The sequence below is a fragment of the Dendronephthya gigantea genome, unplaced genomic scaffold, assembly GCF_004324835.1.
Source record: "Dendronephthya gigantea isolate DGI-Jeju-01 unplaced genomic scaffold, DenGig_1.0 000002F, whole genome shotgun sequence".
Taxonomy (NCBI): domain Eukaryota; kingdom Metazoa; phylum Cnidaria; class Anthozoa; order Malacalcyonacea; family Nephtheidae; genus Dendronephthya; species Dendronephthya gigantea.
In genome coordinates, this window is record NW_021163012.1 from 2,907,708 (window position 1) to 3,181,213 (window position 273,506).

The 273,506-nt window shown below is 38.1% G+C and overlaps 34 protein-coding genes and 1 pseudogene across 43 annotated transcripts; 21 read left to right on the forward strand and 14 right to left on the reverse strand.

Annotated features, from left to right (window-relative positions):
- Window positions 1–3,097: 3,097 nt before the first annotated feature.
- On the forward strand, window positions 3,098–8,459 carry LOC114536558 (myophilin-like). Its single transcript, XM_028557906.1, has 5 exons — window positions 3,098–3,238; window positions 5,939–6,126; window positions 6,815–6,884; window positions 7,360–7,464; window positions 8,118–8,459. Exons 1-5 carry the CDS (start codon window positions 3,188–3,190, stop codon window positions 8,274–8,276), a joined length of 573 nt encoding a protein of 190 aa, XP_028413707.1. The 5' UTR covers window positions 3,098–3,187; the 3' UTR covers window positions 8,277–8,459.
- Window positions 8,460–13,903: 5,444 nt separating this feature from the next.
- LOC114536542 (myophilin-like) lies at window positions 13,904–22,396 on the forward strand. 2 transcript variants are annotated; one of them, XM_028557888.1, is made up of 6 exons: window positions 13,904–14,051; window positions 19,810–20,000; window positions 20,210–20,285; window positions 20,953–21,060; window positions 21,159–21,191; window positions 21,643–22,396. In XM_028557888.1, the coding sequence occupies exons 1-6, from the start codon at window positions 13,989–13,991 to the stop codon at window positions 21,823–21,825; spliced, it is 654 nt and encodes a 217-aa protein (XP_028413689.1). In that variant the 5' UTR covers window positions 13,904–13,988; the 3' UTR covers window positions 21,826–22,396. The 2 variants fall into 2 exon arrangements, with proteins under 2 accessions (XP_028413689.1, XP_028413696.1); XM_028557895.1 differs by lacking the exon at window positions 13,904–14,051 and adding an exon at window positions 18,774–18,945.
- On the reverse strand, window positions 22,397–27,428 carry LOC114533339 (metabotropic glutamate receptor 3-like). Its single transcript, XM_028554853.1, has 7 exons — window positions 26,928–27,428; window positions 26,679–26,771; window positions 26,332–26,524; window positions 25,275–25,542; window positions 23,898–24,655; window positions 23,346–23,526; window positions 22,397–23,099 (listed from the first exon to the last, which is right to left on the reverse strand). The coding sequence occupies exons 1-7, from the start codon at window positions 27,426–27,428 to the stop codon at window positions 22,463–22,465; spliced, it is 2,631 nt and encodes an 876-aa protein (XP_028410654.1). The 3' UTR covers window positions 22,397–22,462.
- A 6-nt stretch (window positions 27,429–27,434) lies between these two features.
- Window positions 27,435–41,157, reverse strand: LOC114536501 (arginyl-tRNA--protein transferase 1-like). 4 transcript variants are annotated; one of them, XM_028557854.1, is made up of 18 exons: window positions 40,962–41,157; window positions 40,285–40,351; window positions 40,128–40,190; window positions 38,641–38,726; window positions 38,356–38,466; window positions 38,135–38,238; window positions 37,871–37,972; window positions 37,521–37,649; window positions 37,054–37,182; window positions 36,315–36,347; window positions 35,815–35,996; window positions 35,403–35,502; window positions 34,826–34,943; window positions 34,426–34,502; window positions 32,079–33,693; window positions 30,585–30,644; window positions 28,056–28,111; window positions 27,435–27,929 (listed from the first exon to the last, which is right to left on the reverse strand). In XM_028557854.1, exons 1-15 carry the CDS (start codon window positions 41,059–41,061, stop codon window positions 33,583–33,585), a joined length of 1,512 nt encoding a protein of 503 aa, XP_028413655.1. In that variant the 5' UTR covers window positions 41,062–41,157; the 3' UTR covers window positions 27,435–27,929; window positions 28,056–28,111; window positions 30,585–30,644; window positions 32,079–33,582. The 4 variants fall into 4 exon arrangements, with proteins under 4 accessions (XP_028413655.1, XP_028413651.1, XP_028413662.1 ...); XM_028557850.1 differs by having other exon boundaries at window positions 30,585–33,693; XM_028557861.1 differs by lacking the exon at window positions 37,521–37,649 and having other exon boundaries at window positions 30,585–33,693.
- A 448-nt stretch (window positions 41,158–41,605) lies between these two features.
- Window positions 41,606–54,107, forward strand: LOC114535631 (armadillo repeat-containing protein 2-like). Its single transcript, XM_028556918.1, has 17 exons — window positions 41,606–41,982; window positions 42,614–42,752; window positions 44,100–44,711; window positions 45,112–45,214; window positions 45,454–45,626; window positions 45,817–45,867; window positions 46,256–46,401; window positions 46,600–46,699; window positions 46,950–47,090; window positions 47,546–47,617; window positions 50,903–50,999; window positions 51,100–51,222; window positions 51,369–51,482; window positions 51,788–51,920; window positions 52,005–52,085; window positions 52,466–52,545; window positions 53,069–54,107. The coding sequence occupies exons 1-17, from the start codon at window positions 41,765–41,767 to the stop codon at window positions 53,233–53,235; spliced, it is 2,550 nt and encodes an 849-aa protein (XP_028412719.1). The 5' UTR covers window positions 41,606–41,764; the 3' UTR covers window positions 53,236–54,107.
- LOC114535640 (kelch-like protein 7) lies at window positions 48,067–50,402 on the forward strand. The gene is made up of 2 exons (XM_028556930.1): window positions 48,067–48,573; window positions 49,154–50,402. The coding sequence occupies exons 1-2, from the start codon at window positions 48,130–48,132 to the stop codon at window positions 50,117–50,119; spliced, it is 1,410 nt and encodes a 469-aa protein (XP_028412731.1). The 5' UTR covers window positions 48,067–48,129; the 3' UTR covers window positions 50,120–50,402.
- A 3,918-nt stretch (window positions 54,108–58,025) lies between the features above and the next one.
- LOC114535913 lies at window positions 58,026–60,605 on the reverse strand. Its single transcript, XM_028557252.1, has 2 exons — window positions 60,501–60,605; window positions 58,026–59,150 (listed from the first exon to the last, which is right to left on the reverse strand). The coding sequence occupies exon 2, from the start codon at window positions 59,143–59,145 to the stop codon at window positions 58,144–58,146; it is 1,002 nt and encodes a 333-aa protein (XP_028413053.1). The 5' UTR covers window positions 59,146–59,150; window positions 60,501–60,605; the 3' UTR covers window positions 58,026–58,143.
- Window positions 60,606–63,180: 2,575 nt separating this feature from the next.
- LOC114533349 (armadillo repeat-containing protein 2-like) lies at window positions 63,181–64,487 on the forward strand. Its single transcript, XM_028554862.1, has 5 exons — window positions 63,181–63,291; window positions 63,373–63,495; window positions 63,643–63,756; window positions 64,186–64,318; window positions 64,403–64,487. The coding sequence occupies exons 1-5, from the start codon at window positions 63,195–63,197 to the stop codon at window positions 64,485–64,487; spliced, it is 552 nt and encodes a 183-aa protein (XP_028410663.1). The 5' UTR covers window positions 63,181–63,194.
- A 3,825-nt stretch (window positions 64,488–68,312) lies between these two features.
- Window positions 68,313–69,675, reverse strand: LOC114533386 (XK-related protein 6-like). The gene has a single exon (XM_028554903.1). The coding sequence runs from the start codon at window positions 69,673–69,675 to the stop codon at window positions 68,713–68,715; it is 963 nt and encodes a 320-aa protein (XP_028410704.1). The 3' UTR covers window positions 68,313–68,712.
- A 4,313-nt stretch (window positions 69,676–73,988) lies between these two features.
- On the reverse strand, window positions 73,989–75,436 carry LOC114536752 (XK-related protein 8-like). The gene has a single exon (XM_028558108.1). The coding sequence runs from the start codon at window positions 75,381–75,383 to the stop codon at window positions 74,244–74,246; it is 1,140 nt and encodes a 379-aa protein (XP_028413909.1). The 5' UTR covers window positions 75,384–75,436; the 3' UTR covers window positions 73,989–74,243.
- A 6,852-nt stretch (window positions 75,437–82,288) lies between these two features.
- Window positions 82,289–86,340, forward strand: LOC114533398. Its single transcript, XM_028554914.1, has 7 exons — window positions 82,289–82,450; window positions 83,387–83,537; window positions 84,027–84,081; window positions 84,467–84,606; window positions 84,735–85,169; window positions 85,258–85,479; window positions 85,998–86,340. Exons 1-7 carry the CDS (start codon window positions 82,289–82,291, stop codon window positions 86,147–86,149), a joined length of 1,317 nt encoding a protein of 438 aa, XP_028410715.1. The 3' UTR covers window positions 86,150–86,340.
- Window positions 86,341–86,773: 433 nt separating this feature from the next.
- On the reverse strand, window positions 86,774–89,634 carry LOC114536589 (putative inhibitor of apoptosis). Its single transcript, XM_028557941.1, has 2 exons — window positions 89,305–89,634; window positions 86,774–88,489 (listed from the first exon to the last, which is right to left on the reverse strand). The coding sequence occupies exons 1-2, from the start codon at window positions 89,511–89,513 to the stop codon at window positions 86,968–86,970; spliced, it is 1,731 nt and encodes a 576-aa protein (XP_028413742.1). The 5' UTR covers window positions 89,514–89,634; the 3' UTR covers window positions 86,774–86,967.
- Window positions 89,635–89,638: 4 nt separating this feature from the next.
- On the forward strand, window positions 89,639–92,325 carry LOC114536596 (prefoldin subunit 3-like). Its single transcript, XM_028557954.1, has 6 exons — window positions 89,639–90,060; window positions 90,699–90,823; window positions 90,953–91,019; window positions 91,100–91,198; window positions 91,432–91,570; window positions 91,887–92,325. The coding sequence occupies exons 1-6, from the start codon at window positions 89,869–89,871 to the stop codon at window positions 91,949–91,951; spliced, it is 687 nt and encodes a 228-aa protein (XP_028413755.1). The 5' UTR covers window positions 89,639–89,868; the 3' UTR covers window positions 91,952–92,325.
- A 280-nt stretch (window positions 92,326–92,605) lies between these two features.
- LOC114533379 (synapse-associated protein 1-like) lies at window positions 92,606–97,524 on the forward strand. The gene is made up of 11 exons (XM_028554895.1): window positions 92,606–92,917; window positions 93,637–93,719; window positions 94,005–94,071; window positions 94,197–94,270; window positions 94,866–95,005; window positions 95,230–95,321; window positions 95,404–95,469; window positions 95,544–95,599; window positions 95,699–95,780; window positions 96,147–96,331; window positions 96,835–97,524. Exons 1-11 carry the CDS (start codon window positions 92,746–92,748, stop codon window positions 96,928–96,930), a joined length of 1,113 nt encoding a protein of 370 aa, XP_028410696.1. The 5' UTR covers window positions 92,606–92,745; the 3' UTR covers window positions 96,931–97,524.
- A 15-nt stretch (window positions 97,525–97,539) lies between these two features.
- Window positions 97,540–99,399, reverse strand: LOC114533369 (headcase protein-like). Its single transcript, XM_028554882.1, has one exon. It carries the CDS (start codon window positions 99,178–99,180, stop codon window positions 97,816–97,818), a length of 1,365 nt encoding a protein of 454 aa, XP_028410683.1. The 5' UTR covers window positions 99,181–99,399; the 3' UTR covers window positions 97,540–97,815.
- A 368-nt stretch (window positions 99,400–99,767) lies between these two features.
- On the forward strand, window positions 99,768–109,763 carry LOC114533359 (T-complex protein 1 subunit theta-like). Its single transcript, XM_028554872.1, has 18 exons — window positions 99,768–99,875; window positions 100,599–100,689; window positions 100,802–100,881; window positions 101,009–101,065; window positions 101,257–101,331; window positions 101,443–101,512; window positions 101,729–101,811; window positions 101,927–101,972; window positions 102,476–102,537; window positions 102,939–103,076; window positions 105,944–106,015; window positions 106,136–106,242; window positions 106,330–106,396; window positions 106,991–107,078; window positions 107,844–108,031; window positions 108,583–108,747; window positions 108,931–109,050; window positions 109,518–109,763. The coding sequence occupies exons 1-18, from the start codon at window positions 99,819–99,821 to the stop codon at window positions 109,581–109,583; spliced, it is 1,632 nt and encodes a 543-aa protein (XP_028410673.1). The 5' UTR covers window positions 99,768–99,818; the 3' UTR covers window positions 109,584–109,763.
- An 892-nt stretch (window positions 109,764–110,655) lies between these two features.
- On the forward strand, window positions 110,656–118,594 carry LOC114537130 (PC3-like endoprotease variant B). Its single transcript, XM_028558268.1, has 14 exons — window positions 110,656–111,001; window positions 111,678–111,782; window positions 111,974–112,063; window positions 112,551–112,659; window positions 113,222–113,259; window positions 113,363–113,436; window positions 113,780–113,868; window positions 114,031–114,203; window positions 114,519–114,740; window positions 115,218–115,318; window positions 115,468–115,689; window positions 116,276–116,523; window positions 116,874–117,073; window positions 117,312–118,594. Exons 1-14 carry the CDS (start codon window positions 110,702–110,704, stop codon window positions 117,690–117,692), a joined length of 2,352 nt encoding a protein of 783 aa, XP_028414069.1. The 5' UTR covers window positions 110,656–110,701; the 3' UTR covers window positions 117,693–118,594.
- A 434-nt stretch (window positions 118,595–119,028) lies between these two features.
- On the forward strand, window positions 119,029–128,173 carry LOC114537855 (phosphatidylinositol-binding clathrin assembly protein-like). Its single transcript, XM_028558968.1, has 14 exons — window positions 119,029–119,265; window positions 121,013–121,155; window positions 121,384–121,459; window positions 121,717–121,819; window positions 122,111–122,147; window positions 122,350–122,406; window positions 122,527–122,586; window positions 122,777–122,828; window positions 123,177–123,283; window positions 123,613–123,654; window positions 123,738–123,820; window positions 124,420–124,705; window positions 125,113–125,357; window positions 126,633–128,173. Exons 1-14 carry the CDS (start codon window positions 119,145–119,147, stop codon window positions 126,634–126,636), a joined length of 1,416 nt encoding a protein of 471 aa, XP_028414769.1. The 5' UTR covers window positions 119,029–119,144; the 3' UTR covers window positions 126,637–128,173.
- Window positions 128,174–129,045: 872 nt separating this feature from the next.
- Window positions 129,046–140,862, forward strand: LOC114534669 (phosphatidylinositol-binding clathrin assembly protein LAP-like). Its single transcript, XM_028556146.1, has 16 exons — window positions 129,046–129,260; window positions 129,420–129,562; window positions 131,024–131,099; window positions 131,200–131,302; window positions 131,564–131,600; window positions 132,124–132,180; window positions 132,267–132,326; window positions 132,617–132,668; window positions 133,064–133,170; window positions 135,876–135,917; window positions 136,164–136,243; window positions 136,368–136,497; window positions 136,891–137,073; window positions 137,164–137,296; window positions 137,775–137,936; window positions 138,098–140,862. The coding sequence occupies exons 1-16, from the start codon at window positions 129,134–129,136 to the stop codon at window positions 138,430–138,432; spliced, it is 1,827 nt and encodes a 608-aa protein (XP_028411947.1). The 5' UTR covers window positions 129,046–129,133; the 3' UTR covers window positions 138,433–140,862.
- Window positions 140,863–141,584: 722 nt separating this feature from the next.
- On the forward strand, window positions 141,585–151,277 carry LOC114536419 (exportin-4-like). 2 transcript variants are annotated; one of them, XM_028557779.1, is made up of 21 exons: window positions 141,585–141,702; window positions 142,295–142,397; window positions 142,736–142,877; window positions 143,045–143,192; window positions 143,650–143,766; window positions 143,950–144,106; window positions 144,387–144,502; window positions 144,825–144,988; window positions 145,059–145,233; window positions 145,451–145,817; window positions 146,194–146,406; window positions 146,779–147,136; window positions 147,384–147,558; window positions 147,900–148,193; window positions 148,338–148,404; window positions 149,047–149,157; window positions 149,384–149,484; window positions 149,702–149,832; window positions 150,066–150,192; window positions 150,489–150,584; window positions 150,811–151,277. In XM_028557779.1, the coding sequence occupies exons 1-21, from the start codon at window positions 141,652–141,654 to the stop codon at window positions 151,006–151,008; spliced, it is 3,411 nt and encodes a 1,136-aa protein (XP_028413580.1). In that variant the 5' UTR covers window positions 141,585–141,651; the 3' UTR covers window positions 151,009–151,277. The 2 variants fall into 2 exon arrangements, with proteins under 2 accessions (XP_028413580.1, XP_028413585.1); XM_028557784.1 differs by having other exon boundaries at window positions 145,062–145,233.
- A 148-nt stretch (window positions 151,278–151,425) lies between these two features.
- On the reverse strand, window positions 151,426–154,202 carry LOC114536433 (dehydrodolichyl diphosphate synthase complex subunit DHDDS-like). Its single transcript, XM_028557797.1, has 7 exons — window positions 153,931–154,202; window positions 153,119–153,261; window positions 152,791–152,907; window positions 152,538–152,639; window positions 152,197–152,311; window positions 152,009–152,116; window positions 151,426–151,866 (listed from the first exon to the last, which is right to left on the reverse strand). The coding sequence occupies exons 1-7, from the start codon at window positions 154,114–154,116 to the stop codon at window positions 151,639–151,641; spliced, it is 999 nt and encodes a 332-aa protein (XP_028413598.1). The 5' UTR covers window positions 154,117–154,202; the 3' UTR covers window positions 151,426–151,638.
- A 529-nt stretch (window positions 154,203–154,731) lies between these two features.
- On the forward strand, window positions 154,732–172,045 carry LOC114535022 (bromodomain and WD repeat-containing protein 3-like). The gene is made up of 39 exons (XM_028556401.1): window positions 154,732–154,905; window positions 154,986–155,044; window positions 155,111–155,140; window positions 155,332–155,391; window positions 156,637–156,787; window positions 157,350–157,445; window positions 157,559–157,644; window positions 157,721–157,795; window positions 157,919–158,059; window positions 158,342–158,422; window positions 158,622–158,650; window positions 158,825–158,896; window positions 158,998–159,169; window positions 159,271–159,311; window positions 160,196–160,294; window positions 160,426–160,483; window positions 160,949–161,050; window positions 161,380–161,514; window positions 161,859–161,987; window positions 162,110–162,187; window positions 162,354–162,576; window positions 163,221–163,431; window positions 163,735–163,828; window positions 164,214–164,455; window positions 165,010–165,205; window positions 165,522–165,641; window positions 166,142–166,322; window positions 166,770–166,821; window positions 167,224–167,306; window positions 167,540–167,651; window positions 167,848–167,909; window positions 168,192–168,492; window positions 168,559–168,684; window positions 168,835–168,907; window positions 169,453–169,491; window positions 169,576–169,668; window positions 169,757–169,861; window positions 170,154–170,306; window positions 170,438–172,045. The coding sequence occupies exons 1-39, from the start codon at window positions 154,857–154,859 to the stop codon at window positions 171,362–171,364; spliced, it is 5,136 nt and encodes a 1,711-aa protein (XP_028412202.1). The 5' UTR covers window positions 154,732–154,856; the 3' UTR covers window positions 171,365–172,045.
- Window positions 172,046–172,280: 235 nt separating this feature from the next.
- On the forward strand, window positions 172,281–174,753 carry LOC114536245 (BUD13 homolog). The gene is made up of 4 exons (XM_028557574.1): window positions 172,281–173,430; window positions 173,584–173,821; window positions 174,005–174,195; window positions 174,395–174,753. Exons 1-4 carry the CDS (start codon window positions 172,281–172,283, stop codon window positions 174,568–174,570), a joined length of 1,755 nt encoding a protein of 584 aa, XP_028413375.1. The 3' UTR covers window positions 174,571–174,753.
- A 42-nt stretch (window positions 174,754–174,795) lies between these two features.
- LOC114536256 (sorbitol dehydrogenase-like) lies at window positions 174,796–178,673 on the forward strand. Its single transcript, XM_028557585.1, has 9 exons — window positions 174,796–174,923; window positions 174,994–175,027; window positions 175,450–175,614; window positions 175,748–175,907; window positions 176,140–176,258; window positions 176,339–176,404; window positions 176,757–176,935; window positions 177,268–177,389; window positions 178,081–178,673. The coding sequence occupies exons 1-9, from the start codon at window positions 174,870–174,872 to the stop codon at window positions 178,232–178,234; spliced, it is 1,053 nt and encodes a 350-aa protein (XP_028413386.1). The 5' UTR covers window positions 174,796–174,869; the 3' UTR covers window positions 178,235–178,673.
- A 209-nt stretch (window positions 178,674–178,882) lies between these two features.
- LOC114534441 (sorbitol dehydrogenase-like) lies at window positions 178,883–183,508 on the forward strand. Of its 2 annotated transcripts, XM_028555883.1 has the most exons (9): window positions 178,883–178,966; window positions 179,042–179,075; window positions 179,454–179,618; window positions 179,738–179,897; window positions 180,685–180,803; window positions 180,884–180,949; window positions 181,443–181,621; window positions 182,138–182,259; window positions 182,684–183,508. In XM_028555883.1, the coding sequence occupies exons 1-9, from the start codon at window positions 178,913–178,915 to the stop codon at window positions 182,835–182,837; spliced, it is 1,053 nt and encodes a 350-aa protein (XP_028411684.1). In that variant the 5' UTR covers window positions 178,883–178,912; the 3' UTR covers window positions 182,838–183,508. The 2 variants fall into 2 exon arrangements, with proteins under 2 accessions (XP_028411684.1, XP_028411693.1); XM_028555892.1 differs by lacking the exons at window positions 178,883–178,966; window positions 179,042–179,075 and adding an exon at window positions 179,079–179,133 and having other exon boundaries at window positions 182,684–183,507.
- Window positions 183,509–195,499: 11,991 nt separating this feature from the next.
- Window positions 195,500–200,951, forward strand: LOC114536155 (DELTA-stichotoxin-She4a-like). Its single transcript, XM_028557508.1, has 11 exons — window positions 195,500–195,555; window positions 195,831–195,932; window positions 196,174–196,230; window positions 196,858–196,902; window positions 197,135–197,164; window positions 197,317–197,358; window positions 197,688–197,711; window positions 198,259–198,291; window positions 199,451–199,555; window positions 199,919–200,065; window positions 200,411–200,951. Exons 2-11 carry the CDS (start codon window positions 195,866–195,868, stop codon window positions 200,812–200,814), a joined length of 954 nt encoding a protein of 317 aa, XP_028413309.1. The 5' UTR covers window positions 195,500–195,555; window positions 195,831–195,865; the 3' UTR covers window positions 200,815–200,951.
- Window positions 200,952–203,749: 2,798 nt separating this feature from the next.
- Window positions 203,750–215,180, forward strand: LOC114534094 (keratin, type II cytoskeletal 1-like). 4 transcript variants are annotated; one of them, XM_028555662.1, is made up of 15 exons: window positions 203,750–203,815; window positions 204,239–204,339; window positions 204,635–204,685; window positions 205,539–205,589; window positions 205,930–206,013; window positions 206,855–206,887; window positions 208,572–208,616; window positions 209,593–209,643; window positions 209,979–210,029; window positions 210,611–210,658; window positions 211,737–211,781; window positions 212,557–212,604; window positions 213,016–213,141; window positions 214,105–214,251; window positions 214,650–215,180. In XM_028555662.1, the coding sequence occupies exons 2-15, from the start codon at window positions 204,273–204,275 to the stop codon at window positions 215,054–215,056; spliced, it is 1,254 nt and encodes a 417-aa protein (XP_028411463.1). In that variant the 5' UTR covers window positions 203,750–203,815; window positions 204,239–204,272; the 3' UTR covers window positions 215,057–215,180. The 4 variants fall into 4 exon arrangements, with proteins under 4 accessions (XP_028411463.1, XP_028411464.1, XP_028411466.1 ...); XM_028555663.1 differs by lacking the exon at window positions 209,979–210,029; XM_028555665.1 differs by lacking the exons at window positions 211,737–211,781; window positions 212,557–212,604.
- Window positions 215,181–225,045: 9,865 nt separating this feature from the next.
- On the forward strand, window positions 225,046–232,166 carry LOC114534133. Its single transcript, XM_028555683.1, has 12 exons — window positions 225,046–225,120; window positions 225,549–225,648; window positions 226,018–226,068; window positions 226,552–226,620; window positions 227,117–227,146; window positions 227,523–227,567; window positions 227,973–228,017; window positions 229,047–229,097; window positions 229,353–229,400; window positions 229,774–229,899; window positions 230,960–231,106; window positions 231,707–232,166. The coding sequence occupies exons 2-12, from the start codon at window positions 225,582–225,584 to the stop codon at window positions 232,111–232,113; spliced, it is 1,086 nt and encodes a 361-aa protein (XP_028411484.1). The 5' UTR covers window positions 225,046–225,120; window positions 225,549–225,581; the 3' UTR covers window positions 232,114–232,166.
- A 716-nt stretch (window positions 232,167–232,882) lies between these two features.
- On the reverse strand, window positions 232,883–237,546 carry LOC114534149 (peroxiredoxin-like 2A). Its single transcript, XM_028555705.1, has 5 exons — window positions 237,443–237,546; window positions 236,082–236,331; window positions 234,937–235,071; window positions 233,932–233,977; window positions 232,883–233,439 (listed from the first exon to the last, which is right to left on the reverse strand). The coding sequence occupies exons 2-5, from the start codon at window positions 236,319–236,321 to the stop codon at window positions 233,228–233,230; spliced, it is 633 nt and encodes a 210-aa protein (XP_028411506.1). The 5' UTR covers window positions 236,322–236,331; window positions 237,443–237,546; the 3' UTR covers window positions 232,883–233,227.
- Window positions 237,547–238,247: 701 nt separating this feature from the next.
- On the reverse strand, window positions 238,248–239,573 carry LOC114534140. Its single transcript, XM_028555694.1, has one exon. The coding sequence runs from the start codon at window positions 239,467–239,469 to the stop codon at window positions 238,471–238,473; it is 999 nt and encodes a 332-aa protein (XP_028411495.1). The 5' UTR covers window positions 239,470–239,573; the 3' UTR covers window positions 238,248–238,470.
- Window positions 239,574–240,680: 1,107 nt separating this feature from the next.
- Window positions 240,681–242,927, forward strand: LOC114538222 (annotated as a pseudogene).
- A 1,801-nt stretch (window positions 242,928–244,728) lies between these two features.
- On the reverse strand, window positions 244,729–245,718 carry LOC114533409. The gene has a single exon (XM_028554925.1). It carries the CDS (start codon window positions 245,716–245,718, stop codon window positions 244,729–244,731), a length of 990 nt encoding a protein of 329 aa, XP_028410726.1.
- A 4,694-nt stretch (window positions 245,719–250,412) lies between these two features.
- On the reverse strand, window positions 250,413–252,155 carry LOC114532464. The gene has a single exon (XM_028553975.1). The coding sequence runs from the start codon at window positions 251,657–251,659 to the stop codon at window positions 250,670–250,672; it is 990 nt and encodes a 329-aa protein (XP_028409776.1). The 5' UTR covers window positions 251,660–252,155; the 3' UTR covers window positions 250,413–250,669.
- A 385-nt stretch (window positions 252,156–252,540) lies between these two features.
- On the reverse strand, window positions 252,541–253,895 carry LOC114532454. Its single transcript, XM_028553963.1, has one exon. It carries the CDS (start codon window positions 253,791–253,793, stop codon window positions 252,795–252,797), a length of 999 nt encoding a protein of 332 aa, XP_028409764.1. The 5' UTR covers window positions 253,794–253,895; the 3' UTR covers window positions 252,541–252,794.
- Window positions 253,896–254,470: 575 nt separating this feature from the next.
- LOC114532445 (trafficking protein particle complex subunit 10-like) lies at window positions 254,471–269,744 on the reverse strand. Its single transcript, XM_028553953.1, has 24 exons — window positions 269,488–269,744; window positions 268,454–268,535; window positions 267,647–267,788; window positions 266,205–266,410; window positions 265,643–265,844; window positions 264,877–264,988; window positions 264,328–264,575; window positions 263,494–263,634; window positions 262,879–262,987; window positions 262,693–262,772; window positions 262,508–262,599; window positions 262,167–262,307; window positions 261,760–261,869; window positions 261,486–261,616; window positions 260,840–260,960; window positions 260,152–260,282; window positions 259,249–259,402; window positions 258,096–258,336; window positions 257,752–257,863; window positions 257,354–257,460; window positions 256,768–256,900; window positions 256,324–256,372; window positions 255,688–255,743; window positions 254,471–255,251 (listed from the first exon to the last, which is right to left on the reverse strand). Exons 1-24 carry the CDS (start codon window positions 269,510–269,512, stop codon window positions 255,210–255,212), a joined length of 2,967 nt encoding a protein of 988 aa, XP_028409754.1. The 5' UTR covers window positions 269,513–269,744; the 3' UTR covers window positions 254,471–255,209.
- Window positions 269,745–273,506: the final 3,762 nt, after the last annotated feature.

The window sequence follows — 273,506 nt, forward strand, 5'->3', positions numbered from 1 at the left end:
TGTCGAGATTAAACGAAACTTAAAATGATTTTGAGGTATTGAAATAACATGCAAGTTCCTGCAAGTGATGTACTCATTCCAACTCATTCGAATTTGGCGCAGCAGGAAGCGACGGCAGGTCTAGTTTTGGGCTCCCTAATAAAAGGGCGGAATTCAGAATTCGGCTTCAAATATTTAACCGTATAAGGCTTTAAGCTATCCTTAACTGTTATTGTCAACTACAAATGTTTCCGCGTGTGAGCTGTGAGTAAAGTGCCACTTCTTACTAATCTAGGCTTTATCCGCTATATTAAAGCTGCTTTTGATTCTTTGTGAAAGCAAACAGCTTTTGTAAGCTCTGATAAGGGGCACTACTTACTGATCCATGCTTTATACGCTACAAGGCTATCTTTATTCCTCATATCAACTAAAGCTTCTATAAGCTGTGATATACGGAACCTTTCACGGGCCACCCCTTGCTGATCTAGTATTCCAGTTGACCAGGATATTGATTTGCGGTCTCTGTTGGTCCTCAGCTGGTTACCATACTGTATACTACCTAAGATTACTGAACTGACGATGCGTGAACTGACTTTGAGGTATTGAAATAAGTCATTTGTATCATCCTGTCAGTCTCCCAGTCACCTCGACAAAAGGCATGTGTTTGTTTGGCTTTATCAGGGCCGTATAGCCTGGACCGCTTAATTTGTGTGTGTATATATTCATAAAACCCATCTTTACATATCATAGGAACAATAGCGAACAAAAGAAATCAGTCAGGCATAAGAGGAGTATATGAACATATACACACCCCCAATTAAGCTTCTAGCTACCTACAATCCTGGGCTGCACACAAAATCATATTACGTTATGTATTTACCAGTAATCAAAACGGGAATGCGAGATCATATAAATAGCCTCTTGTTTCGAGGAGAGAACTTCGAATTTCATTCAAGTATTCGCGTAGATCCTCGCTGACTGAGACAGGAATGAAGGTATGCAAGGTATGCAGCGCCTGGGGCATGCGATTTTTGTAATGTTGATATACAATAATTATCACTGGTAATATCGTATGACGTGTGTCATTCGTCGTTATTTGCCCCTGGTTAAAGAACAGAGCCGTTATTAAACAAATGTTTGACTATAAAAAACCGCAACCAGACCAAAAACCCTGGGGACAAGTTCGCCACCAGGCCCACAACTTGCCAAAAATTAGTTTTTTAAATTTTAAAGTTAAAACGTTTTATAATAATCAAAATCGAGCAGTTGTCATATTTACGTTCCAAATTCCAATATAACCAAGGATCAGCTTATATAGCAGTGTCTTCTTGTCAAATATGGTATAACAATTGGCTGTTAAAACGGAGAAAAAAACCCGTACGCCATTACAAAATGAAATTACACGGGAAATTACTTTCAAAAAAGACATAACAAGGTATAGAGTTTATTCGCTAATTGCTCTGAAGATGTTGCGATGATAGCCACACATAATAGCCAATACAGTTTACAGCTTGTTATGTCTTTATATTTAACTATACAGAATTATGAATATTATAAGAACATTATTGTTAGGTCTTGTTTAAAAACATTTTCTAACTGCTTTACGCCCAGTGTATCGGGTAATTTCTACTGTCATAAAACGATATTATTGACCAGTCACCAGATAGTATTATTTGTATATATATTTATATATATTTTTGTACATTTGTACATTTGTATCAAAAAAGATTGTTTGCGTGCATGGCTTGTTTTCAGTTTTCGTGTGAATATGTAGTGTTTTTATTATACATGGGCTTTTCAATTGTTACCAAGCGAGCGAGCAAAAGAGTAACCAAGTCAATGATTCAGCTCTTTATAAATTCAACACGACATTGAAAAGAATGAATTGGCTAAAAACGTGACGAAGGGAAATCCATTGCTAAGTTTTCTATTTTGAATAACTATAACCTTTGTCACTTCCTTGTAATGTTTTTCTTTAGTAAATGGCCTATGTCACGCCTCTTATAGAAAACAGCAGTTAAATATCATGGTTGTTGCTAAGGGCAGCATCGTGTTTAAGTCTGAATGACGCTTTGCGAATTGCGACGTATGATGGATGGTTGCAATAGCGAAAATGCCAATTACTTTAAAACTGGTCGTGCCAGTGAATACAGTCAGATCGTTTTTAAACTTAGTTTTGTCGTTTGTAGCTACGATCAAATAAACTGCCTGAAAAATTGAAAAGACAAAGTAAGGCCCCTTTTGTGAAAGGTGGAATTCTTTTAAACCATATATATCTAGCCACACAGGACTTTAATACATGTTACTGATAAACATTTACAGCAGATCAAGTGTGCTTAATTTATGAAAACCAATCAAGGTTCTTGACGTGTTTAAATTAATTCCTACGTGAAAAATTGTGAATATAAAAAGTTGCCAGCAATGTCTACGACCACAACAAAAACCGTATACTGTAGCTCACAATGTAAACTCCAATCCTTTAGCCATAAATAATTACAGCATGAGTGATATTTCAGGCAATATGTTGGCAATGACATTAGACCAGCCATCAGTAATGGGATCAGCACGTATATCCAATTTCAAATATGCGACATGCACATCACTGCAATATCTGGGGCTCTTAACCGCTTCGGAAAGCACTAAACGTTCGCCTTGCTCGGTTCGAATCACTCTAACAGACAATTCTGGCCGTTTGCGCGACAAATCAACGGGGTAACCTTCACTGGGCAAATCAAATTTGGAACAGTTTTGCGACCTCAATTCCAAATATGGCGGAAACTCGACTGGTATGCATCTATCGTTAGATATGAAAAAATCACGCATTTCTCCAGGGCTGTGGTGGGCGAACTTCAAAAGGGCGCGGTCGAATTGGGTACGGGAAATTGGCGGCGTTTCAAGGCCTCTGAGAAGACAAAATTTCTGTCCGAGATGCTATTTTTTCTACAGGGCGTTGAATTTTAGATGGAGATGAAGAATCAGTTTGACGCAAGGCGGGGAATAAAGCGGTTGATTTTCGCTACCATAATCGGTGTTTTCAATGGAAGGGTCACGCGAGCGACCTTTGGCGCAGCATGGGGCCTGCATATTGAAAACAGCCCGATAATAAATAATCGGTGAATCATTTGCAACGCCACATTTTCTGTCGTCCCGTTTGCTGCATCAGAAGTGTCGCACTGTCCTGTTGTACGGATCAACTCTCGCAAATATCATGTCCCACAGAGCCCAACCAGCCGGTATCGCTGCGGAGGCCAGACGCAAGGTAAGTCCTTAGAACCGTTATTCATGCACTCTGCCGTTGTCAGATGCAAACCGTTTGTAGTTTGTAGTATATTCGACTCTCGTACGAGTAAATCGCCATCTGCTGTGCTATTTCATAACATTTCGGGCCACTGGCTGCATCTGAAGTCGTCCCAAGCACAGTTGTTGACGCTGCACACGCTATCCAGCAACCATTTGTAGGAAATGTCAATAATTCATGCCGGGATTCGCCAACGGGTGCCTTCTGGCAACACTATTCGTGGTTACAAACGAAGGAGGAAAATATTTATAAAAACTCCAGCGAAAAATAAACGTACGTTAGCCTAAAAGGCTTGCTAAAGTGCTTAGTAAATTTGCTAACTTTGCTTAGTAGCTTTGTTCATAAGGCGTTTTCCTCAAGCAAGAAACCTTTTTCACGCTGCTGTTCTTAGTTGAGTTCACCTGTGTTAACAGAGGGCGTAGCTAGCCAAAAGAACGCGCATATTACAAACAACCCTATACAAACGAAATACGCTCGAATGAGAGACTTTGCAATCTCATTCAAACTACCCCATGTCGGTATTCATTCATACCACCTTCGCCAAAAGCTCTTGTTCAACCTCAGGTTCATTTCATTACTTTGTTGTCAATACAAATAGGTTATTTGGGATAGGTGGACATCTAGGATGAAATTTTACGAAATCTACACAACAGTTTGGTGTATAATGTTTGTTTTATCTGAATTATCGGTCTATCTTTCACGATCAGAGATGCGAAATATCGACAAGACGTGCAGTTTAACAATGTCAAAGCAGGATTCCCTAAACGAGATTTCTGCCACACTGTTTACAATGTTTCTAACCGGACTGTGTCTACCCTATACCACAATGCACTAGGAAAATATGTTTTGCCGAATGCAAGCACATCGCAAAGGTGTAAAATACACTGGAACCTACATTCCTGCTGATATGATGTCATGGTGTCCAAAACCTCTAAATATCGAAACCGCAGACTGTACAGATTAAACGGCTAACTCCGATATATAACATAACCACAAAATGATTCAAACCTATCGTTTAAAATAAACTCAGCAGTTTTACATTAGATAAATAATCAAAATAAAGCCTTAAATAACTGTTCAAACAGGGGAAGTACTTGCGACATTAGAAATAGCACGTCACATCAACACTCGATATCCATAAAACCAAAACCCTATTCAGCGGTCATTTCGGACTGTTTTTCCTTTCGCAAAGTCTTGTAAATGTCCCTACGTACTCCGTTTGCAATAAAATCGACGAAATATTCCGTGTTTTTGCCGTACGTCTATTAAATTGTACGAAACGAGAATGGCCACTTCAAATCCGGATGTATCGTCTTGACCATATTTGGCCACGTCCCGTGAATAAGGTGTTTTCACATTCCTGAGAAATCTTTGCCAGAATCTATAGCCGTGGCTTGAGGGTGATTAGGTTATCAAATATCTCTATGCAATTCTCTAGGATTCCTCAAAACCTAGTGGATATTGGTACCATAGCATGAACATGGTACCACAGCCAATCTCAACCTCTTCAAAAAGTACGAATCAAAATCATTTAAACTATGTGTTTAGGTCAGATACTCCAAGATGGACATCTGATATTCAAAGATTATCATCACTAAATCTTTGCCATACCCATACCATCTTCTCTTCAACAGATTCGTCTCTGGTGGTTTGCCAAGACCTTTCCAACCACATCCAAAAACCTTCTTTTCTACTCTTTCTTAATTTTTGCAACACGCCCTGCTAACCTGAACAGTTATCACTCGCATTTCAATAACAATGGTGTCTGGTATGCAAGCTCCAACGTCTGTTTGTTATCTTGCTCATTTCTAAACAACTAATGACTTTCCCATTTGTCGCAATGAATCCAAATATACACTCGAGAGCTGTTCGACAGGAAATGGACGAATGTACATTGCTGTACTTTAAATATGTGTTAAATTTGCAAGCGAAGTTAATATGTTAATAAGAATAATCAGTTTAAAGTGTTTTGTCTGGTCCTGCTGTGAGACATTGTTTTCAAACAACGATATACAACAATATTGACAATTCATGGGCTGGTTTGGTTTATTTTAGATTCACTGTAGAGATTTGAAATAGAAAGCATTGTCGCGAGGCTATCTATACTTTGCAGTAAAGCATACCGGAGGCCCCAAGTATTTTATCTCTAGGTGTCGAAAAGAAGGGCGTATTCCCCTTTCTTCATAAAGAGTTTTAAAAACGCTGCACATACAATCCAAAAACGATAGCTCTATCAGGTCCAGAGTCAGTAAGGTCTAGATCCAGTAAGGATCATCTCTTATTGATCCAGTGTTACTACAGTAGGAAACCTAAACTAAACTAACTATATTTATATACTGGATAGCTCTATCAGTTCTAAACTGTTCTTCCTAGAGGTCCAGTAAGGATCGTCACTTATTGATCCAGTATTACTACAGGAGGAAACCTAAACTTAACTAGCTTTATTTATACTGGATAGCTCTATCAGTTCTAAACTGTTCTTCCTAGAGGTCCAGTAAGGATCATATCCTATTGGTCCAGTGAGTGTCACTACAGGAAACCTAAACTAAACTAAACTAACAAGCTGAAACTTCCCTGGAAAAAAGCTATAGAAAAGCGTGTTACTATGTAGTAGAACTGTAGTAAAACACTTTACTGAGTCGTAATTATCATTCACTATAGCTTGATGCTAAATACGACCCAAACGCTGAGCAAAATGCTCGACTTTGGATGGAAGATGTTACAGGCATCCTCTTAATGAATCCAGGCGATGACGTTCAGACAATAGAGCAACTAAACGAATGGCGAATGAATCCTCTTGGACAGAAAGAGTTCCACAAAGCATTGAAAGACGGCGTCCTCATTTGCAAGTAAGTCTATGGATGGTCTAGAGTATGATCCTGTTCTTATGAAAGAAACGATTTAGGTCTAATTGATCTTGGCTGTGAGGGCAGGGCCGGCAGGCTACCCTCTTTACCCCCTCCCACCTACTCGACTTAATTTACCTTTCTCAGAACGGAAACTGCGTATTGTGAGATTTTTTTTGCCCGGCTAGGCGCTTCTGCTGAAATGTAACATGAAGTATTATGTGTATGACAGGCAGATATTAGGGTGGCACATAATTTCAAAGTATATGCCATATTTAATTGCGTCTTCACTTACTACATTAGTACATTTATAAGAACTGGCAGTGAACTTGTGTTCCTCTTGTATTTGAGACTAAATTTAGGCAGGTTAGAAGGTTAACACAGAACTCTGCTAGGTAGTAAAGTGATTCTCATCTGACGAGAAAAATCGTTTGTAAAAAGAGAAAAATGGTAAAGTAAGCATATCTTAAGCCGTTGCATCAAGAGATTGCAATAACTACATTGCAATACTTTTCAACAAACTTTCAACAAACATCTAAGATTGATCTGTTGTTTACACGAAACAAGAAATTATCCAGGTGCAAAGCCCTTTCAGGGACATTTTTAGACAGTTTTGTTGGCTCATTTCTGAGTAGTACAGTAAAGGATCGTCATTTTTCAGGCGATTACAATGTATAAACGTTATTCACAGGTTAATGAACGCTCTTAAAGAAGGAAGCGTTCCAAAAATCAACGAAGGCGCAGGTAACAGCTACAAACAGGTAATGACCACAAATAACATATCGTAAAAGTTCTCAACGAAGCTTCAGCCTAAAGATTTAAAGGCACAGTTTAGCCTTTTGAAAGATGTGTTTCAAGGTGGAACCCAGCATGAAAAACTAAGTGGGAAAATAAACTACTGTGATTCAATTTCAGTAATTTATAATTCTCAACATCTTGAATAATTAAATATTGACTTCTGCATGCATAAATTATGCTCAATTTTCCATGTCAATTTTTATCAGCGTTAATTAGAATTGTAATGTACTTCAAAACCATCGTTCAAAAGGTTGAACCGTGCCTAGAAATCTCTGCTGCAATGATAATAAAGGAGAGTAAGTATGAGTCGTCGAGAATTGTTTTGTCTATTTTAGGCAGTTGTTATACCACATTTGATGCTAAGTTATTTGAAGACGCTGCCACGCTGCTCCCTGGTTATATTGGAACTTATCTACAATAATAATATTTTGTTTTTAGATGGAAAACATCTCAAACTTCCTCAAAGCTGCCTTAGCATACGGATGTGAAAAAGGTGATCTGTTCCAAACAGTTGAACTCCACGAAGGCAGAGACATGGGTCAGGTGAGCTATCAAAGATAGTTGAACTTTCGAGTTGAACTTTTGAGTTGAGCTATCAAAGATATTTCAACTTTTGAGTTGAGTAAGATTCAATATATCATCGCTTCAGTAATGCACTGGGTATATAAAAGTGTCAAATATTTTCGATCTGTTCCCCGTTTGAACGATGTACGGCCTACGAATTTGAAGAATTAGTGAGTTAAACAAGTATGAAACTTCGCTGTTGGTTATAAAATGTCGATCTGTTCGTTTGAGCGATAAACGGTCAAAGAATTTGAAGAATTACTGTAAACAAGTGTTGGTTGTAAAGTAAAAAAAAGCAGTAGTTTTTTTTACATGTTCCCCCGCTTGAGCGATAAACGGTCTAAGAATTTGAAGAATTACTGTAAACAAGTGTTGGTTGTAAAGTAAAAAAAAGCAGTAGTTTTCTTTACATGTTCCTCGCTTGAGCGATAAACGGTCTAAGAATTTGAAGAATTACTGTAAACAAGTTCATTGTTGGTTGTAGTGAAGTGAAAAAAAACCAGAGGCAGAGGCTTTATCCGGACTAAATCTCTGACTGAGTTCACACAGAGCTCGCCACATTTCAAACCAATGGTAACGGTTGGAGTTAGCCAAGATATTAAAAACCGAGGTTAACACATTCTATTACCTAGGTTTTGAACGGTATCTACGCCGTGGGAAGACAGGCACAAGACAAAATCACGGATGAAGCGTTCCCGAAGCTTGGCCCGCGACAAGCCAAGTACAATCCACGTAACTTCACGAAGGAGCAACTGGAGAAGGGAAAGCACGTGTGCGCGCTACGTTTCTAAACGTGCAGCACGTGTTGAAAGCGTGCGGCACGCTTCTCGCAGTTGGGAGCAAGGAACAATAACGCTAATGTGTTGTATTAGAAATATTGAATGTCTTAATCAAGCAATCTTAGCTATGTAAATGGTCTAATTTTTTTTAGAAATTAAAATTTGCATATATTTTTTGTCGTTTTCACCATATTACGCCTGTGTTTGTCTGTATATTAGTATTATTATTATTTATGGTGTTTTTATAATATAATTTACACATCGAATGTTGTCCAACAACTGCCTAAAATAGACAAAAATACAGTTATCGACTTTTCGACCTAAGACCTTCATCAAGAGAGTTAGTTAGAAGAAGTCCCTCCTGACGAAAGAACGTCATGCAAAAAGTGTCTATTTTAAGTTCAGTTCGATTTTGCTGGATCCAATTCACTTCTGATGTATGTTTTATAGTCTGTTGTCTTATGATGTTTATGAGCAGCAAATGCACTGAAGCCAATGCAGTCCTGCTTTATCAATAACAGACTATATCCCATACGTCAGAAGTGAATTGGATCGGACAAGTGAACAGATCTTGGATCGTGTGAACAGAGCTTTAGGCAGCTGTTTTGCCACATTTGATCCGAAGTAGTTTGAAGACGCTGCCACGCTGCTCCCTTGGTTGTATTGAAATATATGATGCATGGCTCAGATATGGTATATGACGGACATATCAACTAGTGAACTTCGATTTAGTGATTTTAGTTATAATTGTTGTGAGGTTGATGTATTGAGAATGTTGCTATATATGTGTCCAGTCAACAATGGGCAATCAATTGAATTCCAGGTCCAGAATTCACGAGAGAATGCTTGAACTAATCCTTTAGGATTACCATTGAACTAATCTATAATCCTTTAGGATTACGATTGGATTAACAATTAGGTAGGGGTTTAGGTAATTACTACCCAACAAGGCCACGTTTTTTCAATACAGAAAATTAAAAAATAACAAATTCTTCCCGCCAGCAAAAAAAAGTGGACCACGTGTTCCTACTTACCTCGTTGCAACTGAACAAGGTAATTCTGCCACAAGGGGAGAGGACTAGGAACGAGATATTTTCAGTCTATTCTGAATGGAACAAACAGCGCATCTAGTATTCCTGCTGTTCGCTGCAGTGGCCGAATAGACTTAAATCGGTCCTCAAGACATTTCACAACCCGAATGCAAAACTAAGCACTCATAAACAGACTCAATGACTTGAAGAACAGAAACCGTAGACAAACCGGGGTGACATAGTCTATAACTTTTTTTAAACAGAACAAATTTAAACCGCACGACTCTTATACCCATCGGGTATCGTTCTTATACCCAGAGATCTTTATCTTTTGGCCAGTGTGCCTTTCTCAATGCCTATATCTAAACTACACGACGAGTTGTATGCAATCATCATTCTGATGAATTGAAAAGAGGGTCTATGCCCCAATCTTCTCCCTTTCCTTTCAGGGAAGAATTCGAAATGTCACGTTTGCATATGTGTTCACACGTTCACATACGCCAGAGTGAGAATCGTATACGACAAATCGCATAGTGTGAATGGGCCTTTATTGTATAAGCACCATTACGGTTGTTAAAATGAGATGCCTTGCGTCGCAATTTTCACCAGATACTGGGAAAATTTTCTTCACCGCTCTGAGAGTTAACACCAGGGCAATTGACAGCGAACACAATTAACAGTCGAATTGATTGATAACTTGTCAGAAGGCAATAAGTGAATGATTAAAAATGATTTAGCAAATCATTTTTAATCGTTGCTTTGCAAGTTGCTGCAAAACTTGCCGAGTGTATGACATTACCTTTCCATAAACTTTGCATCATTGCTTCCTCATGGAAGGAACAAGACACTTCCAAAGCGAGCAGTCTGCAAGGTCGCTTTCCAAAAGCGCTGGATCATTACGCATATCAGCAGGACATTACTCGTCACTCCTAAAAACAAGGAAAATCTACAGCTATTTTTGACAATGCTATGATTGCTATTATCAGACAATGCGAACTATTTTTGTAAAAAGCCACCTGTGAAGAATGGTATTTTTGGAACGCATTGCGTTCTATATTTGTCAGTAAAAGTCTCTAAGTTGAACGTCATGTGTAGAAATGCTTGAAATTATATTCCAATAGTGATGCATGATGCATCCTTTAGACACGAGCTCTTGAAAAGCAATCTTAGCAAAATGAAACATTGCATGCTTTGAGCAACACGTTTACATTTTACAATCTCAAAACACGAGATTACAGAGAGGTTACAGTCAACTTGCTGGGAATCCTATCCATTGCTTGAGGAGGGACGATAAAGATTGCAATTTCTATGTCACAGTCAACCAAAAGGTTACGAAATACAAAAGATATGAAATGAAACATAATTCATTGTTCAGATGATAAAACTCGATAGATTTTGAGCTTAGAGCAACGACAGAATGCATCTGTTAGTCTGACGATGCTTTTATAAACAGTGAACGCTTTCAAGGTCTGTTCATACGATTCAATTTTGTCGGATCTAATTCACTTCTGATGGATGTTTTATAGTCCGTTGACTTGCAATGTATATGGGCAGCAAATCAACAAAAGTCAATGCAGTACTTCTTTATCAATAACAGACTACATTATACACGTCACAAGGGAATTGGATCCCACAAAATTTGGTCGTATGAATAGACCTGTAGTCTTGTAATAGTTTGCAAAATAATCGAGGCATAAAAAGCCAGTAGTCTGGTCTGGACGTTTTGAAAACACCGAGCTAGCTTTACAGTTTCCCCTGCATGACTTTTAAACTGATGAGAAACAGACAATATTGAAGCCGGTATAAACTTTGGCACAGTCAAGCAATTGTATGTTTTGTTCAAATAAGGCCAGAAATCGTCAACTATTGAAGATTTGGCTCGAGCCAACACTGAATGCCTGAACATGCTTATACCGTCATAAACGTCACGATCCAAAGGAGCGAAGAATTAAGGATTACAAATATCGTAATCTAATCAATTAATGAGATTATAAATTTACAGAATTATTGAGTTAAATAAGGTTAATTCCAACTGCAAGCAAAGGCCGCCCATTCGAGATTAAAGTTCAAATTTAAAATGCGTAAACGCTTTATCAGATGACTCTCATATTAGGAGAATTGGATGCTTCATTTAAGTGAAATCGCATAGTTGTCGACGAAAATTCAAGAGCAACAAGTACAACCTCGCACCCAGGGTCTTTTTACAGCGAAATTACCCCGGTTACGAGGTTGGAGCGAGTACAGGACTATTGCAATCTTGTATTTTTTATAAGTTGTGGCCCATATCAGGTACAGAATAGCCGCGGGTAGTGAAATTCTCCCTTGCTAAATAAATGTTTTTGCCATAGATTCATCTCCTATAAAACACTTGCGTGATTAAAAAATCGTTATTAAACTATCTTTCGTTTTTGTTGTCTGATTTTCTATGACCGTTTCCTGACAGTCCCGTGTAAATCATTGTATCCTCAAGGCGTGAAAGAAAGGAAATCGGCAAAAAAACGCCGCGGAAATAGTTCCCGTCTATTCTTACAAGAAAAGAGAACTTAAGATTAATACGATATGCAAAAACACAATCTCACTGAAGTGGAACGACAACAGAAGAGACATAGTTTTACTTCTTAGACTTCCGTTTCTGTGGCCTGATTTTGCGACCTGGATAGCGTAATGGCTTGTTCCATGCAAGCCAGGCAATATATGGCAGGTTAATGCGTAACATCGGACCACTTAAGGTTCCTCACGCCATGTTTGGAAATGTATCCAACGCACAGGAGTTCCTGTTTTCCCATTGCCTGCCGCGGTAATTCCCAGGGGAAAAAAGCCCGAATTGACGTCGTGGATTCAATAGAAGCTTCAGCGGTGACTACGAGTACGAGATTGGTCATTTTACGGGTCATTCTCTCGTGTGTTGTTTTTTTACGACATCCTGCGAAACTCGTGTAGTCGTCGGGCTTCGGAAGGCGAGTTTGTTGACGTGTTTCGTAGACGATGATCCCAACAACTACGAGATTCTTCATTTTCGTGTGTTGTTTGCTTACGCCATCGTGCAGAACTCGTGCAAACATTTTTTGTACGTTTATACTCAAAAGCCCGACAACTACGAGACTCGTCATATGGCGTAAGCAAACAGCACCTCGGTTTGTCGTCAAGATGACGAACTTCGTAGTCTCCCTATTTGGCCACAAAAAACCGAGAAACCCAGAGCACGTGTGCATGCTTGACAATTTCCATGGCTTCCCACCTGTCAGTTTTAATTTAAACTGTACGAAATCAAACAGTCAAGCTCTCTCCATGATATATAGTAAAATGATGGATAATGGCTGGAACGATGGGCTGTCAGAGGCTTTGTCAGAGGGGGTCTTTTCCGATTAGCCTCGTCTGATTAGGCAAATCAGGACTGTCTAAAAAATATATAAGCTCAAGAAGCCGATCCCTCTCTTTAACTTTTTTATGTAATCAGTCTAATCACATCAAGAATGAGCTTTACTGGACGTTTAGCGTTTCTGACTGCTAGGGCAATCCGACAGCAGGCTAGCAGTAATTTTGACTAATAACAGATGATCTTAGTTTAGGTTTCCTCCTGTAGTAACACTGAATCAATAAGAGATGATCCTTACAAGACCTCTAGGAAGAACAGTTTAGAACTGATAGAGCTATCAAGTATAAATAAAGTTAGTTTAGTTTAGGTTTCCTTCTGTAGTAACACTGGATCAGTAAGAGATGATCCTTACTGGACCTTTAGGAAGAACAGTTTAGAACTGATAGAACTATTCAGTATAAATAAAGTTAGTTTAGTTTAGGTTTCCTCCTGTAGTAACACTGGATCAATAAGAGATGATCCTTACTGGACCTCTAGGAAGAACAGTTTATAACTGATAGAGCTATCCAGTATAAATAAAGTTAGTTTAGTTTAGGTTTCCTCCTGTAGTAACACTGGATCAATAAGAGATGATCCTTACTGGACCTCTAGGAAGAACAGTTTATAACTGATAGAGCTATCCAGTATAAATAAAGTTAGTTTAGTTTAGGTTTCCTCCTGTAGTATAAACACTGGATGAGTAGATGATCCTTACTGGACCGCCTTTAGGAAGAATAGTTTAGAACTGATCTTAGTCGCCGATTTGTTCAGGAAAACTGGAACAAATTTGGATGGGAAAGCAAAGCTTCATGAATCCAGTTCGAGTAGAATTTGATACCAGGTTTTATACAATGATATTCTTGATGTTATTCTATTCCAAATATGGGGCGTCTCTGACCCCTGGGTCGCTGAGAGTCTAAACAAATCGAATGTTTGTTTAAACTTCAAACATCAAATCATCAGGAAATACTTTCCTAAAACTCCGTTTACCATTGAAAACGGTCACATAGTTTACCCGACGATACGTTTGGCACATGGTGGGTGCCTTTTGTACGGTTAAATACGATTTACCCATGTTATTATATCACTTCCCCAGCGCTTTTCAGTTGTAACTAGAGTTAAGTAAATACCTTGGTGTCTGGCAAAACAAAGGTCAAATCGCGAGCTAATCAGAGCGCAGCGTTTCATCGCGCGGGTCAATACTGTGGTACCCGCCTTTGCAATAGTTAAGTATATAATCTTACATCAACCCATCCCTCACAATCTGGCCCTGGCGTTGACGTTGAGATTTGTGGCATCGAATTTTTGCTAACAAGAGTTTCGGGATCGACTCTGAAAATGGCAACGGAGAGAATAAATCGACCAACTGGTTATGGAATGACAGCTGAAGTGAAGAAGAAGGTAAGTTTCGCTCGGATTCTATAATTTCTATCGAATTTGGGCTGGCGGAGACCGCGGAGTCCCGTGTTGGACTAAAAAGGCCGCATATGAGCTGCCTGAAATAAGTTTGAGAATTACTCCGATGGAGCATACCCTTGTTCAAAGTGCACCTAAGGTCTCAGGAATGCCTTGACGCAAACTCCGAAATCTATCACTTGAAATACTATTAATATTCATTAGAATGTCTAGCAAATCTAGCGTTCCTAATCGCGATTAATAGCGCAAATTTTATCGATTTAGTATTTAGCCTTGATACCAGAACGTCGCTAATGCGTGAAGCGTCAAGCTCGAACCATTGCTGGGCGTATTTCCACTGAGGATAGGGAACAGATATTCGCGCGTGAGAACTCGATCAGCGCTGGAGTGCGTTGTGCGCATAAAAAATGCTGTAATTTATGTAGTTGTTTGAAGTGTCTGCCGAAATGTCCGCCCGAAATAACTGTTTCGAGTTGGACGTGTGATTAACAGTAGTGACAGAACATATGGATCCCATGCTTCGGCGCCCGGGATATTACATGAAATCACGTATTCGCACAGCTGAGGTTTTTCTGTCTAAACTATAACTACCACAAAAGGATGAGAACGCTTAGATATTTCGAAAAAAAGTGATCCAAGTCTTTAGACCTTTGAGACGGATGGATTTGTCGTTTCGTTGTCATCTCTCGCAAGCCGTTGACCACAAACTGCTGTGGTTTGTGTTCTAGAATAGACTGGAATAGCGCGTTTCTCTGCATTACGGACCCCTGCCTTTGCAGTCCTATGCGATTTGTAACCGATTGTCATAATTCATTCTTAAGATTCAATAGTTCATTGATCAAAACCTAGCATTCGAAGCTGAATATGGTGGAAATTTTAAGATTTAATGCTTCAATCTTGTGACTCTATTCATAGGATCCATAAATTTCATCGTTCAGCCTTGTAGGATTCGGTTTATACCAAATCATCTTCATTGCATTCGAGGGTAAAATTAATTGAATGACTCAATCAATAAATCTTATGATTTAGCACGTAAAACGGAATTCAAATTGGATTAAAAGGCCTGCCTGACATTACCAAAGAGTCGAGGTTAATCCCCCTGGACACAGATTCCAAACATTTGAGTAAAATATTTGACCAGCAAATGTTTAAACAAGTGAGGTATTCAAACTAACCAGGCCACTACTCAAAACAAGTTCACAATTAAACTAACATTTAAACAATGGATGGAATAATATCGCTTGGTATTGCTATTCTGAAGGTTTTGTAGTTCAATTCTATCGGGAACTAAAATACGTCAGCAAAAATCGGTAAACTTTGGCAAAAATTATAGAAGAAAGCATTTAGGTACTGCTAGCAGTCCAGAATATTATCGCCACCAGAGGAAAGATGCTTAATGACCTTGATTTTACTACAAAAGCTGGACCGCCGTGAATAATAACTTCGATGACAGCCCCGTATTTCACACTAATCTTCCATGTGTATCGCTCCAGTGTTCTCACAACATGCAGCGCCATTTATGGAAAGTTTCTGAAAAATCTTTAAAAAAATGTGTCCGCGAGCTTTATTTAGCTCTATCAGTTCACAACCGTTCACCGCAATCCTTCTCACGAGCACAGTAAGGAACGTTCATATCTGTTATTAAAGCCTCATGCAGAACATCACCTCAAGTTACCGATGAGGTGAAAAGTTCAAAGCTCTGATTGCCACAAAAGATTATCCTCGAAATGAAGCTAAAATACTAAGCGAGATAGCTTTGCACTTTGAATGCTAAAATACCAGCCTCTTCGAGTTCCACTTTGGTTATCTCTGCTTGTATTTGAATGCAAAAGCTTTGCTAACGAGGAAATAATTAGCATTTCTTATGGTCTGCTTGAGAATCGTTATCAGTCACGTCAACCAATAAACCAGCTGATAATGGCTTACTTTATTTGACATTGATGGCAGACTAACTCATGTCTCGTTAATTTGGCCTCTTTTACCACCCATATATCACTCTTTGCTAGGCGTGTTATTATTCCACGATATTATTTCCTCGCGAAAAGGTCAAAGAAACTTTCTCAAACAAGATTTTTGCGATAGACTTACTTAGCGGGAGTTTAATAAATGGAGCATCACCTCAGGAAATTATACATTGCAGCGAATGTCTCTGAAAAGAAATTCTTTATTCTTCGCTAATTCGCTTAACAAATATTTTGCGTTTTTATCTCTAAACCGATCGAGCATGCAAAATACAAGCTTTTGTGGTCGATTAAAAGACAGATGCTTTAGGTTACTTCAGGATTATCAAAATCTCGAACGGTCATTATTTTCAGACATAATTTTCAGTGCTAATTGAAATATCTTGTCTGGGTTGGAAAAAAGGTTTCGACCCAGTTTTTTTCTACAAAAATCAACCGAAAATATAAAGCTCAGAATCGATGCAAAATGTTGTCAACTCAAAATAATTCAGCACAAAATTTGTGGAAAACAACATTGCACGATTTCACTGAATACCAGAATAAACGTAACGATGGTTTAGATTAAAGTTCAAAGTCGAGGGGAAAATCGTCTCAAAGTAAACGTTAATTTACACAGTCCAAACACAGGTAATTTAAAACAGCTGTGGACAATTTTTAGGAACAGCATGCATGCAGGCGTTCTTATTTCCGATTATGCTGTAATCGTTAAAATATTCACTGCATGGGCACGCCTGTTTCTAGAATGCAAACATTCTCGATAAAAAAGGAGAAATTGATAACGAAATTTGCTGTAAAAATATTGCAAGATTTTTTGGTATATCAGGCGAGGAATCGAACATGTTTACTTTGGCATGCACAGTCTTCAGCCAGGCATGTGCTATGGCTTGCCTAATCTAAGAAAGATTAATTTCTTCCCCCAGATTACGTGCCTTTCAAAATATTTCCCAGATTATTATGAAACCATAGAGATCGTATATCGTATTTCGTATAGCCGGATGAGTGAAGACGAGATGTATATGTATTATTTTGCGATAAGATAGCCATCGCATCCTTTGTGTAAAGCATGCCAGCGTGAGAATCGCCTATTGATAATCTACTTGGGACTCTGAAGTTTCGCAATTAGCAAAAACATCGTCTTGTCATGATGACCGATACTTTAACAGTCTGATAACTTTCGCTTGGTATTTAACCGCAGATAAAGCACAGGTTTGTCCTAGAGAGACCGCGCCCTCAACGTATTGTAAAGGTAATGAATAGTCTCCCCGAGGTGGGGTGAGTCGGGGGTGGTTGCCCTTCCTGTACTTGTTCGAAAAAATGCCCTCTTGAGAGGGGGATGGTCGGTGATTATTACTTTTGTCATTGTTGCTGCAGACTCTCCCTATAGAAAGGTCAAGTGCGGTCATCGCATGGCGCGTAAAATTACTGGAGTGATAGAAAACGAGTCTAGGATAATGCTGTGCAAAACAATAGATTGCCAGGATGCGTTTACACTGTTTATTAAACGGACGTTAAGAGCCTAAAGTAGTTCTCTGTAGCTAATGGTGATCAGAGTGCTTCACGGAAATCGAGATGCTTCTTTGCAGTGTTTCCGGTGTGGTTTCAAAGTCATAACAATGTGATGTCGCTTGTAGGATGTGGTTGCTAGGATATAAGCTATATTTTGAACCGTTTTTCTGTGCGGAACTACAAGAAGTCTTAATAAAATATATGTTTATACCTGATAGATCGATCAGGAGCCGGTTGTTCGAAAGGCGTTTAACGTAAACGGTGGATAAGCCAAAATTTAAAATTACTCTCATATTGAATACATCTGGCGAGTGATTGAACCTGCATCTTATGCCTTAATTACTGCTTATTGTAAATTAAACTATTTGCATCGAAATATTTCAGCTTAGTTGTTCAATAAATAGACAATTTTGTTTTCCATTTTGAAAAAGATCCTCAATGGCAATGTCTCGGCAATGTCTCGAGTGATTCGAGCCAGTAAACCAAACCAATATACACTCACGTAACTCACGTATCAAACTTTATCAACCTTTTGACACCAGGTGAGGGGCAGTGTCTTTTTCCTGGGAGCGAGATCGCGCCCAGGAAAAGGATTAAGGATAGCCTTTCCTGCCATTCCTGGTCTGATGACAATAAGTTGAATAAAACCCCATAGATTTTTGATGCGTTTTGATTTTAATAGCGAAAAAAGTATTAGTGATAGACCAGAAGTCTGCACGTTATATTTAATCATGGGTTCTGCCAAAATTCATTAAGATAATCTAGTCATCTGCGACCATATCGGAAGTAGGTAGTCATTTTCAAACGATCTCTAAGTGGACACTAGAATTCATTAAAGTATTCCTTGATGCAAACGCGTTCCAACATAGCCTTAAACCATGCAGAAATAACGAATTGTCGGGATTTTGAAAACTGCCCGGATACACAGCAGATATAAAGTATATAATATCAATATTTACACTAGAAAGAACACCTTTACTATTGATTGTAATTTGAATGGAATTCCTGATATTGAGCTCAATATAAAAGGAAGGCAGTATTAATTTCACTGAACTTACATGTAAATATTGTCCAATATGTACAACGAGAGAACAGGAATCCGTAAACAATACCCTCCGGCAGCAATAGTAATTTTATCTCCAACCGTACATTGTATATCTTGGCATCCGGGGGGAGAAAGAGTGGGATGTGATGTGGTTTTTTGCGTGGTAATGCTGGGCGGAGAAACCTCTGACTGAGCTATATATAGCGTAGTGGTAAAGCCAGACATAAAGAAGTCAAATGAAGTTAGTTGTGCACTATTGCCTTTGAGTCTTTGAGGACGGATCGTGTCATATTTACTGTTTAAAATGATGTCTAAAGAATACAACCGACCGATGGGTTATGGATTTAGTCGGGAAATCAAGATGAAGGTATTCATAGGGCGTTTTAGCTGTCAAAATATTCGAGCCATTAGCGATCACAAGTGCATGACATCATTTAATGTCGCCTGAGAATTCGATGCAAAGTTATATGGATGAAAAATTCATTAACACCAACATAATTTTAATAGCGTTTTTAAACGACAGCTAATGATTCAAACGGCGCTCTTCATTTGTGACAGAACAGTACAAAGCGATGTTTAATGAACACTTTACAAATCCTTTGTAAACATGAACATGAATTAAGTGTCGTCTTATAAACTTGCTCGCTCTCATTCTTAAATCACTGAAGAAGGATACTACCTGCTGAGAAACTAGAGCCGTTGTGTATATTGTTTATAATGAAACGATCTATAGTAATCGTTCCAAAGCAAGTGGATTATGTCCTAGGGCACCGAGATCGTTCTGGCCATAAATTGCATCACACCAGTATAATATGTATAGTGTATACTTATTCCTTTGGGTATAAATTCTAGAGGTAGGGTTTCTGTTCCCTGGAAAATCTGTGCATCATCTAGCACGTTTTAGCATTTTCTGCAAAAGTTAGAAGTTAAAAAATTCGTCTTGAAATTTTGACATTTACATGCCATTCTCAACATATAAATTCCCATCAGTTTTGGGAAAAAGTATATCGATTGTCAATTGATCACTGTTGTCACAGACATTTATAACAACAATGCTATAATATCAAACCAGCTCTTGCAGTCATCACAACTGATACTCTTATTCTTTCAAATGAGACAGCCTATTTTTAACGCCAGCCTTGAACAACCCTCAGATATCCTATATATATATTTAGCCAAGTTTATCAATGCAACATAATTGTTTATATAATTTTATTTTGAATTTTAACAGATGGACTCGAAATACGATGACCAATCCGAGCAAAACGCCCGTCTTTGGATGGAAGATGTGACTGGCACATTGCTGTGTAATCCTCCTGACGATATACAGACGGCTGAACAACTCAACGAGTGGAGATACAATAATCCGCTGGGGAAAGATGGAATGTGCTGTGCTCTGGCTGATGGTCGATACCTATGCATGTGAGTTGTCTAGCATTAGGGATAGCAGTTAATATCTTTGGATAATGTAGGTTATGTAGTGAAAATGAGGGACAAAGAGTTGTATCTATGATTCTGCATTGCAAAAAATCACCTTTCCCACCATAATCAACCCATGGATATATCAGATTTCCACCTTCAAGGGGAAAATGAATAGAGAATGCTATAAACTGAGCCATTTTTTATTTCAGGTTAATGAACACCATCTCTGAAGGAGCAATCCCAAAGTTCAATGAAGTCTTAAAAGAGAAGGATTCATTTCGAAAGGTAGTTGTACAAAAATTTTAATATTACACACAAAAATATTACACGCAGCACATCCTCCCATGGGTTCATCCCCCTAATATAAAAGCTCTCCAATGGGGACAATTCCATATGTCATATGACAGAAAGTGTATACTCCTTTGTCTAATATGGCCAACTCTCTCATATGGACACATGTCTTGATAGACTCCCCTCTCTAATATAGAAGACACCTACCTCTAGTTAGAACACCTCTCTCTAATATGGAAACCTGTCTAATTTTGACATCTCTCTCTAATTTTTACACCTCTCTCTAATTTTGACACCTCGCTGTAATTTTGATACCTCTCTCTAATATGGACACCTCTCTCTAATTTTGACACATCTCTCTAACATTGACACCTCTCTCTAATATGGACACCTCCCTCTAATTTTGACACCTCTCTCTAATATGAACACCTCTCCCTAATTTTGACACCTCTTTCTAATATGGACACCTCTCTCTAATTTTAACAGCTCTCTCTAATTTTGACACCTCTCTCTAATTTTAAAAGCTCTCTCTCTAATTTTGACACCTCTCTCTAATTTTGACACCTCTCTCTAATTTGGACAGCTCTCTCTAATATGGACACCTCTTTATATGCATAGAGACCTAAAGACTCCTCTATACATCTTACCTCTTTCTTTCTAGAGAGAAAATATTGAAAGATTCATTGATGCTGGAATTAAAGTACTGAACTGCAAGAAACTAGATCTTTTCCAGGTTGTCGACCTTTTTGAGAAAACCAACCCTGGCCAGGTACAACTCATGTCCATGTCTAGTCTATGAAAGAAATGATGAAAATAACAATTCAGTTATGAAATAAAGTTAAACTAAGATTTTGCTTGACTTTGTAGGTGGTTAATGGCATTTATGCTGTAGCAAGAAAGGTAAGCAATGATTTTGTGTTTAGGCTAGGGTCCTACTATAGTCAGGTTAGTTTAGTTTAGGTTTCCTCCTGTAGTAACACTGGATCAATAAGAGATGATCCTTACTGGACCTCTAGGAAGAACAGTTTAGAACTGATAGAGCTATCCAGTATAAATAAAGTTAGTTTAGTTTAGGTTTCCTCCTGTAGTAACACTGGATCAATAAGAGATGATCCTTACTTGACCTCTAGGAAGAACAGTTTAGAACTGATAGAACTATCCAGTATAAATAAAGTTAGTTTAGTTTAGATTTCCTCCTGTAGTAACACTGGATCAATAAGAGATGATCCTTACTGGACCTCTAGGAAGAATAGTTTAGAACTGATAGAGCTATCCAGTGTAAAGTGGCGTAGTAAGTTGGCGTGGTATATTGGTACCTTTTGTTTGAAGCGAACTCTTTAAACTCTTGTAGGCTGCAGAACTTCATCCAGATTGGCCAGCCCTTGGCCCGAAAGAAGCCAAGTACAGTCCGCGAGAATTCTCGACCGACCAGCTGAAGGAAGGCTTGAACGTGATTGGTTTACAGATGGGCACAAACAAGGGCGCATCGCAAGCTGGGATGACCTTTGGCAAACAGCGATTCATCATCGACTAAACACTGAGAACTTTCATCAAATTTCACGCCTTTAATGAAATGCTAATGTGAGGCAAAATAACTAGCACGCTAAATTTTTTCACGCAGAATTCGTTTAAATTAAAGTTATCTCGAGGAGTAATCAGGAGTAGCAAGTAATTTTAAGCGGCGCCTTTCGCCAAATTAGTCGCAGATTTGTCGCTTGGTCTTGGTGCCGAATACACCGAAACTTAGTGAACTTTAACAGTTTCCTAATTAAAGTTCCTTGCTTTTTTCTGAAGAAAACTCCCATCTTTAGGATTCATTGGCCTTTGCATTTACCGTTTAATTTTTTTTTTCAAAATACCGTATATTTGTTTATCAATATCTGTGGATATTTCCTTTGATGCTGCGTATATACAATATGCATAGTTATGGTGTGTATTGACCGAGGAAAATGATAGTATCTTATGTGTTTTCACGTTATGCTTTGAATCTCCTTCCTTGTGAATAGTTCACCGCGAAGAAAGTGTCTGTAATTTCTAGCTAATGCCCACCTCTGTGGTAGAAATCAGTTGCAAAGTTTGGGGAATATTAAAATTGAAACTTTTTACATCCAATTGTTCGTCATGTGGTGAAGAAATATTGATTACAAAAGCTTGCTATATTTACATACGAACTAACATGACGTCATAGAATCGGCCAGGCCGTTGACTATTACGACATCCGCTGACCTAGGGAAATCCTGCTCGCTGGCGCGCGATTCGTTGAGGTCACTTGAAATTTCGACCTTGTCCACAGTCTCCTCTACGATCTTCGCACCCACCTTTCGATACGACCTCCCCCGGGCTGAGGCAGATGAAGTCCCTGTCCCCCCTGACGACCCTTCCGAAGAATCGCCAGCCCGCGTGGAAGACCCGCTGCTGGGAATTTCGTTCGGTTCTAACTTAACCATCGAATTTTCCTCGACAAATGTTCCCAACTTCGACTTGACCGGATTATGCGGGACATTTTTTTCGGGCTGAAAGAGTATGATGTAAATTTTGGGCAAAAAAATGCAGGCTAAAGCGACGCTCGATTTCAGGCTCTGAAAAATGCAGTAAACTAGTACCAGGTTCTTGCCCTCCATACTGGAAGTCGTGATGACGTATACAACAATGTTCATCGACATCGTTACCATGGTAAAGGTGATGTAACGTGCCTCGTTATAGTTCTCGGGTACTTTGCGTACGAGGTAGGCCTGATAGGTGCATATAAAGATCATACCACATTCGTAGCTCCATATTAGAACATGGAAAATGTCATTTTGGAAAGTCCTGAAAGAATAATAAAACATTTGGCTTCGTGTATAGAATTTTCCTTGATAGTCACACTGTATCAATAAGAGATGATCCTTACTGGACCTCTAGGAAGAACAGTTTAGAACTGATAGAGCTATCCAGTATTAATAAAGTTAGTTTAGTTCAGGTTTCCTCCTGTAGTAACACTGGATCAATAAGAGATGATCCTTACTGGACCTCTAGGAAGAACAGTTTAAGACTAAAAAAAAGTGTTTTACTTACTTTCCAAAGAAATTGCAAAGCAGAAATGCTTTTTTCATGTCGCCTTCCATGACGTAGGTCGTTCGGACATCACCATTGTCAGGCTTAAACACAAGAATTGTTGCGGCCAACATCATCTCGATCGTAACTAAGATCGTAATGATAGTGAGTTGACAAGCATTTCCCAACCATCGTGGACGCCCTAAATACAAAGAAATATCGCGTTAGTAAGCATGTTATAGACAGACTCTGATATTGTTTAGTGTAGTTAGTTCAGTTAGTTTTCTCCTGTAGTAACACTGGATCAATAAGAGATGATCCTTACTGGACCTCTAGGAAGAACAGTTTAGAACTAATAGAGCTATCCAATATAAATAAAGTTAGTTTAGTTTAGGTTTCCTCCTGTAGTAACACTGGATCAATAAGAGATTATCGTTACTGGATCTGTATACTGAAGAAAAGTTTAGTTTAAACGATATATCAATACGTAGGTAATGTATATACATCGAATGGTCACAGTTTTTTTCAGAGCCTGAAATTTGACTGTGTACTTAGTACACTCGTCTCTCTCACCTGTCATGGCACTTTTCCTAAATATTCGATGTATTCTGTTCGTCTTGAGAAACAGCGTTCCAGTAATGAGACAGCTCGCGCCGTGCGAGAGCACGAATATAGCAGTACACTGGGTGGCATCGGGTTCCCTCAGCAACGCGATGAGTAGCGTGAAATCCAAAGAGATCCCTAAGAGCAGAAGCAACGACAGCTGTCGGCTGGACGCCTTCACGATATGCGACGTGCTGTACTTGAGAAAAATGCCTCCGATCAGCAAAACTAAAGCGAGCCCAAGACAATTCCACGCTAGAATCAAAACACCCGAGGCGCTTAAGATGTCAAGATAATCGTGCTCCATCTCGGCGCACGACGTGCGGTTCTCGTTGGGCCATCGGTCTACGGGACATTCCGAGCAACTGAACTGATCCGAGGCCTTCATGTACTTGTTTCCAGTACATTTCTTGCACGTCCAACAACAATCCGGATACTCGTCCTGGGCCGATTTATACCAGCCATTATTGCATTTTGGACCGCAGCTGGACCCGAACGAGGCTGGGTTCACGATATCGATTATATTCGGCGACAATTCGCCGTTGCAAGTGACGTTCCGTAGGCAAGTCCAACGACCAATGGTCTTGTTCTTGTGATTGCAATTCCCTACTTCAATTTGCTCCACGGTGTAATGCGTTGACAGTGGATTACCGTTGCCGTCGAAGGATATGGTGTGGTTGGTGAAATCACTGAAGAAGCTCAGGTTCTTGAGCGAATCGAGAAGTGAACTGCAAAAGAGAACGAATTGAGCTCTTGCAAGTGACATCACAGTCCGTACTTTCTGCCTTCCGCCATTTTGTGTGGGACTTAAAAGTTAATTTATAATTCCTGGTTTCCATTTAGTCGTAAGTGTTGTGAACATGTCAAGGTGGCTGATGTGATAGAATATTTCTATGTCTGTGCACTCGGGAAATTTGAATACAGAAATAAAGACAAATTTACATCCATTTCTCATCGGTAAAAAAGAATTGTTCAAGACAGTTGTAACCAAAGGAAACCAGGCAGAGAACACAAATATAATGCAACTGAGATTCTAGTACTGCAGCTAACCGTTTAAACCTCTGAATCTTTCAAAGCACTTAGATTTGTCCTATACGATTTGTACCCTGGCGTATGTGAACATATGAACAAAGTACAAACGTGACACTTGAATGAAGATTGTGGCATAGACACTCTTTTGCATTCGTCAGAATGATACATGCATACAACTTATTGTGTAGTCTAAATAAGACTTAAGAAGACTTTCAAAGTTTTAAGGCTTAGGATTTATAGCATTCGGCCGAAATATAAAGCTAAAAGCTCAGCTATTAAATAGCTGGCAAACTATTTTATAGCTTTCAACCATACCTGTGCGAGAGGGTCTTCAACTTTTCTCTACATGACTTCCCAGCTTCACAGCCGAGCATATTATGCAGGCTCATAGCGATAGCGTAGACCGCGTCCAAAACGTGCGGGATATATTTCGAGCATTCGATAGAGCAATTGGGCTCCAAGAGGGCGAGACGGCCGTACATTAATTCACACTCGTACTTCATGTTACGATGGACATTGGAACAGGTCGTGTTCACATCAGTACGGCGCTGAAGGTAGCGTTCGAAGCAGGTTCGTGGATAGCCTTGAAAGAGTTAAAGAAATGAGGTTTCACAAGCGACAAGAATAACGATTACAAAGTTGTTTCTGCTTTCACTTCTGACGTATGCGATCTAACAGAATAAGAAAACAAACGCACCATCCCCCAGATGTCAGCCAATAGCCTCACTCGTTTCGTGAAACCGATTAAATCACATACTTCAGTAGGGAAAAAGTTTTTGAGACGTTCATAGAGTCTCACCTTGTTCGGGAATGATGGTCAGTATATTTTTGACATTGGTTGAAAGTTGGATGAGATCTGACCTTAGCCATAACTCCGATGATATCCATATATATCTATTGGTATCAAATGATGTCCCCATGCTAACACGCTCATGAATGAACACGAAATCCTCAGTTGTCCCAAAGAAAACGATTACACGCGATTTATTCGCTTTCTTGATACCTAAACGGTAGAAATATACTTTCAGATGAGACGGATCGAGTTGTGCGTGCAAGCCAAACTACACTGGGCATTGATCTTAATATACACTGGACTACACCTTCCAGTGTAGTCGTCGAGCTTTTGAGTACGAATTTGTTGATTCATTTCGTATTAAAAAGCCCAACGACAACGAGTTTCATCAGATGGCGTAGGCAGACAGCACTGAGCTTGGCACGAAAACCAAGAATCTTGTACTCGTAGTCATACTCGTAGTCCGACTGCTAAAACTTCCTAAAGTTCGTTTGACAACGAGCATTTGATGCTCCAGAACGAACCGAGGCTGAAGGCGTTTCATTTCTTCACACAGTGAAACTAGAAAAATATTTTCACCTTCGAGGACCCTCGCGATATCGCTCTGTGAATCCTTTGAGAACTTGTCATCGAAAGCGATGCATATCTTGAAGTCCCCCATACGCCTGATAGCCGTGCGAAAGCCGTCCGCAGCGTAATGCCCGAACTCGTTGTCAACATAAACGACCAGGACAATGTTCCACCGTAGCTTGCGTATCAGGTCGACCATCACCTAGAACAGAAATGCATCACGGACGGGCGATAATAAACTCTGATAAGCATTCGAAGTAGAAGAGAGTTGTGGGGGGGAGGTGTTTGAGTGAGAATTTCTGCTGGGTTGAGGAGAATAAAACATGAAATTTCACATGAAAGTACTTTGTTTATACCTGTGTTGTGACGGTGTCCGGGGGTATGGTGCGTAGGAAATAGTCCATTTTGTTCAATGAAGGACTTGTGGAACTGTATCCAATAACAGGCACCTAGAATTGAAAAATAGAAGTTTTAGTTATATTAATGTCTTATATCATACTACATTTGTACTAAGGACCAGAGTAAGGATAATCTCTTATTGATCCAGTATTACTACAGGAGGAAACCTAAACTAAACTAACTTTATTTATACTGGAGAGCATTACCTTAAACAGACCAACCAAATTAACAATTGCCTTCACGATGTGACTGTATGCACCTGCGATTATTCCAACCAGCGGAGTGGACTCGTTGCGATGAATACAACATTTCGAGTCCGTCTCCTGAGCAGAGCACTGGTAGGACTTATTAATGAATTTAGTCTTGATAAATTGATAATCTAATGTGTTATTCACGGCGTAATCCAGGTCATTGCATGTGTCTTTCATATTTGTGCCGAGCCTAATCCCCGGGAGTATATCTCCGCTATCATTTATCTCCGATACGGCGAATTCCATCGCCAATCTGTCCGTAGTAGCACGCTTATTTAGCTCACCGCACGGGTCATTGTTCCTGTCCTTTCCACCATTGTTTTCACGGGTGAAATGCTCAGAGAAAATCCCCCCGAGTATAACGTCATCTTCCTGTTTTCCCGCCAGAATCGGGATAAATTCGAGCAGAAGGAAAATCGTCCACAATGCACCTCGCGACGGGTTTCGCAACGACATTGCTAAATCGTATACACCAGGAGTAGAATTTGCTCTTTAACAATAGGAAGGAATGCTTCAATGAAATTTACCAAATGTTTGTTCAAAATATGCCAGGAATAGAAGTTGCTTCGTAATGGATACTACGACGCATACACCAGGAGCAGAAATGCGTCGTTTTGCGATGACTTCCGAGATAACTTAGAGTCTCAAGGCTCTTTCTGTCCGTATTTGTGAAAGCAACGGATACGCCAGGAATAGGACTGGTTTATTCAGTAACGCCAACGAAGCCTAGGGTGACTCCAGTGGCGGATTCCTATTATGATCACAAAAAAGGAAGGATTCTACGCGCATTCACGAATTCCACGCACCTAAATACGAACCGTACAGGACCGTCAATTCATCGACCCTCTGATATTCCTGTTTCCATCGTTTCCCATGTTCGCCTGATGCAAATTCGTGCCTCCACAGCTGTTTCGTAACTTTTCTCGAACAATAGCAACATCAGACGCTTCCCGTATGCTGTAAAAAAAATTGCGTAAACAATTTTCAAGTGGGTCTCATCGATCGCATATTTGGCTTGAACTGAGGCCGTAAAAAAACTCGCTCGACGCATGTAAGGAAATTAGTATATATGCAAAAGTTTACCTTTTATATATACAGGTGTATGTGAACAGCTGGTTGTGGCGGTACCTTTGTCGTTCCTAAGCAAATATAGGTAGCAAAGAATATAGGTTGACATGGAATAGATTGCCTTCAAAATTTGACAGGAAAGATAATCCAGTCAAATGAAGCGATTGTATCTCGGGTGTCGATTTCAGAATTCCAAATAAACACAAAAATATTATTCTATGGCGGAGGTGCCATTTTGCATAAACGTTTTCTTTTTCCCCCGTTAAACGTAATTAAACATCGTTGTCCTTGATAATTGCTAAGAAAAGCGTATAGAGAAACGGAAAATTGAAATTTATTAAACTTAATCGAAATGACACGCGTTGCAGGTCAGGAAAATTGGTTGTTTTGAAATTCGAAAACGAGCACTTAAGATGGCGACAGGCTATGGCGTCAGCACTCATTGTAAGCACTCAATTTCAATTTCAGCTGATAGATATGGCAAAATAAGAGCATTTTTAAGTGGAAGTGATATTTTGTCGAATATACTGCGAATATCTGACTTTTATCTCCACTGATATTAGGATGATTGAATATATTGATGTCGCGGTACTGAGCAAAAAAATTTTAAACCTTAATTAACTAAACTATAATCTCTTTATACTTGATAGCTCTATCAGTTAGTTGTGAGATGTTCTTCCTGGAGCCTCCAGTTAAATCAATAAATCTAATAAATGTCTTATTGATCCAGTGTTACTACAGAGAAAAACCTAAACTAAACTAACTTTATTTATACTGGATAGCTCATTAGCTCTATCAGTTCTACACTGTTTTTCCTAGTGGTCCAGTAAAGATCATCTCTTATTGATCCAGTGTTACTACAGGAGGAAACCTAAACTAAACTAACTTTATTTATACTGGATAGCTCTATCAGTTCTAAACTGTTCTTCCTAGAGGTCCAGTAAAGATCATCTCTTATTGATCCAGTGTTACTACAGGAGGAAACCTAAACTAAACTAACTTTATTTATACTGGATAGCTCTATCAGTTCTAAACTGCTCTTCCTAGAGATCTAGTAAGGACGATCTCTTATTATGAAGCCAAAATTAATCTAACTTTATTTATACTGGATAACTCTATCCCTCGTAAGTGACGTGAACATGTCAAGGTTATTGTTGCAATAGAATATTGCCACTTGCGGTCACTGCACAGCCAACTGGGGTCGGGCAGTTACCGATATACTGTGAATACAAAAATAAAAAGAAATTTACATCCAGACTATTTCACATCATTGAGAGCGACTTGTTCGCGACAATTACGACGCCATGAGTTAATCGTTTGAAAAAATGGCAAAACAACGACATTTATCAATACGACAAGTCGTTTTTAATAGAGAGAGCGTATGCAAACAGGAACGAGTTTCGCGCGAAAACCGTGACGAATCTCATACTCGAAGTCATTGCTAAAACTCTCCTGTTCACTTCTGTTGCAACAAAGACGCTTTGTTTTAAAAACTTTTCTTTTGAAAGTCGACACTTTGAGACGTTAATTGCCTGTTATTTTAGGCGGTTGTAAAACTACCACATACAGTGTGTTGAGAGATTTTACAAAAACGCTGCCACGCTGCTCATTGGGCATTGTTAATGAACTAGCTTTATTTTTGCTGAACGGACTCTCCATAGAGCACACATCTGCATATCAGCAAAACAGGCGATAACTTCAACACGTATAAAAATGATAAAATATTGTGCGACGGTGTTTTTATTGCGTTAAGATCTAACCCGTTTCGAATTTTCTAGTTATCGCCTGAAGTAAAATCGCTATTTGAATACAGATAAAGCTATCTAGTATAAATAAAGTTAGGCCCGTTTCAAACGTCAAACTCTTCATGTGTGCCGAAGGTAATCAGTTATTAATAAGCTAAAGTTTTTTTGTTTATGCATTTGTTTTCATTTATGTGCATTCGACTCGACACATGAAATGATGAAAACTCCGACGTCGGAAAACGGCCTTAGTTTAGGTGTCTTCCTGTAGTGACACTGGATGAATAAAAAAGGACTTTCTCTGCACCTCAAAAACGAACGAACTGAAAGAACTGTCTAGTATGTAATAAAGTTTAGTTTACGCTTCTTCCTGTACTAACACTGGATCAATAAGAGATGATCCTTACTGGACCTCTAGGAAGAACAGTTTAGAACTGATAGAGCTATCCAGTATAAATAAAGTTAGTTTAGTTTAAGTTTCCTCCAGTAGTAACACTGAATCAATAAGAAATTATCCTTACTGGACCTCTTGACATAACAGTTTAGAACTGATAGAGCTATCCAGTATATAAATCAAGTTAGTTTAGTTTAGCTTTCCTCCTGTAGTAACACTGGATCAATAAGAGATGATCCTTACTGGACCTCTAGGAAGAACAATTTAGAACTGATAGAGCTATCCAGCATAAAAAAGTTTGTTTAGTTTAGGCTTTCTCCAGTATTTACAGTGGATGAAAAAAAGATGATCCTTACTTGACCTCTAGTAGACTAGTACGGTTAAAAAATGTCTCTGTGCACAACTTACCTCACTCAATTGCACGCGTCGAACTTCAAACAGTGAAATTTTCCGTGATACATGCACCCCCTTCAACAAATAATAAACTATGTTAATTAAAAGACTGCTGCATGAAATATATCGTGCTCGACCGCATGCAAATGGTATGTTCTTGCCAAGCATCAGAAATGTAATCAACTTTTTCATCGCCTCAAAATAGCAAACTGTCATTGTTTTTTTGCCAAAGCCGATTATACGATGATGTGCCGCCGAAAGTGGATGAGGTTTTAAGCGGATGAAGCAAGCCTAGTTTGTTTACCGCCTAAAATCCAAATTACCCCGCAAAAAATAGGCGAATCCACGACAGCACGTGCTTGCAGCAAAAATTCCGTTTGAATGCTCATCAACTTGTACGCCTTGCGCGCCTGTTTTTACGATTGCAATTTTCAAAACATGCCAGTCATTAATTAAGCGCAATCGTACGAAGCAAGACATTATTTATTAGTGGATAAATGCCGCCAATTATTTCCAACAGCCGTATTTATTTAAATGACTGAGCAATTATTGTTCACTATACCGTATACAAAATGTACTCGTTACCCCGTCTCAACACGATAATAACTATGGCATGCATGTATATTTATTTCATCATACGAACGATGAACTGGTTTTGTCTCGATACTTCCAAAGTGTAAGCGATATATTTGCGTATTTTGTAGGCATATGCCAACATATGAAAGGTGACCGCAAGGGATAGTTCGGGTAACCGCGGGACCTATAGAAACCTATCCTATAACGCGCTAATTCTACTCAATTTCTTGAGCGTTTCAGATAGCGGGATTTTAATCTTAAAAATACTACAAATAATCAAGATATGTTTCTAAAGTCGGGCAGACATATTTTACGACAGGTCACGACAGAAAACCACTTACATTTAGCTATACCATGCGTTTAATTTGAGATGTCTTTCCCTGGTTCAAACACAAACCACGACTTATTGTAGAATACTGACCTACACTAGAACTGCTATGTTTGAGATTTCTTTCTCGCTTATAACAGTTTATTGTAGATTACTACATGCACAGAACCACCGCATTCGAAATATTTCTTTGGTAGTTCAGACACAAACCACAAGTATTGCATGCAGAAGTACTACCAGATCATCACGTTTGTTCAGACACAAACCACGACAAGGTATTGTGAAATTACCACCTACACTGAACCACTACATTTGAAATCTTTCTCAGGTAGTTCAGACACAAACCGCAACAACCTATTCTAGAATACTGCCTGCACTGGAGTGGACCACCCACGTTCGAGACATCCCTCTCATGCATTTCAGAAACAAACCACAACAGCTTGTCGTAAACTACAATGCCCAGTGCACCGAGTCACCGCCTTTCAGAAATAGTTTCCGAAAAATAATGATACCAGCCATACTAGCCCTCAAGATATGATGTATTACTCTAAAAAGCTCAGGCACATAAATGTATATATAATAAATGCAAAATATACTAAACATACGTCCTTGAAATATATCCTACACTTTAGCACAGAGCAACTTCGTGTCTTGAATGGACGAGATTTATGATAGATTCTTTAATCCAATGTTGAGGTGAGCCAATGCATTTAAATGGAAAATATGACGCAAGAGCTTTCTCGAACCAACAAGACTATCTTTTGATGATGGGCAAAACGTATTAATGGCAAAAAGAATAATTAATTTAGGACAGCAAATGTGTCAAACATATCGCTGTATTGTGTACACAGTCAGAGATAAAGCATTAGCAATGCAATTCTTGCCTCGTCTGCTGCCCAATGATAAGGCAAATTCGTACAAATTAATAAGAGAAAAATCATTAATAGAAACTTGCATGTGACTCGCTGGAAACTCGTTTCAAACCGGAGTGAGAAAGTGAGAGAAATTTCGACTCGGTTTTATCAGTTTCCCTGCATGTAACCGAACTTGCATCGCTTTTCAAAATCCAAGCCAACATGTCTTGAAATTTTTATTTGCCTTGTATGGACAGACAAAGCTCGAATGTCAATCCTTGAACAGGTGACGGAAAACAATAAACAGTAGTGTCTGATATTACGAATGAAAATATTAATCATCTTAAATTTTTATGTTTACTAAATAGACAGTCAAGACAAAAGAGTTGAATTTTCAGTTTTACTTATCGCTTGCGTTTAGTAACTTTAGTTAAGGGTCCCTCCTGTAAAGTAACACAGACTCGCGCTGGATTTATCTCTGGTCCATTAGGAGACGGTTACCGCTGATACTTGCTGAAGTACAATTTTGAACTGATAAAGCTATCCAGTATGAATAAAGTCAGTTTAGTTTAGGTTTCCTCCTGTAGTAACACTGAATCAATAAGAGATTATCCTTACTGGACCTCTAGGAAGAACAGTTTAGAACTGACAGAGTTATCCAGCATGAAAAAGATTAGTTAAGGTTTTTAGAAATGATATGATATATAGCGCCATTCAGTAAAAAATAATGTCATTGAATAGCCTAATGTAAGATCAGTTTAGAGAAATTGAAGCTATTATGCAGAATGTGTCGTGATATAGCAGCACTGACAAAGCTGACCATTCAGAATTCATTCATTTATTCACTGATATAGAAAATAAACATGAATCCCAATTCTTACACTAAACGTGATTACAGCAATGCTTTGCATTAAGACTGCAATAATTGCATAAAATTACACAGCAGGTGAAGTCAAGTGTCCGTAAGTCATCACCATGTACGTGAAAACTAGGCTCGACCCAGGTTACTGGTTTTAACAGCAGAATTTCCATGTCCAGAAGCATATAATCCTAACTTTAATCCGACCCTAATCCTTAATCCTAAACCTGACCCTAATCCTTAGCCGACTACCATTAGATCAAGGATTATCTTTCTCGATTTTGGGATCATAACCGGTGCAACCTTATCTCGTATTATCTCAAATTGTCATACTTGTATTTTCCAAAAAATATTTCCTGTGATATTCCTGGTTACTAAAGTTCACCGGAATGATACTTAACTTCTGTAAAGAGCCATTCTGGGCGCCACTAGCGGTCCAATAAGCTGCGCGTACTCTTTCACTTCCTTTTCGTCGTTTTTCGAACTAAATCGAGACTCAGTGTACATCTACAGGGGGGAATGCGATGTGTTTTATCATTCTCGAACAATCTGGTTACCTAAACTAACGTTACTTACAACTGAACTCGTGATATTTATACTGGATAGCTCTATCAGTTTTAAGCTGTTCTTCCTAGAGGTCCAGTAAGGATCATCTCTTATTGATCCAGTGCTACTACAGGAAGAAACCTAAACTAAACTAACTTTATTTATGCTGGATAGCTCTATCAGTTCTAAACTGTTCTTCCTAGAGGTCCAGTAAGGATCATCTCTTATTGATCCAGTGTTACTACAGGAGGAAACCTAAACTAAACTAACTTTATTTATACTGGATAGCTCTATCAGTTCTAAACTGTTTTTCCTAGAGGTCCAGTAAGGATCATCTCTTATTGATCCAGTGTTACTACAGGAGGAAACCTAAACTAAATTAACTTTATTTATACTGGATAGTTCTATCAGTTCTAAACTGTTCTTCCTAAAGGTCCAGTAAGGATCATCTCTTATTGATCTAGTGTTACTACAAGTGGAAACCTAAACTAAATTAACTTTATTTATACTGGATAGTTCTATCAGTTCTAAACTGTTCTTCCTAAAGGTCCAGTAAGGATCATCTCTTATTGATCCAGTGTTACTACAAGTGGAAACCTAAACTAAACTAACTTGATTTATACTAGATAGCTCTATCAGTTCTAAACTGTTCTTCCAGTGTTACCACAGGAGGACACCTAAAACATGTTGTACCTTGTAAGTCATGACCTCTCCGCGCCCTTCGCGGAGAGCAAGAACCCGAACAGTGTTGATATCAACAACAGCGTCTTCTAAATATAGCAAATAAAATCATCCTTAGCCGTTTGCTCTTTTACAAAACTACTAAAATTGACTTATGTTCACTAGGGCATGCTTTCCCTCGCTAGAAACAGTAGAAACCTATCACGTAATAATCATGTCAAGCTGGCTGATGTGATAGAATATTTCTATGTGTGCGCAGTCAAGAATGACCGATTTAAATACAGAAATAAAGACATCCGGACTATTTCTCATCGGTGAAAATGACATGTTCACGACAATTACGACGAGATGGTAATCAGGCTTGAAGGAAAATTACAGCCGTACAGCACAGCAAAGGGTCAACTCGACAAACCTTTGTCTGTTTCATCGAGCCTAGAGTATTTCTCGATATCAAGTTTAGGAGTACATCTCTCCACTGGTATCCAAGAGTATGTTTCGGGACAAACCAGATAAGAAGGTGTGTACTGGGCCTGTGTCAAAAATTCATCAAGAGGATTACGATTTAACATAATTCAGTTGAAAGCAGCAATGTGGGGACAAACTTTAGATCAAAACGCAGGAAAGTAAATGTAGATTTGTGTATGAGTTTATACATTTACCCAGAATTTATACATTTACCCAAAATTTTTCTAAAAAAACCTACTCCAATTGCCCCCCCGGAAATTTTGCCCTTTCTTCTATGAACACCGCCCCCCCCCCCGAAAATCGTATGAAAAAGACCTTTTTCATAATGACGTCAAACGCGAAAAGTATGATGTTACACAAGGTTTGATTGGCTCGATAGTTTCGTGGAGCCAATCAAATTTCATGTAACATCATACTTCCCGCGTTTGACGTCATTATAAGAAAGGTCTCTTGAGTGACATCAGCAACTCTAACTACAGATACACATGGAGCCAACGGGAAGCGTATCGTAATCTCTTCAATACCTTGTACTTCATCTTTGGACACGAATGAACGTAAAATCCCATGTAGTAATACTTCAAGTTAGAACAGGTTTTGTTGAGCTCCCTCGCCAAATGCAGTTCCCTACAAGACGAGACAAACCAAGTTTGTATCCCAAGTTTAAGTTTTGTAAACTCTTGGCTGAGAAGAAAGACAGTGCATAGGATGGTCCAATATAACCAGGGAGCAGCGTGGCAACGTCTTCAAATAACTTAGCATCAAATGTGGTATAACAACTGCCTAAAACAGACAAAACACTTCTCGACGTTTCGACCTGATGGCCTTCGTGACGTTTCGACCTGAGGGCCTTCCTGTTTTATAGTCTATTTTAGGCAGTTGTTATACCACATTTGATGTTAAGGTATATAGGATGGTCTATCAAACATTTCCACAAACCTCAGAGCGGAGTAAATACCGGGAGAAAGAAATGAGTAATCTGTGTCGTAGTATAAATACACGGAGGAGACACAGCTGGGCAGGATGTCCAACACGCCGACTGCTATTAATTTGCCGTCCAAGAAAAACTGTTCGTGAAACGAGCCCCAGCCTGTCGTCGGAGTTGATGAATGCTTTTCAAACTGGAAGGAAGAGCATTTAGAGAAAATATAATAATCTTAGAGCTAATAATACCATTACTACTTGTAGTGGTCTATCAATTTTAAACTGTTTTTCCTAGAGGTCCAATAAGAATCATCTCTTATTGATCCAGTGTTAGTACAGGAGGAAACCTAAACTAAACTAACTTTATTTATACTGAATAGCTCTATCAGTTCTAAACTGTTCTTCCTAGAAGTCCAGTAAGAATCATCTCTTATTGATCCAGTGCATGTTACTTCAGGAGGAAACCTAAACTAAACTAACTTGATAATAGAAAGGTTGCTATTATTTATTCTTACCAAGAGAGGAGAGTCCACGAGAAAACGCCTGAACTGCAAAATCAGAGAGAAAACACATTTAAAAAAAATTGCATGTTATAAATCAAACGTTTAACACAAGAACAAAAAGAATTAAACAACACAAGAACGAGTACAGAGAAGAAAGTAACGAACAATAAAACACATGCCACGAGCGAATGAACGAAGAATTACATATGAAAACACATGAAAACACAGCTTAATAAACCATTCTATTTAAAACAAGCAAAGTTTGATCAAAACCAGTCCAACACAGCGTTGTGAAAAACACACTACTACTGTACAACCAGGGAAGGCCTAAATTTGTGCAATTTTCAAGGATTCTAGAAAGTAATGTTTTTCAAAAGTCGAAGAAACTGTAGCCAATAAAAGTCATCGTGGTATACTGGAATTGTTCATCGAGATATTGAGAAAATTTGAAGCATTTCAAAACATTTTCTCATAAAGGTCTTATACTTTTTTGAATTGAAAACCATTCGAAAACAGTCAAGTTTTGAACAAATCTTGTGAAAGAATGTTTGAAAAACTCCGTTTGTAGATTTTCGTGCAAAAAGTGCAAGTTATTAACGAGAAATGAAATGAAGAAAGCTCTAAGTTGAGAAAGAAGACAATTTAATGTATTCGAAGAAAATGCACTCCCGTGTCTCAAGACGTTTCTGAAGTTTCCCAATACGTAATCCGTAGACGAAGGACTGTATACATGCTGGATGGATGTTCCTACCTGTTCAAAATCGCACTCGTTGGGATTGTCACCGTGGACGTTCACTTGGTACTTGGCAAAAACGCCGTGAGATTCGAGGAGGGTTTTCTTAAAATCGTCATTGTTCATGTCAACTCTTACGAGCTTCACCTAAATTGTCGACAAGACGAAACATCTTGTAGTACGGCTGTTAGAAATATGCTTTTCAGAAATCTACCGCGAGTATGCTGTCTCTAAATTAAGACCGGTTACCATGGAAGATTTTCTTCTTTTGACCGATGCAAACGAGTGAACAGTTACGAATTGCCTGTGCATAAGTGCCCTCTAATTTGAACATCCGTAACTTATCCACTCGAAAACATCCATCAAAAAAAGAAAATCACACTATAAAAATTCGCTCTGGAGATTTTAGGTTGTAAATTTGGTGTTGGACTGATTTTGATCAGAAAAACGGAAATGAAAATCGTTGATATGAAATATCTGTTTACCCTTGGTTCGTTTAGTTTTTCTGGTTTATCTTTGTGAATCTCTTTTTGATATTTACAAAATAGTTCAAACGACTGCTGATAGGTTTTCTTGAATTCTGGTAGGTTTGGATCGCATTTGACTAAAACTCGCTAAACAAAATACCCCGTGTTATCGTATGAATATTGTATTGTGCACCTATGTTGTCTCTTCTTGATCCAGCGTTACTACAGGAGGAAACTTTATTCATACTGGATAGCTTTATCAGTTCTAAACTGTTCTTCCTAGAGGTCCAGTAAGAATCATCTCTTATTGATCCAGTGTGACTACATGCAGGAGGAAACCTAAACTAAACTTCAACATGTTATCTTACCTCAAGTCTGTGTGTTGACTGGTCAGAAGGTGAATGAGCTGCAATACGTTCCTCTAATGTTTTTGCATCTGGTGCTTCATGCTGTTTTGGTTGCTCTGGCATCTAGCATCAAAAACAGAACAAAAAATCACTTGAATTTCACGCCGAGGGAGGCGGTTTGACCATCACTTGCAAAATAATTCCATAAACAAATTTTTACCAAAGACCATTCACTACTGTATTCCTATGAAACAACATGATGTCCACATGAGAAAATCCTTGTACCTCGATGCCCTTAGCTGCCAGTTTTTGTCGCTTTCTCTCGATTCTCATTGCTTTGGCCTTTTGACACTTTGGCTTGCTAGGATCCGCTCCAACAGACTTGGATTCTACCACAAGAAAGAAATTAAATTTTGAAAAAAAACATTTTTTCCGGTTGCTGCTCCATTATCAATATCATATGCACAAGTTTGCAAGTCACTTTGAAAAACACAAAATGTATTTACCAGTTCGTTGTCTTAGATCCTTTCCCTTCACTTTTTCTTCAACCTGCAAACTTTCAGGCAAAGCTTTACCCTCCTCATTTTTGTCAGGTGCATTTGCTTCTCCTGCTGTTTCTAGGAAAATGCATTGAATCATGATAACAAATCTAATCATTCAAAACTGTAGAAAAAACTTGAAAAAACATAGGATGATGGGCATAGTTTCATTAGTTTAAAATAAAAGAAAAATCTGAAATGTTCCAAAGAATATAGCTTTTCCTTGTTTAAACAATTCACAGTCCACGTTACCTGTAGGGTTATCGTTTAGGTATTTTTCCACTTTCTTCAGTAATTTCTTGTGTGATTTAGAAGGTTTAAACTCCATAGCGTTACATCTTTAAGAAAACATAAAATTTTAGACAATAATGAAAACTCTTAGTGGTCAATATTATTGAGACGTTGGTCAGTTTCATTGGGTTACTTTCATGCTGTGACAACCAATTCAGTCTAAACTACAGTTTACAAGTTATTTCAATCTAACCAAAACCAAGGGGGGGATCCACACTGATGCGACTCATGCGATTGCATTAGTCAAAATTTCTAAAATGAAATACGAAATTGGCGTAAATTAAGACTAGTCTAAATTAGGACACGATAAAAAATAGGGATTGTCTAATATACCTGATCGGGTAACCATGTTCGAGTGTACCATATTCCGGTATATTCGACCATGTTCGAGTGTAGCATATTTCGGTATATTCGACCATGTTCGAGTGTACCATATTTCGGTATATTCGACCATGTTCGAGTGTACCATATTTCGGTATATTCGACCATGTTCGAGTGTAGCATATTCCGGTATATTCGACCATGTTCGAGTGTACCATATTCCGGTATATTCGACCATGTTCGAGTGTACCTTATTCCGGTATATTCGACCATGTTCGAGTGTACTATATTCCAGTATATTCGACCATGGTCGAGTGTACCATATTCCAGTATATTCGACCATGGTCGAGTGTACCATATTCCAGTATATTCGACCATGGTCGAGTGTACTATATTCCAGTATATTCGACCATGGTCGAGTGTACCATATTCCAGTATATTCGACCATGGTCGAGTGTACCATACTCCAGTATATTCGACTATGATCGAGTATACCATATTCCGGTATATTCAACCATGGTAGAGTGTACCATATTCTGGTATATTCGACCATAGTCGAGTGTACCATATTCCAGTATATTCGACCACGGTCAAGTGTACCATATTCCGGTATATTCGACCATGGTCGAGTGTACAATATTCCGGTATATTCAACCATAGTCGAGTGTACCATATTCTGGTATATTCGATCACGGTCGAGTGTACCATATTCCAGTATATTCGACCATGGTCGAGTGTACCATACTCCAGTATATTCGACTATGATCGAGTATACCATATTCAGGTATATTCAACCATGGTCGAGTATACCATATTCCGGTATATTCAACCATAGTCGAGTGTACCATATTCCAGTATATTCGACCATGGTCGAGTGTACCATACTCCAGTATATTCGACCATGGTCGAGTGTACAATATTCCGGTATATTCAACCATAGTCAAGTGTACCATATTCCGGTATATTCGACCATGGTCGAGTGTACCATATTCCAGTATATTCGACCATGGTCGAGTGTACCATATTCTGGTATATTCGGCCATGGTCAAGTATACAATATTACAGTGTATTCGACCATGGTCAAGTATACAATATTATGATATAACCAAAAACAGTTGTTGAATCACCTTATTGTGTACAAAGGACAACAAGTCTTTTTCATATCTGATTTGTACAAATATTTGCCACTTCTAAATGAAACAAATCAGGATTTGAATATTGTGCAATTACAGCATGACTTTTCATTTCTGACCATTCAAAAAGGGGAATAATTGATAAACTCACCTACGCCAACCTCTGTCAATCAAGTCCTGATAATCCTGACATGTAACCTGGTGTCCCCACATACCCCCTAAGTAAACACATTTTTTGTATTAGCAAGCTTGTTTGAAAGTTTGAAAGGTTGCAAGCATAATTAAACACATAAAACTCTCAGCCTTATAAAAACTTGAACTTTATTATTGAAAGGAAATGTTGAAACCTGAAAAGTTCAGTTACAATGTGAATATAAATTCATCTCTGCTACTGGTTAATGCCAATTGCTATAGACCTCTGTAAAAAGGCTACACAGAGCATTGTTACCAAATGCCAGAAAAAAATTGACAAATCAGAAGCACATATATGCATCACTACGAACAATAGTTTTGAAAAATAATCTGAACCGATGCAAAATATTATCTATTTCACGCCTAAAATTTCTCATATTAACTCGTGGAAGAACATAAAAAGGGATGCCAGAATCTTTATTTATTATTTACTCTGTAAACGTTTCTGCAATTTGCACTTTCAATGCCATGCATCATTGCATAAAAGTACTATAAATTCGAAAGCAAGTGAAATTATCTGGCATTTCATGGACGGAAATACATTTTGTTATCTCAAGCCACAGTTCAATATCATGAAATAAAACCGCATTCAGTCCATTAATAACAACAGTATTAAAGTTGATACTTGACACTCACCTAGTGAAAAATTTGTATCACTGCCTTTGCAGTAACCGCATCTACTACCATCCTTGTCTTCATGAAAAAAGTACTCTACAATGCTTACGTTCTTGTCCATTATTCAAGCGCTAAATCAGAGTCGGTAATATCAAAAAAAACAAAAATGAAAGTGACTTGTTCTTGGAAACTTTACTTGCTTTATTGTTTGTTATTGTTTTTTAATAGACCGGTTTTTTACCGATAACTGAGGACACAGAGGATATATAAGAATACTTATTGATACAACAGTAGAGTACTGAGGGATAGCATAGGAATTTTTGTTGGCTTCAAAGAGGTTGCTTTGGGATCAATAAGGATAAGAATACCTAGATATGTATATATAGATATACAAGTACAAATATATATTTATAAAGGATCATAAGCTATATGCATTGATGCAGTTCACTCACTTCACTGCTATTAATGTTAGGTGATGGCATTTACGACCCTACTGCACTTACTGTGATGTTTAGAGATATGTAAAGAGACTTCTGATGATCAATTGTGATTGAAGAGAATAATTTTTAATATTAACGAGTATCATTTGATTTTGTAATCTCGTTGGGGATTTCATGTGATATCTATGGATATCAAATGTCCGCATCCAGGACAACTGCCGGCGCGTCCTTAGCGTTTCGTGTTGTAGTCTTGTAGAAAAGAGATTGAACTTGTAAAATTTTTCAAAACAATGAGATAAATGCTTTGAAAATCGCCCTGAAAAACACTCTACTTGCTTGGTAGTGGTGGACAAGTGTACAAGGGCCTGTAAATGTTGAAGTTTCATGGCTAACACGGAGATTAAACCGAGAAAAAATCGTTCGGAGGCAAAGCCATTTTACTTGCCAAGTGGACCGACCAGTGCCGAGATTGTCGCTGAAGCAAGAACATCTGTCCGATGTGTGGATACAAAAAGGCCTTGTACTCCGGTGGAATCGCAGAGGACTTTGTTTGGAGGTTCTCGTAGACCAGAAAGTCACAGTCGACCTCCGTCAGCCTTTAGGTTAGGATTTCTGGTTCAAGATTATATTAGTTGTTTAGATGTTGTGGTAAAAGGTTTTGAAACATGTCAATACATTGTATTCTGCTATATATAGGTAATAGGGAGGGAACCCAGAGAATTCCCTCTGTGATTATAGTCATGTAAAAACTTTGGCCATTCGTTGGCAATGTGCCCAGAGCATCCATATTGACAATAGTTCATCCCAAATATAAATTATTCTGTTCACAAAAGATATGTCAAATTCGGCTATAAAATATATTGCAATCTCACAAAACCATGATTCTAAGAAAGGACCATCAATGGTTAGACCTCATAACATCAAGGGTGAATTTTTGAGCATACCAGGCTCAGTTCTGTGAAGACTAATCCTAACATATTTGGTACAATGCTGGTTGCCATGTCCACGTACCAATGCAATTGTTGATATCCCCTTAATATCTCTTCTAACATATGCTGGAATTTAATTCCTGTATGAAATGCCTGATGTGATGCCAAGGTTCCTTAGGGAAAACACCTATATATACATTTAATGAGTCCATACATAATTTTCTGTTGATTGAACTTCAGTGTAATAAATGGACCCTGGATTTTATATAAAGATTAAATTTTTTTGTTGTGATATTACTTACAGTATTGGTCCTCGTCATTTTGTCGAACCTGATCTCCCCTCCCCCACTACGCTCACAAACCGTCTGCAGCCTTTGGCCAATGCACCAGATGCTCCTGATGGCCCATTATACAAGCCTGATGAAGATCATGTTGTGGTTCAGGTTAGCTGACAGCTTATAATTAAACCAATTTATAATTGATAGATCATTTTAGTATCAAGTGAGTTTAGTTTAGTTTACGTTTCTCCTGTAGTAACACTGGATCAATAAGAGATGATCCTTACTGGACCTCTTGGAAGAACAGTTTAGAACTGATAGAGCTATCCAGTATAAATAAAGTTAGTTTAGTTTAGGTTTCCTTCTGTAGTAACACTGGACCAATAGGAGATGATCCTTACTGGACCTCTAGGAAGAACAGTTTAGAACTGATAGAGCTATCCAGTATAAATAAAGTTAGTTTAGTTTAGGTTTCCTTCTGTAGTAAGACTGGATCAATAAGAGATGATCCTTACTGGATCTCCAGGAAGAACAGTTTAGAACTGATAGAGCTATCCAGTATAAATAAAGTTAGTTTAGTTTAGGTTTCCTCCTGTAGTAACACTGGATCAATAAGAGATGATCCTCACTGGACCTCTAGGAAAAACAGTTTAGAATTAATAGAACTATCCAGTATAAATAAAGTTAGTTTAGTTTAGGTTTCCTTCTGTAGTAACACTGGATCAATTAGAAATAATCCTTACTGGATCTCTAGGAAGAACAGTTTAGAACTGATAGAGCTGCCCAGTGTAAATAAAGTCAGTTTAGTTGAGGTTTTACTGCTGTGGTAACATTGGATCAATAAGAGATGATCTTTACTGGACGTCTAGGAAGAACAGTTTAGAACTGATAGAGCTATCCAGTATAAATAAAGTTAGTTTAGTTTAGGTTTTCTCCTGTAGTAACACTGGATCAATAAGAGATGATCCTCACTGGACCTCTAGGAAGAACAGTTTAGAATTGATAGAACTATCCAGTATAAATAAAGTTAGTTTAGTTTAGGTTTCCCCCTGTAGTAACACTGGATCAATAAGAGATGATCCTTACTGGACCTCTAGGAAAAACAGTTTAGAATTAATAGAACTATCCAGTATAAATAAAGTTAGTTTAGTTTAGGTTTCCTTGTGTAGTAACACTGGATCAATAAGAGATAATCCTTACTGGACCTCTAGGAAGAACAGTTTAGAACTGATAGAGCTGCCCAGTGTAAATAAAGTCAGTTTAGTTTAGGTTTCCTTCTGTAGTAACACTGGATCAATAAGAGATAATCCTTACTGGACCTTTAGGAAGAACAGTTTAGAACTGATAGAGCTGCCCAGTGCAAATAAAGTCAGTTTAGTTGAGGTAACACTGGATCAATAAGAGATGATCCTTACTGGATCTCTAGGAAGAACAGTTTAGAACTGATAGAACTATCCAGTATAAATAAAGTTAGTTCAGTTCATGAAAGAATATCATAATTTCTTTTGTTAGATTGAACGCAAAGTAAAACAAAGTGTGAGGTTGTCAAAGAGTGTTGATCCGTTACAACCACTCGACTTTCACTCTTCCGACAATGGCGGCCTTCTGCCATCGCCTCCTAAACCTGTCCGACCTCACGATGTCGCCTCGAGACGAGGCTCAACTGGAAATATCGCAAAACAAAAACTAGGTGATAATATTCACGACACGCGACGAGCACACAGCGGGCCTATTAAACGGACCTCCCCTCGGGATGTATCGGACAATAATCGTGCAAAAAGCAGTCCGACCACGGGCCGACTTTCCAACGAAACTCTGAACAAAAAAGGCGCGAATGAAAAAGATGCTTTAGCTTTGGAAACGAAAAAACTCTCCCGTTTATACAAAGAACTTGTTCGACCTGTTTTGAAAGAAATGGACGATAATCTTCAACAAGAAGACGCAAATTTGTTGTGTGAAAATTGTCAAAGACTGTTAAACAAACTGAAGAAAGTAGGCATTTTGCCCGAGACGAAAGTGGTTGAGGGGTCCAGCTTTAAAGTACAGATATTGAAGTGTTTGTTTAGTTATTTGGCTATAAAAGATTCACATTTGCATCTGAGATTAGCGAAGATTGTTTTGATGGTATGTTAAGACAGTGTGTTTTCTCACCGAGTACTAGCTGACCTGAATATTAAATAACACTGTTACACCCCTCTTGAATAAGTCAACTTGAATATTGTGCACTGAATATGTAGTTGTAAACAGTATCTTTGTATTGAGGTTGAAAACATTTAGTTTGCTTCTTAAATAAAACGATACACTTGCTTTCTATTTTGAACTTAACCACCGTTTAAGCTAAACGGGCTTGATACAACCGGCCCCTGGGGACAGTTGTATTACGAAGCCTGGATAGCGCTGTCTACCGGATAGTGATTCTTTAAACCGTTTCAAACATGCAAAACCACTGTCCGATAGTGTTATCCAGCTTTCTAACAACCGGCCTTTGGTGATTGTTTATAAAATGACGGCCTCTTTTTTTTAGTTTAATTTGTCAGAAAATAACGAAGAAAATATTTTCAAGTTGATGTTTAAAGTCAGCCGGGATGAAAACAATGATCTGATGTTTCTGGAAGAACAAGTCACAGGTATGGTGTGGTGTAGTGTGGTGTGGTGTGGTGTGGTGTGGTGTGGTGTGGTGTGGTGTGGTGTGGGGGTGTGGTGTGGTGTGGTGTGGTGTGGTGTAGTGTGGTATGGTGTGGTGTGGTGTGGTGTGGTGTGTTGTGGTATGGTATGGTATAGTGTGGTGTGATATGCTATGGTGTGTTGTGGTAAAATTGCAAATCTGATTGTAAAAACTCTAAGCGATTTCTATTGTCACCATAAGATTTGCTGATCGATAAAGTGTCAAAATTTGATGGCAGTGGAAAATACGAAGCTTGGATATACTGCGTTGGGGCGCTAAAACTTCTCTCAGGAAACTCAGCTATTCGCAAGAACATTGTCACAAGTGGTTGTGTGGAAGCCTTGGGTGTTGTCCTTAGTACCATAGTTAAACAGGTAAGATACATTACTCTGCTGTAATACTGTACCAACAGGCAACACCATAAACAATTTGCATGTCAGATCAACCTTGCAAAGCAATGATAGGCATACTAAAATTAGTAAACTGTTAAATTTGAGAACAATGTATGTATTCAGATGAACAAATTGAGTGTTGTTTAATGTATGCTCGAATATATTTCTCTAGAATTCTAGTGAAGTGAAGTTAAAGAAGAACAATACTAACCTTTTATTACCGGTAAGTACGACAGGATGTCGTTAGCCATTGCAAGAAAGGGCTAGTTTTTATTTTACAGTCGTAATTGTCGTTAACATGTCAAGGTGGTTGATGTATTATAGTATTGCTACCAGTATTGTTATCAATAATGACTAATTTGAATAGTACATATTTATATCCCGACTATTTCACATCGGTGAAAATGACTTTTGTGAATAATATTTTACAATATTTGTGAATAAATAAAACCAGCCCCACGTATGCATTTTTGTGGATACAACACGTTGTGATATTTCATCGTCGAGAAATGCTGGTTAAGGTGCATTCCAGGCAGAAAATACAGACCTGTGGTACCGGGACGACTCAGATGTCCTCGGCATACTGTATGTCACTCTACCATACTTCTTAGGTAACAGCCGTTCTGAGAAACTTAGCAGACGTGAATGGCAGCCGTGATGTGTTTTTGAAGAGGAACCTCCTTCCTGAACTCATGGCGATCTTAAAAATATTTAAAACTGACAGCGACGTGGTCATGAACATTTGCCGCATTTTAAGGTTAGTTGCAAGACTGCTTCATATAGCCTCGTGGAGGTACTGCCGGGGGGATTTCCTGCGGCGAACTAAAAGCGAGACAGCTCCTAAATGAAGGGTAAAGGAATCTCTCTAGATGAAAATGCATAAGAGATGTTCAAAGACTTTGTGTCATATCTTCACTTTGTTGCTTAAAAAACGTTTCTGTTTTTTTCTCTCCAGTAAAATGACGTTATACGACGAGTGTTGTATTGCTGTTAGTTCAGTAACCTTCTGCTTTGAAACGTTTCTTCGGGTACTGGGGATTCACTTAAAGTCACAGGTATTCATGCATGCTGTCCGAGAAATCTAATATTTAGTGTTTTTACCACCCAGGAAGGGGGGGGAGGGGCTACCACCCAGAAGGGGGGGAGGGGCTACCACCCAGAAGGGGGGGAGGGGCGGGGAGAGGTTGAGCGCTCGAGCGGTGGAAGAGCGAAGTGGAGACCCATTGCACTTCAACCTGAACTTTTACTTTCACCTTACGCTTTGTTCTAGGTGTAGAGAGTGTAAACATGTTTTCCCGTTTTCAGGAAATTGTTGTCAGAGTGCTATTCATTCTCGGAAATCTGACGACGAAGAGCGACGAAACGCGACATAATTTGTATTTCACCAAAGCTTCCACGAAATATCTTCTCATGGTATTTCAGTCTTTCTTTGAGAGAAATATCCAGGTAAGATATGTCTGTTATACCGTATAGTATATTGTATTGTTATATTGTTATATTACTATTATTCGAAGTAACCTAAATGATAGATCGATAAATATTTTAGAATTTAATCGTTGATTAAAGCAGTTCAATGTTCCCAGCTAGATAAAACCACGGACACTAAAGGTCTGTTTACACCATCCAATTTTGTCGGATCCAATTCACTTCTGATGGATGTTTTATAGTCTGTTGACTTGCAATGTATGTGGACAGCAAATCCACTAAAGCCAATGCAGTAGTGCATTAACAGGCCTTAAGGTTATGTAATACATGGTCTTGGGTCAATTCCTGTACTATGACCGAGTTTGCTCTTGAAAAAAACCCTTGATTTTTTGTTGGCGCTCAGCCACACCACGGAATATGCTCAGTGTTCACGATATTATAATCTGTTTTCTCATTTCGAAACTTTTGATTCACAGGCCTCAAAGACAGGCGAAGATAATAACGAGGCTAGTGCAGAACAAGAAAACACAGAGGATGTCCTAAATAAGGTTTGGTTTTAAGATGTGCACATTTGTTTATGAAAATGTGATTTTTTTGAACTCTCACATTGGATCACCTGTCTGAATATTTTATAATTTAAATTAACTTTCATCGCAATGGACGACTTGCGCTTTAGACTAATTTTTTCAGACTGCGATAAAAACGAAATTTTTTGAAAGAGCAAATTTATTGCTCGCATGAATGCGGCGTTTTTGAAGTAGTTATTTAAAACACTCGCGTTTTAAACACAAGTCGCGTTTTATGACATCTAATATCCTCCTGTGTTTTAAATACTACATATTATATTTTGAAACGATTTCCTGCTAAGATGTTGATTTTCTGAGAATAATTACAATGCATGAATAGCTTTGTCGTGAATGATAATTCCGCCAGTTTAAGTCAACAATACCATATATGGCTTCGAGGTCATATGAGATACGCAGGTGACATTGTATTTTAGCATTGCAGTTTTACAAATTATTTACCGTTGTGAACTACGTGATATAGACGGAATTGCAATATGTCTGATACGGATTTATTGCTTCGCGATTTACTGGAAATGTGTTCGCCCGAATACAATATGCCTGAGTTGAGCGACCGAGTGCTGGTGTTTGATGTTATGCAAGACGGCTGGGAAACGGCCAGCTTCCCTAAAGATGATTCAGCAATCGAGGAAAATGAAACTAAGAGAAGCAAACAGAAAATCAAGAGCCCTTTGCAACATAACGACCAGGAAGCACCCACAGGTCACCGGCAGAATACCGAGACGAAACAAATTTTAGAATCTTCGATTTTAGAACCTCTCCGTCAGCATAAGTTACATGTTCACAGCTTCTGGCTCGCTATCCAGAGTGCATACTTCCGGTCGCTGTTTTGCTCGAGTGGTATGAAAGAAAGTCGAGAGAAAGAGGTTCATATGAAGATCTCAGAGTCCGAAGAAAATGCATATCTCATTCTCCTCGAAGCTTTGTCACAGATTAACACCCAGATGTCTCACTTCTGACTCAAAAGCGTAAGCGATTCGTCACTGCGCATCGCTTTCTGCGCACGCTTAGCAAGTGACTAGAGGCATTCACCCCCCCGAAATAAAATTTCAAAATGGAGACGAACTGAATTGAAGTGAAAAACTGCACGATATGTCAAATGAGTCGGAATATATGTACATTTATTGATTTGTACAGGAAGTTCCATTCAATGTAAAGATATTCAAACACTTTTTAAAAGAAATATGTTTGAAATTATGGAGATTTCTACTGCTTATAATTTTCCGCTCCTACGACAATCGAAAAAAGATAAAACAATCGTACAATATTGAAAACGAGGTACTCTAAACTCACTTTTCCAAAGCGCGTATAGATGATGATGGATTCAGACACAAACGTAACTACACAGTCGCCTTCTCTAGCAAATAAGAGGAGGTTTTTTTTCATGTATAAAATAGTTCGGCTCCATTTTGAATTTTCGGGGGGGGAATGCCTCTAGTCACTTGCTGAGCAAGCGCTTACGCTTTTTTAATCAGAAGTGAGACATCTGGGTAATCTGTGGCTTTGTACCGCAATGACGTGCTTAACGATAAGTCGGTTGACGAATTGCTTGGCGTCATAGAGTTGGCTCACAAGTACAACTTGGAATTTGTCTTCAAGCAATGCAAACATCTGCTTCAGACGAGCGTCACTACCTTTGACGTAAGCACAAAAGTAATGGACGTGATCAAGGTAAAGCACAACATGAACGATGTCGAGGACGTATTATCGACTCTACTTCCGGTCCTTGTTGAAGAATTTAGTCCTCTCGATGAGAACTGGCATTCAAAGAAATTCACCAATCTGTCAGAAGCTTGTCTGAAATATATCCTGAGCAGTGATGACTTGGTTGTGCAATCAGAAAACACCGTATTCCATGCCTTGATGTACTGGATGGAGACAAACGAAGTAGATCCTGCTCGTTTGGAGTCCCCCGAAGACCTCCTGGCTGTGGTGCGATTTAAACTGGTCACAATTGACTACCTTTACAACGTGATCAAAAACCACCCGATTGCAACACAGATGCGCAACTTCAGCGAGTACTACCACGGTGGTTTAACCTACCATGCACTACCTCCGGAGCAAAAGAAACTGTTCGAAAGTAGACCGGTACCCAGGAAGACTACTAAAGGATTAATTGTCCAGTACAAATTCGTTGTTACGGAAGAGGATTATAATACTGCTCTAGCAAATGGCAGCGAGTTAAACTCCGGGACGTTTTGGGCCTGTGGATATGAGATAAGTGTTGGTGTCAACCCTTCGTCCAATGATTATCCTTATTTGATTGTTTACAACTTAATGAAGGAAAGTTATGTCCCACTCAAATTTGCATTTTGTAAAGAGGCGGAAGGGGGCATCTCTTGGAAAGAAAAAACTTTTAGTATGAATTCATGCAGGGAGAACTACCGAAGTAATTTTCAACGATCATTTTTCAGTAATGGGTGTAGCGTATTGTATGTTGCAGTAGGACCCGCTGAAAGGCGTTAAACAGGCGTTGAATGCAAAATGTAATACTAGTGTAAACCATATCACCATATCCAACATTCTACCTCATAAGAACAACTGGAGTCTGCATGGAAAGTTCTGCATGAGAATTTGAGTGAAATTATATATTAATGTATATTAATGTTTATGTAGAATGCGGTAATTGATGTAACTGTTGCGTTTCCTTGCCAGTTGATCGTGTCATTTATCTGTATGTTGAATTGTGTCTGGCAAAGTTATTAGGATAGCTAATGTACAGAACTTGCTTTATGTGTGAAACTAAATAGATTGCATTTGATTTAACTATATACAAGGATCATTATTATGTATACCCCTAGCTATTAGCTTGCGCTCCGTGGACGGCTGATCTGCGCTTGGAACTTACAACTCTCCACCCACCCTGATTCATGCACCTATCTGGTATAAAAACCTTGAAATATCGACCCTTGTGATATATAGAGACCTCTCTAATATAGACACGTTTCTAAAATGAAGAACTACGAATTCCGCAGCAATAAGTTGATTTCTTTTAACAGATTTTTACTAATCTTAATATCCATTTAATATCTTGCAATGCAATCCTACTTTTGAGAGATGTATATTTTGGAACAACGAAACGTTTGTGTTTATTACGCTTCATGCACTTTTCTTCTGCAAGACTCTTCACTAATTCACATCCCTTAGAAGTAGAATTGCATTACAAGTTGCAAGAAAAACTGCACCGTGTAACAGGGCCTTTAGTCTTACCGTCTGGTATTCACTGAAAAACCACATCTTATCATTTAGATGGTACGGGTCATAGCAAATCTTTCAATTCATCCCGAAGTTGGGCCTGATATTGCAAAGAACATGGAAATAATAGAACTTTTAGTGCAAGTCTTAGGTACGGTGACTTATGACGAGGTAGTTCTTTGTAATCCTCTTCAAGCATATCCACCCTGTGACATAATATTATCGTAAGCAGCATCACCTTTTCTATTTAGAAGTCAAAGATTTTACGACAAGCGAGGAGTTGGTTCTTAATACTATCGCTACCATCAACAATCTTTCCTATTACGCTGAAGAAAACACGGCTTTAGCAGTGAAACGTAGCACTGTAACACAATGTATGATATGCTTTTTCAACGTTCAAAATATCCTCGTAATATCGGTGATGTTGACGCACCTACCTTAGGGAGCATTACGTGGATAATGTAGGGTAATGTGGGATAATGTAGAATAATATGGGATGTATTCTTTGACTCTTCCACAGTATTGATGGGAATGTTGGTAGCCGATAATATGGACGCCATTCTTGAGGTCTCGCGTGTTTTTGGAAATTTTTCTCGCTTCAAAGATGTTCGAGACATATTATCCAGCCACAAAGGTATGCTGTAAAAATCTTTTGCCCTACCATCCCCTCTAACTTCGAAAAGCTGCGTGAACCTCCTACCATCTGTTACTACACCTAAACTGAACTAACTTTATTTATACTGGATAGCTCTATCAGTTCTAAACTGTTCTTCCTAGAGGTCCAGTAAGAATCATCTCTTATTAATCCAGTGTTACTACTGGAGGAAACCTAAACTAAACAATATCACTTATTCCATACTGGATTGCCTAAGCAGTCTTGAATCAGTGCTATCACTAGATGTCCAGTAAACTGTCTACAATGATATTATTTTTTTTCAGTTGATGAGATGATGATATCATTGCTGGACTCAGGCAGTCATGAGATCGTGTACACAGCCTGTGGCGTGCTAATCAATTTAATGGTCGACCCTGAGAAACGTTCAGTCCTCAAAGAGGAAGGCGGCATTAAGAAGTATGTATTCAATAATCAATAACTCCAACGGATTTGTCCGGCAATTCCTCTCCTGATGGTTGACTTTCGATATCTCCATTGCAGGCTGATCGATGTTCTTAGAGATTTCGGCAAAATTGACTGGCAGCTCGCGGCAATGGTGTGTCAAACGTTATGGAACTATGGGTAAGAGAACGCCTAATTTGTTGTATGTACATCGAATCACAGATCGAATGTGTATAAAGTGTTTCCAAAGAAGCTGTGGTAGAAATATCTTTTAACTATTCCCTATAAGGAAATACTTCCGCTACCATTTAAAAAACAACTACCAATCAAATGCGTTGAATGTAGGTTATTAACCAATCAGATGCGTCGAATCTAGGGTATTAACCTATCAGATGATTTTGTATTACGGGTGGAAACTACCACATTTGGGTCGACGGTTAGGTAGTTGCAACCCCGTATCCAGATAAAAAATAAGTCTATATACATAATACAGATTTTCTATACAGATCTGCGACGCAATGTTCAATGTTTTCACCAGCAAAGCGTGCGTGTTGTTTTAGTGAAAGCACGTGCAACGTTTACGAAGCATTTGGAGAGGAAGAAACCATTGTGCTGACAGATTTATTGCGGGAATATCTTGGTAAGCTTTCTTTCATGCGAATATGTATATATCTAAACTTTTCGACAGGCCTTGGTAAACAGTGTCTATTGCTGTACTTCCTGTCAAACAGCCAAAGGTCTGCCAAAAGTGGTCTATAACAACCGTCTGAAATATACAAAAACACTTCTCGATGTTTCGACCTAAAGGCCTTTCAGGGCGTCAGGAAGAGCCAAAGCCCGTTTTCCACTAGACATTCGCGCGATGCGAAGCGATATCTGGAATAATGTGATGTGATTAGTTTGCGAAAAAATTCGCCGCGAAAAAGTAGAAACACTTCCTACTTATTATCTGTTCGCGCGAATATATTCACCTGGTGAAAAACGGGCTTAAGACGCCTGACGAAGGCCCTTAGGTCGAAACGTCGAGAAATGTTTTTGTTTATTTCAGGCGGTTGCTATACCACATTTAATGCTAATTAAGTTGTTTGAATGCGCTGCCACGTTGTTCCCTGGTGCTCATGCAGGTTGAAAATGTCCAAGTTAAAATCGTATTTCATTTCCAGACGAGGAGACGGCTTTCGATTATGTAAGTTCGCGAAAGATAGACCCATCTGTTCAAACACTTCTTCGCGAAACGTGGAAGGAAAATTTCGAGTTGGTCGGCGAACACTTATTACAAAAAATTGAATCCAAGGAATCGGACCTAGTCCCCTTGGAGGAGCCATCTTAAGGCGTCTCACACTGTGCTGATGCTGGCGGTGATCTCCATTATAACTGAAACGATAAGTTAAGGGGGGGGGGAGAAATTGAAGACTGATATCTTCGGATTTCTTTTGGAAGTGCAATAGCTCACAATAGAAATCCGTCGGGCAGAACTGAATATATGAATATTCACCCCCAAATTATCGTTCTAGTTACGCCCCTGACTGAAATTTTAGGAGTGTGAAATAGCAGTTGCTTTCAAGTCTTGAAATTTCTGCACCGAATTGCGATTTTCAATAGCTTTAGTTTGATGTACTGGCTGATGTTTAGGGCTGAGTATTTAAGCTCAAAAATCAGAAAAACTATTTTGGCTTCAGGTAAACATATCGTCTTTTTCTCCGATTATCGCCCCAGTTGTATTAGAGTTCAATGAGTGCGGGTAAGCAAATTTTAGGAAATCGAGCACACTCCCCCCGGAAAGTGTTAAACCGCTGATCTGTTGTCAGAAGGTGCGTGTATCCTAGTGTAAGATAAAGACAGAGAATTCATTAACTTATTCAAAGAAAACGTAAGTTTAATATATACATACATATATAGTGACGCTTTTAAATTATTGGTGCGTATCACTTGTGACATGTGCGTGTGAAGATACTTTTTAAAAAACACTCAAAATTTCGCTGTTTATTCTTTAATTGTAGTTTCTCGAGATATCCATCCCGTTAGCGCCATACTTGCTAGGTCTCCACTGATCAGCCTCGTGTCCGGGTGTAATGTCGTTAACATGTTTAGCATACCTTAGAAAAAGCGGAGCATCCCACATTTAGTAAACTCGCAAAATTTTGCCGCAAAATATTGGAAAATGCGGAAAGCCATAGCCCTTTAAATTTTGCATACTTCTGTCATAAAAGCCCGCCAACTCTGCAGGTGAAAATCAGTATTCTCCGTGTTTCTAAAGTCTCGCTATAAAACTTCGAAGTCATTGAAATTGGCGTCAGCAAGCGTAAAGAACGCGTTTAAAGTCAGGATGTGCGTCGAGGGCATAGGTCAATGGTTGAAGCCATTCAGATGCTCTATATATTGTTCACGCCACGCCTTATCAAGCTGCTTTTCGTCATTTGGAAGAAATGTCACCTTTAGAGCCTGGAATGTGGCTTTCTCTGTAATCCAAAAAGCATGCATGACACCACATTGTCTAAAACAGTTTTCAGTTCCCCTACCAGAAAATGTTCATTAGGACTCTGCAATTGGGATAAATTAGCCATAAACATTGACATTGCCCGCAGACAGCAAACCTGTGTACCCTTCACACAAAGATCCAATTCCTTGATATGGTTCAATCTCGTACTCAAAGTATAAAACTCTTTAACTACATGCATAGTTAAATCCACGTTAACTCAGAAATACACGACTTTGATTGGCCAATTCTGTTCTTTTAAAACTACATTCAAAAGTAAACTAGTCTTTTATACAACTGTTCCCTGTCTAGTTGTGATTGTACGCAGTATAGTACCTCAATCAATTGTATAGGCGTTTGATACAGCAATAATAAGTAGCATTAATAAACATGTTGTATATATAATAATAAACAGAAAAGTAGAAATGATATTACTGTTCCTCCTATAAGACACCCATACGCAATTGGTTTCAACACATCCATGTGTTTTGCGTCAGGAATATCAATCGTTAAAGACAACACAACGATGACGATGTTTTCTACGACGACGAAAATGTACGCCACAATCATCTCAGCTTTTGAACCTTTGTTTGGAAGGACGCCTTTCAAAGAGATGGAGTGAAACAAAGGGGGATAGCTTGAAAGGAATGAAAAAAACAAGAATTTTAAAAGACTTAAATCTAGAAGGATTCTCTGAAAGAAAACGTGATATAACACCATTAGAATCCAATGGCCTGCCAGAAAAAAAACCGCGTATCGGAAAACGTAACCGAGAATAACGATTGCAGAAAGTCTGGATATTAGTGTAAACATTTGCCAAATCACGAACACGAATGCTTCGCAACAGCTAAAATAGTCTCCTTCATGAGCAGTTCTTGCCTTTTCCAGTGTCTTGATGCTCCATATTAATGACAGGAATGATAACACACTCGAGACTATAGTATACGATGGAAAAGACCACTGTCGTAGCATGATGTAAACCTGTAGACACCATTGTGGCGCGCTTTCCATAATTGTCTCCAAATAACGCAGCTTTGCGAGCGAGTAAATACGCTCGGAGTCTGGCGACACAAGTACTTCCACGTAATGAACAACAATCGATAGTTGAAGGAGAGCTACTATACACCTCCAAAGGTTTATCACCTGTATGATGGCTGTTATGTTGACGATGATTGACGGAACGCTGATAAAAACCATGGTTAAAGAAAACCACCAAATCTCGCCATTATTCCAATATTGAACTGCAACGTAAATGTCTGAGCCGTAGTCAAACAGAAACAAGACCAGGCCTACCATTAAATTCAACCGTTGTAGCTTGGATTTCATCGTTTAGAACTTCAGGAGCACTGAAACATTAGAATTTTAGATTTTACCCAACGCCTGGTTATTCAGTAGTCAGATTCATGGAAGTAGGGGGGGGCAGTAGGGACAGACATGTAATCTAGTCTATATTTACTCGTATATATTGTTAGAGGGACATGCAGTTACGTTCATTTGAGAGCATTTTAACTTGTTTTGAGCAGTTCTTTTTGACCGCAAGTGTATATGACCAACACTTTGTCTTTGACCAAGATTTTCGTTGACAACCTAGCTGTTTACAACCTGATTTTTGCATGTGACTACACAACGCACAGACGAGTTGTGTGCTTGATTTACACCGAGAACAAGTCGGATATATATAGTAGTAGGTCGATTGCTTGCAACAGTCCTGCGCAGAAAACTATAATGGTTGTCTCAGTGTGAATTTGCCTTGTGACGTGGACATTAGTCATTACACGTGACAGCCGATAGAAAAAAACATTAATATGTCACGCTAACGTTCTGTGACCGGATGTTCAAAAGCCGGTTAGCGCTAACCTATAGCTTTGAACACCTGGCCCCTGAGCCTTTCTGATCGTTAAGACTGAAAATTCGCACGTATCTGTCTGCTCAGTCATTACAACTTGTTATATTCAGTTGGATTTAAAGCACCCAAACGACTGCAAAGTTAACTGCATGCGGAAATACTTGCATCTGACTACGCAATGGTAACTCAACGATACTCGGTAGCCTTCAGCAGTGTTTAAAATACACAGAACTTACCAAACAAACAAAGGTTAAATCGGGAAAAAACCGAGATACAAAGAGTTGAAGTTGCTTCTATAGTATTCGTCAAATAATTCAACAACGAGCCGGCTTTTCACAAGCTCTCTGCTTGTTTATCAAACTTGAATAATGCCGGATGAATTCAGGTTTAGTCAACCAGCAAGGACACCCATCGTGAGGAAGAATAAAGAATTCAGAAATTAAGGTTTATATATAATAACTACAATGAAACACGTAATTTGATTGGTTTGTAGGTGTGCAGTATGAAACAATCCTGTACTGCAAAGTTTACAATGCCGCTTTGCGCGGGAAATTTGACCGTCGTTTCATTGTAGTTATATCAGTTTATAAGAAAAATACGGCGAGTGCTTTTTCACGCTTTCCGAAAGTCTCGCAATTTCCCGCGTGCAGTATCACGCAATCCTGCACGAAAAACCATTTAGTATTCCTTTATTATTGGATGTCGATTGGACGAAAATTTATACAGATATAAATCTAATGCAAACTGCTTGATTTATATGTTTCACATTTAAGGTTTTATATATATATATATATATATATATATATATATATATATATATATATATATATATATATATATATATATATATTCATGTCTCACCGATTTTAAGGTTTAGAATGATCGATCTAATTCAGACGATAGAGGTCGGTGCCTCAGTATATATTATTAGAACATAGAGATTATAAATAACACTAGTGTAATTTATAATCTCTATGAAATAGAAGACTTTTGATAACTTATAAGTTAACATTTCTAAACTTTATTGTAACGAGCGAAGAAAAGATATGATACTACTGTTCCTCCTATAATGCACCCATAAACAATTGGTTTCAACACATCCATGTGAATGTCAGGAATATGTCGGGAATATCAATCGTTAAAGACAACACAACGATGACGATGTTTTCTACAACGATGTTATTTCCGGCGGAAATCTGCGGTATTTCAAAAGGTGAGTTCTATGAAAGGCGAGTTACAACGTATAAATGTCGTATTTTATTACTAACAAAATCGGCTTTTTACAATACGACTTTGTCGGGAATTTTGTAATGTAATATGATACACAAAATGATATGAGCTGACACCACAGAAATCAGAATTAGCCAGAAAAGGTGTAGTAACAATGTTTCACCTTTGGATTTTCGAAATGTTAAATTCTGTTCAAAACATTTTCATGCCCGATGATTTTTTAGTACTCATTTTTGCCCGACAAAACTGCTCACTTTAAACGTTGGCGGGGTGAACCAACCCCCCCCCCCCCAAAGGATTTACGGCACTGTTTGAGATATGGGCTTGAATCGGCTTGCTTAAAACCGAGATCAACGAAGAAAAACGTTATATGACGGAGAAATGTAAGTTGAAATTAATTTTATATCTTCAAATTCCCCATCTTATGTTTCTTTCAAAAAAGTTGTACTGTGGAGCACTTTTTGCTGTCGCAAAAATGTGATTTCATGTGATTTGGCATGTACTGTATACCTAATTCTAGTAACTTGAATATGTAAAGATTTTAAAATATAACAACTCAGACTCTTGATTTTCAAGTTAACTATTTTTATTCTCAATACGTAAAAAGTGTGACAAAGAAAGTACAGTCGGACTGCAATTTCGTTCCGCCTGCGATGAATCTAATTAATTAACACTGAACTGAAATGTCACTGTAGGGCTTTTTTGAAGCCATCCCTGATAAACTCAAATGTGCTTTTTCGTTTCTTCTGGATTTCGTCCAACGTTTTTTCCAACCATTTGTCAACATAGTTTTGGTCGGTTCCTTCAGCTGGAATTGCTTCAAAGTCGGTACGAACTGCAGGAAGTATCGCATAAAATCCCTGACAAAGACTTTGAATTTCTTTAGCTTCTTTACTCATAACTTTGTAATGAAGCCTCTTGGGAGATGCCACGCCCTTCTCTGCTTTCTCGCCAAATAATTCCAATTCATGTTCCATGACTTGAAAGAATCCGGCTGCTTTTGTCAAACCATTGATGAAGTTGGAAAGAGCAGGTATCAAGGTATGGGCGACAACGATTGTTGCAGCTTCATTGACTTTTGATTGCTGTGCGGCTGCAACTGCTTTTGCCAGATCTGAATCTGCCTGAGCTTCCAATATAGGGGTGGCAATTACATTAACGAAAGGAACGAAAGCAAGAAAAGCAGACCATTTCCTCTTAGAATTGGCCGCTGATTCTAATGCTTTTCTTTGCCTTTCAAATTCTACTTGAAGATCTTTGAATTCTGTAATAAGCAGCTTCGCCTCGTCCTCGCGTTTCTTTAAAGGAACCATGATACTTTCGTACATTCCAACAACTGCCTGCGCAACTTCCTTATAAGTTGTTGTCTCTTCGAGAATGTCTGCCAGCATATCGCACCACTCTTCATAAGTGAGAGCTTCATAATACTCGAAATAGGCTTTTATGGACATAACAAACTTTGTGGAAATAGGCAGAATGCATTTTAAAAATACGACAGCATCTTGCCTTGTGTCATCTCGAAGCGCCCTGAATTTCCTGGCAGCATCGGTGGTGGTGCCAACAGCTTTGTCGGAATAAAGCGATCGCATCGCTAAGGAGAAATCGCGCATGTCGATTGGTATTTCTGCCAAACTTTCTTTCAAAGTGGTAACTTCAGAACTGGATGTTTTCATTTTGCTAACTGACATCTTCTCTATAAACAAGAAAATGGAACACATCACATAGTTTATGCGCCCTTGAAATATTTTTTCCATGAAAAAGTGACAGACTAGAACTCATTAAAATGATGGATAGAAAAACCAATGAAAAGGCAATTTGTAATATGTAATTATTTGAAATAACGTCGGTTAATAACTGCTAATAAAGCAAGGTATAAAAGAATTAATTCTTCTTGGGAACAAAAGATAGTTGGGGTAAATCATGCAAGTAATATAACACTCCTAATGTCCAGGATTCAGTTTTCGTAAGCGTTAAAATTTAATCATTAAAATTTAATTATTCAAAATACTGTTAAAAATTAAGTTTTGATTTCAAATTTCAGCTGAATGGACACAAAGATAACTACTAAAGTTACAGGGAAATATATCGGCATTGCGCAGCTAATCAATCCCAATGGCAATGCTGTCAAATTTAAGTGTATATAACAGCATTTCAACAGAATAAACAATCAACAGGCTGAGGAAAAAATTAAATGTCATATTTCATACAAGACTTTTCATTTAAAACCCTATACCTTATAAAAGTGTGTAATTATGTGTTCACTAATTGTAAATGGTTCCTTTTAATTGTGTTATTGTTGCTTGACCGCTTTCATGTTCAAATAGTGTACGACGTGGCAACAGTGTCAACTAGTTCCCCTTTCTTGCCACTTGAAAATAAAATGGTTAATTCGTCTCAATATACACACTTTGCTGGAAATTGTATAAATACCTCAGATAACGCTACTAAGAGAAAATAGCTACCTAATTTGGGGGGAAATACTTCATAATATGTAAACTTGCAATACCTACTTTAAATAAACAAAATTAATTGCGTTTACTATTTAAATTGGAACTAGCTATAATGTAGAAAAAGCCAAATAGGAGCATAACAAACTTTAACGCCTGTATTCAAAAAGCTCACTCACACTCACACTCATTGAGTGTGACATATAAATTTTGTTAATGCTGATCAATGAGAAAGTTTTCTCTGAATAGATGGAAAGATATAAGGTAAATCACTGAAAATCAAACCTCTATTCGACTCGGAATACCGCCATTGAAACGTTATGAGAGGATTAAGATCTCCCACTCAATGAGTTTGAGTGTGAGTGAGCTTTTAGAATACAGGCGTAAGAAATTGAATATAACGCAATGTATTTCTCGCGTTGGATTAATATTTCCACGTCCTGCAATCTTACAAGTGGGATAAGCCTTTTGAACATTGATTGTCGCTAATTCGTCTCAAAATATAACACTTTACGGAATGTTTAAGTTCGTTTATATCGAAATACCCAGTGTATTAATATTTTTGTTTTAAACTATGAAGTGTTTTAAAAACGTACCAATAAACGTTCCACTAAACTTTATCTTCTTGTGTGCCCCACAAAGATCTTCTCAGGCTGTAGCTGTTTTGACCAGTGGTTTTGACATGAAATGACGAATATTAAATTTCGCAAGTTTTTATATGTTTCGTGATAAGATAATACCTGGAATGAGAATCTCCAGAATCTTTGATACTCGGAATGAGAATCTCCGGAATCTTTAATACTCGGAATGAGAATCTCCGGAATCTTTAATACTCGGAATGAGAATCTCTGCATGGAATCCTTCAAAGCTTCCATGAAATATCTCCTCAATATGGACGATATTGAAGACGTGTTATCGACTTTACGTCCGGTACGTCCTTGTCAAAAAATTTAGTCCTTTAGATGAGAACTGGCATTCAGAAAAATTTAGCAATCTGTCAGAAGCTTGTCTGAAATATATCCTGAGCAGCGATGATTTGATTATGCAATCAGAAAACACCGTATTCCATGCCTTGATGTACTGGATGGAGACAAACGAAGTAGATCCTGCTCGTTTGGAGCCCCCCGAAGACCTCCTGGCTGTGGTGCGATTTAAACTGGTCACAATTGACTACCTTTACAACGTGATCAAAAACCATCCGATTGCAACACAGATGCGCAACTTCAGCGAGTACTACCACGGTGGTTTAACCTACCATGCACTACCTCCGGAGCAAAAGAAACTGTTCGAAAGTGGACCGGTATCAAGGAAGACCACTAGGGAATTAATCGTCCAGTACAAATTCGTTGTTACGGAAGAGGATTATAATACTGCTCTAGCAAATGGCAGCGAGTTAAACTCAGGGACGTTTTGGGCCTGTGGATATGAGATAAGTGTTGGTGTCAACCCTTCGTCCAATGATTGTCCTTATTTGATTGTTTACAACTTAATGAAGGAAAGTTATGTCCCACTCAAATTTGCATTTTGTAAAGAGGCGGAAGGGGGTATGACCTCTTGGAAAAAAGCTTTTAGTATGAATTCATGCAGGGAGAACTACCGAGGTAATGGTACAATTATAGAATACCCTGGCATAAGAAACAGCATATAAATATAATTGGCTACGTGGATACGGGGCTACATGTAATTACACACAGTAGTTTCAATAAGTACTAATAAGTAATATAATAATTCTTAATATAATAATAATTCATAGTACTTCAATAAGTAATACCGATATCGTTTAATATGCATATTATTGTTTATCAAATTTGAGACAAGATAGTTATTCCAGCGAAATTGTTTGCATCATTTCATAGGTTGAGTTACATTTATTCGGTAGTTGTAGGATTGTATAGTTTCTTCACGTCTTGGAGAAAGGTTAGGAAGCAGTCGTCATCGTGATGCTTATATTTCCACATAAACTCTGCGAAGTATGAGGCATAATGGTCTTTCTTTCGCCCATGTGTAGGTAGGTTGGATTTTAATTGACGCCAATGCCCTTCTATTTTATTTGTGTGGTCACCTTCAATATTAACGAATTCTTGTGAGTGATTGACTGTTTTGTGTATGTATCCATAATTCTCGAGATTTATATAGCCTTTCCAGCAATCGGATATTATAGTTGTTCCTGGCAATATTAAAGTTTGTGCGAGGCCGACCAATCTTCTACTGGTACGATGAAGGAATTTCTTGATTGTTCCTCTATATATGCCTCCGAAAACCCATTGGCCTTCGACTAAATGGCCTCGATGATACTTTCTCTTGCCGACTTTTGTTTCATCTATTTGAACTCTTTTACCGATACCCCCAATTTTGATGCCAACGTAGCCACGTAGCCAAGGTAGCCCGTGACGTAGCAAAGGTAGCCAAGCCACGTAGCCAAGGTAGCCACGTAGCAAAGGTAGCCACGTAGCAAAGGTAGCCACGTAGCCAAGGTAGCCACGTAGCAAAGGTAGCAACGTAGCAAAGGTAGCAACGTAGCAAAGGTAGCAACGTAGCAAAGGTAGCTAGTTACAGACAAGGTTTAGCCACGTAAGTATAGGGTAGCCAATGTACGACACTATATGTTATAGATAAATAACTTTGCCCATGTGTAGGTTTTGTTTAGGAAGCGACGGGATTGTAGCCACGTCCAAAAAGTATGTAAGCTTTGAGTTGGCAGGGTATTCTATAATTGCTTCGAAGTAATTTTCAACGATCATTTTTCAGTAATGAGTGTAGCGTATTGTATGTTGCAGTAGGACCCGCTGAAAGGCGTTAAACGTTGCGCGTTGAGTGCAAAAGGTAATACTAGTGTAAACCATATCACCATATCAAACATTCTACCTCATAGTGAACTAGAGTCTGGAACGCTCTGCATGAGGATTTGATTGCAAAGGGGTTTTTTATATGAATGCACGTATATTAATGTTTATGTAGAACACGGTAATTGGTGTAACTGTTGCGTTTGCCTTGCCAGTTGATCGTGTTATTTATCTGTATGTTGAATTGTGTCTGGCAAGTTCAGTATTAGGATAGCTAATGTACAGAACTTGCTTTATGTGTGAAACTAAATAAATTTCATTTCATTTAACTATATACAAGGATCATTATTATGTATACCCCTAGCTATTAGCTTGCGCTCCGTGGACGGGCGATCTGCGCTTGGAACTTACAACTCTCCACCCACCTTGATTCATACACCTCTGGTATAAAAACCTTGAAATATCGATCCTTGTAATATATATGAAAAACTACATCTTATTGTCTAGATGGTACGAGTCATAGCAAATCTTTCAATTCATCCCGAAGTTGGGCCTGATATTGCAAAGAACATGGAAATAGTAGAACTTTTAGTGCAAGTCTTAGGTACGGTGACTTATGATAAGGTAGTTCTTTGCAATCCTGTGACATAATCTTATCGTAAGCATCATCACCTTTTCTATTTAGAAGTCAAAGATTTTACTACCAGCGATGAGTTGGTTCTTAATACTATCGCTACCATCAGCAATCTTTCCTATTACGCTGAAGAAAACACGGCTTTAGCAGTGAAACGTAGCACTGTAACACAATGTATGATATGCTTTTTTAACCTTCAAAATATCCTCGTAATATCGGTGATGTTGACGCACCTACCTTAAGGAGCATTATGTGGATAATGTAGGATAATGGGGGATAATGTTGTATCATGCATGGTAACGGTATTTCACTCTTCCGCAGTATTGATGGGAATGTTGGTAGCCGATAATATGGACGCCATTCTCGAGGTCTCGCGTGTTTTTGGAAATTTTTCTCGCTTCAAAGATGTTCGAGACATATTATCCAGCCACAAAGGTATGCCGTAAAAATCTTTTGCAGTGCCATCCCCACTAACTACGAACAGCTGCGTGGACCTCCTACCATCTCTTATTGATTCACACCTAAACTAAACTAAATTTATTTATACTGGATAGCTCTATCATTTCTTAACTGTTCTTCCTAGAGGTCCAGTAAGGATCATCTCTGATTGATCCAGTGTTACTACAGGAGGAAACCTAAACTAAATTAACTTTATTTATATTGGATAACTCTATCAGTTCTAAACTATTCTTCCTAGATTTCCAGAAAAGATCATCTCTTATTAACCCAGTTTTACTACAGGAGGAAACCTAAACTAAACAATCACTTCTTCCATACTAGATTGCCTAAGCAGTCTTGAATCAGTGCCATCACTATTCACTAGAGGTCCAGTGGAATGTCTATACAATGATAATTTTTTTTCAGTTGATGAGATGATGATATCATTGCTGGACTCAGGCAGTCATGAGATCGTGTACACAGCCTGTGGCGTGCTAATCAATTTAATGGTCGACCCTGAGAAACGTTCAGTCCTCAAAGAGGAAGGCGGCATTAAGAAGTATGTAATCTATAATCAATAACTCCAACGGATTTGTCCAGCAATTCCTCTCCTGATGGTTGACTTTCGATATCTCCATTGCAGGCTGATCGATGTTCTCAGAGATTTCGGCAAAATTGATTGGCAGCTCGCGGCAATGGTTTGTCAAACGTTATGGAACTATGGGTAAGAGAACGCCTAATTTGTTGTAGGTACATCGAATCATAGATCGAATGTGTATAAAGTGTTTCCAAAGAAGCTGTGGTAGAAATATCTGCCACATGCGTTGAATTTAGATTATCAACCAATCAGATGCGTTGAATCTAGGGTATTAACCTATCAGATGATTTTGTATTACGGGTGGAAACTACCACATTTGGGTCGACGGTTAGCTAGTTGCAACCCCTTATCCAGATCGAAAATAAGCCTATACACATAATACAGATTTTCAATGCAGATCTGGGGCCGGTTGTATCAAGCCCGTTTAGCTTAAACGGTGGATAAGTTCAAAATAGAAAGCAATTCTGCCGTTTTATTCAACAAGCGAACAAAATATTTTTGACCTTAATACAAAGATAATGTTTGCAACTACATATTCAGTGCACAATATTCAAGTTAACTCATTCAAGAGAGATGTAAGAGTGTTATTAAATTTTGACTAATCCGCCGTTTAAGCTAAACGGGCTTGATACAACCGGCCCCTGCGACGCAATGTTCAATGTTTTCACCAGCAAAGCGTGCGTGTTGTTTTAGTGAAAGGATGTGCAACGTTTACGAAGCATTTGGAGAGGAAGAAACCATTGTGCTGACAGATTTACTGCGGGAATATCTTGGTAAGCTTTCTTTCATGCGTATCTAAACTTTTCGACAGGCCTTGGGAAACAGTGTCTATTGCTGTACTTCCTGCCAAGCAGCCAAAGGTCTGCCAAAAATGGTCTAAAAACCGTCTGAATTATACAAAAACACTTCTCAAAGTTTCGACCTAAAGGCCTTTCAGGGCGTCAGGAAGAGCCAAAGCCCGTTTTCCACTAGACACTCGCGCGATGCGAAGCGATATCTGGAATAATGTAATGTGATTGAAAAAATTCGCCGCGAAAAAGTAGAAACGCTTTCTACTTATTATCTGTTCGCGCGAATATATTCGCCTCGTGAAAAACGGGCTTAAGACGCCTGACGAAGGCCCTTAGGTCGAAACGTCGAGGAATGTTTTTGTATATTTCAGGCTGTTGCTATACCGCATTTAATGCTAATTAAGTTGTTTGAATGCGTTGCCACGCTGTTCCCTGGTGCTCATGCAGGTTGAAAATGTCCAAGTTAAAATCGTATTTCATTTCCAGACGAGGAGACGGCTTTCGATTATGTAAGTTCGCGAAAGATAGACCCATCTGTTCAAACACTTCTTCGCGAAACGTGGAAGGAAAATTTCGAGTTGGTCGGCGAACACTTATTACAAAAAATTGAATCCAAGGAATCGGACCTAGTCCCCTTGGAGGAGCCATTTTAAGGCGTATCACACTGTGCTGATGCGGGCGGTGATCTCTATTATAACTGAAACGATAACTTAATGGGGGGGAGAAATTGAAGACTGATATCTTCGGATTTCTTTTGTAAGTGCAATAGCTCACAATAGAAATCCGTCGGGCAGAAGAAACTTATGAATATTCACCCCCCAATTATCGTTCTAGTTACGCCCCTGACTGAAATTTTAGTTGTGTAAAATAGCAGTTGCTTTCAAGTCTTGAAATTTCTGCACCGAATTGCGACTTTCAATAGCTTTAGTATGATTTACTAGCTGATGTTTACGGCTGAGTATTTAAGCTCAAAAATCAGAAAAACTATTTTGGCTTCAGGTAAACATATCGTCTTTTTCTCCGATTATCGCTCCAGTTGTATAAGAGTTCAATGAGTGCGGGTAAGCAAATTTTAGGAAATCGAGGACACTCCCCCCCCGGATGGAGTTAAACCGCTGATCTGTTGTCAGAAGGCGCGTGTATCCTAGTGTAAGATAAAGACGAAGAATTCATTAACTTATTCAAAGAAAACGTAAGTTTAATATATACATACATATATAATGACGCTTTTAAATTATTGCATGGTGCGTATCACTTGTGACATGTGCGTGTGAAGATACTTTTTGAAAAACACTCAAAATCTCGCTGTTTATTCCTTAATTGTAGTTTCTCGAGATATCAATCTTGTAAGCATCCCACTTGCTAGGTCTCCACTGATCAGCCTCGTATCCAGGTGTAATGTCGTTGTTAACAGGCCAGTTGCATAGTAGAGAAAATGTTTAGCATACCTTAGAAAAAGCGGAACATCCCACATTTAGTAAACTCGCAAAAATTTGTCATTATCAATTGTCATTGTCAATTTGTCCTTATCAAGCTGCTGTTCGTCATTTGGAAGAAATGTCACCTTTAGAGCCTGGAATGTGGCTTTCCCTGTAATCCAAAAAGCATGCATGACACCACATCGTCTAAAACAGTTTTCAGTTCCCCTTCCAAAAAATGTTCATTAGGACTCTGCAATTGGGATAAATTAGCCATAAACATTGACATTGCCCGCAGACAGCAAACCTGTGTACCCTTCGCACAAAGATCCAATTCCTTCATATGGTTCAATCTCGTACTCAAAGTATAAAACTCTAGACTAGTTTACTTTTGAATGTAGTTTTAAAAGAGCAGAATTGGCTAATCAGAGTCGTGTATTTCTGAGTTGACGTGGATTTAACTATGCATGTAGATGCATATATATATATATATATATATATATATATTAATATATATATATATATTTATTTATTTAATCTTAAAACAGTTTAGTTGCTACTTAAAGTTTCATGCATCTTGCAATCATCCAAGATGAATATCGTTCTACGAAAATTGTATTGAACACTCTTACATCTACAACAGTTAAGAAGTGTTTCGTCGGGTCCAAGACGACCGGTTAGCACAATTTTAGAATAAGCTCATGTCCAAGGAAACTCGCAAATCTTATTATAAATTATATTAAACAATTCGATCTAGAATTAGAACAAATTAATACAAAGAATATTAAAAAAAAAACATGCATATGTAGTTCCGATCAAGTTCGCACGTGTGATCTAAATTACCCCTAATAATATTACCTAAACAACAATATAAAATCAATAGCTTACTTCTGTGGCGAGGTCCTCTAAACATATACTTAATAGTTAATGGAACCAGTGAAATGAATATAACTGGAACTGCCTTCTGACAGGAAGTTGAAGCTAAGTCACCCCAAAAACACGCAAAAACAAACACGGCCAAAACAAAATGTTTTTTTGTGATTTCGTAAATTTGATAAAAACTCCCCGAAAAATTTTTTTAGGGAGTTAAATAACTGATTTTGTTAGTGCTTACAGCCGGCTGAGACATTCTTGACGTTAGTAGAATGCATTTTATGGACCTATTTTTGGAAATGCGGAGTAAGACGGTTCTTTGCAAGGAAAAAGCGTAGAGCCTAGCGTAACAATGCAGGAATATTTGTTTTACTTTACAATTAATACAACTTTTTTGCCATCTAGTCACTTGAAATTAAATAAACATAAACTTATAATATTCAACAATGTCTACTAAGTGTATTTTGCGATGAAATTTTAGCTTTTAGGATATCCGTTTCGTACAAATATTGTTGTCAAAATTGCACATCGCTATAAACTTGTTCCATTAAGAGAATTTGTTTCCAATCCGATGATGGCAACTCCAGTTGTAATTCGTAAAGCAATTCACCTGGTTGAATTTAGGATTAATACCATTATAATTCCATAAAAAAAAACATTTAAAACCATGAAACAAACAAAAAATCAAATTTCTTTCAAATTCGCTCTGCATCTGCAGTGATCTCGCGAGTCACCCGCGAGTGAAGCCAAAAATTTGCGAGACTGGCGAGACTTTACCTCCAGACACGCGTGTTTTTTGACTTCACGAAAACAATAAGGAGATATCGTTCCAGTTATTTATTACAGTTCACTGAATGGAACAGGTTAGCCCGTCGTAGTCCTTCACACAGATACTTCTCATACATACTTACCGTAAATAATCGATTAAGCGCCGCGGCGGTTATTGCAAATATCGATTTAAGGCGCTTATTCGACAGCGGCGCTTATTTCAAAGTGAGCAAATAGATTATTTTCTGAAGGCCGATGAATCGAATGAACTTTTGGTAGAGGTTACAGAAAAGAATCGTTTATTTCTACATTTTTTAGCGTTTATTTATATCTTTCTAAATAGGCGCCGCGGCGCTTATTCAACAGCGGCGCTTATTATTTCTTTTTTATTGAGGTGCGGCGCTAGCCTCCTCCGCAGGCATCTCTTATGTATTTATATCAGGCATTTATACTTGGCTTGGGTGAGCTGTGTCGGGGAGTGAGAAAAAAAAATTGCGTGAGATGCCTAGTGCGTAGAGAAGCTGTTGATCCAAGAAGTATTTGTTATATATATAAAACAACAGAAGAAAATAAATGATATTGATGTTCCTCCTATAAGACACCCATACGCAATTGGTTTCAACACATCCATGTGTTTTGCGTCAGGAATATCAATCGTTAAAGACAACACAACGATGACGATGTTTTCCACGACGATGAAAATGTACGCCACAATCATCTCAGCTTTTGGGCTTTTGCACGAAAGGATGTCGTTCAAAGATATGGAGTGAAACAGCGAGGGATAGGTAGCAAGGAGTGAAAGAAACAATAATCCTAAAAAATCTTCGCCCATTCTTTGAAAGAAAACATGATATATCACCATTAGAAGCCAATGGCCTGCCAGAAAAAAAACTGCGTATCGGAAAACATAACTAATAATAACGATTGCAGAAAGTCTTGATACTAGTGTAAACATTTGCCAAATCACTAACACGAATGCTTCGCAAAAGCCGAAATCGTCTTCGAAAGCGCCAACTCTTTCTTTTTCCAGTGTCCTGATGCTCCATATTAATGACAGGAATGATAACACACTCGAGACTATAGTATACGATGGAAAAGACCACTGTCGTAGCATGATGTAAACCTGTAGACACCATTGTGGCGCGCTCTCCGTGATTGTCTCCAAATAACGCAGCCTTGCGAGCGAGTAGGTTCCATCGACGATAGGCGATGAAATTACCTCAAAGTAGCGAATGACAATCGATAGTTGAAGGAGAGCTGCTATACACCTCCAAGCGTTTATCACTTGAATGATGGCTGTTATGTTGACGATGATTGACGGAACACTGATAAAAACGACAGTCAAAGAAAACCACCAAATTTCGCCATTATTCCAATATTGAATTGCAACGTAAATGTCTGAACCGTAGTCGAACAGAAACAAGACCAGGCCCACCATCAAATTCAACCGTTGCAGTTTTTTTTCCATCCTTTGGAATTGCTTCAGGAAGACTATAACAAGAGAAGCGAACTATATAATAGAAAGTGAGACATTTGAATTTTGGAAATTTTATTAGCTTTGCAGCTATTTAACGTGTGATCAATTTCATGGAAATAAGGGAGAGAGCAGGGACACTCGTGCTACTTTCCTTTTCACACGAGGCGGTGGGGGACAAGATGCCCTTTCAATTTAAAGGAGTGCAACCCGTTAGCTTAATCCCCTTTAAAGAACGCTAGAAATGCAGGCAAGCAAGGTTTTAGTATATTGTACAATCATCTAAAGCGGATGAAACGATGAAGCGAAATTCTACTACGTTTTTTAGCAAACGCTATGTCCCATGCATCCACGGAAATCATGCTTTCGCATCGTTCCCAGCGTTCATGAATATGCAAACACTTTTCCTTTTTGGAAAGCCATTTTCCTTTCCGTGCATGGCAACGATTTCACGGGTGGACAAACATAAAACCATTTAACATGAATGTTTATACCCGACACTATAGTTTGCCAGCATGCAAAGTCGTCAATTGCAATAAATGCAATTATGCACTATATGACCCGCATTATAACCAATATAATATATACCTTGAACTATATCGCTGGCAAACTGTTCACAACTTGATTTGAAGCTTAAGTTCAATATCTTATTTCATGAATATTTTCTAGACCGATAGAAGTCATATTTAGTTCTAAAGTTTTAAAACGAACAGTGGTTCATCAGAAGCACATATCACTAAAAAGCTGGATTTGAATTTAACCGAAGCAAGGTTAGCACTAACCTATAGCTTTGAACAACTGGCCCCTGAACCTTTCTGGTCGTTAAGACGTTTAAAATTCACACGTATCTGTCTGCTCAGTCATTACAACTTGTTATATTCAGTTGAATTTAAAGCACCCAAACCACTGCATAGTTAACTGCATGCGGAAATACTTGCATCTGACTACGCAATGGTAACTTAACGATGCTTGGTAGTATTCAGCAGTGTTTAAATTACACAGAACTTACCAAACAAAGGTTAAATCCGAGAAAAAACGGAGATACAAAGAGTTGAAGTTGCTTCTATAGTATTCGTCAAACATTTCAACAACGAGCCGGCTTTTCAAAAGCTCTCTGCTTGTTTATCAAACTTGAATAATGCCGGATGAATTCAGGTTTAGTCAACCAGCAAGGACACCCATCGTGAAGAAGAATAAGGAATTCAGAAATTAACGTTTATTGCGCGTTGATTCAACAATTTATACAAATATAAATCTAATGCAAACTGCATGGTTCGTTTATATATGTTTAACGTTTGAAATTTTATATATACCATAATCATATGAAGTAAACAAAGTTTATTGTATTTTATATCCGGTCTTATTAGCTCTATACTTTGGTAGTCGAGCACTCTACTCATATTCTAAACACACATTTGCTATGAAGAAAATAAATGATATCACTGTTCCTCCTATAAGGCACACGTACGCAAATGGTTTCAACACATCCATGTGTTTTGCGTCAGGAATTTCAATCGTTAAAGACAACACAACGATTACGATGTTTTCCACGACGATGAAAATGTACGCCACAATCATCCCAGCTTTTGAACTTTTGTTTGGAAGGATTCCTTTCAAAGAGACGGAGTGAAACAGAGAGGGATAGCTTGAAAGGAATGAAAAAAACAAGAATTTTAAAAAATTTTCGACTTCGTCCCTTCTTTGAAAGAAAATATGATATATCACCATTAGAATCCAATGGCCTGCTAGAAAAAAGACCGCGTATCGGAAAACGTAACCAATAATAACGATTGCAGAAAGTCTTGATAGTAGTGTAAACATTTGCCAAATCACAAACTCGAGTGCTTCGCAACAGCCGAAATCGTCTCCGTAAGCGCCAGCTCTTTCTTTTTCCAGTGTCCTGATGCTCCATACCAATGACAGGAATGATAACACACTCGAGACTATAGTATACCATGGGAAAGACCACTGTCGTAGCATGATGTAAACCTGTAGACACCATTGTGGCGCGCTTTCCGTGATTGTCTCCAAATAGCGCAGCTTTGCGAGCGAGTAGGTTCCATAGACGATAGGCGACGAAATTACCTCGAAGTAGCGAATGACAATCGATAGTTGAAGGAGAGCTGCTATACACCTCCAAGCGTTTATCACTTGAATGATGGCTGTTGTGTTGACGATGATTGACGGAACGCTGATAAAAACGACAGTCAAAGAAAACCACCAAATTTCGCCATTTTTCCAGTATTGAACTGCAACGTAAATGTCCGAGCCGTAGTCGAATACAAACAAGACCAGCCCTACGATCAAATTCAACCGTTGCAGATTTTTCCCCATCTTTTGGACCTTCAGGAAGACTATAACAAGAGAAGCAAACTATATAATAGAAAGTGAGACATTTGAATTTTGGAAATTTTATCAGCTTTGAAGCTATTTCAGTAGCGTGTGATCAATTTCATGGAAATAAGGGAGGGGGTAGGGACACCCGTGCTTCTTTCCTTTTCATACGAGGCGGTGGAGGACGAAGATGTCCTTTCAATTTAAAGCAATGCAACCCGTTAGCTGGCCCTTTAAAAAACGGTAGAAATACAGCAAGCAAGGTTTTAGTAGTATATTGTACAATCATCTAAAGCGGGTGAAACGATGAGGCGAAATTCTACTATGTTTCGTAGCAAACGCTATGTCCCATGCATCCACGGAAATCATGCTTTCGCATCATTCCCAGCGTTCAAAGCGTTCATGAATATGCAAACACTTTCGTTTTCGTTTTCTTGGCAACGATTTTCGTGACAAGCCATTTTCGTTTCAGTGGCAACGATTTCACGGGTGGACAAACATAAAACCATTTAACACGAATGTTTATACCCGACACTATATATATCCTAGTCTGCCAGCATCCAAAACAAAGTTTACTGGGAAAAAAGACAATGCATTGTTTTACACAGAATGCGGGAGGATAAAATTGCATGTCAAAGTCGTCAATTGCAATAATGCACTATATGACCCGCATTATAACCGATATAATATATATCTTGAACTAAATCGCTGGCAAACTGTTCACGACTTGATTTGTACACGACGAGTACTTACATGCACAGACAATGACGAGCTGTGTCATTGATTTACACTAAAAACAAGTCTACTAGTTTAAGCAGATTGCTTGTGATAGTCCTGGGCAGAGGATTAAAGTTGTATCAGTTGGCCTTGAAGTTATATCAGTTGGCCTTGTGACGTGGACGTTACACATGACAGCCCGACCCAGCCGATATATACACAACGTTAATATAGGACTCACTAAATCCCTTTGGTTGTAGTTTTCTGAGCCGAATTATTGGAAAGACCTTCAGGAAACATGATTGTACTCGCTAAGCCCCGTTTCTAAAGAGCTAGACGACAAAAATGTAACCGGCTGACAATTTCGTCGCTTAAACGTTTAAAATTCAAAGATATATATAACTATCTGTTCAGTAGGTACAACTTGTTATGCATGTGGGATCCAAATGCAAAGCGCCCACAACTGAAAAGTTAGCTACGTTTTCACTTGCATCTGACTACGTGGTGGTAACTCAACTGTAGTATTTAACATTGTTTAAATTACACAGGACTTACCGAAATTAAATCTGGGAAAAGCGGAAATACCAGTAGATCAGTGAAGTTCCTTATATTCTTTGCTGGTATACGTCGAACAATTTTGACTCAGTGAATCAGTTGTTGAAAAGCTTTTTGCTTGTACTATCAAACTGAAAATTGATTGATTCAGGTTTAGTCAACCAGCAAGGCAACCCATCGTGCACGAGAAAAAATAATGATCAGTAAAGAATGCTGCTCAGATCCATCTTCGTTCCCAGGGTTTTTTGTTGACAAACTGTACAACGTCAACGACATAACAGAACATGGAAACTGATATATCTGGAATGTCAAGTTTTCTTCAATTATCTTTCTCCCCCCCTGAAGGGATTAATCAATTGCTCTCCATGCAAGGAATTTTCTTTTCCACCGAAAGAGAAGTTAAAAAAATGCAGAGTGCTCCCCGACTGATGTGCAGCATTGTACACCACTTTTGCTGTTCCGACAAACAGTCAACCAAACTATTCATGTAGTTAATGAACAATCATCATCCCCCCTTTCCTTATTCCCTCTTTCTTCCTCCCCCTTCTTCCTCCCCCTTCTTCCTCCCCCTCTTTCCCCGAACTGGATGGGCAAGAAAACGAAATTATATCATTTTATTATACAACCAATTGTTATCATGTTTATCACCAGTTATCGTCCAGTTGTAGTAGAACTCACTGAGCTCACTGAGTCCGATTATATTTAACCGCTGATCTGTTGTCAGAAGGCGCGTTTTCCTAGTGTATGATTATATATACCTAGTGATGCTTTCAATCTTTAAATTATCGTAATGTCTGTGCATGCCATGTGCGTGTAAAGCTAAAGGTATGATTTATATAGGAAACATCGTTTGTTTCCGCGTCAGCTAATATACAAATGTCTCGAAGCTACCAAGTTTTTGAAGTTACTGAATTTTCCGTGCGTCGAAGCATATATAATTATTGAATACTGCGAAATCAAGTATAATAATTGTCAGGAGGCAACAAAGGTGTATTCTCTTCGTTCCTTTGAATTCCTGAATATTGTTCAGTCCCGTAATCAGAATGCTCAGGGCCTTGGATAGGTGGTTGAAAATGCTGACATTGATCAGGACAGCATGGACATGGTATATTTGGCATTGCTTGCTTGAGCAGGGTCGCGTTGTCCTTCCAACACATCATCAATAGAAAGAAAATGAAAGATATCATTGTTCCTCCAGCGTGGCACCAAATAGCAACTGGTTTCAACACATCCATGTGTTTTGCGTCTGGAAGCTCAATCGTTGAAGATAACGCGACCATCAGAATATTTTCTACATGAATCGAGATATACGCCAAGATCATCTTCGCTTTGGGCTTTTTGATGGGAAGCATGTCGTCCAAATTCGCAGGGTGATAGATAGATGGATAGGTGGCCAGAAATGTTGGAAGCAAGGATTCTAAAAAACCAGTTGCGTTACCTTCGCTACAACGTTGACAGGAACAAATAAATAACAGCGTTAAGAGTAAGCAATGGAAAGGCAGGAAAAGGAGCGCATATGGAAATAGGTAACCGATAATAACGATTGCAGAAACTCTTGATACCAGTGTAAACATTTGCCAAGTCAGAAATATGATTGCTTCGCACAGGCTGAAATCGACTGCTTTAAATTCAGCTCTCTTTTTTTCCAGTGTCCTGATGCTCCATACCAAAGACAGGAACGATAATATACTCGAGGCTATTGTAAATGGTGGAAAAGACCACTGTCGTAGCATGATGTAAACCTGTAGACACCATTGTGGCGCGCTTTCCGTGATTGTCTCCAAATAACGCAGCTTTGCGAGCGAGTAAATACGACGGGGAGTGACATGGTCATAGCGGAAAATTGCCTCTAGGTAACGAGTAACAATCGACAGTTGAAAAAAGCCTGCAATGAACGATATCATGTTCCGCTGTTGAACGATGGCTGTAATGTTGACAATGATTGATGGGAGAACGATGAAGGCAACTGTCAACCAAAACCACCAAGTTTCGCCATTTTTCCAATATTGAACTGCAACGTAAATGTCCGAACCGTGGTCAAATAGAAACAAAAACAACCCGAAAAACAAGCTTAACTTATGCTTTATGTTTTCCATCCTTCGTGTTGTTTCTATCTTCAGGGTAACTATATAACATGATAAATGAACGAATAAATAACCGTAGAACAGTGGAATTTTGAACTGCATTGCAATTCGCTAACAAATCTGGCTTCGTCAACGCTAGGAATGTGTATAGCACGCCATGCATACAGCAATATTGTTGGCTATTATTGGGGACTGTTGGCAAACACACTTGCAGAAGTGCGTAGCTATCACAAAAACCTGCGCCGCCTCAATGCCTCTCCGTTCCTAAATGAGAAAACGTCCTTCCTGGAATTCGACTTTTGCTTATGGATGTTGAACACTCTTTACAAATTAACATTCCTCAAAATTATAATTGCATTGCAAGTTGCAAGGAAGATTGCGTAGTGTAACAGCACCTGAAGCTTTTAAGCATAGACCCCTATTGCCTTATACGAATGCACGCAGTATACACAAATGTTGGTATGACTTGCTAAATATTTGCCCTAATTACCCACTTTTCGAGACGAATAGCTGAAAAGCCGTCGGGAAACATGACTCGTGAAAACGAGGCTTTTACTTTCGTTTCTCTTCGCAATTAAAACCTGTTCGTCTGCCGGTGAAAACGTTTTCTCGTTTCTCAACTCCGAGTTCTGCAAATTACCGGCTCCACATAGCTGGATACAAATGTAACGGCTATTTAAATGCCAGTGTTGGTCGCCGTTTTTTGAAATGCCCATGCATGCACGATATCAATGTAGCTTATGCCCGTTTTCCACAAAGCGAAATTATTCGCGCGACGCGAAGCGATATCTGAAATCCGGTGATGTGATTGGCTTGCGAAAAATTCGCCTCGAAAAAGTAGAATCGCTTCCTACTTTTTATCTGTTCGCGCGAATAAATTCGCATAGTGGAGAACGCCGGGCTTTAGATACGTGTAATGAAAACGAAGTAAGCTGCGGGTTATCAGCCAACTACGTGTTAAAGGGAATATAGATCATAATATAGTACACAATTGGTTACACAGAAGTGACAGAACTTACCAATGTTGTGGAAATGGAAGAAAACTGCGGTAGCTGCCAGGAGATCGGAAAATTCAGTATCACCAAGGTCAGTGTTGCTGAGCAAATTTGACTTGATTGAACTGACTTTGAATTTTCTCAGCATATACTATACATTCAATGGCATTCAAACTTAATTATTACAGCGAATTCCAGTTTAGTCAACCAGCAAGGCAACCCATCGTGAAAATGATAAAGAAAATGAAATAAGTTGTTGTTGAACAAAAATTTACACATGTAGGATGTAATTTAGCCAATAGCCAGCGAGGTTTTCGTGAGTTAAATGCATAAGTACCTTCGCCGTTGAAAAAAATGGTGCTCGCGGTTATCTCAATATACCACAACACAACCCGGAGACAATTTTTTATGGAATGCCATCTTTTGTGTAACTATCCCGCCTCTGAAGAAATTTCTCACCATGCAAAGAAAATAGGTTCTTGTTTTACGAAAAATACAGTTCACAAAACGTAGTCTGCTCTCCGACAGAGCGGTATTGTCCACCACGTCTTTGCATGACTTTCCGACAAACGTCGTTTTTAAAAATATATTGCATATATATTATTACCACAAATACTTTTAATATTATAATTACATTAATGAAATTAAATGTGTTTTACCTTAATACAAAGATACTGTTTACAACTATACATTCAGTGCACAATATTCAATTGACTCATTCCAGAAGATGTACAAGAGTATTATTTATTTTGACTTATCCAACGTTTAAGCTAAACAACGGCTTGATACAGCCGGCCCATCATCTGAAATGACGGGAAAGAAATAGGACTATAATGTTGTCAAATAAAAATCAATTTGAGGTTGAAACAACTTAGTCAATATCAATTGAAATATTCATTATTTTCGTTTCATATTCATCATTATATATGAGTTATATATAGTTCTAGTCATAATATGAGTTATATAGTTCTTATGCATGATAACAAAATTTTGACTAGATCAAGTATGCAATTAAAATCACCGGGGTCGGTTGTTGTGGATAGCGCTATCCAACGGATAGTGATTTTTTCAACCGTTCTAAAATGCTTGAAAAGCAGCAAACTGATTTCAGCTTTGGTACAAAAAATCAAAAATTATTAAAGAGGATCCTCAATTTAGGAATACTAAGATTTAATTTCAAAGGTATACCCAACAACAGGCGATTTTAAAGCAAGTTTAAAAAATCACTTTCCGGCGGATAGCGTTATCCAGTCTTCGTACAACCGGCCCCTTCATTTTCGGTTTACATGTCATAAAGAAGCAGTGGCTTAGCCAGCCTGACGATTTTGTTTCGCTATGAAAATTTCGAGTTAATATAAGTGTTTATGTCATGTGTTTAGAAATTCATTGTTTTAAAGTCAATCAACACCAGAATACTAGCATAGTGGGATAAATCGTCATGCTGGCTACGCTACTGGAAATACGTTTTCTGTAGCTCTTCAAAAATGGTACGGTTTTATCATCCTGGTAATAATCAACAAAAAATCAATCCATATAATAAACCTTTCTCATAATGACGTCAAACGCGGGAAGCCTGATGTTACACGACGTTTTATTGGCTCCAGAAAACTAACGAGCCAATAAAATGTCGTGTAACACCACACATCATAGACAGCTCAATATTCCGTGATAATTTGAACGCGTAAAAGTTTTCGGCAATTTGTCAACATTGTGAAATACATTACTCTATATTATACACAATGTTGACAATAGACCTTAAGAATAATGACGTAACAAGCCGTGACACCTGCAGGAATTCCCCGCCGTGACTATTCATACCAGAATTTCCTGTGGGATTCACGGCTTAATACTTGCCATACCGAAAAATCCGGCAAATACGGGTTTTCTATGGTAACACTAGATTCTCTGCGTTTGAAATACTTATCAAAAAGGTTTGGAAAAAGATCTTTAAATTGCAGTGAACATATTCTGCATTGCCAATTACAACGATAACAACGAATGCAACACAAATGTATAAAGGTAATTAAGGCTGGCAAGCCTGTTCCTCCTGCAATGCACACAAGAGCAACTGGTTCCAGCACATCCATCTGTTTTGCGCCTGGGAAATCGTTCATTAATAACCACGCCACCATACCGCTGTTTTCAACAACAATGAAGATATACGCCACCTTTATCTGGGCGCAGGGATCTTTGACGCGAAAAACATCGTTCAAATGTATAGAGTGAAAGAAGGAGGGATAGGCAGACAGGAATGGTGAAATTGTTACGTGAAATATACCGACACAAACGCTACCATCTCAATCATTACAGACGCATGTTTGAAAGTAAGCGTGATATAACGACATCAGCAGCAAATGCAATAGCAGAAAAAATACAGCATTTCGAGACAGGTAATTGAGTAAAACGATCGCAGATAGTCTGGATATTAGTGTACACGTATGCCAAAATAGTAAACCGAATGTTTCACGCAAGTTAAAAGGGGCTTCTTTATCTTGAGCTCTTTCTTTTTCTAGTGTCCAGACACTCCATACCAAGGAGAGGAATGATAATATACTTGAGACTATGGTATACCATGGGAAAGACGACTGTCGTAGCATGATGTAAACCTGTAGACACCATTGTGGCGCGCTTTCCGTGATTGTCTCCAAATAACGCAGCTTTGCGAGCGAATAGGTACGCTCTGGAATTGGTGATATAATTGCATTCTTGTAACGAGCAACAATCGACAGTTGAAGCACGCCTGATATGCACTTCAAAACGTCCTCAAATTGGATAATGTCTGGCATGTTGACAATAATTGACGGGATGCAGATAAAGGCAACTGACCACCGAAACCACCAAATTTCACCATTTTTCCAATATTGAACTGCCACGTAAATATCTGAGCCAAAGTCAAATAGAAACAACGCGAGGCCGACGATCAAATTCAACCGTTGTAAGTTGCCTTTCACCCTCGGTGAAACTAATATATAAGAAAAACGGAACATTTTTGGCTTTGTGGCTTTTAACAGGGGGGGGGCTGGCATTTTAAGGCGAGGGTGTGCTCTGCGTTCTGGGACCGATTTTTCTAGTGTTTGTATTTGACCATCTAAGGGAAGGACAAGGTTAAGGAGTTAGCTGCCAATTTGAATACACTTGAGACAAAGCTTGACTGCTGGGCCGGGTTGTCAGATAAAAAATTTTAACTACAGTTTGCATAGTTAAATCCCAATTAACTCAGAAATACACAACTCTGAATTCCCCCCCCCGTTTTTCGCGGACACATTCGAGGAAACATTGGAAAACACGAATGCTTTCGCGACAAAATTTCCGATTTAACCTGTACCAAAAACTGGAATTTATACTACTTCAGCTGTACTCTAAAGTGAATTACGCAGCCGAGACAATTAAGACGCTCAGTCAGTAGTGAAGGCGTTGCAATTGTCTCCGTCTCCAACTCTCAGTATAATAGTCCTGCTGCATAATTCTGCCTCTATTTCCGTAGTCAGATGCGGAAATGTGACCGGCTAATCTTTTGTTTGTTTATACACCTCTTAATTCTTAAATGCCCACTTATGTTGTAGTATAACCGAGCCGGAATAATCCTCGGGGTATTTCCTCAACACAGAAATCCACCATGTCTATTTTCTTAAACCAAGGTTTTAGCTCCGTATGAATTTTGAACAGTCTTTTCTACTGGGTGTCTTAGTGTGGTATAATTCTATTCAATATAATTTCCGCGTTGCTCTTTTTGTTCAATAAAAGTGCATGCTTTGCTTTGTGAATGCATGCAATTAAAAGACATTTTAAAGAGCTGTTTACATGCGCCCGGCTCAATACCTTTGATTTTGAGGATTGATTTTTTTCATTTTGTCTATGAAAACCCATGCTATTGACGGGCGAGACTTCACTATTGCGGCCGAGATTATTTCACCGAGATCGTGCAAGCAGCTATTAAGAACTATTTGTTATTTTGTTTTTTGAGATCAAGGTGAATTATACTTGATAGATTCCACGGTCGCGTTTTTTTAAACCCTGTAGGTCGATGGTATAAAAGACAAAAAATTTGGCCAACTATTGCGTGCTATGTTACTTTAACTTGGCCCAATTGCGTCATTTGCATGCGGAAACGGAGATATAGTGTAGAGCCTAGAATGCTGGTAAATTACCTTATTACCATTCACATGACTTACCATTGTACGATCCGGACGAAAACGGGAATACCATGGCTAAAAAATGAAATTCTTTCAATTCTTTGTTGGTATGCGTCTTGGTGTATTTGTGGTGTATTCTAGTCTTGGCTTTTATCTCAAAGTAATCGAGACAGTATTTGTTGACCTTTAGGTCGGTTGCAAATATTTTTATGTAGAATTTCCTTACTCCTGTGTGTCAAAATATCGCAAATACGATTCGGTGAACATTTGAGGCTGTCCAGTCTCTTAAATCATAGAACAGCTTGTAGTCTGATGTTGTCGCTTGAAATGTGACTATAAAGATTACTCCGACTAGAATAAATTCTGATATGTTTTTTCCTTATCACTTGCTGGGCATAAGAATTTTTAACCAAAATTCATTTTCACCTGGGATTTTCTATCGCTGACACCTTCTGTCGCTTAGCATGTTGGGATACGGCGAACACAGGAAGAACGAGATTGCAAAATGCAAATTGCAACAAACTTTGTTTAATTCGAGTCGAACAAAAGATGAAAGACGTGAAGAGAATGGAAGCGAACAGATCCTATTATTCCTATATTTGTGAAATTCGGAATGCATCTTGGAATTTAAATCGACTTCCCATAACTTAGGGTCAAAGGGTGTAAATGATTAATTATTTATTGAATCACAATGTAAGTGGATGTAACGATAGGTGGCTATTAGGTGGTGTGCACGTTTTGTCATCGTCGCCATGTTGGATGATTTTAACAAAGGATTTTCCTCTTTTGCCATTTAAATGTCATCCAACATGGCGAAAATGTCTTTTTCTTATAGGTCCCACGAGAATAGTTGTGCACCACCTATACTTTGTAATTTGTATTCACTAAATTTAGGTAACAAATTGGTGGATCAAATCTACGACGTGACGTGAAAGAAAAATAGCGGCTAATGTTACAATATTGGAACACCGAGCATATTTTTTATAGAACAGCTCTATCAGTTCTAAACTGTTCTTCCTAGAGGTCCAGTAAGGATCATCTCTTACTGATCCAGTGTTTCTACAGAAGGAAACCTAAACTAAACTAACTTTATTTATACTGGATAGCTCTATCAGTTCTAAACTGTTCTTCCTAGAGGTCCAGTAAAGATCATCTCTTATTGAGCCAGTGTTACTACAGGAGGAAACCTAAACTAAACTAACTTTATTTATACTGGATGGCTCTATCAGTCTAAATTGTTCTTCCTAGAGGTCCAGTAAGGTTCTCAAACTTCGCACCCAAGAAGGAAAGAAAATGTTGGGTCTCTCTTCCGCATCCGCCAAAGGCGCTGAAGACGACCGGTGTAAAGGAGCTATGCTCGATTTCAACAATCCGTTTGTTGTAATCTCGCTTCTTTTCCCGTTCGTTGGCTTTAAACGAGCTGCTCAATGTCTGGCGTCGATGTGTTGAGGCGTATGGGTTAAACACCCTTACATCAAAAAATGCCTTTTCATATCTCTGCCAGAAACTTCTCGCAGCAATGTCCACTCTGGCGTCATCGGTTGAATTTGCACAGGATGGAAGAACCTCGCCAGTCAAAGGAGCAAGAGCAGGTTCAATTGAAACATCGTAAGCAACGTCATCGATAGCGGCAGCAAGTAGATCACGGATCTTATCATGGACGAAGCCTCCTTTCACCGTGCTTTTAGGCACGCCAAGGCATGATCCAACGATCTATAAATAAATCAGTCCAGTCACGACTATTGATGTATATCGTTCAGCTCGGGCGCCAAATTTTCAAAATTCCAAGATGGCGACACATTTTGAAGTTTTCGACAAATTACGAGGTTTGGGAAGGTCTTTGGATGAAATCTCAAGCAGTTTACCAGCTGATGGGGATGCAGAAGATACAAACAGAGCTAGAGCATGCCTTCAACTCAAGGCTTTATTAACAGAAGCGAAACATTTTAAGGTATTTGTCTTACACATTTAAATTGCACTGCACTTGTCGACTCACTTGACTGAGCAAGTTCGTTCTCTTTCGAAAGACAGAACGGTTTAAGGTCAATGGAGAGGGTAATTTGATGTGGTTATGATAATAAATACATGTCAATTTGCTTTGAGAAAATAAACAAAGCTAATTTTATAGGGGAACTTGTGTATTTATAAAAATAGATATGTTATTAAACTGTTAATTAAGGTATAAAGGTAATGTTACATTAATTACACAAATTAATGTAAGCACGAATTATTTAATCGTGGAGGAAAGTGCCTTTCTAGAGAATATTTTGGACAGAGAGCTATCGGTGATAGAGAAAGCAGGGTAGAGAGCTTGTGTATTTAATATGTTATTTATGTAATACATAAAGTTGATAAACAGGGGCTATCAGAGTAACCCTGTATCGATCAGAACACACTTTCTAATTGTTATACATGTATTAAAAAGTACTATTACACTAAAGTACTAAAATTAGTACTAAAATTACCAAAGTACCAAAAAGTACTAAAATTACACCATTGTTGTACATGTATTACAAAGTACTAGTTAATTGGTGCATGACAATTAAGGCATTCCTATACATGTATTACAAAAAACTAGTTAATTGATCATTTAGCTGTTTAGCAACAACTAATCAGACATAGCCTTTCGATTAATGATACAAGCTAGCTCGGCTATCAGTTTATCACACAGGTGGGGTCCTATAACCTTATTAACCTGGAGTCCCAGACCTTTATAATTTTACTGGGTGTTGATTAAGGTGGGGTCCATGGGGAGTGAACCGAATGCACATAGAATGTACTTTATGAAGAGGCTTGATTGTTTGACAATGCATGAAATAGTGCTGTGGTTCACTTTATGCAATAAAACTAGCCAGGCAAATATTCAGTTTTAGTTGTAAATGTTTAGGAGGAAGCAAGTAAAAGCATTGCTGATGCCAGGGGCAACTATAGTTTGGACAGCACTCTAGAACTTTGCAAGAAACAAGCTCATAAACTAAGGGAGGACATTGAAAATCTTGAAAATCATCTGGCAAACTATGGATATAAAATACCAACAGGTACAATTGTGGATCATGAATAAGGCAGGGATGGGGGGAGGAGGCTTGCACAACCCTTTGATCTCTCCAAATAAAATTTATCTTTAAACTTGCGTGGTATACAATTTGTCCCTGAAAAGCAAAATAGTGAAGCCTCTTTCAAATGTTATACTTTTTGTGTTTTGAACTCCTTAAACTGGTGATAGACGGTTGAGATGCCTCAACTGCTAGATTTCACTAACAATCTTAGTCTGTAATTGAGTGGAGGTCAGCCTCAAATGTTGATTATGTCCCAATCAAAAGTACTACAGGAAACAATATAAAATTGCTTGCATTTTGTGAATTGAACAATTAATTTGCTGTGTTTATTCCATTTTTATCTCAATATGACCCCTACTCAAGTCTAGAGTTGTTGATGAACTTGACAAATTTTGTCCCTGAGAAGCATGCTTGAAGTAAAGCTACATTAGTGGGTGCATTGCAATAACAGGCATCAATTCAACTGTTTAGAAAAACTTCCAGAATTACAAGGGGACTCATCTGATGAAGGCTGCAGTGAAGCTGGGTATGAAGCCTTATATATGTACTGGAATATCATACAATCACTTGTAGTCAATATGCAACTACTCTTGTGATGATATCATTATCTTGTGATGATATCATTATCATGTGATGATATCATTATCGTGTGATGATATCATTATCGTGTGATGATATCATTATCTTGTGATGATATCATTATCATATGATGATATCATTATCTTATGATGATATCATTATTGTGATATCATTATCTTGTGATTGATATCATTATCATATGATGATATCATTATCTTATGATGATATCATTATCATGTGATGATATCATTATCATATGATGATATCATTATCATATGATGATATCATTATCTTGTGATGATAACTAAAGTACAATGTCACTTGTTTCGCAGTGATCAATATGACAGTGAAAGCCCTCAGAGAAGTTCGAGCGACAAGGAAAATCAATCGCCAAGGTCCGAGACTGAACAGTCAAAACAAAATGCACTCTCTGAGCCTGAAGAAGAGTTGCCAAAGCAAAGCCAACCAGAAGGTATCATATTTGGGGTATCCCAATCATGGAAACCTTTCACCTCAGTGACAATTTTCTTGGTATACACCATGTTAGTCTTATTATCATGCAACTTGAATGACTAATTGAGTACTCAATTAACATTATAGAAGTGGACTTCCTTGCAACTCCAGTACGGCCAACCACAGTCACAAAGTTCATTCAAAACTTTAACCCCCAAAACGGAAACCCTATCAGCCTTCAAGCCGATGAAGACTTCCATCCCCCCATCACTGTCACCCCCCTCTTGAAATCCAACCCTGAAAATTCTGGTTTCAGCACTCCTGAAACTCTGGAATCACCCGCCCAACCCATGACCCAAACTCCTATGATCAAGGCTGCAATAAATTTCGATTCTCCCAACAATGTGTCCAGCGAGGAAGATACTTTTGCTGTCGAGGACTTTCCCACCCCACCTACTTTTGCAACCCCTGGGATAAAGCGATATGGAACAAGGGCTAACAGTGTTGAAACTCCTGTGCATTATGATGCAATCAGCACACCCTCACCTCCACGTTTTACCAATGTGAGCAGGTTGAATCCAGGTAAACTATATCAAAATTGGTAATAATTGAAAATCAAACATGTTGTGTTAAGTACTATAGTTAAATTTCCCCACCCCTGTCTGTTTAGATGACCTGGTATTCTCAGGTCCCACCCAGATTTCCTCTCGAGCTATTAAACACCCACCAGCAGCAGAACCAGAACTGCCCAGAGAAACAACATACCATTTACCAGATATCAACTACGAAATTTACCAGCGGCTTCCTGACAGTATTCAAAGACAGTTCTCATTGGAGCAACTCAATCGACTCATAAGACAAACTGATGCTTATATCAACACAAGAGGCCAAGGTGAGGTGTGAAGTGAAATGAAACAGATTGCATTTACTTTTTATCTTAATGCATGGTAACAAGGATTCCTAGGCTGTGTTCAGAGTGCCAAATGCCAAAACTTTTATAAAACATGCTGAGCACAGTGCCCTTGTTGAGTGCTACCACTGCAGGTAGTGCCCGTTCATTGGCAGCATGCCCAATTTAATTTGGAAGCATCATGTTGAACTTAGGCACAATAAAATGTGGTGGGCACCAGTGCTGGGCACTGAGTCTGAATGCAGCGTTACTGTCGCCACACATTGCTGGCCTAGGAAAACTACATTGAAAGATATAATCAAACTGAAGAAAATACTCTACCATTGAAAAGGAACATATTTCAGCATTGGACTGAATAATAGATAGGAATACTGAATAACCTGAGGTCATTTAGCAAGTGATGGTTGAACCAAAATTATAACACATGACATTGTTCCCCCATTACAACATAAATCAAGCAATTAGTCTACAATAACGATCAAAATTTTCCTTTTTAGTAGACATGAGTGCATTGGTAACGGATGAGGAATTAATGTCTGTTTTACATTTGGGCCCATTCACCCGTGTTTTTGCTCTTGCAATGTTGAAACTCGAATACTTCACAGTAAAGAGGTCTGGCATATATTCTGTGCACAGCAAGATGGTTGTATGATAATCTGAAGTAAATCTAAGTGAACATATATTGGTGACATATACACAATAGCCAGGTATTGAGAATATTTCTGATACATTTCCCAGTAAGAAAACTAACTTTATTGAACTTGATGGCTCCACATATCAGTTCCAAACTGTTTTTCCTAGAGGTCCAGTAAGGATCATCTCTTATTGATCCAGTGTTACTACAGGAGGAAACCTAAACTAAACTAACTTCATTTATACTGGATAGCTCTATCAGTTCTAAACTGTTCTTCCTAGAGGTCCAGTAAGGATCATCTCTTATTGATCAGGGGCCGGTTGTATCAAAGCCGGATAGCGCTATCCACCGGATAGCGATTTTTTCAACCGTTCTAAAAATGCTCGAAAAGCGATAAAATTTCAGCTTGGAAGCAGCAATTAAATTAAAAAGGACCTTCGATTTAGGAATAATAAGATTTAATCAAAGTTGTAGCAAATAACAGGCAATTTTGAAGCGATTGAAAAAAACACTATCCGGTGGATAGCGCTATCCGGCTTTCATACAACCGGCCCCAGGACTGTCTATACTACAGGAGGAAACTCTAACTATAACCATGTTTCAAATATCATGTATATAATATTGCTTACCACATTCATAAAGAATTGAGGAATGCCTTTGCATGGCATATTTTATATTTTGCAAACACATATTATGTAATGTGGATGAATACAAATTTTATAGGTTAGCTAGTGTAACATTATATTGTGAAAGTATACCTAAATCCAATTTAATAACGTGTCAATTTTCCAATCACTAAACCCTGGTAATTTAGAAGAAATATGTAACACACAGTTTTAGGTGATAAAAGTTCTGATAATGCCGGCAATATGACCACGACATATTGGGCACAAACAATCCCTTTTTGACCGGATCTCTTCTGAGCACTTTGGACAACATGCCAAATGTCCACATGGCAAGAAAACAATTCCTGCTTCAGCATCTAGACAAACCTTGCATATGAGAGCATCTTGCAATTTCTTAGCATGCTCGTGCAAACCTCTTGGATCAATGCTGACAGGCATTACTGAGTCACCTTTGGTTGTGGATGGTTGCTTACTTGTAGTAGCTTTTTTGGTTGATACCCCAATGTATGATTCAATTGCATCTACGAGCTCTGCCATGCTATCAATTTTTCCACCTTCAGCTTTCACTCTTTGCTGAACAGCTTCTGTTATAGTCTGGTATTCATACCTCTTTTCTTGAATCAATTTCTGAATTGCCTTTTGAATATAGAATATATCCTCTTCTGTGTTCTGCGCTTGTCCTTTAGAGGTCTCGCCTTGTTCCATTGGCAGTCTGACCACTTTTGGTTCATCTTGTTCCTTCGGCAATCTGACCACTTTTGATGGTTCAATCTCATCCAGTACCTCTGATGGCTCCACCTCTGGGGGATCCACTACATTTGGAGGGGTATTCCATACCTGCTCCTGAGGAAATAGTGGGGGCCTAGGGCCCTGTGAAGGCGAATAGGGGTTGCGTCGACGAAGGTGCTCTCTAACGAGAGGGCAATCCTTGGACCACTTCTCATGCTCTCCCCATGGAGTGTCATGCGGTTCCCATCCTGCTAAAATAATACCACATTTAAAGCACTGAACTCTATCCCCACTTCCTGTGTAGTAAAAACCAGCATCAATAAGCTCTTTTGGTTGAACAGGACAATGTTTCGGCCAACTTATGAAGGTGTGAAGACGTGCATGTTCACTGGCGTACTTTGATGCTGACCCAGACACCTGGTTCACAGGGGTTGCTGCAGGTGGACGGTTTTCATGTGTTGATACTGCTGGCCGGTTTGGTATGGTTGATGCTGTTTGATAGTTTGCTGGCATTGGTTGGGGAATCTGGGTTGTGGGGTTTGAAGCAGCTGTAGGGTAAACCCTACCCACATCTTGGCTTTGACTTCGATAAAATTCCCCACCAGTTTCCTGCATGGCAATACCTGCATGCGTTACAGAAAACTTATTTTTAAATCTGGCTAAAAAACTGCAGTTCGGGTTGAGTTTGAAGTGCTCTGTCAACGGATCGTCCCTGGGCTTCCAACATCTTAAGCTGACATCACATGAATAGCACATAACATGGTCATTTATACCAGTGTAGTAAAAACCAGCTGAAGCAAGTTTATGAGGTTCCACCGCCCCATGCCAGCCATTGTTCCTTTGGAAACTTCGAAGACGTTTGTCCTCGTTTTCCATATCATCATCACATATTGGGTCAAAACTGGCCTGGGGTGGATATCTTATGTCAAAACGTGCTGGAGAGCTCTCCAACACATTTCTGGCAAGTCTGAGTTGCAGATATTCACAGCGGTTCCCTGATATCCTAAGGAGAATTTGAAGATGGGTTGGATACATTTGTACTTCAAAATTATTAGGCTTATATAGGTTTATTTCTATGATTTATGCCTAGCTGATGTGATGACATTAACCACAGATAAATAATGGAAAGATGTCAGTCTCAGGTGTAAGTGCCATATTACTGGCAAGAATTTAATGTGTGAGATTTGTTATAACATTGCTGTTTTTATACCCTCAAGGGTGCAACTAGAACAATAATTGGGGGATGTTTATTCATATATCTAGTTCTGCCTTACAGATTTCTATTGTAAACTAGCTATTGCACTTACAAAAGAAATCTGTCGGGCAGAACTGGATATATGAATAAAAAACCCCCAATTATTGTTCCATGCCATTGTCTGCCCTGTGACACATTTCACCTGTGTCTGGACATTTTGTGAGATGAAAAGATATACACCTTGCTCTAATCCTTTGGGGTTAGAAATTGTGTAAGTTTATGGTCAAGTTTAGAATTAAAGTTAAGATTCTATTTGTAGATCAGGATTACAGTTTAGGATCAAGTTTAGAATTAAAGTTAAGATTGTATTAGTAGATCAGGATTACATGGAATTGCTAGTCTATATATAAATATAAACATCAGCCTTTCCCAAATCCTAACTCTAGTCTTCAAGCTTGATCCTAACCGTCATATCTAAAAATAGGTACTCTCAAGAACACCACATTTCATACGAAATATTAGAATTGGCACAGAGGATATTTCCGGTTCGATTGGAAAAACAAACGCAATACTATCAAAAAGCAGCTTTGTTTCGTTTTAATAAATATATTTTAATACACTACCTCCTATGTCTTTCGTCTGGTATATCACCCACTCGCCAGTCATTCAATGTGCCCCCACAGCTAAAGCAAGAAACAGTATCGTCGCCCCTTCCAAGGTAATAAAAGCCTGCCTCGGCCAAATCTTTGGGCTTTACCGCCGAATTGCCCGACCAAGACTCGAAGCTTTCTAGACGTTGCATCATCTCGCCCATGTATACTCGATTATACATACTGCCTACTATTAAATAAACGTAAGCATTCTTTCTTGATAGTTACTACTTCCTTGATAATTTCGCTTTTTTGTAGAAACATAAGTCACTTAAAATAAAGTGATTCGGTTTGCGAAATTTACCAAAGAAGGGGAAAACATCTTTCCCAAATTTGAGAGCAACTTCCGTTTTGCAAATTCCTCAAAAAGAACTCTATACTCCTTCAAAAAACGTCTTAAGTTTTTCTGCAAAAAAATCTCAGAAAGACGTTTTTCATGTTAAAATCGTAGACACCGTAAAAATAATGTTTTTTGGAAGTCTTACACGAAGCTGTTGAAAAGAAATTAAAACTGTTTGGGCCTTGGGGTTAAATTTGATGATGAAACGAAAAGTATTCCTCTATCTGAGGAAGATCTTCTACAAGAAGAAAGCGCGCCACGCGGTCCCCCGGTCTTTTCCGCTCGAACGGAAAAGAAAAATGGCGTCTGGGAAAGGCATAGAGGAAAATGTAAATCAAGAAATTGTGGTGGAAAAAAAACATCGCGGCATTCCAGAAGCTACGTTTTTGGTAGGTATACATATGATGAACATTTTTGTACAATTTTGGTACTCTGTCAATGTTTTCTTCTGTGTACAATTTCGTACAGCTGCTGAAGTTGCAATGTGCTCTATATAAAGTAATAAACTATAATCTACGCCCTTTTCAGTACATTTGTACGCATTTATATTTGGCCTGTTATAATAGCCTATATATAGCTTGCGTTCCTCATCGAGTTTCCACAATTCCTTTGACAGCAAAACTTTATGTCATTTAAATGGAATAATTAAGTTTCTGTTCATCAATTTTGACAATTCACAGGCTCTATTGTCAATTATTAAAATTGTACTAGCAGGAAAAATAAATTGGCATTCTGAACATGTGCATGTCCTGTATATTGATACTGTATATTGATAGCAGATAGTGTGCTATCCTCAATATTCTGCATGACTGGCAAAATACTATTTTGAAACAAGTGAAGCTCTAAGGCTGTGACTCTTCTGAAATTCTGTCATGCTGGAGTTATGTAATAGAACTATTTTCAGTTTCTTTAAAATTTTTTCAATCATTCTAACATTTTGTTTTGGGTTTTATGGCATCTCAAAATTCTCGAAAGTATGGTGTAAAGATTTCTCTAACAAGATATAAAAATTATCTTGTTTTCGCAGGAAGATGTAGACGCCTTTATGAAGGGTGACGGTAGTGATGGTGCGGAGAGTGTCTTGAGACAGCTTGATGAACAACATCAAAAATATAAGTTCATGGAGTTAAATCTTTTGGCAAAGAAGCGCAAGTAATGTTGTTTATGTGTTTTATCGTTACAACTACAGAGAGGAAAAGCCAATTAATCCTCTAATTGTTTTATTTGTTGAAACATTCACCCAATCTACCAGGTTCCAACATGCCATTTATGTTCTCTTAGGTTGCAAAGCCAAATTCCAGATCTGAAATCAACATATGAAATGGTAATAGTTCTCAAGGAGAAAAAGGTATCATCATGACTAGTAACATATCACTATCCATCATCAATACCTGTTCTTTCATTGAAAACCTCCATGTATGTTTGTAGGAACAAAGTCAGACTCTTAATACACAGTTCCTCTTGTCAGACCAGATATATCTGAATGCAAGTGTCCCTCCAACTGATAAAGTTTGCCTGTGGCTTGGGGTAAGAATAGGAGTTCAAAATTACTGTTGAAATTTCCTATATAATACAGTTTATTTTGCTTAGCTTTAAGATTGAATTCTATTGTTTTTTTTTGCTTATCAGTAAACCTAGTTTACAGAACTGGGTGTGAATACCAAATATCATATGAATGTTTGAACTTTGTAATTATATTACTAATTAGTTTTTCACTTATTAAGGTGGAATGATTGAATGTGAATCTTGATATTTCATAGGCAAATGTGATGTTAGAATACAGTATAGATGAAGCAGAGACTATGCTAAGTAAGAACCTTGAGGCAGCAAACAATACATTAGAAGCAGTTATCAACGATTTAAACTTTCTTAAAGATCAGTATGTTACTACAGAAGTCAGTATCCTTTTCAAAGAAAGCACTCCTAATTCATCAATTTTCAGTTCAGAGTTAGGCTGGTTTTGTACTTCAACAGTATTGGAACAAAACATTACTTTGTTTTATAGTCAATACCTCTAGCTACCAGACAACAATGATATATGCTAGCTTTGCAACAATTGAAATTCAAAATGTCCTGTACTAAAGATCTCCCACCTGACCTAATTTTTCTCATGGTATAACAGAGAAAATGAACTATTGTGCATGATCATTACTGCGTCCAATTAAAATAGTGTGAGGAAATCTGTTTGTTCCAAATTTACCTTAACCAAAACCAGATATGGCTCGTGTATATAATTGGGATGTGAAACGCAGGCAGGCATTGAAGGCTGCATCATCATGATTGGCATGTATCTGTTCTCTGCTGTTGGGATTTGGAAAAGATGATCCTAAAAAAGAAGATACTGCAAATATGAAAACACAACTGAGTGAATCACTTTATCCTTAAACCACTCCAAAGAGTTGTTGTCTTTTTGAACACTTGATTATGATTGCAGTAATCAATTTGTCAAAGCCTGAGACTCTCTTTATTTCAGTTTTTCGAATTTTAAAAGAACTCTATAAAAGAACTTGATAAAACGAATCTATAAACCATCATTGATGAGGGTGAAAAATTACTAACAAAAATCTTGCCTTGAATGTTTTGAATTGATGTAACTTTCACCAAAATACTGTCAGGATGATCTAATCAAATGAAAACCTTTAAAAGGCTCTATTTCTTGGAATCTGTTTGTTTTTTACATTTTGAAATCTGAGAGTTGCTTATATTAGAAAGAGTGAAGTTTAATTAACAAAAGGGAAATGGTTGTTGTGAAGTGAGCTATTCATCGTATCTACAAACGACGGTTTCCAGTCAATTCTGTTCACAACCTGTTCACGGTACGAAGAAAACGACGGTTCACAATGTGTCCACCATGCGAGGCAAATGACGGCTTACTCTTTATAACTCTTTATTGTTCTTACAAGAAGTATCCTCTATTCATCGCGGTCGCAGGAATCCGATAAAAACATAAAAACAAAAATAAATACTTTGCGTAGTTTATTGTGTTCAAAGGAATATTTTCATGTTTTTGTTCCAAAAAGATGTAGTAAAGTCTATAATTGGAAGTCTTTTTAAGGAATTGTACGGGTTTAAAGATGTTTAGCTGGTGGGGCACGAGTGAAAAGGAACAAAATGAGGATAAAGTTGCAGAAAATACTGATGAAAATACAAACCAAGGTGGTTCAGAGAATGAGGTGACGGGTGATAGGAAGGTCGAGCAAAAAGACGCCACCGAGACCGCAAAAGATCTAGCAAAGAATTTTGGAAGTGAGTTGAATGCGTTTTTAACTTTAGAGGGTGAAATATTTGTACTCTCCAGTTGGACATAGGGCAACAGCTTGGGCCAATAACCCAATATTACACAACGGGGAATAAACCTATAACGTTGCAGTAAACTCAGTAGTGGATTTCCAAATAAAGCAGGCAATGTACAGCAATAAATGAGCAGGCAATGTACTATTGTAATGAACAATAACCTAGGATAAAAATGGTAATGTAACTCAGTATAACCAATAGTGTATATTACTCAATATATTTAATAATTAACAATTATTGAATGAAGTTGAACATAATATGAAGAATTATCAAGCCCAAGTTGGTCGTTATCAATTCTTCATATCCTATGAAAACTGAATTCAATATTTGTTTTATTATTATTTAAAAGAATGAACATTACAACTTTCAATTGTTCGCTTGAATTTGTGTCGATTTCGCATTTCAGTTCCTTTGAGACGCTGATGTCTTTGCCATTGTTGTGACGTCATAACATGGGATAAAACTATTCATCACACATTATGACATAGTAGCACTGTAGCATGCATGAAAAAAGTCGTATCACAGGTTATGAAGTCACATATTGGACATGACAATTTCACACATACCTATTAGCCAATCAGAGGCTGTGAATTCTTTTGAATAAATAATGATCAATTAATTTATACAATGTTCAATAATTAAAAATATATAATGTTCTTTTGTGTTCTAAGGTTTTCTGTACAGTGTTGCTAATGTTGCCACAAAAACTGCAGTTAAAGTCAAGGACACTGTGAAAGAAAGTGCTGAAGGAAAGGTACAGGAGCACACCATGAGAAACCTTACAATCAGAAACCATGCAACAGTGCCATTTATACCAGGGAAAAATAAGACACAACTTGAATAAGACACATTACTGCTGCCGTTCATACAAGCCTGCCAAGCCTGTCTAATCTAAGACACAAACAAGCATTTAGTATTGTTTATACGACAAGGTTGCATCTTATTTAAGTTATGTCTTATATAAGTCGCGACTTATTTTCCCTTGTTTAAATGGCCCCAAGGAGAAACCATGCAGTAATGTATCACTTCCCAAACATAGGGCATTCTTGCCGATTTTAATAAAGAACAAGAGAAATTTGTCAGTGAAAAGCACAATAAAAGAAAAGGTATAACTATATATTTCAAGTATACAGTGAAGAATTGGAACAATTTTTCTTACCACATGTTTAGTTTGGTAAAGATATTTTATCCCAAGATCCACACAAAACATCCTTTTAAATTATTTACTTAGAAACTGGAGTACCTCCATGGGTGGGCTATCATGAAGAAGAGACAATGAAATCCCAAATCCTTGCTCTATCCTCTGTAAGTTCACACATGTAAGGAATGTGTCATAGAGAAATCCATAGAAATGTGTTCTTCCTAGGAAGTTGTGTATCTGTATGAAGAGTTGGTTTAGAGAGGTGCATGTCAGCTGCATGTACATATTACAGAGGTGTCTATATGTATATAGAGAGGTGGTTATATTTGAAAGGTATCTATATGAAAGAGGTGTCTATATTAGAGAAGTGCATGTCTATATTAGAAACATTCTAGACACTTCTCATATAGACACCTCTTTAATATGGATACCTTTCTAAGAAATGTAACTATATTAGAGAGGTGTCTATATTAGAGAGGTGTCTATATTAGAGAGGTGTCTGTATTAGAGAGGTGTCTATATTAGAGAGGCGTCTGTATTAGAGAGGCATCTATACGGTATCAGACAGATGTCCATAATAGAGAGGTGTATTCTAGCAAGGTGTCTGCATTAGGTGTCGCTGTTCATATCAGAGAAGTGTTTACTTTAGTCCATATGAGAGAGGTGTTTATTAGAAAAGAATCAACATTTGAGAGGTGTTTATGATAGAGTGTCTCAATCTGTTAAAGGTGTTTGTTTATCCCTATTTATGTCCCACAGGACGAGAGGAACTTCCTGCGTGACCCTCCATCAGGAGTTCAGTTTCATTATGAATATGAGAGCATGTTTCCTGTAGCCCTAGCCACGCTTGAGGAAGACCCGGAACTGAAGAAAATGAGGTTTAACTTAGTACCCAAAAAGTAAGTTAACTATATTAACAAAACCAAACTGTAATCTTAATCTTATATATACCTGAGGCCAGTTGTATAAAAGACTAGTTAACTTTTAACTGCAGAATTGACCAATCAGAGTCGAGTATTTCTGAGTTAACTAGGGTTTAACTATGCAAAATATAGTTAAAGAGTTTAATACAACCGGCCCCTAAATACATAGCTAATTTTTTACCGATAATTTCTCAAACTAGAGTCAAGGAGTCAGCATTCTGGAGAAATTACTTTTACCGTGTTTCGCTAATTAAACAATCATCACAACTCACATCTTTGGCATCAGGAGCTGGTAAGGACTATAAAGATTTGATGAAGATTTTCGTGAATCATACAAATGATCTCATTCTTATCAATTGTAATTGTCAATCCAGATAAAACTAGCAACTCTGCTGAAAACTTGAATACAAGCGAACAATCAAGCACTCAGTCATCAGATAGTAAGCTCTCTTTTTGAATTGTGCCCCATGTTGTAGAACCCTGTGTTTTTTAAAACCTTGATGTTGTTTCTTAGATTCTGATCTGAAAAAACAGCAGGAAAAAGGACATAGATCCAGAACGGAAAACATTGTAAGACTTTTCTTCTAATTTAGAATCAACCAAACCTAAAAAGAGTTATGATTCTATCAGTTTCAAAATCTAAACTCTTGATTTAATTATCCTGTTCAGAGTGAAGACCTGGGGGAAATGACTTTATCCAGCAGCCCTCCACAGGATGAGTTTATAAGTGATGCTTTTGAGGGAGCACATGGTACACAAGTTATTTTATCTGCATATTTGGGTGGTCCTTGTATTTCATTAGTTATAATCAGGCCCGGAGTTAGGGGGGCGTTTAGGGGGGTGTCACACCCCCCAGAAAGTTTATTCTGAGGTTCAGTCGGGAAAATTGCTATTTTAGTCGGCAGACAAAAATATTTTTGACACTATAGACCAATCCAATATAAACTTGACAAAGTTTCATCCAGAGTGTAGTCAGTACAAGTCAGTCAATCAGTCGGTTAAGATGACCTAGCTTACACCCCCCCTGTAAAAATATTCTGAGGACGGCCCTGGTTATAATGCTGCAAAAGCTGAGCTTTAATGTCATTTGCATGTGAATTTTATACCGTCATTCTAGAGCTTAGTAAAGAAGATCTAGAACAAATTGGTGTTGACAGACTCAGTGATAAAAGTGAAAGCAAGAAAACATCAACTACATTGAAGCTTGAAGCAAATTCAAACAGTGAAACCAAACCTAAAACAAATGAAACTACTGAAAGCAATATTCCAGACTGGGAACGGGAATTACAAGAGGAATTACAGGTTAGTATTGGGAGTTTAGACCAGTTAGCTGATGATACTGTGACTCTGTTCAGACTATGCACATTGAAGGTTCAAATTCATAATTCATTCATCTTGAGTAGTGATCCTAAAGGAAGGATGTTCATACAATCTGTTCTAAGTTTGGTCCATTTTGTGAAGTGTATGCTTAATGCTGTAAAGAAACTTATAACCACAGTTGCAGTTGAACTTAGTTTGTTTGCTTAGCTAGCTCTTTACCAACAGAGCTATGTGATCTTTAGTTAGTTTAAAAACAGGATATAACCAGTTTGTAGCAAGTTCATCAGCATAGGTTTGAATAAAAATCAGTATCTGTTAATGCCTTAATTTAAAACAAAACTAATGAAGAATAATATCCTTGTGATGTTGTATTTTAAAGAGAGTATAAATTATCTATATTTTACACAATATTAGTACTGTTGTATACCTACAAACGTATGATTTATAAAGTTTATGGAATAGATGAAAAAACTTCCTTTTGCTAGGAATATGATGTAGTTGTGAATGAAGAAGATGATGATAATGATGATGGTTCTTGGGAAAAAGAAATCGAAGACATGCTTGAAGCTGAGGAAACTTAGCATTTTAGTGTAATTGAATTATTACTCCTAGATGTATTTAGGTTATTTATCGTAGCCTGTTCAGGTTTGGGTGAGACTTAAACTTTAGGCAGTGAAGTGTTAGATTTTGTCATGTGGAAAGGTAAGGCCCCTGAGGAAGTCTCTCTATTTTAACTGGATCTGTTTAATTGCAAAGAGAAAGTAAAATGTGTCTTCAAAATGCATCAATCCACAACACAACATCTGCATGACAGTTATTTGCTATCGCCTAAAAGTATTTACTTGTGTTTAATATTTACTCCATCTAATATAGCAGGCAATTGCACTGATCAAGGAGATACTTAACAGGTAATAATCTGTCAGTAAAATTAGCCAAAGTAGGTCCACTTCGGCAAATCTACAGAATATTTACAGAATTAATACATAGTGGGATGTATTTATTCCTTTGGGGTGAAATCTCATTCAGAATAAAGACTTGGTTGTGGTTGCCAGTTAGTCCAGGGGGGGCTTTTTGGTTAATCCAGGGGGGATAAATGCTGTAATGAGGACTCAGCTCCTATATCATTGCATTCCATTTGTATAAAAGAAAACCATATACAATTTTTCGCTGTTTAATCAATAGTAATAAAAATTTCAAGTCATGATATACTTTTTGACCAATAAATAAATTGAAGTTACATAGGGTGTGGCATAAATAGCAAAGCGTATTACATCTTGTTCTTAGAAATTTGCCATTTGTAACAAATTCTTGTCATGTAACAATATTAGCATGTTCTTTATCAACACAACATTTTGCAGAATTACGCCACAATGTACAAATACCAAGACATTATCCTTGTCTTAGACATAAACTGAATTCGAACCAATTGGGGATTGGCAAAGGGGATTTAGAAGTTCGTACGTAGTTCAGTTAGTGAGTTCATATAAGGTTAGCGGCTTCACGTAATGACAGTCAACATAGGAACAGTGAGGACATTCAAAACGCCGAGAGTAATCCGAGAAGAACTGTTTCGTCTCCGAGTTTGCGACCGGTTTACCACATTTTCGGCATTCGTTGCGCCGATCACAACAGGGTGATGCTGCAAATATATCGTACCAGTAGAGGGTGCCGATTTGATGGTGCGACCCATCCCATTTTGTATTGCAGAACTTGCACTTGACCGCCTGAGGCTTGCCTTGCAGACAGTGCATACATACCGCGGTGAGGTACAGCGTCCGAGACTGCAAGTCCATCTCGATGCAGCCAGATGCTGTGAGCTCTTTGGGTGACAGAAAAAATGTACCATCAAGCAGTGGGTAGTTTGCAAACACTGGTAGATTCCTCTGGCAGATCACACAGTTCACAGCAGTCTGACTGTTTGAGAACAAGGCCTTCAATATGAAAGACCTTGGGTCGTCGCTTTGTGTAAAATCATCGTCCATCTTGATGTGACAAGGGTTGATTTTCTGTCGAGGAAGGATGGTCACCATTGTTGCAAAATCTGTTCGCCATGGGAAGCTCGATGAGATTGCCTGTTCCCCTTTTGGCGACGAAGGAAACTGAAAAATATCTTTGGATTTCGAGTTTGTTCTCCTTCTATTGGGCGACTTTACGCCAGGAGAGAACTCGGGTGGGGATTGACTTGCTTTTCTTTGATGCATTTTGCTGGCATTCGGCATACCACTTGTCGCGTTGCAATTGGGGGAGACTGTCAACAATGGCTTCTGCGCCGCCTTGTTCTTTTTTCGTCTCGATTTAACTTGTTGAAAGCTGTCCTCGTCGCCGCTCGGCTTGTAATCCAAATCCTTTTTCAAATGGCCCTTACCGCACGAACAGGCGCAGCATTTGTATATCAAATCATAGCCCTTTTTTGTCCATATATTTTGCCTTCGTTGCTTGTCAGACCAACTTCGTGCCCGCCCAACGCTTCGAAGGTATGCCAGAATGTCTTCTTCAAACGCATCGGCACATTCACCGTGCATGAAACCGCTTCTATCGCACTGTTCGTTGTTACAAACAAAACGAACGGAATTCCATGGCGTTGAATCGCTCGAAATACAGCCTTTCGGATAACAGCATTCGTGCCCAATCGCTTCTTCTCCTACCACCAAATCATGGCCGTTTTCTACCGGAGATTTCGCATCCTTATTCTGCTCTTCTCCGTTGTAAATCGCCGCCTTGGCCTTCTGCTTTTCTTCGCGTGTAAAAGGCATTGTTAGGTTCTCGTGAGTAATAATCCCCAAAGCGCTTGTAGACCGATTGTGATGTGTTGGAAATGACGTTTCGTCCATCAGCGAAGAACGAAAATAATTTAAATTCTTTTGTCTGGTGACATTTTGCTGAATACGGGCGTGGCTCGTGCCAGCTGCCCAGGAAACTTGGGCAATAAAAACAATTTATGTTGTCCAAATCACGCGATATTTTTAAACGATTCCTGCCAGAACCTGCTGCAGGAACCTATTTCACAAGTTGATGTGTTTTTTGTACTGCATGTTGCCAAGGTTCGGTGCAAAACGTTGACTAAATAAATCGCGACAATGTCAGGAAACGAGATCGAAAATTTGCGACAAAAGATGAGGTGTTCTCCCTAAATAACTCTTACTTCTATTCAGTACAAGCACATCAAAACATCGAGTGACCGGATGCAAAATATGGCTGAGAATCTTTGGATTTTCAAAGGCGTGAAGTATACAACATGAAATGTGTGAAGGGAGTTTCATTTCGCATATTAGGCAGTGCTTTTCCTCCACATTCCGTACAAAACAAACATTAAAACTGCTTTTATAATGATGCAAAAATATGATAAAAATTTCGAATTTGGACTTTATGCAAAGAATGTTAATTAGGTTGTGCCAGAGCGGGACGGGCTGCTGTGCCCGACGTTAGGATCCTGGAGCCCAATGTCATTTCTTCACAAAAATCTTGCAAAATGGCGTTGTCTGTTCCCAAAACTTCCTTCCAACACATGCTCAAAGATGGTGCAAAGGTAGGCTTTAGATGGATAATACTTCATGGAGAGAGTTTTCATACATTGAACTTCTCAAATACGTCGAAACCAGACTCTCAAACTGTTTTATACAACCGAGAATTTGGTTTCCCAAAGTGCACGTGGTTTGGCACACTTTGAGTTGTTTGCTGTCAAAAAATTCGTGATTTTGAGGATATTTTTTTATATGTTTGCCAACACGAGTTGATTATTGAGAGTATTTGTAGTAATTGATAATGTTATAAAAAACGATTTCATTTGGACCGCTACAAATGTACAAAATTATACAAATGTTCAAAACTTTAGTGTTTATATTTCAACTTTGAAGGGTGTGAACTGTACTTGAATAAAATATGGCTTGTTTTATCCCAAGAAGTTGGGTATTCTTCAACTTAAGGCGATGTGAAATTAAAATAATGCCATGCATATATGCTCATTTGGGCCTATATTGATAGCAAAACATTTAGTAGCTGTTGACTGCCGCTAAGGTGTTTATAGCTAACCAGTGCTCCAGCCATTGTTATTTAATAGTGCACAACTGATGTGCAGACCTGACTAGGCAATGCTAAAGAGGAAATATTACAACTTAATTTAAAAAATTTCAATCATTCACAAAAATGTGATCTTGCCCAGAAACATGTGAAATTTCCACAAAATTCTCTTGAACTGCTGGTTGAAATTCCAGACTGATACCCTAGCATGATTTGCTTATCTGAATTTCAGCATATGAAAGGCCTTGAAGAGGCAGTGTTTCGAAATATCGAAGCCTGCAAAGAAATAACGAAAATCACAAGGTCTTCGTATGGTCCAAGTGGTAAGTGGCACAATCATTCACCTTCGTACAAGATTGGTCATCATCTGACACTATCACTTTGGTAGTTACCGAAGTTCATTACAATTGAATTTGGATATGATTTTGTTTCAAGGGTTGAACAAAATGGTGATCAATCAGCTTGAGAAGTTATTTGTGACAAGCGACGCAGCAACTGTTATCAAAGAACTTGAGGTATTTCAGTAGGGATTCTGTTTGCAGGATTGTGTACTTTATTTGGAGTTTTTAATCACCGTAGGGTTTCTCTCCCTCCCAAAAAATATACAATGATGGAAAATACAACATGTTCAAAACATTTCAGGTCCAACATCCAGCTGCAAAAATGTTGATACTTGCATCTCAGATGCAAGAACAAGAGGTAAGCTGTCCTGAGATCTGTGAGGGAAATACTGCTTGGCACTAAGACTATCACATAAACTCTTCACCAGCAGTTGAAGCTAGTTTGCACGAAGTGAGATTGTTTTTTTGTACCATAAGACATGATTTAGCCTTTGACATTTTTCTCATTATTTGAATTGTGCTGAAAATATTCTATATTTGTTAATACAGGTTGGAGATGGTACAAATTTTGTGATGGTTTTTGGTGGAGAACTTCTCACAAAAGCTGAAGAACTCTTGCGTATGGTAAGGTGTTAACATTTTCAGCATCTTTTGTTTGTCTACAGCTATGTTTGATTGTCATCATCTGTTGTTGAATACTCTCTATTGATGTGTGTCAATTGTTTTTTAATACAGGGTCTTTCACCACCTGAAGTGATTGAAGGTTTTGAGAAGGCCTGTCAGAAAGCTTTAGAAATATTGCCAGGTATAAATCACTGATATCTGGACCTTTGAATATAGATACCTTTCAAATACAGAGTGCAATCTGCCAGAAATACCTTTTTGTATTGGCATCTCCCTGATAAATAAATAATAATGCCTTTCCTTAATTAAAACTATCTCTAGAAGAACACCACTTCTCGCTTCTCTTGAAAATGGCCATCATTTATGCTAAACATTCAAAATTTGTATGTTTTCTCAGATTTGACATGCCATACAATAAAAGATATACGAGATTCAAAAGAAGTCGCAAGAGCCATCAAATCCTCTGTTGCAAGCAAGCAGGTACAATATTCTCCACTCCTACACTAAATTTGTGATAATTTCTGTGAGCTGGAAGAAACTTGTAAAACATTTTCCAGCCTAAAATGATTTTGTTTTTACTTTGTTTTACCAACAGTACGGAAATGAAGATTTTCTCTGTGAACTACTAACAAAAGCTTGCGGTAGGTTTGAGTGGAATAATACTGGCTTAACGCCTGTGCACACTTGCATTTTTTGCTGCAAGTTCCTTCTTTTGATAGATGTGAATGAGTACTTAGTAATGAATACTTTGTTGTATAAGAACTTTTATTGGAACATCCAAAACTAATTCACTCGTTTGCATCTATCAAAAGTGGAAAATTGCGGCAAAAATTGAGGCCAAACCCGTCTTCCACTAGGCGAATTTATTCGCGCGAAGAGATAAAAAATAGGAAGCGTTTCTACTTTTTCGCGGCAAATTTTTTTCGCAAACCAATCACATCACCGGATTTCAGATATCGCTCACGCGTCGCGCGAATAAATTCGCCCAGTGGAAAACGGGTTTTAGGTCCTATGCAATAATTTTAAGTGCAGTGAAACATCTCTGACACACAATGAAGAAAAACAGTGTGTGGTTGTCACACAGAATAGGAAATCACTCTGATGCTATGGTATCACCTCCCATCGATTCCAATTTTTTCTCTAGTTCCCATCCTACCAGAGTCTGGTTTATTCAACGTCGATAATGTTCGAGTCGTGAAGATATTGGTGAGCATTCATATTTCAACCTTTTTTCTCCAGAGAAGCAATGTTGACGATAACCTTGATAGGAAATAGCGCTATCCACCGGATAGTGGTTTTTCAATCGTTTTAATCCGTTGTTTGTTATAACTTTGATCAAGTCTTAGTATTCCTAAATCAAGGATCCTCTTTAATAATTCTTGGTTTCAAAGATGAAATTTTATTACTATTCAATAGAATAAAGGTGTCGTCCATTTGAATATTCTATTGATATTGACACACCATGCAAGCACCATTGCCTCTCTCCCCCCATGCACCGGTATTGGCCAGCCCTCCCCCCCCCTAACCTGCGGTCCCAGACTCTATGAGGTTACCCACAAAGCTCACTCCACTATAATTAATGCACGTGCACGACACGTGACTTGCAGGGTTCGGGCGTCCACAGTTCTGACGTCATCCAAGGAATGGTCTTCAAACGCGAAGTGGAAGGAAATATCACGAAAGTTGTAGATGCTAAGATCGTCGTATTCTCGTGTCCGCTTGATTCAATGGGGACTGAGACGAAGGTACACACGTAAAAACGCACAAGTTGTAACAAGTCTGCAGCAGACTTGTAGCAAGCTTGTTCCAACAAGCCGATATCAGGTTGTGTTCGCACTGCTTGTCCCAAGCTTGTTGTGACGGACTTGTAGCAAGTTGTTGTCAGACTTGTAGCAAGTTTGTTGTGACAATGCTGTACCAAGGTTGTTGCCAACAAGCTTGCTACAAGTCTGACAACAACTTGCTACAAGCTTGTTGAACTTGAGCTGTTCCAAGCTTGTTATAACAAGGCCGTTACAAGCTTGTCGCGACAAGCTTGCTGCAAACATGGCCGCGCATTAAATCTCGCTTGAAAACACGCGTGTTTTCCCGGAGATTGTGAAACAAAGAACAAACAACACAAAGTTTGATGTAAAAATCATATTATTTTAAAAACAAATTCAAAGGTTAGCAATTAAATACAAACTTCACACTTGAAGTACCAAGATTACTAAAGGCTCAGTACAAGAGCATATGTATTTTCCTTTCTGCATGAGTATATAGCCTAATAATCAGTTCGTAAGAAAAGTTTCTTTGCATTCATATGGTAAAAATTAACTGGTGGCGGTGCATGAGTATTCTTGTATAATACCAGTATTTCAGTCACTTGTTGAATTGACTTCGTCATCCCAAGAATCAACAGCAAATGGTTTGCAAATACGTTGAGGAAACTCCATCCTGTCTGCTGTGGCGAGGGTCTTGCTTGCCATGAATGCCATCCAAGTCTAATGTCAAATAAGTAATGTACAAATACTTTATTACCATATACGTAAATATATATTATTATTTCTAATCAGAGCATGCTAAAAACATACGCACAGATATTAAAAATAGGAAATTTTGCACTTTACCGTACACCTTATCGTCATTAAAAATATTTGAATTATTGAATACAAAAAACCGGCGAAGTTTCGATTTTGATAAATATCCACAGAAACTAACAGTTCAATGTTTATAAAAAGCAATAAATTCAACAAATATTTTAAAAACTATATAGTTTTAAAATGCTATCTAGTGTACTATAATAAATTGTGTTGCCGGCGTTGTGTACGCCATATCAAATATTTGGATGAATTAAACGCACATACCTTTATTAAAACGTCGAACTGTAGTATTCTTTAAACTTTTTTAAGTTGCCCATCCGTTTTAACTGATATTTCAACGTTTATTAAACTTTTAAAGGCTTAAAAAAACAAAGGTTTTGGCACAAAGATAGCTCAATGACCAGGTGAATCAGTGAACTCTTGAAAAGAGCAGGGAAATTTGCAAATACACTGACGTATATTTCAACCAATAAGATCACTTATACATAGTTTAAACAGAGTCTGAACCAATGAGATTACTCCGTTCAAATCGTCACTTCCTCAACGGTTCAACGGTTGTAGATATCCTTGAAACAAGGAAATGTTCATCTGTAATGTTTTCAAGGAATTCGGATTATTTTCAAATCTTATTATAAAAGAAGTTATGAACTTCGTTGCAGTTGCAGAGTGTTAAAGTGTTTAAAAGCTCGTTGATCTTGCTTTTGCCATTTGATGAATGGCGATGATCAATAAAATCATATTTGGCCCAGTTCAAATTGATTTTGTTGTTATCGGAAAACTTTTGCCGTTAACAATGTCGCTACAACTTGTTGGAACTGTCTTGTTACAGCATTGTCAAGCGCAGCCTTGGTACAAGCTTGTTGTGACAGGCTTGTTACAACTTGATGACTATAACAACTTGTCAACAAGTTGCTCCAACAAGCTTGGTACAGCTTGTTGTCGACAAGCTTGGTACAAGTTGTTCCAACAACTTGCTACAAGTCTGCAAGCCAACAAGTTGTAGCAAGCTTGATGTCAACAAGCTTGCTACAACCTGTTGTCTCAACAAGCTTGTTACAACTTGTCAACAAGCTTGCTACAAGCTTGTTGAGCCAACAAGTTGTCAACAAGATGTGAGATTTTTAGGTGTGTAAAGCCCTGGGCAAACTAGGAAACATTGTTGCGGAAACATTTATGTTTCGCAATGTTTCCTCATATGTTTCCCTGTTTGCCCACCCTGGGAAACATTGTTGCGGAAGCAAAATTTGCTTCCGAGGAAGCAAAAATGTTTCCTATCAAATTCAGAAACATTATATGTTTCCCAAGTGTGATTTTGGTTGCGGAAACATTGTTTCCATGTTTGCCCATATGTTTCCGCACTTTTTACCAATTAGAGCATGCGCATAACAAAGAGTAGATATATATTTACTCTTTGCGCATAACAAACAAGTGAAACAACACAAAAAATGGCTGAAAGCACAATAGCAGTTGTTGTAGACGAACAAAGCAATAATAAAAGGGGTAAAAGCGAACGAGTGTGGAAAGATACTGAAACAGAGAAACTGATAAGTTTGTACGAAGCAAGAAACTGTTTATGGGATGTTGGTAATGCAAATTAGTTTTGGTTTTAAAAAAATAATTGCTTCATAGGACTGATTTCCTCTGAGCGCTATATATTGTTTCTCACTGATGTTTCCCAGTGTTTGCCCACCCTGGGAAACATTGAGAAACATTGGCGGGAAACAATGTTTCCGAAACAATGTTTCCTAGTTTGCCCAAGGCTTAAGCCAGTGAACACTCGATACACTGAACTATAACACTCTAATACAACTGGAACGATAACTGGCGATAGACGTGGCTATATTTTTCTGCAAGCCAAAGTGGTTGCCATGAAAAGTAGTTTTTCTCAGTTAACTGAAAAGATAGCTTCTGAAAGATTTCTCTGCACGAAGGGTTACCAACCTTTCATTTTTTAATCACTTCAATATTGCAAGCTCCCCCCAATGCGACGTTCAATATCACAGCAGTACTGTATTGTGCATTACCTTTAGGGCACGGTTCTCATAAAAAGTGCTGCGGAACTAAAGGCATTCAGCCCAGGTGCTGAAAATCTACTAGAAAATGTAAGTATCCAGCCTCGTTCATCATCAAATAGATAAACGAGGCTAGCCTGAGAATGCTTTACAAAGAGATCCTGGCAGATTCTGAAGAGTTTTCTCAACATTTTCTCTCTATATTTCCAGCAAATCAAGAGTTTAGTTGATGTTGGTTGTAATCTCGTAGTTACCGGTGGAAAAGTAGGCGATATGGCGCTTCATTTTTGTAATAAATATAATCTAATGGTTGTAAGGTGAGTTTAGTTGACTGTTCAAATGATTTACCAAGTTGAAAATCTTCACTTCTTACTGTATTCTAATCACCTTCAAATCTCCTCAAGGTTAACCTCTAAGTGGGAATTACGTCGACTATGCAAAGCTGTTGGCGCGGTTGCACTGCCGAAAATGGTAAATCCTATAAATTTTTATCTCATTTGAAGTGTTATTCGTTCGACAACTTCGTGGTTTTGTGTGTAGAGGTTTGGTTTTAGGCTTGAGTTTTTGGGTTTGGTTTAAGATTTGGGGTTTGACTTTAGGCTTAAGTTTAGGATTTGCTTCAAGCCTATAGTTTGGTTTAAGGCTTAGGCTTTTGGTTTAGTTTTAGGCTTGGGTTTAAGGCTTTGGTCCGGTTATAGGCTTGATTATAGTTTTGATCCAAGGCTTGGGTTTATACTTGGAGCTGGTTGTATCAAGCCCGTTTAGCTTAAACGGTGGATAAGTCAAAATTAAATAACACTCTTACAACTCTCTTGAATGAGTCAACTTGAATATTATGCACTGAATATGTAGTTGTAAACAGTATCTTTGTATTAAGGTCAAAAACATTTTGTTTGCTTCTTGAATAAAACGGCAGGCTTGCTTTCTAATTTGAACTTATCCACTGTTTAAGCTAAACGGGCTTGATACAACCGATCCCTGGGTTTTAGGCTGAGTGTTTGGGTTTAACTTTAGACCATAGTTCAAGGTTATTTGCTCATCATTTCCCGTCTTTTCCTTCAACAGGCAAAACCTACAGCGGAAGAAATAGGTCATTGCAATATGGTACAGGTTGACGAGGTTGGTGATACCTCTGTTATCGTCTTCAAGCAAGGTGAGTTGTTGGACCAGGAACTGGTTCCTAACCGTTGCTAATCTTGTTGTTGTTGTTGTTGTTGTTGTTGTTGTTGTTGTTGTTGTTGTTGTTGTTGTTGTTGTTGTTGTTTTGTAGGGGGCGACGCTCTTTAAAAAAACCCTAAGGCTCTATCATTACTTGTTTGATCGGAATGAAACTTGGCACAATTATTCTAAGCAATATTCCGCATCGATTGACGGAGTTCGAATTTTTACTTTTGACCTTTGAAGCAAGTTACAAGCAATTCTTGACTATATGTGCGGCAAATAATATATACATATCGTTAATATTCAGCCTATATATAAGAATACGCAAACGATTAGCAATACATTGTCTGCTCCATTGTTGTAAATACAATGCAGTTCAGAATTAACTCGGTCACGCAGTTCCTGGTCCACTATAGTACGATCGTACTTGTTTATTAAAAACCTGTTTGCGATTGAAGCTGCGATTTTCGTCTTCTGGGATATGCGAACGAGCGAATAGTTATAAATCCTCAGATGTATAAACGTCCTTATTCGAGCATCTGTAACTTATCCACTCGATCGCATCCATCAAAAAAGGAAAATCATACCTAAAATCGCAGGGAAAATTGCGATAGGTCCTTGAGATAGTTTGATGGGTTCTGGTCGTTGAAAAGAACTCGCACGTTTTTCACAGCCCAAAAACGCGTACACGCGAGTTTTAATACTTGCTCGTCTGTACTGTGCTAAAAGGTGAAGAAACTATGTTCCTTATATATAGAACGAGAGGAAAGCGCAATCTCGACCATCGTCGTGCGTGGCTCGACGGACAGCATAATGGATGATATAGAAAGAGCCGTTGACGATGGTGTAAACACGTATAAACAATTGACGAGGGACGGACGGTGTTTACCGGGTGCTGGAGCCACGGAAATCGAGCTCGCCATGCAGTTGGCTACTTATGCCGAGGTAGGAAGTTAGGTACTTTCTCCGGTAGGCGAATTTGTTCCTTTGGTTTAGTCTGAAAGGTCTTTCACCAAAGGGTACACTCTTCGATTATCGACCCATTGCCTTATTGCGTGAGCGAGGCTTCTTAAGGTGGGGCGAGAGGAACATAGGAGGTCACCTGCCCCTCGCCCTAACCTCAAGTGTAGGCGGGGGGGGGGGGTGGAAGGCAAGTACGATACAGTAGATACGAAGGGGAGTAATTTGTAATCATGGGAATAGACTGTAAGTTAACACTGCCAAAACGAACCCACGACCTTTGGTTTGCTATAGTCCAATGCTCTTCCAACTTAGCTACTAGGTCAAGATCGAATATATGATATTTCGGAACTCAATCTAGTCTTCCATATCTGTGTCTTAAAGTTAAAACGATTCTGTGTATGACTCTGGTGAATTAAAATATTGTGATGGTGCCACTTTGAGTTACCACCTGGGTAAGGTGAACTAGCAAAGCACCATCACAAAAGCTTTATTTCATACACAAAATCTTCACTGCGAAACCATTCATTTTTCAGACGTTCTCCGGTCTGGAGCAGTACGCAATCAAGAAGTTTGCCGAAGCGCTTGAGGTGTTCCCCAAAATTCTCGCGGAAACTTCAGGAGTGAAGGGTAATGAGGTGATTTCAAAACTATACGCATCGCATAACGACGGACAGAAGAATTCTGGCTTCGATATAGAGGTATGATGGATCCCCTGTCTCCCGACCTATTAGATGATATATCTCCCACCCCCTGTCTCCCGACCTATAGATGATATATCTCCCATCACCTGCTTCCCGACCTATAGATGATATATCACCCATCCCTTGTCTTCCGACCTATGGATGATATATCTCTCATCACCAATAATCTTCATGTTTCAGGCTGGAAATGCGAGTCTTAAAGATGTCTCGGAAGCTGGTATATACGACATGTTTCTTGTGAAGCAAAATGCTATCAAGATGGCGTCAAATGCAGCCGTAACTATACTAAGAGTTGATCAGGTAATTCCCCTGGGGCCGGTTGTATCAAGCCCGTTTAGCTTAAATGGTGGATAAGTTCAAAGTAAGAGCAAGTCTATCGTTTTATTTAACAAGCAAACTACATGTTTTTAACCTTAATACAAAGATAGTGTTTACAACTACATATTCAGTACATAATATTCAAGTTCACTCATTCAAAGACTTCTATAAGAGTGTGCTTTAATTTTGACTTATATCCACCGTTTAAGCTAAACGGGCTTGATACAACCGGCCCCTGCACTGTGGACCAAAGTATTGTTGGACCAAAGTATTTAAGTTTGGGTGAAGTCACCTGAATATAGAAACACTGCGTCCGACGATCATGAATTATCCTCAATTTTTCTGGGGTTTCTCGTTGACATTGACAATAACGGTTGAAACTCGTGCCACAAAAACCATCTCCCAAAAGCTTAAACCCTTTTAACTTATGTATTCTTTTACCATTTCAGATCATAATGGCTAAACCTGCTGGAGGTCCTAAACCCAAAGCCGGCGGAAACCGGGATGATGACTAAAGATCCTCGGTCAGACATTCAAGAAACTTTATCCTTTTCCCCTAGTAAACAATATAGCTATCAAATCCACAATATCTCGCCTGGTAGAAAATCCCGACGCCTAATATGCCTGCAAAAACTGACGATCAAAAAAGAATATGTCACCCAAAGGATTGAAATATATTATTTATCCATAGTTGATGCTTTTGTTGTGTTTTTTGATATTATTGCCTCTGAAAAGAATCGCCAGACTTACTCGCTATAGTGGACCTCTTGCTATCATTTTTGAAAGCCGATCGCAAGTTTAAAATAAGCTTTAGTGGTCCCTAAACATGTCTATGTGCATGAAAGGGTATCAAGTAGATATTAAAATGCATGGCTGAAGGGTATACACAAAACAATTGGATTTTTTAGCGGCAAATTTTTTCCTTGGTTTCAACTTGCAAAAAACACCGTAATTTGATTAAAAAAATCGTTCAAAAACTATTGTGTTTGTTTAAAGATTTCAGGTCGCACAGTGTTTGAAATTAAACCTTGTCCACAAAAAGATCTAACGAATTAGACCAACATTTTTATATATATCGCATGTTGAACAACATGGTTTCAAAAACCCTCCCTTTTTTATGCATGCTTGATGCTTAAACAGTGAAACATGGTTTCAAAGAATTGGTTTTTGAAGAATTGTTCGTGTTACGCTGGTTGACATCGTCAAATTTTCTGTGATAACAGTTGGCATTTCAGACGGCAGTTCCTAAGTTTCAAAGTATTTGGTAGAAATATTCGAGGGAACTAAAGTTATTTCGTACATGTAGAACTTGGGATTTACCAGTGTACGTTTTATGAACACTGGAAACTTTAACAGTGCAGTACCTAAACGCCACCTCAGTTCAAATTCGCATTCCTCAATCTTCAAGATAAACGCCGTCTATAGAGTGTATACATATACCCTTGCATGTCCCGTTTATAAACACGCGCGGTCAATCTTCTATAAATAACCAAGGTTGCAGAAAGATCGCGATATTTTTTAGCCACCTGTTGAAGAGCACAAACTACCAGCAAACTCAGTGAACCTTTACGTCTCCTTCGACTTGTCGTATATATTAATGGCCACCTAGTCTAATCGCGTGTATATATATAATATGTATTTAGTTGATAATCGTTGGCGAAACCGCACCGGTTTTAGGATAGATTTTCTTATATTTCTACTGTTAGGATTATCGTGCGTCAATATCGCGCAATCCAAGAAAACAAAATTTAGGTATTCTCATTTTAAATCAAGATTAGAAGATGTATTTCAAAATTTCACCAGGATGCAGGCGAAGGGAAGCGAAAAGGATGGTTATTTTACGAATACTTGGGCGGTGGAGTTCCACGACCCCGCTGAAGAGAAAGACGTCGCGAGAATCGCTAGGAAACACGGTTTTATCGTTTTGGACAAGGTTAGTTCGTGTTTGTAAATAAATGTATGCCTGATGACAGGTATATGCTCTGCATGTTAGTAACTCCAGACGTCTTACAGATTGCTTCGCATATTCGGGAGTCAAGCAAAGTTTAGGAAATCACTTTCTGATTCCGGAAAAAATGCTAATCAATTGGAGAGCAATTACGTTGTTCGTACGGGTTTCCCCACGTGGAAAAAATTATACTGGATAGCTCTATCAGTTCTAAACTAAGTTCTTCCAGAGGTCCAGCAAGGATAATCTTTTATTGATCGAGTGTTACTACAGGAGGAAATCTTAACTAAACTGACTTTATTTATACTGGATAGTTCTATCAGTTCTAAACTGTTCTTCCTAGAGGTTCAGTAAGGATAATCTCTTATTGATCCAGTGTTACTACAGGAGGAAATCTTAACTAAACTAACTTTATTTATACTGGATAGCTCTATCAGTTCTAAACTGTTCTTCCTAGAGGTCCAGTAAGGATCATCTCTTCTTGATCCAGTGTTACTACAGGAGGAAACCTAAACTAAGCTAACTTTATTTATACTGAATAGTTCTATCAGTTCTAAACTGTTCTTCCTAGAGGTCCAGTGGTGTTACTACAGGAGGAAACGTAAACTAAACTAACTTTATTTACAGTCGGAAATCTTTATACGTTTCTGTCCATTTAAAGATCGGCAGTTTGAAGAACCATTTTCACTTAAGACACGACGATGTAAAGGAACTACATCATAAACACGCTCGGGAGAAGACAGATCTCCTGATGCTTGAGAAAGAGGTGCGTAGGGCATATTGAATTACCACAACTTCGGTCCTGAGGGGTCAAACAAACGTGGATCCAAGAAATCCTTTTCAGAACCCCCATTTCTTTTATCGACTTCAGGCTAGTTCACCTCCGTGCCGTTTCAACCATCGGCATCGCTAACTATACGTATGCAAGTGCTTTTAAAATTTTTCATCACTTCGCAGGTGAAGGAAGCCACACAACAGAAATACATTCACAGAATGAAGCGAGATGGTATACCAAGTGACCCAAAATTTGGAGAAATGTGGTATCTGGTAAGCTCAATAACAATCACTATACGAGGGCTGCTTTTTACCTCACTAGAATGAGCCATTCAAACGTTAAAAAAAAACATTGCAACTTACTGCCGGTTGTATAAACTCTTACCTAGTCCTCAACGTCAAACTTTCCATGTCAATCATGCGCCGAATCGAATGCAAATGAATTTAAACAAAGACTTTAGTTCATTAACATTAGGTTCGCCACATGAAAAGTTCAACGTCTAAACCTGGGCTTACCTTTATTTTGAATCGTTGAGCTGGTTTTCCACGAGGCGAAATTTTTCGAACGAACGAAATTTTTCGTCTGATATTCTTTTCAATTGTGAGAATTCGACCGTAGCGGATTCCCTTCACCGGTCACAATTGAAAAGAAAATCGAGCGAAAATTTCGTTCCATTGAAAATTTCGCTTCGTGGAAAACCGACTTTAGATCGTATTAAATCCCGACTGGTTAACAATATCATTTTCTACGCCGGTATAGCTAAATTCTGGTCAGACTGGTGGTCCCGTTGGGGTGGACACAAACGTATTGCCTGTTTGGAAGAGCGGTATCACAGGGCGTGGAGTGGTGATCTCAGTTTTAGATGATGGTATGAAGTCTAAGTTTTAAATGATGGTATTAGCGAAACATTATAGAGACTGATCTCTCGTCTTTTATGGACATTGTCATCTTGAGGACCAGGGGCTTTCACTTCCCCAATCGCTTTACCTATATTCAGGGGCATGTGATTACGTTTCACAGGATATTCTGATTTTCACATCTTTAAAATAATCTTCATTTCAAAATATTTACAAACGCTGTTAGGCATAGCTTATCTAATATATAACTTCCCCATATATACTGTTGTCACAGCATCTTAGCCAAGTGAATTTAGTTTTATCGACAGATTGTCTCAGCAAAAGCAATATCAATATTCAGTATAAGTTCAATGCATCGCTAGTTTTAACGCGGTCTTATTTCATCTGTATATTTCAAAATCGCGTGATTCACCCTCGGCGGTAAATGTTCAAGGATATGTCTTTAACTGTGCTATAACGGTATTGCTTTATGTGCTATTGTTGTTAGAGCATATACTTCGTAAAAGATGGTCAGAAATAGATCGGAGTAATCTTAGTATCCTTGTAGTAAGTTTATCTGTTATCATTTTGAAGGTCTTGATCACACTCATCCGGACCTCTCTCCAAACTATGTAAGTATACAGAATAGGCCTCAGTATTCAACCGAACGGCGATAAAAACGAGACATGTGAAATCGTGTGAATCGATCAAAATATTCTGTCATTTTTGTTTTAGTTGCCGGAAGCGAGTTATGATTTCAATAGTCACGATGCTGACCCCGCACCACGAGATGAGGATCCTGATAACTGGTAGGTGTTGGTTCGATGAGTTGGCTTGCTGCATGGGTTAGTGAATGGTCGGTAGGCTGGTTAAATGGTGATTCGTTCTGGTTGGTTTAAAAAGATGGCGCCCTGTTTTTGTGAATGGTTGGTTGGTTGTTTGATGGTTAGTTGTTTGTTGTTTGTCTAGTTGTTTGTTTAGATGTTTTTTTAGTTAGTTATTGGTCACGTAATTGGTTGGTTTGTGGGTTGGTTTTTGATTCTTTCCCTGTTTGTGTGGTCAACTGGTTTGGTACTTGGTTGGGTTATTGGTTAGGTGGTCGATTGCTGCTTGCTTGGTTGCTCCTTTCCAATATTTTTTTAATCTTTTTAGTCACGGTACCAGATGCGCAGGTGAAATCGTCGCTGTGGCCAACAACAGTAACTGTGGCGTGGGTGTGGCGTACAACGCCAAAATTGGGGGTAATGCCCGATTATTTTCCACTTGTCCTAAGAATCGGCGGTCCCTTTCTTTATATGACCATCATCGCTTCGATTATTCATAGCAGATGCGCTATCCAGTGTTGATAGATATCAGTGTGCTTGATCCACGCTCAGCTTGACTTGCATAATTTATTCTTACAGGCGTGCGCATGTTAGATGGCAAAGCAACGGACGCTCTGGAAGCGAGTGGTCTGAGCTTTGGCAAGGAACTTATCGATGTTTACGTAAACTGTTGGGGTCCGAAAGACGACGGGAAGACTTTCGGCAAACCTGGGCCCCTCGCTGCCAAAGCTTTGAAACAGGGAGCTACTTTGGTGGGTAACTTGAAGACTTGGGTTGAGGGGTGGAGGTATCTCGGGGAGGTAGTGACTTGGACCAGGAGAAGAGGGATTAAGGGGGGAGGGGGGACTGTGGGAAGGGGGTGACGGAGTATAGGGGTGATTAGGGAAAGAGGTAAAGGGGGAGAGTCGAGACTGATTGGGGGTGGGGGACTCAGGGTAAGGGTGCCTCAGACTGAGCAGAGAGGGTGATTAAGGTGGTATGTTTCAAGGTAAAATACTCTGAGATTAACATCCTAAGGATGACAAGTACCTCTTTCCCTTATCACTTATTTGTCGCTGTTTTGTCAGGGTCGTAATGGTAAAGGCAACATCTATGTGTGGGCAACGGGCAATGGTGGTCTCACAGACGATGATTGCAACTGTGATGGTTACACGACCAGTATTTACACCATCTCCATCGGCTGCATCAGCGATCACGGTCTGTCGACCTACTACACAGAGTTGTGTGCTTCCACTTTGGCTGTCACATTCAACGGCGGCGCCCATAGGGAACGTGAGGAAAATAAGATGGTGAGAAGCATATTGTGGACCCAGTTTACACTATAGTATACTAACCTATGACTAAGAACCTGGAAATCAAAACATGCTTGCCTGAGTTCTCGGCTTATACCGAATAAACAAAAAACTATTTAACCTTCATAAATTGAAAATAGTTTTTTTCCTAGGCTGGATTTCCACTTGCGGAGAAACAGTTTGCCAGCGAAATATTTGGATATTTTCTTCTGAAATGACAACAGTCAAACTGAACTAATTTATTTATTCTGTCAAATTTCAAAATAAAATATGCAAATATTTTGCTCGCGCACTCTTTCTCTGCACGTGGAAATCCTAAATCATAAATCATATTAGTACATGTAAGTTCCTAGTTTAAGGGTGATTACTATTCAAAAGGTTTATGTGTTCACAGTAGGACGACTGTTATCAAATGCGTGAATTTTCTATCAGGTGTATAGTGTACTCCTCTCTAAAGCTTCAATCATTTTACAGATCACTACAGATTTGTTCCACAAATGTACGGAAGAATTCAAAGGAACGTCTTCAGCGGCACCCATCGCTGCAGGAATATTCTCTCTCACATTAGAAGCAAAGTAAGATTTTCCGGTTTAAGACATCTCACTGTCGTTTATCAAATTTGTCATGATATGAAATTGGGTGGTGGCCTGCCCCATCCCATCCCCCGCTCCCCTGAGACCTCACCCACTATCATTGAAATCTCCCCCTTCCTCCCTTTTTACAGCCCCAACCTCACGTGGAGAGACATGCAGCATATCATAGTGGAGACAGCGCAGATGACCAGCCCTGTGGACGAGGGATGGATGAAGAATGGCGCTAGTAAACATTTCAACCACAAGTTTGGTTTTGGACGCATGGACGCTGCGAAGATGGTTGAAAGAGCAAAAATCTGGACAAATGTTAGCCCTCAGAAAACGTGCGTTGGTCAGGTCTTTGATAAACAGAGGTAAGAACAGCGAGTATTATATATGAAAAAACACCGATAGTTACTGCACCTCTAGGAAGAACAGTTTGAACTGATAGAGCTATTCAGTATAAATAAAGTTAGTTAGTTTAGGTTTCCTCTTGTAGTAACACTGGATCAATAAGAGACGATCCTTACTGAACCTCTAGGAAGAACAGTTTAAAACTAATAGAGCTATCCAGTATAAATAAAGTTAGTTTAGTTTAGGTTTCCTGTTGTAGTAACACTGGATCAATAAGAAATGATCCTTACTGGACCTTTAGGAAGAACAGTTTAGAACAAATAGAGCTATCCAGTATAAATAAAGTTAGTTTAGTTTAGGTTTTCTGTTGTAGTAACACTGGATCAATAAGAGATGATCCTTACTGGAGCTCTAGGAAGAACAGTTTAGAACTGATAGAGCTATCCAGTATATATAAAGTTAGTTTAGTTTAGGTTTCCTCCTGTAGTAACACTGGATCAGTAAGAGATGATCCTTACTGGACCTCTAGGAAGAACAGTCTAGAACAAATAAAGCTATCCAGTATATATGAATAAAATTTTTATCGTTCCTTGATGTTTTCTTTAGGGACATACCATCAACGGGCAGCATGGAGTTTCAGTTCTCGTCAGACGCCTGTACTGGCGGGGATAATCAGGTGGATAAACTAGAACATGTCGTGTTAAGTGTAAGTTTTATCCATCGACGTCGCGGGGATCTAAGCTTACTCCTTATTTCACCCTCGGGGACAAAAAGCGAGTTGCTGTCAACAAGACGTTACGATGATTCGAAGGAAGGCTTGGACGACTGGAAGTTTATGACTGTTCATTTCTGGGGTTAGTGAACAATATTATCAACAATCTTAATTCATGCGAACTATATTGACTTTCACGTCGTATTGATAAGAAGCCTAAACTGTGCTGAACTAGACCAACTTTATTCAGTGGATAGCTCTATCAGTTCTAAACTGTTCTTCCTAGAGGTCCAGTAAGGATCATCTCTTATTGATCCAGTGTTACTACAGGAGAAAACCTAACTAAACTAACTTTATTCATACTGGATAGCTCTGTCAGTTCTAAACTGTTCTTCCTAGAGGTCCAGTAAGGATCATCTCTTACTGATCCAGTGTTACTACAGGAGGAAACCTAAACTAAACTGACTTTTTTATAACACCGTCCATTTTTAGGTGAAAATCCCAAGGGTATTTGGAAGGTAAAAGTGACAGATAGTCCACTTGATGACAATGGTCAGCGCATGGTGTCAGGATACGGGACACTTCATGCTGATACAAGTAAACAGGAACATGATGTTGAAGATTTGGAGCAACAAGTGATTGATGATCAAACTAAACAACAGCAAAATCTTGTTAATCAAATGAAAATGAAGGTCAGTTTGGGCAGTAAAGATAATTGATCCAGTGTTACTACAGAAGGAAGCCTGAACTAAACTTTATTTATACTGGATAGCTCTATCAGTTCTAAACTGTTCTTCCTAGAGGTCCAGTAAGGATCATCTCTTATTGATTCAGTGTTACTACAGAAGGAAACCTAAACTAAACTAACTTTATTTATACTAAATAGCTCTATCAGTTCTAAACAATATTATTGTCATAACTTTTTCCTAGGAACCACATATCGACTTTCCCTACCCACCTGGCGTCCGTCGCAATAACCTAAACGCGACCTCGGTGGAAACCTTGGACACTCAGCCTCAGTACTCCACGAACTACAATTACGATGGCGTCACCAGTTCTCAGTCCATCAAACGATGGAAGGTGCCCGGTACCTCGACTCTGGAGAATCAGAAAAACGCTCGAAACCAGCAGCTGAAGCACAACATAAGAAAGGTCCAAGTCGCGGAGGAAAAAGCGACCCAAAGAGTTCAAGTGAACGCCGGATACGAAGATCCCGAAATAGTTTGTTTGGGTTCTTCCACTTGCTCTGGAGTATTTCTTCGTTACGGTTTGACTATTTACGGTACTCGTGATGGGGAGACAGTATTTTGAAACGTGGTTATAAAAGTTGGATAACTAGCTAACTCTCGAGACGAGGATCTTCATGAACTACATGGCTAAGTTTCCCGTATTTTTTTATCCTAAATCTTTTTTATAACTAAATCTGGAAGTGCGATATGCGAGGGAGAAACAATTCACTCAGGATTGCAAGTTTCTGGGAAAAACTATTTGAACCACGTAAAAACAACGAGAACATGCACTTCATCGAGAAACTAATTTCGAGACAGCGGCGTTGAAACCGGGGGGGAGGCTCTGAAGGTACATTCCTTCCCGCTTTTCGCCCAAGGATGCCTAAATGAGCTTCCTTGTACCCCCCCCGTTTGGAACTGCAGATAAGGCTTGTTTTTCTCTTTAACCGTATCTTAGTCAATTGTAGGGTATTCCTTTGTTTCAAAGTCATTAATTCTAGCGAAGTACCCTTGAAACAATGATGTACGATACGCCCTCCTAATACGATACGGTTAAAATGGAAACAGCCCTAAGTTTTTAAACCAATCGAATTTCGCAGGTCTATCCAGTGACTGTGAAAGATCAGTCAATACTTGATGCGATTAGCCGATTACTGATATCACTTGATATCACTTGATATCACTTGATATCGTTTGATATCACTACTAATCAGGATAAAACTATCAATATCCTCTTTTTAAGGCCCTTGGGGTAAGTCTAATTATAGAAGTCTTACGTAAGGACTATCATTTCTCTTTCCCACATTTATGATTTTGGGTGAACTAACATTACAATTATCCTCGATGGTAGATAGAGTTCTCGAAAACTTTGTCGAGTGGTAGGCAACGTATTGTGCCTTCAGCCACCATTACGTCATGTAGCTACAAATATTGCAATTATCAATGTGGCAGGACCAAAATGAATAAATTAGTTTTTGTGTTAAATCGGAATGCATTGGGTTTTTGAGGCCGTTTCACTTGCAATTTTTGCTGCGATTAGAGCATCTAAATTAGAGCATCAATTATCTATCACTCGTTCACATCATTCAAAAGAGAGTAAAAAGGCACAAATACATCGAAGCATTCGTAATTATTCGCTCGTTTGCATCTATCAAAAGACGAAAGTCGCACCGAAAATTGCGGCAATCAGATCCGTTTATCACCATGCCATGTAAAAATCGATCGTTTTCCCACCCAAAACTAAAAAGAGAGAATTTAAGGCCTATTTAATAAATAGTGATATTAAACCAATCACAATATTAGACAATAATTAGCATACCAATGAGAGCTCAAGTCATTCAAAACTTGATTGGTTGTCATTTACTAAAATTAAACCAATGTGGATTAGATATAACTATGAAATCCTACACTTGTTCCGTAACCTAAACCTGCGACAGCCTTTCCAGCTCTTTGCCACACCGAGACACGTATAATTCTCAGATCCTCCGTTCGTACGGCGTTTTAAATGCGTGTTTGAAAAGCCCTGAGTTCCAAAATGTCGGTGGCGGATAAAATCGATGTTGCTCGCATGTCCTTTTCTGGCTCGAACGTTGCCAAAGCCGTTTGCAAAGCGACGACTCGCGAAGTTATGGGACCCAAGAAGAAACACGTTGATTGTAAGTAGAAACCTCAGTGAATCGAGTCTTGCATAGTTCTCACAAATCAATACCGTTCATCCTGGAGGTGCGGTGAGGAATATCCGAAAATTACGATGGAAAACCGCAGAACCCAGATATGAGCTACGGTGTCAGCGATAAACTTGATCTTACAGCACCATATTTGCATCATGTATTCTTCTATTTTAATGACTAATATTTTCATCTGCTTATAATTTCTATAGCTCTGAGCGCACATAGGTTACTTCGTGTGTGACTGTGTGCGTGGCTTGTTTCGGGTAGCCGTAGAGAGCTCGTGAACTTTTCGCAAAATTTCTCAACCGCTAGCAAGGCCATTTCAAGAGCCAAGCATCTAGATTAGGACAGATTGTGACATGTTTACATTTACACATATCCGTACCACTAAGGTACATAAACTGTCGCTGAATATACAGTTTACTCAATTGTGAACCGTTTAGAGATATAAAAAATATCGCTGTAGGTATAGGACACGTTAGAGCCAGGAGCCTCTGGACTGAGCTATTTTATTGCGCAACAACAAACGCGAGCAAGCATCTATTTTGCATGCGTGACATTCGCTCTGAGCTTTTACACAATTACTTTGTACAAAGCTTGTTCACGCAACCGTTCGGGCGTTAAACAAATATTTGCCAGGAGATTCAGACGCGGTGAACACGTTCTAACGCGTAGGCCGTGTTCGTACATATTTGATTAACACTTATTGTGCGTTTGTTACAAGACTTCGCGAAGAATATTCGTGTCAAGAATACCCATGTGTGATCGTATTACGTCGTAAAAAAGTCGGTTGATGTCGGCATAATACCGGTGAAAGGTCAACTGATACATAGTGCGATAAAGCACTTTACTTCAATAAAAAGATTAACAGTAAACATTGTAATCACCGAAAAACCGATTCTGCGTCCTTGAAAACAAAGCAATTCAGTGAACAATGAGCAGCTGTGTGGCTTAGGATAATGTTTCCCACGCGCAAAATAACCGTAGTGAGGATTTTGACACCATAATTATGGCGTGTGATTTTCTACCATTGATGTAAACGTGATGTAAACCTGATCCGTCTGGACTGGAGCCAAAGCTTGTACAGGCCGCATATTATGGTATGAATGAGCGCAGTGATCTCTAAGTGAACTGGAGCGATAGCTCTGTCCCCATCCATGCGTCCCATCCTGGTAACCAAATCAATGAAGTGTCTGTCAACGCGTACCAGTTCTTTCCGTTTTACTGCGCAATTTGCAAATAGTTGTCATATTTCGCGTTTTCTTATTTCGAATTGAATAACATGCTTTTATAAACTAATAGCTTGCTTATTAATATCAAAAACAACTGCAGATTAGCTAGAAAATGATACAGTATAGAATGTTTCTGACCTTTAAGAGTTTACACAATTTTTCACGTCGTTTGCCACGATTTTGGGTTTACGCAATCACAGCATTGGACTGAGCATTCATCGTTCCAGTTTTTATTGAGTTCAAAAGCCTCTAGTCTGATTTACCTCCGAGGCATCTTACATACCTTGGCAAGGGACAAAGTTCCCTTCTTGTTTGCTTCGATCAAAAAGAAGAGTTGGAGCAAACGGCCCCACAAATCTCTCAGTTATGAAATTATCTTTATTTCGGTTTGAAATAAATGTCAGAGCTATAGATCTCGAAAAGCATTTTGAGCGCTGATTTGTACGTGACAACAGTGACACAGTTCTGTCCGATAATGAGTTAATACTCTTTGCGTTTAGATCTTCTGCAATGCACTGAAAATGAGCTCATGAATCTGGCCTATATGACCGAGAATCTAATGGAGCGATGTCGTATGTCTAGTTGGGTAATCGTCTCCAAGGCTTTAGTAACCTTCCATTCTCTCATGTCCAATGGTAACGAGGTGAGTTTTTAGGCTTAAACATGTTTACCTTTTGGTTGCAGATGCTGGTCACACAGATCTTCATGCAAAGAATATTTCTTTTACTCTACCAAACGCCACAGATTCTTCACAAACGCTTATTAGTATATCTAACAGGATTATTATTGTTATTATTGTCAAACAACTGTTAAGTATCTCACAGGATTATTATTGGATGAGACTCATTTGCACCTTCAAATTCCTTTACAGAGATTTTTTCAACAACTCTCTGCGAGGACAGCGCTCTGGGATCTGGAAAATTTTCTGGACAAAACTGCCGTAATTGGTAAACAATGATTTTTTCCTTTATCGCTCGATCTTTTCCCACGATTTTCTGGATCGGAAATTAAAAAAGGAATGAGACTAACAAAAGAATATATAAAACCATTTCATTTAGTCCACTTTCGTAATATTTTGCCCGTTTTTAATAAAGAATTTGTGAGACATCTTTTAAGAACTCTTTTTAGTCTTAGAAAAGAAAATGTTTCTTCGTGTAAAGTGAGTGTATTGTGCTATAGTTTGTTGTTTACATCATCCTTGCAGGCTACGATATGTCATCTTTCATCAAACGATATTCCAAATATTTGATACAGAAGGTGAACTCGTACAGGCAAATGAATTATGACTTCTGTCGAGCGAAACGAGGGTAAGCATTTGTGCTTTTTACGTGAAGATCCCTGCACTTGCTACGAGGCATTTTAATTAAAACACCTCTTATAAACAGCGACTAGAAAATTCACTTTCTTTTGCGTGGAATTTAAAGTACACCACCTCCAATGCCTCTCAGTGGGGGCAGAGCGTGGGTAGAGGAGGCAAGTTGCTCCTGACCCAAGACTTGAGAGGGTGACTCTTCTGCAAGATCCTATTAACTCCAGGTTCTCAATTTTATTGAGATATCGCAGGACCCCGATCACCTCCTTTCTTCTTTTTTCTTAAGAGCTGACGGATTGCTGAGAACGCTGAGCACTGATAAGGTATGAACCTCTGAAAACAATTGTCGATTTTGTGTGATGTGATTTTTGGCAACAAACGAAACGATATTGCATATTTAGCAAAGATAGCCATATGTGATAACGATCAAGCTGGCATATAGTCGTATACACTTCGTGAATTCGTGAATTGAAAATTTACACCGATTGTACCTTTTAGTTAAATTTAAAATTTTCAAATTTCTAGCTTTTGAAAGCGTTGGTTGAAATCCAAGTGCACATCGATAGCTTACTCGAAGTCGACGTAAGTAACCTGCATCCATTCACACCTATTAATAAATTTTGCTATGCACTTCCAATGATTAAATTTCGTATCAATATCATCTGTTTAGATTTAATTTTCCCCAAATTTCTCACCATTTAGCTTCAATCAAGTGAATTCAGCAACGGTGTTATAAACAGCGCGTTCGTTCTACTATTCAAGGTAATAGTGAGTTTAAGATTCACCAAATCTACGACGCGGACTCACAGTAATACTGCTCTAATTTCCACAGTGGGTAGAGTAGTAAGGTAAAGGAGATAGAGAAGAAGGTAGAAAAGACAGTAAGGGAGGGGGCTTCTGTGGAGTGGTGTTACTTAATTTCACCTTTGAATTCAAATCGTTTCCATTTTAGGACATGATAAAATTGTTTGCCTGTTATAACGATGGAATGATCAATTTGTTAGGTAATTGTAATTCCCAGCCACCAAGACACGATTTCTCGCTCAATAGACCTTTCTTATAATGACGTCAAATGCGGAAAGTCTGATGTTACACGAAATTTGATTGGCTCCACAAAACTATCAAGCCAATTAAACTTCGTGTAACATCAGACTTTCCGCGTTTGACGTCATTATGAAAAAGGTCTATTTGCCCAATTGCTGCTGAGAATAGACTCGATTAAATCTCAGTTGAATATATATTTTGGCCCTAAACTAGGAATACTGGTCGCGAAAATTGATGAACAAGTGACTCAGGCATTATGTGGATTGTTTGCATAGAATTCATGACTAAAAAAATGTCCTTGCTTTTAGAAAAGTATTATGAGATGAATAAAGAGAGCTGCAAGGAGAGCTTAGAAATTTATAAGAAATTTATAGCAAGAACCGATCAAGTCTCGACGTTTCTGACAGTTGCACAGGTAAACAGTCCGACAACTCCAGTTTCCTTCCGAAGTGATCGTAACCAAAGGCAATAGCTTGAGAGATCAGTTGCGAACTGAAGGCTATGTATTTTTATGGTAATAATTCCATGTTCAGAAAATCGTAAATACACGAGTTTATGTTAGGATTAGAGCTTGGATTTGGTTTTAGGTTAGTTTTAACGTTGATTAAGGCTAACCCTAATCTTAAATCTAAACATAATACAACCTAATCGCAAGGATTAAATCTGTGTATTTATGGTTGACTGAACATGGAATTATGACCTGTTTTTAATACTTCTTGAACAAATCAATGTATTTTTTCGCAGGATATCGGAGTCAGTGCAGATGCTATTCCTGATTTAGCGAAGGTAAAGTAGTCTTCCTCTTGAATGACGCATGTTTATGAACCGTGCAGCTTGATCTAAGCTTTAACGATTCTGTTTTGTCTTAGGCTCCAAGCAGTCTTCTGGAATCTTTAGAGAATCATTACAAGTCGTTAGAGAAAGGACAGATCCCGGTGCCTTCTGAAACCAAGTAAGAAAACATTGAATTTTTGGTTGAAATATGATACAATGAAGAAAGAGAAACATTACTTTAAGAATAGGAAGGTTCAATTTAAATAAATTGTACAAAAACACGAGCAGTTTAAAGCGATTGAAACATCGGCTATCCGGTAGATAGCGCTATCGGCTATTCAGCCTTTGTACAACCCTAGAGCATTTATAACCATTCGCTCGTTTGCATCTTTCAAAGGACGAAAATCACTCTGAAAATCCGTGATATTGACTCGATTTCAAATTAAGGGCCTGTTCATATGAGACGGGCCAGCCCGGTTTAGCCGGGCTAGCACGGCAGTGGCGGGATCTCGCCTCACATATTATTTTACTTTATTTGTAAAATTGCATTCATATGGAACCAGACCAGCCCGGCTTTGGCGAGATCTCGCCTGAACAAAGCGAGATCTCGCCTTTAACGGGCTCATATGAAAACAGCAAAAGCGAGCTAGCCCGGCTCAACCGGGCTGGCCCGGCTCATATGAACAGGCCCTAATAGTCAAATTATTTACACGCTTGTTGTCATGTCATATAAATTGAGGAGCTTTTCATTTAAATAAACTTTCACTCTCCCATTAGGCATTTAAATCTAGCGCCGATCACCATTTCTCTGAAGAGCGAACAATTTAATTTCCAAGAAGATCTCGCAGAGCAGTTCAGTCCAGAGGAGAATAACAACGAGGATATCGATGGCCAGCAGCCCACCCTACTTCAGAGCTCTCAAACAACGAATCCGGGGGGTGAAGGACCCTGGCAGAACATGTTTGAACCAGAGGTGCAACGCCAACAGCCTCCTAAAGCTGCAGAGCCAAGCAACAAACAGGATGACCTGCTAGAATTACACGCAGTGTTCCAAGCGCAACAAGTAAGGGCAGTCAATAGTCGATCTTTTCCCCGTCAAGGAATGATAAACATTATAGAGATTGGCTTAGGTTTCTTATTGGCGAGTTTTAGCGGTGACCGACCCTGATCTGATTAGTCTGATCGAGAATATCAAATACCATGCCGTATTTTCAACCCTAATTAGCATGGTCAAGTATACCACAAACCGGTATATTCAACCCTAATTAGGTCGAGTATACCATCATATACCGGTATATTTCGCTCTGACTAGCCTGGTCGAGTTTACTATAAACCGGTATATTTGACATTATCTTGGTCGAAAATACAATAAACCAGTATATTCCACCATGATTAGCCCTGTATTAGGTACATTTATGTTTTCTTCCATAATCTGGTGAATGCATGGATTATGTGTTTTGTGTTTTCCAGGCACCTCCGGCAAACGCATTCCAGCAGCCTGGACCTAATTTCGGAGCACCGATGGCTTCCAATCTTGGGTCAAACTATCCCCCTGCATCCACAAACCCTTTTGATGCCCATCATGCACTTCAGAGTTCCGGAGACATTTTACAACCAATGAATAAACCTCAGCCTGCCCCACAAGTGCTCGAACAACAAAGACATCATCACGGGCGATCTACACTCGTCGCTATCAAAGGTTGCCAAATCTTTGGGTAAGTTTGATGTAGCTGAAAGTTGGATATTACACGCTAAGGCCGGTTTTATAAATAGTCAACTTTTAACGCTAGTTATTTACAGAATTGGCCAATCAGAATCGTATATATTTGCCTGGAGTTAACTACAATTAAACTACTCGAAAAATGTATTATTAATTATACAACCGACTAGTGGTTGTGAAGTTTTTGGGGTACTTGCGATTTTCGACACGGTCAGCTCGACGTCGCTTTCATATTTTTTCCTTGAAACAATTTGAGGATATTTGGCTATATAGGGCTGCTTTCCACTGTCGCGTTTTTGCACGTACGAACACGCACATAAAAGCTTAAAGCCTTCCAAGTTGTTGTATAGTTAATTTTATGCCAGAAAAAACACACCAAATCATCAACAGAATGCAGCCCTATATACATCTATTCAATTGTCGATTTCATAAGTATCATTTAAATTATTTTAAACTTTTCGTGCGTGCACGTACGTACAAAAAACGCGACAGTGGAAAGCAGTCCTTAAAATCATATGATAATGATTGTCAGCTTCAGGACTGCTTTCCACCTACGCGTTCTTTTTACGCACGGAAATTCAAAAGTTTTTTTCAAATATGACATATATAAGGATTTAGCCTTTTACATGCGTGTACGTGCTTATGAAAAACGCTTAAGTGGAGAGCAGGTCTTATGAGTGATTCTCTGGTCACACACGTCACCATTGCTGTTTCTTCAGGCTTCATATTTTGCATGTAACAAAATAGAATAGCATTGTGACCAGAGAATATCACCCTTATAGTATTGCTTTTAATGTGTTCGGCGCATGAGAAATGCGACGTTAACAGCACGTTTTAAAAACAATTCAATTGTGCTAGAAACTCCAATATCTATCAGATATTGCCGTTTCCATTTATGACATAAGACTCTCACGTTGCAGCTGCTTTCGAATCGTTTAAAATCCGCCTAAATCCCCCTCATCCTCGAGGTGTCATAAGAATGGCAACGCTGTCGTAGGCCACAAGGTTTTCACACCTTTTGTGTCACGCGAGGACGAGGTTTTCTTTGTTTTGCGAGCGCGTCATCAGGCTGCTTGCGTCGTAAATCACTATGAAGGTCCGTTTTCACGATCCATTTTTATGGAATCCTATATCCTTCTGATGGATGTTTTATAGTCTGTTGACTTTTAAACAGGCCCTTAGATCAGCTGGAAGTTCTCGTCAAATTTGCATATAATTGATATAAATATACATCATACTCACCCTGTATTAATTCCTAACATCTTTTCAGATAACTTTGACTTAACTTCTGCCGCACTCGGCTCGGGAAGTTCCAGTCACCAATGGACGGCACAAAAACCCAAGGTTAAAACCGGTGGAGCAAATTTCCAAATGGGAACAGCCGCTGGTACCACATTACCACCAGGTAACCCCATATCACCCACTCTACCCTACAATGCCCCTCAATCTACAATGCCTACCGCCGGGATGGGAATGGGACAACTCCGTCGTCCGCCCACCGCCATGGGAATGGGCCAACCCCAACAAATCCTCAGACCTGGGTACACCCATCCCCAAATGGTAGGGGTAAGGCCCACGATGGGGTATGGTCAGCAGGCAATGATGCAGCCACAGAACGCGATGTTCGGCGCAACCCCACGGCCGAATACGAATCCTTTTGGCAATCCAGCTCCACGCAACCAAGCCATGTTTTGAGTCCTGAACGATTGAATGACCCGAATCTCGATCAATTGTTTAATAAATGACAAATGCAATCAGCGACATTAATGAGGAATAAACACACATTTCTTTTCAAAAAACTTCTTAAATTGGTTCTCTTTCTGGTAAAGTTGGATCGCTGATCTGATATTTCATAGGATATAGCAACTATCTGCCACCATGCGTATCAAAAACGAAGCCAAGAATGATGAACTTCCGGGGACCCAGAAGAGAAAAGAATATCACTTTTGAGTGGTTTTCGTTCAGAAAAATTCTCGTCTGGACCGGATCGGACAAGAAAGAGTCCTTTTGTCTGTGTGTTTTCAATGAGAATTAATTGGCTAAAACACAATCAAAACAATCATGTCCGATCCTACCACTGGATCCTATCTGATGGATGTTTCTGAGTGAAAACCAATGTTTACGTCCGTTAATCATAGCAACGCACGACTTTAAGATTGATTCCTGGGGCAAGTTGTATAAAACACTAGTTAACTTTTAACTGTAGTTGAGGACAGAATTGGCCAATCAGAGTCGTGTATTTCAGAGTTAACTAGGATTTATCTATGCAAAATGTAGTTAAAGAGTTTTTTACAATCGTTATTCAGAGAGCCCCTCTTGCGGTTCGCGTGAGATATTGATTCCTTTCAATGGTGTCTCTAGAAGTTACGTACCAGATTCTTGCTTCGTGTTGGTTAGGTATAGTTGCTAAATTCAGTGTATAATCAGATCAGTGACACGGACGGATTATGTGTTTCAAGTATGACGTCTGTTTCCTGTCACACTATGGGGAATAACAAGTACAGTCAAAAGCGTATATCAACATGAGCATGAATTCTTTGGGGATTCCTTACTAGGTCTCGTTTATACGGTAGAGCAAGATAATAGTTATCTTGCATACCAATCTCCCCTTGCATACGCAATGATGCACTGATCTAATATATACGCAACGAGACTGTAGTGTGGCAGGGCAATAAGTGTGGCCAGAGAGGTGTGGCGTTGTTCAATCACTTCAATGCCCGATTTCTTTCAGATATTCACAGTGGTAAAAGTAAATTAGAAATGAATCAGCAATTGAGTAAAAACTTGTAAATTAGTAAGATTAAATAAATTGTACATGAAATGATCTAATGTGAAAAAGAACCGAGTGTATTTACAGATGTACTACGCCATGTTTCAGTTTGACGGGGATCATAGCTACTTTTTTTAAAATTTCATATGAATTTTTTGGTGCAACCTGAAGGTTTTAAAGCGGCCTGGTAAAAAAAAACACAGTTCCCAGGCACCAAGGTCTTTGAGGAAGTTGCTGCTTCTCTCAAAGGGACCGTTTATAAGATATGAAGATTTATTTAGGTTTATTTATCAAAGGTTTATTTATTAAAGGTTTATTTGTCAACAATGCGAAATTTCACCTATTTACTTGCATATACGAAGCAAAACACGAATAATCACCTCATTACGATTTCTGTGTCGCCATTTCGAGTTGACTCACAGTGTGGTTGTTAATACCACCACTGGTTACAACTTGAAGTTATGCCGCCACATGAAATTACCCGCGATGAAAGACACGGCACCTAAGCCAAGAATATGTATACAAAGACTTAAGCATAAAGTTTGTGAACATTTATAGCAGCTGAGGTTTTTGAGTTATCAAAAAAAGTATAAGTTTGTTTACAGCACTTGACTGCAATTGTTATAACTGTATTAAACAACTGTTGTTTGTTTTAATGCGAAAATTTTTCCTGTTTTGCTACTTCTCAGCTAGCGCTGGTAAGTGCCTAAGTGGTAACAATAAATATACATTGTGATCAACGTCACCCCCCCTTGCTACCGGCAGTGGAGTCAAATTTCCGTAATTGAAATAGGCGAAGAACTTCGCCCACTTTGAAATTCAGGGGGGAAATTCTGAATTCTCAACACATCGAGAAGAGGTCTGGGCTTGAAAAACAAACATCTCCCCCGGACGTGTAGTCGTTCATGCATATTAACAACTAATTATAAACTTCAATGTCCTTCTAGTGAGAATATCTCTGGTAAAAAGCGATTTTTTAAACCTGTTTAAAGCCTCAAGACATGGCAGAGTATGTTGCCGACAAATTTGATGCTGCGAGGCATTCCATCACCGGCTCAAACGTCTCAAAAATCGTCTGCAAAGCGTCAAGTCGTGAGACTTTTGGCCCGAAAAAAAAGCACCTCGAATGTAAGTACATTTTGTACTGCATGGCAAGTACAAGTCGTTATATCGCGAAACGTAGATCGTATTTTCCCGCTTTAGGCTTTTGTACTATTCCGTATGATGTAAACGGACTTTATTATATCGTTTAAACAAGTTTATATTAATCTTAATTCGTTTTTCTAGATTTGATAAGGTGTACCGAATCTGACAATATATCAGTACCAAGTTTGGCAGAACTGTTATTTGAAAGAAGTCGTATGTCAAGCTGGGTTATCGTGTCCAAATCACTCGTTACCTTTCATAATTTAATGTCGGCTGGCAACGAGGTTTGATTTCATTTAAAGCTCTTTAGTATTTTTAATCTGCGAGGGCTTCAAATCCGTCCAACTTCAAGCCAAATTTAGACAAGCGATTTTTGATTATTGGCCGGCAAACAATCACTCAAAAACCGTAGGCATACTCGAATATCTAACGATGGCCTTGTTGTATAAATACTTCGGCATATTCTAAGATTTCTTCATCAATCATTCCGTGTTTTGTTATTAAAACAGTCGTATAAACGTTCGAGCAATCATTCAACGTCGAAACGGTTATTAAATTACAAACGTTTCATATTTCCCAATCATTTTAAGTGACCTATGCCAATATAGTGTTCAGAAGTGTTGCCCGCGCTTTCTGCTTCGATATTAAAAAATTATCCAATTTCCTTTGAGAGGACTCGCATAAAAATACTTTGCTAGGAACAATGATTGTACAAAGTACAATGTGTGAAAAAAATGATACAAAAAATTGAACCTGTAGCAATAATAATTGTTACATATTTCAAAGGGTGGTTCTTATATATTGTACATGTTGCATAATATATAGAACATGCATGCATTGTTTGTTGTGGATAATTATGCTGAGAGATTTCTAAATCAACTTTTATCATATAGAAATATTTGCACTGAAGGTGGCTTGTTGGCATAAAAGCCTTGATAAACCTTCAATTTTCAATACTTAACTATTTTTCCAACGCAATACGACTACCAAATAGTGTCTCTAACCAATGTACATGTTTATTCAAATTATTTCTTCATAAAGTCATTAAAATGAAGTCGGCAGTTCTCTAATAAAAATGCAGTATGATATACAATGGATATTTTGTATACAAAAAGACACTAATCTGCATTTCTCAAACACTTGTAGCACCCACAAAACCACATACCTACCTACAGCATATATCTATTTTGCTCAATTTCTTTTCATAGTAACTAAGGGGAGGATCTCAACTCTGTCTAAGTAAAATGCTAGCATATTTTATTGTTTATGCTATTGCATTGGAGTTTTTTATTTTAGGTAAATTAAATTAATGCATACAAACATAGAGAACCTGTGCTTAAACATCTTAACAAAATTTCTGTTCAAATTCATTCTCATGCACTATATGTAAACTTGATTTTGATATAAATTTGTATAGAAAATGTGTTATTTTTGAATGATCTTACCCCAATACGCTTAGTTAAACCTTAAAAGGCATAGAAATGATAGAATCAACTATTAGGAATTCAAGTTAGGTGAATGAGCAAAGAGTTGTCTTTCATTGAGGGCCAGCACTAAATAGCTCATTTCTATTTCAATAGATTGTGTATTAATAACTAAACTTGTAACATAGCAATGATAGTAATGGCATGTATTTCCTAAAACTAAACTTTCATCACCTCAATTGCAATGCATTCAGTATGTTTTATTATATATAGTTAACAAAACGTTTTGAGAGAATGTTATGTGCTTATTGTGATATATAGAGATTTCTTCAGTACTTGGCATCAAGATCAACTCTATGGAACTTAGAAAACTTCCTGGATAAGTCCGGAGTTAAAGGTATAAACTTTAAATGATTACCACGTTGGGCACTTTTAGTTATAATACAAATATTGTTCGCTTAGAGAAGATTCATGATGGTTGGTTTTTTCTCACCAAGGTTACGATATGTCAACATTTATCAGGAGATATTCAAATTATCTGACAAAGAAAGCCCATACCTACACAGAGACGGGTTATGATTTTTGCAGAGTTGCCCGTGGGTATGTATTATTTGAAACACCCTAAGGCTAGTTGATCAACTAATGATATGCACATTTATGTGTTTGTGTCTTAGACATGAATGTCCATCAATTTCTAAATTAGAATACAGAAAATACCTTTACATTTATGTTGGTTGTATTTTTTCATTAAAACAATGGAGCCTTCTTTAGATAAAATTTCGGAATTTTTTGTATATTTTATACAGTTGCTTAACCACATGTGATGAGAACAGGTTTTTATTAGTTTTTCTTATATTGTAGACAAAATGGACTTATTAGAAAGATGGATGGATTAAAGGTATAATTTGAGTGTAAAAAATAAATTCATTGTGGATATAAGTCTAACATATATAAACTATATAGTTGGCTAATTATTAGCCATGTCTGAAACAATCTTACACAAGGAATCTAATTGCCTTTCTGCATGGGGTTTTAACAAAGTTTAAACATTGTTGTACAATAATAATTTTATTGAGCAGTATTAGTTTTTTGTGCAATGATGGGATAATCCATGCAATTGGGATGTTACTCCATGGGTAAAGGGGAGGATAGGAGGGAGGAAACACAGTATGGGAAACCATTTGATAATAGTGAGCTTAAGCAAGTGACGTTTTTAAAAACACGTACGTCAACAGGAAGTAAAGTTTTTGTTTTTCACCAGTCACAATCCTTGACCCAGTCTTTTGACGTTGCTCATGCCGTTTGTGTTGTCAAAAACGTCACTTGCTTAAACTCACTAATTAATCTCTCAGGACTCAATATCAATATTTATAATCCATAACCTATCCATGATATTGGTTAACATACTGTTTCAATTTCAGCTTCTGAAAGCGCTTCCACAAGTCCAACAGCAAGTTGATTCTTTATTGGAAGTCGATGTAATGTGTAGTGTTTTTGAATCTTTTTGTATGTAAAATAATTTACTTTTCAATATCTAATCAATGCTGTTTTCTCAATGCTCTAGGTTCAATCTATTGAGCTGGGAAATGGTGTGATTAACAGTGCATTTGTCATGCTATTCAAGGTAACATAAAGTCCAGTTTACTCTGAAACTCTGAAGTTTTTCTGTGATTTTAGGTGCAATTTTCCTCTTTTGATAGACATGAATTAGGGAAAGTTTTGAATGGTCTGAAGTACCCTTATTTCCACATCTGTAACATATCCACTCATTAACATCAATCAAAAGAAGAAAATTACACATAAAATCACAGCAAAAGCCACACAGGCCTTAACTTTGATTTTTGTTTGATAGCATAAGTAACATAAATATTGTTGTAATGCTATCACTGAATGGTTGTCTTGTATATCATTTAGGATTTGGTGAAGCTTTTTGCGTGTTACAATGATGGAATGATCAACTTATTAGGTTTGTATTTGTTTAATTATATCAGAATAGACCATATGGACATCAGTGAACCTAAGATATACGAGCCTCAGATAATAGACCTTTCCCCTTTTAGCTTTCAAGCACGCAATGCGTGATAGCAGTTGATTATCAAGCAACTTTGAGTTGCAATATCGCTTGATCTGCTTAGAAGTGATTTTGTTTGTAAGAAAACCTTGCCAATTATTTTGCTTCTTTGTTAAACTAAATTGCTCTTGAACATTGCAAACTTACAACTGAAATTGACCTTGATAATCAACTATACCATCATGCATTGTGCATTTGAAAGCTAAAAGGGAAAACGTCTATTGGTTTAATTGCAAAGCTTTCATTTGCAATTTCAAATGTTATTATACAAATTTCTTGTAAATCTGTAGAGAAATTTTTTGACATGAACAAGAAGAATTGCAAAGAGGCTTTGGAAATCTACAGAAAGTTTCTGTCAAGAATGGATAGTGTGAAAGAATTCCTCAAGGTTGCTGAGGTAAGATGCCCCTGCATGTGCCCTGATGCAAAGTTCTAAGGATGCCCCAATGCCCAGGTCTGCCACTATACCCATTCATGTTTGTTTGAATTCTCTAGCCATGTGGTACTCTGTACTCAACAGTCAGAATTGTATTAGGTGTAACTTCTGTGGGATACCTTTTGCCTTACCTAAATTAGAAAAAACCTTGACCATAAGCTTTTGCACCTGTTTTTAAACTGCACCTCTTAGAAAGTACTACTCAAAGCTTAGAATATAATGAATGAATAGGCCTTTCTCATAATGACTTCAAGAGTTGAAAGCCTAATATTACATGGAGCTGGTTTGTTTTGAACAGCCAGTCAAACTTCATGTAAGAACAGACTTCCTGCCTTTGATGTCATAATGTCATTATGACAGTCGACTGTATTGAATTGTGTTAATCATTTTCAGGTCGATCAATTGTAAACCAGACAGCTTATTGTAGAATAGAACTGCACTACAACTAGTGATGGGCGATACTTCGATACCAAGTATCGATACTCACCGATATTTATGATTTGCACTAAATATCGATACTTGACCAAGTGGTCGCAAAATTTCGATACTGAGCCTACAGTATTTTAGGTCAGCGTTTTCTACCAAAAAGTATAAAAATTTTTATTTATTTTTCTTTTGTTCGTCACTTTTTTGTTCTTCTTTAATTATATGCTACCAATCAAAATAATTTCTGCCAAAAGGGAAAAACCAAAAATATGAGTGAATAAATGCACATTATGGTATGGTATATGAAATTACAAACGGTAAAAAACGGCTCAAATTTCTGGTATCGGTATCGAAATTTGGTATCGATACCACTGCAAATTGTCTGGTATCGAAGCGGTATCGTATCGATTTGAAAAAGCTGGTATCGCCCATCACTAACTACAACCCGCCCCCATACCCCCAATTTCAACCCCCCTTCCCCCAATTTCAACCCCCCTTCCCCCAATTTCACCCCCCCCTCATACCCACAATTTCATACCAATAGATCTTACCTACTGTTCATTGTGGTAAGCTTACCTTCACTACATTTAGAATATATAGATCCAGTATTAGTCAAATATCTGTTGCGTCAGCTCAGGTTTAGAAATCAGCGTATATTGGACCCATTGCGGTCTGTTGTTCAGTAGACAGCTTTTATTTTCCAGAGAGGACTAAACCTTTTGTGTGTTAGACAAATGTTTGAAAACGAATCTTAAACTAATGGTGGACGGTTTAACTTTGGACGTATAAATAGCTTTAAATTTGGACGAGAAACATTTTTTCCGATGTCATTTAACTCGGAAACTTTGCTCTTGAAACTAATACTTTAATATTTTAGAAAGAGTATCTGAAATGTAGTTTTTGGTGGCGAAATATTGTATCATTTATGTTGAAAGTTTTGCTTCGTAACGTGAGCAAGTTTAGTAAACTTTTTCATTCATTAATTTTCGCGCGTGATTACAAACGTATTCAAAATTGGGTAACCTCAGAGAACAAAGCGCTATATTTTCCATATTTCACAACATTTTTCTACGAAACTTTGCAGGCTAAACTATGGATGCTCTGTCAAGCTATTAGTGAAAATAATAAGTTTAGAGATGCGTTTTCACAATTTTGTCTAATATATGAAATTGATCCAAAAGCTAAGACTAAGTCGAGATATTCTGCTAGCACAAATGGTTCCACCAAAAGGCACTGTACTACTCACATATTTGCCATGCGCATGCTGTTAACTTATTTGGCCTAAGGAAAAATCCAAGTAAAAATTTTAAGTTGTTCAATATAATTCGTGGTATAATTCCATGTGAGACAATATATTTCATGATTTTGTCTTGTTGGTTGTCGTGACAGGAGTATAGATTGACAGAACTGATTATGGGGAAAGGTCAGAGCTCAAAGGTAAACCTTTAAAAGAATTAAATAAAACGATAAAATAAATTATTTAATCAAATTATGATTAATAACGCATTAACCAAAACAAATTGGTGACTAAAGTTAAATAATCGATAAAATTGATGCCATTAATAAATAATAATCATGATGATTTAATAAAGATATAAAGGACGAAATTAGAGTACGTTAATGGAATAAATATGAAATTTTCAGAGACCGAGCTTCCTAAACTAGCTAAAGTTTCAGCTTAGACCCTTGTGTCAATGATAATTTAACCTAAAAGCTAATGAAATAACACTGAGAATATAATAAAACCTCTTAAGTAATAATCCAAGTAAACCGTAAAAGATTAAAATAAAATTTTAACAAACATCGTAGTCATCATTTGCTGGTAATCTACTGAATTACGGCAATTAAACATCTTAAACCCTTGGACTGATTTTATCTTCATTGTCATTCTTTTTCAACATAAAATCTGCTAAATGCATGCATTTCATCCTAAATAAATTGATTTGATCAAAATTAAACAAAACTTCGTCCAACCTCCTCTTTCAACAAACATTTTCCATTTGCCTTTCCGTTTTTGACGTGAAAAATATTTCTGAAGTTCATAGACGTCGCTGTGAGTTCCTATTTCGTTGTTTATCAGGGAGAAATTTTAGAGCAGAAAGTGATCAGTAGGAAGGCAGAAAGAAATAGTTTTGTTGAACAGAGTTAGTGCTGAGACCAGAAATCTTAACCTTTTGGCATATAATACCTAAATGAATTGTCCCTTCTAATATCAATTCTTGACAACCATCAATTTCTAGGATGTCGGAATCAATCCATCAGATATACCAGATCTTACCAAGGTATGGTCATACAATATTGTTCAATGTTGTTGACAAGTGTGAACAATAATGGCAGCACAACATTGTTACATGCTGATAAACCGCAGGCTCGGAGTTTTTAGGCGTGTGCACCAGATGGAGAAAATCGGCCGTGTAGCCGACCTTTAATTGAGACGACATTTTGAGATACTATTCGATTGGCTTCCATCTTCACCGTATAGATTGACTGTGATCAGCCTTAACTACAGTTTTATTTCTTTTTTTTAGGCTCCAAGCAGTCTAATGGAAGCGCTGGAAAGTCATTACCAGTCTCTTGAAAAAGGCAAAGTCCCCGTCGCTTCTTCAAAGTAAGAATTTTTCGATTCCTGTAAATTGCTTATTATGACAATATGTTGTGTGACAGAATTATATGGCAGCCTTGAGTATTGTAACTTCGTGTTTGATTTTTGTCACATTCACTCTTCCTCTCAGACGGCCCACCCTGCAGCCAATCAACGTGCCTCCGATAACGACGGAAAGTTTAAACAACCCAATCAAATTTGAGGATTACAAAAAAGAGGAATTGATTAAAGAGGAAGAACAGAGACTCAAGTCATTCAAGGTATATTCAAGCTCCTCAAGTTGATCCATAGGGTAATTCAATAGACTAACTGTATAGCTCTATCAGTTTTGAAATATTCTTCCTAGTGATCCAGTAACAGTCATCTCTTATTTATCCAGTGTTACTACAGGTGGAAACCTAAACTAAGCTAACTTTTATTTATACTGGATAGCTCTATCAGTTATGAACTGTTTTTCCTAGAGGTCCAGTAAGGATAATCTCTTATTGATCCAGTGTTACTACAGGAGGAAACCTAAACTAAACTAACTTTATTTATACTGGATAGCTCTATCAGTTATAAACTGTTCTTCCTAGAGGTCCAGTAAGGATCATCTCTTATCGCTAAATCACTCAAATCTAAAATCTGGAATGTGTTTATTTCCTTCGCCATAGGAAGTAAAGAAGCAGCAGGAGGTGGTGTTACAGGCGGCTCCTTCCAGGCAGATGCCATCCAGTAGACAAGACGCGTGGAGTACCACATTTGAAACAAGCAACGCAGCCAATCACACGCCGAGCCAGGGCGCAAACAATAATAACGACTTACTTGAATTACATCAAGTCTTTTCTGCGCCCAAGGTACGGACGGCATGTTGTGTTTCCACAATTGATACAATACTTCACACAATATATTGCATTGCTAATAATTTTTTCTTTTGATTTCTATAGCCTGCCGATTCGTTCTCTCCAAATTTCGGACAAAGCTCCGCGTTTCCTCCATCCAGTGGACAACCTTTCAGTTCAGGGGGTGCTTTCGACACCGCTCAACCCAGTCCGTGGAGTCCTGGCCCCAATCAAGCTAGTAGGATAAACTGTTACTTCTAAACTGTTGAAATATAAAATGTGCACTTTTTAAAACCCCAGAAGTTCCTGTATATCCTGTTTCGGATTGGCGTCTCCAGGGGCCGGTTGTATCAAGCCCGTTTATCTTGAACGGTGGATAAGTCAAAATTAAACACTCTTGCATCTCTCTTGAATGAGTGAATAATATGCACTCAATATGTAGTTGTAAACAGTATCTTTGTATTAAGGTTAAAAACATTTAGTTTGCTTCTTGAATAAAACGATAGACTTGCTTTCTATTTTGAACTTATCCACCGTTTAAGCTAAACGGGCTTGATACAACCGGCCCCAGGGCTGCCTCGCAAGTAATAGTACTCGTATTCAAAAAGTGCATAAGTTCTTAGCTTGGCCTTTGGTACGTACAGCTGCTATATCCAGTAAATTGTTAGATCAGTTCTCTTTCCGCCTGTGATATTTACGTATTTTTCTAACGCTAGATGCCGGTAGTATGTTTGGTGGAGACCTGCTGAGCGGTGGGGGGCCTGGTGAGTTGCTGCAACCTATGAACAAACCGCAGACACAGGTAAACCAAGCGACACAAAATGGTGTGCATAAAAAGGATTTGGACTCCAGTCTTAATAAAGTTGCACTCTCAATCGGTGAGTGATACATACCTGATTGTCTTGTCATGGACTGTATCAGCTTTCTTAAAATCACAGCAGCAAAATTTGCAAGTGTAGACAACCTAAATGTCCACCTAAATAACCCTCTCTAAATTTTTAGTTGAAAATCTAAACCACCTCAATCATTTGTTTCTTAGACAACCTGAATGTCTCTGGCATCAGACCAGCGCCGGGTACGACGGGACGTGGTCACCAATGGACGCCGCCAAAACCGACGGTAAAAACGGGGGGAGCGAATTTCCAAATGGGCTCCACCCTTGGGCCCAGCGTGCCACCCCCCGGAATGCCAATTCAAGCTGGTGCGCCGTATGTACAACCCGGGATGTATGCGGGTCAACCCATGGCGTACGGACAGCCACCCATGATGCAACAGCCAGGTGCAATGCACACTAACCTCTTTCCCCAACAGAGAGTCCCCCCTGTGAATGACCCCTTCGGCGGACCCGTCCCGGGTAACCAGCCATTATTTTAATAGATAATGCGATAATTGAGCTTCATAATTATAGTACAATAATACAATTATGTGGTGACCTAGATATGGGGGGGAGGGGACGGGGGCAAAAATTCCCTGACGTAAATTCGAAAAAATTTCGAATTCGAAAAGTGGATACACTGTCTACGATAGTTTCAATGCTTTTCAAAAAAATTTCAATTTTTCCAATCTTGTGGCGAAATAATTGACCATCTCCCGAATAAATTTAAATTTTGAACTACACGAAAAACCTCACATGAGGTCTTGTAATGTGGAATTCGTAGGCAGTAAATAAATGCATGTCAAAATTAGTGAAACGAGTTTTTATCGCAGTTCGCAAATTTTGGTGTTTTCCAAAAGTAGTACTGCTTTTGCGCGTGTAAAAGTACTTAATTCATATACTAAATTTATCGAGATTCGTAGTTCAAAATTTACCTTAACAGCGGAATGGTCTATTGTTAATGAATCATTTGAAAGGAACACGAAAGCATTGAATGACTAAATTTTAGTAGGGTATTCCCGCCTAACTTTTCTAATGTATACGCAGTTTGTATTATGAAGCTCGTTTGGTAAATTCATGTGTAATCGCGCGCGTGTAATGCGCGAATCGCGCGCAGTAAGTACAAATCACGCATTTATCCGTAGTAAAATACCAGGTGATCTAAAAGGACTGGTACTAGTTGTCAAATATGAATCCATTTCTCGGTTGAAAGAACTTAATATCTCTTCAAATTAACTTAATTTCGTTTTCAAATTTATGTCAGAGCTATAGTTCTTATAACTAAACATGATCACAAAATTTCGACTAGTTTCGTAAGGAATAACAAAGGATATCATCGATTAAATACTGCTGAATGGATTTCTATTACGACAACTCTTCCGAGCGCGTATTGGCTAAAAATATGAGCGTGAGATCACCTGGTAGCAATCACACAGACGTGAAAACCTCATAGAATTAGATAATCTTAATACCGTAATTATTCATATTGTTTATCCGTGTTTTTGAATATCATTTCTGCCATAACTGTGCGAGAATATCAAACCCAACCAAACAGATACTTGTTATGGGTAACAGTTTTCTGCCTGGTCCTTTTCACTGTCAAATTCTCTCCTCTAAGTTTTGAGAAATCATCGCATTTTATTGTTTTTCACTGTTTAAGTTTCTCATCCTTCAAGTTTTCAGATTCGCCTAGGCCGGACTTCAAACTGACTGTCAAACGCGTTCTACAAAGTTTCAAAACGTCATTGCATAGTGTATTTTTCTTTAAGACTCTCTAGTTCAGTCATTCTTCAAGTTAAGATTTCCATGAGTATTTTACGAAATATTTACCCTTGGACAGAGTTTGATAGTGTATTCGTGACCGAAGAAAAGCTGTATCCATTTGTACACGTCAGGTTGGCTGGATCCTGCCGTCGGGGACAAAACGGGGGTTGGATTGAGCCCACTGATCGAGTAATACACTGAATGTAGCAACCGTATACCGTTTAAACACGTAGCCAGAATTAATGATCTTCTGGAGACCCTGAACTAAGGAAAATACTAATATCGAGTGTCGCAGCAATTTACGCTCCAGAATTTCATTCATTTTGGCTTGGTTTTTGATCGTTATAGTCGCTCCGTTCAGTGTATTATGAGATCAGTGATCGGGCCTAACACGCGAGTTGTCATAACTAGAAACGAACCATTTGTCAGACCCATATTACCTCACACTGGGTCCTGGTAGCAACGTCTTGTAGACGTCTGCTTCAAAGTGACTTCCTCTGCAGGTTTCGGACGAGGTCGTGACATCATTGGTGAGTTTGGTTAGAGACTGATCTACGTTGTTACTAGACTATCCTGGACGTGGGACGGCTCCGTTAAGCCCTGCCCCTCGGTAAACCCGGAAACACTGTCGCGAAACACCGTTTTGTCTGATTTCCAAGGCGGGAAAACCTTAGCAAGCATCGATCAGAAACATAACTCATTGTAAATTATTTTTGGTGGTATAGTAAACATTATGGGCAGTAATATATACGCCGAACTTGTGGGAAAAAACCACTCTTAGAAAACCGAAAACGTTTCTAAATTCGATAAAGCTGAATTTGCTTCGTTTTTTAAACAGTTTTTTTCAGTTCCACAACAATGTATGAATGTTTCAGCAACAGTGTTTCTAGTTTGCTCAGGGCTTTTAGAAAACCTATATTTAGGTCTAATTGGCATACGGACCGGTTGGGTAGTGACGTGTGGTGATTAATGGTCTGTGGTCTTGTTAATTTATTTGTAACAATTGCTTTTTTGTAATCCCTGGTTTATTGGTTACTGCTTGTCTAAACAAGCGTTATCGGCCAAATTTGCTCATAAATAAATTTTATGCACACAAGCACTTGCATTAAAAGTAGTTTAGAGAATTAGTTGTGGAAGCAAATAAAACAAATTTCTCTTATAGACAATGCTGTGAGATTTTTTCTGCGGTTATGTCACTGAAATTGACCCGAAAAAGTTCCTGATGTCAAACCCAGCGTATATGTGGTTCCACACGGAGAAACGTTTTCTCCTTTTGATGAAAGTTTAACGTAAAATAGGAATCATAGTAATGGGGAAACATAGCCCACACCTATAAACATCCTCAGCCAGATTACTAATGAATTGGATAAGTAATTGAAGGCTCTTTTTCACTGATAGTGTTTTCACCATTCGCAATTATTAGCTGGCTCGCTTGCTGCGATTTTTTTCATCCAATCCAAATGCTTTTGTGTTAATTTGAATTTAAAACTTGAAAACATTTAAGCATTCAAATGCTAGCATTCGTAGCAAGCTTGCGAGCAGGTTTTTGAGATGAATTAAAAAATAACCTTGAGTTACTAAGAAAGAGTTTTCTAGCTCCTTTATATAATTATCAAGAACAATGGTGTCACATATTTTTTGAAAAGGTATTTCAGGCAGAGATACTTGATACTTCTAAACAGACCCAGAATGCTCTGTGAATGTGATTTTTTTGGGGGGTCCTGGGGATGAGGTGGGAAAAATGGAAAAACCGAAAAAACTTGTTCGACAGATCTGCGCATGCGGTCGACAGTCATACCAGTGTTGTGTTTCATACCAGGCACTTCAGCACTTGTATCACAATATTTCTGTAAGATGAAGTATAGCAACGTTTTGTTTTCAACATGGCGTATTTTTCTGTGAAAAAGTTGTTGAAATGTTTAGTCCACGTGTAACTAATTTTTATAGGAAATTTCATGATGAATCCGAAACTACAAGAACTGGAATATGCTGCACATCTTTTATTCGTAAGTATTCTTCTCATTTAGTGTATTGTCTTTTTCATTTTGCCATATATGAAATGTTTCTAGACTTCTACATTTACTACATTAATTGTAATTAAATAAATGTCAGACAAAGTCAAAAATTGAAATATACGAGAAAACTCTTTTTTTATTCTCAACCGGCTGAAGAACAGAGATTTAACATGAGAGGGCTTTATTAATTTTGATGCCAGTATGGCTGTACCTTGGTTATTAACAATAGAGAGGTCCTTAAGATACTCCAGCTAAATATCACCCATCATAAACACAGAATAGACATTATAGGAGAAGTCTCACTCTTTGTATTTTGCTTAGGTTTTTGTATCTGAAATTTTCCAGAAGCGCATGCATCTGATTTCACCATCCTATGCTATTCACCCCCATCAAAAAGTTCCGGCACACTCCAGGATGTTGTGAGCAAGATACAAACTGGATACTATGCGCCATAGCGCTTGTGTGTGCTTTCGTTAGATGGCAGACGTTACACTCTCAAAAAATTTGAGACAAAATGTTACATGTTATAAGTCTAAAAGAGTGGCCTATAGCATAAATTCATCACATTCAAATTATTTTCCAGGCATCACAGTTAGTAAGTGTTGAACAGCACCATGCAGCTGAGCAAGTTTTTCTCAATTTCAAAGCACAAGCTTCTCCTTACAAATTTTGCCAAGAAATCTTTCGTAAGAATATAACTTTTCTTGTAATTTTGCATGGTGATATCACAATATAAGTAAACCAGCGTGTAGGTACACCATGCAGTTGCACTGATGAAGGCCTGGGTTAACAGACTGAAAGCTTTGCAGTATTACTGTAAATACTTGCCAGGAGCCAGTTGTATAAAAGGCTAGTTAACTTTTAATTGTAGTTAAGGGCGGAATTGGTCAGTCATGTTACTATGCAATGTGTTTTATACAAGCGGCCCCTGGGGTACCTACAAGCTAATTTACTGACACAACAATCTTTTTATGTATATGTGGTCAATGTATGTAAAAGAAATGTTGTCTAATTTTATTACCAGAGCAAAGCAACAATGATTACGTCCTCTACCAAGCTGTGACAACCTTGAAAGCAGCCATTGTGAGGGAGTGGTCATTCTTGAATAAAACTGAGACTGATTTCTGGCTCAATTTTCTTCTCGCCTTTGTCTGTGAAAGGAGAAAGTAAGTGGCAAATTTGTGTGTAAAAAATGATGCATTGATCTTTTAGTTACTCAGATATGTTGTTGAGAAATCAATGGAAATATTGCATAAACCTTCCCAGCTAAAGAACAAAAGGTTTCTCTGGGTGAAGATATTTTAAACTATTTTTTACTTTTTTTAAAATTTAGTCTACAGAAGTATGTCATTGAGAAATCATTGCAATGCATAGCAGTGATAATCAAGAGGGGTACATTGGATGATTCAGCAGGATACAGTTCACTGCAAAGTCTTATGGGAAATGTACATCAATTGTTTGTCAGCAATGACTTGCATATGGTAAGAGCTTATAATATCCTATATCAATCATAGTGACGGGAATACATAGAGCAGTCTTGGTTTGATTAGATATGTAAAGCAAGCTACATTTGCATGATCAACTCTTGGTTAGAAAGAACTCTATTACACTACTCTGCTGGTTTCTATGGATTTTGGTTAGTGTATATATACCTGTTGCTTATATACAATGTGGTATATTTAGTTTGGCAAATCCCACTGTACATATATTGGATCTGCCACTCTTCTTCGTATCTTGAAGAGCAAAAACCGAATGAAAACAGGCAAAATAATTTTTATAAATGCATGGTTATAAATAATATTACTGGTTATAGTAACTTAAAGGTGCTCTCTCTTTTTAATGTTAACAAGATGCCTCTATAGTTTTGTTTTTTAGAAGTTTATATTTTTGTGACTTTGTGGTTGATATATGAACCTCTCCTTTTTCATTTGTTTCCAGAAACTGATAGGATGTTCAATGATGAAAGCATTGTTATTTGAATATTCTTCAGTTGGTCAGTCCAGTGATATCAAGATGAGTTTTGAATTTCACTGCAAGTGCAAGGCACATTTTGAGGTATTTAACTGGAACACCCATATCTTCCAATTCCCCATTCTCGTGCTAAATACTGTGTAAACACACTACTCTATGTAACTACTACTAATATGTTGTACATATATATATATATATATACATGTCATGTTATACAATATGTCTGTAATGCTCAAGATTTCTAATTTGATAAATTTTATTATTTAGACTCAAAGCCTTCAGCAGTTTTTCATAACAACAATACAAGCCTTACAGACATTCACTTCCATCTCAACTCCATTCACCAAAGAACACATTGCAGTTTTGGGCAACCTGTTGTCTGTTACTGAAAGTATTTTATCATGGACTTTTTCTCCTAAAAATCATATCCTTTACACCAAAGCTTTTGCTTTTAAGCCTGTAGTCCACTTTAGAATTATTAGAGCTATCCAGCAGCCATAACTGTATAAATAAAGTTATCTTAGTTTGGTTTCCTCCTGTTTTAGCATATTTATTTAATGAGAAATGATTTGGAATCTCTAAGAAAAGCAGACCAAAACTGATATAAAGCTATTGTGGGGCTATAAACTCCAATGATTGTACATACATATCACCACACTAATTTTTTTTTGCTATAATTGTAATTTTCCTTAACTGCAATGTACCTTTGAGGGCGTTTCACTCCAGAGGCAACGAAGCTGCAACTCTAATTTTATTCAAACCTGGCCCAACCTGGCGAGAGTGTATGGTGAATGGAAATGCTCTGGAAATCTTCTTTAATGTGAGTACTTTATTGTTCACAAGTGTTTTTGATTGTTTATATGTGTGATCCAATGTACTTGGCCTGTGTACTCAGGTGTGGGAGTTACCAGAGTTACAGAAAAAAATTAGCTTGAGGATTGTGGGGATTGAACTTCCGACCTTTGGTTTGCTACCCTAGGTATTGAACAGACCAAAGGTGACAGGTGCTATGTAGAGTAGCATTATCATAATATTAATTCATACATCCACAAGTCATATAATTTATGCTATCACTTTATATTATGACTTATTCATCAAGCAAGGCAACCTAATTACTATATGTTTTATTCATTTTTCTCCAGCTCAAATCCTGTTTGAATGACAATGAACAGCTTCTTCATCGATACTTTCTTTGCCTGACACAATTTGCTTCCTTGACTGGCACAGTTTTTTCAGACGATTCATCAATAGTTCAATATCTTGGTCATTTGTTGCAAGGCATATTGCACCTTGTACATCAATTCAGGTAATTTGTGACTAAGCTATTGCATCATACTCCAAGCACACAATGCTAAAATACATCACCTCTTTTACAGCAGTCAAGTTTCCGGTGTGATTGCCTGTGGTTTTGCCTCTGTTGTCAATCGCATTACAACTGTTTTCTCCATCTCATCGGTAGCGACTCTTCCAACTGAGCTTGTAAAAACATACCTCCATGCTGTGTCTCTACTCACACAAAATTTCTTGCAAGCAGCGATGAGGAATGAAGAGGTAAGCTAACTCCCAATTTCTAACAATTGGAATGCATAAAAAATTATATCAATGAGATTGCCCAATGTTCAATATTCTCTTGTATTCAATGATACCTGTTTAAACTTCTTTCCTACTTAAATCTAGTTATACCTGCCTATATTTAATGATTCTTCAGCACCTGTCAACCAGTTTAAAGTTTAAACAATCAAGCATATTTTATATTATCCCGTTATAGCTTCACAATGATGACACATCGCACATGGAGGCATTTGATCAACTCTTGATAGCATGGGTCAACATATTATCCGGCTCCAACTCATTTCCTAAAGACTTTCTCTCGGCTCCCTGCCTTCAGATCCTTCATCTTTACATCAGGACGCACATCTCTGCACCTGAAGGTACCAGAAACCCTCAAGGCGTACAAGATCTTGAAGAATTCGTTGAGCTGCGAGACACAGACTTGGAAGAGTTTGATGAGCAGTTATCCGCAGTTGCAAAGCTGGCACGGCATGTTCTTGGGGATGCTCTGCCATTTCTCAATCACATGTTGGAAGTCAAGATAGCTACATTCATGGAACATCTGTGTACACTCAAGGAAAAAGGTGCCAAAGATATGTAGTCATTTTACAGAACAACATCCTTTACGCAACTACTGATAGTCAAAGCATAGGATTGACAACAGCCATAATATGATTAATGAGATACACAATAGACTTCCAAGAATTTTTTGGATGATCATACAACCCACCATTGAAAGGGACAGTCTTTAATTCACTGATCCCAATTGACCATTGTCATATCAATTGACCATTGTCATATTTATCACCTTAAATGGTTTTAATGTAGAGGAATTGTGGGTTGTGTTATGCATATACTAGAATGTGATTGGCCCAAGTGGATGCCCATGTACATTTACGACATTTACAAAGTTTTCTGTCTTTTACAAAGTTGTCTATACATGAAACTGTATCCATTTAGGACCACTAGCTGTTGATACGGTAAAAACAGAGAACCTGTACGAAGACTTGCATTGGATTATCCTGATTGCTGGCCACATACTTAGCGATGACGTTCTTGGTGAGAAGGCACTAATCCCTGATGAAATCATGATGCATTCTGTTGCTGAGTCTGAAAATGTTCATATGGAATCCACTGTGAAATATCTGACATCACTTGGGACTGATGACACAGGTAAGCTTATGGTGATCTTCACATGAGACCTGTAAACGGCTGTTTACATGATTATCCAAGATTCAACAAAGTGTGAGATGACTCTGAGGTACTGAGTAACAAATTTGATTCTAGCCGGTGATTCGTACCCAGGTGCTTTAATGGTAAAAAAATAATGTTGCATTCAGTTATATAATAAATGAATGCAACGTTATATACTTTTTTACTATTAAAGCACCTACTGGGTACAAGCTAGATCCTAGCAGTGTTTCGGGTAACCATAAACAGCCCCTAAGATTGATAACCCTAGTACCAAAACAAGTTTGCGAACCCAATTTTTTGTAATATATGTGTTATATGTGAAGTACTCACTGATTATTCTATTACCTATAGGGGACAAAAGGATTGATTCTGTCACCAGGTTGATAACATTGATGTTGAGAGTGGCGGACCTTGAAAAGCAAGCACTTGCTGCAGGACTTGGACCAATATTGAGCCCAGAACTTGGTGGAAATATTGTGTGGATATTGAGAAAAGTTTGTGATGTATACCTCATGTTTTCCGAGCCTGACTATGGTCAAATCAGCGTAGCCTTGGTGGCAGCATTCGGAAAGGGAAGTCAAAGCGCGCAGTGGTTTGTGAAATTCATCCTTGGCAAGGTTCTGAGTAATCTGCATGGTTGGTTGAGTGAGCCCAGTGTGTTGGAGAATACAGCACAATTGCTTGTCACATTAATGAGCAACAAAACAAAGTAAGAAAAGTTTTATAAAGCTTACTAGTTCATCAAAATTCCTAATGATATATCTCATTTCCCAGTAAAATTGCTAGCACATTGGAGATCCCGATGAACCGACTATGACAGAGTTTATCAGCTTTGCCAGTCTTCAACTGGACTGCTTGAGAAATAATAGAACAACATCATCAGGCAACATACTACTTGATGTAGAAATTTTGTGATGCATGCTGTAGTAAATTTCCAATTCAATTTTTTTCAACAGTGCCCATGCAGCAATCTCTTGTGATGTGATTGCTCAGCTTGCAAAAGATTATGCAGAAAACAACTCGTATGTAAAAGACCTTCCTGCTCTTGTACAAAGGGAACTTTCTCGGGCACTGGTCATTGCTGGATCAGCTATTGAACATGATTCAAGCAGAAAACAATATCTCAGTCAGGTGAGAATATGATCAAATATGCATCTATATGAGAAAGGTATACAGTATGCACATACATTCAAGTGGCTCTGAAAGTAGAAAGATATCAATGTTATATACGTGGGAATATGTATTAAATGTTTACCTGTATATAATATAGAAAGGTGCTTAAGTTACATAAGTTACAAAGGTGTTCACATTCTAGTTGTGTCCATCTTAAGGATGCCTGTCTACAGTATGTATAGGTCTTTGTAATGAAAATCATGCCAAGTGATATCCGCTATCACAAAGAGTGTTGTCTATATTAGAGAGAAGACTTTAATACAGTATGATAATTAAAACATCCAAAAATATCTTTGCAGATCCTGAATCCAATCAAAGCCAGGTTTCTTTCTGTCGTCCAAGCTCCTATGTTTCGAAAAGAATGCCAACATGAAGCTTTCAAGGAAGAAGTAGAAAGATTGCTGCAGTGCTTTCGTGGTGCTGCCAAGGCAACAGACAGACGGAATGTGTCTTTCCTCTTTTCCTTCCTTGTGCCAGTACTTGAGGATTGTGTACCTTTGTTTGAATTGTATCACAACTGTTCTGAGACTGTAGAAATCCTGTTGTCCTTGCTGTTAGACGTTGTTGATTCACAGTTGGGCTTTCTTACTAAGGTTGGTGAGCTAATTTTGTGTGTTATTAATTTTGGTTCAACAATAATCAATCTAAGTCCTAGTACTAAAAGGTTTATCTGTGTCATATACATGTACATCACCAAAAGCAACTGTGATTGAAACCTCCATTTCTTTACCTTACAGGCTGAATGGCCAACCTTGCATAAGATATGTGTTAGTTTAATGGAAGTTTACTCTAAGCACAGTCTAGGTGAGTAAAGACAGATGAACTGTCATGCCTGGCCATATATTGTTTAATGTTTGTATATGCACGATTCAGCACGAAACATGCTTGCAACTTTTTAACCATTAAAATTGCAGGTTATCCATATAAAAATATTTGATATCATAACCAAAGCTTGGTTATATTGTTACTGTAAATGTTTGTATATGAGCACCTAACATGCTTGCAACTTTACATAGAACATGCATGTGACCATTAAAAAAGAGTGGTTATCCATGTCAAAATATTTGACATCATAACCAAAGCATGGTTTATAATATGGTACTACAGGCACAAGCAATACACTGAAATACATCAAAATATTTGACATCTGTATTTGCAAAGCATGGTTATATTGCTTAATGTTTGTATATGAGCACCTAACACTCTTGTAACTTTACATAGAACATGCATGTGACCATTAAAAAAGCGTGGTTATCCATGTCAAAATATTTGACATCATAACCAAAGCATGGTTTATAATACGGTACTACAGGCACAAGCAATACACTGTACACAGGAATTGTCATCGCTCTTTGAACAGAGAATAGTTCATAACTTTAGCTGCAAATTACCATGGGATATTAATGTTTTTTCATTTGTGCACTAAATATTCCTTTGTTTTTATAGGCAGACTGAATAGAAGCATTTTAGCTGAAGAAGAGACATTTTTAGATCTTTTAATATTTATCAAGATTTTATCAACCATCGTAAACAAAGAATTTTTTGACTTTTCTGTTGGTAAAAAATTTTTGAAATTAATGATTGACACTTGCTTACAAATTTGCCGATTTTCTCCACCAGTGACCACTGTGAATTTGCAGAATTATGCCTGCACATGTGCATATACATCTTAAATTTATGTGCATGGCCATGCATGATGCAATGTTTTTACTGATTGAAATGACAACTTTTGTATCTAACTCACAGAGAATATTAATTCCATACTTACGTATTGCTTTTTCAGATGAGGTTCATGGTGAATACACCCCTGGGGATGGGGGTGCCAATGTTGTTTTATATGGATTAAATATATTAATGCCTTTTATCACTCCTGAACTATTGAAGGTAAGGTACTGTTAATCAGAAGTATTCAAATCTTCTGTGAATGAAGAATTATGTGAAAGATAGGATTAACCACCCCCCACCACTACTGTATATAACCATGCATATCAAAAGCAAACCAAAATCCTTTGGTGAAATAGATAGTTATTGGCAGCAAGTGGAGCAATATTTGTTACATGCAATGAAAAAATTGAGAATACTATATCATTCTTTTTTATAGTTTCCTGAATTAAAGGAGGAATATTTTAAATTGATAACATTTGTCTGTGAAGAGCATTTTCCTACTGTATGCCTAATGCCAGATCATTTGTTTGCAAACCTGATGGTATCATTGGAGAAAGGTTTGACTGAGTATCCTTTGAAATTCAAGTCATAAAGTTATGGCTAGAAAGTTCCCCTTTTTCATCTAGTAAAAGACTAAGTATGTGTTTTTCTAAAATAGATCAAATAGTCCATGCTACAAATGAAATCCCTTGATTATTCTTGTGACAAATTTTTGGCTTTTGAAGTTACCCAATAACAAATAGGAAGTAGTATTGTAACACTGTCTTTGCATTGGCTGGCCATTCCTTGACAGTATAAAGATGTGGTAGTGATATTGCTAAATCAACTCTTGAAGCTCTGAGTAGCATGGCATTGGACCTGTTTCGGGATCAACAACAGAAGACAACCATAACTGAGCGATCTGCAGCATTAAAATCTATGCTAAAGGTAACAGAACTGAAAATCTGAATGTGTGGGTGAATTAGTATTTTGTGGCATACACCATTTAGTTTTGGCCTTGTCATCCTTGTAATTGGGATTTTGTCTGCTCCAATACGAACAGGCAGCTTTAATAAAGTAGTTTGGTTTTCATTTCATCCTGCAGTATTAACACACTAGCTCATTCAATAACACTTAATAAGGGATGATCCTATGAGAAAGTTAATTTAGATTATTTTTTTGTAGTAATCTAGAACTAACCTAGTGCGGCTTTTGTCAAGTTAAAACAATGATCTCTATTACAGATTCTATTCAACTTTTTGCTGTATGAAACATTTGATGTGGTTGATCTTCTCATACCAGCTGCTGATGCATTTCGTTACCTAATTTGTTGTCATCAGGTAAACATTTTAGTAGGGGTGCCTTTAGTGACATGTCAGGCCAATGCTTTCAATAAATCCATGCAAATGACTAGCAGATATAATAACTCACAACCTCTGATAAATTTATCTGACACCATTTAAAAGACTTAGAAAATATTAAAGTTGGATAAAGCTTAGCTGAATTGGTTGATCTGGTTCTTTGACCCACACTGCACAAAATTCATATCTTTATGTCTCATTCCAGGAGGAATACACCAATCTCGTTCAAAATCTCCTGGCAAGTCAAACAGATGCAGCAGTCCGGCAGAGACTTATAGATTCGTTCAACAAACTAATACCACCAGATGCCAATATTGCAAATGATAAGAACTACAAAGAGACATTTCGCAAAAACTTGGATTCATTCCTCGCCAATGTCAAAGGTTTGCTGTGCGTAAGGTAACAAAGTGATTTGATGGTTGTTTGTTGATCAAGCTAAGCAGAGCAACCACATACCACATGCAGGTCTGTATTTATTCACTTGCACCTCTAAATGTGCTCATAGCTGCAACAACATTTGACATCTGAAGTGTGACTAGCTAGGTAACAAAACCCATTTTCAAATGTGCATGGAAACATTTTTCACCAGGAAATGTTAAAGTGTTTTCTACTGTGGGCAATGTCTAGAAATTAGACCTGAAAAGTCAAAGAAAACTTTAACATTTTATGCAAAACTAGTAGTTTGTTGTAGATGCTAGAAATGTTGTTTTAGCTTTGTAATTATTCTTAAAAGTTATTTTAATTACAATCAGGCTGGCCTGATTAAAACTATATATTTAAAAGTTATTTTTCAGACTGTTTTTTAAGTGACATTTAAAGATATAAAGATGCCATGTTATTTTTTATACCTGATTTAAATATTTATTTTAATTTTTAACAAGCAAAAGGTAAAATAATAAATTATCTATCTAACTTTCTATATGAATCTCCCAGATTGGATAATGTGAATAATTTGTGGGTATATGGATTTTGCATAACCAGAAAACACCCAATTTATTCGGTAAAAAATTTCATTGTTTGTCTGGTTAAAACACTAGCAGCATGACTCAAGGATTTCTTTTCGTCTTTCATCAACAAATGATGCAAATGCTTGTTGTCTTTGTTCTCTCCTTTCTAAGGCTTGGTCTAATTCATTTTGAGTTCTTGATTCTATAACCAGGGTTTCTACATTTCGCGAATGTCCCTCATTTTGTAGTATATGTCTCTTCAGAGATTCAAGTTCTTTTGTTATCTTGTACTGTTCAGTTTTATCCTTGTTAATCTGTCAGAGAAATAGTACCTTTAGAACTTGCTTATTCATTCTCAAATGTGGAATTGTTGGTTGGGAGAGAAGATATGTGATGTATTGCAATCTTAATAACAAGATAAATGCTGTCAATAACAAGATAAACAGGTGCAACTACCTTTAGTTTATTATAATTCCATTGGTAACACAATATAGCATGATAAAAATCCCATATTGAAAATGCTGGCCACAGAGCCTTCTCGAATATTAGACACGTATGAGATGTCTAAAATAAAACAAACAGTATTACAGTTACTGTAATAAACAGAGTGCAAGGAAGTAGTGGTAAACCTGCGTTTAACTTACCTGCCAAAGTAAGAAATCACTTAATCTAATCTCCCCTGATGTCCGTATTAATAAATCTGGGTCTGGAGACTTGTTTGTGTATAATGTTTTGTCTAGTAAGGATTCTGTTACATCACTAAAACCAGAATAAATGAAATCATGAAAGCAATCTAGAGGAAATAATTCCACATTCAGTAATTCCTAAATACATTAACTTAATCCTTGGAAGTAGGTTAGGATTAGACTTAGGATTTAGGTTAACCCTAATCAACCTTAAACCTAATCCAAGACTTGATCCTAATTCCAATCTCAAGGATTAAGTTATGTATTTAGGATTTATGGCACATAGTGACCTAGAGTACCTTGGTTCTAATATTCCAAGCTCTACTCCTTCAGCCATAAGTTTAACAGCCTCTGTAATCTCATGTCTTGATGTGTATGCAAGGCACACATTTAAAAAACATCTAAAGATTAAAAAATATTGTGTGTGATGACTGTTATTCAATCATCCCGAGCTAGTCCATGGTTTGGATTCCACTGGGGTACACAAGATGTGTTTGTATTTTTGATAAGGACAGAACTTTGTCACATTAGATGCTAAAAAATTTCCCATACTTTGTATTGTTCTTTGAGAATCGAACCACTTCAGCGACAGCCTTGCGAGTGTCTGGAGGTAAGAGGGTAAGGTCACCCAACACTCGGATGCAAACCCCACGATCCATTATCTTTTCTCTATGGAGAAATTTCAGACATTACATGTATTATTAGGTACGCGAGGTGAAAATTGGACATGTATTACATATAATAAGATAGTTTAGCCTAGAAATATAAGAGGACTTAAACTTTTTAACGTTTTTTGAAAGTTTCTGAAAACATTTCAGATCCACTTCCTTTACAACATTGGCTCCTTTAAATGCTAAAATCAATCAGGATCAGCTCTTACTTTTCTTCCATAATTTTAGCAATTTTCTGTTTAGTCAATTCCATCAATTGATCTACTTCTTCTTTAGACCTCTTGAAGTTTTCAATACTGAATGCATACACAGTCACCTCGTAGATCCCCAACTCCAAACACCATTGCAATGTCTAGAAATAATTCACAACATTTTATTACTGTGGACCTCTTTGCTTTTCCCATATTAGCTTTTTTAGTAATTGGGTTGATATCAATCATATGGTAAGTATTAGGCTTGGTGCAAACTGGTGAACTTAGTTAGCATGCACACATGTCACTTGTGACAATTGTCACCTATGCATCTTTCTAGTCTTCTAACGTCAACTAAATTGAGGTGTTTTGTCATTTATGCTTAACGTTACAATTCAATTTTTTTCATGCAGACTAGTAACATGTATAGGTGACAATAGTACGCCTTTACTCTGGTCAGTCAATAGGCAATAAGTTTTACCCCTAATCCTTGAGATTAGGTTAGATTTAGGATGAGGGTTAACCCTAATCAAACTTAATCCTAAGGTTCCTAATCTCAAGGATCAAATTTGTGTAATTGGGATTTCCAATCGACAACATGGTAAACTGGTTCACTCGCCATTACTTTTGCATGAAAATCACAGATTGTAAGACTGGTATCCCTTGTGTATATTTCAACTGATGACGTGATACCTATTACCTAATACTATATGAATGGCTAATTTGAGTAATTTCTACATGATTAGATTCAAATATTCATTATACTTTATGTTATACTGACAATATAACCCTGAAGGTCCAAAGAAAGAGACTGCAGATCTCTGGTATACCTCCGCGAGCTTTTGAAATCCAGACTCGTGACCCTGTGCGCGAGGTTGCTGTCTTTCCTTAGCAAAGCGTCTGTTTCCATCCATGATAAACGCTACGTGACGCGGTATTTCGCCACATTTTAGCACGTTGTTGAAGAAATCACGAACCCAGCTCGTCTGCTGACCGCCTTCGCCAGCCAAAAACATTTTTCCCGGAAAAATATAGCCAAAAAACCGGCGTTTTTTCTCTAAAGAAGTTCTCTCTAATTATTTCCACACATGACAAGTTGACAACCACGTCGAATGTCTGTTTCCACTTTGTTTCTAAGATTTTTGCATTCGAAATTTTTGCGTATATTTTGCATAGGTCATTGGTGTAATATTATGTGACATAAATCAGATAATTATGATGATTTGCGCCTTTGCGAAATAAATTATCAACTTAAAGTAGGTAAAACTGTCCCACGGAATTGCTCGAAAAAATCTTAAATTTTTGACACGAAGAAATTAACTTCTGGTTTATCCTCCTAACTAGCCAAAAATATATAAATAATTTTTGTCAGAAAAATCAAACTGTCATTGAAATTAAGGGCAAACACGGCTAATGTATCTTCCGGGGTTTATTTATTATGATAAATTGGCGAGATTTCCACTTCATTTGCCCTTATTTAATGCTTTATTTTAAAGTATGTAATGGTAATATTTGTAAAGTTAAGAAAAGTGGAAGCAATTTTTTGGCGCCCATCGCCAAGCATGCGCAGTCCGCCGTGCTACTTCCCTGACGTCATGTTGGGTAAAATTTCAATGGCTTTGAATTAATTTTCACAGCTGTTGCCGAGATGAACGATGTCATGTAACTACCGTTGAATGTTAAACAAAAGTCTCTCGTTTTTACGTGTCCAAACAGCGATAAAAAAGAAGCCCAAGGCTTTAGTGAGCCCTCCAGTATGGCTAACGTTGAGGAGAAAGCTTGTATAGACGAAAAATTGAGCCGAGGTAAGGCCGTGTTATCGTGCCATACAGACCCGAGAAACCCCAAGTCCTATTTCATGTTCTATTTCACCTTTTCTCCATAGAATTGTACTTTCTGATAATCAAGTTCTTGTCGGAAGGGCCATGCAGTTCTGCAGCCGAGGTAACTCCGTTAAATTTCGTCAAATTTTACGATTTTAACCGCTCACAATTTGTCATGTCTTAACAGGTTTTAAAACGCGAAGTCGAATCACTTGAGGTGAGCTCCCATTTTCTCTAATTCGCGTCCGAAAAGGGGTAAAAATCACCCTTTATTCTGTAAACACCCAAAAATGCCTCGTGCACATTTCCCTCAAAACTTGTGAAAGTTTTGGCGGCTTCGAACCGCGTTTAAATTCATCTTTTGAACGTTTTTGACACGACTGAAACTCGGTGTTTTTATATTTTCAGCTTCTACCAAGAGGGATGAATTGGCTGGGAGATACAACGCCCCGAAACTATGCAGACACGGTAGAGTATGCTTTAGGAGTCACAGCTATCTCGCACGTTTCCTTGCGGAAATTCAAAGAAAACGGGGGAAAAAATTGAGGGAAAGTTATCCGAGACAAACGTGTGATTGGGGCAACCCACTTTGAGATAGGAGGAGGGTTTTAGAGGGGGAACTCCGGAGCGCGGGATAAGATTCGGAAGGGACATAAACGGCCAGTTGAAATGGCATCATCTGTCCTTGAAAATATTCGCATGAAATCGACACGGCCGACGCTACGCATGACTAAACGGTGTCAATTTCCATAAAGGTCAACACTCCATTGTCCCTTCGTCCAATCGCTGAGGAGGAAATCGTATTTGTTGACATACCACATGAACGATTTGCATTCGGAAAGAATGCCCCATTAAAAACATATTTCGATATGAATTTGCGCTTGAAAACTGCAAATTGCGCTTCAAGCTCACGAATTTCTTGCACGGCGAAGTTAAAACTCGTTGGGCAGTGTGAAATTCCTGGAGTTTTATCGAAGAAAGGAAGAGATTCACACCTTTGAACGGGTATAAAATTCCGGTCTAATTGGCAAATCGTGACTTCTGTCTTACGTTTGGTTCTGTCTGTCTGTTGCGTCTTCTGTCCTCTTGTGAACGCAACCACTATTTCTTACGTTTTGGATTGTTGTACTTTTGTATAATATACTTCCTGAAGATCTTTGTTTGAAAACTGTGAAATGTAAACAGTCATTTCAGTGCAAAATTTTTTTTAAGTATTTTGTGAAACGAGGCAGAGCTGGAGGGCTCAATTTAGGAAATGCTAAATGCTATAGTTGAAACAGTTTATCCTAATGTATTAAGTGAAGGTCCACTAGCTATATTGACCCAGCTCAAGCAGCATTCTAAATGACATTAAGGCCAGCTGTGTCTGTATCTGACTCATGTATTTTGAATGTCTGAGGGCTTATATACTGTGGAAGAAACTTAGTTTGGTTTCACCAGGCTTAATCAGCTCACAAATTATTAACAAACTGGGCAAGTCCATGAAAAGTAATTTACCATCCACAAGATAGATGCTTTACAAAAATATTCCATATCTTTTCCACGAAATACAGACATTCAAGAGCTTAACATGCTGCCTGCTTTAATTTGCAGCATACTGTGCAAACATTGTAATAAATTGAATATTTTGCTGAAATGAATGCAGAATTCCTAGAATTTAGCTGTTTCAATATAATCCTGCAACACTAGCTAATGTTGTTATAATTTTTGTAGGCATCAAAAAATCTTCACATCCCGGGTAATTTCTTGCAACAAATATGTGGGCGATTGCTGCCCTTGCTCGAGCAGACAATCCCACCCAGTGTCAAAGGCGTTTCGTCATTACTTGGTGCCGGGAAGCACTCGTTATTGAGGCCAGCCCAAGGTAATTAACCAATGAATATACTTAGAGTGTATATAATATATATAGTAAAAGTATAGCATGTAGTTACCTCCACACAGCACAGAACAATTGGCACTTCATAAAATCATTAACAATTTATTACAAAATTTATCTACAGATTACCTATATGGTAGACAAAATATCACCAGTATATGCCTTTTTATTATCTAAATAATAAACTGCAAGTGGTAATGCCAACTTGTGATAATTTGAGATTTGAGATAAGCAATAGACTGGTGATTTTTGGTGACTGGGGACAGAGAGTCAGTCAACTAGAAAGTTTTGCCATGATTTAGAAAAATTACATTAGTCAGGTCATAATCCCTACATGCTGGTAGTATATCGTAAAGGTATAACACTTGCATATATCCCCTATATTTTTAATCTGATACAAATACAATAGATAGACAATGTCTGGTTCCTTCCCCCTTAGATATTTTGTACTGATATTTATGGCTAGTAACTAGTATATGTTTGTTAGACTGCATAACATGCATAGATTAATTTATGCTGATGATGTAAATTGTTAAAATTTTACTTGTAGATCGAGGTTGTCTCCTCACCTCAAATCATCTCACAGTTTGTCGACATGGAGCTCCAATTGCACCTGGATTTAAAACCAAGAACACATTTAACTTGAGTGAGTCATGTCAATCTGTGGTTAAATACATCCTTACTCCTATTGACTTTTTATTATTATATAATGTACACTTCAAAATAATTTTCATTATAATGTTCTGAATTACTTTGCAGCAAATGTTGTCAGTGCGAGACAGGCAAGCGGAACAGCTTTTAAACGAAATTTTATCCAACATGGCTTGTATTCTAAAATGTCAATGGTAAATGGTGATTAATTTTTTACTTGCTCTTGCATTTTCACTTATTTTCATAAACATTTCACTTGTTTTTTAATAGCACCGAAGGATTTTGGGTCATTTATCAGCCGTTTACTGTGTTCTGTTTGATCAAACTGGTCAATCCATTATAACTGTAAGTTTCCTAATTTCAGAACCTGCATGATTCTCAACTTTAAATCTTTGTCACTTCAAATGATTTCAGAGCACTTTGAAGTAAAGTTTAAACCTGATTCTCATTCTCATTTTCAACAATCAGGGTGCAGATGATAATTTAGTGAAAATTTGGTCAAGTTCTGATGGCAGGCTCTTAGCTACGTTAAGAGGACATAGTGCTGAGATATCTGATATTGCCGTAAATTGTGAAAACACATTGCTAGCTGCAGGCAGCTGTGATAAGGTAAAAACTATACACACCATATAAAAACAATATGAAACAATATTTCCTTGTTGTATGCTAAAAATCATTGATTGATAAAATGATAAAGATAATTGATAACACTCTGATTCCACAGGGACCATTGCATATCTTGATAAAATATAGAACAATATGAACATCCTTTTAAAAGCATTTTAAAATAATTATTAAAAATTCACATTTAGAAAAAAGTATAGTCTTCCCCTGGTGATGATGGAGTTCCTGTTGTACATTTGTACTATATACTCTGTTTCTTGTTTGCAGACCATTCGTGTATGGGACATTCAGACAGCAGCACCTGTTGGTGTTTTGCAAGGTCACACTGGATCAATTACATCACTCCAGGTATGACATTTGACGTATAGCATGCTCTCAACTAGACATTTCTTTGTTTCCCACTTTCCTTTTGAGGTTTAAATTAGCTTGGTTTAGCAAATCTATTTCCCTTCCAAATGCCTGCTTCAGTGCTTTATGTTATAATCTCAGGTGAATTAATTGCACTTTAGATCCTAATTGTTATTTAACACTTCTATTCTATTTTTAGTTTTGTCCATCCTGCTCTTGCGACTTTAGGTGAGACTTCACTCTTATGTTTAGGTACCTTAATCTCTTATCAATTATCTGCCAACAGAGTGTCTTGGCAGTGTTTTAGATGGGCTGATAGTTAGCCAGTAGCAACCACTTCCAATCAAAGTGCATATATTTGGATGAAAAACAAAAATTAACATTTAAATCAAACCTTTTCAGATACCTAATGTCAACTGGAGGTGATGCAACTGTCACTTTTTGGAAATATGATCTTTCTACAAAGAAATTTGAGTAAGTTCTTATACTATGAATAGTTTATTCATTGTGGAAATCCTGTTGTTTGTTATTTAACAAAGAATAGAAATGATTAATAACTTGATATTGTGTATTAGCAATGTGCCAGTCAAATTTCAAGAGAAATCAAGGCCTGGAGCACAGATAATCTGTTCCTCGTTCAGTCCAGGCGGAGTATTCCTGGTGACTGGCAATACAGATCACAACATCAGAATATACCAAATTTCACCTGGACCCCCAGAGAGAATTGCTGAGCTGTCTTCTCACTTGGTAAGATATTTGTTTCAATTGCATGGCTACAGCTGGTAGTTGTATATTTTTAACTTTTCAGCAAAACTTGAAATGATTGTCTTTTGTTTTTAATAACACAGGATCATGTTGATAGCATACAGTTCAGCCATTCAAGTGAAAGGTAATTTGACATTTAGTCAAGATGATAATTTGTTTTGTAGTTGTACTGAACAATTGTAATTTGTAATTGTGCATGTATACAGTACTCTCTCTCAACTGGTCCCACTGGACGTTTGGACCAACTCTTATATTGATCCGGTGTTACTACAGGAGGAAACCTAAACTAAACCAACTTTATTTATACTGGATAGTTCTATCAGTTCTAAACTGTTCTTCCTAGAGGTCCAGTAAGGATCATCTCTTATTGATCCAGTGTTACTACAGGAGGAAACCTAAACTAAATTAACTTTATTTAAACTGGTTAGCTCTATCAGTTCTAAACTATTCTTCCTAGAGGTCCAGTAAGGATCATCTCTTATTGATCCAGTGTTGCTACAGGAGGAAACCTAAACTAAACTAACTTTATTTATACTGGATAGCTCTATCAGTTCTAAACTGTTCTTCCTAGAGCTCCAGTGAGGATCATCTCTTATTGATCCAGTGTTACTACAGGAAGAAACCTAAACTTATAAACTAACTTTATTCATACTGGATAGCTCTATCAGTTCTAAACTGTTCTTCCTAGAGGTCCAGTAAGGATCATCTCTGATTGATACAATGTTACTACAAGAGGAAACCTAAAGTAAACTAACTTTATTAAAACCGGATAGCTCTATCAGTTCTAAACTAGATGTCCAGTAAGGATCATCTCTTATTGATCCAGTGTTACCACAGAAGAAAACCTAAACTAAACTAAACTAAACTACAGTGCAATTGTATTCATAGCAGTAACACCATATCTGTGGCTTAAATGAAACTCAGTTCTTCGCAGAAACCTAGTGTACAGTAGGAACTTTTTTGTCGTCAGTATGTCACCTATAAAAATCTCATTTAAATCAACCTCAGGTTTCTCAGTGGGTCAAAGGATGGCACTGCCAGAATTTGGTATTATCAACGATCAGAATGGAAGAGCATCATCCTGAACAGTCAAGAACAATTGGGAAGGTACAGCCCAGTCTATCGAGGAAATGACGATTTCCTGTAAACAAGACAGATATTTTCCGATCGAGTCAAGATTTCCGCTGCACTTTCAACAGCGCCGTTTGACGTTTTGAAACACGTTCTTTTTCCTCTAGTTCATCGCCTCAGCAGAACGAAGAAACAAACAAAATAACGAAAATACGAGTAACAATGGTATGAAACAATTGTGAAAATATAAAAAACAATTTTTTTACAGTCGACGGACCGTATGAGGAATAAATGAAGCCTAAAATTAGACAGTCGCTGTGGCGAGTCTTAAGGTCTATTCACACAATCCAATTTTGTCGGATCCATTTCACTTTTGATGGATGTTTTATTGTCTGTTTTCTTGCAAAGTATATGGCAGCAATTCGACGAAAACCAATGCTGTGCTGCTTCATTCACAACAAACTTCATTCCATACGTCAGAAGTGAATTGGATCCGACAAAGTTGGACTTCACGCTTACATATTTATAAAGAAGTACCCTATAAAATATGGCGGAACTACCAAAGGCTCAACCCCCCCCCCCCACTTTTCTGCCCAGAAGGCAATGTAGGGGGGGGGCTATTTATATTTTTGCTTGGGGCTCCCTGACCTGGTTCAATCCATCATGTTAAATTCTTGGCTTGTTTGGCAGGTTGGCTGGGATTTATCAGACCAGTTTGTCGTAACAGCTGTCAACGACCACAGCGTGAAAGTTTGGGAGTCCAAGACTGGCAAGCTCATCTACGTTCTCAAGGTACGCCATTTTTACAGAGTTGCAGACAATCTTTCAACCTGAAAATCTAATCATCAGTCTACAATTGTGCATTGCTAGATCAAAGAGAATATGATTGAATAAGTTTTAAAAAGTTCACTTACCAATTTCCAAATCTTACCAATTTTGGCAGTGTCTCTTCTTCCAGTGGGATCCCAAGCTATGTGAAGAGCTTCTTCGAAACTATGTGATACCACTGCCCTTGATTAAAATAGCTACATCTGTCTAGCATAGCCTAGCAAACGACAATTCTCAGAACTCGTAAAAACACATCTAAATTAAATACAGTAACAGTTACTTGTTTAATTCAGGGACATCAAGATGAGATATTTATCATCGAAGCTCATCCAACCAACCCACAACTTCTTCTGACCGCTGGACACGACGGTTACATCATTCTGTGGAACCTCACCGTTGGAAAAATCGTAAAAAAATTCTACAACTCCGTGAGTTAAGCTTTTTTGAAAGATCAAATTAACAAGCCTCTTCAAAATATGCCCAGAAAATCTATAATCTTACCTAACAAAGCTTTGTACAGTATATAATAATCCTCGTGGGTCACGATCCACGCGCTTCAAAATAACTATACCATCAAAATAATCATCCCTTTATATAGTATGGTAGTGCTTTTTTCACATTAACTTCACCGTCAACACACATCAGTGTTATTTATAAATCAGTGACTAGGAATAAAAGGCATTTTTACCTATCATACCTTATTATAACCTTGTACTAATTCTGATACGAATCTGTGTAATTCTTGATCATTTGTTGTGTTTGCTGTTTTCAGCTCGAAGGCCAGGGTCATGGTGCTGTATTTGACTGTAAGTTCTCTCCCGATGGCCAAAGATTTGCGACGACTGACAGTCATGGTCATCTTGCTATTTATGGTTTTGGATCTAGCGAGCCATATCAGAAGGTACGACTGCCCAATTTGTTTTATGGTTGGGGGTACAACCGTTTAATGCACACGTACATGCCTCCCCTCCCTCCCCTAGTTCTAGAGAAAGTTTTAATCTATCGTCAACTTTTTTCGTTTAGGTTCCCGCTGAACAGTTTTTCCATTCAGATTACCGTCCTGTTATGAGAGACATGAATAACCACGTGCTCGATGAACAGGTTTGTCAGGTTTTTTCTCCCCGCCTTGTCATTCCGTTTCTGCCCATCCACGGGCCAGCCCTGCTCCGATGTGAAACTAAGAATTTGATACATAAGAATTCGTTGAATGAACCAACCCCCAACGTTCCCCCGACGTTCGCCAATTGAGTTACCTTTTTTTCTCTAGACACAAACAGCCCCTCACCTCATGCCCCCACCGTTCTTAGTCGATGTGGACGGTAACCCCCACCCGGTGTTCTACCAACGCCTTATCCCCGGTCACAGTAGCAACATCAGACCTCGACGTCATGTGGTTACCAGTCCTCCACCTGTGCCCTCTTCGCCTCTGCCACCTCTCCTGGCACAGATAGAACAGTTCGAACGCGGTGCTGCATTCCCTGATCCCGAAGGTACGTAAGCATGCTGTGTTCATCCCACTGAGTTATATAATAATTCCTTATTATATATATAGCTCAGTGGTTCATAAAATACAGAACAATAGTAACTCCGAATAAAGTAAGCATTTTCATTCATGCTTACTTTATTCGGAGTTACTATTGTTGTGTATTTTATGAAAATAATCAGTGGTTCCCGCAATCAGTGGTTCATCCTCAGGACAAAATAAAATTCGTAGGAATATCTCAAGAAACGAAACGGGAATAGACCTTTCCTCCTTTAAACTAAATTTAAAACTAGGAAACTGTATAAAAGTGTAATGCTGGAAAGACCATCCTCGAGTTAATAAGTTTGGAAAGTTTAGTTTGGAAAAATATAGCTCTGCCCAAATTAGTGGCAAGCCTTTTTCGCACGTAATACTAGTTTACAGAATATAATATTTCGCAACCAATCTTACTAATTTCCGGAAGTTCTTTCCAGTGTTAGTAATGATTAGTAGAATATAGTAGTTTTGTTATACTATTAAAATGAAATCGTTCAACCTAATGAGATATTGGTCGGGTTTTTCCGAGACACCGTGTTTAGCCTTTCCATAACTTTCTAAGTCTCTAAAATTCCTAATTGAATAATATTTTTCGCTCTCCTGGTTATCTTGCAGTGATTCAATCACCACCCCCCGGCCAGAATGCGCCATCTCTTGGCAGTCCGGGGGTGGGAAGCCGCAACAGGGGCCTGCTTCAGGATGGTGATATCGAGGGAGTGAGACAGCTCAACGTGAACATTCCCATCATTCAGGATGCCACGGAGGCCGATATAAATGCCTGGAGGAGCAGGATCATCGTGCCCAAGTTGGAAGAGTCTCAAGCCAAGTACGTGTTGAATATCATGTAGTTATTTAATACATACATACATAGCTCTTGTCAGTTTCCTTTCGAGTGATCTGAAATGGCGGGAAAGGACTAGGCCTAGGTGTCAAATAAGAATAATTTCCTGGTTGAAACAACTTAATATTTCTTGAGATATACTATGGTTCTTATAACTAAACAAAGTCAAAAAGATTTCGGCTAGTTCATAAAAGAATAACAAAAAATTTAATCAATTGAATACTACTGAGTGGATTTCTATGGGTTTCAGCGGTGAAATCGAACAGTAATTGTGTTTTTGTTTTTCAGATGGGATGAGGAAAGGCGCAAATTACTGGGAAGACAGGAATTTCTTAGATATTTGAAAGAGAAAAAGAAACGTCCATTACCTTCGACCTCAAGGGTTTGTACATATTTTATACATTCCAGTTTAGTTTAGGTTTCCTCCTGTAGTAACACTGGATCAATAAGAGATGATCCTTACTGGACCTCTAAGAAGAACAGTTTAGAACTGATAGAGCTATGCAGTATAAATAAAGTTAGTTCAGTTTAGATTTCCTCCTGTAGTAACACTGGATTAATAAGAGATGATCCTTACTGGACCTCTTCACACAACAGTTTAGAACTGATAGAGCTATGCAGTATAAATAAAGTTAGTTCAGTTTAGGTTACAAGAGGTAGTAACACTGGATTAATAAGAGATGATCCTTACTAGACCTCTAGAACGAACAATTTAAAACTGATAGAGCTATCTAGTATATAAAGGCTATTTGTGTCCTTCTATCTAGTCTGTCAGTCAAACTGACAAGAAGGCCGAGAGATTCCTGCGCAGTCGTGCCCGTCCAAGTAACCGGCGCGAACGCCCACGTGCCAGCGAGCCTCGTCCACGTGCTAACGAGTCTCGTTCTGTATATAATACACGTGCAGCAGCAAACACGGAGAGCGATGTTGATGAGTCTGGTGAGGAAGAAGCTATGATCACACCAAGTGATAGTGATGATGATGATCTTCCTTGGAATAGCAGCAGCAGGTGGGAAAATCATTCATTACTGTCTACTAATCCATGTGTTTAAAATTAGATTGCAAAAAATATAGAAGGTTTTTTTTTCTAGTAACACTGGATCAATAAGAGATTATCCTTACTGGACCTCTAGGAAAAACAGTTTAGAACTGATAGAGCTATCCAGTATAAATAAAGTTAGTTTAGTTTAGGTTTCCTCCTGTAGTAACACTGGATCAATAAGAGATGATCCTTACTGGACCTCTAGGAAGAACAGTTTAGAACTGATAGAGCTATCCAGTATAAATAAAGTTAGTTTAGTTTAGGTTTCCTCCTGTAGTAACACTGGATCAATAAGAGATGATCCTTACTGGACCTCTAGGAAGAACAGTTTAGAACTGATAGAACTATCCAGTATAAATTAAGTTAGTTTAGTTTAGGTTTCCTCCTGTAGTAACACTGGATCAATAAGAGATGATCCTTACTGGACCTCTAGGAAGAACAGTTTAGAACTGATAGAACTATCCAGTATAAATTAAGTTAGTTTAGTTAAGTTTCCTTTAGGCAATATCGCTATATTTTAGTGAGACCAGTGAATACTCTGATTGGACCGAAGAAGTTGGTATGAACACGAGACAACAGTCGGGAAACCAGCGACCAAGTCGCCGAGTACGTCGTGTTATAAGTACAAGCGATGAAGATGGTGAGACAGTGACACAGCAAGCAAGAAAGAAGGAAAATGATAGACCGAAAAAACCGTCAAAGAAAAAGAGAAAGAAGGTAATAATAGTGTTTTAACTTCGAGGATATGTTGGAAAGTTAGTATAAGCCGAGGTAGCCTAGAAGTGTTTGTGTCCAGTTTTATATTGCGGTCTGTGACTGTGATGTATTTTCATAAAAGACTGTGAAATGAAACTCGATATATTTTCTTTTGGGTTACTTAGTGACAAAACGAGAGCTTTTAAAATTGTAATTTTATCATATCGCTATGGAAAATTTACGAAATTAATGCTATGGTTGGGTTAGGAATGCGTTTATTGTTCTTCCACATCAACTGTCTAATCAAAAGATCACTTTCCCTGTTATTCCTGCCCAGGTCCCGCGCAAACCAAGGATGGACGATATTGAGGAATGGCTTGAATACCATCGACCACCGGAATGGATGACCAGTACGAAACTGCAAAGATTTCCTTATGTTCCGCAAGTCGGAGACGAGGTAAGGCTAGGGAACTCTATATACAACTGGAACCAGCTGTTCAAAGCTAGGTTAGCACTAACCCTGGGTTAAATCCTTGGGGTCGGTTGTTCAAAAGCCGGTTACTTTAACTCAAATTTTCACATCAGTTTTTCAATCGCAAGTTTATAAAGTTGAACATGTTTTTTTCATAAATAGTTTTAGGATCAATAGAAGTCTTATTTTGTAAAGTCTTGAAACAAACAGCGGTGCAGAAGCATATAAACCAAAATGGCGAAGTAAAATTTAACGGAGTTTTAATGTCTGTCAGAGCTGGTGTACGTTTTAAAACTTTTACAAAATAAAACTTGTATCGGTTCATAAAATATTGGTTGAAAAATATATTAAACTTTGTAGACAAGGGATTTAAAAGTTGATGAAAGATTTGCTTTAACGCAGGGTTAATGTTAAGCGGCTTTTGAACAACCGTAACTACTGATAAACATGCGTATAATGCCTTCATTATTCCTTCGTAAATCCAGGTCTACTACTTCAAGCAAGGTCATGAAATGTACGTGAAGGAGGTCATGAGTCAAGAATCGTACGAAATAAACCCGAAGAAACAGTGTTTCGCTAAACTCGATCTGAAGGCGGAGGAACTTTGCAAAGTCGTGAGTCTTCATTATGTCACTGGACCACCAACCCTCGTATCCCTGAAACTCGGTAAGAAAAATACTATTAAAGAATTTTTGTAGAAAATAGAAATAATATTAAAGAATAAAATATATGATTTTACACCATGCACGATGTAGTATGCTTAAGGCCCGTTTGTTGACACTTGCAATTTTTCTACCATTTTCTTCTTTTGATAGATGTGAACGAGTGAATTAGTCACGATGTGTTCAAGTAAGAGCTCAAATACATCAGGGCTTTCGTAACTAATTACTCGTTCACATCTCACATTGGGTCATGTCGCAGCTCTCGGAAGCTTTCATCCAATTGGATAGTGCTTTTCTATGCTTTCTAAAGAGCGAAGCTATGCTATTGGTTGAAACAGAAATGTATTGTAAAGTTCAACCAATGAAAATCATTCTTGCGAGGAGCTGCGACACTACCCAAAATTTTACGGCACTCCCAGTATTATTTAAACGTTTTATTGTTATTATTTAGCAATTCTGAATCCCGAGACTGGGGCAAATACTGGTGGTTCGTTTACGGTCAAGTAAGTTCATTTCCTCTCATAAATCCCATGAATAAAACAGTTTGAATTCTTAAGACAAACTTTACATGTTAGTAAGAAGAATCTTTATCTGAAGAGGGGAATATTACAACATACTAGCTTAATAAGCGTTCCAGCTCAATTTCAGCGGCTGCAAACAAGATCAAAAATAGACTAGTAAAGGTCTTTTCAAACGATCCGATTTTGTTGGATTCAATTCACTTCTGATGGATGTTTTGTAGTCTGTTGCCTAACAATGTTTATAGGCAGCAAATCCACTAAAGCCAATGCAGTACTGCTTTATCAATAACTGACTATATTCCATACGTCAGAAGTGAATTGGATCCGACAAAGTTGGATCGTGTGAACATACCTTAAAACCATCAAACTGGTATTTTTTTTCAGATACCATGATATGCAGAATGTTGTGGATTTTTTCGTTTTGAAGCAAGTTTATGATCAGTCGCTCGAACGGGATTGGAGGCCTGGTAAGAGCTTCTTTATGACAGATATAGACTAGTGGTGTAGTAATCATACACTCTTCATTGCATCTCTACCCTATTTTTGGCTCCAAGTCTAGCGAATTCTCAGCAACGTTAAACTGGTCTCAAACAAATCAAAAGTTATCATCGATTATCCGACGGTCCAGTTGTATTAGAGTTCACCGGTTTAAATTTGCCCAATGGACAGCGTTGATACTGTTTGTTTTATCTCCACGCAGGCTGCAGATTCCGCAGTGTTATTGATGACTACTGGTGGTCAGGTGTTATCACTGAAGTCAGTCCTTATGAAGATGAATTGCCGGACAGCCACTTCCAGTGCTATGTTGTAAGGTTAGTCGAGTGTTTCCTAAAGTTTTGTCGTCCATACTTTTATGGTTTTGTAGAGTTGTGGGTAGGTAGTTGGCATAGGTGGGGGCCTACCTTCCCTCGGGTGGTGGGCCACCTTCCCCTCCCTTGGTATAACACCCAATTTCCCTTGCTATGCCTACATTTGTTTTTACATAAATACCAACTTCTACGTTTATAGTTGGGATACTGGTGAGGTGGAGAGAATGAGTCCATGGGATCTGGAGCCTATTCCTGATAACGGTAGGTAACATCAGACTCCAACGGTTCACCCCCCCTGTCAAGCATGTTTGACATATAAATGTAAGGGGTGTGTCAGGTAGATATTCTCTTTTTCCTCACAAGTACTCATGAATGGTCCCCTGTGAAACATATATTATAGACGTACGGGGGGTGAAGTAGGTATGGAATTTTTTCTTCATTAACAGTACTCCAGAGGGCTCTGGTATAACCCCCTGTCAAACATGTATTATATATAGATATACAGGGGGGAATAGTAAACATTAACTTTTCCTTTATTCACAGGTACTACCGAGGTCCCTGACACGAACACCTCTGGAGTGGACTCAAACAACATCCCCATCACGGAGGAAGAGCACGAAGCTTTGGTCAAATATACGCCGCAGGAAAACGAATGGCCTGACGAAGAATATGACGCCGCCGTGGCCAGACTGACCCGCGGGCTGAGCCTCATCTCGGAGCTCCCGTTCGCAGGTCCATTTGCTTACCCCGTTGACGTAAGATCGTATCCGGATTACTGGAGTGTCGTCGCTTACCCGGTCGATCTTAAGGCGATTATTGACAGATTAGAAAACAAATACTACAGGTATTGTTGATTAGTTTGATCAGAAAGATCTCAAATCGTCAAATTACAAGGTCTTTTCGTTTGCAGGCGAAAAACAGCTCTACTCTGGGATGTTTGTCAAACGGGCCGAAATGCGAAGACCTACAACGAAGAGGACAGCGAGATTGTGCAGAACGCCGACAAGTTGGTCTCTGTACTGTCCGCATTCATCAAGTACGTCCTCCAGTTGAACTGCTATTAAAAATTGAATTTTCTCACACCACATTCAGAGCTGGTATATACAGACAAACAAACAACAAACAGATATCCAGGGCTGTCGGCTTATTTTTCTAAAACTTCTCTTCCTTGCTTTTTTTTTCCAAGGAATGCTTCCTGTGTTGACCCACTTGCACTTTGTGAAGATGCGAACATGGAAACAGCCGAGGTGGACGTTGAGGTATGCTGTTTCTTCTCAGTAGACAGGCCTACCACTGTCCTTTCAATAAAGAAATCGATATTCACCAGACTGATATTCGATTTTTACAGTCTATATTATGCAGAATAACATCATTGTCCATGCAGCAAGATCTCAGCAGGTCTATGGGTTTTTCAATCACGTCTCGTCAGACCTTCCTGATCCTTGCGATATTAAACAGTATCAGTTTGAGGCGGTCATTGTTCTTATCAATGGTTCGCTATAGGCGATGCTTACAATACAACAAAAATATTTCAATCTCAATCATAACAACAAAAATATTTTAATCAATAAAAATAGCAATTAAATTATGGCAATCAATCTCAAAACAGCGAAGAACCTTCAAACTGTATAACTTTATATGTCTCATTTCTAAACTCTTAGAACTTTGAGAACCTAATTTGCACTATTTCCAAAATACTAGTATACTCTTCTTCTGTTAAAACACTAACCAGACAGTAATTTCGTGGACAATAAAGGAGATATTTGATTGACAAGTTTTATCGGATCTGTAATTTCTTTTTTAGCACGTTGAAGAGTCAGATGGGGAAGGACAATCCAACGAGGTAAAGTAACATCCTTAAATATCGCACGATTTAAAGTGATTTCGTTCAACTTCAATATCTACCAACGACGGTTTTTCTTTTTAGGGTGCCAGCAGTAGCAGTAAAAGGAAGAATTCCAGTCTCTCTCCTGCAGGCCCAATGAGAAAGAAAACTAGAAGACATGAAGTGGAAGCAGTGGTGAGATATTTATCATGAAAATGCTTGAGGTCGATTTTTATGTGGTCTCTTTTGCCATTTTTCACCTAAATTGAGATTATGTTTCTAGGTCGAATATTCTTTGAAGGAAGAGATTCTCGCTTTGTTTAATATGCTCGCGACAAGAAGCGATGCCGAGCCGTTCAGAGAACCTGTTGATCTTGCTGATTTCCCGGTATGGATATTTTATCTTTTACAGATAGTTCAATTTGGATTTTTCCATCATAGTAACGTTAGCCTTACCCAACCTCGGGGAAGAGGATTTAGAGGATCATCCTTATTGGACCTCTAGGAAGAACAGTTTAGAACATCAATATGAATGAATGAATGACTGAATCACTGAATCAATAAGAGATGTTCCTTACTGGACCTTAGGAAGAACAGTCGGTCAAGATAGGAATGCCTCTTTTTAAACAAGGAAAACGTAGGTTTATGTAGTGTCCCTTACAATTTATTTTTTCTTTTAGGATTACACAGACTATGTGGATGAACCCATTGCATTCTCCACCATACGTTCTCGTATTGATTCAGATTTTTACAACGAACCTGAGCAGTTCATCCAGGATATTCGACTTGTGTTTTCCAACTCCAGAAAGTACAACGTGAATCCGAAGTCAAGGGTGAGACAATAAATTCCCTACTGTACCTTTAGAAAAGAGAAGCGAATTTAATGGAGCTATCCAGTACAGATAGACTTAGTTTGTCGTATCAAGACAAATTCCATCTTTAATTTTCATCTCTTCTTTGCCAGATCTACTCAATGACTTTACGACTATCGGCGTTATTTGAAAACAAAGTTGACGAACTTTTAATGAACTTCTACCGTAATAGAAGTGGAAGCGGGCGTCGTACGCGCCAGCGATCCAGGCGCGCAGTAGAAGACACACCTGGTACGAGCGGCGTATCAAGTCCCGGCCGGCGGCCGACCCTTCGTGTACAACCTGAATTGGCCCCGCGGGTGTCCGCGCGAGCGTCCACGAGTCGGCGACGCGACGATGAAGCGGGGCCTAGTAATAGTGATGGTTTAAGAATGAAAATTTCATTAACTACGGGATCAGTGCTGAGCACTACGGGAATTGAGGGTACAGATGGGGGTAATAGTAGTTCATCGGGGACATCAAATCGACTTCAAGCTAATAACTTTGATGATTCAACTAATCAGCGGACAAGGACCAGAAGTGCGGCAAGAACGTCATTTAGGGAGTCTATAAGTAGCGTAAGCTCAGTGGCCTCTGAAACGCCTGACACAAGCGCCCTAAACGGGCCATCTAGGTATTCAACCCGTTCGCGGGTTCCTCCGACCAGGCTGCAGTTGAATGGAGTATCTGCTGACCATGAGAGCGAAGATGACGACGAGGAGGAGGAAGAAGAGGAGGAGGGTAGCGAGGAAACTGGGGAAGAGAGTAGTGAGGAGTCGGACTCACCTCAACGCTGGAAGAATCTCCGGTCGAACCGGTCTGGTAAGATGCCAGCGAAGAAAACTACGGGAAAGAAATCTAATGTGGGCAAGGGCAAACAGGTTGTGAACTCGAAACGACCGGTTAGAACTCGGTCGTCGTCGCGATACGACGATAGCGCTTCGGAAAGTGACGATGAAAACTCGCGGAGACGATTGGACGTCTCTAGTCGAGGCCGGGTGCGCCGTAAAGCGTACAAAATGATGGATTATGTAAATTAATGTCTGGTGGTTTGATTCTGTCTGTGCAACAAATACTGGTCAACCAACCACGAGGTGAAATGAAACAAAATATTACTACGGCTGTGACTAAATTGTCTAATATACACACTACTTTGCCCGAAAAACGTTGCAAAAATCCACAAAATATTCATTTTCTTTGCAAACGCGTCTTATCGTAATCGTTATTGAAGTTCATGGTGGTGAACTTAACGTACCTTGGAAATGGCCACCATTGGTTGCACTGAAGTCTGAAACTGCGCAACTAGTGTCTATTAAGAGTTAATTTATTCTCGTATAGATTATTTATATAGTCAAAAGTTTGGCTCGCTAACACACACCCTTTTCCATCTTTCATATATACGAAAAACAATGGTGAATGTTCAGTAATGAATGGAAAATATCTTCTGAACTACGCGGATTAAACTTTGCGTAAAAGAACCATTATTTCTTGAAAGCCCTGTTTTTCAGGTAAACAACTGGTTGAACCGGTTGTTTGTTTATCAGCCTAAACTGGTTTTGGTATTTTTAGCTTCAGAAGATTGTAAATTTCTAATTAAACAATGTTACTGATCTTCACCAACGTTGTAAATGGTATATATGAAATTGAAAGGACGACTACATTCATTCGTAAATCCCTAATCGTAAGAATATAATTTTGTACTTCCGTGCCTTTTGTAAATTTTTGCTGTGCAATGAAATTGAATGAAAATTTTTAAGAAATTTGTGGCGGTGTGATTCACCTACTACGTATTACATGATAAAAGTTTGCTTCTCGTTTGCTCTTCTGTGGCCTTAAAGGCGTTTGATTGTGATTGGATGGAACAGGGTTAATGAAGTGTTAATTGCATAGATGAAGTTAATTTGCAACAAATACACTTATTAGTAAAGATACATGAAGTATCCTGACAAATCCAAAATGGCGGCCATTTCGAAGGAAGAGTATTTAAAACGTTATCTGTCAAACGCGGATTCTGGGGAGAAAAAGAGGCGAAAAAAGAAGGTGAAAACTGGGGTAAAAACCGGAAAGTCTTTGATTATCGACGACGATGTAAATCTAAGGGATATCAAAGTGAAGCAGGATGCTGGAACCGCGGAAAATCTTCTTGATATGGCAGACGAAACTCCGCTTATTTTTAACGAAACGGGAACTACTGTGCTATCGAAAGATTTAGAGAGCATTAAGAAGAAAGAAGATGAGAGAAAGGCGATGTGGGCGCCGGTGAAAACCGTTCAAGATGAGTCAAACGTGGGGAAAAGTCATCAGAGTACAAAGGACTTATCTCCTATGAGAAGCAGAACTTCACCTGAGAAATCAAGTGACTATGGTAAAAAAATTTCAAAAGGACAAGCAGTTTCCAGAAAAGCAGATAAACATAGACGTCGACATGATTCTGAAGATTTGTCACCGCAACGACAACCCATCAGACACAATTCATCTTCGGATGAATCACCCCCAAGAAGATTGGCAAAGGAAATACCACCAAGACTAAGTCGACACGATTCCCCTGAACTTTTGCCTCAGAGAAGCGGCAAGTCAAGGTCGCAAGCGGACCAATCACCACCAAGACGAAAGAGACATGATTCTTCTTCCTCTGACAGGTCACCACCACGGAGTAACCAACCATTCAGAAACCAGCCTAGACGAACCAGACATGATTCTCCAGACATGTCTCCCCCACGTAAAATTGGAAATAACAGATCAAGATCCCCTGATCAGTCTCCACCTAGAAGGAACAGACACGATTCATCCTCTGATCAGTCACCTCCAAGAAACAATCAAAATACTAACAATGTGCCAAAACGGACCAGACATGATTCACCAGACTTATCACCTCGTAGAAAAGCCTTAAATAAACCCATTTCACCCGACCAATCTCCTCCAAGAAAACAAAGAACGTTAGATAGTAGAAATAGTTCATCAGTTAGAGGGAGACACAATTCTCCCGACCTCTCCCCTCCTCGTAAATCAAGAGGGTCACCCCAAGATCATTCCCCACCCAGAAAAAGCAGTAGACGTGATCATAAAGGACCTGATCTGTCTCCACCAAGAAAGCAAAGAAATTCAGGTAACTTTTTGTGTGATCCGGATTTCAATTTTATCATGCTTTTATATAGTTTAGTAGAAGTGCGATGGTGGTTGAAGGTTTTAACTCAGTATTTCTGCAATTACAATGAAGCTTTGTGTGAGCTCTCATTTTGTGTTCTTTTGTTATGGCTAGAACGTAAAGCAGGTCTACATTCAGCTGCAGAGCTGAGAGAGGAGAATGAGCGAATGAAGCAGAGGGAAAATGAGATGTTTTCCAAAATGAACTCAAGTACCACAGGTAAGGGTGCAGAGACAGTACATCGGGATAAATCAGGAAGGAAGAGGGATTTCCAAGTGGAAAAAGTCAAAAAGCGAGAGGAAGAACGGAAGAAAGAAGAGGAAAATGAGAAGTTCATGAAATGGGGCAAAGGGTAAGCTATGAAGATGTGCTAATGCATTATGAACATTAGGTAATAAGCAATCTTAATCTATCTTGATGAAAAGTGTTATGTTTGGGCCAAGCTTAAATGCTGAAAGACATCACACAATAACAATGTACAGTATATATTACTGCCACAAAACCTCTCTTAAGTTCAGAGTTTTCTTGCCTTTAGGGTGCAGCAAAGTAAAACAGCAAAAGAGAAAGTTGATGATGACCTGTACGAGATGAGCAAGCCTCTGGCAAGGTACAAGGATGATGAAGATTTGGATGAAATGCTAAGGAATCGAGAGAGAGCTGAGGATCCTATGTTAGCATTTGTGCAGAAGAAGAAAGTGAAACAAGATGTTTCAGCTGGGAAGAAAGGTGGAGAACACTTGATGACAATCATGTAGACAATAAGAGATTATCCTTATTGGACCTCTAGGAAGAACAGCTTATAACTGTTAGAACTATCCAGTATATATAAAGTTAGTTTAGTTTTGGTTTTCCCCTAGTTTAGAACTGATGAAGCTATTTGGTCCATTTTCATCATTTTTTAAACATTTTCTTGTTTTTGTTTCAGAGAAACCAAGGTACAAAGGACCAGCTCCCCCACCAAACAGATTCAACATCCTCCCAGGTTACCGTTGGGATGGTGTGGACAGATCAAATGGATTTGAAAAGAAACGATTCTCTATGTTGGCCAATAAGGGGGCAAGCAATGAAGAGGCATATAAATGGAGCATAGAGGATATGTAAAGGGGAGGGGGGTTGTAATCAGGATCTGTGTCCCTGAGTCAAGTGGTTTTTACAAAATGAACAAAATACATTTTAGAACATTACAATGCATTCCATGCACCAATGATTTTTTTGGGTGCATTATGTTACATGTAACTGCCACTCATAGATTCACTGATCTGTAAATAAACGGGATAGTCCAACATGATGAAATCTCTTGTGCTTCTCTTGACCAGTGTAAGTGCAAACGACAAAAATAATTCTCGACATTCCTGGGGGGATTAAGGATTATTTTTTCAGAAGTAGTCAAGTAGGCAAAAATGGCTGCGGACAATCTGAGTGCTGTATTGTACAAACAAGACGATTTGCGTTTGGTAAGTTTTGATGCTATTTTTCTCTTTGAAATGATACGATTCTTACGCTGCTTTTCTGCGTTTTGTTAAGGAACAACGCGAGATTGTGAAACCTGGCAAGGGAGGTCAGTACTGCTGTTCTAAACGTCAATAATTTCCAATATCATAGACTATATAGTCTGTTTAATACTCAAAAGGCTCACGCAAAAAGCAAGTATATTATAGGGAGCATCAGCTGGCAATGTAAAAGCCTCTGTGCATCATGTTTATGTCCTTGTGCGTGGTATTAGTAATGTAAATGAGTAATTAGCTACAGTACTTGATTACCTGCAGTATTGTTGGAAGCATCTCAAATTTGGAGGCACAAGCTTCAAGGAGCACTTTTGAAAGGCCAAACAATAGATCAGCCGAGATGCTGTGTCAAAGTTTTGTAAAGTCTCCACAGTTTTGATTAAATGTGTTGCCCAGTGTTCTGTAATTATGTAATATAGTCTATACTTTTTTTCTGTTTTGTGTGTATTTAAACACCACATGTTCATCAAAACAGAGGTTCAAGTTGCTGTGCACTCAGTTGGAATATGTGGTTCAGATGTGCACTACCTTCGCAAAGGAAGGATTGGTGACTTCATTGTAAAAGCTCCAATGGTTCTTGGCCATGAAACAAGTGGCACAATAAGTGAAGTTGGGGAAGGTGTCACTTCTCTAAAAGTTGGTAAGTGTGCTCCATTTTAGTTATAAGAGTTCCTCAGGCTACCAAATATCGATTTTCAAAAATCACTTGAAGCTTGTAGTTACAGAAACAAAGCAGGAAAATATTTCATGTGCATTTTCCTAAATTTTACCAGGTGATCGTGTTGCAGTTGAGCCAGGATATCCCTGCAAGATGTGTGATTTTTGTAAAGCTGGTCGGTACAATCTCTGCCCTGAAATGACATTTGCAGCGACGCCACCATTCGATGGTACCTTGTGCCGTTTCTACTGTCATCCGGCTGATTTCTGTTACAAGTAAGTTGCAATGTTTAATGGTCTAGTAGTGCCTTTAGGAAAAACATTCTAGATGAATATTTGTGTGTGCATTTCTGGATAATGGTTTAAGGAGGTTTATTACTGAATCCATCTGTTTTCGTGTGACTAATACCATGTAACAATATGCGACATGGTAACAAATAATGTCTACAGTAGTTGAACCATCCCTGAAACGTACAGTTCATGTTCTTCTTTTCCATTTTGACACCAGGTTACCAGATTCTGTGAGTTTTGAAGAAGGAGCATTACTGGAGCCATTGTCTGTTGCTGTCCACGCGTGTCGCAGGGCTGGTATAACAATGGGAGATACTGTTCTGGTTTGTGGAGCAGGTAGAGCTCTCTTTCCTACAAGTATCTGGTTAAAACTTACATAATACTGGGCAAGTTTACTGCATCTACTTAATTTTTAGGTCCTATTGGATTGGTGAATCTTCTTGTCTCAAAGGCCTGCGGAGCAAGTCGTGTTGCTATAACAGGTTTGTGTACCGAAGATAGTTCCATGTCCAGAATCCACATATCTAATCCTTAATCTAATTTGATTTCAGGTCAGATTTAGGATTATGGTCAGGGTTATATTGTTGAAGTGGTATTACTTGACCAGTGCACACTTGCAACTTTTGCTTTCTTTTTCTTTTTCTGATGGATCTAAATGTGCAAATCGTTATGGATATTTCATGTACAATTTCCTCCTACATTTGGGTATCCTTAACTAACCTGCTTTTTCGCATCTGTCAAAATAAGAAAACCACAACTAAATTTGCAAGTGCAAAGATGCCTCTGAAACTACAAGTTTATTAATTTCTTTGTTAACTTCATTCCCTGCCATAGACTTGGATGAGAAACGTCTTGAAATGGCGAAAAATCTTGGTGCAGATCTCACAATTCAAGTGGAAAAAGGAAAAACTGCGGAAGAGATCGCGTGTCACATCAAACAGCTGTTGAACGAAGCTCCAAACAAAATCATTGAATGCACTGGAGTTGAGTCCAGTATTAATGCTGGTATATTTGTGAGTAGATACAATGTAATTTTAGGGGGTGTTCACATGAGCCTGGTTTCCAAGATTTAACGAAGCGTAAAATGGACTTTGAGGTGTTGAAATGAGTAAATAACATGATCTTGGTAGTCGTGTAATTATCCTAACAATAGCATGTGCTTGTTTTGTTTCAAAAAGACTTATTTCAATACCTCAAAGTCCATTTGATGCCTACCCGTCGAGATTTTCATAAACAGAGTATAACTTGGACATCCTATTGAGGGAAAATTTGTGCAAAATTTGCATGCCTTTTTTACGATACTCGATAGTTCTTCAAAGTGATTTTATTTAACGTCCTCGCTTAGGCAGCCAAGTCAGGTGGTATAGTGGTTATAGTTGGAATGGGAAAGCCAGAAGTCAAAATGCCTGTTTTTAATTTCCTCGCGAGAGAAGTTGATATTCGAGGAATATTCCGCTATGTTAACTGGTAAGTTGACAAACACTTTATTTGACAAAAATTTCTGTCGTCTACACCATAATAAGTTTATTCTAAGCTTTCGGCCCGTGAGCCCAGGTCATCATATTACAGAGAAATAGTTTATTTCCTTTTTTTCAAGTAATTAGGTAATTAGGTCAGAACTTTACTGTTTCCAGTTTAAAAACACCTTAAATAAAACAGATTTCAAGTTTTACACTTACGAGCTATGTGCAAAGATATAAAACATGTGTCAGAAAGAATTTTTCATTTTTACCAATTAATGTGGAAATAAAACCCCATAACACGAGAATGAGTCTCAGGGGCCAACACCTTTTACATCTTTGCACATACTATATCTCGTGAAAGTAAAACTTGAAATCCGTTTCATTCAAGTTAGTTCTAAACTGGAAACGGTAAAGTTGTGACGTAATTACGGGAAGGGTGAATTAGCCTTTCTCACGATAACGAATATCCGCAATTTTTGGGGTACTTTCAATTTTCTCAAATGCGTTTAAACAATAATAGCAATGTAAGAAGAATTTTTTAGGAGTCAATGGAACATGTGAACAATAAATTATACCTAAAATTAAAGACGGCCGCCCTGAAAAAAAGTACCCCAAAAATTGCGGCACATTCGTCATCGTGAGAAAGGCTAATTTAAGTGATTTTAAGCGTTAATCGATATTCTGTCTTTTCCCAGCTACCCAATAGCACTCTCTCTTGTTGCTTCCGGAGCGGTGAATGTCAAACCATTGGTGACGCATAGATTTAAACTGGAGGAAAGTATAAAAGCTTTTGAAACGACGGAGAAAGGAGAGGGTATCAAAGTTGTCATCCAGTGCAGCAAGGAATGAGTTGATTTAGGAATGTTTGCTTGATTTCATACTGCGAGGAAATGATTTAAAATTGATTTCAACTTGTACCAGTGGATCTTCGGCGGAAATTACAGCAGGACTATGTAATTATCCATTACATTCAGTTCAAGAAATTACTCATGGAATAAGTGAATTAACAATAATCCTTGTCTTGCAATATCCCTCCCGCATAGAACCAGAACCATTTTGTAATAATTCTATAAGATCGCTACAATGAAACAACACAGTTCCAAACCTTTTTAAAACTCCGTGCACAAAATTAACTTCCCAAATTCCTCCTGCGGGATTGTCACATCCTTGCATTTAACCAATCAGATTGCGTGTCTCATTGTAGTTATTATCTAATTCACTTTAACTTTTTTCACAAATCCATGTCACTACAATGTGGATACCACATAGATTAATATATTTCATAATATTACGGTAGAAATTTTGAAAACAGTATCTTTGATAAAGTTATAGTCTTTATTTTTTCACTTGTTGGTGGGGAGTGGTCGATGGTTCGAGTCCGTCGAAAAATTATAATAATAGTTTTATCCAACTTCTAAAGCCCAAAATGCGAGTTCCTACCTACTTATAAAGAGCAATCTCTGTGACTTTAGAGCAGTTTTAGCCCAGGGGGGGTGTTCGTCTTTTTGAGAGAAGGAAGTGGTAGAAATGGCTGCGGACAATCTGAGTGCTGTGCTGTACAAACAAGACGATTTGCGTTTGGTAAGTTTTGATTTTTTTTCTGTTGCAAATGAAGCGGTTCTTAATTCTTATGATGCTTTTCTGCGTTTGGTTAAGGAACAACGCGAGATTGTGAAACCTGGCAAGGGAGGTTAGTCTGTGCTGGTGCTACAAAGTTGTGCAATAATTAATTTCAAATAAATAGCGAGGTATTGAAAATCTTTATGCAGAAAGCAAATAACGCCGATAAACTATATGAAGATGAAATTCCGTAGATTTGACTGTGGTTCGCAGGGGGGAGGGTGCAATATAGAAAAATCAGACTAATACACGTAATAAATCCCCGAGGGGAGGGGTATTGGTACCTCATACTTGCTCCTAGAACGATGTAGAAATAATTTACAGATTGTGTCTACATGCATACTAGGGTGGTATTAAAATAAATATTAAAATAAATATTATGAAATATATAGTACATGGTTTTGCTTATTGTGAGCTCTATTTGAATTCTCTGTATCATTAAAAACAGAGGTTCAAGTTGCTGTGCACTCAGTTGGAATATGTGGTTCTGATGTGCACTATCTTCGCCAAGGAAGGATTGGTGACTTTATTGTAAAAGCACCAATGGTTCTTGGCCATGAAACAAGTGGTACAGTAACTGCTGTTGGAGAAGGTGTCACTTCCCTAAAAATTGGTGAGTGTTCTTTATTTCAACTGTAAGAGTTTGTGCTGTCTTTGAGAGTGAATCATTGGGCTGATTACAGCATCAAGGCAGCAAACAATTCAATGCAAAATTATTCCAAATTTTACCAGGTGATCGTGTTGCAGTTGAGCCAGGATATCCTTGTAGGATGTGTGATTTTTGTAAAGCTGGTCGGTACAATCTCTGCCCTGAAATGGCATTTGCAGCAACACCACCATGCGATGGTACTTTGTGTCGTTTCTATTGTCATCCGGCTGATTTCTGTTACAAGTGAGTAAGTCTAATTAACAGATTTATAATTCCAAGAGAGGTACCAATCAAGTTACATTGGTAACACATTACAATTTTTTTAACTGCAAAATTTAATCCCAACCATACCATTTGATTTAAAGTGTGTCTTCAAAACACTGTGTGCATGACACCATGTAACACAGTAAAATTAACACCACATAATACTGTGACACCAGCAAATGTGTAATTATGCAAAGTTACACTGTGGAAAACTGTTTACCACTGCATTCTGCACTGTGTGACACCATGTAACACTGTGGCACCATATGGAAATATGACACTGCGTAACATACTGTGATATACCATGTCACAATATTTTGCTGTAACACCAGGTAACACTGTGTGCCACCAGTTAACACTGTACAGCACCAGGTAACATTGTGTGCATGGCACCATATGGAAATATAACACTGCGTAACATACTGTGACACCATGTAACAATATGTCACTGTGTGACACCAGGTAACACTGTGTGGCACCAGTTAACACTGTACAGCACCAGGTAACATTGTGTGGCACCATATGGAAATATAACACTGCGTAACATACTGTGACACCATGTAACAATAAGTCACTGTGTGACACCAGGTAACACTGTGTGACACCAGGTAACACTGTGTGACACCAGGTAATACTTTGCAGCACCAGATAACACTGTGTGATATCATATATCAACATGTGACACTGTGCAACAAATACATCTCTAGTCAGTGGTCAAACTGTCCCTAAATTAGCCATAGTATTCTATTTTCCATTTTGATACCAGGTTACCAGATTCTGTGAGTTTTGAAGAAGGAGCATTACTGGAGCCATTGTCTGTTGCTGTCCACGCGTGTCGCAGGGCTGGTATAACAATGGGAGATACTGTTCTGGTTTGTGGAGCAGGTAGAGCTCTCTTTCCTACAAGTATCTGGCTAAAACTTACGTAATACTGAGCAAGTTCACTGCATCTACTCAATTTTTAGGTCCTATTGGATTGGTGAATCTTCTCGTCTCAAAGGCCTGTGGGGCAAGTCGTGTTGCTATAACAGGTTTGTGTGTTGTATAGAAGATATTTAAAATAGATCCACGATTGTAATTAATCTAATCTAATCCTCTTAGATTAATGTAATTGGCTAAGGGTTTGGGTCAGGTTTAAGATTAAAGTTAGGATTATATTCGTGGATACTAAAATTGTTATAATGGTCATGGAATTATTATACCAAATAGACCTTTTTCATAATGACGTCAAACGCGGAAAGTCTGATGTTACATGAAGTTTGATTGGCTCGATAGTTTTGTGGAGCCAATTAAATTTCGTGTAACATCAGACTTCCCGCGTTTGACGTCATTATAAGAAAGGTCTATTACCAATAGCTGGTGCACAATAGCAATTTTCGTTGCGATTTTCATCTTTAATAGATGTCCACTCATTCGCATCCATTAAAGGAAAAAAATCCTATCTAAATTCGTAGCGAAGTTGAAAGTTTTAATAGCCTTACAAGATTTATATTTATTTTTTGTAAACGGCATTTCTCACCAAAGACTTAGATGAACGACGTCTTGAAATGGCGAAAAACCTCGGTGCAGATCTCACAATTCAAGTGGAGAAAGGAAAGAGTGCTAAAGAGATTGCCTGTCATATTAAACATCTCTTAAAAGAGGCTCCAAACAAAGTTATTGAGTGCACTGGAGTCGAATCTAGTATTGGTACTGGTGTATATGTGAGTAGGTACATCTTGAGTAGATTTTCTTGTAATTTTGCGTGGTGATATGACAATATAAGTAAATTGTACCTACACCACGTACCTGCAAACTAATTTACTTAGATGAATTATACTTTAAAACAATAGGCAATAAAACTTAGTTTGTCTTATTGATAGTTATCTCGTAGCCTTAAGATCTTTTAAAGTAATATAAGTTAATTAAGTTTCATTTTAGAATTGTCATATCGTATTTTTGGTTAATCTATTTAATATTTCGTTTGAATTTGAAAATCTTCCATCTTTGCCGGATTATTGCTGATATGCTAGTGTCAGTGGCTTGCGAGATAACGCCGGCAACAATCAGTTTACAATCAATATCCTAAATAGCATATAAATTAACAAATGATTAGTAACAAATAGTTAATCTATGTTCCTCTCGAGGTTTTTATAAAACACAGTTCAACTTTGAGGTAAAATTCGTGCGAAATTTTCATGACCTTTCTACAATGGTTCTTCGAAATTCTTTTTTGCTAGGCAGCCAAGTCAGGTGGTGTAGTGGTTATGGTTGGCTCGGGAAAACCTGAAGTCAAAATGCCTGTTTTCAATTTTCGTGCAAGAGAAGTTGATATTCGAGGCATATTTCGCTATGCCAACTGGTGAGTTCGAAAACTGTTTATTTTCTGTTTTTTCCATCGACATCCACTTCAAAGGAGTAGTAAATGATTTATTATGAGATTTGGCGACTTGTTAGCAGAGCGCTTTCCGCCTACCAATACGTGTTCAACCAATCTTTGTAGTGACAGAATAAGCGCCCTTTTCAAAAGTGTAGTTTCGTGCCTATGGATTGGGAACTCAACCGTGTTGAAAAATCCCATGATAATCCGAATTTAGGGCAAAAATTTTAAGTGTAAACGGGCCTTAAAAGTTCAAGACGACAAAAACAACCTATCCTCCAGAAAAGTCTGCTAATTTCTGCTTTTTCGTTTTTGAGATAGCCAATATTAAACATATTGTGGGAATGATCCTCAGAAATAAAAGTGATTTGAATTTAGCATTAGAATTTTTCTGTCGCTTTTCTAGCTACCCAACAGCACTCTCTCTTGTTGCTTCCGGAGCGGTGAATGTCAAACCATTGGTGACGCATAGATTTAAACTGGAGGAAAGTATAAAAGCTTTTGAAACGACAGAGAAAGGAGAGGGCATCAAAGTTGTCATCCAGTGCAGCAAGGAATGAGTTGATTTAGGAATATTAGCTTGATTTCATACTGCGAGGAAATGATTTAAAAAGTGATTCGAAATGATCTTCGACAAGAATTATAGCAGAACTGAGCATCGATTCCATCATAAATTATTGATGGTTGATTTCTGAACCAATTGTAATGAAATAACAATACCACTTGGATCATGGATCATACAATTCTGGACGGAAAAACCATTTGGTAATAGTTCTACAAGATTACTACAATGACACAACAGTTGAAGACTTTGAATTCCTCGTTCATCCTCCACGGCTTTAACCAATCAGATTGCGTGTCTCACTCTAGTTATTTTAATATTCGATATTCTTTCACAAATGAAATGTAACAGACCTAGCGATTGACTTACCCGAGTGTAACAACGTAATACACTTATATAAAATACGAAAGACCCTGGGTACGAGGTTGGGATTTTTACAGCGAGTTTGTGTAACTGAATGTGACGAATGTGAGAAATAAGGGGGGGGGGGGGGAGGAATGTGTTGTAAGCCTTGACCACGAATTTTTTCTTAATGGTTTCGTAACTTGAGAGACTGTGGTTCAAATCCTAAGAAAACTTTCTTTTATTATGCTATTATCGCGATGACGAATGTGCCGCCATTTTTGGGGTACTTATTTTTTAAATTGCGATCCCAAGACTCTTAAAAAATGTTTCTTGTAGTGCTATTATTGTTTAAACGCATTTAAGAAAATTGATGGCGGATATTCGTCATCGTGAAATAGGCTAATTTAAGGTGCGCGCGCAGCCTCGTACCCAGGCGCTTTAATAGTAAAATATATAATGTTGCGTTCAGTTATAGTATAGAGGTCAGTTGAATAAAGGCGAGTGCGCGGGGGTGCACCCCCGCGCGCTCGGCTTTATTCAACTGACCTCTATACTATAACTGAATGCAACATTATATATTTTACTATTAAAGCGCCTGGGTACGAGGCTGGTGCGCGCGTGTACTGTCTCTAATAAACTACGCGTATGATGTGTGCCGCACGTGATGTTCGTGCAATATTTCATGAAATAGACAAATTTTTAATTATGACAATGAAAAAGGATCTACGTAAAATAAAATAAATAAAGGTGGTCCTAAACATCAAGCGCTGATGGTATAGTGGTGAAGCTAATGGTCTCCTTGGAAAACTTTCCTTTTTCATGCCAATTAGAACTTGGCAGACATGCGTCGTGCATGTAAAGGCGGATTTCCACTTACAGCGAAATCGTTCGCTGGCGAAATATTTGCATATTTTCTTTTGAATTGAGAACACTCAAGTCGCACTAATTTATTTATGCTGTTTAAATTCAAAAGAAAATATGCTAATATTTCGCCAGCGAACGATTTCGCTGTAAGTGGAAATCCGCCTTAAGTGTACTATCTTTAATTATCTTCGCTTGTGATGTATGCACGCGGTCAGTCGTGCATTATGTGCACAATTGCATGAAATCAATAAAATTTAAAATGTCCTTGATTCACCTCATTTTCTAACTAAATGAACATGTTTTAGCTTGAAGTAAATACAGTGAGTAAAAAAGGACACTTTACGTTTAAAAAACATGCATAAACGCTACTGGAAAACGAAAAAAAACCTGAAATTATGTCATAAGAGACGCTGCGCAATCGCAGTGAACTAGAAATACTCCCGCAATCACCACATTGAAAAATCTCGTATATACTAAGCTTTTGTTATGGGTTTTTGTCTTTTTTTATGTGCCACACATAAGGTTTTAAGCCGTTGTTTCGAATCCTATACGCGAGATATCTTTTCATCATGACCTTGAAAAAAGTTCAAGTAAAATAGAAAACTTTGGTCAACGTACCAAGAGCGAATAGTCTGGGGGTGATGACAACGGTCTCGCAACTGGCAAATTGATGGTTCGAATCCTGCATGAGGAAAGTGTTTTTATCGTGACCCCAAAGAAATATTTAGGTAAGATTGAAAAACATCGCTGTGAATCTCAAGGTCTGTTGGTCTATTATAGTGAAAATAATGGTCTCGCAACTTTTTAGTCGTGATTCGAATACTGGGAAGGATTATGAAATTGAAAATTGATTTAAGTAAAATAAATAAATGTAGCCTTTGACATCAAGCACTGATTGTTTAGTGGTATCGCTAACGGTCTCGCAACTAGTATAGATTATGGTTCAAATCTTTGGAAAACTTTCTTTTTCCATCCTAATTTGAAATTCGCAGACTTGCGTTCTCCTGCAGGTACGTCTACTCTCTTTAATTATCTACGTTTGTGTCCTGTGCACGCGGTCATTCATGCAATATGTGCACAATTGCATGAAATCAATAAAATTTTAAATGTGCTTTATTCACCTCATTTCCGAAGTAAATCAACCTGTCTTAGCTTATAGTAAATGCAGTGAGTGAAAAAGGGTTTAAGTGGTTGCGTTTTTTTTGAGACACCCTGTATACCAAATCATTCAAATTAATAAGCATTTCCTAATAATCATTCATATTCATCATTCATTATTCCTAATAATTAATAAGGAAAAACGAAGATGTTGTGACGAGCGAATGGTAACGCGTAGAGAAGTAGATTTTGCTGATTTACTATCTGTTGCCTTAGGTTGGAGTACAATTTCAGCCGTGAAATTATTTGCGAATGTTGACACATTTTAATAAAGCTACCAAATTTGTGACCTGTGAAATCAGACTTGACATCATTGAAAATACGAAACAATCGCACCGTAACAATTAACTTCACGTGGGCCACATATAAGTAACTTATGGTGAGTGAGATCATGGCTGCTCCTTTGCTCAAGGGTTCCATAATGTACATAGTATTTTAGCGTCAACACAAGTGGTTGATATTAGGTTAAAGCTACAAATATAAGATACAATTATTAGTGTGCGTTTTACACATGAACGCAAATCATCATCATCAAGATAAACCATTGGAATATTAATTATGTACAATCCCTCGAAAAAAGGTTGAGTAAAACAAACAAGTTTAAGAATTCGTCAGAAGTTCTGCTGGTCTAGTGGTGAAGGCAAGGCTCTCCCGCGTTCCAAACTAGAGGTTCGAGTCCGAGTACGTCCGTTTTTCATTATGTCTTTCGAGAAAAGAATAAGGTCGTTTAAAAAACTAAAGCCATCAGGCAGAAGATGTCGTATAGTCTATTGGCTATGACAATCGTCTCTAAAGCGGTAATTCGTTGGTTCGAAACCAAGGGAGTTGTTTTTCATTATGTCCTTCGCGAAAACGATAAGGAAAATTAAATAACCATCGACATTCAGCACCAGATCTCGTAGTCTAGTGGCGAAGACAAGTCTCCCAAGTGGTAAATCGATGGTTCAAATCCTACTATAACTGTTTTTCATTATGAACTTCATGAAAAGGGTAAAGTAAATTGAATAACCGCAGTCGTTCAGCACAAGATCTTGTAGTCGAGTGGTCAAGATGTTGGTCTCATGTGTCGACAGTCGAAGGTTCGAATCTCGTTTTAGATGGAAATTTTCGTTATTAATATTACATGGTAAGGTTATGGAGAATAAGTTGGTGTAGGCTTCCAACAATCACCAGTTAGCCTTGTGGTAAAATCGTGGACTATCAAGTACAAGATCGAGGTATCAAGAATAGGATGGTACGATTCTGATGGCGCTATAAGAAAAGAAACGGGAGGTATGTTGCTCCAGAGAAGTATATATTCGGTTAATCTTTAGAAATCAAAGTTAATCTTTAGGGAAATCTGGGGATAGATAGGGTGAATGAGGGGTATATGAGTACAAAAAGACTTAGTAATTGGGCGGCCTCGGCTCCCGGGGCGGGGGGAGGGTATAGGTGAGAAAACAGTATATAAAATGTTTAAGTCTTTTTGTACTCATTTAAACCTCTTTACCCATATTTATCCTCCTATTTACTCCTATCTATCCCTGCTTTTACCTATCCTAATATATCCCTAACTACCCCCTAACACAATTAAATGTTTGAAGAAAGCTTGCTTTGAAAGTCAGGAAAGCCGGGGGAAAGAGAACCCCCCTCAGTCTACTCCTCGCCCAAGGCGAGGGCATTTTCGCCCTCTCGGTCTACTCCTCTCACACTCACAAATTCTCACTTTGTTACCTTTTTCTTTTTCGGTTTCTCCAGGGCTTGAACCATCGACTGTATACTTGGCAGATCATCATCTTCACCACTACACCACCAGTTCTTGTGGTGTAAGCCAAGAGTTTTTTATTTTACTTAATCCTTTTTGGAACGATCTTTGATGAAATAGAAGAAAAAAATCATTCCCATGTGGGACTCGAACCTTCGCCATCAAACTCGGAGAGCACTGCCTTTTCAAGTAAACCGCACGATCTTGCGATGAAACGCTGTATTTTTTTATATTACTGAATACCTTACGGGTATAGGATCTCAAATGAATAACAATTCACTTTATTATGTCTTTAACGTTCATGATTTATTTTCTCGTCGAAAACGCACACAATATTAGCCATTTGTGTTGTCGCTAAAGTAAATTACAGTTGTGCAGTTCTCTAAAACACTACCTTCCCAATTCCCATAAGTTAGTTATATGCGTCCCAGATGAAGCTAATGGTTACGGTGCGATTTTTTTGTATTTTTAATGAAGTGAAGTCAAGTAAAGTACCAAAACTAACAATGCATTTTAAAAGAAAAAAGTACAAGAATTAAGAATAGCCGAATGCATATTAGGGCGGGAAACTAATCTTAGACGGGAAAGTTTATAGTAAAAACCCGTCTGAATATGAATTGGCATATGGATAAGTTTATACGTATGATGGGTCGGGTAATGCGTAATCATTGCGATAATAATTGTGTTTATTTTTCGTAGTCTTGTTCCGTCCTTGACCGTGCTGATATTTCTCAAACTCGTCTGATTTACTGATCCTTCTAAATGCGAATTTAAGACGAGTTTCTCTTCCAGACGAGATTCCCGTCTAACTTACCCGTCTCTTAATTTAGTCAGGAAAGTTGGACGGAAAAATTCGGACGACAAACCTGTCTGTGGGGTTCATATCAGACGAGTTTCCCGTCTTCGAGGAGTTCCCCGTCTTTGATGAGTTTCCCGTGTATATGAATTCGGCTAAATGTATATAACTCGTATAGTCATGAGACAACAAGAAAAATTAAAAGAAGTTCAGTTCAAAAGCGTAATTTTCGCAGTTAACCGCGCTAACAAACAAACAGACAGCAGCTCTACAATATTATAGCAACGATTCATAATTATTAATTTGAAAGTTCTTCGAAGAAACGATTAAGTCAAATAGAGAACAATAGCTTATCGACAAACAATGTGGTTGTCAAGCAGTTGTTAAGACGTTCTTTACTGCAAAGGTTCAAATATTAGATTAGCGTATTTTATATTCGACGAACCGGCTGGACGAAGCGGCGAGGAACAGTCTTGAAATAAATATTTAATGTCCGTTTAACTGGATATTTACTTATTTGCAATTTCAGATGAAATGTTTGTTGCCTCATGACTATATACGAGTTATGTACATTTAGCCGAATTCATATACACGGGAAACTTATCAAAGACGGGAAACTCATCAAAGACGGAAAACTAGTCTGATGTGAACCCCACAGACGGGTTTCTCGTCCTAATTTTTCCGTCCAACTTTCCCGTCTAAATTAAGAGACGGGTAAGTTAGACGGGAATCCCGTCTGGAAGAGAAACTCGTCTTAAATTCGCATTTAGACGGATCAGTAAATCAGAATAGATTAGAAATATCATCACAATCGAGGAAGAAACAAGTCTACGGAAAATAAACACAATTGTTATCGTAATGGTATACGCATTACCCGAACCATCACACGTATAAATTTTCCATATTCCAAATCACATTCAGACGGGTTTTTACGGCTATCAACTTTCCAGTCTCAATAAGATGAGTATTCGGCTATTCTTAATTCTTGTACTCTACTTCGACTTCACTAGTTCACTTCATTAAAAATACAAAACAATCGCACCGTAAGCATTAGCTTCACTTGGGCCACATATAACTAACTTATAGAAGATAGTGCTTCAAGTCACTGCATTCCTGTATGTGATATGTTACAAGCTACGAATACGATAGTAAAGCCTGTAAAGATACAGTGTGTGAGATTTGAGAAAATAAATCATGAACATTAAAATGAACTCATTTAAATTGTATTTCATTTGAGATCCTACCAAAAGGTATTTACGTTTCGTCACAGATCCTTCTAAAAAAGGATTAAGTAAAATAAAAAACTCTAGGCTTACACCACAAGAACTGGTGGTGTAGTGGTGAAGACGATGATCTGCCAAGTATACAGTCAAAGGTTCAAGCCCTGGAGAAACCGAAAAAGGTAAAAAGTGAGAATTTGTGAGTGTGAGAGGAGTAGAGCGAGAGGGCGAATATGCCCTCGCCTTGGGCGAGGAGTAGACTGAGGGGGGTTCTCTTTCCCCCGGCTTTCCTGACTTTCAAAGCAAGCTTTCTTCAAACATTTAATCGTGTTAGGGGGTAATCAGGGATATATGAGGATAGGTAAAAGTAGGGATAGATAGGAGTAAATGGGGGGATAATTAGGGGTAAAGAGGTTTAAATGAGTACAAAAAGACTTAAACATTTTATATACTGTTTTCTCACCTATACCCTCCCCCTGCCCCGGGAGCCGAGGCCGCCCAATTACTAAGTCTTTTTGTACTCATATACCCCTCATTCACCCTACCTATCCCCAGATTTCCCTAAAGATTAACTTTGATTTGCAAAGATTTGTCGAGTACAAACCTCCCCCGAGCAACATACCTACCATTTTTTTTTCTTTTTCTTTCCACGGCCATGAGGAACGTACCATACTGTTCTTGATACCTCGATCTTGTACTTGATAGTCCACGACTTTACCACAAGGCTAACTGGTGATTGTTGGAAGCCTACACCAATTTATTCACCATAACCTTACCACGTTTTATAAATAACGAAAATTTTCATCTAAAACGAGATTCGAACCTGTGACTGTCAACACATGAGACTAACATCTTGACCACAACACTACAAGAACTTGTGCTGAATGGCTATAGTTATTTAATTTACTTTACCCTTTTCACGAAATTCATAATGAAAAACGGTTATGGTTGGATCCGAACCGTCGCTTTACCACTTGGAAGATCATTGACTTCGCCACTACACTTAAAGGTCTACACCAATTTAAGCCTACACCAACTTATTTTACCATAACCTTACCATGTAATATTAATAACGAAAATTTCCATCTAAAACGAGATTCGAACCTACGACTGTCGACACATGAGACTAACATCTTGACCACTAAACTACAAGAACTTGCACGGAACGGCCATGGTTATTTAATTTACTTTACCCTTTTCATGAAGTTCATAATGAAAAACGGTTATAGTAGGATTCGAACCATCGATTTACCACTTGGGAGACCATTGTCTTCGCCACTAGACTATAAGGTTTTGTGCTGAACTGCTATGGTTATTTTATTTACTTTACCCTTTTCATGAAGTTCACAATGAAAAACGGTGATAGTAGGATTCGAACCAACGATTTACCACTTGGGAGACCATTGTCTTCGCCACTAGATTACAAGGTCTTGTGCTGGACTGCTATGGTTATTTTATTTATTTAACCCTTTTCATGAAGTTCATAATGAAAACCGGTTATAGTAGGATTCGAACCATCGATTTACCACTTGGGAGACCATTGTCTTCGTCACTAGATTACAAGGTCTTGTGCTGAACTGCTGTGGTTATTTTATTTACTTCAACTAAATATTTTCCTTCGTGTCATGTTAAACCATTTTCCCAATGGAAGGATTTGAACCATCAACCTCATATACAAATTAATAGAACTTGTGTTCTGGCATAATACCAGAAACCAAGTTCTTCCACAGAATCCTGCCAAAAGAGCAGGCAACGATAATCGTTGTGGGTTGACTGGCTTCAACCTTCAAAAGTCATCGGCTTAGAATATAGAATGTTGCTCAATGTGACTATTGTGGGATAACTGGGATTATTACTCGTTCACTGCGACTGCGCGGGATTTATTAATACTTAATTTCACTTTTTCTCTCTTTGCAATGTCGTTTAAGCACGTTTAATAAACGTAAAGTGTCCGTTTTCACTCACTGCATTTACTGCGACCTAAAACCGGTCGATATTTTTAAGGAATGAAGTGAATTAAGGACATTTAAAATTTTCTTGACTTCATGAAATAGTCCACACAGTGCACGAATGACCACGTGCATACATCATATGCGTTGATAATTAAAGACACTTACATGCATGGCGCGTGTCTGTGAGTTATAGCGTAATAAAAAAAACATCCCAGTTTCCGTTTCGGACCATAGTCTGACGGTTTACGATACCGTTGTCTTCACCACTTGACCACCAGCGTTACATTTATTTATTCTTTCTCAATCCTTTTTTAGGATCATAATGAAAAACATTCTACCGAGGATTCGAAACGTCAACTTGAACTTTGCGAGACCATTGCTTTCAACACTAGACCACTAAGATATCTTGTGATGCACACGTTCGTTTTTAATGTTACCGAAATCCTTCTTTCGAGCCGTGACAAAAACATTTTTACGCATGCAAGATTCGAACCACCAATTTGCCAGTTGCTAGACCTTTGTCGTTACCGCGTTACTATTCCCTCTTTCGATAATGATGATAGCTTTCATTTTACTTAAATCTTTTCTTTCAAGATGCTAATAAAAAGCATTCAGTCCAACTCCAGCATTCAAACAAATCTCCCAAAGAGACACGAAGATTCTCCCACAAACCCAACAAAAAAGCAGGTACCGAAAATCGGTAAGAATCCAAGTGTCGACAGCTTAGTATATATGACATTGCTCAATGCGGTTATTGTGGAATAATTGCTCGTTTACTGCGACTGCGCAAGGTCTCCTAACACTGAATTTGGCTTTTTTTCGTTTTCCAATAGCGTTTAAGTAGGTTTCATAAACGTAAAGTGTCCTTTTCACTTAATGCATTTACTGCAACCTAAAACCGGTCAATTTCTTCAAGTAATGAAGTGAATTAAAGACATTTAAAATTTTCTTGACATCATGCAATAGTCCACACAGTGCACGAATGACCACGTGCATACATCATATGCGTAGAGAATTAAAGACAGTACACTTACATGCACGACGCATGTCTGTGAGTTGCAATTAGCATCATAAAAAAAAGGCCCAGATAACGTTTCGAACCATGGTCATCTAGATTGCGAAAACGTTGTCTTCACCACTAGACCACACGCGCTAGAAGTTCAAGGCTACCTTTATCTCAATCTTTTTTTCTGGTTAATTATGAAAATCATTCCTCCGAGGATTCGAAACACCGACTTGAATGTTGCGAGACCATTACCTTCAACACGAGACCAAAAGAGATCTTATATTATGATTCACAGGTTCGTTTTTTGTATCCTACCCAAATCTTTTCTTTCGGGTCGTGTAGTCGTGACGAAAACATTTTAACCCCAGGCAAGATTTGAACCACCAACTTGACAGTTGCGAGGCCATTGTCATTACCGCGTGACTATTCTCTCTTGTGATTATGGATGGTGTTTTTTATTTTACTTAAATCCTTTTTTCAAGATGCTAATAAAAAGCATTCTGTCAAACTCCAGCATTCGAACCAATCCCCCAGGGCCCGAAAGAGGCACGAGAATTCTCCCTCAAACCCAACAAAAAAGCAGGTACCGAGAATCGCTAAGAATCCAAGAGTCGACGGCTTAGTATATATGACATTGCTCAATGCGGTTATTGTGGAATTATTGCTCGTTTACTGCGACTGCGTAGGGTTTTCTAACAATTGAATTTGTTTTTTTATTTCCAATAGCGTTTAAGTACGTTTAATAAACGTAAATTGTCCGTTTTCACTCACTGCATTTATTGCAACCTAAAACCGGTCGATTTCGTCAAGGAATGAAATGAATTAAGGACATTTAAAGTTTTCTTGACATCATGCAATAGTCCACTCGGTGCACGAATGACCACGTTTTTCCCCATGCAAGATTCGAACCACCAATTGTTAGTTGCAAAGCCATTGTCGTTACTCCATGACTATTTCTTCTTTCGATAATGAGAATGGTGCTTTTTTATTTTACCAAAATCTCTTTTTTGCATGACCCTTGCTTCGCATACCCTTTATGTCTAGGCAGAGATTAGCCCGTTTTCCACGAGGCGAATTTATTCGCGCGACGCGAAGCGATATCTGAAATACAGTGATGTGATTGGTTTGCGAAAAAATTCTCCGTGAAAAAGTAGAATCGCTTCCTACTTTTTATCTGTTCGCGCGAATACATTCGCCTAGTAGAAAACCGGCTTAACATCTGAGCATGTTTTAGCAGAAATTGAACGAGTTACTCAATCTAATCGGGAATTCATATTAGATGATTCAGTAAACGTTTATATTGTGAAACGTTGAGATGCCTAACGGAGGCCCCGGCAGGAAGCCATATGAGACTAATTTACTTGATCAGCAAGCGATCAATTATTCGTATTAATAACACTGACAAAATGTGTTTAGCTCGAGCACTTGTAGTTGCTCAGTATAGTAAAGCTTGAGAAGGACACTGAATCAATATCAATCTATTCAAAAATAGAGTATCAATTTGCGATGAGCAGTTGCCCATCAGCAGTTATGAGCACTACTCTTCTGCTCATCGCAGTTATGAACACTACTCATCTGCTTAAAAATTGTAACCGACATTACTTTCTAAATTGAACAAAATTTACTACAGGAGTTTGGGCCTAAAAAATCTCAATGAACCGGGTACAGTTTTATGCGATGATCACATGCTCATGACTGCTCGTGAGCACATGCTTATCTGCTCATAAAACTGCATTATACTGTTCGATAACAAGGCATTCCCACACCTCCAGTGGTAAGGGAATGAGCTGTCAATTTTGTGGAAGATACAAATTTAGCCGCGGTTACAATCAGCGCAGACACGAACAGGAATACTGTCCACTACGAGAACAAGAAAGAAACATGTCACAAACAGACTCGGACAGTCAAGAAAGAGGTTTCCAAGATGATGTCTCAACGATTAAAACTAATCCTTTGAATCATTGAAGAACGCCAAAATGCGTCGCATAGAATAAATTTTGAAATAATTTTTTAATTAAAAAAGGATTGGTGTCAACACAAATTATTGAATGTAGACATTTCATTAAACATGCAATTAACTGCAAAATAACTTGGATGCAAGTGTGGCAACTAAACGGCTGTTTAAACTTTACATGAAGCCGTGAACTAATGTTTGTAGTTCGTGAATTAAGTGTAGTTAATCTACTAAAAAACTCAATTTGTATAGAACCGGCTATTTTAGCCCAAAATTTACAGACTGAAAAAGCACAGAAAAAAAGATCTTTAGAAATGAACATTATTTATTTGAATCCTGGAGCATTTTGCTAAGCCAACGATTGCCCACAGTATATTCATCTAATTCGTGTATAAAATGCTCCTAACATGTTTGAGTTAAATCAATATTTGCTCATTCCGTTCTCGTTGTCATATAGATATGAATTTCAGCTGTTCCAAATAATTTTTGGGTATATTATCATGATTTTCTAAAGTATTAGTATAAGGTTCAAAAGAAAGACCTTCTCCTATTATAAATTAAGCACCCTATCAGAGGAAAAAAGGTAAAACCACTCGAAAGTACTAAAATTTACGAATATACTGCATCGGCATTGAGACTAAAAGGAATAATTTGAACCTTATTTATACTGGATATAGGTTACAGCTCTATCAGTTCGACACCGCGAATTAGTAGCCATATAGACTTTTTCCTCACTACTTCAAATTTGGTGGGCAAAAAGATATAAAAATGCCTAACAAATATAGCTTGCACACAATATCTGAAGCTTGCACACGGTAAAATCGTCTTAATTATAAATTTTTATAATAACCTTGTGTTTACTTTAATTAAGGTTGAAAATGGCCATTTAATTCAGCTGTCCATGAGCTGCCAAAAGATTGTAAATGCGTATTGAGAAGATAGTGATTTCATAGTAATACAGAAATGCACAATTAATTGTGAACCAGTGGTTAGATTTTCGAGTTGAAACTTCAATAAACACCCAACAGTTATAACCAACTTCTGCGGTGTTTATCAGTTCTAAACTGTTCTTCCTAGAGGTCCAGTAAGGATCATCCTTTATTGATCCAGTGTTACTACAGGAAGAAACCTAAACTAAACTGACCTTATTTATACTGGATAGCTCTATCAGTTCTAAACTGTTCAATAAGTCATCTCTAATGTATCAATGTAGTTCGACTCCAAGAGGAAACCTAGGTTGCACTACTTTTATCTCTGTTATAACGAAATACAAGTATATACTTATTTCCTTGCATAAACCTGTCTTCTATTTAATAGGAGGAAACCTAAACTACTGGATAGCTCTATCAGCATGTTCCTTATCATAATAACCCATTTGCTTTGAAAAACGATAACTGAATAAAAAAATTCCTTAACTCTAAATGCGTAATAAAGTACACACGACCTAAGTTATGTTGACAAAATTTTAATGCGGAATATCCCAATCACGGCTTGTGAAAACATAATATCCACACCTGTTTAATAAACTTAACCGTTCATGCAAATAATAATAACGAAGCCATCTGGCGTGTAAATATAATATAATTCATTAATATAAAACGGCCGTTATATAAGTGAGAGGTATGAAAGCGATCTTCAAATTTTTTCTTTCCTATTTGGTAAGGAACCTCGTTGTGGGTGAGTACTCGTTGATTTATTTTTGTACTTCATGTATTTTAAAATTAAATTTTTTTTTCATCATGGAAACTTGAGGTTTTGAAAAACCGTAAGGAATAAAGTACTAAAATTCTGTCGAGTTCATCTCCTATTTTCTTTCCTAATGCAAAAAATCGTTGTTTCTCCGTTGACCAGGCTCCGTAAAAACAAACAAAACCACCTATGACCATTGCCCGTTCGCGTGCTTCTTGAAGTATAGTAGAGAGAAAGATGTTCCATAAAAATTTCTATTTTAGTGTGAGAAAAAGGAAACGATAGTGAACGTACAACTATGGCTGGTAAACTCATGTTTTTGGCTTTGCTTGCAACTTTGGCGTTAGTCGCTGTTCGTGCAGAGGGTGAGTCACCCTATGATTCTTTTTTTACATCGCTGCGGTTGAAAAGTCTCGAACGGAAGCAAAATCTTGCTTCGTGCGAAAAATTTTGCTTGTGAAAAGCAGGCTTCAGTAAACACAAAGTTGGTTTGAATGCACATATTATGCGAACGAGAATAGGATACAATGAAGAGCAAGGATGTCATGTGTAAGACTCGAGCACTAATAAAGACCCAACCGTTAGCCTTATTTTAAAACTTTTTAGACGACTTCAAGGACGTGGAAGATGCAGAAGAGGAATTGGAATACATGGAATCAAAGGGTACGATGTTTCTCAAATAATTAGTGCTATATTATAGGTGTTCGTGATAGAAAGGTGTCTACAGTATATTACAGAGGTGTCGATATTAGAGAAGTGTCCATATTAGAGGGTTATCCATATTAAAGAGGTATCCATATTAGAGAGGTATCGACATTAGAGAGGTATCCATATTAGAGGGTTATCCATATTAAAGAGGTATCCATATTAGAGAGGTGTCTATATTAGAGAGGTATCGATATTAGAGAGATGTCGATATTAGAGAAGTATCCATATTAGAGAGGTGTCTGTATTGTTAACTCTTTAATTGTTGCAGAAGTGTCCATGTTAGTGAGGGATCTATACTAGAGAGATGTCTTTATTAGGGAGGTATCTATATTAATGAGGTGTCTATATTAACGAGGAGTCTATATCAGAGAGGTGTTCACATAAAAGGTGTTCGTATTACAGAGATGTCTATTTAGAGAGGTGTCCATATTGAAAGGTGTTTTATATTACAGAAGAGTTTATATTAGAAAGGTGTTCAGATTAGAGACGCGACAGCATTGAAACGTACGATGTTATATTACATTCATGGACAGAACGATAATGAACCATGATGTGTCCTTGCTAATTTTTTTTTGTTTAAAGACGACGAGGAAAGTGTGGATCGAGCACCAAGGCTCTTTGGAAGAAGTAAGTTAAGTAATATAGCGGGAAGATGCTAGATGATGTGGGCGAGCATTAATGTGGACGATGGGAATAAGCCAAAGTGGAAAGTTATTATTGTAAATCCAGAATGTAAGAACGTCGGCCGTACCGAAGGGGTGACAGAATCCTCCTTCCCTGGCCGGCTAGATTACCTTGTTAAATTCTTCAATAAACGCGCGATATCAACATTCACCTGGGTGTTTATTTTTTTCTCTAGGATCATCATCGTTTCGATCAACCCGCAGAGGTAAGTTAAGCAGCAGAAGAGAGCATTTGACAACACTGTAGGTGGTCATGTTCCCAAAATCATCCATGTTTCGAGCACAGGCTTCACCTAAAAAGGACACAAAGTTCCAATCGTCGTCGCCATACCCGTAACCCGCTTCGGTATTTCTGTAGGAACCTCCTTTAGAAACAGTGGCTCGAGTGGAACAAGAAGTGGTAAGCGATATTTCAACTTTATTACAAATCGACACCAACCAAGTGTATCAAACAACAATCTTATTAAATAACATTCTGATCCCGGTACATCTGGACAATAATTTCACCACAGCAGAGTCTACTCGGTATTCCAAAATCTCAAAATAAGATTGAGCGTTCCGTCGTAAAAAGTGGTGTAAAATGTAGAAAATACAGTCATGCGAAATTTGGAAATTTGGTACATTTTCGTACTGGACGATCTAAATTGATGAACTCTTCTTAGGAACTGTATTAATTTAAAAATTTGCTTGCTTTGTGATGGTATGTAACTTTCCTTGGTGTTTCTTTAGGGTTCTTTAGGACTCGCAGCTCGGGTAAGCGATTATTTGACATTGCAAATAGTAGATAGAGTTGATAGATGGTTAGCACCACCATAACCAGATAAATAGTTTTTACCATATCCAGATAAATAGCACCATCATAAACAGATAAATAGTTATCACCATAACCTGATGAATAGTTGGCACCATACCTAGATAATTAGTTAGTACCATAAGTAGATAATTAGTCAGCAGTATAACTAGATAATTAGTTAGGACCATAACTAGATAATTAGTTACCACCATACCCAGATAATTAGTTAGCAACATACCTAGATAAACAGTTAGCACCATAACCAGATAAATAGTTAGCACGACCATAACTAGTAGCGCTAAGCAATACTTTGACGTTATTCCAAATAGCAGATAGAGTGTTAGCACTACCAAACCAGATAAATAGTTAGCATCATAACAAGATAGCTTGCACCATGTTCCAATAGCTATGGAAAATTAAAAAAATTTTGACCTAGGCTAGTCTATTAATATATGGTGGCACCATGTAAGTGAAGCGGATGTTGAAGATGGTTAACCTTTCTTTCAGGTGGAGTGAGGTCTGGTACTACTCGTACTAATCGTAAGTAACATAATAAAAGATTATAAGTGGAAGTCAAGTCCGTATATAAACAAACGGTTTGTTTTCATTTTGAACTTCACTATTTTTTAAAATACGATGTGCTGTCTAAATATCTAACACTATTTAGGCTCGTTGTGCTTCTAAATTAATATGAACTAGAGTTTATGTTAAGAAAAAATAAGAAACATGCAAAATTTTCACATCAGAGGTCCTCACTTTGTTATGAGCAAAACCTATACGCAGAATGGACTTGACTTCCGGACTTGAATAAAAGCATTCAAATAAGGATTGTTCCTGTCATGGAAAACTATCCACATTATAAGGTGTTTCCCTACTGTTTTCCCATATTAGAGGTACCCATGTTAGAAAGGTGTCCACTTCAGAGAGGTGTTTATATTACGAAAGCGGTTGTCATATTAGATAGAGAGAATTAAAGAGAGGTGTTCATATTAAGGTCTGTTCAAACGATCCAATTTTGTTGACGTATGAAATATACTCCGTTATTGATAAAGCGGTACTGCATTGGCTTCAGTGGATTTGCTGCTCGTATACATTACAAGACAACAGACTATAAAACATCCATCAGAAGTGGATTGGATCCAACAAAATTGGATCGTGTGAACAGACCTTCAGAGGGACATGTCCCTATTATATAGAGATGACAGCATTTGAAAGAGGCGAACATATTAGATAGAGGTGTCCACGTTAGAGAGAGGTGTCCAATTCAGAGAGAGATGTGTCTATTTTGGGGAGGAGTCTATGTTAGAAAGACGTTTCCATATTGGAAAGAGGTGTCCCTTATTTCAGAGAAGTGTCCGCAATGGAAAAAGTGTCAATTTTAGGAGAAATGCTCACATTAGACAAGCGTCCCTTTTAAAAGCATTATAACTGTACAGTACCAGCTTAAAACTATAAGCACAAGCTGTCAATAAAAGAGAGGTATGCTTAAGAAAGAGGTAGCCATGTTTTTCATGTACCAGTAATAAACGAAGTGAGTGCATCTGGGAATTATTGTAAAGGAGGTATCGATATTAGAAACGGTATTGGAGAAGTATAGCTGACAGAAAGTGTTAGAATTAAAAACAATGGATGTGTACATATTAGCCTTTTTAGTGGTAGAAAGTTGCCAAGTAATCTGATCTTTTGCACCTGATCTTAGGTTCACCATTTCGTCGATCTACCAGTACGACACGTAACACACAAACCAGACGCTTCAGTTTCAGGCGATCGACACGAACAGGCGGAAACACAGGAGGTGGAGGTGGTAAGGAATTCAATATAAAGTGTACAATTCATCATGTCACTCTGCACCAGTAGAGGAGGTTCGAGGGTGAGGGGAGGGGAATGTTGCGTGGGTAACCAAGAGCAGGTTGGTCTTCAACCCATCTTTGTCACAAAGAAGGGCTTAAAATAGGGACGAAAATGTCACCGATGACAGTGCCCGACCACTTGACTTCTATCTAGCTGACTGTGCTGAGATTAGGGCTAAGAACATATGTTTAATGGTTTATGGAAGGTAATTTGATCAACGTAAGTTCAAAATAATGACGTTGCAAAAAGTTTGTTATTTTATCTATTTTGGGAAGCTGTTTTCAATTTATTAGATTGTTGCTTTTTCATTTACCAGGTACTAGCGGGTGGGAGAAACTAGGCCAGGTCACAGATCTGGCACAGTTTGGACTAGAAGTTGCTAATACTGTTCTACAACAACTGGCAAACGTCGAACGCAAAATTGTCATAACTCTTGGAAATGTTGAAGGAGCTCCCTGGCAAGGTCTGAGACGATTGTTATTGCATTTATCAAATGACTACCGTGGCAATCATAACTGTTGTAAAATTGTTACTGCTGTCATTGCTGTTGTAGCTCTCACTTCAAACAAGCAATTTACATTAGCTACTGTTTGATATACCGTCCGACGTTTAGGGTAAAATCTGAGTTAGCGTTCCATCTATCTATTAAAATCTATCTAGTTTATTGACTTCACTTGTTAAAAAGTTATGATCAATCAAACGTGAGTACTTTTTTTGGGACCGATCCGGTATATGAAACAAAAACTATTTTAGCTTGCGGCAAATATCAACATGTTTGCCAGTCAAAATATTCTGAAATTTCTTACAGGGGGCACGGCTTACATGAAGGAAGGCTCTCTTACCGAAGCGTTACCCCTGAACGTGCCTGTGGAAGAAGGTTTCATGATGGGAGGGGTTAAAAAGACGGGTCCCTCTACAACGGGGGTGTCAGGAGCGTTCTGCTACGGCTTTGAAGAGGCGCCCGAATCGTTCTGTGTTATGTTTAAACTGCCCTGGAGTGGCGACAATAAGTGGAATGTAAAGGTCTACCCTGAGCAAAAGCAAGCAAGCGAGTCGGTTTACAACGACCTTCAAAATGGTGCAACCAATGCAAACCAACCCATAACAAAGAAAGTTATTTACACTGGCGATGGATACCAGTTCTTCATCAAAGATGTCTCCATGACAAGTTCACCTCAGGCAACCTTATCGATCAGCTTTGGTGTTGAGTAATTAAGGCCGAGAGGTGGTCACCCAACCTCATGTCAACGGAAGGACTTTGTTCTTGTTATAAAAATTAGGGAAATTAGGGAGATTGTAACAGTTTATAAAGGTGTTGTGGTGATATAAATATAGTACTCTGCATACTATATTGTGAATGCTTTCTGCCTAAAAACACTCTCTTTCTTGGGCATGTCATGTTGATGCCCAGTGGGGTGGGATGATGGATGGTTCCTAGTTCCTCCAGGAATATACCTTATGCATAATGACGTAACAAGCAATGACACCTGCAAGGAATTCTGGTCTTAGTAGTCACGTTGAGAAATTTTGAAGTTTGAATTTTTCGCCGTGACTACTAAAATCAGAATTCCCTGCAGGCGTCACGGCTCGATACATCATTATGCATTATAGGTCTATTAAAATATAGCTCAGTGATGAGTATTTTAAGGTAGCTCAATAGGAATAAATTACCGCCCTTGAATAACCTCCCGCATAATTAACGACGCTATTAGACTATTCGTTCTTGTCTCTTTTGTCAGTATTTCACCGCATTTTTGCTAAAGACTTATCCACACATTCATCATCATCACTTATCGTGTTTTTCACGTTTAATTTCGGCAAAATTTTCAAATTTTTCGTACTATTAATGGATCCCAAATTGTATTCTGCAACGAACGATTATCTATACGCGCCAGAGTTCAGCAGATATAGGAAACCTTGGGTTTTCCAATAGACCCACAAACATTTATATTCTAAAGCTAGCAAACTGTATACATTGAACACGCCAAAGTACAGCGTATATATTTTGAACTTTTTTAAAAAAAATTAAATTGAAATTTTTGAGTAGGTGAAATAAAAAAAATTGTCAACACAGATCGCTGGATGTGGACATTTCATTAAAAATGCAATTTAACATTTGCGAAATTGCCAAACAGCTGTTTAAAGTTCACATCACTTCATACATTACTGTTTGGAGACCTTAAAGTGCAATTAATCTACTAAAAAATCGATTTTGCATTCGTATTTATAAACATTTTATTGAAATATTGATACCCATGCAATTTTTTTGAAGAATCATCACTTTTGGCTTATTGTGTTGATAAAAAAACAAAGCACATTAAACTGCACTATAGCGAGGGCATGCAATCATATATACTGCATAATTTCGAGTATAAAAAACAGACTTTCCATGCCTAATGACCTCAAGCGCGATTTAAAACAGATATTTATAAACGTTGTATAATTCAGCACTAATTGAACCCAAGCTAAGCGTGCGCTCGAGACAGTCAGGGGCCGGTTGTATCAAGCCCGTTTAGCTTAAACGGTGGTTAAGTTCAAAATAGAAAGCAAGTCTATCGTTTTATTCAAGAAGCAAACTAAATGTTTTTAACCTTAATACAAAGATACTGTTTACAACTATATGATTCAGTGCATAAAATTCAAGTTGACTCATTCAAGAGAGTTGTAAGAGTGTTATTTAATTTTGACTTATCCACCGTTTAAGCTAAACGGGCTTGATACAACCGGCCACAGGTCTGTTCACACGATCAAATTTTGTTCGATCCAATTAACTTCTGATTGATGTTTAATAGTCTGTTGACTTGCAATGAATATGGGCAGCAAATCCACTGAAGCCAATTCAGTATTGTTTTGTTTGCAGGTTCTACTCATATGCGAAGTTGGTATTTCTAAATTCTTTTCTCTAAAGGCCCAAAAGTAGTTAAACTTTTACAAGCGCTTCTATTTTCTCACATCTCATATATTTCTTAGAAACTTCCAAAGGGTTTTTCAGTTCTAATTTACATCTCATTAAGTAATACCTATTTATTTTACCAATTTTATATCTATATACATTTATTAGCTATAACATGAATTAAAAAGCAGTTTCCTTAGTCCTTTCTTAAAAGTACGTAAACTACTGGTATCTGTAGTTTTTCGCGGAAGTGTGTTCCATTTAACAATTAGACAACGAGGCGGAGTTGTCTATGAGCGAATAGTCAACGAGGCGGAGTTGTCTATGAGCGAATAGTCAACGAGGCGGAGTTGTCTATGAGCGAATAGTCAACGAGGCGGAGTTGACTATTTGCTCATAGACAACGAGGCCGCGAGTTGTCTAATTGTTTTAGTATAAACTATAACATTAATTTACAACTAGGAAACACAATACAAAAATATTGAAACTGAAATTTATTTCGTATATTAAAGGGAAGAAAATATTTTAATTGTTGTTCGCGTAAAATGTTTTAAAATTCAGTTTAAATATAAAAATTCAATTGAGTATACGTTATTTTTATGTATTTTCTTACCCTTAAAAATTGCAATTCCGTATTTTGTTGCTTTTTTTGTTTTTTCTGGTACGGAATTGTCCAACAAGTCGTCCAAAAAATCTTCAGATACTTCGGCGAAACGCGAATTTTCCGCCATTGTTTTGAATTTCGCTACTAGACTAAGTAGGCTATCACTAATAGCCTACTAGTAGCGTAGCCAATCAGAACGCAGGAAAAGTGATAGCCTATTAGTAAGTTTATACTAAAAACTGATAGCTCGATATAGGAATGTTCGCTGCCCTGAAACTGATCTATATACGCTGGGATATTCAAACTATCTTTATCCCTAGTTATTATGTTAGTAGCATATTATGTCAAGAGATGCCAATGTACGTTTAATAGGCCTACGTGTAAGCGTAATTCGATTGACTTAGCTACTCGCTGTATTGAATTTATTATATACGCAAAATCAAAGTACACATGATTAAAATTATGTTGACAAAAGTTTAATCGGAAATTTCTGGATGACAACTTAGGCAAACATGTTGTACAAAGCTGTTTACCTTCGGAAGTCACAGTGATATATATATTTTTAACGAGTTCTTGCAAGTAATAATGACCGAGTAATATTGTTTGCTAATATAAAAATATTCATTTTTTTAAAAAAAAAACGGCCGTTATATAAGCGAGACGGTTGAAAGCGATTCGCCATTTTTTCTCCAGGTCGGAAAGAAACGAATTTGTTGGTGAGTGATCACTATTTTTTTGTTTTTATCTATTTTAGAAATTATTTTTCTACTTTTCGAAGCTTTTGGGTGGGGTTTTGAAAACGTTGCAGTTACTGAAGTACTCAGAATCCTAGCGTGATTAATTTGCTGTGATTTCAAGTAAATTTCTTCACAGATCAATGTTATAATGTGTACGTATTCTCGTAAATTAAGTTCAACACTTTGAATACAGCTTTCTCCTTATCATGCGTGGCACCCTCAGATGTTTGTTCGCTCCATAAGGTTTCAGAGTGCAAAGGCTAAACCTAATTTCAATAGCAACAGCATCAATTTGATCACTTAAGATTCTATCGAGAATCACGCCTTGCTTCTTAAAGAGTTGAGTAAAGCGTGGTATAAGGTTTGCAGGGGATAATGTTTCATCACAAATTTTTTTTCCAGATGAAAAAAAGGACAGGATATTGAAAGAATAACTATGGCTAGAAAGCTCATCTTTTTGGTCGTGCTAGCAACTTTGGCGTTAATCGCTGTTCGTGCAGAAGGTGAGTGCTGCCAAGCTTTCCTAACATTTTCCTGCCTCAGATCGTTGCCGTTGAAAACTTTTCAACAGAGGCAAATGTTGCATCGGGGGAAAAATATCGTTTGCAAAAAAAGATTCAATCTTTTTTTGGTTGGAAACACCTAGATTAAATCTGAAATCTTAGTATTATTTTCAGTAATTGTTGTTAGTCGATGTTTGTAGTTTCACGGTTATTCAACAACCAAGATTTTTTGGCCTTTACTCGATGCACCAGATTTAGAACCCCACTGTGAGCCTTATTAGTGTAACTTTTTTAGATGACTTCAAGGAAATAGACGATGCAGAAAAGAAATACATGGAATCAAAGGGTTCGATATTTTTACTTTACTATTTTTACTTTTTACTATATCTTTACAATACTTTTACTGTTATGTCGGAGCTGTCCGTGATAGAGAGGTGTCTATATACAGAAGAGTCTCTTTTAGAGAGGTGTCTGTTTTAGAGAGGTGTCTATTTTTGAGAGGTGTCTATTTTAGAGAGGTGTCTATTTTAGAGAGGTGTGTATATTAGAGAGGTGTCTATTTTAGATAGGTGTCTATTTTTGAGAGGTGTCTATTTTAGAGAGGTGTCTATTTTTGAGAGGTGTCTATATTAGAGAGGTGTCTATTTTAGAGAGGTGTGTATATTAGAGAGGTGTCTATTTTAGATAGGTGCCTATATTACAGAAGAGTCTCTTTTAGAGAGGTGTCTATTTTTGAGAGGTGTCTATTTTAGAGAGGTGTCTATATTAGAGAGGTGTCTATTTTAGAGAGGTGTGTATATTAGAGAGGTGTCTATTTTAGAGAGGTGTCTATATTACAGAAGAGTCTCTTTTAGAGAGGTGTCTATTTTAGAGAGGTGTCTATATTAGAGAGGTGTCTATATTAGAGAGGTGTCTATTTTAGAGAGGTGTCTCTTTTAGAGAGGTGTCTATATTAGAGAGGTGTCTATATTAGATAGGTGTCTATATTACAGAAGAGTCTCTTTAAGAGAGGTGTCTCTTTTAGAGAGGTGTCTATTTTAGAGAGGTGTCTATATTAGAGAGGTGTCTATTTTAGAGAGGTGTCTATATTAGAGGGGTGTCTATATTACAGGTTATTCAACAACCAAGATTTTTTGGCCTTTACTCGATGCACCAGATTTAGAACCCCACTGTGAGCCATATTCGTGTAACTTTTTTAGATGACTTCAAGGAAATAGATGATGCAGAAGAGAAATACGTGGAATCAAAGGGTTCGATATTTTTTAAATACTTTTTACTGTTATGTCGGAGCTGTCCGTGATAGAGAGGTGTCTATATACAGAAGAGTCTCTTTTAGAGAGGTGTCTGTTTTAGAGAGGTGTCTATTTTAGAGAGGTGTCTATATTACAGAAGAGTCTATTTTAGAGGTGTCTATTTTAGAGAGGTGTCTATTTTAGAGAGGTGTCTATATTAGAGAGGTGTCTATATTACAGGAGAGTCTCTTTTAGAGGTGTCTATTTTAGAGAGGTGTCTATATTAGAGAGGTGTCTATATTACAGAAGGGTCTCTTTTGGACAGGTGTCTATATTAGTCTTTGTGATTTCTTTTCAGTTGAAGACGACGAGGAAAGCGAGGCTCGAGCACCAAGGAGATTTCGCTTTGGAAGATTCGGTGGAAAAAGATACGGTGGAAGTAGTAAGTACACACTGAAGAAGGGAGATCATGAGAGGTGGAGTTGCAACTATTATTCCTATAGAATATTTTCTCAGACGTGATGTCCATCCTATCCTCAATAGCTACTTAATCGAACGAATATATAGTTAAAACAAGACGCCTGCTCAGGCGTTCACTCGGGCTACAGTAGTAACATGACATGTTCGTGACACCCGCGCGAGAAACGACCCTAGGACGATTTAGATTCGTTCGAAGACTTCGTGCTGCCCATGCGTGATTTTCGTAAACTCGCGACGCAAAAGGAAAAACCGAGCCCATTTTTCAACTCGCTCTATCTACGGTAGCCCGAGTAATAATCGTAGACTACACGAGGTCATAATGACGATTTTGCGATTCAAACGATCACTAGAAATATCCGGTAGAAAAATTTTACAAGCACTTTGTTATATATAACAGTAACAACACTGATTTCTCAAGGAAAGATAACCTAATTTTAATGTCTTTCTTAAATACATATGGTTCTTATCGACATTTTGAATATTTGCAATTTACCAAAGCCGTATGAGGACGAGGGGGGGGGGGGGTACTTTGGCACAGGCAGTTAAGGAAAACAACGGTATAAAGGAGGGCAAAAAAGAAAGTGAGAGACTAAATTTATTCATCTGTATGACATCCGTATACGTTTATTGGACATAACATTATGCTTTCGTTTATTTTGGGGAGGGGGGGGGGTGTGTGAAATGGATTCGGTCCCCTACGCATCTCCCCTGAGGCCCCATAGATCTTTTCCTTTACTAAATTAATCAACGACCGACGAATATCGCCTCAAATGCTCAATTCATATCTTTCTATCCTCTTCCAGGATCATCGATTGGTACTCGATCATCATCATCAGGTAAGCTAATTATAGATAGTTCTTTCTTTAGAAACAGGAGTGGTTCGAGTGGAACAAGTAGTAGGTGTTTTATACCAATCAGTGTGCAATTGAGCAAGCTATAAGCGAATTCCGACATAATAATGTGATAGCAGATCGTAAACTTCAACGTTTATAGAGTACCTTTGATCTCGGCAAAAAATGCAAGTAGATCAAGAAAGTTGTAAAGGGAAATATACCAAAATAAGTAAACTGTAAAATTTTGTTGCGAAATGCTGCAAAATGCAGAGAGCACAGCCGTGGGTGCATGTGTTTGCACATCTTTTGTATTACGCACAGACATTGTTAACCATTTCAGCCCGAACGTGAAGCAGTTGCGTTGTTGCGATAGTTTGCACTCCTTTGCCTAGATAAAAAATGTTGTTTTTAATGCAAAAGAACTAGTTCGGTCGCGTAAATAACACCAATTTATGTAAAATTCGCAACTTTTCAAGGCACAGGGCTTTTCCCCCGCATTTTCTAGCTACCTCGTAATTTTGCTAATTTTGATGGTCTTTCCAGCTATGGTAAAATCGTTGTCGAAATTTGCTTTGATTAAAATGTTGTTCAGTACGCAATGGTCTATTCACTGGGCATTTCTAACTCGCATGAATGCGGTTCACCTCCAAAAGCGATATGAGTCCTCCTCATATCTGTAGCACATCTGTAGCATATCAAGAATGAAGACTGAAAATGACCTCCAATAGCTCCCTCATCCGATATTTCCGCCATTGACTTCATCCCAATTCATTCATATCGAACACAGTTAAATATAAGAAAGAGGTTAAGATACCCAGGAACACCGAAACGATGCGAGGGCACCTTCGCCCCCCTCCAATATCCTATATTATCCTAGTTTCGGCCCTGGGACCGGTTGTTCAAAAGCTGATTAGCTTAACTCTCGGTTAAAGCAAATCTTTACATCGATTTTTTAAATCGCTTGTTTGCAAAGTTGAATATATCTTTTTTCATAAATATTTTCTGTACGAATAGATACGTAATATTTTCTAAAGTTTCAAAAGGAACAGTGGTTCAGAAGCATTTAAACTAAAACACTGGATTAAAATTTAACCCAGGGTTAGCGCTAACCTAGCTTTGAACAATTGGCCCCTGATTGAAACTCGTTTCTTCGTGTTTTCGCTTTCCAAGATGATTTCGGTGTCTGGAAGATTGTCACCAGACGATTGTGCTATTCTTATAGACCCCGTTTACACTAGAGCGAAAGTTTCCGGATTCATCACGAAAGCGGAATGTTTTAGTACCGGATTCATGTTGCTGTTTACACACGCAGCAACGAATCCGATAGAAAATGTACTCGGTTTTAAGCCGTATCCGGAAACTTTGAATCCGTAAAAGTTTGTGGAAACTTCGTATCCAGAAACATTTGAATCCGGAAAATTTTCTTGTGTAAACGCTTTGCACGACGAATCCGAAGAAATTCAATATGGCGGACCAAACAATTCTCCAAGAACAAGTAATGTGAGTGTAAACCGCCGGACAAATCCGCATACAGAGACAACTAAAGTGTAGTGTAAACACCTGACGAATCCGATACATGTGTGTAACAATGAATCCTGATAATTTTACAAATCCGGAAACTTTCATTCTAGTGTAAACGGGGTCTTAGTATACTCGCTGGTGACACTTTTGTTTGGTGTTTCTTTAGGATTTTTCAGAAGAACACGTACTTCGAGTGGAACCAGCAGAGGTGGTAAGCAATACCTTGACTTCGTTTCAATAAATCCAATTCCTTACAAATAGACCTTTTCGGTAATTACGTCTAAAGATTATAACATCACAACGTTTTAAATTTAGAACCACCTTAAATGAAATGGATTTAAAATTTTGCTCTCACGAGCCACGTGCAAAGATGCAAAACATCCTTCTTCAACACATGCATGAAAAAGTATTGACATTTTGACCAAGAAATGTGGAAATAAGCCGACACGAGGACGAGGTTCAGGGGCTAAAACCGCGAGCCTCATTCTCGCATTATGTCGTATTTCCATACTTATTTGTCAAAATGAAAAATACTTTTTCATGCATGTGTTGAAGAAGGATGTTTTGCATCTTTGCACGTGGCTCGTGAGAGTAAAACTTGAAATCCATTTCATTTGGTTCAAAATTTAAAGCTATAACATTGTGACGTAATTACCGAAAAGGTCCATTGAGCTAACCCGTACCAAACGAAAGGCCATGTCTGATTGGTTGATGCAAAATGATCAATTTACTGGTACTTAGTAATTCTGCTTTAATGAATTTAACTATTACTTATATTAGATGTTTACTGATTACTAAGTACCAGCCAATCAGAATGCGTGTTCCGATTGGTACAGGATTACTGTACAGATTGTACACATGGGAGGATTTCGTTTTAGACAAATTAGCAAAACAAATTTGTTTACATTTTCAGTAACCTAATCAGAATGCATAAATATTGACTACATCCGGTAAAAAGGTACATTATATACCATTTTACATGAAGTTTTCAAAATCTAGGCATTCTGATGTGCTCAGCCTCAAGAATGTGAACAAATTTGCCAAATTGAAAAACCAAATTTGGATATTTTGCTAACAAGCATTTGGCTAACTCGATATCGGAATATTGAAAAATTGCCATTAAATTGCTGGTGAAACTCACCAAATACTCGTCACCACATCTGTAAAATGCCCTGATGTTTCTCTAGGATGGTTTAGAAGAACTCGTAGTACCGGTGGATCCAGTAGTACCAGAGGCGGTAAGGAGGATTTCGTTTTAGACAAATGAGCAAAACTAATTTGTTTAGATTTTCAGTAACCCAATCAGAATGCATAAATATTGACTACATCCGGTAAAAAGGTACATTATATACCATTTTACATGAAGTTTTCAAAATCTAGGCATTCTGATGTGCTCAGCCTCAGAAATGTGAACAAATTTGCCAAATTGTTTAAAACCAAATTTCCCATATTTTGGCTAACACGCATTTTGGCTAACTCGATATCGGAATATTGAAAAATTGCCATTAAATTGCTGGTGAAACTCACCAAATACTCGTCACCACATCTGTAAAATGCCCTGATGTTTCTCTAGGGTGGTTTAGAAGAACTCGTAGTACCGGTGGATCCAGTAGTACCAGAGGCGGTAAGCGATACATTGACTTCATTCTATGCTATATCGAACAAGCTCCATGTCGAACAAGTGCCAAGTTATCAGTTTCCATAAACGTGGGCTTTTAAATTTGTGCATCTCTATGCACGTGGTTTGCGTCAAAAAGAGAATTGTGGACCGTTTCAGACGTCGAACTTTTCATGTGCCAAATCTAATGTTGAGCTAAAGTTTAACAACTCAAATGGGTCTGAGCTTCCGCTAGTTTTCAACCATAGCCTCGATCGGTATTATCGGGAGTCGGCGATACATTAGAGAGCTTTAGGCCAGGTGCACACGACGCGATTTTTGTCGTACGATTTTAGTCTGCAGAATTTAATCGGCAAACATCAAATTGTTCTGGGGCCGGTTGTTTCAAGCCCGTTCAGCTGAAACGCTGGATAAGTTCAAAAAAGAAAGCAAGTCTATTGTTTTATTCAACAAACCTATCCACCGTTTAAGCTAAACGGGCTTGATAGAACAGCCCCTCATAGTGAAAATCATTAATTGTACCGTAGTAACTGAAGGAATAACTGTATGTGTCCTTACCATGCAGTGAAGTCTTGCTTATCTCATAGGCTTCAGATTTGGGAATAGAGCCAGTAGAAGTGGAACTCGCAGTGGCGGTAAGACGATCAAGAGTAAAATTTCGCATTTTCAATTTTTTCAGGACCAATAGTGGACCAACCCTTTTTGTGATGAAAATTAAGTGCCTTTTTAGAGAAGCTAATGTAACTGTAAATACTATTTTAAAATCGAAGGTGCACTTTTTTTTTCCTACGTATGCCTACTTACACGTGCCCAAATCTTTTTGTAGAGCATAAATATACACCACATGCACTAGTGGTGTCCATGGAGCTTTGGCAATCAAACCGTCCTTATACATACTTTCAGCTGCCCTTTTTATTAATGCAAAAGAACTAGTTCGGTCGCGTAAAATAACACCAATTTATGTACAATTCGCAAATTTTCAAGGCATAGAGCTTTTCTCCCGCATTTTATAGCTACCTCGTAATTTTGCAAATTTTGATGGTCTTTTGCAGCTATGGTAAAATCGTTGTCGAAATTTGCTTTGATTAAAATGTTGTTCAATACGCAATGGTCTATTCACTGGAAATGTGTGCATTTCTAACTCGAATGAATGCGGTTCACCTCCGAAAGCGATACGAGTCCTCCTCATATCTGTAGCATATCAAGTTTGTCCTTAAAAGAAGCATGAAGACTGAAAATGAAAAAAACTCCCTCATCCAATATTTCCGCTATTATTGGCGTATATATATATATATATATATATATATATATATATATATGTATATATATATATATATATATATATATATATATATATATATATATATATATATATATATATATATATATATAAATTTGCGAATTGTATTTATAATTGTTATAACACGCTTTGCATTTTATGTATTGAGAGCACGCTGTGTTCTACAAAATTCTATTTGGAATAGTTTATATATATAATGATAATAATGGTAGGTGGATTCCTTTGTCAAAAAATTGCTCAACAAAAGGAGCTATATACAACGTTTAAGAAGGCTATTTACACATAAAAAAACTACAAATTTGTTTCGAAAGCACTCATATATATATATATATATATATATATTAATATATATATATATATATATATATATATATATATATATGGAGCATGAATTTTTCCTGGTGTCTCTTTAGGATTTTTCAGAAGAGCACGTACTTCGAGTCGAACCAGCAGAGGTGGTAAGCAATACCTTGACTTCGTTTCAATAAATCCAATTCCATACAAATAGACCTTTTCGGTAATTACGTCACAACGTTATCACAACGTTTTAAATTTAGAACCACCTTAAATGAAATGGATTTCAGGTTTTGCTCTCACGAGCCACGTGCAAAGATGCAAAACATCCTTCTTCAACACATGCATGAAAAGTTTTTTTATTTTGACCAATAAATGTGGAAATAAGCCGAAAGAAAACGAGGTTCAGGGGCTAAGACCGCGAGCCTCGTTTTCGCATTATGTCGTATTTCCATACTTATTTGTCAAAATGAAAAATACTTTTTCATGCATGTTTTACATCTTTGCACGTGGCTTGTGAGAGTAAAACTTGAAATCCATCTCATTTAAGGTGGTTCGAAATTTAAAGCTATAATATTGTGACGTAATTACCGAAAAGGTCCATTGAGCTAACCCGTACCAAACGAAAGGCCATGTCTGATTGGTTGATGCAAAATGATCGATTTACTAGTAGCCTACTTAGTAATTCTGCTTTAATGAATTTAACTATTTCTTATATTAGATTATATTAGATTAGAACAAGTGGAAAGTTATCAGCATTCATAAACGTGGGCTTTTCAATTTGTGCATCTCTACTCACGTGGTTCGCGTCAAAAAGAGAATTGTGGACCGTTTCAGACGTCGAACTTTTCATGTGCCAAATCTAATGTTGAGCTAAAGTTTAACTACTCAAATGGGTCTGTATGTGTCCTTACCACTGAAGTCTTGCTTATCTTATAGGCTTCAGATTTGGGAATAGAGCCAGTAGAAGTGGAACTCGCAGTGGCGGTAAGACGATCAAGAGTAAAATTTCGCATTTTCAATTTTTTCAGGACCAATAGTGGACGAACCCTTTTTGTGATGAAAATTAAGTGCCTTTTTAGAGAAGCTAATGTAACTGTAAATACTATTTTAAAATCGAAGGTGCACTTTTGGTTTCCTACGTATGCTTACTTACACGTGCCCAAATCTTTTTGTAGAGCATAAATATACACCACATGCACTAGTGGTGTCCATGAATTTTTGGCAATCAAACCGTCCCTACACATACTTTCAGCTGCCCTTTTTATTAACCAAAAGTGCCCCTGGAAGCTGGTGTCCCCCAATCTCTGGATGCTTCCTACGCCCCTGCTATTAGCATAAAGCCCGTATTAGAAAATTTAGATATTGGCATTGTTGGTTAATACTTGATTATTTCAGGTTTCAGGTTTGGTCGAAGATCACGCAACGGCGCAGGTGGCTCAAGCAGAAGACGCTTTACATCCAGGAGAACGAGACAAACCACAGGGGGTGGATCCACTGGGACAAATGGTGGAGGTGGAAGCGGTAAAGGCCCGTTTATACTTGCGATTTTTGCTGCGATTCTCTTCTTTTGATAGATGTTAACGAGTAATGAGCTACGAATGCTCTGATGTATAAGAACTCATATTTGAAAATCAGTAAGTAATTCACTCGTTCACATCTATCAAAAGACGAAAATCGCACACATGGTCATATTTATCAAAATTTAAATCCTTTTCATTTTACGCACTGCTCTCAATTTTATCTAAGTTGTCCGCTTGTAATATGAGCCTGCATGAGTGGGAGAAATTTAGCTAATTTGGACCAGCGTGTATATGGATCAAGGGCGCACATTTCAAAAATATTTGGGGGAGGGCCTAAGATTAAGAGGAAACCCCCAGGGTTATTTGGTGTGTATTTTACAACTTAAGCATACGAACATTAATTTTTTGCTGGAGAGACAAATTTCCACTAATGAGACAAATGAAAGTTAAACGTTTGAAACACTTGGAAGGGTAACACTCAGAACTGTCCATTACAGCAAAAAAATGCTCGATTCGTTGAACCGATGAAAGCACGACGTTGAATATGGCGTAGAATAAATATGCTTAAAATTGGTGGTCCAGGCTAACAAGGTACCACGCCTTGGCACCGAACAAGAATATTTTTGAGATTTCATTGCTCTAGAATCTAGATACTCGGAATTGAGCATTTCAGAGTCGTGTGAGAGCCAATGGGTAGTATACATTGTGTCTCAAATTTTTGACTGGGAAACAAAAAAATGTATGCAGGCCAAAAGGTTGGCCGTTACCTGAAAATCAATAACGGACAGGAGATTACGATAACGGACAGGAGACCTCTGGCAAAAAATAGTGGTTTAATTTCTAATTAGCCGATGTGCTTTAAATGCCTTATGAAGGGTGATTTGATCAACGTGGCAAAAAGTGGCAAAAGAAACCGAATGCGCTGTTCTCAATTTAACACCCAGTTGTTTGTTTTCTTTACTAGGAATTGGTGCGTGGCAGAAACTGGGCACCATCATAGATCTGGCCCAGTTGGGAGCCGGAGTTGCCAATACAGTTCTACAACAAATGTCAAACGTGGAACGCAAAATTGTTATATCTCTTGGAAACGTCGAGGGAGCTTCCTGGCAAGGTTTGAGATGATTGATATTGCATATTATAATCATAGCCATAACTATTCTATTGGGGGTGTTGGGGATTGTGTCTGCTGTTGTTGATGTCATTGTTATTATGTCATCGTTTTTGCCGTATTTTATGTCATTGTTATTACTGTTGATGTCATTGTTTCTGCTGTTGTTGTTGTCATTGTCATTGTTGTTATTGATGTCATTGTCAATGTTATCATTGTTGTTCTTGATGTCATTGTTGTTGTGTCACTGTTGATGTCACTGTTTCTGCTGTTGTGTCAATGTCTTTGTTGTTGGTGAGGTCTTCGTTATTGCTGTTGTTAATAACTTTGCATGTAACTAAATAACTTCGTTATTGTTGTTGTTGATGACTCCGTACTAATGTGATCCCATTTCCTTGCAGGCGGTACGGCTTACATGAAAGAAGGTTCTCTAATCAAAGTCCTCCCCCCTAACGTGCCGGTTGAAGAGGGTGTCCTCATGGGAGGAGTGAAAAAGCCGGGTCCTTCGGCGACAGGGGTGTCAGGAGCGTTCTGCTACGGCTTTGAAGAGGCGCCCGAATCGTTCTGTGTTATGTTTAAACTGCCCTGGAGTGGTGAGAATCAGTGGAATGTAAAGGTCTACCCTGAGCAAAAGCAAGCAAGCGAGTCGGTTTACAATGACCTTCAAAAAGATGCGATCAAGGCGAGCCAGCCCATAACAAAGAAAGTTATTTACACTGGCGATGGATACCAGTTCTTCATCAGAGATGCCTCCATGACAAATTCCGGACAGGCAAACTTGCAGTTCAGCTTTGGTATTGAGAGTTAAGACCCAGAACCACGCAAGAACGGGAGGACTTTAGCTGCTTTAGAATGGATTAGAAAAACTAGGGAAATCTAAGCTCTCTTATATCAGTTTACAATGGTATTGTAGTAAAAAAAATCATAGTTCTCTGCATATCAATCTGAATGTTTTCTTTGTTTAATAATGCGCTTCTTGCTACGGAGTGCGCCTGTCATGCTGGTGATGTTTAGAAACTTTTTGCTCTGGGGCGGCGCTTATTTGAAGGCGGCGCTTATTCGACCGAATACGATTTAGTACGTCATAGTGTTGGTTGGTTAGATGGTCAATATTCACTGATTCCATCGTTCTCAACTGGTTACGTAAGAAGATAGCTTTCGCTCTTCTTCGCGCTAGGGTTGTGTGTGTTCGTGGTAGTCGTTCCTGGAGAACTTTAAACATTCCTTCAACTACAGATATCTCGTTGTCGGAATGGAACTCTAATATTAGATAAAGTAGTTTTCTCTAGTTTAATTTTGCGCTTTATTGTGCAATTTCGATACCCCAACAAATATCTTGAACCCATTGGGCTTGAACACTGACCTATACTAGACTCTCAGTACATCATAATGTAAGTCAGTTGTAGTATAAATCGTAACAACATACCTACAACAACATTTTCCCATCTTTTAACTGGACCATAAAACTCTTTCTAAAAAAAGAGAGATTTCCTGGTTAACTATATATTTTCCCCCACTTCACTTCCGCTTTTTAGCCTTTCCAAATTTTTGACTATAGATTATATGTTGACGCTGTTTTAGCATGGCACAACCCGCACCACCCAAATGTTTAGCGCATACGTGAATTGACGCCTTCTCCTACGGGTATCATTTGTCCCATACATTGACATATATAATACCTGGACTGCCTGACGGAGCGACAAAAACCTCGTTACGCTGGGTGATTTCCGGACACTTTCACTCTTTCAGGCTCCCTCGGTGGAAAAATCCCAGACTGACCACTCTCAAGTATGTTTATTATAAAACGTTAAAGCCTGATTCACACAAGTTCCTAAGAATCGGTGATCCACTGTATTACTTTCCGATAGACAAAGCATTTTGTGCAGACCTTAGGGAATCCCAGATTTCAACCAGGCTTGAGTAAAAAGTCAAAACCAACCTCAGAATCAAGGTAAATGTCGCCTTTCAAAAACTCTCTGAACTCTTCCACTCCAATCGTCTCATGAACCACACCAAACAAAGGAATACCTTTTTGATCCAGTGCAGGTTTTAAAGAGGAAAGCCGCGAAGCCTCCTGTAACAGAAAATAAAAGAAATACAAGAATATTTGCAATGAATGTGTAGCTTTTTTGTTTAAAATAACTGTTAAAACTAATATAAAATTAGTAATTAACAAAATTGGGATTAATTTCATGATGGGATTAATCAATTAAACCAATTAAAATACACGACAGATAAATGGGATAAAATACATGATGGGGTTAATTACATGATGGGATTAATTACATGATGGGATTAATTACATGATGGGATTAATTACATGATGGGATTAATTACATGATGGGATTAATTACATGATGGAATAAATTACATGATGGGGTTAATTACATGATGGGATTAATTACATGATGGAATAAATTACATGAGGGGATTAATTACATGATGGGATTAATTACATGAGGGGATTAATTACATGATGGGATTAATTACATGATGGGATTAATTACATGATGGGATTAATTACATGATGGGATTAATTACATGATGGGATTAATTACATGATGGGATTAATTACATGATGGGATTAATTACATGATGGGATTAATTACATGATGGAATTAATTACATGATGGGATTAATTACATGATGGGATTAATTACATGATGGGATTAATTACATGATGGGATTAATTACATGATGGGATTAATTACATGATGGGATTAATTACATGATGGGATTAATTACATGATGGAATTAATTACATGATGGAATTAATTACATGATGGGGTTAATTACATGATGGCATTAATTACATGATGGGATTAATTACATGATGGAATTAATTACATGATGGGATTAATTACATGATGGGATCAATTACATGATGGGATCAATTACATGATGGGGTTAATTACATGATGGCATTAATTACATGATGGCATCTTCGAGACCTCCGGCACAGTTTTTTGCATCCGGACCTCGCAGCCGGCAAATAACATATATATCTTTCTCAAACAGATAATATAATTAATAGCACTTGGATAATGGTGTTTAAAGCGGAAGTCTAGTCTAATGCGACGCAACAGCAAGAAAAATAACAACACCTCTTCGTCTTCACTTCATCCATAAATTTGTTTTTGCAATCTGGACAGATTGCAAAAACAAAAGCAGATAGCTTTCAGTTTGCCGCACACGGAAAGATTTCGGCACGCGAGGCAGAAATTATCAAACATTCTAGATATTTGCCGCAAGTGGCACGAATGACCAAAGTCGCCTGAAAAGTCGCCCGCACACGAGAGCAACTGGCTTACGCCAATGGCCACGAATGACTTTTTGCTAAGCACATAGCTCTAGTGTGCGCCGGCCTTAAAATACCTCTTACATCTCTCTTGAATGAGTCAACTTGAATATTATGCACTGAATATGTAGTTGTAAACAGTATCTTTGTATTATGATTAAAAACATTTAGTTTGCTTGTTGAATAAAACGATAAACTTGCTTTCTATTTTGAACTTAACCACCGTTTGATACAACCGGTCCCTAGCTATCCCATACCCGGTGACAGTGTAAAAGCTGTGTTCCTATTGGCTATGAGCAGTTGCGTTTAAACCCTAACCCACCTGCGTGCCCCCATGAACCCCATGCGTAACTTTCTGAACACTTCTCCCAAAAGGCATGAGATAAAGACTAAACATACGATACGCTGGATAAATTCGGGAAACTTCCAGCCTCCCTCGGTGCAATAAGTAATAAATATAAGATATAACACGGTTCGCTCGAAGATATGGATTTTTTGTTCTCGTGTCAAAAACAATACCTCACTCGTTCGCTTCTGTTTATTATATGGACAAAAATGAAGAGAAACTCAATAATAAAACGCGAAAAAGAGCGGGAAACTCGCGATGGTTGCGCGAGGAAACATTAATTAAAAAACAAATAATAGGTTTTACATGGAAATTATGTTTATATATAACAAATGCATATACTAAACTGCAGTTTCAATTATAAAGATTGTTTATGAATAAAGATATGTACTTTTGGTATTTTTTAACCTTGCACAACTTAGACCATGCGGATTTTGTCGTTTGCACCGTGCAAATTAACATGAAGTCTCCAGCTTTTAGACTTGGGTATGTTCATGTGAAATTGATGAGCAGTGGGCAAGTGCAGCGATAGTTTGCTTTTGTCACAATTCAAGACCACCTCAACCGTGTCACCTTGTTTAGATAGTTTCATTAACGAATTGTCATTTGTGCACGATCCATTTTTATACACTTGACCACTGTCACCGAGTGCCCATCCATTACAACCAGGCCATGCATGTGAACAATGATTACTCTGTGACTGTGTTTCAACATCCGCTTCCAATACGCCAACCATGATCCAATTGTTATTTTTAAAGGACTCTAAATTCAACTTGAATCGCACAATCCCCTGTTGGTAAGTATTCTCACCTAAAACATAATTAAATGCACTATTTGAATCATGAACTGCGACTCTCCCCTCTTCTTGAAGAGTAATCCCTGGGCTTCGTAAATTAAATTTGTCCGTTAATACAATTTTGGTCGAAACAATTTCCTCACTCAAGCCAAGATATCCGACGAGGTTTTGGAAATTCTTGGCTTGATCATCAGGAACATCGGGCAATGGTGCTGGATTCTCCGGAGTAGCGACTTTCTTCGCGCGAAGATAATCCAAAATTAAACCAAAATATTTGGGATTATGATCAAAGAAGACAGCGCCATCTTGGTCACGAGGCACGCTATCTTCCCAACGACCGCTAAACATTGAGGCGAGTAAGGAATCTTTAACTTGGCACAGAGTCGATCTTGTTGTGGTGAATTTTGTCTCACCGACGTTTAAATTAATAATATCATCACCACGAACAACAACAGCGTTCATTTTTTTCTTCTCAGCGTTGTATGCTTCGAGTTCCGCCTTCAACTTTGCTCGTTCACCTTCGACAATTTCGTGAAATTCCTCTTTAAATCGCTTCACTAAATCGTCGAATTAAGCTATTTTACGCAATTAGTTTGCAACTGTAGGCTGTAGCGAACTGCATGCATCTTTATCATTGACCTATCTTTCTATCAATCAAGCTGCTGCATGATAACCATTTTGTTATCCACTTCATTTCGCTATTTTTTAAACTTTAGCAGAACAGAGCATTGTCAAAAACATAATATGACTGAAACACTAGAGCGGTCGAATCATTCGCATTTCCCACCAAACCACAAACCTGAACTACATTTTAAACACTTGGCTGCTGGAAACTGAAACTCCAGTGTCTAAAGGACATTTAACACCATCCAATTTGGTCGGATCCATTGAACTGTAAACAAACAAAATTGTATAGAGTTCACTGGTCGGATCCAATTTACAAGTCTGTATGGCAGAGCGTATCAAGGGCGTAGGAAGCATCCAGAGGTTGGGGGGGGGCACCAGCTTCTAGGGGCACTTTTGGTTAATAAAAATGACGGTTAAAATGGTTGATAAAAAAATATATATAGGGACAGTGTGATTCAGGGACCGCCGACCGCAGAGCATTTTTCGTATTTCTTGGGCTTCGTACTGCTAGGGGGGTCCGGGGGCATGCTCCCCCGAGAAAATTTTGAGATATAGGCCTCTGAAATGGCCGCAAATCCCTCTCAATTTAAGGATTATTGGGAAATAGTAGATACTTTTTTCTTTCTTTTCGCTTCCCAAAAAGGCATTTTTTTTCTCACAAAAAGGGCACTTTTGGTCCCTTGAAAGATCTTGGGGGGGCACGTGCCCCCAGTGCCCCCCCCTTCCTACGCCACTGGAGCGTATCTCTACATGACGTCAATTCAACTTTCCGGTTTCCAGTGGTTTTAAAAGTCAAAACAAGTATCATATCGACATTGAACTAAACGATTAATTTCAATCAAATCTGAAAACGTCTGGGCTCCGTAATAACAAAAAAAACCACCTATGACCATTGCCCGTTCGCGTGCTTCTTGAAGTATAATAAAGAGAAAAAGATGTTCCATAAAAATTTCTACTTTAGTGCATCCATCAGAAGTGGAATGGATCCAACAAAATTTGATTGTGTGAACAGACCTTTAGAGGGACACATTATGGTCCCTATTATATAGAGATGACAGCATTTGAAAGAGGTGGACATATAAGATAGAGGTGTCTACGTTAGAGAGAGGTGTCCAATTCAGAGAGATGTGTCTATTTTGGGGAGCAGTCTATGTTAGAAAGACGTTTCCATATTGGAAAGAGGTGTCCAATATTTCAGAGAAGTGTCCGCATTGGAGAAAGTGTCCATTTTAGGAGAAATGCTCACATTAGGTACCTTTTAGGTTCACCATTTCGTCGATCTACCAGTACGACACGTAACACACAAACCAGACGCTTCAGTTTCAGACAAACGACACGAACAGGCGGAAACACAGGAGGTGGAGGTGGCAAGGAATTCAATATAAAAATGTACAATTCACCATGTCATTCACCAGTAGAGGAGGTTCGAAGGTGAGGGGGGGGGGGTGTTGCGTGGGTAACCAAGAGCAGGTTGGTCTTCAACCCAAAGAAGGGCTTGAAATAGGGACGAATACGTCACCGATGACAGTGCCCGACCACTTGACTTCTATCTAGCTGACTGTACTAAGATTAGGGATAAGAACATATCTTTAATGGTTTATGGAAGGTAATTTGATCAACATAAGATCAAAACAACGAAGTGGCAAAACTTTGTTATTTTATCTATTTCAGGAAGCTGTTTTCAATTTATTAGCTTGTCGCTTTTTCATTTACCAGGTACTAGCGGGTGGGAGAAACTAGGCCAGGTCACAGATCTGGCACAGTTTGGACTAGAAGTTGCTAATACTGTTCTAAAACAACTGGCGAACGTCGAACGCAAAATTGTCATAACTCTTGGAAATGTTGAAGGAGCTCCCTGGCAAGGTCTGAGACGATTGTTATTGCATTTATCATATGACTACCGTGGCAATCATAACTGTTGTAAAATTGTTACTGCTGTCATTGCTGTTGTAGCTCTCACTTCAAACAAGCAATTTACATTAGCTACTGTTTGATATACCGTCCGACGTTTAGGGTAAAATCTGAGTTAGCGTTCCATCTATCTATTAAAATCTATCCAGTTTATTGACTTCACTTGTTAAAAAGTTATGATCAATCAAACGTGAGTACTTTTTTTGGGACCGATCCGGTATATGAAACAAAAACTATTTTAGCTTGCGGCAAATATCAACATGTTTGCCAGTCAAAATATTCTGAAATTTCTTACAGGGGGCACGGCTTACATGAAGGAAGGCTCTCTTACCAAAGCGTTACCGCTGAACGTGCCTGTGGAAGAAGGTTTCATAATGGGAGGGGTTAAAAAGACGGGTCCCTCTACAACGGGGGTGTCAGGAGCGTTCTGCTACGGCTTTGAAGAGGCGTCCGAATCGTTCTGTGTTATGTTTAAACTGCCCTGGAGTGGCGACAATAAGTGGAATGTAAAGGTCTACCCTGAGCAAAAACAAGCAAGCGAGTCGGTTTACAATGACCTTCAAAATGGTGCAACCAATGCAAACCAGCCTATAACAAAGAAAGTTATTTACACTGGCGATGGATACCAGTTCTTCATTAAAGATGTCTCCATGACAAGCTCCCCTCAGGCAACCTTATCGATCAGCTTTGGTGTTGAGTAATTAAGGCCGAGAGGTGGTCACCCAACCTCATGTCAACGGAAGGACTTTGACTTTCTTGAAAGTTATTGTTCTTGTTATAAAAATTAGGGAAATTAGGGAGATTGTAACAGTTTATAAAAGTGTTGTGGTGAAATAAATATAGTATTCTGCATACTATTGTGAATGCCTTCTGAAAACACTCTTTCTTGGGTATGTAATGTTGATGCCGAGGGGGGTGGGGTAATGGATAGGGTAGGGTGATGGATGGGGTAGGGTGGGGTTAGGGTGTGTGTGTGTGATTTGGTTGCCAACACTTGTCAACACGAGACTCTGTTGTCTGTGTCACTGGTCAGGACTCTCAACAATAATCTTTATATATCTCATAAAATACGAATAAATAAGACGAGCACTTCTCAGTGAAACTTCCTAGTTCCTCCAGGAATAGACACCAGCAGAGAATTCTGGTCTTAGTAGTCATGTCGGGAAATTTTGAAGTTTGAATTTTTTGCCGTGACTACCAAACCAGAATTCCCGGCGGGCGTCACGGCTTGATACGTCATTATGCATTATAGGTCTATTAAAATATAGCTCAGTGATGAGTATATTAAGGTAGCTCAATAGGAATAAATTGCCGCGGTTATTCAAGGGAATAACCTCCCGCATAATTAACGACGCTATTAGGCTATTCGTTCTTGTCCCTTTTGTCAGTATTTCACCGCATTTTTGCTAAAGACTTATCCACACATTCATCATCATCACTTATCATGTTTTTCACGTTTAATTTCGGCAAAATTTTCACTCGTACTAATAATAAATCCCTAATTGTATTCTGCAACGAACGATTATCTATACGCGCCAGAGTTCAGCGGATATAGGAAACTTTCAGTTTTCTAATAGACCCACAAACATTTATATTCTAAAGCCAGCAAGCCGTATGTATTGAACACGCCAAAGTACAGCGTATATATTTTGAATTTTTTTAAAAAAATTGAATTGAAATTTTTGATTAGTTGAAATAAAAAAATTGTCAACACAGATCGCTGGGTGTGGACATTTCATTAAAAGTGCAATTATAACATTTGCGAAATTGCTAAACAGCTGTTTAAAGTTCACATCACTTCATAAATTATTGTTTGGAGACGTTAAAGTGCAATTAATCTACTAAAAAATCGATTTGCATTCGTATTTATAAACGTTTTATTGAAATATTGATACCCATGCAATCTTTTTGAAGAATCATCACTTATGGCTTATTGTGTTGATAAAAAAACAAAGCACATTAAACTGCACTATAGCGAGGGCACTCATATATATGCTGCATAATATCGAGTGTAAAAGAATGGACTTTTCCATGTATAATGACCTCAAGCGCGGAAAGCCTGATGTTACACGAAGTTTGATTGGTTCAGCAAAAGTGACGAGCCAATCAAACTTAGTCTAACATTAGGACTTTGGCTTTCAGCGTTGACGTCAAAGGTCTGTTAATCCGCAGAATGATCCGCACTGGGAAAGCATCTCATAATAGATGAGGAAACGTTTGTTTACTGAATATCATACAGGTGTATAAAAAGTTCTTTTTAAATAGATATTTATAAAAGTTGTATAATTCAGCACTAATTGAACCCGAGCTTAGCGTGCGCTCAAGACACTCAGGTCTGTTCACACGATCAAATTTTGTTGGATCCAATTAACTTCTGATAGTAATATATTCTCGGTGGCCTTCCTCCCACACAATGCCCGGGGTGGAGGGAGTTAAGATTGGGGATGAAATTGAATTTTCCGCCCGGGAAAGGCGGGAGGAAGGTGTTGACGTGTGTTGTAGCTGAGGGGAGGTGGGTGGGCAACGGAAAACTTGATAAAAGGAACTTCCTTCTTCGAGTGCGAACGGTGCAATGACCAGGAACTTTGCTTTCAGCCGGATTTTAAAGCGTTTGCGGACTATTAGGGCCTAATTAAGACATGCCGGAGATGCCAGGCTTGGTAGAATTGAAAGAACTCCCCCGCCTGGGCATTGAACGTGAATAATCCCACCGAGAATAGATATTTAATAGTCTGTTAACTTGCAATGAATATGGGCAGCAAATCCACTGCAGCCAATTCAGTATTGTTTTATCGATAACAAACTACATCTCATACGTCAGAAGTGAATTGGATTCAACAACATCATATAGTATGAAAAGACCTTCATCAGGGCCAAGTTCATACGTCGCATTTTGGTTGCGTCGAATGCAAATCAAACAATAGATAATGAAATGGTGAACCTTATTCATGCAGCCATTATCATCTCATTATCATGTCATCTTTGCTCTGAGGTTAGCTGAGTCATTCGTTCGCCATATTCTTAATTGCATTTTAACCCAATTTATTTGCCTATTCGAATGACAGGGAATAAAACTTATCTTCAAATCCCAGACAATATCCCAGACTGCGTTTGCATCAAAAAATAATTTGCAGGTTCTGCTTATATGCGAAGCTGGTATTTCTTAATTATTTTATCTAAAGGCCCAATAGTAGTTAACCTTTTACAAGCGCTTCTATTATCTCACATCTTCATTAGAAACTCCCAAAGAGTTTTTCAGTTCTAATTTACATCTCATTAGGTAATACCTATTTATTTTACCAATTTTATATCTATATACATTTATTAGCTATAACATGAATAAAAAGTAGTTTCCTTAGTCGTTTCTTAAAAGTACGTAAACAACTGGTATCTGTAATTTGTCGCGGAAGTCAGTTCCATAAACTGATAGCTTGGTATAGGAATGTTCGCTGCCCTGAAACTGATCTATATACGCTGGGATATTCAAACTATCTTTATTCCTAGTTATTATGTTTGTAGTATATTATGTCAAGAGATACCAATGTACGTTTAATAGGCCTACGTGTAAGCGTAGCTTTCACCGTTGACTTAGCTACTCGTTGTATTTAATTTATTATATACGCGGAATCAAAGTACACATGATTTAAATTATGTTGACAAAAGTTAAATCGGAAATTTCTGGATGACAACTTGAGGCAAACATGTTATACAAACCTGTTTACCTTAGGAAGTTACACTGATATATTTTTTAACGAGTTCTCGCAAATAATAATGACGGAGCAATATTGACTGCAAATATAAAAACATTTATAAAAAAAACGGCCGTTATATAAGCGAGACGGTTGAAAGCGATTCGCCATTTTTTCTCCAGGTCGGAAAGAAACGAGTTTGTTGGTGAGTGCTCACTATTTTGTTGTCTTTATCTATTTTAGAATTCAAATTATTTTTCTACTTTTCGAAGCTTTTGGGTGGGGTTTTGAAAATGTTGCAGTTACTATAGTACTCAGAATCCTAGCGTGATTAATTTGCTGTGATTTCAAGTAAATTTCTTAACAGATCAATGTTATAATGTATATGTATTCTCGTAAATTAAACTTATCGACAGTTTGAATACAGCTTTCTCCATATCATGCATGGGGCCCTCAGATGTTTGTTCCATAAGGTTTCACAGTTTAAAGGCTAAACCCAATTTAAACAGCAACAGCATAAATGCGATCACTTAAGTTCGATAGAATTAAATAACCTTGCTTCTTAAAGAGTTTAGTAAAGCCTGGTATAAGGTTTGCAGTGGATAATGTTCCATCACAAATTTTCTTTTCCAGGTGAAAAAAGGACAGGATATTGAAAGAATAACTATGGCTAGAAAGCTCATTTTTTTGGTCGTGCTTGCAACTTTGGCGTTAATCGCTGTTCGCGCAGAAGGTGAGTGCTGGCGAGCTTTCCTGACATTTTCCTGCCTCAGATCGTTGCCGTTGAAAACTTTTCAACAGAATCAAATGTTGCGTCGTGGGAAAGATATCGTTTGCAAAAAAAAGCTTCAGTAAACACGATGTAGTTAAATATTGCTTCGGAACCAAATCCGATCTTTCGTGTAGAATAATGAATAGTGTTTTTCATAAATCATTTGAGATTTGGAAACACCTAGATTAAATCTTAGTATTATTTTCAGTAATTGTTAGCTGATGTTTGTAATTTCACGGTTATTCAACAACCAAGATTTTTTTGCCATTATTCGATGCACCATGCAGATTTAGAACCCCACTGTAAAGCTTATTCGTGTAACTTTTTTAGATGATTTCAAGGAAATAGACGATGCAGAAGAGGAATACATGGAATCAAAAGGTTCGATGTTTTTTAAATACTTTTTACTGTTATGTCGGAGGTGTGCGTGACAGAGAGGTGTCTATATTAGAGAGGTGTCTATATTACAGAAGACGTTCTTTTAGAGAGATGTCTATTTTAGAGAGGTGTCTATATTACAGAAGACTTTCTTTTAGAGAGGTGTCTATTTTAGAGAGGTGTCTATATTACAGAAGACTTTCTTTTAGAGAGATGTCTATTTTAGAGAGGTGTCTATATTACAGAAGACTTTCTTTTAGAGAGGTGTCTATTTTAGAGAGGTGTCTATATTACAGAAGACTTTCTTTTAGAGAGGTGTCTATATTAGAGAGGTGTCTATATTACAGAAGACTTTCTTTTAGAGAGGTGTCTATTTTAGAGAGGTGTCTATATATTACAGAAAAGTCTCTTTTAGAGAGGTGTCTATATTACAGAAGAGTCTATTTTACAGAGGTGTCTATATCAGTCTATGTGATTTCTTTTCAGTTGAAGACGACGAGGAAAGCGAGGCTCGAGCCCCAAGAAGATTTGGCTTTGGAAGAAGAACCGGAAGTAGTAAGTACACACTGAAGAGGGTAGATAATGAGAGGTGGAGTTGCTACTATTATTCTTATAGAATATTTTCTCAAACGTATATCCACCCTATCCTCAATAGCCACTTAATGAATATATACGAACGAATATATAGTTAAAACAAGACGCCTGCTCAGGCGTTCACCCGGGCTACAGTTATCTCGTAGTAACATGGCATGTTCGTGACACCCGCGCGAGAAACGATCCTACGATGATTTCGATTTGTTGGAAAACTTCGTGCTGCGCATGCGTGACTTTCGTAAACTCGCGACGCAAAAGGAAAATCATGCGACATCGGGTTTATCGGACTTAACATTATGCTTTCTTTTTTTGGGACGGGGGGGGGAGCGTGTGAATTGGATTTGGTCCCCTACGTATCCCCACTGTCCCCACTCCTAAGGGCCCATAGATCTTTTCCTTCACTAAATTAATTCAACGATTGATGAATATCGCCTGATATCTTTCTTTCCACTTCCAGGATCATCGCTGGGTACTCGATCATCATCAGGTGAGCTAATTATAGATAGTTCTTTCTTCAGAAACAGGAGTGGTTCGAATGGAACAAGTAGCAGATGTGTTATTCCAAGTAGTGTTGCTTTGATTAAAATGTTGTTCAATACGCAATAGTCTATTAACTGGAAATGTGTGCATTTCTAACTCGCACGAAATGCGGTTCACCTCCAAAAGCGATATGAGTCCTCCTCAAATCTGTAGCATATCACGTTTGTCCTTAAAAGAAGAATGAAGACTAAAAATGATTTCCAGTAGCTCCTTCATCCAATATTTCCGCCATTAATTATTGGCGTTTCCACTCCAGATATATATAGAGCATGTAAATATATAAATACATTTGGAGCATGAATTTTTTCCTGGTGTCTCTTTAGGATTTTTCAGAAGAACAAGTTCTTCGAGTCGAACTAGCAGCAGTGGTAAGCGATACATTGACTTCATCCCAACTCCTTCATATCGAATACAGTTAAATATAATAGAGAGGTCAAGATACCCAGGGACGAAACGATGCCAGGGCACCTTTACCCCCCCCCCTCCTCCAATTTCCTATATTATCCTAGTTTCGGCCCGCTTTCCAAGATGATTCGGCGTCTGTAAGATTGTCACCAGGCGATTGTGCTATTCTTAGTACTCCCTCGTGGCACTTTAACGTAAGACGTAGGATGTTTCTGTCTGAAGATGACTTTGTAATAAAGTCGAAAATTTACAGTCTCAATCTGTGTCTTGTTTGAATTATATTTTGATTCTCAAGATGTCTTGTTTATTCGGAATTTGCTTTTTACTTTACTTTTTTAAATTGTCGGCTGTTCATGGTGTTTCTTTAGGATTCTTTAGAAGAAATCGTAGTACAGGTGGAAGCAGCAGCGGTGGTAAGCGATACCTTGATTTCGTTCCAATAAATTCAATTCCTTACAAATATATCTTTTCGGTAATCACGTCACAACATTTTAACACCACAACGTTTTAAATTTAGAACCACCTTAAATGAAATGTAGATAGGTTTTACTCTCACGAGCCACGTGCAAAGATAAAAAACATCCTTCTTCAACACATGCATGAAAAAGATTTTTTTTATTTTGACCAATAAATGTGGATATAAGCCGACACGAGAACGAGGGTCAGGGGCTAAGACCGCGAGCCTCGTTCTCGCATTATATCGTATTTCCATACTTATTTGTCAAAATGAAAAATACTTTTTCATGCATGTGTTGAAGAAGGATGTTTTCATCGTTGCATATAGCTTGTGACAGTAAAACTTGAAATCCATCTCATTTAAGGTAGTTCGAAATTTAAAGCTATAATGTTGTGACGTAATTACCGAAAAGGTCCATTGAGCTAACCCGTACCAAGTCTGATTCTGCCATGTTTGATTGGTTGATGCTAAATGATCAATTAACTAGTACCTAGTAATTTTGCTTTAGTGAATTTAACTATTTCTTATATTAGATTGTAGTATATGTACATGTATAATAATGCCTGATTACTAAGTACCAGCCAATCAGAAAGCGTGTTCTGATCGGTACAGGATTACTGTACACAATGAACAAGCTCCAAGTTATCAATGTCAACACATGGGAGAATTTCGTTTTAGACAAATTAGCAAAACTAATTTGTTTACATTTTCATTAACCCAATCAGAATGAATAAACATTGAATACATCCGGTAAAAAGGTACATTACTTACCATTTTACATGAAGTTTTAAAAATCTAGGCATTCTGATCGGCTCAGAAATGTGAACAAATTTGCCAAATTGTTTAAAACCAAATTTCCCATATTTTGGCTGACACCACCTATCTTGCCTCGATATCGGAATATTGAAAAATTGCCATTAAATTGCTGGTGAAACTCAGCAAATACTCGTCACCACATCTGTAAAATGCCCTGATGTTTCTCTAGGATTCTTTAGAAGAACTCGTAGTACCGGTGGATCCAGTAGTACCAGAGGCGGTAGGCGATGCATTGACTTCATTCTATGCTATATCGAACAAGCTCCATGTCGAACAAGTGCCAAGTTATCAGTTTCCATAAACGTGGGCTTTTAAATTTGTGCATCTCTACGCACGTGGTTCGCGTCAAAAAGAGAATTGTGGACCGTTTTAGACGTCGAATTTTTCATGTGCTAAATCTAATGTTGAGCTAAAGTTTAACTACTCAAATGGGTCTGTATGTGTCCTTACCAGTGAAGTCTTGCTTATCTTATAGGCTTCAGATTTGGGAATAGAGCCGGTACAAGTGGAACTCGCAGTGGCGGTAAGACGATCAAGAGTAAAATTTCGCATTTTTAAATTTTTCAGGACCAATAGTGCCCTTTTCGTGATGAAAACTGCCTTTTTAGAGAAGCCGAAGCTGCTGTAAATACTATTATAAAATCGAATGCCCCCTTACACGTGCCCAAATCTTTTTGTAGAGCATAAATATACACCACACTGGTGGTGTCCATGGATCTTTGGCAATCAAACCGTCCCTACACATATTTTAGCTGCCCTTTTTATTAACCAAAAGTGCCCCTGGTGTAGCTGGTGTCCCCCAATCTCTGGATGCTTCCTACGCCCATGCTATTAGCATAAAGCCCGTATTAGAAAATTTAGATATTGGCATTATTGATTAATACTTGATATTTCAGGTTTCAGGTTTGGTCGAAGATCAGGCAACGGCGCTGGTGGTTCAAGCACAAGACGCTTTACATTCAGGAGAACGAGACAAACCACAGGGGGTGGATCCACTGGGACAAATGGTGGAGGTGGAAGCGGTAAAGGCCCGTTAACACTTGCGATTTTTGCTGCGATTTTCTTCTTTTGATAGATGTTAACGAGTAATGAGCTACGAATGCTCTGATGTATAAGAACTCATATTTGAAAATCAGTAAGTAATTCACTCGTTCACATCTATCAAAAGACGAAAATCGCACACAAAATCGGGCCCTAAGAAATCCATATACACGTTGGTCATATTCGGCATAATTTTCTCCAAGTACAGAGGGCTCAGTTTTCCAGCGGGCTTCGCATAAAAAATTAAAGGCTTTTCATCTCACGCACTGCTATCAATTTTATCTAAGTTGTCCGCTTGTAATATGAGTATGCATGTGTGGGAGAAATTTAGCTAATTTGGACCAGCGTGTATATGGATCAAGGGCGCACATTTCAAATATATTTGGGGGAGGGCCTAGGATTAAGACGAAACCCCCAGGGTTATTTGGTGTGTATTTTACAACCTTAGGCATACGAACATTAATTTTTTGGTGGGGAGACAAATTTACACTGATGAGACAAATGAAAATTAAACGTTCGAAACACTTGGAAGGGTAACACTCGGAACTGTCTATTACAGCAAAAAAATGCTCGATTCGTTGAACCGATGAAAGCACGACGTTGAATATGGCGTAGAATAAATATGCCTAAGATTGGTGGTCCAGGCTAACAAGGTACCACGCCTTGCCGCCAAATGAGAATATTTTTGAAATTTCATTGCTCTAGAATCTAGATACTCGGAATTGAACATTTCAGAGTCGTGTGAGAGCCTATGGGTAGTATACAGTGTGTCTCAAATTTTTGTCTGGGAAACAAAAAATTGTACGCAGGCCTAAAGGTTGGCCGTTACCTGAAAATCCTGTAATTACGATGACGGGCAGAAGACTTCTGGCAAAAAATACTGGTTTAATTTCTAATTAGCCGATTAAACACAGATTAAATTTGCGAATATATGCTTTAAATGCCTTATGAAGGGTGATTTGATCCACGTGGCAAAAAGTGGCAAAAGAAACCGAATGTGCTGTTCTCAATTTAACACCCAGTTGTTGTTTTCTTTACCAGCGATTGGTGCGTGGCAGAAACTGGGCACCATCATAGATCTGGCCCAGTTGGGAGCCGGAGTTGCCAATACAGTTCTAGAACAAATGTCAAACGTGGAACGCAAAATTGTTATAACTCTTGGAAACGTGGAGGGAGCTCCCTGGCAAGGTTTGAGATGATTGATATTGCATATTATAATCATAGCCATAACTACTCTTTTGGGGGTGTTGTAGATTGTTGTTGATGTCATTGTTATTATGTCATCGTTTTTGCCGTTGTTTATGTCATTGTTATTACTGTTGATGTCATTGTTTGTGCTGTTGTTGTTGTTGTCATTGTCATTGTTGATGTCATTGACAATGTTATCAGTGTTGTTGTTGATGTCATTGTCATTGTTGTTGTTGTCACTGTTGATGTCACTGTTTCTGCTGTTGTGTCAATGTCTGTGTTGTTGTTGATGTCATTGTCAATGTTATCATTGTTGTTGTTGATGTCATTGTCATTGTTGTTGTCACTGTTGATGTCACTGTTTCTGCTGTTGTGTCAATGTCTGTGTTGTTGTTGTCATTGTCAATGTTATCATTGTTGTTGTTGATGTCATTGTCATTGTTGTTGTCACTGTTGATGTCACTGTTTCTGCTGTTGTGTCAATGTCTTTGTCGTTGTTGATGTCTTCGTTATTGCCGTTGTTAATAACTTTGTAAGTAATTAACTTCGTTATTGTTGTTGTTGATGACTCCGTACTAATGTGATCCTATTTCCTTGCAGGCGGTACGGCTTACATGAAAGAAGGTTCTCTCATCAAAGTCCTCCCCCCTAACGTGCCGGTGGAAGAGGGTGTCCTCATGGGAGGAGTAAAAAAGGCAGGTCCTTCGGCAACAGGGGTGTCAGGAGCGTTCTGCTACGGCTTTGAAGAGGCGCCCGAATCGTTCTGTGTTATGTTTAAACTGCCCTGGAGTGGCGAGAATCAGTGGAATGTAAAGGTCTATCCTGAGCAAAAGCAAGCAAGCGAGTCGGTTTACAATGACCTTCAAAAAGATGCGATCAAGGCGAGCCAGCCCATAACAAAGAAAGTTATTTACACTGGCGATGGATACCAGTTCTTCATCAAAGATGCTTCCATGACAAGCTCCGGACAGGCAAACTTGCAGTTCAGCTTTGGTATTGAGAATTAAGACCCAGAACCACGCAAGAACGGGAGGACTTTAGCTGCTTTAGAATGGATTAGGAAAACTAGGGAAATCTAAGCTCTCTTGTATCAGTTTACAATGGTATTGTGGTAAAATAAATATAGTTCTCTGCATATTAATCTGAATGTTTTCTTTGTTTAATAATGCGCTTCTTGCTACGGAGTGCGCCTGTCATGCTGGTGATGTTTAGAAACTTTTTGCTCTGGGGCGGCGCTTATTTGAAGGCGGCGCTTATTCGACCGAATACGATATATTACGTCAAAGTGTTGGTTGGTTAGTTGGTCAATATTCACTGATCTGATTCTACACTGGACATAACAACTCTTGCAATCAGAAACGAAGTAAAAATAGAAATTCCTCCGGAGAACCAGAATCGAAGTAATCGAAGTTTGTTTAGGATCTGCAGATCCTAAAAATAAAATTTTCTGGCGATTCAAGATCCAGTTCAGAAAACAATTTCAAAATGTTTGTTTTGTCACCTCAATTTAGTGAGGACCGCGCCTGCCTTGAGACCAGTTTTGCTTTCCACTGGGCTTCCCATTTTAACACACTGTAACGCACACATTATTTGTTCGCTGTGGTTTTAAATGAATATGAGCGGGAATCTTTGTCCAGGAAGTAAAAAACATGCGAAATTTAGGCAATTTTTATATTTGCAGGCGCCGTGGGCATTATTATGACAAGTGCCGATGCGAAAACCCGACTGGACATTACCTTTAAAAATAGAGAAAATTGATTGTTGAATTCTTCCATGTTTTGATTTATGAATATATTATATTTAATAGAAAAATATGTGTACTTCAAACAATTATCTCTATTATAATTATCCCAATTGTTGCATTGTGTATTGTACAACCTCAACGAATGGCTTTGCCGTAAGTATTCCTCAAGTGCAAGACCTTTACATTGAAAGCTTCGTCAAGCACCATCATTAAAACAATACCAAATCATTGCAATGGTTGTAGATACAGCCAGTATACGAATCATCTTTGCATCATCAGACATTTAAACCTAACTTCACATCGGATCAAAAAAGCTACAACTTAATGGAAACCTGGCTTGCAGCTAATCATAGAGCCAGAAAAATCACAAATATTAGCTACGATTTGATTTTATCAACAGCAGCCATGACGTCCTCAAGGGCGGCATGATCGCCCCAGGCCTTCTCCCGGTACTCGAACAATACACCCTGGTCAGCGGCCCCGAGTACAAATAGTCCGCCCATCAGGCGACCCTCGCCATTCATGTTGCCATGGAAACCACCATTTCGCGCTCGGAAAAAGTTTATCCACGTTTGTACTCGCAAGAGACCTTGAATAAAAATTTGACATATTTCGCCATCAAAAACATGCCATCAAAAACAACACGACATTATTCTAGCTGTGTTAGCAGTGGTGCATCTGCGTCAATAACAAGCCAATTGCGAGCTTTAGCTGCAGCTGAGAAATGCGTCATTTATGCGTGTTTTTTGCTTACGTCATTTTCGTCCGGAGTCGTCGGACTTCCGAGGACAAGTTTGTTGAATATAGTCTTTGATTGAAAATATACTCTTTGAAAAAAGCTCAACGACTATATGAGATTCGTCAGATGGCGCAAGCAAACAGCAGTGAGTTTGGCGCGAAAACGAGGATTATCGCCCTCGTAGATGCTCGTAAAGGTCTTTAATTTTGCGCTAGCTTTATTGTGTAATTTCGATAACCCAACAAATATCTTGAACCCATTGGGCTTGAACACTGACCTAAACTAGACTATCTCAGTACATCATAGTGTAAGTCAGTTGTAGTATAAATCGTAACAACATACCTACAACAACATTTTCCCATCTTTTAACTGGACCATAAAACTCTTTCTAAAAAAGAGAGTTTTCCTGGTTAACTATATATTTTCTAATACCCCACTTCACTTCCACTTTTTAGCCTTTCCAAATTTTTGACTATAGATTATATGTTGATGCTGTTTTAGCATGACAAAACCCGCACCACCCAAATATTTAGCATACGTGAATTTACTGGAATTTACGCCTTTTCCTACGGGTATCATTTGTCCCATACATTGACATATACATACCTGGACTCATTGACATATATATACCTGCTCGTGCACTTTTAATCAGCGACGAGCGTGGCAAATTACACGTCATATCTGCTGACGAATATGAGAGTAAATGCAATGGTGTACATCGCTGATTCTTCAAAAATACAACAGTTTGAAATGGAATAACTTGAAATTTAAAAAAATTCTTGTAAAGCTTGAAAATATTCTGAAAGTACTCTGTTTAGTGATTTTCTTTGTTTATAATAAGCTGATCTTCACCCCATAAATGCAGTCAGCAATACTGGTCAGTGGTCAACTTCATGAGCAAACACTCTCATAATTGCCGGCATTTCGAATCACGCATTTTTAACGATGAGCGGGCATTCCAGGCATATATATATATGTCAATAGTCCCATACCTAACCCATACCTAGTGTAAAAGCTGTGTTCCTATTGGCTCAGAGCAGGGGTGAACCCATCTGCCGAACCCAATGCGAAACTTTCCGAGACTTCTTCCCAAAAAGGCATGAGATAAAAACAAAACAAAAAACCTCGCTCCGTCGGTGCAAAAATACCGGACTCAGCTCCCTCAAGTACGTTTGATTCACATTGTAAGGCCTGATTCACACTAGCTCCTAAGAATCGGTGATCCACTATATTACTTTCCCATAGACAAAGCATTTTGTTCACCAGCGACCTCAGACAGAGATCTAAGGGAATCCGAGATTCTTAGGCCAACTGTGAACTAGGCTTAAGTGAAAAGTCAAAACCAACCTCAGAATCAAGATAAATGTCGCCTTTCAAAAACTCTCTGAACTCTTCCACTCCAATCGTCTCATGAACCACACCAAACAAAGGAATACCTTTTTGATCCAGTGCAGGTTTTAAAGAGGAAAGCCGTGAAGCCTCCTGTAACAGAAAATAAAAGAAATACAATTGAAGAATATTTGCAATGAATATGTAGCTTTTTTTTAAACTAATACAAAATTAGTAATTAACAAAATTAGTAAAAACAAAATTGGGATTAATTTCATGATGGGATTAAACCGATTAAATTACACAACAGATAAATGAGATAAATTACATGATAGGCAGGGCCGTAACTAGAATGATAATTGGGGGGGGGGTGTTTATTCATATATTCAGTTTTGCCCGACAGGTTTTTTTTGTAAGTGCAATAACTTACAATAGAAATCCGTCGGGCAAAACTGAATATATGAATAAACACCCCCCCAATTATCGTTCTAGTTACGGCCCTGATGATAGGATTAGTTGCAGGATAGGATTAATTACCTGATAGAATAAATTACATGATGGGATAAATTATAGGATGGGATTAATTCCATGATGGGATTAATTATAGGATGGGATAAATAATATGATGGGATTAATTACATGATGGGATTAATTATAGGATGGGATTAATTCCATGATGGGATTAACTATAGGATGGGATAAATAATATGATGGGATTAATTACATGATGGGATTAATTATAGGATGGGATAAATAATATGATGGGATTAATTACATGATGGGATTAATTATAGGATGCGATTAATTCCATGATGGGATAAATTATAGGATAGGATTAAATACACAATGGGTTTAATTAAATGGGTCACACTTCCACTGGCAAATTCATTTTTTTGTTATTAGGCAAAAACTGCCAGTGAAAATGCTCAATGCTCCTAGCTAAAGCCCAATTACGTAAAAAGGTTCTCATGTATCACGGGTTTTATGAAAAGGTATATCTTTAGTTCATATTTACCTACAGTTGGTAATGTAATTGGCTAATCAGAATCACTTATTTAATAAGGATATATTTTAAAGTAATTAAATGTTATAAAAATCCAGTCCTCCATAACATGTATTCAATTCCTTCATTTGGTTGGTTTGTTTTACTGGGAATACCATACCTCTCTACACAAAGATCATCCAGGCCTTCGTACTACCATAATCACCGCACCATTCTTTTGCCACAACTCAGATGCGGTGAATACCCTGCCGGATCCATTTAACATTTTCAGTTGGATTTTGGACAAGTATGGTAAAGTAGCTTTTGCAATCCTGGGATTGAAGAAACCAGCATTTATCATGGCAACGCCAGCTACAGCGATGGTAGCTCCTGCTTTCAATATCCAACTCATTCTGAACATGAGTTACTCCCTGAAATAATCAAAAGAAATTATGGTAAAAGAAGGTCTTCACTCAATTTGTCAAAACCTCCTGTTTTTTAGCATTGAAAATACAGAGAAATTTATTGTTTTTTTCTTTTGACAATTAATCTTTTACTGGCAATTAAACTGGCAATTAATCTTTTAACAAGATTGATGCCCGGTAGGCATTAAATCTCGCTATGTAGACAGTAGATACACTCCACTGAAACTGGGCTATATTGATACACTGTAAATATGTGACTGATCCGCATGGAAGACTAAGCCTGCAACAAAAATAATAATAATAGCAAAACCTAGACTCGGTAGCCAAAGTAATAACAGGTGTTTAGCTATTAAATTTTATCATTTAAGTGAGCTTTAACTTAATTAAATTTTCTGACTTTTAAATAGCACAATTAGCAGCTAGCTACTACAGTGAAGAAATATATTATGTAGTGAAGATATTTAGTCTTGATATCACTGAAACCAGGCACATCTACTTATGGTCTAGCTACATTGGAATTGACAAACTAAGTAATGACAGTAATGACCTTTACTTGGTATTTAAGACTCAACAGCAAACAGCATGAAATAGTTTCGAGACAAAGGTCTAGAATATTGGTGGATCTTGTTTAGACATAAAGTAACCACTGAGAAAAAGTGCAAAATATCCACCTTTAAATGTCACTTGAAATATTAGCTGCTGGTTTTCAGTGGTTTGCTGCACTGGCTAGGCTATAAGGTATATAATGACACCAGTTTCCACAATTAAAGGAAATTTCCTTCGAAATGACAACCACAAGGGAGGGATCTGTGTTAATAGGATATATCAATTATGCATTCTTTTCAAAAGTTCTTTGTTTCTCTTATTTGTCAATGCTATCCCCCTATGAGGACATGCAACCACATACAAATAAGTTGTGGAAGCCCTGAATGACACATGCATAGAAACAAAAGATTAAGTGGTGAGTTATTGTAGTTTATATGTATACTGTGACAGTGAAAACAATGTGTCCCATCCACCTATGAAGATCAAAGCTGGCAATTTATATTGATAAATAACGCTCCTTTAAAACAATACAAGCAGAGTTTAGCTTACGTAGAACAATATATTGACTTACCAGCGTTTTTTACCGGACTTTTCCGCAATTTCCTTGGTTTTTCAGGAAAATCAATATTAAACTACCATACTACATCTCTTTGCATCGAACTGATCGTCGTGTCACTCGTGTGATCGAAGGTCAAAGTAGGGGATTAGCAGGTGTAACAAGGTGTAACAGGGTTTAGAGATGGTGAAATACCGCTGGATGAAATGGGATAATGATTTGCAGTTCACCTCAGTGGGAAAAGCGGACAACATTGAAATTCGTTTGGATTTTTGATACGAGGCTTTTTCAATTGGATTGTGGGTCATTGTGCCATTGCCATGGAATTATTGCATTTGGGTGCTTCACTCTGCGCTGTGAATACCCAGGCCCCATAGCAGTGTATCTTTAGGTACCAGTGCAGCACCCGTAAGTTCGTTATTTTAAATACCTATCTATCCCATACCCGGCGTTCAAACTCGAACCCACCTGCCGAGCCCCATGCGCTGATGCGCAACTTTCTGAACACTTTAAACTTTTTCCCGGAAAGGCATGAGATAAAGACTAAACGTACGATACGCTGGATAAGTTCGGGAAACTTCCAGCCTCCCTCGGTGCGTAAATCACGTACTCACCTCCCTGCTCACCTAGACTGACCCAGTATGTTTATTACCAGTGGATTATATTAACCGCAGGGTAATATATATAGGATATTACACGGTTCGCTCGAAGATATGCATTTTTTGTTCTCGTGTCAAAAACAATACCTCACTCGTTCTCTTCTGTTTATTATATGGACAAATGAAGACAAAACTCAATAATAAAACGCGAAAAAGAGCGGCAAAACTCGCGATGGTTGCACGAGCAGAGGAAACACGTGCATTAATTAAAGAAACAAATATTACTTACTTAGGTTTTACTCATGCAAAGTATGTTTATATATAACAAATGCATATGCTAAATGTAGTTTCAATTATAAAGATTGTTAATGAATAAAAATATATATATATACATTTTAGCTTGTCTCTGCGCCGAAAAGTGTCAAACTGTACTTTTGGTATTTTTTAACCTTGCACAACTTCGACGATGCGGATTTTCTCGTTTGCACCGTGCAAATTAACATGAAGTCTCCAGCTTTTAGACTTGGGTATGTTCATGTGGAATTGATGAGCAGTGGGTAAGTGCAGCGATAGTTTGCTTTCGTCACAATTCAAGATTACCTCGACGTTGTCACCTTGTTTTGTCAGATTTTGTAAATTATTTTCTTTTGACCTTGACCCATTTTTAAACACTCCAGCATAACTATCTGTCCCGAGTCCCCATCCATTACAACCAGACCATAAAAATGAATTGTTATGATTACTCTGTGACTGTGGTACAACACCCGCTTCCAATACGCCAACCAAGATCCAATTGTTATATTTAAAGGATTCTAAATTCAACTTGAATCGCACGATGCCCTGTTGGTAAGTATTTTCACCTAAAACATATTTATGTCCACTATTTGAATCATGGACTGCGACTCTCCCCTCTTCTTGAAGAGTAATCTCTGGGCTTCGTAAATTAAATTTGTCCGTTAATACAATTTTAGCCGGAACAATTTCCTCACTCAAGCCAAGATACCCGACGAGGTTTTGGAAATTCTTAACTTGATCATCAGGGACATCGGGCAATGGTGCTGGATTCTCCGGAGTAGCGACTTTCTTTGCGCGAAGATAATCCAAAATTAAACCAAAATATTTGGGATTATGATCAAAGAAGACAGCGCCATCTTGGTCACGAGGCACGCTATCTTCCCAACGACCGCTAAACATTGAGGCGAGTAAGGAATCTTTAACTTGGCACAGAGTCGACCTTGTTGTGGTGAATTTTTTCCCACCGACGTTTAAATTAATAATATCATCATCACGAACAACAACAGCGTTCATTCTCTTCTTCTCAGCGTTGTATGCTTCGACTTTCGCCTTCAACTTTGCTCGTTCGCCTTCGACAATTTCGTGAAATTCCTCTTTAAATCGCTTCACTAAATCGTCGAATTTCGTCAGTAGCTCGTCGGAACTCATTTTGTTTGATCGTAATTTATGGTGGACAATGATAGTTTGAGCAATGATGACAAGACTTTGCAGAGAAAGGCAATCTATGTGATATGATATTTATGACTCTTAGGACTACTCGGTAATTGATCGAATAAGCGCCGCTTATTACAAATTCAAGTACGGCGCTTATTTCGAAGTGAGTGAAAAGACCAGCACGTACTAGAAAGGAAACGCTTAGTTGGGCTGTTGGTTTCCCCTATACACGGTGAATCAACGACATGCAGAGATGTTAGACGCGGAATTGCTCAGAAGGAGAAATTTAAACTATTAGAATTGTTATAAAAGCGCTGTTGTAAAAGATATGCATTCTTTAAATAGACGCCGCGGCGCTAATTCAACAGCGGCGCTTATTAAATTTTTTTGGAAGAAGTGCGGCGCTTATACGGTTTGCAAACATTCAAGAGTCTAGACAAGTCTATAATTGAATTAACCCATGCTGCCGTGGATTACTCGTGTGTGAAGCGAGTCCAATATTTAACAATAACAATGCCACTTTAATTTTAAAAGTCATCACTTATAAAAAAGCAAATTATTTCACGAGAAAATTAGGAAATCTACAAGAAAAAATGCAGTTAAAGTTCAAAATGTGCATATCAAAGTATTTTATCTGTATTATCATCAATTGAATATGAGAAATTCCTAAAAAAACCTTCTCATACATGGTTGTCCAGCAGAATGCCTTACGGAGGCCGTGAACTTAGATATGCCACTGCGAATTCAGGCAGCGATTAGTTTTTGACTTTTATTTAAGCTACTTTACGCAATTAGTTTGCAACTGTAGGCTGTAGCGAACTGCATGCATCTTTATCAATTATCATTGAGTCATTGACCTATCTTTTTAGCAGTCAGGCTGCTGATAACCATTTCAACAACATTCGCTATTTTTTAAACTGTACTACAACTGTACTAAGCGCTTAGAACAGTAATGTATAGGCGCTATATAAGTATTATTATTATTATTATTATTACAACTCAGAACTGAGCATTGTCAAAAACATAATATGACTGAAAAACTAGAGCAGCGGTCGAATCGTTCGCATTTCGCACCGAACCACAAACTACATTTGAAACACTTGGCTGCTGGGAACTGAAACTCCAGTGTCTAAAGGTCAGTTCACACGATCCAATTTACTTCTGACGTATGGAATGAAGTCTGTATGGCAGAGCGTTATCTCTACATGACGTCAATTCCACCTTCCGGTGGTTTCGAAAGTCAAAAACAAGTAACATCGACATTGAACTAAATGATTTAAAATAATTTCAATAAATCTGAAAACTTCTGGGATCATACGTCGCTGAAGCAGCGTTTTCACATCTGTTGTAAGTCCTGACTAGTTTAATGGCTTGCATGTGCTTTGCAACCCGAAGTGATAGTGCGCGGTCGAAGTACCGAGACGTTCGCTGATCTTCGAACAGCAGGGCATTATTATGTCTCCGAGTATTTCAGTCAGTGGCTCTTACGAAGGGAGACTTGCGTTGTACCGCCAATCCCTTGGACTACTTACAATCGCGTTCTGGGGCCTCGACTTAAAGCAGGCCAGAGTGTATCTAAAGAACGCGGAGATGACACAGAATTGATGGTGTACAAGACGGTTTTCAAGTGCGGAGAGTTGTACGAACAGCCAATGTTTCTTATCGCACAGATAGACTACGACCCGGAGAATAAAACGAAAAAGGCACCAGCGGTGCTCAGATCGTTCTTGCCCAATTACAAACAACAGCAGCTTGCTTCGACAACGGAGAAATTGGATATTGACTGGGCAATCATCCATGCTGACATTGGTGCAATTATGATCGAGATAAAGACTGCCACAAACCCTCTGGTGGACATTGGCGATGCTGTTACGTCATTACACAAAGCTGAAAGCCTGTTGCGGCTCTTCTGTGACGAATTATTCCCCATTTACAAAGTGGCTCTCTTCCCTAATAGCGAATGTCTTTCGGAACACCAGAAATCCGAGATCAAGAGACTCGAGCTGAAAAATGACTTTGTATTTTGTGACAGTGAATTCTCATCGCAGCCAGAGGTCGTTCTACGTTTGCTGACGAGGCTAAAGGAACTTACTACTGAGAAAGGCCATTCAAAGGAAAAGCTCTTGGAAGAGGCAGACGAATTGCTCGACTACATGATATGCTTGAAATGCCTCGTTACATCGTCCGTAAACAACAGCAAGGTAACACGAATCATCACCAAAGATGATGTTGTGAATGTTGTAAAGCAAGTGAAGAAGACTGATGTTAAGCTGGTATACAACATGATGTTTTCTCGAAAGCTGATCAAAAAGCTGGACTTGTGAGAAAGGTGAAAAGTGCTACTGAGGTTCTGTTTTTAAATCCTGAGCAGATCGCTGTATGGGATGGTCCAAAGCACCAGGTTTTGAATGGGGTAGCTGGCACAGGAAAGACAGTCCTTATTCAGCATAAAGTTTTGGACCTGGATAAGTCGCTTCCACCCAAGGAACAAATCAGAGTTGTGACTACAAGTGCTGTGTCCAAGGTGTATGAGAAATTCTTCGGTCGGAATGGAGCAAGCGAACGAGTAAGTGTTTCTACCGAATTGAATCTTAATTTACCTATTCATGATCCAGAAACAGTACTGTCTCAACTGTGTCGAGCTCATCTTTTTATTGACGAGGCTCAAAACCTGAGGCAATTCAGTACATTTCTCAAGGCGATCAGCTCGAAGAAGAACAGCCAAAACTACGTATGGATTCCCCTCGATCCCCTGCAAGCACTCGACAAATTACACATGACTGTCGAACAAGTATCAACGGAGCTTGGTATTGCCACACTTCCGGCACTGTACCATGTAATGAGGTGTACTCCAGAAATCACCCACTTCTGGTCCAAGTACGTTCCACCAGAATCTCCTGTTTCTTTTGCCCAGGGCAATCGGATGTTTGTACAAGATGTGCCAATCTATCGTCCACGTAGCAATGAAGAAACAGTGGAACTTATACACGGTTTGTTGCAGCAGTATGTTGATGGCGAAAACATCGCGTACCGAGACTGCGCAGTACTGGTCCATTCTCCACCTCTATCAAAAATCCCGATCAGAAAAAATCTTCTTGCAAAGTTGGGTTGGTCTGAAAGCGATTACTTTCTGAGCACAAGTGACGATGACATTGTGGTTCGAGATATACCAAATGACATTTGGTCACTCGAGTGGTCGTACGTGTTCCTTGTTGCCCAGGATGCTAAACTCTTCCCAACAGACAAGGAACTCGATGGCATGCAAGATAAACCAGGTTATTGGGACCCAGGCATCTACATATGCAGTTCCAGATGCAAGGTGCAGTTGTTTTTGATAGCAATGGAGACCGGAATACGAATGAATGTTGACCTTCCTGCAATCCACGTTCCAGCTGAAAGAATAAACTTTTCCTTTAATTTTTTGTCAAAATAATTTAAATTTTTTATCTACAGGGTGTATAAAAAAAATTAGACAATTTTGAAATGTTTAGAAAACTATAAATTTATCAAAATATCTCATAGATTTATGCTAGTATGGGTACTTTGGCATCTTCAGGTCATTCTAACACTAAAAACAAACAGAAAAATTAACCTCGAAAAATGGAAGAGCGGTTTGTGGAAGCATCATTTTGAATTGCTTGTGCAAACATGAATGAGAGTTTTAAAATCCAATTTGAATTCAAGGGCTGAACGTTTGGGTATTTGTTTACAAAGAATCGAAATTTCAGAAATTTTGATGAAAATTAAGTCAGCCGCGCAACTGCGTAAAAGTGGGCTTTTTTCCGTTTAACTCGCAGCTTGAGTAACTTTTTTCACAACACCATTGTTAGTTTAATCACCCGAGCAATCACTCATGCATGAAATCATTCGTGCATGAAAAAAGTTACTCAAGCTGCGAGTTAAACGGAAAAAAGCCCACGTTTACGCAGTTGCGCGGCTGACTTAATTTTCATCAAAATTTCTGAAATTTCGATTCTTTGTAAACAAATACCCAAACGTTCAGCCCTTGAATTCAAATTGGATTTTAAACCTCTCATTCATGTTTGCACAAGCAATTCAAAATGATGCTTCCACAAACCGCTCTTCCATTTTTCGAGGTTAATTTTTCTGTTTGTTTTTAGTGTTAGAATGACCTGAAGATGGTAAAGTACCCATACTAGCATAAATCTATGAGATATTTTGATAAATTTATAGTTTTCTAAACATTTCAAAATTGTCTACTTTTTTTTGATACACCCTGTATACGACTGCATAAACCAATTTTTTTCGCATGAGAGCATTTAAAATTAATTGGATAGAGGCCGTTCGAGTGCAGAGTAGCCTTGTCTTGGTGATTCATAGTGACTGTTCGAATCGTATGGCCTTTGCATTTGTATGTTTGAGTATATAATTCAAGTATCATGGATCAATGCTGAATTTGTGAGGTTTATTGATGTCTTCTTGCACGAATGTTTCGCTATTGATGTCTCAGCTGTGTGAAAAACTCATTACAGAATCCAACGTTAACAGTTGAGCCTCCGATGGACCACATTCCACTATTAAACTAACAAGGAATTTTTAATATCCAGTACAGCTGGAAAGAGCATCCTCAAATTAGTAAAATTGGAAAGTGTTGTGACGAATTATTGTAAAGTGTGAAAAATATCGCGGTGTGAAGTTGGTAAATTTTCCTATCGTTTGGGATTTAGTTTAATAGTGGAATAGTCGATTACAGTCCAGTTAGCCACCTTCTTCCTCAGTGCCTAATCATTTGCAAAAGTCTTTACGTATTTTAAACATATTTTCTCATTTTGACAACTATTTTGTCACATATTTCGATTTATTATTGACTGTGGTTCCTCGAGACGGTAATACTCGCGTCAATAACAACACAACACAAGACTGGATATTGGTATATTGTATCTAATTTGACATAAACAGATCTAAATTGTAATAAGAAATTATGAAATAATGCAATTAAAAATGAATTATATGCAGTTTAGTTCTAAAATAAAATCCAACCAGGTTAGCATAAATCTCTCACTGTTCAGTCCATACCATTTAGTTAGCAATTGCTCGTTTTGTGTCCGTGCAGAAATTTTATACCGGAAATTGAGTCTTAATATCTACGTTAATTAAATGTCAATCATATATGTAAATTAATTAATAATATAATAAGTGTTTAGTTTATAGCTCGTCTATGGAAAATGCAGTTGTGGTTCTTACTATTTAGGGTGAATCACACCATTCTGAAAACAGTGCTTTTGGTATTCTTCATTCTTGCACAACTTCGACGATGCGGATTTTGTCGTTTGCACCGTGCAAATTAACATGAAGTCTCCAGGATTGGGACTTTGGTATGTCCATGTGAAATTGATGAGCAGTGGGCAAGTGCAGCGATAGTTTTCCTTCATCACAATTTAAGACTATCTCAACCGTGTCACCTTGTTTGAACAAACCATTTAAAGACGTGTCATTTGTATACGATCCGCCTTTATGCACTTGACCATCAGCGCCTATTGCCCATCCATTACAACCAGACCATTGATACGAATGACCTTTCTGAGATTGTGGCACAACATCTGCTTTAAGTATACCCACCAAGACCCAATTGTTATTTTGCATTGACTCTACTTTTAACTTGAATCGCACAATCCCCTGTTGGTAAGTATTCTCACCTAAAACATATTTATGTCCACTATTTGGATCATGAACTGCGACTCTCCCCTCTTTTTGAAGAGTAATCTCTGGGCTTCGTAAATTGAATTTGTCCGTTGGCCCAATTTTGGTCGGAACAATGTCCTCACTCAAGCCAAGATATCCGACGAGGTTTTGGAAATTCTTAACTTGGTTATCAGGGACATCGGGCAATGGTGCTGGATTCTCCGGGGTGGCCATTTTCTTCGCACGAAGATAATCCAAAATGAAACCAAAGTATACAGGATTATAATCAAAGAAGACAGCGCCATCTTGGTCACGAGGCACGCTATCTTCCCAACGACCGCTAAACATTGACGCGAGTAAGGAATCTTTAACTTGACACAGGGTCGATCTTGTTGTGGTGAATTTTGTCCCACCGATGTTCAAATGGATGATATCGTCGTCTCTGACTATAACTGCGTTCAATTTCTTCTTCTCGACGTTGTAAGCTTCGATTTCCGCATCCAGCTTTGCTCGTTCGGCTTTGAGAACGTCGTGAAACTCTTCCTTGATGAATCGCTTTACCAATTCATCAAATCTTGTCAGCATTTCGTCGCAACTCATCTTGTAGATTTCTCACAGCGAAAGGGATAATTTGTGACAGCACCAACTTGTAAAACAGCCAGTATTAATGATTTGGCTTGTCAATCTTATCTTCGCGGAAAAGGAAGGCTATTCTGAGAAGAACATTGCGAAATGCAGGAATTATAATGTATCTGGTTTCTTCTTATGCAAATTGCAACATCGATACCTGATCGAGGAAGCCACTGGAGAGGGGGGGGCTTGACTTAGCTGTGCTCTTATCTTTCGTAACAACACCATAAAATTCAAAGTAAATCTAACAAAGTAAATCTAATCCGGCTATCCGGTCATCCGTGTTTTCTATCATGCCGTTGTCTCACTGTCTCGTGAACTCCATGCAAGTCCTTTAGATCGTTAATGCATGCATGCATGGGCACGAATTGTCTGAGCTAATAGATCCCTAATTTGATCAAATAAGAATATTTACACATACTCTCAGGTCCCATCGATACGGCAGCTTTAATACACTGTATACAAATATATATTTGTCGCTTACAAACGGCCCGCGTAAGCTAAAATCCTATTAATATTCTTGTATGTTTGCATGGTGACAACAATAAGTAAACCAGACACAGTACTAAAATGCGGTGCCCGCAATGCTTGCCTAGAAATAAAACGTCCGCTCATTTCTAAGGACATCACCAACTTACATTCTCCTGTCGGCCGCAGCCTGGTTGGTTGGTACATTAAGGTCAAAATTGCGCCGTTTTAAAATCTTCAGAAATAAAATATTTAGGCTAAAAATACTATCTAAAAATACTATCAAAATGAATAGAAACGTGAGACGAATAAACTGGTGTAGAGCCGGAAACTAGAAAAGCAACGATACAGAAGTCAAGGATTAAGCGTACTGCATTTTGTCATAGAGTTCGCAATGAGCGATTTGTCATAAAGTTCGCTTATTGAAACTATACTTTAAAACCTTCGAAATAGAATATATTTGGCTCAAAGTACTATAAAATAAATCGTAATGTAAGACCGATCCACTTATTTAAGGACGAAAATTAAAAGAGAAAACCAACGATATGAAAGATATCAAAGACCAAACTTACTATTACTATAGTAAAGTATAGCATAGTAATTTTGAGCGATTTGTCAACAATTCAATTTCGTTTGTCTTTCAAACGTCATAAATCGCTGCGAATACTCTTGTTTAGTAATATATTTAAGACCCGTAAGTATAATTTCTTACGCTGAATCGAATGGTGGTATTTTTGTCCTTCTTGGGTGCATAAAAGCAGAGATACACGCAATTATCAGAGTTTGAGATTGAAATTGAAAAAAGAACGTTCCTTTAAAAAAGGAATTTGCCAAACGTACAACAAGATTAATAGTAATAATTAGGAAAAAATTCCAAGCATTCCAAGTATGTGCAAGGAATTTTTACTAGGCGATTAAGGAAACGTATTGATGCGAACAAACAAACTCACAGGCAGAATATAGAATATAATGCGGTGCCAAACTTGGCGCGGGCACCGCAATATAATGCGGTGCCAAACTTGGCGCGGGCACCGCAATTATCTTGTAACTGATGAAGGCCCGAGCTAAAGGACCGAAAGCTTTGCAGCATTAAATACTTACGTGGTGTAAGGTACTACAAGCGCTAATTTACTTAAAATTCTATTAGCAGAAAATTTTATATGGCCAAAAAAACCCAGCAGACGGGGACGCGATACTATGAGTGAAGCAGTTTACTCTATCAACACAGCGATCTACGTAGCAGTTTGACCTGAGGTGAAGTTTTTTTATAGCATTGGAGACTAGCTGACGCGATGTCGTGAAATTCCTCTTCAACCAGTTCATCCAAGCTTTAATGCAGTAGAATGATTTTTTGGCTTGATATTCGAAGCTGCTCACACACACTTAATTTCATGGCTAGCAATTATTCTGCCTTTAAATCTTGTCTTCACATTTCGTGAAACAATGTATATGGGGGAATAATGATACTACGGAAACGATGCAGTATAAATGAAGGCTCCTTGCTATTGCAAAATTATCGATAAAAGTCATAAAACCCCTCTTCTACACATGCGTATGCTCTGACCTGGTCAACATGGATTATAACTCGTGCTGATCATTTGGTTTACAAATCCATATATGGTGAAAAACACGCACGGACATGAACAGGAATCCCATCTGCAGAAAATATTCATATGGAAAAAATAATTTACGGTCTCTGACCCCTATTGATAAGGACGTCTGAACAATGCAAGGGCAAAGGGAGCAGATTTTGGTGATAGGGCATTTCTGTAGGGGGCGCATATCAGCTAGAGAATGTTTGCAAAACATTTGTTTGATCGTGTTTTCTCTTTCTAAGTTAATTTCTGGAGGTTTTTCACCAAAAGATTGTACTATTTTTTAGGCTCGTTGGCTACACTTCTACTTAGGATATAGAATGTAATTCTTTAAAATGAAAGGGTATCTTCGCCCACCTTGGCCCTGCTAGTAAAAGGCAGGGGGGAAAGCTACCCTTGCTGCCCCCTCCTGTTCCCCCTTGCTTCAATATGTTCAGGTTTGGATGGGTTATGAATGACCACACAATTTTAAACTGGTAAACGTTTGCATAAATTTCACACAAATATTATAATGTAGCCTGAGCATGGATAAAATTGGGTACGGGTGCCCATTTTAGACGTACTGTACAAAAAAATTGATTTATAGTGCAAACAACGCCACATGGTGAAACCCACAAATTGCCTAAGACTCGAAAGAGTTTGGGTTTTGGTCGAGGGTCGAGGGTCGAGGCTAGTAAGTCGAGGGTCGAGAGTGAGGTCGAGGGTAAAGTCGAGGGTCGATTTTTATCGCATTTTACAATCGGCAATGTCGAGGGTGAAGTCGAGGGTCAATTGTAGAAATTCACAATTTGCCTATACTAATATTGTATTGTTAATAATATTAATATTATATTATTAATATTATTATTGCTAATATTTTCTTCTACGCAATATGCGATACAGCGCAAGCTATACAAATTATATGTATAAGTATACATACAGATTGCAGTTGCAATTTATGAATCTTTGGGCATTATATTTTACAAGTCAGACTTCCAAAACGGGTTAAACTTATTAATTAATTCTCTTGCATGAACATCTTCCCATCTTGCGGTCTCACTTTTTTGTTTTTTGATTCCTGTGTCTTAATAATATCCGAGTTGTCACCTCGAATTGCCGACATAGTGGTGAGACGATGTGCCATGTGGTGTCGGTTTTCACTTTACTGAACTCTTGGCTTGGTAAATACAGCTTTCTATCCGCTAGCGAATATTTCTACTCGAATCTTTGTTATAGTCAGGACTATAGTAACACGTATTATCATTTGTCTTCATTACATATAGTAAGGAAAAATCCAGTTTTTAGCGGCGTTGCCACAATTTCTAATTCAATTTTATCGGCACTAGATGCAGGGCAAAGGGAAATCCTCAATCAGTGTGACATTCAAATTGTATCAAGTTTCTAGGTTTTCAAGATTATGACTAGATTTTGACTAACGACGTATTTCGACCCTCGACCAAAACTTCTTTTACAAAAGTTCGTTATTAAATAGATTCATTACTAATAAGTAAATTGTAGGTGCATCGCGTACGTATTCAATACTGCAAAGCATGGCGAGCTACAGCAGACTTATCCAGTTTACCTTCTCGCAGTTCGTCGTATGTTCTTCTAGACGTATTAAGAGAGAGTTTTAAGCTTTGCTTTTAAGCTTTTTAAGCTTTAAGTTTTAATTATCTTTGCAGTATAAAATATTTACGTGGTATACCTACAAGCTAATTTTATATCACTATGCAAACGTACAAGAATATTGTTATAAAAAAATTATGTTGTATTGTACATATTGTACTATGCCTGCATTTCAGTTTGAAAAACAAGCATCACAAGCCGTAACGCGTAAATAGCAATGCGAAAATAACAAATATACCATATTCTTCCTATGGGCCATGGCTATTTTACTCTTTCCAGTGTAACATGCAACTGTTTGCAGAAGCGGTGAGCTGCCTGCATGCGTTATTCACATGCAACTGTCAATTCACTTATTATAATAGTTTCGGACAACAGGGCGGAAAATATACCCTCGACATTGCCGATTGCAAAATGCGATAAAAATTGACCCTCGACTTCACCCTCGACTTTGCCGATTGTAAAATGCGATAAAAATCGACCCTCGACTTTACCCTCGACCTCACTCTCGACCCTCGACTTACTACCCTCGACCCTCGACCCTCGACCAAAACCCAAACTCGACTCGAAATGAGATTATTGAAATTTTTTATTCGACACGTCAAGACAAGTTTTGCCAGTCGTCTTCAGTGGAATTCTAATTATTCTATGACATGTAATACTATAGTCTATATCTTTCATAATATTATTAATATAGCAGATGGACAGGGCTCAAAGATTTCAAAATGCACGAATGCTTGCTTTGAAATGGCAGTTGCCAACCAAAACAATTAGGATACGTCTTAAACCACTGTAATAGAGGCTCGATGAAGTACAAATTACACACAACACGTTTGTGGAACAGTTTGAAGGAAAAATGAGTCAACTATAGGTGCTCCGGCAGGAATCGAACCTACGCTTTTGCGATGCCGGTGCAATGCCAATGGTGGCAAGAGCATTGCACCGGCATCGCAAAAGCGTAGGTTCGATTTCTGCCGGAGGACCTATAGTTGACTCATTTTTCCTTCAACTGTTCCTGGCTTGAATTTGAGTGTGTGTATAATTCCACTCGAACTTAATTAAGACCCTTTAAGCCCAAGAATTCACATGATATATATGTTAATTACTAAGAATGCACATAATTATTCAACTAGATTAAGTTGTTCATGCATTTGAACTATTATAGCTCAGCAATGTGACAAGACTGAGTTATTTCTTACTATATGATTAGGTTGAATCACACAACTATGAAATTAAGACTGTACTTTTCGAATTCTTCATTCTTGCACGACTTCGACGATGCGGATTTTGTCGTTTGCACCGTACATATTAACATGAAGTCTCCAGGATTGAGATTTGGGTATTTCAATGTGAACCTGATGACCACTGGGCAAGTGCAGTGATAGTTTACCTTCGTCACAATTTAGGACAACATGCACTGTGTCACCTTGTTTAGATAAACCATTTAAAGAAGAATCATTTGAAGCAACTCCGCCTGCATATGCATAACCATTTGCCCCAAGTGCCCATCCATTACCACCAGGCCATTTAAATGAATTATCACTTTGATATTGAGGTAAAACATCTGTTCTCAACATACCAATGAAGATCCAATTGTTATTTTGAAATAACTCTAAATTTAACTTGAAGTTCACAATCCCTTGTTGATAGGCATTTTTACCTAAAGCATATTTATACTGACCACTTGTATCGTTAACAGCGACTCTCCCGTCTTCTTGAAGCGTAACTCCTGGGCTGCGTAATTCAAACTTTTCTACTGGCACAGTTATGGTCGGAACAATTTCCCCACTTAGGCCCAGAAACCCGACAAAATTTTTGAAATTTTGAAGTTCATCATTCGGGACATCCGGCATTGGTGCTGGATTCTCCGGGCTAGCAATTTTCTTTGCCCGAAGATAATCCAAAATCAAACCAAAATATTTGGGATTGTAATCAAAGAAGATATTGCCCTTTTTATCTCGACGTACGCTCTCTTCCCAACGACCGCTAAACATTGAGGCGAGTAAGGAATCTTTAACTTGGCACAGAGTCGATTTTGTTGTGGTAAATTTATCTGCACCGACGTGTAATTCTATGATATCATCATCGCGGATCACAACAGCGCTCATTCGTGGCTTTTCAGCGTTGTACGCTTCGATTTCAACCCTCAATTCTGCTTGTCTGCTTTCGATGACGTCGTGAAATTCTTCTTTAATGAGACGCTTTACCAAATCGCCGTACTTTGTCTGTAAATCGTCAGAGCTCATCTTATGGATGTTTTGGAATGACTTTTGGAATGGTTTGCTATATAGAGGCGCTGTTCCCTCTTCGTAAAATGCGATGATTTTGCTCTTCTATCTTATGTTCGCACAAGGAAGTGGTTTTCTGAGTATGGCCTTTTGTTAAATATTAAAATTATATGTTATCCGGTTTCTTGTTATGCAAAATACCGACACAATTAACCGACACCTGATTGGTGCAATACCACAGGTAAACATCACCAGACAAATTTAGGATAGTTAGGTATTATATTTCGTACACAACAATAGGATCGTCGCTATATTTTCGGCTAAATATACCATCCACTTCTTTTTATTTTAGTTAGAGTTAAATTCTTTGATGGTTAATAAGAAAAAAGCATTTTCTGGACATCGCACTTGGAGATTGATTTCACGCGACAGCATGATATGTGACCTCATGTTGATCGAAGTTACACAGTTGTGCAATGGAATTATTTTATTATTATATTTGTGTAATTCTAATTTATCGGTTTTACTAATTTCGACTTGAAATCGACCGGCATTGTTAAATCATGCAGGTAAATTTCCTTCAAGTTTGAATATATTGATGTAATCTTTATTATTGCATTTCTCTCTGTGTTTCATGATGCCATTACGTTATGATATGTATAAACCATAGATATAAACCTGCCTATCGAGGCGAATTTCTCAAGCCCGAAAACTATCCGCACAGGAGAGGAACTTGCTGAGCTGACAGCCTTGCGTGGTCTTTAGCTCAGCTAATAGCTCTCGTGTATAGCCACTCTGGAAGCAATTCGGTATAGTCACTATAGTGTAAACGGGGCCTTAGTTTATATAATTGTTATGTGATAGGCACAAATAAACACACGGTATATACACTATATTCCTCAATTTTTGTAAATATAATCACACTGTAGACGAAGAAAATATTGGATTCAATTGATACAATTACTTTCTAAATATGAGAGTAAAATAATAGATTCAAATTATATGACGTAAATCCTAGTTATATATATTTGGCAATTCATGTTATTACGAATTAACAAACAAAAAACTAAGTTGCTTATATGTTTTATGTATGGCTTGACTGTAATAATGTGGCTAAAGTACAATGTCTTTTATATGATCATACAAGTATTCTTCAAATTTTCGCAACTTCGACGATGCGGATTTTGTCGTTAGCACCTAACAAATTAACATGAAGTCTCCAGTTTTGGGACGTTGGTATGTCCATGTGAAACTGATCACCACTGGGTAAGTGCAGTGACAGTTTGCTTGCATTGCAATTTAAGACCAGCTCAACCTGATCGCCTTCTTTAGACAGATTTTTTAACGAATTGTCATATGCAAATGTTCCGCCTTTATACATTTGACCACCGCAACCGAGTGCCCATGCATAACAACCTTCCAACTTAAATGACTCCGTATTCACTGACTGTGTTACATCGACATTACCATTCAGTATACCAATCATGAACCAATGGTTATCCTTAAAGGACTCTAAATTCAACTTGAAACTCACAACTCCCTGTTGGTAAGTCTTACTACCTACGACATATTTATATGCGAAGCTCGAATCATGCACTGCGACTTTTCCGTTTCCTTCAAGAGTAATTTCAGGGCTCCGATCATTAAATTGATCTGTCAGCAGAGTTTTCACGGGGAAAAATTCCTCAGTCAAGCCAAGATATCCGACAAGGCTTCGGAAATTCTTAACTTGATCATCAGGAACTTCTGGAAGTGCGGCTGGATTCTCCGGGGTAGCCATCGTCTTTGCACGAAGATAAGCCAAAATGAAATCAAAATATTTGGGATTATAATCAAAGAAGACAGCGCCGTCTTGGTCACGAAGCACGCTATTCTCCCAACGACCGCTAAACATTGAGGCGAGTAAGGAATCTTCTATTTGGCAGAGAGTCGATCTTGTTGTGGTGAATTTTTGTCCACCAACATTCATATGAATAACATCATCATCATCGACCGCAACAGCGTCTAATTCCTTCTTTTCTGCTTCGTAGACTTCGATCGCGGCCTGTAATTTTTCTCGTTCGTCATCAAGCGCGATAGTATTGTGAAACTCCTCTTCGATATATCGCTCTGCGAAATCGTCAAACATTTCGAGTAAATCGTCGCCGCTCATCTCGTACGTAGACCGTTTAATGCAACAGGAATAACTTCTCTGGCTGGTATACGAAGGCGGCACTGCAATTTACTCATTTTAAATGCAAGCTATGCCGTGCCGTGCTTCCCGTGTCGTGCCGTTTCGTGCCGTGCCGTGTCGTGCCAATAACTTAAGTCCAGACTCTCCAGTGACAGTAAACACTGTAAACGGGGTTTTGATCAACGAAAATGAAATATACTGTTAAAGCTATCCATTTATTCTAGTGGTGATCTTAAAGTGCACGGTTGCAGTTTATAAATAACTCAAAACGACATAACAAGACATTATTATTATTACTATCTTGGTCCCATATGAAAATTTCACAACCGTGAAATCACATCATAAAAACTATACTAAGATATTTAGCCTTCTCAACGAACAAATATTTGGAAGTGTTAAACTGAACCAGCCCGTCGTCTCGTATAGCTACGCTATTGTATTATTATATACCGTAATTACTCGAATAAACGCCTCCCTCGAATAAACGCCGCCCTCGAATTAACGCCGCAGGGACAAGCAAAAATCTCATTAAACGCCGCCCTCAAATAAACGCCGCAACCTTTTCGTCATTGCGGCGTTTATTCGAAGCATTTATTTATAACCACAGTTCAATTTTCTTATATAATTATATAAATAGAAAAGACACATAACTTTTATACTTAGTTTTTTTGGGGATTGATTGTATTGGTTAAATTGGCGTTTAAATTACACACTGAAATTCAGAGTTGTTACGAGTTTGTAATAAACGCCTCCCTTGAATAAACGCCGCCCTCGAATAAACGCCGCATCTTAATTGCTAAAAATTTAATAAACGCCGCGGCGTTTATTCGAATAATTACGGTATCCCAACTTGCAAAATTCCATAGAATATGATTAGGTTATACGAGCTCTAGTCTATTGCGCAATAATTCAAACCATTTTGTATTACTGAAGGGAATGCGATCTAAATAAAAGCCTAGCTTCACCAGGCATATTTTTCGGGCAAAGCAACATTTCTTTTTCATTTTCCAGCTTCCGTTTCCCGCTAAAACTATCGCTATTGAGTGTTTGTGGCGGGAAACTAGCGTGGCAATAGAATTATATCTGGCTTTATCTACGCAGTGACGGACTGGCTCTGCATAGGGTGAAAATTTCAGACCACCATATTACTGTAGACCAAGGAAATTGTGCCATCTCGTCACCGTTCCAACGGTCTTCGCATCAAAAATTAAAAGCTTTTCGTTTTACGCACTGCTCTCAAATGTATGTAAGTTATCCACTGACAATATGAGCCTGCACGAGTAGGAGCTAATTAGGACTATTTGAGCTAATTAGGACCAGCGTGATAAACCAACCAATTCAGTTGTTTAAATTAAGTTGTTCGAGTGATACATGAACTGATATACCTTCACATATTCAGACTTTAAAAGTATGCTTGAACGTATACCTATCACCAGCCTAGAAAAAAGTGGAAAATTAGATAGAAATATTAGTCAGAGAACAGTGACAGTTTCTGTAAAGTGCTTCCGATGACCGATTATAGATAACACTTATTTATTGCGAACGAAGGAAACATATTTTGTGGACCCGAAATCTGTCGATATTTCACGAGGCGAAGCCGAGTTTTGCCGTTGAGATGCGATGTAATGGAGATTAGATAGTTTAGATGGTAATGGTGAATAGCCTTAAAGCCAGTTTCCACTAGGCGGAATTTTTGGGTCGAACGAAATTTTTCCCTCGATTTTCTTCTCAATTTTGACCGGTGAAGAGAATCCGCTACGGTCGAATTCTCATATTTGAAAAGAATATCAGACGAAAAATTTCGATCAATCGAAAAATTCCGCCTAGTGGAAAACCGCCTTAATTCTACAATTATCACATATACAAAAATTACCTCAATTCTGGAAGAATAAGCAAGACTGAGGACAAAGGTAGAAACATCCGGCAATCCTAAAAATATTACGAAAAATAGTTGTCTCATGTCGCTGAAATTGATTGGAAAAAAATTTTCACCACGATCAAAGGATTTCGGCCATATAATATCTCTTGAAATATACCTTTTTTTCGGTTTCAAATTTATGTTAAAGCTATGGTAATTAGGCTTTTTGCAATGGAATTTTAGTCTTGTTCCTTACATGTTTTATGACGAAATCTTGCAAAATCCTGTTTGCCTCAAAAGGTCAAAAACCGACTGGAAACTTCATCGAACAAAATAAGGTTAGCAGGCGTACCGGGGTATATTACACTTGATCTCTATTATTCAAAATGAAGAATTGTTTAAAGAAGCTCTATTTCAAAAGTGTCGGGTAGCTCGCGCGTGCAGTGTCACATAAGCCCCGATGAGTGAGGTGGACATATTCATATATTCATGTTGACAGACCGTTAAAACAATCAATTTGAAAAGAAACGAATAATGTAAAACACGAATATATGAATAAGTCCCCACCACTTATCAAGCTGGCGACGCCACTGGTTTTCAAGTGCAGAACTAAATATTCCTAAGCTAGGAGCCCAGACGTAGCTACTGTACCTTTATTCATACGCCAGACATAAGACAGTTCTCCTTGGTAATACAAGACCTAGGTGAGAAAATATTTCCAGTTTCAAAACCACTGTATACGATCCACTGGTTTATTTTATGTTTTTCCTGTGATAGTAACACTGGATCAATAAGAGATGATCCTTACTGGACCCTTAGAAAGAACTGATAGAAATATCCAGTATAAATAAAGTTAGTTTAGTTTAGGTTTCTTCTGTAGTAACACTGGATCAATAAGAGATGATCCTTACTGGATCTCTAGGAAGAACAGTTTAGAACTGATAGAACTATCCAGTATAAATAAAGTTAGTTTAGTTGGGTTAGAAATGACCAGTTTAGAACTGATAGAGATATCCAGCGAGAATCCTAAACTGATTAACAAACGATAGAGCTACATGGGTATGCAGTGCGTTTAGTTGCGACTATTCATCCTACCTGTGGAGTGGAAGTATTAAGAGGGATTAATTCCGTTACGTCCAGGTCAAGTTTACTTTCGCGTTCCAGTTCAGCATTACAAATTAAAATCTCTGCACACGTCGCTCCAGTTAAGATGACTTGGAGAAACTGACTGAAAAATATAAATGTGTAAAACGTTCATAAAGCATGACCAATCAAATGCTGACGAGGTTTTCTACCAATTCTTTGACAGACACTGATGAAATGATAGAGTCAGCCAGTATTTGAAAGAATCACAGAATATGTTCCGAAAAAAACAACAGCGGTATCTTCAAATAAAGAAACCGGTTGGATTAAACGTTTTAAATTTAGGTTACTTTAGCTTATAGGTTTGCTACTCCAGTCACCCTGGATCAATAAGAGATGATCCTTACTGGACCTCTAGGAAGAACAGTTTAGAACTGATAGAGCTATCCAGTATGAATAAAGTTAGTTTAGTTCAAGTTTCCTCCTGTAGTAACACTGGATCAATAAGAGATGATCCTTACTGGACCTCTAGGAAGAACAGTTTAGAACTGATAGAGCTATCCAGTATAAATAAAGTTAGTTCATTGTTTAGAATTACCCGTATTTCGTCCGGAAAAGAACGTGCTCGAACAGAAAAGGTTTGTTGAAAGTTAGGAAAAGACTGGTCAATTGACTTGTTGAAGACCACGTCGCACAAGATAAAGCCTAAAAGAACAGTTAAACACACATGTGACACTATGAATGATATACAGACTAAATGAGACATCTGATGGGAAATCTACTAAGTAAAGTTAGTTTTGTTTAGGTTTCCTCCTGTAGTAACACTGGATCAATAAGAGATGATCCTTACTGGACCTCTAGGAAAAAAAGTTTAGGACAAATAGAGCTGTCCACTATAAATAAAGTTAATTTAGTTTAGGTTTCCTCCTGTAGTAACACTGGATCTAAAAGAGATGATCCTTACTGGACATTTAGGAAGAACAGCTTAGAACTTACGTCGTGATCTACTGTAAGTTGTTCAACATCTGCGTCATCAAATTGAGAATACAACAACAAATCTATTTGAATCTTGTGGTAAGGAGGTATTAAAGGCAATTTCACCAAACATCTACAAAAATAGTGTTCAAAAGTTCAAATAACAAAGCTTTCAATTCTTGAGGAGAGCTATCCAGTATAAATAAAGTTAGTTTGGTTTAGGTTAGGTTTCCTTCTGTAGAAGTGGATGTTAAGAAAGAACAGTCTAGAACTGATAGAGCTATCCAGTATGAATAAAGTTAGCTTACTGTAGTTTAGTTAGTTCTAGTGCAAAAGCTGAGTTTACTAAGAGTAGTTTGATTCACCTTGACGACATTTCCACCAAATTCTCATCTTTGACTTCATCCAGCAGCGTTATACTATATTCTGCATCGGTACTCTTCTCGTCTGATTGTGACGTAATCACAGCCTGTCTGCATTCCATTGGTTGGAAGAGAAGTCCAGATTCTGATGACATTTGCAATACAGATTGGTCCAATATCGCCGCTGGTCCAGTTGCAATCGTTAAGGAGACACAGTTTGGAAGACCTGCCACTAAAGGAATGTCTGCAATTTGAAAAAGCAACAAGGAATGTCAATTCATTAAAGGCCATGTTAGACGGTGCAATTTACATTAAACTTGCAATGCAATTCTACTTTGAAGAGATGTAAATTAGTAAAGAGTCTTTCAGAAAAGAAATGCCATGGGGTGTAATAAAGACAAAGGTTTGGTAGTTGCCAAATTTACATCTCTCAAAAGAATTGCAATATTGCAAGTTGCAGGAAATATTACACCGTGTAACAAGGCCTCAACATTGAAAAGCTGAAAAAATTAGCTGGACCAAAGTGGGATCATCATTAATGTAAATTCCCATCTCATTGTAAGAATTATTTTGACAACCATATTTGTAGCGTACAACACAACGATGTTTGTCCTGGCCTAACTTAGCTTTGAAGAACAGGCCTCTGAATTTCACTGCAATACATTATCTTTGTGCATTGTACTATTTTAGTGTACTGTAGCGTATTGTACTGCACTGTATAAGTATTGTATATATAAGTAGAATTTTGCAATATAATATAGTATCATGCGGTATGAAATAGCATTAAACCAAAAATTGATTTCAGATTGACAACTACACGCGTAAAAACGCTCAGGTTGATGCAAGTTGATATAAACAGGATGGAGCAATGTTGTGCTGCCCACATTGTTCAGAGTTGTTATCAATATTGAACAACATTGTTACACCCGATTAAGTTTCAACAATATTGTTCAATGTTGATAACAACCCTGTACAATGTGGGCAGCACAACATTGCTCCATCCTGTTTGTATCAACTTGCATCAACCTGAGCGTTTTTAGGCGTGTACAGTGGTCTGCCGTGTCTGTAAATCACATGGAAAAAATAGGCTCTAGACGTCATGTAATGTATCTTGTACTGACTCGTATAACATAAATGCATGCTTAATTTTACTTACCAAGGGCGCCTGGGGTCCAGGTAACTGTCGGAGATTCTGAGACAACCACGAACTTCCTGGATTTTTTTGGCAAACGTTGAAGTGATGCAAGCAACTGGATGTTGCCCATTCTTACCAACAACTGTTGGAGAAGGTATGTACCACTCTTTCTTACCTGATTAACACAAGGAGGACAAATTTACTAAATATGTTTCAGTTCTGAACTGTTCTTTCTAGGGGTCCAGTAAGGATCATCTCTTATTGATCCAGTGTTACTACAGGAGGAAACCTAAACTAAACTAACTTTATTTATACTGGATAGCTTTTTCAGTTCTAAGCTGTTCTTCCTAGAGGTCCAGTTAGGATCATCTCTTATTGATCCAGTATTACTACAGGAGGAAATCTAAACTAAACTAATTTTATTTATACTGGATAGCTCTATCAGTTCTAAACTGTTCTTCCTAGAGGTCCAATAGGTATTACCTCTTAATGATCCAGTGTTACTACAGGAGGAAACCTAAACTAAACTAACTTTATTTATACTGGATAAGTCTATCAGTTCTAAACTGTTCTTCCTAGAGGTCCAGTAAGGATCATCTCTTAATGATCCAGTGTTACTACAGGAGGAAACCTAAACTAAACTAACTTTATTTATACTGGATAAGTCTATCAGTTCTAAACTGTTCTTCCAGAGGTCCAGTAAGGATCATCTCTTAATGATCCAGTGTTACTACAGGAGGAAACCTAAACTAAACTAACTTTATTTATACTGGATAAGTCTATCAGTTCTAAACTGTTCTTCCAAGAGGCCCAGTAAGAATCATCTCTTATTGACCCAGTGTTACTACAGGACAAATTTTATTTATACTATTAACTGTATGTCTAATATTTCTAATGTCCGCAGCAAACATTAGAAATACCCACCTTCCCCTTGAGACAATATATGTGTTTTCCAGCGGTTAACTGAACTTTCTCAGAATCGAGTATAAACTTCTCTTTGACTTTTTCATCTCCGCCAGACGAAGAGACACCGTCGCTGGATGAACTCGACACACCTGCAGAAAATGCAAATCTTAATGAAAACTTATACATGACCTTCGTGTGACGAAAGGCGAGAGGAACGGCAAAGACCTCGGAACCTTCAACAATCATTAACCTTAGAATATAACTCAGCTATGTACAATGGATGGTTTCCAGTCACGAAAATTATCCTCCGGACCTTATCGGACTGAAAAGTTTGTGTTATCCACATATTCTCAACCAAAACTAATTGTCTTGTTTCCCACCAGGCGAATTATGTTCGCTCAAACTACAAATTGTGCAAAGTGATCAGTTATGAGAAGGGCTGTCGAGGTAGAAATAAATTACACAGTCACAGGACCTATATATAATCGATTATATCTTTCGTTATTCGTTATGAAACTAGTCGAAATTTTGTGATTACGTTTAGTTATATAAGAACTATAGCTCTGACATTAATTTTTAACTGATGTGAAGTATATTTGAAGAGATATTCGGTTCTTTCAACCGAGAAATCGATTTTACTTGACAACCAGTCCCAGTTCCTTTCCGCTATTTTAGCTCGCCCGGAAAGTTAAGCGTATTTTCTTACTCGCATTGCTGACACTAGATGAATCCACGGAATCTTCCTCGTTCGAAAGTCGTATTGGTTCGCTGTCCTGGGGGGCCACGGACATCCTCATTGTTGTCCTCAACAAGCAGTCATCCACAACCTATAATACGATGAATGTGCAATTAATACGAGAAATATTGCAAAACCTTCATAATTGTGCATGCTTAACTAAAGTTTAGGCAGCTTGAACAGTGTCATTAGCGCGTTAGTCCCAGTGAACTGTAATAAAACTTGGAAAGCTAACTTCGCCGCCATCTTTGAAGCCACATATGAAGGAAGTTTTTCTAAGTTTTTGAACGTATCAAACAGATGTAGAGATTAATTATCTAGGAATGCCTAGAACTATGTAAAATACAACCATTCGCTAATTTTTATAAAAATTGAACGAGAAACACAGTCAAAAACTTGCTTCAGTTTTTTTGATTCAACCATCAAATCTTCTTGCAATGCAACTCTACTTTTTGAGATGTAAATTAGTGAAGAGTTTTCGAAATGTATGTAAAAGGAGAACATCCGTTGAGTGTAATAGATACAAAAGTTCCCAAGATGCTAGTTTACATCACTCAAAAGTAAAGTCGGATCACAAGTTTGAAGAAAAATTGCAGAGAAATCCTAATACACTAACCCGCTCCAGTCCACTGTCCAGCTGTATCTCAATATGAACCGTTTCACCGACGGTCGCAATATTCTTTGTTAAATGAATTTTCACCATTTCCGGTTTGAACAATGGTTCGGCTCTTATCACCAGAGGCTTGTCTAGACGAAGGAAAATTCGTAATTTTACATTACTTGATGTATTCAAACGGACGCTTTGCGTCGTAAAAGAATGGTTATAGACAATGGAGCTTTACTTGGATAAAAAAAAAACAACGTTGGATTAGCTTTTTTTATTCGCTCACCGTCATGTTCCTTGTCATCTTTCAATCTGATCAGTTCCTCCGTGAAAAATAGTGTTTCGTTTTTCTTAAGGTGGGACTGACATGCTAAAACAGCACATGATTGCGCATATGTAAAGATTGTTAAGAAAAAAAAATTTAAAATTCAATTGATAGAGTTAACCAATATATTTAAAGTTAGTTAAGATTAGGTTTCCTCCTGTAGTAACACTGGATCAATAAGAGATGATCCTTACTGGACCTCTAGGAAGAACAGTTTAGAACTGATAGAGCTATCCAGTACAAATAAAGTTAGTTTAGTTTAAGGTTTCCTCCTGTAATAACATGTATCTTCAATATTACGTGGAGACGGCTATGTGCCTGACTGTAAGTGTATAACTAAGATCTAATATTCAATAACGGAAGGATATTTTTCCATGTTACGCAACTGGTATTGACATTGAGCTAAGCAAAGTAACGTGTTTGCAGCGAGTAACCCCCATCCTTCTTCAGCAAACATTTTGTATCCTTCAGTTAACAACTCTTCTGCATCACCGAAGCTTCCTCCCGACCTGAAGAATGAAACTAACTTAAATTAATCACAATATAAATTATATATTTCAGATCTAGAAACTTATACTGTATGTATGTTAAGTGTCTGAAGTTCATTAATCAATTGAATTACACCACTGTGGTGTAACTACAAGCTAATTTAGTTATTGATGTTACCATGCAAGAATATTAATTGAATTATTCCTTGTTCAACACTTACATATAAAACCTTCCCAAATCTATTCCCAGGACTTTCGCTGAGCGCGTTCTTTTGATATTTTCGTACGTTTTAATGGCCATTTGCAAAAGTTCCTGACAAGAAAAGTTAATGTAACGTGAGACTAGATTTTGTACACTGAATCTTATCGGACTTTAATTCTTGAACAAAAACAATTCAAGACGTACCAAATAGAGCGCTTTGAAGCCATCTTTCGATGAGAGGGCAGTCTTCAGCTTATTGCTAGGATTACCTTCACTGAATTTAACTAAATGAAAGTAAGTATGTAAGACACGATATTAACATCACCCTGTTCCAATCCCCCACTCTTTACCACGTCATATCACTCCAGATCAATATCGAACTGCTCTCACCTTCGTCGTTCTTTCCCACGCCTCCAGAAAGTTCACACGCCAGATGAAGTTGCTGGTCAGTTGAGACTTCATCAGGCATCAAGCCACATAAATGACCAACTTCGAAAAGCTAAAAAACAAAATCAAAGGTACTAAATGTTAAGTTCAACTGATAAATTATGTCACTGCACGAACAGTTCTAAACTGTTCTTCCTAGAGATCCAGTAAGGATAATAGTCTCGTATTGATCAAGTCTTACTTCAAGAGGTAACTTAAACAAAGTAACTTTATTTATACTGGATAGCTCTATCAGTTCTAAACTGTTCTTCCTAGAGGTCGAGTAAGGATCATCTCTTATTGATCCAGTGTTACTACAGGAGGAAACCTAACCTAAAGAAACTTTATTTATACTGGATAGCTCGATCAGTTCTAAACTGTTCTTCCTAGAGGTCCAGTAAGGATCATCTCTTATTGATCCAGTGTTACTGCAGGAGGAAACCTAAACTAAACAAACTTAATTTATATTGCGGATAGCTTAACAGTTGTAAACTGTTCTGTTAAAAGATCTCACATGACCCAATCATTTCCAATGTAACACCATGCAGTTATAGCCAGAGTTCCGTGTGATAATCGTACCTTTTTCATTGCATATTGATATATCTGAGCAGTGTGAAGACTGTACGTCACTAACTCGGGATTCTTCTGGATTGTGGAACGTATCAACTGAAGCGAGCTCAAAGTCACCCAACAGGCCGAAGCTCCGGCGGGAATCGAAACCTTTAACAAACAAAACACTTTTAAGAACTGAGGAGCAAGCCATCTTGGTTATAGCCAAGCTATCTTGATAATACAACATATGATTTAAACAAAAATAATCGATGATTTACATGCATGTTAAATCATATAAACCAAACCATTAAACTCTTTATCAATAAATCCTTTAAAAACATTTAGGCAGTGAGTAAATTAGCTTTTAGGTACACCACGTAAGTATATATATTATCTTAATTATAATTATACTATCATTATACTATTATTATACTATTCTTAAGCATATTATACTTACGTGCTGTACCTACAAGCTAATTTACTTATCAGTGATGTCACCATGCAAACATACAAGATTGTTATATAGGTGCTGTGTATTTTAAATGTGATTGGTTCATTCGTAGTCACATGACTTTAAATAAATGCAATGTTTCCCGCCAGGGAAACAAGTGAAAAATTGTTGCCCGCTTCTTGTCATAACAAAGTAAAGTGGGTTTTTTTAAATGAAATTGTTGTGTAACATGTGTGTTTTTGTTCCTATATAACAAAACACTTAAGATACACTACCTCGGGAAATAATGTTTCCCTCGACTTCGTCTCGGAACATTGAGACTCGAGGGAAAACAAAACTCACTATTTCCCTCGGGAGCAAACATTAAGCGTATAATATTAAAAGACAGTGAGTTATCACATCGAACTTACATTTAAAATCGTCAACTCGTGAACAACGTTATGCATAAATTCCAGCATTCGCTGTAAGACATCTTTCACTCGGTCCAACTGGAATAACAAGGCACACTGCCTGATGAAAAGATAGTTTCTTATATCCAATAACGTCGCATTTCTTTCTTTAATTTTCGCACGAAGTTTTTTTTCCGAATCCGACGAAATTGATGCACCATCCCAGCACCAACACTCCCCCGTGAACGGGGTCAGCGGTCCCGAGTAGTCTAGAGGGAAAACGTTTTGTTTTAGAACTGATAGGGCTACTGTATCCAGTATAAATAAAGTTAGTTTATATAGTTTACGTTTTCTCCTGTAGTAACACTGGATGAATAAGAGATGATTCTTACTGGATCTCTAGGAAGAAGAGTTTAGAACTGATAGAGCTATCCAGTATAAATACAGTTAGTTTAGTTTAGGTTTCCTTCTGTAGTAACACTGGATCAATAAGGGATGATTCTTACTGGACCTCTAGGAAGAACAGCAACCATGACGAACTTTAAAAGAAATCGTAATCTTCTTGCATACCTGAGGTTTTCACATTATTCACAAGCTGATGCATGAGCGCGTCTATTTCGTCATAATGAATGAGAGCCTCCTCGTTCAGATGCATCATTTCATAAACCATTGCAACTTCTTCCTATTTAAAATAAAACTACATGGTTAACTTTATCTCAAACGTTGTCTCTAAACAACGAAATCAGTCTGAAATTCTGCTTTTTACAATAAGACCTTTAAATAGACTACTTTTTGATCTATGCAAGATAATCCTATCAAATCACCACAGCTGAAAAGAGCATATCAAAATTAGTAAAAATGCAAAATTTGGTTGCGAAATGTCGTAAAATGCGGAAAATATAGCCTTGCAAAGTTTGCAAATTTCTATATGCTTTTCTTTAACGCACGGCTGTTACCATTTTGGGCCCGAATGTGGTAAATTTTGCATTTACTAATTTCAATACGCTCTTTTCGGCTGTGGTGATTTGATTTCATTTCCTTGCATCGATAAAAAAGTAGTCTATAATGCAAAATGTCTATTGATAATTTAACGCTTTCATCGCGAATATCAAGAATTCAAGGTAATTGTTTTTAACAACACGGGCATCACGGTACATTATTTCACGGTAAATTTAAGCGTCAGCAGTCGGTAAGTCAAAGATTAGAACGGCAGTAGACAGAATTTCACGTTGGAGATTTTAAACAAAAACGGTTGTAATCAAAACGGCTCAGTTCACACTTCCGGCCGGCGTTCGTAAATGATAAGGTCCGTGAATCAGTCACGAGGTACACTCACGTGACAAAGAAAGTACTTTGTGAAATCCCATTTGGCTTCGTTCCGCTTATCTCTTGTGTTACGAACTTTGTCTTCGAATTTTCTCAGGTTTCTGTCGACGGTTGCAAGAATGGCCTGCCTCAGTTTGTTCATAAACGCCTGCCAGGATTCCACTGACCTCGGGGTTACCTCGTGCTTTGACGGTTCCCACAACTGGATGCATCTGCAACGAGTGCACGATATACACTGTACCATAGCAACACTGGATAGCGCATACCTTATCTGTTGGTAGGTATTTTTCAGAGGACGGTTGTATCAAGCCCGTTCAGCTTAAACGGTAGATAAGTCAAAATAAAAAAAAAACACTCTTACATCTCTCTTGAATGAATCAACTTTAATATTATGCACTGAATATGTAGTTGTAAACAGCATCTTTGTATTAAGGTCAAAAACATTTAGTTCGCTTGTTGAATAAAACGATAGACTTGCTTTCTATTTTGAACTTATCCACCGTTTAAGCTAAACGGGCTTGATACAACCGACCACAGATTTGCAAATCGTTAGTTTTTTCTCAAATACCGACCTGTCGTTTGCTTTTCCGCCACCAAAATCACTCTTGATTTTGTCGAAAACGCTGCTTCGGGGAAGCTGTAATTTTGGTTTGTTGCCTTTCAATGAACCATGTGTAATCACCTGAACTACCAACCAATCGTTGTTAGAGTTTGACTTGATATTCCTCAACCATTTGTTGATACGATCCTTCACTTCACTGCGATATTCGTCAAAGTCCTTCGGAGAAAACAAACACAGATTTGTAGACTATCATCCCAAATTTAAAAACTCTATTCAGGCCGTGTTATACTGTAGCCTTAGGCCTAGGGAGTCTTAAGGTCGACACAGACCGGACGCGATGCGTCAACGCGACGCGTGAGTTTTTAGAAGCATATAAATTATAAATTCTGGAAGTAAAATTTGGAAATTATGGACGCTAGAGCAGTCAAAATGTTTTATTGTTATGTAATCTACAAGAATATTATGATAGTTTAAAATTTATTTGATTTTGAAAAATTAAAAACGTTGAAAATTCGCGTCCGGTCTGTGTCGACCTTAAAGCCCGTTTTTCAGTAGGGGAATTTATTCGTGCGAACAGATAAAAAGTAGGAAGCGGTTCTACTTTTTCGCGGCGATTTTTTTCGCAAACCAATCACATCACCGGATTTTAGATAACGCTTCGCGTCCCGGGAATAAATTCACCCAGTGGAAAACGGGCTTTATGCCTAGATGTATTCAAAAAACTCACACATTGAGTGTGGCACAGGAATTCCTTTCGTAATCAACGGACAGATTGAAGATGTAGAATAATGAAAATCAAGCTCTTATTTTAAAGGGAAAACCCGTCATGCAATCGTTCCTACTTAAATTGATGGAGATCTTCTACTGGACGAGTTTGGATGAGTGATGAGTGTGGGTGAGATTTTAGAACACAGGAGTTACCCTAGTAAAATTTTTCTCAAGCATAACTGCTGAAGTCTGTCGTCTTACGAATATGAATAGACATAACATTGGTTAATTCACTGTAACATTTGTTATAATAACGTTAACGACCCCGAAAGCTGGATAGCGCTATCCACTTGATAGTGTTTAATTTTATAATCACTCTAAATTGCCCGTTGCTCGGTATAACCTGGATTCAACCTTAGTATTCCTAAATTGGGGATTCTCTTTCATAATGATTAGCTCCAAATCTGTAATTTAATTGTTTTTCCAAGCATGTTTTAAACGGTTGGAAAAATCACTATCCGGTGGATAGCGCTATCCAGCTTCGTAAAGCAGGCCCAAGATTCATTTCACCGTCTTTTACAAGGACTAGAATCGAACCAGTCTGTCTTGTAGAACTCTACAGTCTACACACCGAAGCATACAGAGAATACTGTATTGTCTTTAAACTTTACAGATTTAACCAACGGAAATAATAGACGATAATGTCTATTATTTGCATGATTTAACCTCACAGACGTACAGTACCTGGCAATCGGTCCAGAACATGTGAAAAAATGGCAGGTCGTTTAAACTCGGCGTAGTTTCGATGGTATATTTAAGGTGATCTTTCGTGAGTCGTAAACATTGCCCTCTGACAACAACCATCTTTGAAGGACGCCCGTGAGATCTGCGAGAGATTTATCAAACTTTAACCATTAGTTTGTTTATAAGATACACCAAATCTACGACGCTGTACTGCCTTTATTACAACATTCTCACAACAAAGATGAATCCTTTGATTAAACAAAGTCAGAACCGTAATTAAAACAAGGTTTCCTATAAACACTTATAGCGGCTGTTTTTATGTAGATTTGGTGCATCTTAAACTCACTGTTTCCGTTTAAGACGTCAAGGATATAATTTTGCCATAGCAAGAAAGATTAAACAGCTTTTAAGGCGCACACCTTTACACTGTGCAACTATCCTTGCAACTTGCAATGCAACTATATTCTATAATTTTGAGGAATGTTAGTTTGTAAAGAGTGTTTGAAATGCTAAGAAAACGTTTGCAGATCGTAAGAAATGTTCGTATTTGACAACTTTAGATGCCCCAGGAGTAGAACTGCATTGCAAATTGCAAGGAAAGTTGTATACTGTAACACCGCCATTAAACAGTACCATTTCTATGTCATAATGCGTAGGCTGCACTTTAAATAGATCTAGAATATACACTGGAGCTAAATGTTTAAGTCCACTTTTTTTATTTCATTTTCATGTTGCAGAATAACTGGATGCAGTATCTAGCTTTTCTACACAGACTGGTGTAAGTCTAAAATTTGAATCTACACTTGCCTTTTCCATTCAATGGTTGTATCTGATAGTCTACGCTGAATATCATCTTTGAATGGAAAAAATATGTCATAGTCTCCTTCACCTGTTAAATCAAAATACAAAATGTAATACTTGTTACACTTTAGAGATTAAACTTTTTGGGACAGGTGCTGTGTAGCCTTAGCAAGCCTATCAATTTCATTCTTAGACTCAAGCCTGACTGTGCCGGCCCTGAGCATGTCATGCATCAATAATATGTCTGCGGACTTTAATATTTTTAATAGAATTTTGTGTGATGTTTTGTGCGACGTTTGTAACATGGTCGGAACTGCTTATAAGCACATGCATATCTGTTCACTGGGTCTTTTCAGACCCAAACCACTAACTGTATGTAACTTCCTTCATATTACATGCATGTACACAGGTTTCTGTTGTGACTACTGCATACTCGGTGAATTCTGCGTAGCATATGCCTAAGATCTTCCGCATAGAGTTACAAATTTGTTATATGCATTTCATAGTTAAATTCAATTTCATCTTTCACATTCAATTAACAATTGGAATGCACCATGGACTACATAGAATTTTGTTGATTAAATTTTGAAGAACCAGATAAATGTCAGATTCGTATATCTAAACTATTGCACATTTTTAGCATTTGACCATTTTTACAACACCAATAGACATGACCTTCTATTGGTGATCAAACTTGTCTATGGCAAGATTTATGGATTTTCTCATGGTCTAAAAGGGCACATCTGCACATGCATGCTTAGGAAGCTCAACAGAATTAAGATAACATCCTCTTTTGTCTTTACCAAAGATTTTACATGCCAGTAATCTAACAAGAGCAATGATCTGTGAGCATGAATAACATCTCATGTTGCAAACCATATGTCAAACAAATTAATGTCAATGCAAAATATCAATTTATATCGAATAGAATTAAATAATCGACTGATCAAATGGTGAAAACAATGAGACGCTTAAAACTGATTAAACAAATGCACATGCGATCTATTAAATCAATCCATTTAGCACAGAGAACAACTCACATGTTATAGTTGGCATGAACTCCATCGTCGTAAACCAGGCCTTGTTCTAAATGGCTAAATCCAATTCATTTAAACCATATCATCGAAGATTGCAAGCCAGCGCCGAAACCAGCAGGCAGCACTATGCCAAATCGTTATTTGATAGTTCTCATATTTCTTCAGCTTCGAAAATTAACCGAAAAACAACGGAGATCGCGCTGACGGTCTCGTAAAACTTTACCAAAAGTATATTTCTCCAAATTTAAAACTCCAAAATACTCCTTATCTTCTTCCAGTGCTTCCACTTTCAAATTTGAAATTCTATAAAATTTCCACGAAAGGAATCAAGAAAAGGCAGTATATATAAGAAAAGGCTTCTTCGGCGACGAAAAAGCTCCAACGAGAGACAGTTGCCCAAAAATTTAAATATAAAGCCTAGCGAAGCAGATTTTACATAATGTAGAGTATAAGGTAGATTTTTACATAAGGTAGAAGACCAAGCAAAAGCGATCGTAGATCGTCTTTAAAAAAAATCGTTGTTTTTCATTATGTCCTTGGCGAAAAGGATAAAGTAAATTAAATAACCGTCACCGTTCAGCACAAGATCTTGTAGTCTAGTGGCGAAGAAAATAGTCTCTCGAGTAGTAAATCGACGGTTCAAAACCTGCCATAACCGTTTTTCATTATGAACTTCGCCGTGAAAATGGTAAAGTAAATTAAATAACCATAGTCGTTTGCACAAGACCTTGTAATCTAGTGGCGAAAGCAATGGTCTCCCAAGTGGTAAATCGATGGTTCGAATCCCACTATAACCGTTTTTCATTATGAACTTAATGAAAAGGGTAAAGTAAATTAAATAACCATAGTCGTTCAGCACAAGTTCCTGTAGTCTAGTGGTCAAGATGTTGGTCTCATGTGTCGACAATCGAAGGTTCGAATCTCGTTTTAGATGGAAATTTTCGTTATTAATATTACATGGTAAGGTTATGGAGAATAAGTTGGTGTAGGCTTCCAACAATCACCAGTTAGCCTTGTGGTAAAGTCGTGGACTATCAAGTACAAGATCGAGGTATCAAGAACAGTATGGTATGTTCCTCATGGCGCTAAAAAAAAAGATATGGTAGGTATGTTACTCGAGAGAAGTATATATTCGGTTAATCTTTGGAAATCAAAGTTAATCTTTAGAGAAATCTGGGGATAGGTAGGGTGAATGAGGGGTATATGAGTACAAAAAGACTTAGTAATTGGGCGGCCTCAGCTCCCGGGGGAGGGTATAGGTGAGAAAACAGTATATAAAATGTTTAAGTCTTTTTGTACTCATTTAAACCTCTTTACCCCTATTTATCCTCCTATTTACTCCTATCTATCCCTACTTTTACCTATCCTCAGGTATCCCTAACTACCCCCTAACACAATTAAATGTTTGAAGAAAGCTTGCTTTGAAAGTCAGGAAAGCCGGGGGAAAGAGAACCCCCCTCAGTCTACTCCTCGCCCAAGGCGAGGGCATATTCGCCCTCTCGCTCTACTCCTCTCACACTCACAAATTCTCACTTTGTTACCTTTTTCTTTTTCGGTTTCTCCAGGGCTTGAACCATCGACTGTATACTTGGCAGATCATCGTCTTCACCACTACACCACCAGTTCTTGTGGTGAAAGCCTAGAGTTTTTTATTTTACTTAATCCTTTTTTAGAAGGATCTGTGACGAAACGTAAATACCTTTTGGTAGGATCTCAAATGAAATAACAATTTAAATGAGTTCATTTTAATGTTCATGATTTATTTTCTAAAATCTCACACACTGTATCTTTACAGGCTTTACTATCGTATTCGTAGCTTGTAACATATCACATACAGGAATGCAGTGCCTTAAAGAACTATCTTCTATAAGTTAGTTATATGTGGCCCAAGTGAAGCTAATGGTTACGGTGCGATTGTTTTGTATTTTTAATGAAGTGAACTAGTGAAGTCGAAGTAGAGTACAAGAATTAAGAATAGCCGAATACTCATCTTACTGAGACTGGAAAGTTAATAGCCGTAAAAACCCGTCTGAATGTGAATTGGAATATGGAAAATTTATACGTGTGATGCATGGTTCGGGTAATGCGTAATCATTACGATAACAATTGTGTTTATTTTCCGTAGACTTGTTCCGTCCTTGACCGTGCTGATATTTCTGAATCTATTCTGACTTACTGATCCGTCTAAATGCGAATTTAAGACGAGTTTCTCTTCCAGACGGGATTCCCGTCTAACTTACCCGTCTCTTAATTTAGTCAGGAAAGTTGGACGGAAAAATTAGGACGAGAAACCCGTCTGTGGGGTTCACATCAGACTAGTTTCCCGTCTTTGATGAGTTTCCCGTCTTTGATGAGTTTCCCGTGTATATGAATTCGGCTAAATGTAGCTATATAACTCGTATATACTCATGAGGCAACAAACATTTCATCTGAAATTGCAAATAAGCAAATATCCAGAAAAACGGATATTTAATATTTATTTCAAGACTGTTCCTCGCCGGTTCGTCCAGCCGGTTCGTCGAATATAAAATACGCTAATCTAATATTTGAACCTTTGCAGTAAAGAACGTCTTAACAACTGCTTGACGACCACATTGTTTGTCGATAAGCTATTGTTCTCTATTTCACTTAATGGTTTCTTCGAAGAACTTCTAATTATAATTATAAATCGTTGCTGTAATATTGTAGAGCTGCTGTCTGTTTGTTTGTTAGCGCGGTTAACTGCGAAAATTGCGCTTTTGAACTGAACTTCTTTTAATTTTTCTTGTTGTCTCATGACTATACGAGTTATATACATTTAGGATTTTAGCCGAATTCATGTACACGGGAAACTCATCAAAGACGGGAAACTCATCGAAGACGGGAAACTCGTCTGATGTGAACCCCACAGACGGGTTTCTCGTCCGAATTTTTCCGTCCAACTTTCCTGACTAAATTAAGAGACGGGTAAGTTAGATGGGAATCCCGTCTGGAAGAGAAATTCGTCTTAAATTCGCATTTAGACGGATCAGTAAATCAGACGAGTTTTAATTCTTGTACTTTTTTCTTTTAAAATGCATTGTTAATTTTGGTACTTTACTTGACTTCACTTCATTAAAAATACAAAAAAATCGCACCGTAACCATTAGCTTCATCTGGGACGCATATAACTAACTTATGGGAATTGGGAAGGTAGTGCTTTAGGGAACTGCACAATTGTAATTTACTTTAGCGACAACACAAATGGCTAATATTGTGTGCGTTTTCGACGAGAAAATAAATCATGAACGTTAAAGACATAATAAAGTGAATTGTTATTCATTTGAGATCCTACCCATAAGGTATTCAGTAATATAAAAAAATAAAGCGTTTCACCGCAAGATCGTGCGGCCTACTCGAAAAGGTCAAGCTCTCCGAGTTTGATGGCGAAGGTTCGAGTCCCACATTGGAATGATTTTTTCTTCTATTTCATCAAAGTTCCTTCCAAAAAGGATTAAGTAAAATAAAAAACTCTAGGCTTACACCACAAGAACTGGTGGTGTAGTGGTGAAGACGATGATCTGCCAAGTATACAGTCGATGGTTCAAGCCCTGGAGAAACCGAAAAAGAAAAAGGTAACAAAGTGAGAATTTGTGAGTGTGAGAGGAGTAGTGCGAGAGGGCGAATATGCCCTCGCCTTGGGCGAGGAGTAGACTGAGGGGGGTTCTCTTTCCCCCGGCTTTCCTGACTTTCAAAGCAAGCTTTCTTCAAACATTTAATTGTGTTAGGGGATAGTTAGGGATACATGAGGATAGGTAAAAGTAGGGATAGATAGGAGTAAATAGGAGGATAAATAGGGATAAAGAGGTTTAAATGAGTACAAAAAGACTTAAACATTTTATATACTGTTTTCTCACCTATACCCTCCCCCTGCCCCGGGAGCCGAGGCCGCCCGCCCAATTACTAAGTCTTTTTGTACTCATATACCCCTCATTCACCCTACCTATCCCCAGATTTCCCTAAAGATTAACTTTGATTTCCAAAGTTTAACCGAATATATACTT

Coding starts and splice junctions, on each gene's coding strand:
- LOC114536558 (XM_028557906.1), top strand. CDS start 3,188: ATGTCCCACAGAGCCCAACCAGCCGGTATCGCTGCGGAGGCCAGACGC. Junction 6,127..6,814: donor GACGGCGTCCTCATTTGCAA/GTAAGTCTATGG, acceptor CGTTATTCACAG/GTTAATGAACGCTCTTAAAG. Junction 6,885..7,359: donor CAGGTAACAGCTACAAACAG/GTAATGACCACA, acceptor TTTTGTTTTTAG/ATGGAAAACATCTCAAACTT.
- LOC114536542 (XM_028557888.1), top strand. CDS start 13,989: ATGGCAACGGAGAGAATAAATCGACCAACTGGTTATGGAATGACAGCT. Junction 14,052..19,809: donor CAGCTGAAGTGAAGAAGAAG/GTAAGTTTCGCT, acceptor GAATTTTAACAG/ATGGACTCGAAATACGATGA. Junction 21,192..21,642: donor TTTATGCTGTAGCAAGAAAG/GTAAGCAATGAT, acceptor AAACTCTTGTAG/GCTGCAGAACTTCATCCAGA.
- LOC114533339 (XM_028554853.1), bottom strand. CDS start 27,428: ATGTCGTTGCGAAACCCGTCGCGAGGTGCATTGTGGACGATTTTCCTT. Junction 25,543..26,331: donor TATCGCGAGGGTCCTCGAAG/GTGAAAATATTT, acceptor AACTCTTTCAAG/GCTATCCACGAACCTGCTTC. Junction 24,656..25,274: donor TTGAAGACCCTCTCGCACAG/GTATGGTTGAAA, acceptor TCTCTTTTGCAG/TTCACTTCTCGATTCGCTCA.
- LOC114536501 (XM_028557854.1), bottom strand. CDS start 41,061: ATGGACAAGAACGTAAGCATTGTAGAGTACTTTTTTCATGAAGACAAG. Junction 38,727..40,127: donor TGTCCTTTGTACACAATAAG/GTGATTCAACAA, acceptor GTTTTCTTAAAG/ATGTAACGCTATGGAGTTTA. Junction 34,503..34,825: donor GCTCGATGAAACAGACAAAG/GTTTGTCGAGTT, acceptor TGCTATATTTAG/AAGACGCTGTTGTTGATATC.
- LOC114535631 (XM_028556918.1), top strand. CDS start 41,765: ATGGCTAACACGGAGATTAAACCGAGAAAAAATCGTTCGGAGGCAAAG. Junction 51,000..51,099: donor ACTTTTAGTGCAAGTCTTAG/GTACGGTGACTT, acceptor TTTTCTATTTAG/AAGTCAAAGATTTTACGACA. Junction 52,546..53,068: donor TTTATTGCGGGAATATCTTG/GTAAGCTTTCTT, acceptor TTTCATTTCCAG/ACGAGGAGACGGCTTTCGAT.
- LOC114535640 (XM_028556930.1), top strand. CDS start 48,130: ATGTCTGATACGGATTTATTGCTTCGCGATTTACTGGAAATGTGTTCG. Junction 48,574..49,153: donor CATATCTCATTCTCCTCGAA/GCTTTGTCACAG, acceptor GGGTAATCTGTG/GCTTTGTACCGCAATGACGT.
- LOC114535913 (XM_028557252.1), bottom strand. CDS start 59,145: ATGTCAGTTAGCAAAATGAAAACATCCAGTTCTGAAGTTACCACTTTG.
- LOC114533349 (XM_028554862.1), top strand. CDS start 63,195: ATGGTACGAGTCATAGCAAATCTTTCAATTCATCCCGAAGTTGGGCCT. Junction 63,292..63,372: donor ACTTTTAGTGCAAGTCTTAG/GTACGGTGACTT, acceptor TTTTCTATTTAG/AAGTCAAAGATTTTACTACC. Junction 63,496..63,642: donor ACGTAGCACTGTAACACAAT/GTATGATATGCT, acceptor ACTCTTCCGCAG/TATTGATGGGAATGTTGGTA.
- LOC114533386 (XM_028554903.1), bottom strand. CDS start 69,675: ATGGAAAAAAAACTGCAACGGTTGAATTTGATGGTGGGCCTGGTCTTG.
- LOC114536752 (XM_028558108.1), bottom strand. CDS start 75,383: ATGGAAAACATAAAGCATAAGTTAAGCTTGTTTTTCGGGTTGTTTTTG.
- LOC114533398 (XM_028554914.1), top strand. CDS start 82,289: ATGGCGACACATTTTGAAGTTTTCGACAAATTACGAGGTTTGGGAAGG. Junction 84,082..84,466: donor GAAGGCTGCAGTGAAGCTGG/GTATGAAGCCTT, acceptor CTTGTTTCGCAG/TGATCAATATGACAGTGAAA. Junction 85,170..85,257: donor TGTGAGCAGGTTGAATCCAG/GTAAACTATATC, acceptor CTGTCTGTTTAG/ATGACCTGGTATTCTCAGGT.
- LOC114536589 (XM_028557941.1), bottom strand. CDS start 89,513: ATGTATAATCGAGTATACATGGGCGAGATGATGCAACGTCTAGAAAGC. Junction 88,490..89,304: donor CCAGACGAAAGACATAGGAG/GTAGTGTATTAA, acceptor AATTCTCCTTAG/GATATCAGGGAACCGCTGTG.
- LOC114536596 (XM_028557954.1), top strand. CDS start 89,869: ATGATGAAACGAAAAGTATTCCTCTATCTGAGGAAGATCTTCTACAAG. Junction 90,824..90,952: donor CTTTTGGCAAAGAAGCGCAA/GTAATGTTGTTT, acceptor ATGTTCTCTTAG/GTTGCAAAGCCAAATTCCAG. Junction 91,199..91,431: donor AAGTTTGCCTGTGGCTTGGG/GTAAGAATAGGA, acceptor GATATTTCATAG/GCAAATGTGATGTTAGAATA.
- LOC114533379 (XM_028554895.1), top strand. CDS start 92,746: ATGTTTAGCTGGTGGGGCACGAGTGAAAAGGAACAAAATGAGGATAAA. Junction 95,781..96,146: donor TGCTTTTGAGGGAGCACATG/GTACACAAGTTA, acceptor CCGTCATTCTAG/AGCTTAGTAAAGAAGATCTA. Junction 96,332..96,834: donor AATTACAAGAGGAATTACAG/GTTAGTATTGGG, acceptor TCCTTTTGCTAG/GAATATGATGTAGTTGTGAA.
- LOC114533369 (XM_028554882.1), bottom strand. CDS start 99,180: ATGGACGAAACGTCATTTCCAACACATCACAATCGGTCTACAAGCGCT.
- LOC114533359 (XM_028554872.1), top strand. CDS start 99,819: ATGGCGTTGTCTGTTCCCAAAACTTCCTTCCAACACATGCTCAAAGAT. Junction 99,876..100,598: donor TGCTCAAAGATGGTGCAAAG/GTAGGCTTTAGA, acceptor TCTGAATTTCAG/CATATGAAAGGCCTTGAAGA. Junction 101,332..101,442: donor CTGAAGAACTCTTGCGTATG/GTAAGGTGTTAA, acceptor TTTTTAATACAG/GGTCTTTCACCACCTGAAGT.
- LOC114537130 (XM_028558268.1), top strand. CDS start 110,702: ATGTATTTAGTTGATAATCGTTGGCGAAACCGCACCGGTTTTAGGATA. Junction 114,204..114,518: donor TGAAACAGGGAGCTACTTTG/GTGGGTAACTTG, acceptor CTGTTTTGTCAG/GGTCGTAATGGTAAAGGCAA. Junction 116,524..116,873: donor TATGACTGTTCATTTCTGGG/GTTAGTGAACAA, acceptor GTCCATTTTTAG/GTGAAAATCCCAAGGGTATT.
- LOC114537855 (XM_028558968.1), top strand. CDS start 119,145: ATGTCGGTGGCGGATAAAATCGATGTTGCTCGCATGTCCTTTTCTGGC. Junction 121,460..121,716: donor GGACAAAACTGCCGTAATTG/GTAAACAATGAT, acceptor TCATCCTTGCAG/GCTACGATATGTCATCTTTC. Junction 123,284..123,612: donor CGTTTCTGACAGTTGCACAG/GTAAACAGTCCG, acceptor ATTTTTTCGCAG/GATATCGGAGTCAGTGCAGA.
- LOC114534669 (XM_028556146.1), top strand. CDS start 129,134: ATGGCAGAGTATGTTGCCGACAAATTTGATGCTGCGAGGCATTCCATC. Junction 131,601..132,123: donor GAAAGATGGATGGATTAAAG/GTATAATTTGAG, acceptor TTTCAATTTCAG/CTTCTGAAAGCGCTTCCACA. Junction 136,498..136,890: donor AGAGACTCAAGTCATTCAAG/GTATATTCAAGC, acceptor CCTTCGCCATAG/GAAGTAAAGAAGCAGCAGGA.
- LOC114536419 (XM_028557779.1), top strand. CDS start 141,652: ATGATGAATCCGAAACTACAAGAACTGGAATATGCTGCACATCTTTTA. Junction 143,193..143,649: donor TCAGCAATGACTTGCATATG/GTAAGAGCTTAT, acceptor ATTTGTTTCCAG/AAACTGATAGGATGTTCAAT. Junction 145,234..145,450: donor CAGCGATGAGGAATGAAGAG/GTAAGCTAACTC, acceptor ATCCCGTTATAG/CTTCACAATGATGACACATC.
- LOC114536433 (XM_028557797.1), bottom strand. CDS start 154,116: ATGTTTTTGGCTGGCGAAGGCGGTCAGCAGACGAGCTGGGTTCGTGAT. Junction 152,640..152,790: donor TTCTCAAAGAACAATACAAA/GTATGGGAAATT, acceptor TTTAATCTTTAG/ATGTTTTTTAAATGTGTGCC. Junction 152,312..152,537: donor CTTGGAATATTAGAACCAAG/GTACTCTAGGTC, acceptor TTCTGGTTTTAG/TGATGTAACAGAATCCTTAC.
- LOC114535022 (XM_028556401.1), top strand. CDS start 154,857: ATGGCTAACGTTGAGGAGAAAGCTTGTATAGACGAAAAATTGAGCCGA. Junction 160,295..160,425: donor AGTCAAGAACAATTGGGAAG/GTACAGCCCAGT, acceptor TTTTTCCTCTAG/TTCATCGCCTCAGCAGAACG. Junction 163,829..164,213: donor CATTACCTTCGACCTCAAGG/GTTTGTACATAT, acceptor CCTTCTATCTAG/TCTGTCAGTCAAACTGACAA.
- LOC114536245 (XM_028557574.1), top strand. CDS start 172,281: ATGGCGGCCATTTCGAAGGAAGAGTATTTAAAACGTTATCTGTCAAAC. Junction 173,431..173,583: donor AAGAAAGCAAAGAAATTCAG/GTAACTTTTTGT, acceptor TGTTATGGCTAG/AACGTAAAGCAGGTCTACAT. Junction 173,822..174,004: donor TTCATGAAATGGGGCAAAGG/GTAAGCTATGAA, acceptor TCTTGCCTTTAG/GGTGCAGCAAAGTAAAACAG.
- LOC114536256 (XM_028557585.1), top strand. CDS start 174,870: ATGGCTGCGGACAATCTGAGTGCTGTATTGTACAAACAAGACGATTTG. Junction 175,908..176,139: donor CCGGCTGATTTCTGTTACAA/GTAAGTTGCAAT, acceptor TTTTGACACCAG/GTTACCAGATTCTGTGAGTT. Junction 176,259..176,338: donor TGTTCTGGTTTGTGGAGCAG/GTAGAGCTCTCT, acceptor CTTAATTTTTAG/GTCCTATTGGATTGGTGAAT.
- LOC114534441 (XM_028555883.1), top strand. CDS start 178,913: ATGGCTGCGGACAATCTGAGTGCTGTGCTGTACAAACAAGACGATTTG. Junction 179,076..179,453: donor TGTGAAACCTGGCAAGGGAG/GTTAGTCTGTGC, acceptor CATTAAAAACAG/AGGTTCAAGTTGCTGTGCAC. Junction 181,622..182,137: donor GTATTGGTACTGGTGTATAT/GTGAGTAGGTAC, acceptor CTTTTTTGCTAG/GCAGCCAAGTCAGGTGGTGT.
- LOC114536155 (XM_028557508.1), top strand. CDS start 195,866: ATGGCTGGTAAACTCATGTTTTTGGCTTTGCTTGCAACTTTGGCGTTA. Junction 196,231..196,857: donor GGAATACATGGAATCAAAGG/GTACGATGTTTC, acceptor TTTTGTTTAAAG/ACGACGAGGAAAGTGTGGAT. Junction 197,165..197,316: donor GTTTCGATCAACCCGCAGAG/GTAAGTTAAGCA, acceptor GTATTTCTGTAG/GAACCTCCTTTAGAAACAGT.
- LOC114534094 (XM_028555662.1), top strand. CDS start 204,273: ATGGCTAGAAAGCTCATCTTTTTGGTCGTGCTAGCAACTTTGGCGTTA. Junction 205,590..205,929: donor GAAATACGTGGAATCAAAGG/GTTCGATATTTT, acceptor ATTTCTTTTCAG/TTGAAGACGACGAGGAAAGC. Junction 206,888..208,571: donor TACTCGATCATCATCATCAG/GTAAGCTAATTA, acceptor GTGTTTCTTTAG/GATTTTTCAGAAGAACACGT.
- LOC114534133 (XM_028555683.1), top strand. CDS start 225,582: ATGGCTAGAAAGCTCATTTTTTTGGTCGTGCTTGCAACTTTGGCGTTA. Junction 225,649..226,017: donor AATCGCTGTTCGCGCAGAAG/GTGAGTGCTGGC, acceptor TAACTTTTTTAG/ATGATTTCAAGGAAATAGAC. Junction 226,069..226,551: donor GGAATACATGGAATCAAAAG/GTTCGATGTTTT, acceptor ATTTCTTTTCAG/TTGAAGACGACGAGGAAAGC.
- LOC114534140 (XM_028555694.1), bottom strand. CDS start 239,469: ATGAGTTCCGACGAGCTACTGACGAAATTCGACGATTTAGTGAAGCGA.
- LOC114533409 (XM_028554925.1), bottom strand. CDS start 245,718: ATGAGTTGCGACGAAATGCTGACAAGATTTGATGAATTGGTAAAGCGA.
- LOC114532464 (XM_028553975.1), bottom strand. CDS start 251,659: ATGAGCTCTGACGATTTACAGACAAAGTACGGCGATTTGGTAAAGCGT.
- LOC114532454 (XM_028553963.1), bottom strand. CDS start 253,793: ATGAGCGGCGACGATTTACTCGAAATGTTTGACGATTTCGCAGAGCGA.
- LOC114532445 (XM_028553953.1), bottom strand. CDS start 269,512: ATGGAGTTCATGCCAACTATAACAT. Junction 262,988..263,493: donor ATCAATATGCAATGAAAAAG/GTACGATTATCA, acceptor TTTGTTTTTTAG/CTTTTCGAAGTTGGTCATTT. Junction 260,961..261,485: donor TGGACAGTGGACTGGAGCGG/GTTAGTGTATTA, acceptor ATCGTATTATAG/GTTGTGGATGACTGCTTGTT.